Source organism: Cryptomeria japonica, chromosome 2 (genome assembly GCF_030272615.1).
Source record: "Cryptomeria japonica chromosome 2, Sugi_1.0, whole genome shotgun sequence".
Classification (NCBI taxonomy): Eukaryota; Viridiplantae; Streptophyta; class Pinopsida; order Cupressales; family Cupressaceae; genus Cryptomeria; species Cryptomeria japonica.
Window position 1 is genome coordinate 634463382 of NC_081406.1, and position 288358 is coordinate 634751739.

Sequence of the window (288358 nt, forward strand, 5' to 3'; positions counted from 1 at the left end):
TAACTGCTTCTTCAGTGATCTTATCGATGGAATCCAACCAAAATAATTCACCATGGATGGACTATCCTTATCACATCCTTCAGAAAATCAGGGATACTAAGAATGTCCACAAAACCTAGGGTTTCCACTATCTTGTGTTCCGGTTTGACATTACCATTTTCATCACAGATTACAGTCCTATACATGTTCTTGATTTCATCATCTCCTAGTTCCTCAATATGAAAATGTATGTATATTCTAGGATCCTCTACATAAACTACTCCCTTAGGTCTTTTCGAAAATGTTCCTGGGTTATCATCTTTCTTTGCAATTTCAGGGATAAGTTTGAATACGGGCCTAGGGCGCTTAATAACCTCAATCACAGTAGGGTTTGCAATAAATTCAAGTGTTGATGAAGAAGCCATAGTTATAAATACCTTAATCTTCCTTTATGATGAGTGCTTGAATGAACTGCTTCACTTTTTGATAAGGATGCCTTTGCTTGGGATTTTCGCGCTCTCGGAGATTTGAATGCTCGGTGAATGAAAAAGGAGCCAAAACACTTGCTTTATAATGTTATTTCTTTCAACTACCACATTTAATGTCTGTCGGTTATGTCAAAAACATAACTCATCTACCGGTAAAGAAGTAATTCAACTTCCCACCATCAACCGAGGGTATATTAGCATGTTTTTCAATTTGTTGCCAAACCCCCAAAGGATTTTTCTTCAATTAGATGAAGAGTCTCCTGTTGGTGGAGTGATACTCTGTTCTATTGGTGGAGGAGTATTCCCATCAGCATTCTGATCTGACTTTCTAATCCATTGCTTTGAGAATTCTTGCTTGACCTCTTCAACTTTTTCTTTACCTTTCAAGCTGGGTCCTTTGTTATTTGTCGGTGATGTCTTACTTCTACAGAATTTAGCAATATGTCCAATCTTGTTGCAAGCATAACAAGTCACATTATTTTTCTAAATAGCTTTCCCATATCCCATGCCGGTATGTGTTCTGCATTGATTAGATAGATGTCCAAATCTTCCACAAACATAACATCTTACATTCATTCTGCAATTTTTTGAATTATGACCAACTTTGTTGCATTTGGAACATTGACCGGTGGGTGTATTAGTGTTATGATAATTTCTAGATTTACATGATTTGCTTTGTGACCATACTTGTTACAGTTAAAGCATTTCCCATTAAATTTGTAAGTATTAGGTTGTCTTATCGGTTTGTTGTGATCATGATTGTTTGCAGTACCAAAGCTTTCACCAACTTCAAAGCCAAGGCCATTTGTATCACCATTAGGTTTTTGATTCTTCAGTATGTCATCAAGTTCCTCTGAACTTTTCTTGAATTTTTCCTTGTGTTGATTTGTAGTAGCCAATTCATTTTCCAAGAAATCTTTCTGTCTCATGAGTTCAGTTTTGTCATGTTCTAAGTGAATTAGATCTATTTTTAGCATATCATTCTCATGACTGAGTCTTAGATTTTCATTTGCAGCATCATTGATTCTTCTAGCCAAGTCATCTTCATTCTTCTTCTGATTTTCAGTCTCTTTACAAAATCTCATAGTCATATCTTGCATCTAATTGTTCATTGTATTGTTTTCTTGTCTCAGCTTGTTCACCAGATCATTAAGAGTTTCCTTTTCATCATCATCATTCTGCATCTTTTCACAATGTCCTCTTCTCTTATTCCTTGCAATAGTGAGATTCTCTTGAAGTCCTTGAATGATATCTTGTGCAGCCTTCAGATCATCTTCAAGTTTGATATTTTTTACTTTTTCTGCATCATAGTCTAAAAGAGTTGTCTCCAATTGCTTTCTCAAGTTTTCCATTTCTACCGGTGTCAGGATCTTCCTCAAGTTGTTAGGCTTTTGAAAGTAGAAGACCAGGCTTTGACCAATTGTTAGTATTCCCAAAGATACTGAGAGGGGGGCGTGAATCAATATTTGACCGGTTGATGAATTTTCTTGACTTAAAATATGAAAAACATTCCAAAATTGTATACTAGTAAAGCAAAATTAATGCAGTAAATAAGAACAATAAGCACAACATAAGAGACACACCATAACACAATATTTTAATGAGGAAACCTGGTGTAGAAAAAACCTCGATGGGATTTGTGACCCACAATATTCGCTTACTGGCCAATAAGAGAATATTACTGATACAATAGGGGCCTGCACATGCAGGAAGGCCAAGTGCCTAGAGCTCATTGCTCAGTTACAAAAGAAGTCACACTGACTTACAAAATTGGATTATACAAATCCAATGTCATGTACTGCTTCAGATCAGCATCTACTATGCCAAGTTCAGTACCGGTTTAAGCTCTGCAATAATCATAAACCCTTATCCAAAATCTGCCTTACAATTCACACATTAGGTCTGCAATAATCTAACCATATCCACTTCCTATCATATCTTCAAATGTTCTCTAAGATCTAATACTTATATGAGTCTTGTTACAATTCGCCATGTCGGCTTACAAAAATATTTTATAATTAAATACAAAATACAATTAAATAAAATTCTTGTCGGTAATCTATCTTTTCGGTGCCGGTGAACTGTATACCGGTGTAGAGTCTATCGGTGCCAGTGCCTATCGGTATCATATGATTGCAAGGTTGTCATCAATGACAAAACCTTCAATCACCTGCAATTTCTCATTGGAGTGTGCATTTTCCAACAATGTTGTTGAAGGCTTATTCATTGTAACTAATGCATCCTGCTTGAAGATAGTGAGTATCTCTAGAAATTCCTTCGTATCTTTCCCTAAGAGAGTGATCCTTAGTCTACGAGTCCTTCTGAGAGTAGTGAGCTTCCTTGGGCAGTGAGCCCTAAAAAAATTGTAATATTGTTTATATAATGTGAGTTAACTCTCACTATGGTTCTCTTGTGTCTGTGTGTTCATTGATTATCTTTATTTATTGCTAATCAAATTAAAGTTTAAAATTGAATTTGAATTTATCTATAAAGTGTTAAGATTTGTTTAAGACAATTAACCCCCTCTCAGTCTTGGAATGTGTTCAACACTTACCCATTTTGTGTATTTTATTTTATCTTGTTTGTATTTTTTCCCTTTTGTTTGGTTTTGTAGTTTGTGTTGTGTGTCCTTCCATGTATGTGGTTGTGTGAGATAAGATCCTAAGATTAGAGGCTTGTTCTCCCAAACGTAGTTTCATCTTTTCTCTTATTAGTCTTGCTTGTGCTTTCTCTCTCTACTTTACCATGAGTATGAGTGTAAGTTCATACTCCCACTAACGTGGGGGCTAGTTCATAAAGTGTAATCCCTTTACAATTTCACACTCATTTTTGGGCCCTTTCTTTAGTGTGCTCTCTCATGGCTCATTTCAATCTTGTTTATGGTGTTTTTAGAACCAAACTATCTTCATATGTTTACTTGGTGACCAAATCCTAGGTCTTGAGACCCTCTACTCTGCAACCATCCTTCCTTGTTCTTTTTCTAGGTGGAATAGGGTGCCTAGAGCCATATTCCCTCCAAAAATGATCCAAAATCAAATGCGTGTGAATGTCAATTCCCATCATTTGTGATACAATCCTAATATTTTCAATATGATTGTTGGAAGTTGGTGTAAAATAGTAAATAATCTGTGAAACTTATATAAAGGAATCATTCATAATTCATCTGGACCTAAGAATTAATCTTTAAAATTCATGAGTTATAAGTTGCATCCTAGAGAAAGCATTATTGAGCAACCATCTTTAAACTTTGAGAATTATGGAGCAACAAGCTATAACAATATACATGAGAGTTTTTTTTTCATGATTGATGTACTCTTATCATGTAATGTTATTGTATCAACCCTTGAAGGTATTATCTAAAGAGCATTTCATCGTCACCTTATCAATCCTAAAATAATATCATTTCTATTTAACATTTCCCTTTTAGATTTAGCCTCTATTATACCAAGGGTAAGATCTGTTTTCTTCATCATCTTAGTTGTTGTGGAGGTAGAAAAACCAACACAAGGTTTGACTTAGGCAAACCCCTATATAACATAACATTTCTCTAATTTTTTTGTGTGTAGCTTACAAATCTAAAAATGAAAAGCTGCAAATTTGCAAAGAGCAAACTAAGTCACATAGTTCCAAACTTCAAATTGATGATAACTCATTGTCTGTGTCGATTTACACATGTGACCAACACTTTTTGGCTCAATTTTGGAGGGAGTGATCTATAGAGCATCCTAATCCAAATTCCAAAGTTTTAGTTGATAGAATAACCTTCAGTTCTAAGGTGCCTTGCACACTTGATTGACACTTTCAGCTCCAAATTTAAGTGACAAGTTCCTTTCTAGGACTTATTTCTAGACATATACCTTTATGGTAGCTTTCTATTCTATATCAGTTTGTTATGTTGAATATTCTTTCTATTCTTTCTGTATTCGATTATGTTTGTATTTTTTGCATCGACATTTTGAATCACACTCTGTGAACCATCATTAGGATGATAAAGAGCTCAAGGATTAGAATGATAGACTGTTGTAGACCCATGGTGAATAAAAAGATGTAGGAAAGGGAGAGGAAAAGGGGAGGTTACACATGGCCCAATGAGGTTGGACATTTAAGGAAAATAAATAAAAAATATGTTAAAACAAACAAAGAGACAAGCAATATATACACTGCCACATAAGCATTAAAAATAATAAATGATAGGATATGGGACATAAATAGACATAATAGATTGAAAAAAAATTATTCTTCCTATTATTATTAATATTGTTATTACAAACTAAGAATGCTAATAATGAAAGAACAAGAGAAAACAATCAAAACAAAATAATACAACAAGACCAAAAATAAGCTATAAGAGGAAACATTTATACACAAAAGCACCATGGCATACCCAAATTGTTAAAGGGTAAAAACAAATAATAAACAATTGCCACAAAAACAAGAAAATAATTTTGTATTATTTTACCTCCTTACATCTTCAATTCAAATCATATCAAATAGCACACAAACAAAAGAGAAAATAATTAGATATAGCATCTAGTTCTCCTTTGGGCCTGAAGTTGGATCTTATTGATTATCTCCTCCAATACAAAGTGGAAATAGAAATTAATTGAATTCTTAATTTACTTTTCTAGGCTAAGATTCCTATTTCCAGCAATTTCAATGTATATAAATTTTTTTAAAATATAAGAGAAAAAATAAAAAAGAATAAAAACCATAAAAAATTATGCAAAAAAAAGAAAAAAGAAGAAATGATTAATTATGTAAACAATACTAGCAAAATACTGTAAGTATATAGAATGTTTAGAAAAAAAAAGCACTAAAATTAAAACATAGAGAATAAAGAAATAGAAGAAAAACCAACAATTAAAGAGAAAAATTATATTTATTAGAGATAATATGAAACTAACAAATAAACAAAAGAGAGTTGAAAGAGAAAGCATAGGTGTATCATATTTTTTTAATATGTGTAGTATGAAGTCTAATTTCTAAATATGTAATTTGTTTCATAATTATACAAATGAGTAAAAAATTATACCCAAAATACCACATGTTGTTTTTTAACAAAAAAATGGACACACTAATAAAATAAATCAAAGATACAAGTGTTAATTTTCAATAACATAGGGTTATGGAGCGCAAGAGGAAGCTAGGGTTTGCAGGGCGGCGATTTTCGTTCACAAGAATGGGAGAATGGCACCAGACGGATGGAAAACAAGTGGCCCTAGTGCCCACCATGCACAACCCAGTGGCAGTGGCAGGACGTGGGACGAAGGAGGAGAGAGGGAGCTGGTTTTGGTGAAACTAGATCCCCTTTTGAGCATGAAAAAGACAAATGGGGGCACTCTCGGGTTCTGAACTTTCTGAAATGGAGCAAGCAACAGATGGGGGATAGATTGAGGAAGAAGTTTCTAACACCTCCAGATAACCATACCACTGGCGAGATTCCGGTAATGTCTGATAAGAGAACTGTCAGTATTTGTATTGACTCGGAGGCTTGGAAGGAATCGATACAACTCTTGTGAGCCAGAGCTTTCTTCATGAAGTGGGGAGGGGATTGGTCGGCCTTTTCTAAGATTAGGAACTGGGTTGACGAAGAGTGGGGGAGCCACTTTAAGATCAAAACCCTAACAAATGGGTTTTTCCTTATCATAGTTGGGACAACTGAGGAGAAAATTGAGTTGATGAACACTGGGTCATTCTTGATGATGGGAGTAGGGTTTCACATTAAAGAGTGGACCCCCAATTTTGACCTTTCGTCAAGCCACCATAGAGGAAATACCTATTTGGATCAGACTATACAATCTTCTGCATGAATATTGGAAAGAGGAAGTGTTTAAGAGCATTGGTAATAAGTTAGGGAAATTCATCAAATCGGATGAAGTGGTTGACAAGCTGAATTCATGTGTGTATGCCAATATCTGTATCATGTGGAAACCACACCCAGGGCTCCCGCAAGCCATTGAGATAAGATCGCCAGAGGACCTATGGGGATAAGACATTGAAGTTGAAGAAATCATGGTGAAGTGTAAGTCCTGCAAAGAATGGGGACATGAGGATCGTGATTGCAAGGCAGGTTAGAGGGCAAGGGAAGGGAAGACAAAGCTTTGGAGGAGTAGTTGTTAGCAAGGTTGGAGGTGACAAAGCAGCTTTCAGGACACACAGAGGTGATTCTGAACTTTGACCCGATTGTTTCAATGGCTGGGAAACATCACCAAAGTTCTGAAGCTTTAGGTGGGGTCAAAGAGCCCTTGGCTTCTTGTTTAGCTCAGGAGGCATTGTTGAAGTTTTTTGGTCCTACTGGAGATAAGATTGTTGCGGGTGCGATTGTCTCGCTGGGTGAGACTTATGTGGATCGTCTTCAGATCCTGAAAGGTTGTGCTGATGGAGTGCATGTGCGTCAAGCAAATAGCGAAGGTTGTGGGGATGTTTGCCTCCAAATTAAAGGTTCGGTAGCGGAGGTTAGTTATGGGTTTATTCTTCATGATTTAGTAGTAGGAGGGGGGATTCCCTCTAAGCACATGTTTTTTTCTGAGTCTAGGCTAGAGGGCTTGGAGAAGGGATTGAGTGTCAAGCCACTGGTGAACCAGAATTCAGACGTTATAGCAGGGATTGCAGAGGAAAAGGCAAACAGCTTTAAAGACATCCACATGTCCCCAGGCAAGGTGGATTATAGCATCCTAGCAGAGTTGGAGTCCAATGAGGAGGATGGCTCGAGCGATGATTCTTTGGGGTTGTCTACTGAGGTAGGGGAGATAGAGGTTAGGACCATTAAACAGACTAAAATAAATCCCTCTAAGTCCAAAGGGAATTTGAGAGGTAGGAAAAACAGGCAGAAGTTGCTTAAGGAAGCAGGCAACGTGAAGGGTCAAACAAGACTGCTTAGATCCGGGAGAGACATGTTCTCTCCTGGGCAGCAATGAAGTTCCCAACATGGAATGTCAGGGGCTGCAATGCCCCTATCAAGAGATGCTTGATCAAAAGAGGTTTTGATCAGGTTAAGTCGGAAGTTATTTGCATTTAGGAAACTAAATTGGGAAGAGAAGATGCAGCTAGAGTTTTTGGTGTTTGGCAGAGGTGGTTTGGTTTCTTTGTGGAATCAGAAGGGGCTTCAGGTGGGCTAGGAATTTTGTGGAATCCATTGGTTGTTCAGGTGGATGTTGTCTCAAGCTCTAAACATTGGCAGATGGTAAATGTGAATTCAAAGATTATGAACTTCTCTTGTTTTCTAATCAATGTCTATGGTCCCACTTTGGCTGTGGAGAAGTGTCGGTTGTGGGAGGATATTTCCAAGCTATTAGAGGAGGTGAGGTCGGCATTATCTATTGTAGCTGGGGATTTCAATGTGACTCTTTCCTTCTTGGAAAAGAGTGGAGGGGTGAGAAGGATGTGTAGGACGCAATCTGACTTTCAAACATTTGTGGATTCCAATGCCATGTTTGAAGTGGCTGCTAAAGGAGGGAGTTTTACTTAGACCAATAGAGGGCAGGGCTTTTCCAACATTGCTGAGAAAGTAGATAGGTTCTTCCTTGCAGGGGATTGGAACTTGGCACCCCTGGTCTTTGAGGCTGAAGTTTTAGCTATTTCAGATTCGGACCACTTCCCGGTCTCTTTGTTTGTGCAGAAAGGTGGAGTTCCACTCCGGTGTCCCTTCAAGGTGGAAAAGATGTGGTTAAGGGAGCTGGGATTTAGAGATCAGGTGGTTGGTTGGTGGAAGGAGGCCCCGATGGTGGAAGGCTTCTTGGCCTTTCGGTTCTTTAAAAAGCTTAGTTTTGTGAAATAGAAACTGAAATCTTGGAACAAGGGTGTGTTTGGTAATATCTTTGATGAAAAAAGCAGGATTGAAGGGGATCTGGGGGAATTTAATGCGAAAGTCTTGGCTAAGGGGATGGATGAAGTGGATTATCTCACGGAGAAAGACCTGCTAAGTAGATATGGGGAAGTTCTGCAGAGGGAGGAGATTTACTGGAAACAAAAATCATGAGAGAATTGGCTTAAAGTCGATGATAGAAACACAAAAAATTTCCATAGCTCGGTGAAGGCTAGGAGAAGCCTCAATAGAATCTTTTCCCTGCAACTAGTGGATGGAACATCTACAGAGGACCCAAACTGTATTAATAAGGAGGCGGTGGATTTATTTGGGAATCTATGGAGGAAGAGCGGGTCTGGTCAGGACAGTTTGCAGGCCGAGTTTTTGGAGATAATTCCTCCCTTAGTCTCTAGGGATGATAATAGGATACTTGAGGAACCAATCTCATTGAAGGAAGTGAAAGCTGTTGTTTTTGGGCTGGGTGGGGAGAAAGCACCGAACCCAGACGGGTTTTAGGCATTCTTTTATCAGTTCTTTTGGGATTTGCTTGGCGGGGAGTTGTTAGAAGTGGTCGAAGAGTCAAGGTCAAGGGGATTTGTTTTGAAGGAATTCAACTATACTTTGGTGGCACTTATTCCTAAGAAAGACAAGCCGAAGGGATTTGAGGAGTTTCATTCGATCTCATTGTGAAACACCATTTACAAAATCATAACAAAAGTTGCTACTAATAGGCTTAAATTGATTTTAGGTAAGTTGATTTCTTGTGAACATAGTAGTTTTACCCCAGGGAGGAACATTGTGGACGGGGTTATTGTGGCTCATGAGGTGATTCACACGACCATGAAGAGCAGACAGAGAAGAATGATTATAAAGCTAGATATTCGAAAAGCCTACGATAGAGTTGATAGGTCTTTCTTGGTGGCTATGTTAACTAGGTTCGGGTTTTGTAAGCCTTGGATAAAGTGGATTTCTAGTATGATTATGTAGTTTTCAGCTTTGGTTTTAGTCAATGGCAGTCCTCAAGGTTTCTTTTCCACCTCACAGGGCATTCGGCAAGGGGATCCAATTGTTGGCATATGTGCAGAGTATGATGACATGGTGATATTGTATGTTGTCATTGATGTTAATATGCTGAAGAGTGAACCGGTATATTGAAGTAAGCAACTGGCAAGAGAACTGGTATATGTGAAAAAGTGAAGCGGTATGTTTGTCCAAGTGAACTGGTATGTTGGAATGTGAACCGGTATATGGAATGTTTTGTATCAAGGTTTCATATGATATGACTACCGGTTGGTAGTCTTAGCTTCATGGTATCCGGTTGAAGTGTTCCAAGCCTATGTGACTCAACTAATGACATCTTGTGATGGGTTATCATTGTAATGAAGAACAGATCATGTTTCCACGTCAGCCTTGTGCACGTGAAGGATCTTGCATGAAGGAGATTGATCCAATCTACCTCGGGAATGTGTGAAGTCTCTGTAAATGGTGGAGAATGCGTGATGGGTTATCAGCGTCCAAGAAGCGGTGAAGAACGAACGTTGGAGAACATCTTGAGATCTATTCAAGACTGTTGTATTCAATGTATTGTGTTAAACAGTTAGGATTGAACCGACTGAATTGCTTAACCTAAATGTTTAGGGTTTACGGTTTATGCTACTGACCTATCTGTTTTCTATAAGGTCAATGTTATTTTTCATTTTGAAGTTGTTGGCAAATGTTGTGTGTGTGTATCCAAGTGCAGAGATATGCGATTCTTGCCAGACTAGATAAGAGAGTAGATACCTGCAGAGTATGATTGCAGATGGAAGGAACTAAAGTGGATCTGCATTGGCATTGAGTGTTGTTACCATATCATTGTAATACCTGTTGACCTCTAAACACTTCAACAGTTGGAAAATCCCTTAACAGGGTAGCCTTAACCAGCTTGCTGTAAATCCTTTAACAGGGTGACTCAAAATAATTGAGTTCTTAAAAATCCTCTAACAAGGTAACCTTTAACAGGGTTTAACCCTTAACCGAGTATTTAGCCATTCCTTTAACTAGGTGATCCCTAGCAGGATCGGTTCCTAACAGAACCTATTGTAATAGTCTTTAACCAGACTAGGCTCCTAACACAACAGACTTCAAAAGAGTTCAAAGAACAACTTGTGGGTATCCATCCCCACCGTGGTTTTTCCCAGTTGGGTTTCCATGTGAAAAATCGGTGTGTCATGTGTGATGGCTTTCATGTGATGGTTTAGTGTTTTATGTCAAAGTGGTAAATCATGTTGAACTAACAAGTTATTATATTTCTGATGGTAGAGTACTTGTTTATGCATAAGGGTAAAGTGGAAATGAGGTATTAGGTTGTGTGGAAAGCTAAGGGTTATCGGTTTATGTCTTTCACATTCTCACTGTGTTTAACCGGTAGTAATCTGGTTTAGACCGGTGTTAGTGATTGCTAGTCAAGTGCATTGTTTGCAGTCAAACCAGTTCAGGAAAAGTGTTTTTGCCTGTATTGATTCACCCCCACCCCCCTCTCGGTTCTGGTTTGGTACTAACTGTTCATCATTTATTCATCACCAATATCCCCCTTTCTCTTCATTTTCATGGCAGAAGTTCTTGGTCGTTTGATTGCTCAAAAGCGTTCTCAAGGGCTGTGGAAAGGCATTGAGATAGCTCGAGCGGTGGATTCCACAACTCATTTCCAGTTTGTTGATGATACTTATCTTTTCGGAGTGGCCTCTATGCATGAAGCAATGGTGATGAAGAAAGTGTTGGACAGATTTAGTTGGGCAACTGGGCAGAAATTAATTGGAATAAATCGAAGATTTTTTTCTTCCACATTGAAGTTGGGTCTCAAAGGGCTATAGCCAGATTGTTTGGGATCAAGATTGGGCAGCTTCTTGGGAAAATTTCTTGGAATGCTTCTCTTTGTTGGAGTAGGTAAATCAAAAATTTGGAAAGGCCTGCTAGATGGTTGCAAAGAAAAAATGGAGGGTTGGAAGAGCAAGTGGCTCACATTGGTTGGTCGCCTTTTGATGTTGAAGATAGTTGTCTCGGCTATGCCAATTATCCCAATGGCTTGTTTTAAACTCCTAGGCTCAGTCATTAAAAATATGCAGCAGAAGATGAGAAAGTCTATGTGGAATAGAAATCAAGAGCAGGACAAAATCTCGCTTATTGCTTGGGACAGAGTATGCAAACCCAAAGGAGGAGGAGGTTCGGGGCTTCACGATTGGAAGTTAATCAATGAGACTATGGGGGATAAGTTAGTGTGTCAAATGTACAACAAGTTGGAGCAAAGGTGGGTCCGTATTCTACAAGCTAAGTATTTAGATAGTGGAGAAAAGGAAAGGATCCTTACGGTAGAAGACCCCCTGAGAGGTTCCGCTTTGTGGAATTTTCTGGTGAGCTGGAGGAGCCTGATTACAAACCTTCTTTCTTTGCAGATTGGAGATGGGCGAAAGGTGTGCTTCTGGTAGGATTCCTGGGATGGACGTCCATCCCTGGATTCCCGGGTCCCCCAGCGGATTAAGGATAAGACTGCTCAGCTTTGGGGTCCCAAGGTGTCTGATTTTTTGTCACAAGAAACATCTGCATTGGGCTAGTGTTTGAATTGGAAGGATCCCCGTGATTTAAACATGGGGGATGCAGATGAACGATTGTTGAGGAATGTCCTAGACAACAGAGAGGTGTCGTGCTCTAGGGATGAGGATGAGATAGTTTAGTGTGGTGCCAAGAGTGGCAGTTACACTGTTAAGTTAGGGTACACTCTATTGGAGATAGATGGCAGGACAAAGGAATGGGAAGCTAAGCTATGTTGGAACAAAGAGTGTTTACCGAAGGTGGGTGCCTTCTCCTGGCTGGCAGGCAATAGGAGGATTTTGTTAGGAGATCGACTCAAGAAAATGGGGTTTGTAGATCCATTTTGCTATGTACTTTGTGAGAAGGAGGAGGAATATGTGGACCACCTTCTACTCAATTGCAAGTTTTCCCAGGAAGCCTGGTGTTTTGGGTTGCAGAGGCTGAACTGGAAGGGACCTATGGCAAGCAATCTGTGCGATTGGCTGGAATCTTGGCCTGTGTTGGGTAAGTCTTCAATCTTTGCTGTCATTTGGAAGATTTTGCCTTCAACTATTCTATGGGAACTCTGGAAAGAACGAAATCAAAGATTGTTTGAAGATAAAGTGAATAATAGAGATTGCTTCCTGATCAGATTGGAGAAAGCAATCTCAGAATTAGTCACTAATGTTGCTTCTCACATGAACTTAGCAAAGTCTCCTTTCACTCAGTTTGATGCTGGAGTTTTGGTGAGTTGGCCTTTGATAAAATTTAGGCATGCTAATGGGCTTTTGAGGGCTAATCCTCAGAGGATAGGTGAAGTAAGACAGGAGTGGGGTCTGCCAGATAAGGGTTGGACTAAGGTCAATTTTGATGGCACTTCTAGGGGAAATCCCGAGGTCTCTGGAGCTGTTTTCATAGCCCAGGACGATTGTGGCAACATTCTAGCCATTCGAGCTAAAAGATTGGTGGATGGATCGAACAACGATGTTGGGTGTCAAGTGGCTTTAGAATCCATTCTAATGGCTAATAAATTGGGAGTGAAGAAACTCCACTTGGAGGGAGACTCTCAAATTGTCGTGAACGGGATAGCTAGAGGTCGAATGGAGGTGTGGCAGTTAGACAAATATATTAGAAGAATGAAATTTCTTCTGTGTGGGTTCGAAGACTTTAAGGTGTCACATGTTCTCCGGGAAGCAAATGAAGAGGCTGAAAAGCTCTCAAATGTGGGAGCGAATGGTTCATTGGATAACAACTTTAGCTTATTTGAGGACTTACGAAATGTATGTTCTCATGAATTTGGTTGATTTTCTTTATTTGAGGGAAGAGAACCCGATTTGTTTTTGCTGAGGTTGATTTTGACAATGGATTTGTGGGAAGTAATGTCCCTCATGGATTGTGATCTACGAATTTGTGGCAAGTGGCTTTGGCGGCGATGGAGTGATGATGGAGGCAATCAGTGAGCTGACTTAGTGATGATGTGTGATTTGATGTGCTTCGTGTGGTGGTAATGATGTCATGTGATGGCACTGGCTTTTTTAAGGCCTTGGATTTTGGTTCCCTGACATTTTGAAGTTGTTGGTTTTGGCTTTATTAGTGTGTGCAGGTTTTGGTGTGGAGGCGAGGCAGGATGGAGGCAAATTTTTCCTTGATGACTGATAATCAGATGCCAGCATTTCGCGGCCTGATTTCGAGTAATAGACTGATGAATTTTTTCAGGATGGAAGGGGAGATGTTTTGGAGGGCAGTGTGGTTGATGGTGGGGGAGGAATTTCTGGTGTCTGATTGTCATCCTCGAACAAACCTAGACATCTCATCGTTGTTCGTTGCATTGGCATTGTCAGTGGGAAGGTCGACGGAGGAGGTGCAAAGTGTTGCGTCCTTGGTGCTGCGACCTAAATGGTCAGGCGGTTTAGAAGGCGTGGTGGCTTGAGCTGTTGTTGGAGAAGGGATGAAGATGATGGAAGATCCATGGCGGAGGATTGGCGTGGAATTGGGGGGGCTGCAGCCGTTCATGATTTGGTTGGCTTCCCGACCTGTAAAAATTCAACTCAAGAACGCAAGGAAGGGGTGGAGGGATGTAGTGAATTTTGTGTGTGAGTTGGGGCTGACTGAGAGAGTGAAGATTCATGGGAAGAAGACCCCAATTCGGTCTAAAGCTCCTTTAGATGAGGATGGGAGGCCACTGATTCGCCATCAGACCCCTCAAAAGAACATGAAGGTGGTGGAGCGCGGTTCGTTGTGTGGTGGCAGGCTGAGAATAATGCCAAGTGGAGGGAGGGAGTCGCAAGTTGCAGGCCCCAGCCAGGGCATTCCAAACTTCTCAAGGGAAGAGGCCTTGGGCTAGTTTTGTTAGACAGGTCCTTTAGGCCTGTCGGGTTTTGAAGGGGTTGTGTGTATGTATGGTTGGTTTTTTGTAGTGGTTGGTCCTGTAGGTCTGGTGTCTATTTCGGGTTCAAATGGTGTTGTAGGGGCGAGACCCCATGTAGTGGCAAGCTGTTTAACAACTTTTTGGATGTAATTTCCCTTTTTTAAGCAATGTATTATCCTGGTTATCGATTAAAATAAAATAAAATAAATCAAAGATCAAAACCTTAACATACTCAAAACGTGAAAAAAATTTAAATGGTTAGATAGCTAAGAGAGCTTAATGTGATCGTGGTATATTTTATAAATTGCATTAAAACACATTCAAACCTAATGGAGAGCACACTTAAAAATATGTGAATTTCTTTTACTTTTTCAAAAAAACACACCTTTGGGCATGAAATGGTCATCACACCCTTAGGATTGGATGCCCAAGGTAAATCCAACCCAAAGGGTTGGAAATTCCCAGTGAAAACAATAATGTCAACACATTATAACATGGTTGCATTATGGGTTGATTGTGGGTGAGCTTAGGCTCAGTCACTACCAAGCTAAAACATGCTCATGCTTTGGAGCAGACATTTTTCTAACTCCCCATCTTTCCTACATCTCAACCTCATTCCCATCTTAAAAATATATACATGAAATATAACACATAAGTCACATTTCAATATGAACTCTCTCTCTCTCTCTCTCTCTCTCTCTCTCTCTCTCTCTCTCTGCATACCTCTTCCTTCATCCCTCTCCACTTCTTTCTCACGTATCTTTATCTTTATCTCCTTCCATATCTAGCTATATCTATATCCCCTCTCCTTTTCTCTCTACATATGTCTTTGTCTAACCCTCTCTCTTGCCTTCACTCCTTCCCTTTCCACTTATATCTATCTCACCCCTCCCTCTCCTTCCCTACCTCTCTCTCACCCTCTCTCTACATACCTCTCCTCTCTCTACTTACATCTCCCTCCCTCCCCTCTCTATCTCTCATTCCCTCTCTACACATCTCTATTTCACCATCCTCCTCTCTCTACATGCTTGTCCCTCTCTCCTTCCCTTTCCATTATGGTTGAATGTATAGGGTTTGGAGTTTAGGTTTAAGGGTATAGTGTATAAGTGTTGGGAAAATGGTGTCTCAACCTTCCATTTACATGAGGTTAATATTTATAGTAAGTTTTCATTTCAGCACGAAATAGTGAGAAAATCTGCCCAAAGCTTTTGGTTGGCTAGATAAGCATTCCGGTAAAGTTTTGTCACAAGATCACAGCTAGTTTTGAAGATATTAAATTTTTCATTTTGGAGGGGTCCAATGAAAGGTTTAAACTTAATTTTGAGGACTTTAGAGGCCCCTAAATTCCTTTAAAAGTGGGCATAAATGGCGTAGCCATTTATAAGGTGATAGAGCACTTTACGAGCTTTTTGGTGCTTCAAACGATTCATCAATCAAACACACGGTTCGCAAGTTATGGCCTCCTAAAGTTTGTACTCCTAAAATAAGAAATATAATTTGTATCAGACACATAAATGATATGTAAAAGGGAGGGTCACATGTTGATCTGTGTTTTAACACGTCATAGGGCATCTAGATTGGAGATAAGGTCGCTATACTTTATTGGGTGGTTTCAGCCCATGGTTTTGTAATATCGTTTGGCGATTTCTTGTATATTGTATCTCCTATATATGAGGTGCATGAGATAGAGGTTGTGTGTAAGAGTCTTATGGCTATTGAGTTACCTTTGAATCTCTGATTAGTGGTACTCATGTGAAGAGCTTACTCTGCAAGTATATTGTAATCTATTTTTTGATTGCCGAATAATATATTGGGCAGCTTTTGGACTGTGGGGTTTTTCTTCCGAAAGGGTTTTCCCCACGTAAATCATTGTTGTGGTATGAATGTTATTTATGAGTATTTATGTTTAGTTTTTGTAACTGTTGTGATGATCTATACAAGTTTTTGCATTACCCTCCTCTCAAGGTTAGTGTAGGAAGTTGTTCCGCTACTTAACTTCCTTACAAGTGGTATCAGAGCTTGATCACCTTTGGTTTCAGTTGGGGGTTGTTGGGTTTTTTTAACTAATCCAGGTTTGAGTGGGTGCTTGTGCATAAGACATTTTTTGATCTTGTTGCGGGAATTTTCAGATGTCAAGTTCGGCAAGGAAAATAAAGGTGGAGAAATTTAATGGAACGAATTTTGAGATGTGGAAGTTGAAGATGGAAAATATGCTAATAGATCGAGATCTATGGGATGCTATTGATGCAGATGTCCAAAGGCCCTCAGGTCCTACTATGGTGGCTTAGTATGATGTTATGGACCAAAAAACAAAGGGTCTAATCAGATTGTACCTGGCAGACTCTATTTTGATCAATGTCCACGAAGAAAACTCTACAAAGACGCTATGGACTAAGCTTGGTGAAATGTATCACGCGAAATCTTTATTAGATTATATTTTTCTTGAGGAATAAATTTTCCTTGAAGATGGAAGAGGGTGGACAAATTACAGACCACCTGGAAGAATTCAATATGTTGATGGCTCAATTAGTATTTGTCGGTGTTATGATGAACAAAGAGGAGAAATGCCAAATCTTGCTCTGTTATTTGCCTGATTCGTGGGATTCTCTTGTTATGGCTATTGGTAGTACTTCTATTGTTTTTAAGTTTGAAGATGTGGTGCGTGCCCTAATTGATGAAGAGATGCAGAGAAAGGTATCCCTTAGTTCAAATGAATCCCTAACTATTTGTGGAAGACCTAAGGATAAAGGAAAGAAGAACGAGAAGCATGATAAGTCCAAATTGAGAGGGAGATCGAAACCTCCTGGAAAGTCCAAAGTCATTTGCTGGAATTGCGCTAAACTAGGTCATATCCGTAAGGATTGCAAAGAAGAAAAGAAGATGAAAAAGAAGAAGTTTGATTATGATTCTGAGTCTGAGAAGGAAGATGGTGATGCATTTATTGCAGCTTCGGCGACTCATGTAGGTAATGATGTCTAGTTAATTGATTCAAGTGTATCTTTTCATATGACTTCCAATAGAGATTAGTTTTCTAAATATGAAGAATTTAATGGAGGTAAGATGTACTTGGGTGATGATTCACATTTAGACATTTTTGGTCGAGGTAAATTTAGGATCAGGTTTTCTGATGGTAGAATAAAAAGGATTAATGGTGTGTTGCATATACCTGGATTAAAATGAAATCTATTATCTGTGAGCAAACTGATAGATGCGAGTGTATAGGTAGTCTTTTCTGAAGCAGGATGTAAGATGATTATGGGTGCTATGGTAATTGCTAGAGGTGTCAAGTTCAACACTTTGTGTAAGCTAGACGCATACACTGTTGAGTGTAATAGCACTTCTATAAAAAGTAAATTCATGGATACTTCATCAGAAGATTTGAGGGTTTTACCTTCAGCAGATGGAAATAGCTTTTGGGTACCTAAGGGTGCTCTTTATTCTGAAGCAAAGTTACCTATAGAGAAGACTATGTTATGGCACCAAAGGCTTGGCCACATTGGATAAAAGGGTCTAAGAACCTTGAAAAATAAAAACCTTGTTGAAGGTTTGAATGATTGTAATCTTGAATTTGATTTTTGTGAGTATTGCATTTATGAAAAACAAAACCGCATTCAGTTTTACTCAAGTTCTCATAAATATTGTGGTGTTTTGGATCTTATTCATTCTAATGTGTTTGGTCTTGTAGATGTTCCTTCGATTGGAAAATCCACATATTATGTTTCATTTATTGATGATTTTAGTAGGAAATGGGTATATTTTCTAAAGAGTAAATCTAAATTTTTCAGTCGATTTAAATAATTTAAAGCCATGGGTATATTTCTTGTGTTGGGAAAATGGTGTCTCAACCTTGCATTTACATGAGGTTATTATAAATAGTAAGTTTTCATTTCAGCAAGAAATGGTGCAAAATTCTCCCCAAAGCTTTTGGCTGGCTAGATAAGCATTCTGGTAAAGTTTCGTCACAAGATCATAGCTAGTTTTGAAGATATTAAAGTTTTCATTTTGGAGGGGTCCAATTAAATGTTTAAACTTAATTTTGAGGACTTTAGAGGCCTTGAAATGCCCTTAAAGTGGGTATAAATGGTATAGCGATTTATGCGGTGATAGAACACTTCACAAGCTTTCCAGCACTTCAAACGGTTCGTCAATCGGACACACGGTTCGCAAGTTATGGCCTCCAAAAGTTTGTACTCCCGAAATAGGAAATATAATTTGTATCGGACACATAAATGAACTGTAAAAGGGAGGGGCATGTGTTGATGTGTGTTTTAACACGTCATAGGGCATCTAGATTGGAGATAAGGTCGGTTATACTTTATTGGGTGGTTTTAACCCATGGTTTTGTAATATCATTTGACGGTTTCTTGTATTGTATCTCCTATATATGAGGTACATGAGATAGAGGTTGTGTGTAAGAGTCTTATGGCTATTGAGTTACCTCTGAATCTCTGATTAGTGGTACTCCTGCGAAGAGATTTCTCTGCAAGTATATTGTAATCTATTTTTTAGTGCTGAATAATATATTGTTGGCTTGATGATGTTTTGATGTAATAGGTTGATTGATGACTTGTTTTATGTTGTCATTGATGGCAACTATGTTTTGATAGTCATCTAAGTCTTTTAGGCCAACCAATAAAGCATAATTGGTAGAGGAGACAATTTACCAGGGAATCGGTAATAAGACTTCAACCGACAAATAGGAACAGAGTAGTATTCAAGCAACCAATATGAGTGAGCAATGAAGAGTTAGGCGATGTGGTTTTGTAGGCATATTGGAGAGTGTATCAGGTAGCTATGTTTCACACCGCAGTGGCAAATTCAACAGGATGAGCAAGTTATGATCTACAGAGAAGTCAATCATGAAGAACAGTTAATCGGTAGAAGCAAAGTCACTTAAATCAGTAAATCGGTAACGATTATGTTTTATTTTTAAGTTGTTAAGTTGACATAAGTAAAGCGTGCATTGCAAGATTGACCGGATTCATTGAACCTAGGAAATTGTTCTAAGGTTGTTAGCCGACTAAGTTGATGTCTTAAAAAAGTGTGATGAGTTATGAGATGAAGCATGAGATCGAAGGTGAATATTGAGAGTTTGATTTTGCGGTAATCTAAGAAGCACTGTCTTGATGTGTTGTTGAAGGAAACTAAAGTGGATCTTAACAAGCACAGAGGTGCTACATGTAGATCACTTTACTGTTGTTTTCCTTACAGTTGTAGCAGTCAAATCCCTTAACCGAGTAAGTCCTAACAAGCCTAAAATTGTAAATCCCCTAATAGGGTAGCTCATTAACTTGAGTCTAAATCCTCTTGTGAGGTTGCTCTTAACAAGGCAAAGCTTTTAACAAGGTTGAGGTAAATCCCTTAATCGGGTGACTCCTGCAGGGTGTGCTCCTAACCAGGCATGTTTGTATGACCTTAATCGGTCAAAGATTTTTATTCTACAGATAGTGAATCTTGTGGGTACTAACTCCCACCGTAGTTTTTCCCTTTTGGGTTTCCACATATGATTCCTTGTGTAATGTGGAGCTTGCTATATTGGGTGTTAGCTTATGTGGTGATGTTTCTCTTGTGTTTATTAAGCTCTAAGTTATTTAAAGTGGTAATCAGATTAGTGTTGTGGTTTTTGCTTGCACTGACACACCCCCCCTCCTCTCAGTGCCTTATAAGTTTATCAGTTTTGTAATATCGTTTGACAGTTTCTTGTATTGTATCTCCTATATATGAGGTGTGTGAGATAAAGGTTGTGTGTAAGAGCCTTATGGCTATTGAGTTACCTCTGAATCTCTAATTAGTGGTACTCTTGCGAAGAGCTTGCTCTGCAAGTATATTGTAATCTATTTTTTATTGTTGAATAATATATTGGGTAGCTTTTGGAGAGTGGGATATTTCTCCCGAAAGGGTTTTCCCCACGTAAATCACTGTGTTGTGGTATGAATGTTATTTATGAGTATTTTTGTTAAGTTTTTGTAACTATTGTGAGGATCTGTAAGAGTTTTTACATTACCCTCCTCTCAAGGTTAGTGTAGGAAGTTGTTCCAATACTTAATTTCCTTACAATAGGGTTGAGACCTTAGAGTTTAGGGTTGAGTGTAAGGATATAGGGTTTAAGATTGGCGATATATAATTTAGGGATTAAGGTTGAGGGTATATGGTTTAGGGATTAGGGTTGAGAGCATGTGGTTTAGTGTTGAGGTTTGATGGTATAGGGTTTAAGATTGAGGTATATGGTATAGGGTATATGGTATAGGGTAAAGTCTATAGGGTTGAAGGTATACGGTTTAGGGTTGAGAGTATAGCGTAGAGGGTATAGGGTATAGGGTATAGGGTATAGGGTTGAGGTTATATGGTTTAGTGTTTAGGTTATATGGTTTAGGATAGAGGGTTGAACATTGTGGACTTAGAATTAAATTTAGTAATTTAGGTTTTAGCATTAAATTCTTAGTGTTAGGTTTTAGGGTTCAACACATAGGATTTAAGGATTAAATAAAAACTTTTAGATAGAGACAACTAGAGAGAGAGAGAGAGAGAGAGAGTATGTGTATAATGTCCCCACTTTTAGGTTCTCTAACAGTGCAGTCATCACTCACTTTTTGGGTTTTTGTCAGCTTGTTCGGAGGGGTAATTTAATGTTACCAGTGAGCTCAAAGCATTTATAAGAGTCATATGATGCTTTTAGATGTTATATTTGACTTCTAACTTAGGATCCAAGATTCTTTGAGGGAGTGTCTATATTTATAAAGGCACCTAGTTAGGTACGTTTATCATCTTTCATCATTGGTATCATTCCTACATAGTCAGAATCCAAATCTGATGCATTTCAATCATTGTTGCTAATTGTGTGCATTATTGAGCTATATTTAGTTATTTTCACTAAGGTTGCCTTTTTAATTAAATTTATTTATTGGAAAAATCAATATTATAGCTCATTGGAAAGAGAATGGAAAGTTTTAAATGGTGGGACACTTAAAAGTCAATTTAAGTGTTGGAAATGTTTCAAAAGTAAACTTGTTGGGTGAGAATTTAGTAAACTGGAGAAGGGTTACAAGATTTGAGTTTCATGACAGTACATGAGATAATACTTCTTATAAGGCAAAGTACAATCTCTCCTAATTATAAGGGAAGGCTCCCTCTTTCTACTATAATTTCTATTTTCTCTACTTGCTAAGTTTACACTAATACAAGATGTCACAACAACTTTGTTCTCTTTGTCAGAACAAGTTCTATCTTATTCTCTTTTTAGAACAGGTTCCTTCTTTTAAATGAAACAACTCAAACTTGCAGTAATATTAAACCTATGGTAATTAGGAAGTAAAGTGTCCATGAAAGAATAAAATCTTATGTTACTTCATTTTTTTGAAAATGACTTAGGGACGGACCTTATGTATACAAAGAACTCAAAGTTTCTTTCAAATACCTAAGTCGTATCAACCATTGTAACCCAAAATATTGATATATTGCTAGCTCAAAGACTTTAAAAAATATAATAAGAATTTCTATTCTAACAAGATAATCCAATATAGCACAAAGACTTTACCTTCTTAGCCACTTAATATAAACTTCAGAGATAATAAACAAAATCTCGAACACTTTCTAATATTACCCACACCAATTTCCTATACTTGAATTCTCAAAGTAACACAAAGTATACCTTTATAAACTTAAGTTATTCCTCAATATTTTGCAGCAATAACCATACACAACTTAGCTTTTCCAAGAAAATATAACATAAACAACATAAGAACTTTTATGTCATACTCAAGAGTGATTCTAACACAAATATTGAAAGCCAAACTTGTCTCCTCTTTGATTAAGTTTGAAAATTCACAATATGAACACCAAGTTTCACTTTGCTCTTCACTTTGACAAAGGCTTTTTGCATAAAATAATGATATAAAAAGATCCTTATTAAAATGAAAATCCTCATATATAGAGAGGTGAGGTGCGACATGAAAATAGGAAATTACAACTAACTTTAAGACTAAGCCAAAGGAAGAGTTTGATTTGACCTAGGACATGTGTAGTCCTACAAGTGTAGTAATGCATACATAGAATGACACTTGAGGTGTTGATTGCAATTACAAAATTTCATTACACTAGAGATGCATAAAAATGACTAAGTTCCCAGAGATACATCTTTATTATGATCATCCTTCTTTAGAAAATCTTCATATTATTGCTAGGTTGCATGTATTCCAGAATCATCTAGTGTATGCAATGTTTGATGCCATTGAGAATTAGAGGAAGAGTGGATAGGAGTCTTGCTTCTTGAACTTTATTATCTTTTCCCTGGAGATGGTTCTGACATTTGAATATAACTATAGCATTGGGAAATCATCAACAATTGTAAGAAGCAATTCATCAATCATCTTGATCATTTGTAGTGAAGAGGATCATGCATGTGATGAATTAGGCACCATAAGTATTACAAAAACACTCATTGTATCATGGTAGAACAAGTGTAAATCTGTCCTATGAACCCTATTCACGTGTGTGCATTTGGTGTAATTCGGACTCGCAAACCCAATTTACACCTATGGCTAAGTGTGGCTCAAAGGTGCAGTTCGGGTTCGTATCCTCGAATTGCAATTGGAATAAATTCTAGGTTTAGCTTGGACCTATATACCTGAACTGCACCTTTGTGAAAAACATATGATTGGTGTAGATCAGACCTATAGATCTGAACTACACCAATTGAGTGCATATCAAAAATAGGTGTAAGTCAGACCTACAAGTCTGAACTACACCTAAGTGGAAGGATCAAAGTGTATGGTGGGTTTACAAACCCACCATACACAAAGGCTATGGCACAAATGGTTGCGAAGTGCAAGGGGGGGGTTGTAGACCCGCCATGCACCAAGCAATGGCTTTTGATGCATGGAAGGCCTATGGCCCCAATATGTACGACCCATACATAAGAAATGGCAAGGGGTATACGGTGTTGTTCGGGTTCGTAGGTCCGAGAAACACCAATAATATGGTGTAGTTCGGGTCTACCAAATCGAATAGCACCAAAAGGTGTAAAGAAAGGGCAAGGAGGAGGTGCAATTCGAGTTTGTAAACCTGATTTACACTTAGAAGACTAAATGGTGTAATTCGGGTTTATAAACCCAAATTGCACCTAGACACTCAAAATTATACAAGACACACAAAACACCAATAAACTTCAAATGAATGTTCTAAGGCGGAAAATCACACATGGGAAGTGACACAAATTACCTCAAAAAGCATGTGTAAAGCATATAAGCTATAAATGGGTTAAAATTTTGTAGGGTTACCCCAATTTTCCGAATTGAGGATAACAAAACGAAACTAATTTTTGGAGTTAAAAGGCTTAATAAATTAACAAAGAGATTTTAAAAGGGAGTCTCTAGAAATTTCTCTAAAAGGCTTATAAAAAGGAGAATTAAGAGCTAATTTAGTATGTTGAGTTTATTATTTTTTATATTTCTAGAAAGTTCCTCCTCGATATTATAAATTTATTCCTCAAATCTTGAAACCTATCGGTAATGTGATGTAAATTGAGGAGTCAAGAGTTACAATTCTCATCTAAATGCTAGGTTGTTATTTCCCTAGTTCTTGAGGCTAAAATTTTGGATCGATACTCAATAAGAGGGTCACCTGTGAAATGCAACTTTTAGGCTCCCTAAACACATGCTTTTACTGAAAAATAAATGGGGATCTTACAAAATATTGCCCTAGTGTTAAAGAGAGACTAGTCAAGGTCTTTAAGCCCAATGAGGGCAGGGCAGACAATAATAAAGGGCAAAAAATTGCGCAAAAATCTTTGGATAAGAATAATATTAAAAAGGATGGCAATACTATGACTAGGCATATGCCTAGAATTGAGTGTCCTAATGACATTGAAATGATAGAAAATGCAGAACCTTCTACTCGAAAGCCTTAAAAACTAAGAAACTCCTTTTGTCTTTAGAAGAACCTCTCTTTCGGAGGGAGTTAGAGGTTTTTTGTGCTAAGGGACTACCTACTCCTTTGTCCCTTATCCTCAATCAAGATAGAAAAATGACACCTCGCATAACCACACGAATTCTCAACAAGTTGCCTTGGACGCTATTCAAGCAAAGGCAAAAAATATCAGGCAAATAATATGTCATCCTCGATTGGGGTTAGATGTATCCCAAGTTGTAGACTCTAACTTGAAGCCCCAATGAAGCCTATGGTAAAGAGATTGTGATGGCTAATATGAGTCCTATTGGGGATGACTCCTAAAAACAAATCCCCCATCCTTCAAAATAGACCCTCTACCAAAGATGAAAATAAGAAAAGGAAATATAAAGATAAACGAGTTGCTAAATCAAACTCTAGGTTTGAGAAGAAAGTTAATAAGAAAGGAAAGGAGATCCCTAAGTGTTTTGATAGAATTTATAAGACTTTTAAGTATCCACCCCACCTGATCCCTAATGAATTCTATATATGCAGGTGGAAAGTTAGGGGATAAAAAATTGGTGGTAAGGGCTTTCTATAATAAAAGACCTAATATGGACTTCTTGTACCTACAAGAAGTCAAGGTGGTGGGCTTCTCAATAGACAATGTCATGAAATTTATCTGGAAAAATGCAAAAGTTATCATATCTGATCATGAAAAAGGGAAAGGTGGTATTGCTATCTCGATACACCCCAAATGGATGAATAATATTGACCAACATGGCACCTCTCCTTGTATCATACTTGTTTGGGTTTCTTTGACATTTGCTTCAGAAAAGTTTGCAATTTGTTCCTTGTATGCCTCAAATGACTATAGGGAAAGATCTAACCTTTGGAATTGGATGGCTATCAATCTCCCAAAAATCCCATGGATCTACATTGGTGATTTCAATATGATTGAGAGTAAGGAGCATAATAAATATGGAAAGGAAGACTTGTGGAAAGGATATGAGTTCTTCTTTTGGGCTAAATTGAAGAGGACCCTGAATTTTTTTGACCCCTTAGAAAAGAGGAAGGAGACATCTTGCTCCATCTAGTATACTTGGTGCAATAATCATTTTTTGAATAATAGAGTATGCTATAGACTTGATAGAGTTTATGGCAGTAGGAAATGTTGGATATTGTTCAAAGTATGTTGCAAATATGTGCTTGAGAGATATTTGAGAGATGTGTTGTCATTGATGTCAACATATTTCTCTATCTATGACAGTGATGCAGTGAGTTCAGTAAGTTGTTTTGTTCAATGTAGTCAGCAATATGATGATTAGAGTTTGCAGATTAAAGGGTTTGTAGAGGGTTGTCTATAGTTGATTCGATACAATTTTCAGAGGTTCGCATGAAGATTTGAGTGAGTTATGGGTATCTGAGTTGTGGCTGGTTTTTCAGTTGTTCAGTGGTGATAGAGTATCAATATTTTGATTTGCATTGCTCCACATTGTAATATCTTGATCTACAGAGTTGGAGAAGTGTTTGAGACATTGATTTGTATCTTCAATTCAAGTGGTTCATGGTTTGGAGCTCTGCAAATTATTTTTCAAGGTTGACAGTCATTACAGTTAGTATTCTTGAAGTTCAATATGATGCTAATGTGATTCTAGTACTTTGTGTTGGTGCGGATGTTGTAGTGGTAATTCATTGTGCTTGTGGATGTTTCTAGATCATGTGCCTTTTGTGTTGGTGGTGCATATTGATCGTTGTGCGTGTAATTGATGTTTTACTTCAATGTGTTAGTGTTCTTCATGTTTTTGGCCGACCGGATTCTTGTAGTGTGTTGCAGATGTCTGATGCATAATTCTTGGAGGTTTTTCATATTTGAGGCAGAAGATTTGGGTATGTGCTATATATTGGCCGATATTGGTTGGTCCACATGTGATATTGTATTGTGTGTGGTTATATTTTTTTGTAATTAGGTGGTGAGTGTTGAGCCAACCTTGTTGATCTTTTCAAGGCTAATGTTATGTATAAATAAATGTAATATCTTTGTATTTGAGCGTGTTGTAGATAAAAGGAAGTGTATATGTGCGAATAATGTATTGATCTTTTGGAGGTAGAGAAAAAGTGCGAAGAAGGAAATGAAAGTTGTTATGTGCTTAACTAGAACTATAACCAGGTATTAAGGAGATGTTATTTCCTAGTTCATTACTTCCATATGTGATCTAAATATGTTTGTAAGGCAATGAGCCTTTTCTAGGTTGCAACCCTTTTTGTTTTTGACCAGTGAGCTCTAGGCAGTGTTCTTGAATGCATGTGCATTCCCCATTATAATACTCTCATACTTCTAACAGAGTATACACATATTATGGGTGTGTTCCCACTGTGGTTTTTCCCTTGATCGGGTTTTCCAAGTCAAAAAATCTCGGTGTTATGTGTGTTCTATTGGAATCAATGAACACAGAGAGGGGGGTGAATCAATGTACGACAATTTACAAGTTTATTAAACTGATTCTTAAACCACCAGATGCATAAGAAAGAATGTAAAGTGCAAAAAATTAAAGCAAATAACCACACAACCATAACACCAGAATTTTTACGTGGAAACCCAGAAAGCGATTCACCACCGGTGGGATTTGAACCCACAATATTATTATACTATGGCTAGTAGTAGAAAAATATTACAAAAGGGGAATGTACTTGCATTCAGGCATATTGCCTAGAGCTTACTGCTCAAATACAAAAATAGGGTTGCAACCCTGGAGGATTCATTGTCCTACAAATGAGATATGAAAGAAAATACAATGTGTGAATTGGAATAAAGCATCTACAAATGCCAAGAAGTTCTAGTCAAGCTCAAAATGATCTATTGCCATTGATCTGAAAAACTACTCTGTTCTACTCTGCTGCCAAATACCGGATCACCAAAACTCAAGATGCACATGTGAAACTGCACTCAATCACTCCCAAAACAATTTCTTATACACACCATCACACAAAATGATCATCCAAGTTGATCTAATATATTCGTACTACCAAAATAGATCTCCATCAAGTTGGCTTCACAAAACTGCAAAATATGAAACATGTAGTCTCATGTCAGCTCAATCCATCACAAATCCATATACTGGACCTAAAACATGACTCCTCCAACCTGTAAGAAATTGTTAGAAACCTACAAAGAAAGAGGTTAGTGAAAATTCAAAACCTTATGTGGGCTCCCACAAGCCTAAATTCAGTTTTTTAGTTACAATATTTAACTCTCTAGAACAAAAGTGCTACTTTGTGAGAAAACCTAATCGCTAATTCTGACAATAGTGCCAAAATATTAACAAAAGCGCCACAATATTAACAAAAGCGCTATAATAAATTTTTTAGATAAAATAAAGACTGACAGACAAAGAGAACAAAAGCGCCATATCACTGCAAAAGTGATAATTAATGTGTAAAAGCCCTAAAACCCTAACGAAAGCACCAAAACTGATAGACAAAGGTGCCAAACCGCGGAACAAAAGCACTAAAGTGCAACCTGTGCGTGAAAATTCTAGAAAATCACAAAAAAAAAGTAATCAGAAAGTTGCGTGTTCGATTCACGTCAGGTTCACCAAATGATGCAATGCAAAAGGGGCACAAGGCAGAAACACAAGTTCAAACGTTAATAGATTAGTTCCAACCAAAACTAAACACAAATGAACTCAAAAACCTTAAGATGCATACCAAGAGAGATATAAACAAACAATGAAAAGCATACATAAACGAAAGAGAGAAAGAAGACTCCCCAAGATGCCCCCAAAGATGCTCATAGATGTTCCTCCCTTGCTCTTCTCCTCTCCAAGATCCAAATGGGTGATTGTAAGTAGCTCTCAGCCTTTAACACAAAACCATGGATGGCATGACTATTTGAAAGTGGTTGAAAGATGATCTAAAATCTATTATTATTCGAATGTCTAGACTAAGATTGCTATGAGAAAGCTCTATGAACATACAAGTATAATAACAATGCAAAATGCTTCTTTTTTTTTCTTGAGAAATGAGGTCCTTTTATCGGGAAAAATGTTGATTGAATGGTTAAGATTGAGTGAGCTTGTGAAGGGCTAGGATTGATGGGTTTGTGATCCATGTGATGACTTTCAACCCAATCCCATGATGACAAGTGTCAGCATGAGATGGCTTGAGAAGAGAGGGAAGAAGCATTTAATGTCTAAGGAGACATGAGGGTTACCCTAGGAGGGTTTGGTTAGGCTTGACTTAGTGGATAAAGATTTTATCCAAGAGTAATATTTTTATCCAATGGATAAACTCTTGTGCAAGAGTTAATGGGGATAACTATGCTCAAAGCAATGAATGCTTGAAGAGACTCGTGAGTTGAATGAGGGTTGAGTTAGAGGGAAAGTCTCTAACCACGTGGGTAAGTTGAGTTAACCATTAATGGTTATGTAAGAGCCATAAAGGCTTTGAAAGACTTTGGGGGTTAACTTGTTGAAGAATAAAAGCCTTTAATGTAGTTCAAAGACTTTGGGGCATTTTTGAGAAGTGACCTTTGTTTGGGAATGTGCAAATGATTAGAGAGGGGGATTAGGCTAATTAGAGGGGGGTTTAGAAAAATTTAGAAGGATGTTAGTGGGCAAGTGGTTTTGGTAGGTGGGAGAAAATAAGACTGTATTTTAGAAATAAAATCTATTTATTTGTGCAATTTGCATTTGTAGGAAAATGCAAGTGGGGTGGGATTTTTAAATAAATTTTGAGTTATTTAAAAGGGGAATTTGATTTGTGTTTTTAAATAAATGTTGATTTATTTAAATGAGAGGAATGAGGGAAATTAAATAAATTAGATTTATTTAATAACTGGGTTATAGATAGGGATTTTTAATTTTAAATAAATTTATGTAATTTATTTAATTAAAATAGCAGAATGGGGGTTGAATGAATTAATTAAATGTAAATTTAATTAATAGAGGAATATTAGTGTATCAAATAAATATTTAATATTTATTTAATCTAGTGGACAAATTTATGTGTCTACAGTCACCATTTCTAGTTTTCAACTTTTCCCTTAGGTATGAATTGCCATTTCTGGTTTTCAATTCACCCCTGGGATAGACTTCCATTTTTGGTTTTCAATCTTCCTTGATTTTTCTTTTTCTTTTTTGATTTTTTTGGTGGGGGGGAGATAAACCGACATTGTTGGTTTTCAATTTACCTCCTTTATTTTGTCTTTTTGTTGGAATTATTCAAAGCTATGCTTCACCATAAAAGTGATGTCTTCTATGATGAAATGTTCAATCCTGGACTGCAATTCTTCATGAAATTCTTATTTAGATGTTGGTTTATGATATAGCTTAAGACAATGACCATTAACCAACATAGATCTTCTTTCTTCATCAATAGGTAATAACTGAATTGTACCATTGTCCAAAACTTGATCTATCTCATATGGTCCTAGCTATCTTGTATGAATTTTTCCTTTTAATTATTAGAATCGAGAATCAAACAATAGTGCACAGTCTCCTTTCTCAAATTGTCTAGAAACAATATGCTTGTCATGCCATAACTTCCTCTGATTCTAAATCAATTTTGTATGCTGCAAAGCTTCCATTCTCATTTCATCTAATCTATTTAGTTGCAAAATTCTTGTCTTATCTGCTTCAGACAAACTAATCCCAACTTCTAATGTTGTTCTCAAGGTTTGTTATTCAAACTCAATGGGCATAACAGGCATTTTTCCATTAACTAATTCATACAGAGAGAACCCTGTTGTGATTTTCTAGGTTGTATTGTATGCCCATACTGCCTCATCCAATCTATTTGACCAATCGGATTTCCTTGAGGAGACAGTCTTTATTACTATGTTCTCCAATTCATGATTGGTGAATTCAACCTGGCCATTTGCCTGTGGATGATATGGTGAATACTTCTGGTGTGTCATTCTGTATTTGTACATGAAAGCCTCCATCATGGTAGACATGAACTGCGACCCTTGACCAGATACTATCTACCTAGGTGCACCAAATCTCTGAAGAATGTGTTTGTATAGAAAATTTGTTACTTTATCTTCCCTTGCTGCTAGTAATGATTTTACTTTGGTCCATTTTGTAACATAGTTAGTATAAACTAAAATGTAGTGATATCCTCTAGAAGGAGGATCAACGGGTCCCATAAAGTCAATTCCCCATTTTTCAAATGGCTTCAGGACTATTTGTAGTTGAAGTGGCATCTCCATTGTTGTTGTTGGTCTCCCCATGCGTTGGCACTTATCATAGTGTTTCACATAAAATAAAACATCTTTATTCATGGAAGGTCATTGTGAACTGTACTGATTACCGAATAATGTCCTCCTTCTGGCTCATTATGACATGCATGAATGATATCATAAACATCAATCTCTTGTACACACTTGTGAAGAACATGACCAGGGAACGTTTTAAATAAGAGACCATCAATCCATTGAAATATGGAACTTTCATGGATTAATATTTTCTTTTGTCTGGGACTAAAATGATTCAGACACTTCTGTGTTACAAGATACTTTGCAATGTCAGCCAATCAAGGTGATTGCATTGAGATAGAAAACAAGTGTGTCATCTGGAAATTTGTCATTTACTAATTCATTATTTTCCTGCAATACCATCCTTGAGAGAAAATCAATAACAACATTATATTTACCTGGCGTATCCACTATGGTAATATAAAATTCCTACAACAATAACAACCATCTGATCATGTGACCACCTACAATAGTTTTATTCATTAGATATCTAATGGTTGCATGATTAGTGTGGATAAATACTTTATAACCAGTAATGTAATGCCTAAACTTATTAATTGCATACACAACAACTAAAAATTATTTTTTACTAGTGGTGTGATTCCTTTTTATTGAGCTTAAGTTTTTGTTGATGAAGTAGATGGCATGCATTGCTCCATTTTCATCTTTTTGTCCCAAGACCGCTCCAATTGCCAAATTGGATGCATCTATATGTATGTGAAATGGTTCTCCCCAAATAGGTCCTTTGATTATGGGGGAAGTGGTCAGAGCATATTTGATAGCTTCTAATTATTTATGGCAATCAGCTATCCACAAGAATTTTCAATCCTTCTTGAGCAATGTGAACAAGGGTTCTATAATTTTACTTAATCCTTCAATAAATCTTTTGTAATAACCTGCATGTCCAAGAAATCTTCTAACATCAGTTTGAGTTTTTGGAATTTCAATTTTTTGAATGACTTCCACCTTCTTTGGATCAACTTTAATGTCTTCCTTAGAAATATGATGCCCTAAGAGAATCCCCTTTGTCATCACAAGAGCACATTTTTCATGATTTAATGACATCCTATGATCTTTGCATCTTGTAGTACCTTATCCAAACTTACCAATGCTTCATCAAATAATTTTCCATGCACAGTAAAATCATCCATGTACACCTCAACAAATGAGGTAGTCAAATCTGCAAAAATAGCCAAGACAACTCTCTGAAAAGTAGTTGGTGCATTACAAATTCCAAATGGTAAGACCCTGTATGCATATGATTCCCAAAGACATGTGAATGTTCTTTTATCCTGATCCTCAGGAACTACTTGTATCTTATTGTATCCACTAAAGCCATCCAAGAAACAAAAATAATTGTTGCTAGATAGGTTATCCAAAACTTGGTCAATAAATGGTAAAGGAAAGTAATCCTTTTTAGTGGCTTTGTTTAATTTTCTACAGTCCACATATACGCCCACTTTCCATTCTTCTTTGGTACAATATCCAATGGTGAAACCCATTGACTATCCGAAATTGGGTAAATAAATCCCACCTGCAATAACTTCTCTATTTCTTGTTTAACAAAGTCCCTCAAAGTTGGCTTAATTCTTCTTTATCTGTACCTCACAAGTTTGACATCCTCAGTGTAAATGTGGTGTGTACAAATAGAAGGATGTATTCCTCTCATGTCTTTATATTCCTAAGGGAATGCTTCTATATGTTTTTCCAAAGCAAGTTTAAATTCTTCTTCTCGTGTAGAAAACAATGATGAATTAATGAGAAGAGGTTTATCGTTTGAGATTAAAATTTTCTTGGTGTCATTTTTCTCTTTAGATGGGTCTCCAATGAGTGTGTTAAGAGGACAAGGATGTTCCTCTATGTTATGTAAAACTTGATTATGACTTTTTCCATTGGTTTCTTCATGAAAATAGTTTCCTTCATCTTCTTGACGAAGCATTTTATTATCATCCAATATTTCTCCTCGTTCCATATATTCTTCAACATGTTCAAATATAATTGCCATAGCTAATTCAACCACTCCATCCCCTTCTAAGTCCATTTTGTCATCTATCCAAAATTGTTTATCAGGATGGAATGTTGGTTTTGCTAGGGGATAAAGGGTTAATTCTTTCTACTTCTATCCATTGAAAATTATCATGCTTCCAGGATTTGCAGTCAATTAATATTGTTGTAGTTGCTAACCAAGGTCTTCCCAAAATAATTGGATATCCTGATTCTCTCTTCCTAGCTTTGAGCACCAAAAGCCAACTGGATAATCCCAAGTATCAATAATAATCATGACATTCTCTAAGACTAATCTGCTAACTGAATTATAGTTGTTGTGGGTTAAATTCCTACCATTTCCAACATCTTTGTTGTGTTAGTAGTGATAAAATTTATAGTTGCTCCAAGATCAATCAACACATCAGGTATCTCGACTCCTCCTATGCTCAAGGTAATCACAAGGCTTCTCAGATCACTATATTTGTGAGGAAGTAATCTTCTTGATAATACATCAATAAGTTTAGTCCCTACTTGAATTGTGGGAAGAAGCTTTCATTTTCTTCCCGGTGTCTTTACACAAAGTGATTTAACAAGTTGGTTAATTTCTGGAATATCTTTGATAGCTTGTAACAAAGGAATCTCTATGTTAATCTTTTTTAATTCACGAAGAAGTGGAGAGTCTACCATGCTAATATGATACGATCGGGAGGTATCAGGAGCCATGTGTGATGTCCTTAAACACTACAGATATGGTGCTTCATTAATTACTTCCTTGTCTTTATCAGAATTCTCATTATTGCCTTGAGATTCCTCATTTTTCTCCCCCTCCTTGTCCAAAGTAACCAGTTGTAAAGGAAAATTATGATTACTAAGTTGGATGTCATTAACCTCTATTACATTCAAAGTAGGAGGATTAGAATCAACATTAAATGTTTATTGTTGACTATTGTTCTTCGGATTTGGAACTAGTTGTGCTGGAATTTGAGGTTGGTTCACTTGTTCATTAAAATATTTGGTCCTGTGATAAAAGTTGGTGGTTGTCCCCAAGGTCTTTTAGGCCTTGATTCTGTCATGGCTGAAATTAAGATTGATTTTGTTGCCATAGTTGTAGATTAGGCTGCCACTGTGGTTAATTCCATTGTGGTTGGTTTTGCTGCCATTATGGTTGATTCCATTGTGGAATAATCCACTCTGGAGGTCCCCAAGATGCAGGGGATGGCTATTTTGAATAAGGAGGAATCCACTAATTAGGAATTTGCCACTGGTTTGAATTCCAATTATTGATAGAACCAAATTGACCTGAATAAGAATTATATCCTAAATTTTGTGGTCTCTAGCCAACATAATTCAACTCTTCTTCCACAATAGGTGGTATCTTCAAATGATTTTTAATCTCTGGTAAGAGATTACAAGATCTTGTTGGATGGTTCTTCTCACATATTTCACAAAGGTCAACTTGATTTAATGGACATTCCCTCAAAAGTTGTTTTCCCCTACATTTGGAACAATAAATGGCTAAGGGCTCATTGTTTTTCTTGTCTACCTAGGTATTAAGATAGAGGAGTAAGTCAGTTTTCAAATTCGCTATCTCCTCAATTACTTTGGATACATCAGATGGGGAAGTCTTATTCCTCCTATAATCCCTAGTCCCAACTCTAGTCCTAGAGCAGTTTCTACAAATGTCAATAGTTTCCTCAAGAGGAATTTTATTGATATCTCCTTTCCTCATTAAGTTTAAATCTTCTCCTTATTCATCATCAATACCCCTCAAGAAAATTGTCCTGCTAATGTCATCATTGAGTCCCTTAGCATACCTCTTATAGGCAACCATAAACCGATCAACATAAACTTCCAAACTCTCATCTTCCATCTGCTTCATTAACAATTCCTCTTTTTTATCTCTCACATGACAGTAATCCTAGTATTTATCCAAGAATACAATTTCCATTTCCTGCCATTTTGAGATAGAACCAGCTCTTCAACCCATAAACCATCGTAATGTTGATTCCTTTACAATAGATGGAAATAACTTGAATTTCTATTTTGCAAATGTATAATCATAGGTCTGAGAAAGCACTTTGAATTCAAAGAAAATTTGATTAGGATCCTCATAAGTTTTCCCTCAAAAAGCAAGTAAAATCGAGGGTGATATGTTTTTTATTGCAGGCTCATTATCTCTTACATTCAAGTTAATATTGTATGAAAATGTCCTATTGGGTGGGGGGTCTTCTACTACATGGTCTCCCATTTCTTCTTCTTCTTGTTGTTCAAATTGTTCAACTTGTTCTTCAAAATCATTTTCTTGCTCTTCTTGTAGTTGTTCTAGATTGTAATGTCTTCGAAGAAATCTTCCAAAAGGGTCTCTGGCTCTTCTCATCAACTGCTTATATCATTCCTCATCAACACCAAGGCTTCGACTTGGTAGCCAGATCTTTTAAGCCCCAACAATGGCGCTAAAAATAGTGGGCATGGCCATTGATGTCACAACTTGCACCATTTAAAAATAGTGGGCAAGGTTGTGAATGAAAAGAAGTAACATGAAGTGAAAGAAGCCATTATCCAGCACATGATTATAATAAATGTATGTAAAAAGCAATGTAATCATATGTGAAATAGCAAATAGGTCAAGTCCATTAAGTGCCATGATGAAATTTGAAATTTAAGTCCAAGCAAATTATTTTGAAAATAAATTAAGATTTTATAAATAAAACCACTTAATTTATTTAAATTAATGATCCATTCAAATTTGATCTTTTTGTAAATTTTGAACAATATGAAATCAAAATTTGAATTTGAAAGTTGAGATTTCGAAATTGGAATTTGAATAATTCAAAATTAAAAAAAAAATGATTATTCAATTTTTAAAAAATTATGCAACCTCCTAGAAAATTTAAATTTTTAATTAGGGCCTTGAATATAACCTCTTAATTTAAATTTAAAATTACCCACTAGAAGATTTAATTTTAAAATTAGGGCTTTGTTAAATAACCTCTTAATTTTTAAAATTTAAATTTGAAATTGTCCACAAGAGAATTAAATTTAAAATTACCGTCTTGTAGAAAGAATCACTTAATTTAAAATTTAAATTTGAAAATAGATCTAAGATTGGAATTTGAAATTTGGCAACTTGGAAAATGCACAAGATTAATTTGAATTTAGAAATTAGGGTTTGTTTAATTAACCACTTAATTTTAAAATTTAATTTTGAAATAAAATATTGATCCAAGGTTGCAATTTTGAATTTGAATTTTAAATTAGCAACCAAACTTGAAGAGGGAAATTCAAAATTTAAACAACCCACAAGCTTAATTTTAAAAATTTCAAAATTAGGGTTTTTGAAATTAACCACTTAATTTTTTAAACTTAATTGTGAAATTTGACTTGTAGATGAAAAATTGAATTTGCAAATTGAATGAATGCTCAAATCTGAAATAATTAATCCAAATATACAAATCACAAGCTTAGTTTTGAATTTAAAAATTAGGGCTTTAGTGAATTTAACCTCTAAATTTTAAAAATTTGTAAAGAAATCAAACTTGTGATTGAAAATTTGAATTTTAAATTGCATACACTTGGATCTAAAAACAAAAATCAGAATTAATGGTGTAAGGAGTCGGGTTCACCAAAATGTAAAGTGGAAAATTCAGGGCTTAACAAATTCACTATATGGAAGGGGGGGGAAATCATTAAGTCAATTTTCACTTGGAGGACTTTACATTCAAAAGAGGGGATGAATCTACTATATCCAATCCTAAATGATGCAAGGATTGAATACTAAGTAGATTGATTGATGTTTGGAATGTGTTTGACCCTCTTTTGTAAGTTGAATAGGTAAAGTGCTAGAATTGAAGACAAAATAGGCGGAAACAGTGAGCTACAAATTTGGGACTCAGTCTTGCACCTGGATATGAGAAGTTTGAGATGATTTGGAGATACTCTGCGAAATCTACCAAAAGTTGCAGGGACCATGTATCCGAACCAGGTGACCCTCCTATCGGTCCTCCAAACTTTCTGTGCATCGAAAAGGTTTTTTCCGTCTCTGCAAATAAAGCTTAATTCCAAAAGTACAGTTGTGCACCTGCTTCCTACACACAGAAAGAAGAAGAAAGGGTTGGGAATAGGGGTTGCCTAAGTCAAACCCTGGTTTAGAATCAACCTTGAAATAAATACTGCAAATGCTTGAAATAAATGATGGAAAGGTGTACCTTCGGATCTGCAATAGATGATGATGATGCTTTGCTTCTTAGATGTAATCACATATGTTGTATGAAATGGCATGAACATGACAAAACCCTAACACACACACATGCTTGCAAATGAATGACGCTCCAATGGATAGATGAAGAATATGCAGCCTTAAGGAAAGCTAGATGATGAATGCTTGAATGCTTGATGCTTGAATGCTTGAGATCAAATTCCACCTTCATGAAATATATATCCAAATGAGAGGGGAAGACCTCCTTATATACCTACCTGTCGTTAAACATTTAATTTTTTGGCATAGGCCGACATGGGGGATTTATTTCTCGCTCAAATTTGAGATAGGGCCTAGGGGCCAAAATAGGTCCTGATTAGGGAGGACTAGGGCATGGCGCCCTGGTCCTCAAGAGTTTTTTTTTCCCTCTAAGAGTTTTTACTCTGGTTCTGAGAATGAACACCCCCGTTTAACACATGCAAAAATGATATGCAAGAGTTATAGTATAATATTGTAGAAGGGGAGCAATGTGGGTGCCCCCTCTTAAGATGTCAACATAGTTTTATGTTGATGTCTTAAGAAATCTTGAGACAAGGATACCTTAACTTCAACACCAAGGTGATATCATTTAGGAAACAATGTCATAAATCCAAGCTATAGAGGGAATACTCTTCAAGCAAGGATAAGAAAATTGAAAAAGAGATATCTTGCAACAAGTGTAAAGGGGATCCTTGGAGGCAAATAGATCTTTGCTCAAAATACATCTACCCCCGAGAGGAGCTATCTTGAACAAACATAACATCTTCTACCAAAAGAAAGGAAGGAGACCAATAATTCATACCTTCCTCCTATTTCCAGGTGAAAGGGATTATTGATGAAGGATGACACACTTTTGACCCAATGTGAGGGGTAAGTTTATGCTAGATGTACATTTCTAAGTGAAAAAGAGGTTGTAGCCAAGGAATTACACCTCTTGTATAAGAGAGAATCCTTGAGCAAACAATAACTTCACACGAGGAATGACACCAAATAATGAACAAACACCACTCCACAAAGGAAAAGTATATCCTTAGAGAGGAGAGAAAGGGGGGGGGGGAGAAATCAATCACTGCCCCCAAGTGTAAGGACAATCAAAAGAATTACACAATCTTCTAAGGAGAGATTAGGCATAATTAAATGCACAATATACTCACATGAATGAATATCCCATGCAAGAAAAGACATTAGTTTATGTAAAATGCACCTCAAAAGAAGTGGTAACCTTCAAAGAGAGAGAGAAATAAAGAAAGGTCACATATTCCCCTAAGGAGGGATTATTCATAAGAGACATGCCATTGAAAGAAAGGAAATCAACACATGAAAAATGCAACCCCTAAAGGGAATAGTGATACATTAGATAGAAAGAGAGAGGGTGAAAAAGACATCCTTGCCCCCCTAGCAAGAGGACAAAGAGGAAAATTACACATATTCTAAAGAGAGGTTATTCATAAGAGATGGACCGTTTCAAACAAAGAATATGTCCTAACCAAGGAACACACATGCGCTCACATGAAGGATAACTCTATGCAAGAAAAGGACATCAAGTGATGAATAACACAACACAAAATAAGAGGTAATTTTCAAAGAGAACAAAAGAGGAAGAAGAAGGTTTACAAAAGTTCTCTAAGGAGAGATTATTCATAAAAGATGCACCTTTTCAAGCAATAAATAGGTTCCATCGAGGGAACAAACATGTGCTTGCATGAAGGATAATTCCATGCAATAAAGGATATGAAGTTATGAACAATGCAATTGATGGTATGATGAAAGAATAAGTATCCAGTCAACTATTGAGAGGGGGGGTGAATCAGTAGATAGAAAAACTGATACAAACTTCACCAATTTCAAAAATCAATCCCTCAATGCAAACTTAGAACTAACAATATAATACCTATGTCAAGATAAAAACTCATAGGATAAACCGGTTGACTGTTACAACAAATTAATAGTAAACAACTTCTTCATTTCTCAATACTTCTGGTTATCATGACTTATCAAAATAGTTCAGTAGTTAAGTAAATCAACCATGAAAACATAACCACAAAAACATTCAACACTTGACACAAATATTTTTTGACGTGGAAACCAAAATAGGTAAAAACCACGGTGAGATGAAACTCACAAGATAAATATCTGAACTCTTCTAAAGTTCGCCTTGTTAGGAGCCTAGCCTGTTAAAGCTTTACAAAAAGTCCTGTTAAGAACTGATCCTGTTAGGAATCACTCGGTTAAGCGATTGACTACAAATGCCTTGTTAGAAGCAATACTCTATAAGGAGTAACCTCGGTAGAGGATTTGAAAATCCAATCAAATGGACCACCTTGTTAGAGGATTTAAATAGCACCAATCTTGTTAGAGTTTACCCGATTAGAAGATTTCAATTCTACTGTAATTGTTAGAAAACAACAGGAGTTTGCTGAACTGTCTGAATAGCCCTACACTTGCTTGATCAGATCCATTTCATGCGCCTATCTGCCTTTACTCAAACTGCAGATACATCATTCGGTTTGGAAACCACACACTCAACTGAATTGTGTCTATCTCTTTGCCAACTCATTAAACTAAACAACTTCATCGACCTTAAATACAAATCAATCAGGTCGGTAACACAACAAAAAAACTAATTCTCATAGAGATTACAAACAAATCGGTTCAAGTATGACCATTGGATTACATAGCAATCTCTACTCATCAATCAAGAAAACCTTGATCGCTCCTTGATCATCGCTTCATCGAACTTAGTAACTCATCAAGCGCTTTGCATTAGATGCAATACATTTGCTCATTCCCTAGACAAAAACCGTTACAACAACTCGCCAAAATCTCTTGGAATTGTCTTCATACAATAATCATACGTGTCATGCTCATTACCGCTCATCATCGGATCATAAACCAATATAACCAATTCACCAAAATTAATCGATTAGGGTTTATCAAAAACAACTAGGGTTTACCGGTTACAACAATATATAAGGTTTACACTGGTTACTGGTTCACTCCACAAATTCTTCCTACCGATTACAGTAACAATATTACAACAATATCAACAATATCATTACCGGTTTAATTGATATCAATGACAACATAACATCATTAATGCAATCTTCATGCAAATACCAACAACAGTCACAAAGAAAATAGTGAAACCTTAAAAAGAGAAGAGAAAGAGGGGAAATCGTGTTGCTACCCCAAGATATTTGAAATTGAAGAAGCACCACCTCTAATGACAAAGAGCCCCCAATTAAGTTAACATCTTAAGCCATAGGGTGAGGAGAAACATGAGGATGAAATGAGTGCTAAGGTACTACATTTTCACCTAGAAAGAGAGGAAGATCTATTAAAAGACACATATGAGCACGATCGTATTGTTCTTGAACAAATTCCTTAAATGCTTTACACTTTCCAAGAGAATGAGAATAACAATTATGAAAAAGACAATGTGAATTATCTTTCTTATGCTTGTAATTGTAATTAGGTCTAATGAAAGGAAAAGTAATATTCTTATCATAATTCAATCTCCAAAAGATTCTAGTTGCTAATCTTTCATGATCATTAATAGATGTAGGTTTAATCTTTTGATATTGAGGACAAGCGTTGTTATTAGAAGAGGAAGGATTGTCATCCATGATTTTAATTTTACCACTATCGATAAGTTCTTTTATTGAATTTTGAAAATTGGGACAATCATCGGCATGGTGATCATGGATTTGATGAAATGAACAAAAAGGAGTTTTTGAAGAAGAATCCCTTTTAGTCTCTTGACGCATCATCTGTCTTGCAAGATGGTTTCTGAAGTATTGAATCCTAAGGGGATCATCCATAGGAGATTTATTATCATTTCCGAGGCCTCCCGTGGTTATTTGTGTAGGAGGGTTTATAGGGACTCATTGTTCAATTTTTCCAAGTCCTTGTCCTCTAAAACCTTGTTTTGATATTATGGTAAAGCCAATTCTATAGGAATCCCTTAATTGAGAAGGCGGGGGAATATTATAATAAATTTCTTTGAAGTTTGTAGTGGAAGGACGTTTGGAATGAATGAAAGGATTAGTAGATGAAGAATGAATATCTTGTAAAGGAGGATTTTCCTTTCTTTCATCATGCATATCCTCTTTGGTAGATTGGGAAGGAAGATCCTTATCATCTAAGGCCTCATTTTTGCTTAATGTTATATGGGGAGAGAGATCATGAATGAAATGAATGACATCATCTCCTCTACAAATGTTTTGATGTTTAAGATAGGCTCTATGAGAATAAGGAGGATCTAGAAACATGGAAACACCAATGTTCTGACCTTGCCCCCCTTGCACTAGGGTATGTGTGTGAGAAGAGGATGGGGCCATGTTGCTCTTCAATACTTGCTCTCCATTAGAGAGATTATTCACAAGAGTATTAGCTCTTTCTTCATTCACATTAGATACCCTAGGAGAGGTACAAGTATTAGGTTTCTCATTGTCATCTTTAGGATTAGGATCTACAAAATCTTTTAAGTGATCTACGTATGAAATGCCTCTGCCCAAAAACATCACCATAACACAACATACATGAAAAATTAAAGCTTTGAGATCTAATCTATTGAAAGGAATCAACTTGGAAATCCAAAAAATGCAATAAGTCCAAGTGTTGTGAATGAAAAGAAGTAACGTGAAGTGAAAGAAGTCATTATCCAACACATGATTATAATAATTCTATGTAAAAAACAATGTAATCATATGTGAAATAACGAATAGGTCAATTCCATTAAGTGCCATGATGAAATTTAAAATTTAAGTCCAAGCAAATTATTTTGAAAATAAATTAGGATTTTATAAACAAAACAACTTAATTTATTTAAATTAATGAGATTCAAATATGTTTTTTTTTTTTTGTGAATTTTGAAAAATGTGAACTGAAAATTTGACTTTGGAAGTTGAGATTTGGAAATTGGAATTTGAATAATTCAAAATTTTAGAAAAAATGATTATTCAATTTTTTAAAAATTATGCAACCTCCTAGAAAATTTAAATTTACAATTAGGGCCATGAATATAACCTCTTAATTTAAATTTAAAATTACCCACTAGAAGATTTAATTTTAAAATTAGGGCTTTGTTAAATAACCTCTTAATTTTTTAAATTTAAAATTGAAATTGTCCACAAGAGAATTAAATTTAAAATTAGGGTCTCGAAGAAAGAACCACTTAATTTAAAATTTACATTTGAAAATAGATCTAAGATTGGAATTTGAAATTTGGCAACTTGGAAAATGCACAAGATTAATTAGAATTTAGAAATTAGGGCTTGTTTAATTAACTGCTTAATTTTAAAATTGAAATTTGATCCAAGGTTGCAATTTTGAATTTGAATTTTAAATTAGCAACCAAATTTTAAGAGGGAAATTCAAAATTTAAACAACCCACAAGCTTAATTTAAAAAATAAAAAATTAGGGTTTTCGAAATTAACAACTTAATTTTTAAAACTTAATTGTGAAATCTGACTTGTAGATGAAAATTTGAATTTGCAAATTGAATGAATGCTCAGATATGAAATAATTAATCCAAATTATACAAATCACAAGCTTAATTTTGAATTTAAAAAATAGGGTTTTAGTGAATTTAACCTCAAAATTTTAATTTTTTTTAAAGAAATCAAACTTGTGAATGAAAATTTGAATTTTAAATTGCATACACTTAGATCTGAAAACAAAAATCAGAATTAATGGTGTCCAGATTCAGGTTCACCAAAATGTAAAGTGGAAAATTCGGGGCTTAGCAAATTCACCATAAGGAAGGGGGCGAAATCACTAAGTCGATTTTCACTTGGAGGACTTTACATTCAAAAGAGGGGATGAATCTACTGGATCCAATCCTAAATGATGCAAGGATTGAATACTAAGTAGATTGATTGATGTTTGGAATGTGTTTGACCCTCTTTTGTAAGTTGAATAGGTAAAGTACTAGAATTGAAAACAAAATTGGCAGAAACAGTGAGCTACAGATTCAGGACTCAGTCGTGCACCTGGATCTGAGAAGTTTGAGATGATTCAGAGCTAGTCTGCGAAATCTGCTAAAAGTTGCAGGGACCCTGTGTCCGGACCAAGTCACCTTCCTATTGGTCCTCCGAACTTTCCGCGTGTCGAAAAGGGTTTTTTTGTCTTTGCAAATAAAGCCTAATTCCAAAAGTACATTTGCACACTTGCTTCCTACACAAAGAAAGAAGAAGAAAGGGGTTGGGAATAGGGGTTTGCCTAAGTCAAACCCCGGTTTGGAATCAACCTTGAAATAAATACTGCAAATGCTTGAAATAAATGATGGAAAGGTGTACCTTCAGATCTGCAATAGGTAATGATGATGCTTTGCTTCTTAGATGTAATCACATGTGTTGTATGAAATGACATGATCATGAAAAAACCCTAACACACACACATGCTTGCAAATGAATGATGTAATGATGCTCTAATGTATAGATGAAGAATATGCAACCTTGAGGAATGCTAGATGATGAATGCTTCATGCTTGAATGCTTGAGATCCAATTCCACCTTCATGAAATGTATATTCAAATGAGAGGGGAATACCTCCTTATATACTTGCCTGTTGTCAAACATTTAATTTTCTGACATAGGCCAACATGGGACATTTATTTCCAGCTCAAATTTGAGATAGGGCCTAGGGGCCAATATAGCTCCTCATTAGGGAGCACCAGGGTGTGGGGCCCTGGTCCCAGTGGGGACTAGGGTGTGGTGCCCTAGTCCTACCCTAATTTAGGCCCGAAAGGAGGGGCTATGCAAGTTATAAGATGCAATTATGAAGCTTGGTTGCATAGGGGAGGTGTAGTACCCCTACCGTAATCGATCTCTAACCTTGGTTTAATCTTGATTAGATATCTTAATATAATGATTATTGTCAGATGTTTGATTTAACGCATAGCTATTGATGTGGTTTTCTCTCTAGTTGTATGCAAGCTGTTAGTGTACCTAATTCATGGTTTTAACATCGAGCTAATGCTTTCATTAAATTTTATATATGTGTGCACGTATGACTCTTGGTTGCAGGAGATTTCAGGTACGAAGTCGCATGAGTGCGAGGTTCGTCGTCACCTGGTTTTGCAGGTTTGAGCATACCTTTTTAATCCTTAGAGTTGGATTAGGTGGTCGTAAGACCCTAGTTGACCTTAGTTATGCTCAAGTGAGCATCGCCAGTCGTCGTCGGTAATCCCTTGTTGGTTTGGGTTTGCGAGTCGTCTGTTTGGTTGGCTTTCTCGATTTGCGTGCCTGGTGTGTTTGGTTAATTGATTAACTAGTCTTTAGTAATTATCTTGATTAAATATGCGTTTGTGCATTGATGATTAATGGATTTAATTAATCGGGTATTCGTATGCGATTTTCATTGTTAATGAATTGCCTATTTTAAATTGGAAGTAAAATTGAATTAAATGACTGTTTTGAATATTTAATGCATTTTATATATGTTGTTGAAAAAGGGAAAGCTTTGTATTTTATCGCAATGGATTAATTGGATTCTGTGGCTTCTGATTTTAGAAAAGCTAAATTTGATTAAGTGAGAAAATCGATTTTTGATTTGAAGAAAACAAGTTAAATTGTTGTATAGTTGAAAGGAATTAAATTTTGTGAATTATTTTTAAATAAGAAATTTTATTCCAAAAATGGGATTTTTGGGTCAACTCTCCCATATAACCCAAATTTGGGGAAAAATGGAAAAAGGGGACATTTTGGAGAAAATTTTTGGTGGAAAAGATTTTGGAATGAAATTGGGGGTTTTGGGGAAGGAATGATTCTGGACCTGGCAGGATTGGGGCTTTCCTTCAGCTACTCCAGGATTGCGTGTTAAGGTTGGATCCAACTCTCAATTGTAGTTTTTGTTTGAATTGGAAAATGGCTGTTCTTGATGAATTCTTTTTGGTGAAAATCTCCCTTGGGTGCTTTCAATTTGAAACCCTTTGTTATTGGGAAGGATGTTTAATATTATTCCAGAACATAGCCCCTTTTTTAATCTGAGGTTTTCGATTTGAAACTCTTTTTGGGCGTTTTGTTTGGCAGTTCGAACTGTGTTTCCTTTTAAATCATAGCGCTGTGTTTCCAAAGGAAAAAGAAAATTTATATGTTTTTTTTAATGAACTGTGCGTTCATTTTAGTTCGGACTGTGTTTTAATGGAAAATAAAAACATTGATTTTTTTTTAATCCTTGATCAATATTATTATTTTATCGAGCTGGGCGAAACTGTTTTATCGAAATATATAATCATTATGGAATTTTGTTGTGGGCGAGTTTGTTTTGGTTATTGAAACTGAGCTGGGCGGAGGTGTTTTGTTAAACCCGTGGGTTGGGGTTGGAGGCGGGGAGCGGAGCTCCCCCGCTCCTCCTCCCCTCTCCCCCCCGCTCGCCCCTTGCTTTCCTTTCTTCCCGTGACGCCTGGTTCTCCGTTGGTTGGTGCGGCCGTGGCGGTTGCGGCTCACGGCGGTGGCCGCAGGGGCCGCGGCACCTGCGGGCACCACCGTGAGCGCCGCTCGCGGAAGTCCCCTGGCGCTAGGGTTAGGGCACGGCCCTAACCCACGCCTCATCATTTTCAACGCGTTTTTTTAAAAAAAAGAAAAGATCATAGTGTTTTTTTATGCGTTTCTTTTATTAAAAGAACATAATTTGTTTAATGCGTTTTGTTCAAACGTAAGTTATAAAATCTTTTTTTTTTAATGTATTTTTTTTTTATTATAAAAAAAATGCATATGTTTTTATTATCATGTTAATGAATATTATTTTTATGATTAAGTTATTAGATCTTAATTTTGATTGAGGTGGCATAATAGTGGCATTTGCTAGTTGATAATGAGTGATGTTATAATGGAGTTTTTAGGCCAATTGCCATTCAACTTCATTCGTGACTTTGCCCCCTTCTAATTAAGTTCTGAAACTGTTATTTTTGCAATTTAATATTGTCGATTATATTCGTATTGATCTTGGATTTATAAAACTAGATCTTACCTTCTAGCTGATTAGGGAAGTCGGCTAATTGAGGTAGTATTGTTTAAAAACGAAATAGAGTATTATGTTATTGGGAAATCGTTGTAATACGATGGAATTACTAATGGATGATGTTAAATGCATTTGTAGAACATATCATTTGAGTAATTGTAAAGTAGTGAAATATTAACCATTGGGCATTAGAAATTTTAACGATATGCTTTTGGAAACGATTATCTTCTGTTAGACGCTCTTTTTATAATTATATCGGTTGTCTGGATTTTATTAATATGGATTGGTTAAAAACTCTTACGGCTTTATATGTCTGTTCGAAGCTTGAAACTTAGGAGTTAGAAAACCAAGAACCACTTATCCCTTGATGAGGTAGATAACTGTAAGTTGTTTTAGATCTTGTAGAAAACTTGATCGATTTTAATGATTAAATCAATTTGAGGAAATATTGTCTTTTCTGATTATTGCCTTGCGAGTTTAATTACTGTATTCGCTTTAATTATGAAATGGCATGTTTTGCTTTGTTTAAAAGGACCCTGTCGTATGGATGATTTGGTGTTCCTGTTTCAGTCCTCGATTCCGAGTTGACGATTGTATTGTGATGTTGTCATAGTTGGTCGTATTCCTTGTGTGTGAGTCGAATGATGATTGTGGTTGACCGTTGTTGATCGGGTCTCTAGTTAGAGTACCGTCAGCAAGTGATTACCCTTGAGTCGTGTTTGACCAGATGATTGTTTCTCTTCTTGAACTCCGTTCGTCTGACCATGTGTATTCCTTGGTTTTGAGTTCGTTTGAGTATAGTCTAGTGTCGTATGGGAAAGTGGCTTTCGATTGGGGGCCGCGCCCAAAGTGGCTGCTGGGTAACCCGTCGAAAGTGAGTGTAATAAGTGATAACCTAAATAGATTAGAATGTAATTTATAAATAAGATAATGTGCCTCACACATGGGACGAATGCTATCATAGATTCGACATGCTGTGAGAAGGCCTGAAATGGCAAACCATCTTCCTTGTCTTCACGAGAGGATGTGTGGGTCCACATGAGACTTGGATGGGCCGGAAGTTCGGATTAGGTGGCCAGGGTTACCAATGTATGGACCGGGACCTATGAAGACTTGCCATGGTATCCATACCAGGTCGTGTGATGACACTTGTCCCTATGTTCGCTAGTGTGTTGTTGTTTGTCCTGTTTGAGTACCTTTGTGGGTTGTCCTTTTGTCTCTGCCCTTGTGAGTATCGGTTTCGTGTTTAACCTTGGGTGGTGATGGCTCAGTCTTATGGATGCTCTTCTGGACCTTTGTATTAGCTTGATTATGTTCAGTTGGATCCTGTTCTTTGTAAGGATCGTTTATGTATTATTGACCGTTGTGGTCGTTGTATATTGCTTATGTATCGCCTTGATGGCTGGATTGTATGGTGTAACCTCTTGTACTCTTAACTTTATTATTTATCAGAGGGGGTCTTGCAGTTGAGCAGACCCGGAGATGTAGCCCTTTAGGGGTGAACTCCGAGATCATTATGGTGTTATGTGATGCATTCTCTTATGTCTCTTTATTCAGCTTTATCATGTATGATTAATTTATGTTGAATGGTTAAATGGATAATTGGAATTAACTTTAAATGCTTATATTCAATTCTATCTTGAATGCCATGTTGTTCGAATGCATAATTGGTTGGGATGCGATTTATCGTAAATGTATGGGTGTAATCGTCCTTTAAATGCATTAAGTTGGAATATGGAAAGAATGTAACTTAGAGTAATGAATTATACTCAGTTGTTGTTAAGGAATTTAAATATGCTTGGAAAGATCTCTTATTTTATGATGAAATCCTAGTGAAATAGAATGTTAGATGTATGGTTTGTTATTTTAAATGAAAAGCTTGAATGAAGATTATGAATGGAACTTAATGATACATCTTTGCTTGTGATTTATGTTTCCATCTTTTAAAAGAAATTATCCTGATTGTGAATTATCCCGTTATTAAGATATTCAGCTTTTGGATTAATTGTGTGAGTAAAGTGTATTGTGAAATTTAAGTAATCTCGTTGGGAAACTCTTTAGGAGTTAGTTGAAGTCTTCCGCTATGTAATCTGAATCTTTGTTATCTTGATGCTTCTTATGTGTTGTAACTTAAAAAAATAAAAAAATAAAAATTTTGCACTCTATTCTTGTTATTTTAGCTTTCCCTTCGGGGTTTCCTGGCGGGGCATTACAGGAGGCATAAATAGGTCCTGATCAAGCATGGGGACGAGACTAGTAAGGTGAGGGCCCAAAATGAAGTCAAAATTGCAAGGGGTGCAATTTTAGGACACTGCAGAAATAAACTAAATTCCATGGGTTAGTTCAATAATGCTTCCATTCTTGTTCTGATTTCAACTCCGTCATCTTAACGTCTACTATAAAGAAAATAAAATGCATTGCTAAGTAAAATCAATTGAAATTATACAGTTGCGATTTTCTAACATGCATCCATCCATTAAAGTACTTCTGCAGAAAAGTGAACAACTATGACTCGTGTAATCAATTTACTATCTGCCTAAGAGTTCATCGTAATTTAAACTAAACAGAATGAAACAAAATCAATATGTAGAACTGAAATAAGAATGAAATCACAAAAGAATCACCTCCCTTCAGTCAAGCGAGCCCTGCTCTTCCTTTGGTGGGATCCGAAACACAGTTACTCTTGGATCAACTTTGAATTTTTATTGAAATGTACTTCCAAAAGGAAGTAAAATAGATTTTTGAATTACAAAATATGAGACTCTACTGTTGGCTAACTTACTGGCTACTTCACTAACTAACAAGCTTTCGGAAGAAAGCGAAGGGATATGTATACATATCCTTTATTCGAATTCAAAACAAGGTTACCCACTTAAAACAAAGTAACAACTATGGACTAAACTGAAGAAGACTCATCATTACATTAATAACTTCAGATAAAAACTAAAGATCATAGAAACAGTCAATAAACCAAACTCAGAGGAAATTGAGGGTATATCTCAGCTGGAGCGATCAGTAGTGATCATCATTGGTGTGTTGGCTGAACTGAACTTCACAACTATTTGTCTACTTGTTAACTTTAAACACATTCAAGAAAGTAAAGCATAACATAGTGATAATTATTCTAAAAATCTAAACATTCATCTGCATTAATAAGAAAAAAGTAAAACATTTAGTCACAGGAATTATTTCTAATATACTTCCTAATTAGCAGAATATAATAGCAGAAAAGAGTAAATATGCATGCATTAAGTATGTCGCCAGGTATATTAGTTCACACAATATTAAAAGTTTTAAGTATAAAGTATGATTAAAAAGTATCATGACAAATTCTCATCATATAGTTATTGTAATCATCATTCAAATTTTACATGTGGATTTGTCTAATTTGGTGTTGGATAACTGATTATTTCTACGATGTAAGAGTGTGTAGGGTGTAAAAGCAATCTTGGGTGATATTTGTGGTGGTGGATAGATTCTTAAAGATGATACATTTCATTCCCTTTAGGAAAACTAATGATGTTGTTCATACTGCATAGTTATTTTTCAAAGAAATGGTGAGACTATATGGTCTACCAAAGAGTATAATTTTTGATTGAGATACTAAATTCGTGGGGTATTTCTAGAGAACATTGTGCAAGAAGTTGAAGACAAATTTGGAGTTTAGTTTTGCACATCATCCATAGATTGATGGGCATACAAAGGTGGTAAATAAGAGTTTGGGTAGATTGCTAAGATGCTCAGTAGGAGATAATCTCAAGGGATGGGATTTGGTTTTACCATAGTTAGAGTTCGAATATAACAATTTTCTCAATAGGAGTAGGTCAATAAATGCCAATTCTAGATTGTATATGGGAGTAGTGTAAGAAATGCTTTTGAGTTAAGAAATATTGACAAATGAGAAAAGAGCAACACTAAGGCTAAATATTTTGAAGAGCACATAAATAGTTTGCATGAAGAGCTAAGAAATCACACCAATAAGATGAATTCTTAGTATAAGGCTAAGACAAATCAAAAGCAGAGAAATAAGAAGTTTTAGGTAGGATATTAGACAAAGGTGCATGTATATCTATTAGATACACAATATCTCTTGACAAAAGTGTAGTAAGTCAATGCAATGGCACAAGAATACATAATAGATGCACAAGAAAATAAGCAATGGCAACAAGATCAAGTGTTTGTTTGTTCTGGTCATTTAGTTTCAATTCCCTGTCTCAATAGGAAGGAAATGACCCAATCTCAAAGTGGTGACAATTTTTAGCAAGCCTTTTGAGGTTATGACAACAATTTTTAATGTTCAAGGATTGGTGGGGTTTTAGTTTTCAATTTTGGTTGTTTTGGACAACTTAGTTTCAATTTTCCACCTAAGTCAATGCATAGTTTCAAGTTTTGCAAACTCAAATTGACGATTTTCAATTTCGAAACGAATGACTTTAGACTTAGGGTTTTGTTTTAAATTTTTAGAACTCAGATTTACTAGTCATAGGTGTAGTGTGTCTAGTCAGATGTGTAGTTACATATCATACACAATTCAATAGTGCAAGATTTTGTAACAAAAGTTGTCACTTCTCGTCTTTTATTTGCATTAATACAATGATTGAGACTATGGTTGATTACCTTATGATTTTTTGATTATGCATAATGTGTTTTTAGATGCATGAAATTAGAATAGAATAGAAAATAAAATTGAGACTATAACGAAATGTGCTTCGTCTATGGTTTATGAGACTACCCACTAATGAAAATTTGAGTACAAATGAGTGCTAGTACACGTCGAAGACGAAAAATTGGATGAGGTAGAATTGCCCTAGCCACTTGACAATAATTAGCATGATGGAACTTGTTGTACACGAACACACTCATGTAGTACAATCATACTACATTATGATGTTTTGTTGTGTATTTCATGGTATTCTAGATGCATAGTTTAAAGTATGAATGCGGTGCTTGAATGATGTTTCTAGATACATAAAATTGTTTATGATAACTTGTTTCAGATGATACATTAGAAAATAAATTATCACCTTTATGTTTATGTCATTGTTTCTCATGTTACGTAATTGTTTTAATTCAAAATATATGTACGTACGTACGTACAAATGTATGTATGTACTTACGTATGCGCGTGCGTGCACGTGTGTGTGTGTGGGGTCCACAACCTAAATCTACCAAAAAGACTAATAAGAAACAATTTGACAAGCATACGAGAGTCCCAACATGAGATAATCATTCTATAATATCAAAAGATGAAAATAAATGTGTATATGATTTATAATGGATAGATATTACAATAATAAACTATTATTTATATAAGCCAAGGTGAGACATGAGACACCATACGATTATGCCACATGCCTTAGTCTTATGACTTGAGACATAAAGTGATAATGCCCTAGATAAATTTAAGAATTGTTGTGAATGAGACCCTGTAGTGAACCTTTTTAGTAATACACCTATTCACACCAACACCTAGCAACTCAACAACATCTCCTAGGTATTTTAAAATATTGCACTTGTCCTTAATATTCAACGAGACACAACCTTTGAGGCAAACTGAATAATAGAGACATGAGATTTACTAGGTTAGATCTACATTCTCTGGAACACATATGTGCTTATGAAAGTGACCTAACTCTACATAATTAATAAAATACTAGTCACAATTTTTACATATAATTCCAATGACGCGTAACAATGATATTATCTTTTTCATATCATAATATCAAAATTTATATTACATTATAATTATTTAATTTTCTAAATTAACACTAATTATATATTCACAATTTAGTGCACATTTATGTTAATATCTTCGATCTAGATTAAATTTAAAAAAAGATTATTTTCCTTTCACAAAAATATATCTAATTTTCTTCTTTCACGTTGGCTATTACTTATCTATAAATCTTTTACCCTAAAATTTACAAGGTTAAAGTGGGATATTCTTTGTTTGATGATTTTGTTCCGCTCTAACATCTAGACTAACGATAATATAACCTATTCAATACAACAACATAAAACATAAAAAATGACGCAAGCTTTATATCATTAAAATCCAGCCACTTTCGCCCATAAACCTTATTTAGAAGTTACACACACCATGTGACCCTGGGCTGAGTAGCGGGAAAATTGCGAAGGAAACTATTGTTCGGGGAGGCTGAAAACGTAAGGCAGTTATGGACGTCTCGTGACGGTGACATTGACACCGTCACTTGACGCCGTCAATTAACGCCATTACACCCATTTCTCCCTTCTAACCATATAACTGCGTGCGATCCTCTGAGTCGATTCAAATGCGTGGAAGCACAGGTATTTTTCGCTTCGATTTTATGTTATTTTCGTTTGTTTCACAGTTGTCGTTTTTTGAATTTTCAAGAGGTTTAAAAATAAGGTGAAAAACTGTTGAAAAATTGATTAATTTATATTCAACTTGTTTTCGTCTTCCTGTAAGTTTTATATGGCGCCTACTTTGTACGCAGGAAGAGTTTTAATGGCATGGTTTTTTATCATGTGTAATTTTGCCCTAAAAATGCTGGTTTAATTTGGGCGTAGTTTGAGTTCAATGGCGTGTTTTTTTGTTGGCAGGTATATATTTGCCCTAAATTTATCGGGAGGGAAAGAAATCGAAGTTTTATTGCCAGGGTTTTGGTTTTCACGAGTCAGCCCTAATATTGTTTAATGGCGGTCTCGTAATACGCGACGAAACAGTTTGTTGAGTTTTATTCTCGTTTTTATATAATGCGAGAAATAATAGTTTAATTGCTGGATGTGCATAATTAATGTAAGAGCTTGTCGTGTAAAATTCTCCTGTTAGTCGCAAATTCAGGAGTTTCGAAGGATTCATTAGCCTTGGGAAGCACGTTCGAATGAAATACAGTGTAAATTTGGTGACGTTATGGCTCAACAGTCGTCTCGTCTTCAACGTCTGCTCACACTTCTTGACAGTATCCTTTTAATTCGCAGTTCTATCTTTTTAATAATTGAAAAGCGTGGCGAAAAATGTATGTTATGTTAGTTGCTTCATCATTGCCTAAAGACTAGTCTTGCTTACACTGGGCCGCTGGTCTTTAGAATTTTACTATTATTCAGAGCCCTGCAACTTAGCATTTTTCAGAATTTTGGATAATGTGTTTTTGCTAGTGATTGAGAAGATCGGCTTTCAAATGTATTCTTGGTTGCTTACATTGGGCCAGTGATCTGTAGATTTGTTTGGTTGGTTAATTATTTGCTGCGTGAGATTATAAAACTAAAACTTTAACTCGAAGCACAGCTGGTACTACGCAGACAACTAGGCTTACGGCTGCACGGCAGATAGGAGAAATTGCAAAGCTGCATCCCCAGGATCTTAATATACTCTTGAAGAAGGTATGGATAGCATGGAATTACATTGTTTGTCCATTTTAAGTTTGCTCTCACAGTATTGCTTTTTGTTAGTCATTATGTTTTGTACTTCTGCATTGAGAAGTCGCAAAAAGTATTTGCGAAATAGTAAAATTTAGTAACAGTATGGGAAAGAAACTCAAACTCACAATTTCCAATTTGTCTCTCCATCTCTGAGAAGATTTTCACACATGTGAGGATATAAATTAGAGGCTTGGTTGTGCAATTGGTTGCATTATTATGTTTTCTTTTAACTAGTTACATTCATTTGAACTTTAGTGGCAGGATGGAAAAGAAAACTACAATGTACATCTCTGAGCATATGCTTACACACGACAGATGCAAGAACTATAGGCTTATTTTATTGGAGTGGATATTAGAAAATAATTTGTTTGAGTGTGAAACAAGATTACCTATCACAGGGTAAATATACCAATGCAACTAGATGTCATTTAAGAGTTTTCTTCTACAAGCTTAATATAGATGCAAGATATAGAACCACAATGTCCATGCAGGGTAATAAATATCTTTGAATTGATTCTTAGGTCCAAGAGCGATTCCTCTCATGGTTTGTGGAAAGGTTTTTCTTAGGTGTTCACAAAGCAATGAAAGGAAGCTCTTGTATTATAGTACTGTACCGTGCACAAGTATAATATGCAGTACAGTATTTGGGGCTTCAATAAAGATTAACATTGTAACTATGCTAGATAGATCAGTGTTTTGGTTGGCATAAGAAAACGAGCCTTCATGATGGAATCTCTGAATGAATAAAATAAAGGGAAAAGATAATAGTTCCAAAAAGATTACCGAAGACAAGATATTAGGAACATGTCAACAGTGCTTTTTAAACAATTGAGACATGTTAAAAATATCAACTTTTAGCTTGCTTGAATATTTTTAGCAATGTGTTGAAAGACATGTCTTGAACTCAAATTTCAATATCAGGCCATAAGAATAGTTTAAAGTAGTAACCTGATACATAAGGCAATTCTGCATAATGTTGGTGGAGTCTTGCTGGCTAAAGGTGGTGCAATCATTAGAAGTTAACAGTATTCTGCATTTTGACCTGATAGTTAATACATCAAAATATTCGAATTATGGATGCATTATCTTTGATGCTAAATGCCAATTCGTTTATCACTTTGGCAATTTTTTTTGCACTTCTAGAATGATACGGAAATTTGATGTCGAGATGATGTATTATAGGGTATAACATCAGTTGGAAATAGTATATTATCTATAAACATTTAATTAATCCTATTTCTGTAGTGGAATACAAATTGAAACCAAAGCAATGGCACAAATAAAAGGACAATAGTCTTGGGATAGCAAACCACTCATTTGTCTTGATCAATTGGAGAAGACCTCCCTGGTGAAGGAGGGGAAGGAAGACAAGGGAATTGGCTGGCAAAGGAGGGAGAGTGGCACAACCACCTCTAGGGTTAGGGTTGATGTGGGGGGCCATGTGGTTACTAACATTGTCCAGAAACATATCAATGCCAATTATAGTTTGGAAAAATAGTGCTGATTGTCTTTGCCTGCTGATACTAGTGCCATTGAAGAGAAAATTGTAGCTTCTTGTCAATACTAATGGCAGGAAAGATATAGCTGATTGTTTCCATTTATCAATGTCAATAAAGATGTATGAGAGGGAGACAACTGATGGAAAAACTATGGTGAGCTAGTCCCCTAGCTACCTTCCCTCTCTTGTCTTACTCTCTCGTCTTATCAGGTGAGGTGGTCACCACCTATCCATCCTAGCAATTGGACTCATAACACATGATGAGTGGTTCGCTATTGCTCATTCCTTGCCCTCCTTCCCCCCTTTTTTGGGGAAGTCCTGTACTGTTGGTCAAACCTAGGTTGGGTCAAGGAGGGAGAGGGTGCCTTTTGATCTATTGATTGGGTGTGTAAAGGTGCTTCCTCGATCAATGAAGGTGGGAGGAGGTTAAGTGTTTACTATATATTAGATAGATGATCTGATCTTAAGATCCAACCCTATCAATTCCATTCATTATAATAGTTTCTAGCTTAATTTCCAGAGGATAGTATTTGCAATGCCTATTCAGTTATCACTCTTGTTCCTTATTGACATTTCAATTTCAGATTCCTTTCTGTTGCTTGACCTTATTGTTATTTATGGATGGATTGGTTGCACATTATAGCTCTCCCATGGTGCATGCGTTCTGCATGTTATTTCTACTGGACTGAAACTTGAGCAATCTGTGTCTTAATATCATCATTAAACTTGAGCAATTTTTTCAAGCTAAACTATGGGAAATGTCTGGACAATGACAGTTGAGATCTAGCCAAGCTGGGAAATTATGCATGGTGAAATGCCAGAAACATGTCTCTACCCTGAGTGAATAGCTAAAATCAATCTCTGAAAAAAGCAGAAAATGTTCAGATAGTGGCTTAGTTTCATCCAAATGGTAAATAAAATTAGACCATTGGGAGTTTGAATTCTATTCGTACTTCTAACTTCAGTATCTTTGACAGCATGTCCAAGACTGCATTTTATTATGGATCTAATGACCTGTGATTTATTAAAGTGTTATTGTAATATTTAATATATAAAGGTCAATTTAGTCTTTAGTATAGACTTTAGGAATATTCTTTGTTCTTTTGTTTTATTAGTTGTAAGTCTTATTCTGTTATTAGTTGCTCTTATCCTATTCGGATAAAGTGTTTTCTAATCTTATTTAAAGAGACTTTCGTTCGTTGTTGAATATCAAATATCTTGGTAATCATTCTTTGTTATATTTTTTGTAATATGATTTACACTTGCAGAAACAGCACATGACTGCAACTTGTTTCAGTACTTACAACAATCTCGTTCTTCCAAAATGTAAATTAATAAATGTTAACAGGTAAATGAGAGTTTTAGGTCCTAACCTATCGCATAAGTCTTGGCTTATAGAATCCTTCTTGCATGGACCAGATGGCCATCTTCGTTTCACCCATATATTATTGCTTTCATGTCCTGCTCTCTCAAGTTTTGACCTTACAAGCAACCCTTTGACAGCCTATTAACATATTTGGACACATAAACACCCTCACTTAATGCATTCTATATACGTACAGTTATAGATCATTCAAAATGTAAAAATAAGCAAACTTTGCTATTGATTCGTTGAAATACTTATATTTTTCCTTGTGTATAAGTATTGCTCTTTTCATTTAAGAAGGGTAGAAATTTTGTGAATCAAATAAGAGATTTAAAAAGGATACACAAATGAAGTATAGAATTGAAGTAATGCTCTAATTTAAATTGAATTTTATATGGGAGGGCTCTTTTTCTATTGCGTCCCACAAAAGATCTGCTCATGTAAAAGGTCAGACTGAAGGATCCTATTAGGTGGTTTTGAAGTGTCATCGCATGTTGAAGTCCTCAGGTTTGACATCTAGGTGGTTCAATCCAGACATTTTATTTTACTTTGGAAACAGTTCAATTGCCATTTTCCTGTATAAAAGATCAGACTAAAGGACATGCCTGGGTTGATTTTTAACTCCGACTGGAATTTATGTGGTTTGGAAGTCATTGAGTTCAGATTCCAAATGGCCTAGTTGCAGACTTTTTTTTCTGAGTTATTGAATTGGAATCGGGTACATGGTTATGTTACATTGGTCATTTTCTTTGGGGTTGGGTGTGTCCTTATAAAAAAACATATAAAATGATAAATATATTCATATTTGTAGTCTAAAAACATGAATTAAGCTTAGAATATCACATATCAAGCATATGTTAAACAAAACTACCATACACAGTACAAATTGAAAATATAATATACTAATTTGATATGGAGTTGTCAAAACTTAAATGTCATGATAGATATTTAAAAATTGAAACAATTTATAATTTACATTGTTAATTAACTGTAACAATATTTTAGAAGTGTAATCAATTTATAATATCTAATTTTAAATTCATATATTCGTAGTATACATTTATATTCTAAAAAACTTTATAATATGCAATTTGTACATTTGTAAGTCTATAAATATATAACTTAATATTAGACCTTTTTTTTGATCGGTGAATGTGGGATTTTTATCCTGGCCTAGACCAGGTGAAGTCACAATCAGGGGGCCCCGTACCCGGCATGAACGCACAATGCTCCAAACTCGTGAGCACGGGCACAAAGTTTGTGAGCACACTAGCCCAGTGAGGGTATGGAGCAAGGGCATGAACACCAGTAGCATCAACATTGAGATTCAAACCCACAAACACGTTGGATCAGCGAAGGCACAAGCTTGTGATCACAATGACCCAATGGGGTTTTGAATCTTGGTGGCCACAACACGACCACCACTTAACCATCACACTATGGAATGAACTCCATTTATATTATACTTTTATTTCTTTATAAATATTAGAAATAATGCATAAATGTTAAAAATTAAAAAAAAAAAAATATAAATATTAAAATTGGTATATAAATATTACATATTAAAAATATAATTTACGACACGTGTAGAGATGCTGGCATTACACATTACTATAAAAAATCTATAGTAGGTATATAAATGAGTTTGTCATAAATAAATAAATATTTTTAACTTAGTAGCAGTTGAGGTGGAGGCCTAGAAGAGATGGAATGTCCTGAGAGGGAACTGGAAGGATAATGATGCATAATATGCACCTCTTATTCAAGGTACAAGTTGAAATACACATTTACTTTCCCTTTGACTAGCGGGCCCCAAAAAGTATAAAATAAAATGCTCCTTTGGACCGGTCCATACCAGTTCATATAGAATTACTGTACTCCCCCCACCTAGATGAAGTGCTGGCAAATCTGTGTATGTATCAGATCTCTAGCAGAAAATGGAACTGGATTTATTGCCTTTGCTTCTGTTGCATTACTATAAAATAAATGAGTTTGGCCTAAATTTTGTCCTAGGCGAATTGCGACTGAGCATTTTTCCTGTGAATGTTTTTCAAGCACATGAATTGCAAAATATTTCGTTTATGGACAAGGGTTTTGTTTGTCACAAAATAAGGAAAATGGATTAAAAAATCTGCTGATGCTGACGTGGAATCAACTTAGATTAGAGTTAAAATTGGTAGCTAAAAAAAACAAACCCTGCTTGATTCCAATCGGTACCTGTTTTGGTATGACTCATACTTGGAAACAGGGCTATGTCTACCCAATTCGGCAAAACAGATTCTTTTTGATTTTTGGAATGGGTAGAACTGCCGACTATATATCCAAATGAACTACATTGCTCCTGTTTTTGGTTTCCGTATGATCAGAAACAGGGCACTAATCATAATGGACTGTAGAAATCTAATCTATCTGAAAAGATAGTTTACCTGAAGTATGTTTGTAGGTACAGGGCCCTTAAGTTTGGGAAGTGGAAATTCTGCTATATATCAAATTTTCAAACTTATGACTAGAAGAATGTCACAAATAAAAAAGTCTTTGGAGTTAAAAAAAAACAAAAAAAAAAAACTCTTTTTTGAAAATTAAAATACATAAAATACTGAATTTTTGAACTTACTATTAGAGATGCCATAAATTAAAAAGTTTGAAAATTGAAATACAACAATAGGAATTACAAAATTGTGAGCTTGAAGAGTAAATACTCTTAGATGATAAAATCTAGTCTGTGAGCACACTCCTTTGCATGAGCAAAAAGACATAAAAAGCGCTTTTTTGGGTCGCCCAGTAATCTCATTTCAATGGTAATCTTAGTGAACATCACTAAGCAATATTTGAAACAAAAAAAATTACCCATGGATAATGGTTTAATGTATTTCCTACGGTTAGTGTGTTTTGGCATTTTTCAAATGTTTTTCTATATGGAGAATGAATTGGATGTAAATTGGATTTGGCATTCATGAAAGCATTTAGAGTTGATTCTAGTACAAATCAGCTCTTTAGAGGTTCCAAGAAGAATCAGGTGTGGGAGAGTTATCCCTGTTAGAAGATTCCCATGGCACTAGGAAAAGATGAAAATTCCTTTTTAGGGTTGCTCTGACATGAAGGAATTCATTTTTGTTTCTCTTTCAATATTTTTTAATTGTGTAGGTGTTTTTTTTGTGTTTTAATCAGTGTTTCTCGAGATTTGGGGATGTAGGGATGGGTTTTGTGGATGACAATTTTTTTTTTCAGATTTTCAGCATCTTGAGTAGAAATTGTACGATTGACCAAGACTCCATTGTTAGACTTTGTAGGATAATTTTTTGCACTATCTGATGTCTCAATTTTAGCCATGCTGTAAATAATCTGAGTAAATTTCAATAACGATAAAACCTATTGCCATTCATCATCTGAAAAAAGAGTACTAGGTTCCAACGTCATTCATCAAATAAATAAAACAAATGCAACAATGCCAGCCAAATTTTGAGTGGGCCATTTTATATGTCAGGCAGGAGCTTCAGGATGTTACCTAACAAGGGATTCACTAGAGAGTAGAACTTGTCCACAACAAGTTGCAGTGCCTATGTACATGTATAAGAAATCCAAGCCCCTTCACTTAGATCATTATATTTACTTTTTAAATCATTTGATAGTAACCACTGCATCATTATTTGGAATCATGATTGACTTGGCAAACCAAAAATATAAATGGAATCCAGTTACTCAGGATTTAATCAGGAAAATTTGAGAAGCTAAAAAATGCATGAAAACAAGGGATAATACTTTTTGTCTATATGGTGCAGCTGAGAGCAATTTTTTATTTATTTCTTTTTAAAACTAGAGTGGGGTTCCAGGAACAGTAGCCTCCATGGGGTCGAGGGCCACTGCCTCTTGTGGGGTTTGGATGTAGTGCCCTTAGTACATTTAAAGACCTTTGAAGCCAGGGGACCTTCAGGGCACAAGCCATTTTTTAAATTTAAATGCTTTTAACCAACCTCCAAACCTTTTTTTCCATTATTATTTCATGTTTAAATGTCTACTTTTAAATGGCTGCAAGGTATTTACTACCATCCCCGAGATTGTTGAGAGATTATCCTTCTATGGGGCTTAGACACCAGGGATGGTGGGTGTTTTGTCACTGTCCTACAGTGGCACTGCAGCTGTTGTACCTTGATGTGCCTTCTAGAGAGGAACATCACAAGGGACATGCCTGCCTATGCAGGGGTGTACTGAGGACTTCCTTCTATGGGCCTAGATGCAGGGGATGGTGGACCTAGGGTTTAGAAATGTTTATTTTTTGGTTAAAATACATTAATAATTTTTTTATACAAACCATCATTTGTGTTGATAGATTGTTATTATATGAACTTTAAATCACATTAAGATTGTTTATAATATCATTGGTGAGCTATATGGGTTCCATGGACTCATTTGGTCTGCTTAACTCTACTTCAAAATCGCCTTTCTTGGCGGAGCAGTGCCGATATATCACTTACATTTATTAAATCACTTTAAAGAAACTGTTTTAAATTGTCAATGATTTGTAATCATGGATTCTGTAGGCCAACTTTAAAATGCCGCAAAACTTATTTTCAACTTCTAGTACAAAATGCTACTTCTAGTTGCATACCCATGGGCCATGGTTCTTTGGGAAGAAAAGGTTTATAAGAATCATTTCTCAAACTTTCCATTTTGAAAGTCTTTCTTAGAGATATGCAAGGTTATTTTTTCTGCAACCTTGGTTAAAAGTTTTAATGAAAGGAACTTGTTTTTTCATTCACAATCTAAAAAAGGTGTCATTGGAATTTCTGCTAACATTCTAATCATTTGGAGAAGAATAGTCTACAGGATATCTCTAATTTACTTCCAAATTTTGCTCCCTTGTGCTAAAGAGTACTGTTCAAGAAAGTTGGTTGATATGCTTATTATGGATGCAATTTCAACTTATAAATTTATACTTTGTACACATCTATCTCTATTTTTAATGTTTTTAGTGAAGGTAAAGACAACCCTTTTTTCAAAATGTTCCCATGCACTGGCAAATGTTTTGCAGTGTTACCAAATTTATTGGGCATTATATGAATAATAGAAGTCTGTATGTACAATTTGTCCTTAGTTTTTGCTGTGTGTCAGATCTGAGTCTTTGCATTTTCTTTTCTAGATGAGTGAATGTTTAACATGCATTCTGGAATCATCAATGGGTGGGTGTATTTACTATGATGCAAGAATTTGTCAAAAAACACTAGGATATTGATGGAAGTCAAACTTTTTTTGTGAAACTGATTGGTTCCTCTTCTGCAATGAATGTTCAAAGAAAATTGAGTTGTGTTCTTTGGTCTTTGTACTTGGAGAAAGGTTCATTTTGAAGTCATAAACGTTTCCTGCACAGTAAACTTAGTAAACAGCTTTATGATATTGTCATTGCACAAATGGTAAAGATTGTAATTGTAAACCAAACAAGTGGATTCTCAAATGCCTTTTGTGTTTTTTATTTATTTTTGAACAATTTGTTTTCAGTTCTTAGTCTTTGCGATTTCTTATCTAGATTAGTGAATGTTTAGATGCATTGCAGAATCATCAATGGGTAACAACAGTACCAAATAAGCCAAACACACTCTATTTTTACATATTTCAGTTGCAGGAATTATACAAGAACTTTGGACTTGTGATCTTGTTCTTTCATTGCTCTTTGATTAATTAGGCAAACGTGTGTTGATCATAACAAAGTCATTGTATGTTTGCCTGAAGTGTAGAAGTTATTTCTAAGCAGCTGTCAGTTCCTTAATCTTCATTGTTAAAGGGGAACATTTCTTTGATTTGTACTGCATTGCAACCTTTAATGGGTTTATTTTTATGGTAACCATTAGCATATATGTGTGAGCAAACTTAAAGTTCAGGAATCTGATGCAGACATGGATCAGGCATGCAGTGAAGGGCAGCTAATCCAAGCTGCCGCTCATGTGTTCACTTACAGCACTTAGTCAATTCAGACAGAAAAATTTATACCCAGTTCAAATATGCATTATAAAAGCAACAACAGTAAACACTATATTCATCAATCAAGTTTAGAACTTAGATTACATACTTGCCTCATAGGCATCCGATGCAACAAAGGACTTACAACATTCTTCTTTAACTCACATATAGACATAAACAGTGGATAATAAAGTTCCACAACTCATGACAACACCTCAGCAATAACTGAACCCAGTGGAAACAGGACAAGGTGCATGGGTCCCAGCGGGTGTAACTGCCTAGCAGTTAAGGTTTCTGGCCTTACATCCAGTAGGGGATTAGGATAAAATCAATCAGTGAGGAATAGACCAGTAGCAATTTTTTAATATTTTTTTCGAAAACAAATTTGCCCAAAGATGATTATTAGGCGGCAATTAGGAATAAAACTCTTCAGTTATAGTTTATTTTATTTTTGTTATGTGTGGAGTTGGCTGTGTGGGTTCCCGTGTCAGTTATGTACTTCCGGCCTTCACTCTCGATGGAGAGTGCATTCCTCTTCCAATTATGGTTTGCCTTAGCCATAATCAGCCATCCTCTCCCGAGGAGGGCGTCATAGGCCTTCCTCTCCAGCGGAATGACCACAAAATCAAGGAAGAAATGTTGTGTACCCACCACAACCTTCTGTGCCATGAGGGTTCCAAGAGGTTTGATGCCGTGTTGGTCCACACCGACAAGGTGGAAGGTTGGAGATTAGCCTTGCGGAAAAGGATAAGAAGTTGCACGGCCAGGGCGAGGGCTTCAGAAAGCTTGCAACAAAGTACTTGAGGCAGCCCATATGGTGAAGATGGCACGGGAACCAACCGTCGTAATTGACACGGGAATCCACACGGCCGACTCCACACATAACAAAAATTATCATAAACTATAACTTAAGAGTTTTATTCCTAATTGACGCCTAACATGATATGCCGTGTCCCAGGTTATAAGTCTAGGAAATGCTGACTGCCACATAGACCTAAAGAAATCTCAGTTTTGCCTAACATGATATGCCGTGTCCCAGGTTATAAGTCTAGGAAATGCTGACTGCCACATAGACCTAAATAAATCTCAGTTTTAAATTTAGAGGATCAAGCCAAAACAAAATCAGTACAGGCCCCATGGGATAATGTTGAGTTAGTTTGATCTTTTATCTCTACCTCCAGCAAAAGGAATATTTTCTTTCATTTTTTGTCCCCATGTCTAACATTCTTCGTGTGCCCCATAGAATCAGCAAATATAACAAATCCTTCTCAATATAGGAAATTCAGAAATGTTGAGAGCATACGACAATCATTTCAAAGAAAAGGATGTGAGTTCAAGTCTGGAATACATGATGAATAAGCATGTGGGCTTCACTTATGAATTCTGAAACTGAGATATGTCCTGAAGCCAAAAGCAGAAAACACATGCCAACAAGGAAAAGCTGAAAACACTCACCAAAATTTAGAGCTAAAGCCAAAATCAAAATGCAGTGGTTTTTTTGGGTGATTTAGGATCGCTTGATCGTAGATGCTCTCGAATCAGAATCAGAACCATAGGTATACAAATTTATTACATCTGTACCTCAATTGTTATAAGCTAGTTTAATTGTGGCAGTACAATCAGTGAGGCCTTATTATGTTTTTTGATTGCATTAGGTCTCCATGTAAGTACATCTTGTGCTAAAATGTCTGAACGGTTTAGTGTTTTATAGGAAGTTAGTAATACATTAAGACATTTGAACTTGATTGTTGATTGATAAACTGATTTACTTGTGTAAGCTTCTGTATCAAAGTCAAAACTGATTTACTTGTGTAAGCTTCTGTATCAAAGTCAGTTGAGAATCAATGGCAGTTAAGAGCATATATATGTTCTTGCCTTCTGGTAGTTGTATATTTCATATGGAAGGTCCATGGTGTAGTTCATCAGCTTCTTCAGAATTTTCCTTGATTTTTTCTTTTTACCTGGTGTTTTCTGATATGTCACAGGTTTCTCAGTATCTTCGAAGCAAGAAATGGGATACCAGGGTTGCTGCTGCTCAGGCTATTGGTGCCATCGCAGAAAATATTAAATCTGTATCTGTGAATGACATTAGAGCTGATACTGAATCTGAGTTGTTGAAGTTGGGAATTGCTGAGAATGTTAAAGACCTAACTATAGTAAGTTGGAATCCAGCACAAAATTGCTCGACACTTCTTTCTTTTGGCAGGTATGTAAAAACCTTCTCTAAGTTATTTGATTTTGCAATAAAAAAAGAAAAAATGTACTGGTGGATTATGAACTGGACATATCAGGCCTGATCTTACATTTGATAATCTATGGGATGTATTGCAGATTTGACATTAATAAAGTTCTAGAATTTGGAGCTCCGTTGCTTGCATCAGGAGGACAGGTTGCAATCTAAGTTCACACTTTTAAAACTCCATATCTAATTAATGTTGGTTATGGTGTTTGATTTATTTATTATGATAAATGCAAAGTTTATTTTATATATTTTTGTTCTTTAAAATACATCTGGTTCGGGAATATGCCAAGCTATGGACCTCATTTGTCAAATTTGTTAAGAGTAGGATACAGAGAGGACAAAATTCTTTTCATCCCTTGTATTTTGGTATCCAGATTACATGGAGTTTGTCTGATTTTTTATTGACATTGTTATTTTGAAGAAAAAATTGATTTCGAGTAATTAGTATTACTATCCAAGTAAGGTCTGTTTTTGGTATTATCAGTATGCTATTTTCTGTAAATTAATATACCTGGAAGTAATTGTCATGAAGTATTAACCTTGCAAGAAAGCCTGCTGCATGGGTCTTTATTCATTGTTATATATGTGTGTATTTATACATGAATGAAGGGCTATGTTGCCGAATCGTTCATTCTATCTGCCAATTTCATTTATGGACTGTCGTGGAATTGGGTACCCCCTAGAATCCTTATGGAATCATACAGGATTTGTCTTTTTGGAGGCATAAATGTTTTGAACAGTCTCTAGTTGAATCCGGGTGAATCCATTGTTGACGTGGCATTTCTAGATAGATCCTATGTGATTTTAACACAGTTTTACTGTTTTTTTTTTTCATTTTTTCGAATAAGTGAAAATCCTAATCTACTGATATATATGATGTGTTACATTCCTCGAGTTTAAACGTGTATTTGGGTGGATGTGGAATGAAGGGTTTGGTGGTTAGAAAGCAAGCCCGCTCTATATCCTCTCCAAGTCGATAGTGCAAGGGGCCATTGAGACTGGTGATGTAGTTCAAAGCTCTTTCTTCTCATTGTTTAAATTTTTTTTTAAAGTTTAAAATGTAATTTATAATTTAGTTTTAATAATTTTAGGTTTAATATTGTTTATTATAATATATTCTTTTAATTTATTAATGTAATTATAAAAATTTACCTAATTTAATTTATAATATTTAATAAACATTAAATATTAAGTATACATTCTAATAGACTAATGGTCTAATAGTTTAATTTTTATTATCTATAATTTAATATATAATTAATAAATATGAATGTTAAGTGATATATAATCAAAGAAACATTACTCTGGAAAAAATAGCAGGGGGCACCGACTGATTCCCCAATAGTCGGGGAAACAATCGTTGACCTAAGTCAACGATGTTTTGCTGATTAAATCGCTAATAATCGTGATTAAAACCGGCTTAAAAATCGTTATGTTTTTTTTCAGCTGTCTGTTACACATTGTGGAGGAAGAAGCGAGAACTTCAGGCAGAAATAAAGAAAGCTGTCAATGAGGTTCTTGATCTCTGTTGTCCTCTGACGCAATGCTGGAACACGCTTTTTTCCCAAATATCTAACTAAAATGGTCACAGAAAATGCCATGATAGCAGGGTATGCTTGAAGCCTAAGGTTCTGCTATCGACTTGATGAATACTTGCTAAGGATTTTGAAGCGATACTGGATTGTAGTTGTCGAAGCCCAGCCCGTAGAGGACAGTTTTCGAGGCATGCATATATATTAATTAATAAATATATTATAAAGTTGCGATGGAGTTTTGGAGCTTATAATATATTTATTATTTAATATATAATATTTAACATGTTTATTATTTATATATTAATAAATTAAAATTAAAATTTTAAATATAATTATATTGTAATGATTTTTTAATTTATTATAATTTTCCAAAATTTAAGAAGACATTGGTTTATTTTTATGTATTTTGATTTAACAAATATAAAATATTTATACTAATTTTCAATTTAATATAATATAATAGTATATTATTTTAATAAATAATAAATTTGATCATTTTGTTTCAAATCTATTATATATTTTTAAAATCATTTAGCAATATTAAATTATTTATATATTATTAAAAATTCAAATTTATATAAAGCGAATTTGATTTCAATTTTTTTTCGAATTTTTATCCTTGTCAAATTTCATTCGAATTTTATTGTTGCCGAATTCGAATTTGAATTGGAACCTTGTGACTTAGGTTTTAATAATTTGATTTAGAACAAATGTAAAAAATATTCAATCAGAATAAATCATAATAAGAAATTTAAGACTATTGTTTTTTTAAATAATTTTTTTTGAGCGAATGTTTTTACAAAATGCAAAATACTTATTAGATCAAAATAAATCGTTAAAAAAATTTCAATACTAATGTTTCTTTAATTTTATTTAATCAGGAAAACTAATTAGAATATATTAATATCTAGCTTGCCGGTTTGGGTTCAGGCATCGGTTCGGGTTCTAAGAACCTATACGCCGGTACAGCAAAATTTTGAAAAGGGGTTTGGGTTCGTTAGTACAAAAATATGTAAATTTATATGTATATATATATTTTAATATTTGTGCAGCCTGTTAAGATTAGCATGTCACATAGCATCATATAAACAACATAACAAACATAAACTTGTAATCATAGCATCATGATCATACCATAATAGCATCATATACATCAAGTTTAATATCAAAATGACAAAATATTCAAGTATCATTGTTTCAACTTTCAACAATATAAAGTTTAATCATCAAATGGATCAGCTAATTCATCCTCCTCCTCCTCCTCCTCCTCATCATCATCATCATCATTGACATTGACATTAGATGAGCCAACGCCACTTGCACTATAAGTTTGGTCGCCCTCCAAGTCATCAAGTGTCAATGCAAGAAGCTGAGAAGCGGGAGCATCCAAATCAGTATGCTCTGGCTCTATATCCCACATCTTCGTTTCCCCTTGTGTGTAGTCACGTTGTTTGTGTGAAAGAAGACGTAGGTTGGAATGCACATATACTAAATTCTCCGCTCTTTTTGATAGCAACCTATTGCGCTTTACTGAGTGGATGAAAGAGTATGTGCTCCAATTTCTTTCTGAAGCAGATGAACTAGCAACCTATGAAGACAAAGTAAACTATAAATAAACTTGTGATATTTTTAATTAATTAAACTTACTTGTGATAAAAATTTTACTGCGAGGGGTTGTAGGTGTTGGAAGCATGCACCATGGAAGTACCACCAGCTATAAGCATCCTTCTTGGATCTATGACGAAGTGCCTCAACACTTAGACCATTCCCATTTGGGAATTCTTTGAACTCATTTGTAACAATATCTCGCAAATCATCATCAGGATATAGTCTAAGAAATGTTGCCTTGTACCCATCAGATACTTCTAGATCTCTCCATGGTGGAATCCTTCCTGGTTTATCAAGAAACTGATTGCTATAGTACTTTGGTGTCAATGCATAGGCAAGAAGATGCAAAGGAGTGGTCATCTTATTCCACCTTTCTACAATAATTGCTTTCACTTCTTTGAAGAATTGCTCCTCGGGGTCATTCTCTTTTGCATTTATAGTGAACTTTATTTTTTCAAGCATTGAGTCAATGCCATCATAAATCTCACCAATGCAAGGCCTATCCATGTTGGTATAGCGAATCATACTCATAATGGGCTTAGTGATACTTAGGAGATATGTAACAAGATCCCACCATTTCTCATTTAATATTCTCTCCCTATTTTTTCTGCCCTCTCACTGCTACTTTGCTTCCATACAGTCCAATTGTTGCTGATCACCGTATTGCATAGTGCCACTCTAACTTTCACAAGTCGTCTTAAGACGATTGCGTTTGATACAAAACGGGTCTCAGCAACCTATAACACAAATTAATGCCAAAATGATTAAAAAATAAAGCCAAACTTTAAAGAAGAATACACAATATAGCTTACACAATGATATAATGAACATTGAAATTAAAAAAATCAGAAAATGTAAAATTAAATCACTATTTCACTTACCTTCAATAGCTCCAAATTTGAAAAGGATCTAAAAATCCCTTGAGACATGTGGTGTTTTGTGATGAGCATCTGGATGTCCTCAGCCTCTGTATACACATCTTTGATCCATTTTATTTTAGTCCCAATCCTTTGTAGCATAAGATTGAGTGAATGGACTGCACAAGGTGTCCAAAAGATGTGATCATAGCGTTCCTCAACCAACAAACCGACAGCTCTACAATTTCTTGCATTGTCTGTTATGACTTGGACAACATTGCGGGGTCCCACTGAATCAATGGCGGAGATGAGAATTTCTGCAATAAATTGGCCATCTTTTACTTGGCCCTCACAATCCACAACTTTCAAAAACATTGCCCCTTTAGGGGACACCGCTATGACATTGATCAAGGGACGATTTTTAGCATCTTTCCACCCATCTGAAACAATTGTTACACCTGTCTCTGCCCATGAATCCCTTATGGGTTTCAATGCATCTTCAACCCTCTTCACCTCTTTGTCCAATAATGTTCCACGTACCTTCTCATAACCTGGGCCCTTATACCCTCTTGGAGCTTCATTAACACTTTTTATCATTTCCTTCCAATATGGGGAGCGAACTACATTGAAAGCCAACCCATTTGCACAATGCACCTTTCTATATCTTGGTCAACAATGTCTCTACTCTTATTTTGAAATGCGGTTTCTAAAGGCCCCTTTGTTCTTTTGCGTGTCAAGGGTGGTTCATTTGTGGAAAAGAAGGGGTGGTCTTGTACTACAACATCGGGATGAGATGGGGCTTGCATTCCCCTTGCTTTCTTTGCAGAGGTTTGAGTCAATCTATAGGCTTCTCTCTCTTCTGCCTCCTGATGCTCCTTAAAATATTTCATCACTGTCTCATTTGGTATAGGGTTACCATCTTTTCCAAGGCATTTTTTGATGCCTCTTCCTTTTATAGCACACAAATGGCCTACTACCCGATAATATGAACTATTACGTTCAATACCGCATCCTTGGCATCTCCAACGGAATCCCCCACCTCTTGGAAGTGGGTTTAAAATGTCAACATACTTCCATAAGGGAGAATTCAGATCATTTCTTTGTTTTGTAATTGTTTGTTCATTGCCAACGGAGGAAGAGGTAGATGGCATTCTAGTTCCTATGGAAAGAAATAACATAAACATATTCAAAAACAAAAACAAAAACAAAATAATGAAAAACAATTAATGTTTCATGTTTGAAAATTTTGGAAACAAAAATAGCTGGAAAAAAATGTTAAAAAATCTACCTCTTGTAGGCAATGGGAGCTTGCAAATGTATGGAAATGATGCTGCAGCACTTGTTGAAGCTTCAAAAATCAGTCTTCAACTCCTATTTGATCTTGGAAGCCAAATTTTGTTCACCCTTTCTTCAACTTGCTCTCTTAAAACTTTTGTTTGCAACACAAATGAGGTGAAATGAGTGAATATAATGTTTTAGAAGTCACTTTTAGGGTATAAGTTTCACTTTTTACATGGCGGAGTTCAAAAAACTCTAAAATTTTGCATAAAAACGTGCGTTTTGGGCCGCCCAACCGTTTGGGTTCGACCTGGGTCCGCCCGGGTTCGACCTGGTTCGATCTTGGTCCACCCGGGTTCGAACTAGGTCGAACCCCCTCTAGGAAATTCGAACCTTGGTTGAACCAAGGCCGGACCGGACTCGAACCAGGGACCCGAACCGTACTGGACCCGAACCAGGGGTGTCTAGGGGCGAACCCGGTAAACTAGTATATTATTGAATGCAGAAAAAATAATTTTTTTATAGAATTAAATAAATTAACAGTATATTAAATAAATAAATATTATATTTTTTTATTTATTTTTAAAACTTTATTATAACTATTTAATTATTTATGATATGTTAATATACTATAATTTAGCAATTTTTTATAATTCACTATAATTATATAATAATTATTTAATAGTTTTTAATATACAGTTGATTTGTTTAATATAGATTATTTAAAACCAGTAATATATTTATAATACAAAGAAACATTATATGTCATTGAAAGTTTCCCTACACTGAGATATTGTAATTGACATTTTGACATCTACCACCATCTAGATATTATTTATGTTGTGGTATGTTTTTGTGCAATGTAATTAGCGATATGAATATAAACAACGAAAATCTATTTTCTACAATTCATGTGTTGAAGTGTCTATTTTATTTGCCTACAATATCTCTATGCTATGGAAATGCCCTTAAATATTAAAAAAAAGTAGTTTTTGATTGTTTTTCTGCAATTTTTTACCTTTTTTTGTAAATCCGTTTTTTGAAAAAAATCTTATACTTTTGTTTTGCTGATTAATTCCCCAAATGATTAATGTTTCTTTGATATAAATATTATGTTTGTTGTCAATAGGTTGTATTTATAGTTTAATAATTAATTAGTAATATTCTATTGATAATTCAAATTGTTATATATTAATATTATTTAATTTGCGTTTATTATTCCTTATTATAATATTAATTTATTAAGTTGTATATAAAACAACTAATATTATAATTACGCTATTTTTAAATTCTTGTTTTTAGGCCGCAAATGTATATATTGATATCTCAGTGTCTTTTAGATGGATGTGTTTAAAATATCTATGCTAGTTTTAGTACACAAGAAAATTGTTAGACTTTGGTTTCTTGCATTTTTGGATGTGTTCAATTTTATGCATTATTTCATGGCTTCATATTTTTGCTTTTAGAAAACTGCAGTTTAGTGAAATGGCCTTTAAATGCATTTATTTAGACTCTTGGCCAACTTTACTTTTTTGTGTTTTAGAAATAACCTAGACTGCATCTACAATGATTGATTATTGGCACGTGTTTGGTTACAGGAATATGATATTGCAATAGATAATAGTAAGAGTACAGCTGAGCGGTTGGCTCGACAGAAAGAAAATCTAACCCACCGATTAGGTTAGTAGATAATAATTCACGTTTGGTTGAATTTTGGATGGAAGCTGATTTATATATTTTATTTTTCTTCTTAAAAATGATATAGACAAACAATGCTTTTTTATTTTCTTTTATTTATTGATTATAGTATAAAATCCCTTTACCTTTCTATTCATTTCTTTTTTTTCACAATGTTTGAAAGAAGAGCACGCGTTCATAAAGATGGTTCCCATATGAAGAGATATTTTCTTTTTTGATGTTTGGTTTGATCTTATAGATCCTTAACCATCCTCCTTTTGGCATTTGTTAAATATGGATTGAAAATGATAAAAAGAAATAATATCTGGAAGCTAGAGTTTAAGTATTAAGATTTTTAGTCAATAGACCTAGCAAGACTTGATTTTTCTCTATGTTTTCGTGAGTACTGGAAACTTGAATGTGGAAACAGCAAAGATAAGGATGAGTATGATCCAAATTTATTTGGAAGCTTGCATATATATCAGGGAAATAGGGAAAGTTGAAACAATAGGAAATTAATAATGTAATTTTTGTTTTGAAATTGTATCAATGTTATTGTTGTCACAAAAGTTTGCACCCTTGCTGAGATATCAACTCAGCAACCTTGTGAAACATGGAAACAATCTTGAAGTGTGGGACCTTGCGCAATGGGGTTGAATCTCCGGAGAAGGCCGACTTCCTTCTCAATCCAAGTGCAGGTGTTGAACCAACTCAACACTCCAAATTCTACTTCTAAACCTATCCTAACAGCTTGCAGAGAAAAGGTAAGAAGGAAAAATTAATATGAAAGGAGGTGATGCACCAAGATGAGAGGTGTTCCTCTCCCCACCCGAAATGACACAAAAACCAATTGAAACACCTTGGAGATACACAAACTTCAGTTGCATGAATGACCCCAAACACATGTATGGATGTTAGATTTTGCTGAGTGTCAAAGGGGAGAAGGTTTGCCACAAGTCGCACTCAGAAAATAAGTTAACACAGCATACACGTGAGAGAAAGCCACCAACATACAATTACAATGAAGGTACGAACACATACACAACATGCATAAGTTGGAGGAAGGTAAGAATGATGATTTCAATTCATTATAAGGCCAATGGCCAAACTTATAGTTGTAGAAATGCAAGATAAATACAAGTCTTCAAGAGAAGTGAAAGACCATAGAATAGCTCAAGCCAACATGGAGATAACCCTTTACAATGAGGGTTAACAACCTTTATATAGAAAACTGGTCGCAAAAGAGAGACCATTGGTCAAGGAAGAGAAGCCTTGACCCTTGTGTGTATAGAGGAATGTCAGTCAGGGAATGCATGCACTTGACATGGTCTACATGCAAGCAACCTGACCATACCTTGACAGGGCAATTTAAGAAGAAAAGTACTTCTAGAAGGTGGATTGCCTGACATTCCAAAGTCAGAGCATGCATGCATGACAAGAAGGTCAACAAGTAACCATAAATAAGCATGGCCCTGTACTCCACATGATGGAAATCTTGCAAAAATCATTAAATGCGCCCCTGTAGCTCCATGAAAGAAAGTGTACAAGTTGCCAGTGCTGGTGGAGCATTAAGAGCTTTGAGTGTTGACCATGCCATCTAGAAGTGTTGCAAGTTGTTGGAAGTTAGAAGACTTGGGAACTTGATGCAGAGGGTTTGGTGGTAATGGGCAAATTCCTTGGTTTCTTCTCTAGGGGGTCAACACTTGGCACCATCCAATGGTCCAACCTCTCCAACCTTCTAAAGGTTATCAAGTGTGTCCTTGATCCTTCCCAAGGATCAATCTTCTTAGGACAACTTAGTTTCTCTAGGAGACTCCTACTCCTAAATACTCAACCCCTAAACCAAGACACCTCACAACCCCCAAGCCCTTTGCCAACATGACCTTTTGCTCAAATGGTGGAATCTATCATATGTGAGTGTTTGTATATGTTTGATAAGGTATTTACATTGACCTTGACCCCTTTGATAGGTATTTATAAGCCCTTTGTGCCTTTTTTCCTTATGGACCTAGGAAATAGGGCTACAAGCAATTAGCCCTCCATTTGGACTTTTCCCACTCCACCTATCAAACTACCTGAACAACCCCCTGAACAAATTTGATATTCGAGTACCCTTTTGGGCATTCTAAAAGATTTCAAACTTTTGCATCTGGGTTTTGAGTGCAAGTTTTCAAACCCTATTTTGGTCTAACTAGCCGGTATAGAGGTTTAGGCCTCAAAACCTTCACCAGTCGGATGGAGAGGAAGTTAGGGCTCTTGGAGAGGGTTTGCATATGCCTAAGGGTCCTTCCCATGCAAACTTTTACTACCATTGTGTCCACTGTCTCAAGGATTCATTCAATCCCTCACTGCATAGACTTGCCACATGGAGATGGCAAGTCTAGGGCATCACTCCAACAGTGCCAAGGCGAGATCTTCTGCTCTCCAAACCAAGCAAAACAACTAATATACATGGTAATCCAACATTCCTCAGGGTTTCAGACATTTCCCATAGAGGAATGTTGAATAGGGTCTCCTTTTGCATCCAAACCCTAGTTTTAAGGGTTTTACTAGGTAGTGAGGAAGAAAAATCAACTACTCAATCACAGAACTTCAAGACCTCAAACCAACTTCAAATGAGAGGTGATTCACTGCTACACCCGTTTCAAAACATTAGATCTTCCAGAAGTCCGTACAAATCCGTACTAAGACCAAGAACTCAAGAAAAAGCAGTAAAAATGACAGTTTCAGATTGGTAGGAAGCATAAATTTAATTCAAAGCCTCAATGTAACCTTTGGGAATCGTTCCTCGGGCTTAAATAAGACTAAGGAAGCCTTCTAACCACTTCCCAACGAGTTCATTTTAAACGACTTGTTCTTAATTTAGAACGTTGTCTTGTAATCTCTATATATACGCTTGTATATTGTTGAATAGATAATCCGATTATTGAATCATTCATTCAATTTATTTTTCATGGTATCAGAGTGGGTCAATGGGATTCTTTAAAGTTTGGTGAATTTTTTAATAAAAATTCATGCCCTTTCTGGAATATTTTCCAGATAATTTTTATTGTTTTTTTATTAAAAAAACGATTTTGCTTTTTCGAAGGTTTTTTGAGGGTTTCTGGTTTGTGGGCAAATTTCTGTGTTGGGCAGCAGTTCATGTTTTTTTTAGAGTTCTGGAGATTTTCTGGCTTGCAACTTGGAGTTTTTTTTTCTGGAATATTTTCACAGCTTTCTTTCTGGAATATTTTCCAGATTTTTTTTAAATTTGCATTTTTGAAGGCTCTTTGAGGGTTTTGAGGGTTTCTGGTTTGTGGGCGAATTTCTTTGTGTTGGGCAACAGTTCATGTTTTTTTTAGGGTTCTGGAGATTTTCGGGCCTGCAGCTTGGAGGTTTTTTCCGAGGGTTCCTGCAATTTTCGATTAGGGTTTTGACCCTTCAGTTCAAGTCAAATTTTTTTTTTGGTTGTAGGTTCTTGGTGGGTTTTTCGAGACCCCAACTGGGGCGTTGTCAGATTTTTTTTGGGTGCATCGTTTTCCGTGCCTCAATTTTGCGTCAGATCTACATTTTGATTTCAGATTCTTGGTGGGTTTTTCAAGAGCTTTTCTGGGTTGGTCTCAGATTTTTCTGGGTGCCTTGTTTTCCACACCTCGAATTTTGTGCCAGCAATTTGCTTTGGAATTTAAAAACAGTTCACAATTTCTGCTATTTCTGTGGACGTTGGGATTTTTGCTGTTTTTTTGGGCACCATTTATGCTGTTTTAAGTTTGCAGAAATTTTTTAATTTCTGAGTTTTTTCCAAACCTCGAAATTCGCGCCTTGGAATTTCGTGTTGTGCAGTTGCTTCTATTCTGATTTTTGAATCAAATTCTTCTGCCTCATGCTTTCACTAGGTTGACCTCGTTCAACCTCCATTTTCGTGATGACATCTTTGACCAACATCATGTTGGAACACAGTCAGAAGTTCAACTGCCACAACACCTGGAAACAGTGCATGTTCACGATTTCTGAATATCGTTTGCTTGATCAGATTGATTTAGGCCAGACCTCGTCCTACAGGTCCTAGGGTTTTCACATTTTTTTTTCCTCAAAAATTGTTCGAAGGGTTTAGAATTTTTTCCTTAAAAATTATTATCTGTCATTTGCAAAGCTTGCGTGGGTTTTTTGATTTTTCTCCACAAAAAAATCACGGGAGGGTTTTGCTTGATTTTTCCTCAAAAATCAGGGAGTGTTGTTTTACCACGTGATGTCTGCTATTTTGCCGCGTGAGGTTTGCTGTTTTACCACGTGATGTCTGGTAATTTACCACGTGACGTTGTTTGGTGTTTTCTTGCATGATGTCTGATGTTTTACCGGGTGATGTTTGGTGTCTTACCACGTGGTGTTTTGGGTCTTGCCATGCAAAGTTTCAGGGTTTTGTTCGATTTTTGTGGCAAAAATCGTTTCAAGGGTTTTTACCATTTTTTTCCATAAAAATGATGATTTGTATCTTCAGTTTTGGAGGGTTTGCTTATTTTTCTTCAAAATCATGGTTTTAGGTTTCAATTTGGTTACACAACGTCAAGTTGGATGGATTTTGGTATTCTTGGTCATTAACACTTTTCAAATCCAAGGAGGGTCTCCACCACAGCAGAGTGTTCTTTTCATTTGTGATCAAAAGACCTGCAGTGTCTTCTGGAGGGTAGTTAGTAGATAGAATGACCATTAAGGGAGGGTATTAGAATATTTAATTATATTTTAGTCACCTATATTTAGTTCCTTGTTTAATGGTCATTTAGCTTTTTCTTTTTAGTTAATTAGCTTTTAAGCTTTATTTAGCATTTAGCCTTTTCTTTTTAGTTAATTAGCTTTTAAGCTTTATTTAGCGTTTAGCTTTTTAGTAGTTCACTTTAAACGACTTGTTCTTAATTTAGAACGTCGTCTTGTAATCTCTATATATACGCTTGTATATTGTTGAATAGATAATCCGATTATTGAATCATTCATTCAATTTATTTTTCAATTATGACATCACACACTTGCCTTCATATTGAAGGTTACAAATTGGACACACAACTCCTCTAGGACCCCTAGACACCAAAAACACAAATAAAATGCCCATACAAGGCTTGTGACCAAGTATACAACTTTGGAACCTTAGGGCTTATTACATAGCATTGGTAGCATTGGACCTACCATATCCATTTAGGACCTACACAAGAAACCTTCAAGACAACACATCATGTTGTTTGCAAACACATATTCTATCACACCTTGGAGTCATCTTTGAGTGCCCCTGCACCATACTCCCCTGGACAAGAAAACTCAAGTCCCTTGAGTTGCCAAACGGTGGATGGAGGTGCCATGCTTGATGATATCACTTTCAGACATCCAAGTAGCTTCAGACTCAGGAAGGTCCTTCCACTTCACCAAGTAGTCCTTGTAGACCCCTCTTCTAGTTTGTTTGACCACTTTGGAATCAAGGATACTCTCCAACTCCAATGGCTTGCTTGATGGCAAATCCTTCACCCAATCTACATCCTCTTCCACAAGAGATGAACCAGGTGCTGCATCAGGTAAAGGACCCTTGAAGGCTGTCAAATCACATACATTAAAAATGGGAGAGATCCCCAAATCTGGTGGAAGGTCAACCTCATAAGCATTGTTGCCAATTTTATGAACTATGCGGAGAGGTCCTATCTTCTTCATGAGCAATTTAGAGGGTTGGCCCTTGGGCAACCTCTCCTTCCTTAAATAGGCCATTACCAAATCTGCTACCTGAAATTGAACATCCCTTCTCTTAACATCTGCTCGGAGTTTGTATTTTTCTGCGCTTTTGTGAAGTGAAGTCTTGACTTGATCATGGATCTCCTTAATAGTGATGGCAAAGTCCTCTCCCTGAGCACTCCTTTCCATACCTCCAAGGTCTCTAAGTTCAAATATCCCTCTAGGATGTAAGCCATACACAACTTCAAATGGGCTTTTCCCTGTACTTCTATTAACTAAATCATTATATGCATATTCAGCTTGTCCAATCACCAAATCCCAACTTTGTCCATGTTGCTTTGTAAGACACCTAAGAAGATTGCCAAGAGATCTATTAACCACCTCAGTTTGGCCATTAGTTTGAGGATGGTATGCTGAAGAAAATGACAGATTGGTACCCAATTTCTTCTAGAGAGTCCTCCAAAAATGACCCACAAACTTGGAGTCTCTGTCAGTGACAATATTGAGAGGTAGACCATGTATCCTTACAACTTCTTTGAAGAAGAGACCTGCAATATAAGATGCATCATTTGTGCATTCACATGGCACAAAATGAGCCATCTTGTTGAACCTATCAACAATGACAAAGACACTATCAAACCCCCTAGAAGTTTTGGGCAAACCAAGTACAAAATCCATACTAAGACTTTCCCAAGGTCTAGTAGGAACCGGTAAAGGTTGATACAAACCAGCATTAGTAGAAACTCCTTTTGCCCTTTGACAAATGGGGCAATGTTCCACAAATTTCCTTACCTCTGCTTGCATCTGAGACCAAAAGTAAAACCTTGATACCTGCTCCAAAGTTTTATCCAAACTAAAATGACCACCAAGGCTGCCATTGTGCTTTTCGCTAATGATATTCTCCCTCATAGAGCATTGAGGAATACATAATTGATGCCCCTTAAAGAGCAATCCATCCTGCAACATGAAATCAGGGAACTCAACATGAAAGGAATCAGAAAACTTAGTACAAACATCATAAGCATCCTTAAAATCTTTGTCCTCTTTATACACAAGTTTAAGAGAATCAACACCAACACTTTGACATTGGATTTCTTGGATAGTAAGTACTCTCCTACTCAAGGCATTTGCAACCTTATTAGACACACCCTTCTTATGCTTGATAGTAAAAGTGTAAGGTTGGATCTGTTCAACCCACTTGATATGCCTTTGGTTCAACTTCTCCTGCCCATTAAGGAAACTCAATGCATGGTTATTAGTGTACACAATGAACTCTTTTGGAAGAAGGTAATGATGCCTCTTTGTAAGTGCTTGTACCATAGCATAGAGCTCCAAATCATAGGCTGAGTACCTTTGCTTAGCCTCATTCAACTTCTCTGAAAAGAATGCCACCGGATGCCCTTCTTGACTAAGAAATGCACCTATTGCTTGTTTGCTTGCATCACATTCAATTGTAAAAAGTTGATCAAAATTAGGAAGCCTCAAGGTAGGAAGTTCTGCAACCTTCCTCTTTAAAATCTCAAAGCTTTGGGCTGCTCTCTCTGTCCATTCAAACCTGCATTTGATTCCTCCTTTTATAGTGTTAAGGATGAGAGCACAAATATGACTAATACCCTTGATGAATTTCCTATAAAAAGAAGCCAATCCATGAAAGCTCCTAACATCCCCTACTGTCCTAGGTGTAAGCCAATTGACAATAGCCTCAACCTTTGAAGAATCCATCGTTAAACATTCCTTAGAAACCACAAAGCCTAGATACACCAACTCATTTTTCATGAATTCACACTTTTCAAGGTTGATTACCAGTTTCTCCTCATGAAGCCTCCTCAAAACCTGATCCAAATGCTTCAAATGCTCCTTCTTGGACCTCCTATACACCAAGATGTCAGCAAGATAAACAATAACAAATTTGCCAATAAAGTCAACCAATACCTCATTCATGAGGCGCATAAAGGTACTGGGTGCATTTGTGAGCCCAAAGGGCATCACCAACCATTCATATAAACCCTCATTTGTCTTAAAGGCAGTCTTCAACTCATCACCAAGTCTGATTCTGATCTAATGGTAACCTGATTTCAAATCAATCTTTGAAAAGTAGCAAGATCCCCCAAGATAGTCGATTAGGTCTTCAATCCTAGGCATAGGAAACCGTTACCTAATTGTGATCTTGTTAATGGCTCTAGAATCAATGCACATTCTCCATGTTCCATCTTTTTTTGGTGCCAACACAATAGGTACAGCACATGGGCTTAAACTCTTCCTAATCAACCCCATGTCCAATAGTTCTTGCACTTGTCTTGATATCTCCTTATTTTGTTTGGGAGTCATTTTGTAGGCAACTTTGTTGGGTGAGGTTACACCAGGGATCAAATCAATTTGATGACTGATTTCTCTAATTGGAGGCAAGTTATTAGGCATGGCTTTGGCTACAACTCCTTCATATCTATCCAACATGGCTTGTACTTCACTAGGAACCTCTCTCTTTGCACCATTTTCTTGTTGAGGTTTATCCTTTGGGAATAAGACTCAAGCATAGCCTTGGGTCTCCTCTTGCTTAAGGAGATCTGAAAACTCTTTCCCACTAATCAACATGACACTTGGACTAACAATCTTCTCTTGCCCCTGATCAGGTAAGGGTTCCATCCTAAATTGCTTACCATTCTTAGAAATAACGTACACATTCTTTTCCCCATCATGTTGGGCTTTAACATCATACTGCCAAGGGTGGCCTAACAACAAGTGACAAGCATCCATAGGAAGGATATCACACAAGATCCTATCCTTATAGTCTCCTAGTTCAAAATCCACCCAAGTTTGTTCATCTACCACTACATGCTGCCCCTTGTTAAGCCAAGACACCCTATAAGGACTCACATGTGGTAACCTTTTCAATTTTGACTTCTCTACCATTTCCAAAGCAACAATATTCTCAGTGGATCCAGAATCTACAATCACCTTACAAACCTTACCTTGAGACTTACAAGTAGTTTTGAAGAGTGACATTCTTTGTGGTGGCTCTTTGTATTGGGGTACCTTCAATAACATCCTCCTTAGCATGAGGCTTTCTCCATCTAACGTGGGACCTGTATTTCCCATGGGTGAATTGATACTTTGTCCATCATCCTCTTGCACAAGTTGAGTCCTTTCTGGTCCATGTGAACTAGAAGCTTTCTCCGGGCATCTACTCATGGTGTGACCCACTTGGTTGCAATTGTAACATTTACCAGTGAAACACCAGGACCCTTGCCTACGCCTACCAAAAGGTCTTCTTCCTCCTCTAAAGCCTCCATTCTTATTGTTGAACTCTCCATTGGACTCTTGCTGGTTGGTGTCGCCATTTTTGAAAGAGTATTTCTTCCTCCATAGCAACCTCTACCTCTGAAATTCCTACCTCCCCTTCCTCTATTGTTTTGCTCTCCTCTTCGCCTTATCTTATCTTCTACTCTCAATGCCAATTGGAAGCATTTGTGCATAGTGTCTGGAGCCATGATGCTGATCTCATCTTGGATGTTTTGCCTTAACCCATTCAAGTATCTAGCCACCTTCTCAGCCTCTTCTTCATGCTTCTTGGACCTAAGACTTAGTTTGTGAAATTCTTCAGTATATGCATTCACATCCAACTCCCTCTGTCTGATATTTTGCAGCTTCTTGTACATCTGAACCTCATAGTCTATTAGTAGGAATTGGTCTTTGATTTTGCTCTTCATCCTCTTCCAAGAGGATATCTTCTTCTTCCTTATATTCATTCTTTCTTCCTGCAACACTGTCTACCACAACAAGGCAGACCTCTTAAGTCCAGACTTTGCCAAACTCACTCTTTTCTCCTCTGGAACTTCTTTGTACTCAAAGTGGTTATTGAGTGCTTCTATCCATTCAAGCACCTCTTCTCCATTCAAGCTACCGCTATAAATAGGTAAACTTTCCACATTGTCCATGTTTACTGATTTCAAAGCATCCAAGAACATCTTTTGATCAGGTGCCATATTCTGAGGGATGGCCTCCTGCTCTTCATTCTCCTCCTCTGATTCATCATCACAAGTTTTGTCCTTTCCCTTGGACTGTCCGGTATCTTTGAGTTTCTCTTCAAGCAACTCCTCTACCATCTTCTTGATGGCCTTTGGGTTCATTGCCTTAGGAGGCATTGTATCAGCCTCTTCTCCAAATTCTGAGTTTGACATACACTATTCCACCCTTGGTATAGCTCTGATACCACTATGATGCAGAGGGTTTGGTGGTAATGGGCCAATTCCTTGGTTTCTTCTTTAGGGGGTCAACACTTGGCACCATCCAATGGTCCAACGTCTCCAACCTTCTAAAGGTTATCAAGTCTGTCCTTGATCCTTCCCAAGGATCAATCTTCTCAGGACAACTTAGTTTCTCTAGGAGACTCCTACTCCTAAATACTCAACCCCTAAACCAAGACACCTCACAACCCCCAAGCCCTTTGCCAACATGACCTTTTGCTCAAATGGTGGAATCTATCATATGTGAGTGTTTGTATATGTTTGATAAGGTATTTACATTGACCTTGACCCCTTTGATAGGTATTTATAAGCCCTTTGTGTCTTTTTCCTTTATGGACCTAGGAAATAGGGCTACAAGCAATTAGCCCTCCATTTGGACTTTTCCCACTCCACCTATCAAACTACCTGAACAACCCCTTGCACAAATTTGATATTCGAGTACCCTTTTGGGCATTCTAAAAGATTTCAAACTTCTGCATCTGGGTTTTGAGTGCAAGTTTTCAAACCCTATTTTGGTCTAACTAGCCGGTATAGAGGTTTAGGCCTCAAAACCTTCACTAGTCGGATGGAGAGGAAGTCAAGGCTCTTGGAGAGGGTCTGCACATGCCTAAGGGTCCTTCCAATGCAAACTTTTACTACCGTTGTGTCCACTGTCTCAAGGATTCATTCAATCCTTCACTGCATATACTTGCCACATGGAGATGTCAAGTCTAGGGCATCACTCCAACAGTGCCAAGGCGAGATCTTCTGCTCCCCAAACCAAGCAAAACAACTAATATACATGGTAATCCAACATTCCTCAGGGTTTCAGACCTTTCCAATAGAGGAATGTTGAATAGGGTCTCCTTTTGCATCCAAACCCTGGTTTTAAGGGTTTTACCAGGCAGCGAGGAAGAAAAATCAACTACTCCTCAATCACAGAACTTAAAGACCTCAAACCAACTTCAAATGAGAGGTGATTCACTGCTACACCCGTTTCAAAACATTAGATCTTCCAGAAGTCCGTACAAATCCGTATTAAGACCAAGAACTCAAGAAAAAGCAGTAAAAATGACAGTTTCAGATTGGTAGGAAGCATAAATTTCATTCAAAGCCTCAATGTTACCTTTGGGAATCGTTCCTTAGGCTTAAATACTAAGGAAGCCTTCTAACCACTTCCCAACGTACAAAATGCAACCAACTAGCCGTTGGGCAACCACAACTCAAAAAGTTGCAAAAATTGCTCATGACAACATAGCAACTTTTACATATTATGACATCACACACTTGCCTTCATATTGAAGGTTACAAATTGGACACACAACACCTCTAGGACCCCTAGACACCAAAAACACAAATAAAATGCCCATACAAGGCTTGTGATCAAGTATACAACTTTGGAACCTTAGGGCTTATTACATAGCATTGGACCTACCATATCGATTTACGATCTACACAAGAAACCTTCAAGACAACACATCATGTTGCTTTCAAACACATATTCTATCACACCTTGGAGTCATCTTTGAGTGCCCCTGCACCAGAACTTCGGGGCTTCAGAGTTACGGGGTTTCGGGGAGGAAAAGACTTAGGAATTTGGGAACTTCGGGGTTTCGGAGAGGAGAAGACTTAGGACATTGAGAACTTCAGGCTTCCAGATTTACGGGGTTCCGGGGAGGAGAAGACTTAGGAACTTGAGAACTTCAGGGTTCCAGATTTACAGGGTTCCGTGGAGGAGAAGACTTAGAAACTTGGGAACTTCGGGGTTGTGGAGTTACGGGGTTCCGAGGAGGAGAAGACTTAGGAACTTGGGAACTTCGGGGTTATAGGGTTCCAGGGTTCCACGGAGGAGAACACTTAGGAACTTGGGAACTTCGGGGTTACGGGGTTCCGGGGAGGGGAAGTCTTAGGAACTTGGGAACATCAGGGTACAGGAGTTACGGGGTTCCAGGGAGGAGAACATTTAGGAACTTGGGAACTTCGGGGTTCCGGAGTTACGGGGAACTTGGGAACTTCAGGGTTCCAGGGAGGAGAAGACTTCCACTTCCCTACAAGACAACACTTCACATTTTATGATTCCCTTGTTTCTTTCCTTGATCAACTAGGACAGCGCTGGTCGATAGAACATATGTCTGATCGGTTCTCACTGATGGACCACAGGTGTCATAAAATGACAACATTTTGGTAGAACGTATCTCTGATCGGTTCTCACTGATGGACCAAGGGTGTCATTAAATGACAACAATTATCAAAAGCCTTTCTGGAACAGCTGGAAATGCCCCCCTGAAAACATTAGAATTGTATTTAGAAACTTGGGAACACTTCATGGACATAACATTTTTTAGTGGATGTTGCTGATAGGATTTTCCCATCCAAATATGTATTTCGAGTTTTCAATTTTCAAGACAAAAATGCTTCCACTGTCCATCCGAGAAGTTTACATAGGATACAGGTTACTTAATATTTTCTAGTTGATGAGTACTTCAGAAACTTTATGTGATGCTAGTTTTAAGAAAAGTGGTCTTTTTGTATGCCCTTCTAACCATTAACTAGTTATGGCAGGCTTTTATATGGTAAATGATATTCAAATTGGCATTGCTTTTGCAGAATTGTAGTATGTGCATCCACAAGGTTTGCATACATGGGATTTATCATGCCATGCAAACAAAGATTAGGAATGATCACCCCTAGACATGATTAGAAAGTTTATGGTTACATTTAAACAAAACACATCTGACAACCTTTCACTTAGATTCTTTTTCCATGCAAAGCATAGGTGTATAACTTCAAAATTTTTATCACTGTAATCCCTACCATCATGTACAAAAGCATATCTATGGTGGCACATTGCTCACTTTGTTCTATGCTTTGGACACAAAAAGCTCTTTCAGTCCGTGGTATTTTTATCCAAAGCTTAGTTGTATTACTTCAAATTTTGGATAAGTGTAATGCCCACAATCAAGTGCCAAGTCATATCCATTGTGACACATTGCTGACTCTGTTCCTTTGTGTGTTCAGTGTTGAGATTGAATATCTTTAAGTCCAGAAAATATTATTTAAAACCCTAGATCTCAAAGTTTCAATGGACTCGTTCTTTAACTACCTTCCCCTTTGGTAAGTTTCAATTCATTAACTACCCACCCTGTTGGTTAGACTTATTCTGCTAGATTTCAAATGGCAAAGGCCAAAATCAACTACATGCATTTTGGTAGTAAATGGTGAGGATAGAGTTACTAGTTTCCAATTTGCTGATGCTGTTGAGACTATTACGATAATAGATAGTTTCTATTTCCTGTTAATGGTTATCTATTGTAATCTATTGTAAATACTTAGTTAGCTGTTAGTTTTCTGTTAGCCAGAATAGAATGTTTCTATTCTTCACGATCGTTTTCCAAGGAAACATCGTCTCTCATCTTGTATATAAATTTTGTAATTTCTTCGAATTAAATCCAGTTTATTCGTGTAAGTTTTTTTCAGTTCATGGGCAAACTTGAGGCTGTTTTCGTGTAGGGAGAATTTCGTGATTTTTTGCAGGCTGTTCTTTTGAAAAATCGTGCGTTTGTGGCTGCGTTTTTCCTCTCTGCAAATTTCAGTTCGTCCTTTTCACTCAATTTCTGTTTTTAACCCTTCAGATTTAGCCGAAATTTTTTTCTGCTGGCAGATTCGTGGTGGGTTTTTCGAGAACTCACCTTGGGTTGTCGTCCGATTTTTCTAGGTGCCTCGATTTTCGAGCCAGCGGATCCAAATTTTGATAGCATATTCTTTCTAGGTTTTTCAAGCTCTCTTCTGGGTACCTCTTCATTTTTTTGAGTCCTCTGACATTTTGTCTCAAAGTACGTGCCTTCTCAGTTTTTCACGTTTTCACTGAAATTCGAGCCATGGCATCTCTGACGAATATTCCGCTCGAAGGAAATCAAAAGGTCAATGGTCGTAATTATAGCACGTGGAAGCAATGGATGCTCACCATCTTTGAATATCGCGGCAGCGATCAGGTTGTTTTGGATACTACTTCACGTCCGACAACAACTGGTCTTGATCAGGTTACTTATGACCAGCATAATTGGGAGGCAGTGATGCTTCTCAAATTATTCGTAGCTGATGATCGACTCTCTCAGATTCCATCCGGCAAAACAGCTGCCGAGATATGGGCACATCTCAAAACCCTACATGAGACTTCTGATAAAAGCAGGGCCTTCTTTCTCAAGAACACTCTGTTTTCTATTGTCATGGATGAGCGGAAATCGTTCCAGGATCACCTGAATAGGATTCAAGAAATCTGTGATTAGTTGCTTGCCATTGGACGCAAGATGGAGGAAGAGGACATTGTGGTAATCACCCTCAAAAGTTTACCCAAGTCCTTCGCACATTTTATCGAAACTCTCATCATCACGTCTACTGGTGTTGATTTGAAGTTCACAAATCTTTGCACACTTCTACTTCAACAAGATCGGTGGACACAACAGTTTGGTAGCAGTTCCAGCTCCACCTCCATCGAACAAACCTTTGCTGCTAAATCTTTTCACAAGGATCAGGGCAAGTCTCATTCTTAGCAGAAACCCTCTGCTCTTGTCTCAAAGGCTCCAAGAAATTTAACATTCAATGCAACTACTACCACAAGTATGGTCACATGAAGGTTGAATGTCGGAAGCGCTTAGCTGCCCAATCTAAGCAATCTAGTTCGCAGCCCAAAGCGAACAGTGCAGAGCACACTGAGCAGACAAAATCTGCCTTTTACGCCTTCATGGCTAAAAGACCCGCAGATCATGTCAAATCGTCTGCCTGGTACATTGATTCAGGTGCCTCTCGTCATTTCACCCATCCTCGAGACTGGTTCACTGACTACCAGCCTTATTCAGATTCTGTTATTTTTGGTGGCGGGGAAGAATACATGGTTGTCGGCAAAGGCAACATTAAGATTTAGTCTGCTGGGAGGAATCTCATTTTCCTCTATGTCTTCCATGTTGCAAGGATGGAACTAAATCTACTCTTTGTCAGTCAGATGTTGCGACACTCTCCACGGTTTGATGTCGCCTTCAGTTCACATCAGTGCACCATCACTGATAGGGAGACTCAGTCAGTTGTTGTAGTTGGTCTTGAGGATCATGGTCTTTTCAGACTTGCAGATTTTGGTGTTTCTCAGGACCTAGCTATGGCTGCTCGACAGTCTTCTGTCAGTATTCTTTGGCATCAGCGGTATGGGCACTTAAATGTGCATTATCTCTCTAAGCTTGCTCGGGAAGAGCTTGTCCTTGGATTGCTAGAGATTCAGACTCAGCAACTTGGAGTTTGTGATGCATGCCAGGCTGGGAAGCAACATCACACACCCTTCAATAGTGGCGATTCATGGCGGGCTTCTTAGGTACTTCAGCTTGTTCATGTTGATATCTGCGGCCTTATGGCTGCTCCTTCTGTTCTTGGGTCTAGTTATATTCTGTTGTTTGTTGATGATTTCAGTAGAAAAATGTGGGTCTATTTTCTTGCAAAGAAATCAGAAGCTTTTACTGTATTTGAGAAGTTTAAACCTCTAGTTGAAAAAGAGTCTGGGAAATCTATTATTGCTCTTAGATCAGATAATGGGGGGGAATTTTGTTCTAATGAATTCTCTAGCTTCTGTGATATTCATGGCATCAAGCGCTAGTTAACCACACCCCACACACCACAACAGATCAATGTAGTTGAACGTCGAAACAAAACAATCATTGAGATGGCTAGATCCATGCTCGACCATAAACATGTTCCGAAACAGTTTTGGGCAGAAGTAGTTAACACTGCAATCTACCTTTTGAATTGGTCACCCATTGTGGCGGTCAAAGGCAAGACTTCGGAAGAGGCCTGGTCAGGTCACAAGCCCAAAGTCAGTCATCTGAAGGTTTTCGACTCTCTTGCTTATGTTTGGATTCTTGATGCTTCACGCACCAAGTTGGATGCCAAGAGCCATAAACTTATGCTTACTGGATATAGTAGTCTTCACAAAGCCTACCGCTTGATCGACATTGAGACATCTCGTCTCCTGTATAGTCGTGATGTAGTCTTTGATGAGCAGCGAGGACCATTCATGCCCGTCTCTCCTGTTCCTGATTTAGTAGACCAGCCTATGAAGGCTCATGATTTGGGGGTTAGACTTCCATTAGGTCCACTTGATGGGAGGGCTCCAGCAGCTCCAGTAACTCCAAAAAATCCTGTACAAACACCTCCTACTTCTCTTGTAGGATCACCCAGATTTGCAGATGCTTCACCTGATTTTGATCTGGATTCTTTTGATGAGGAACTTGATCATAGAACATCTCCTGATGCTAATGTTGGTCCTTCTCCTCTCTGGTCTAAATGGTGGGCCAAGACACTTGCTGATCTTTAGGATGATGAACTCATTGATGGGAGAACTGCTCGAAAAATGAGCAAACCTATAGGGACCGTTAATTTTGCTCTCATGGTCAACATTCACAGTGTGTTTGAACTGCAGACATACTCCGAGGCCAAAGGTATTCCAGAGTGGGAACATGCTATGCAATCTGAACACCAAAGCTTGTTGAAGAATCACACCTGGGACCTTTCTGATCTTCCACCAGGGAAGAAACCCATTGGATGCAAATGGGTCTACAAAATCAAATACAAGTTTGATGGTACTTTGGATAAGTACAAAGCTTGTTTAGTTGCAAAGGGCTTTTCTCAGCGTTAGGGCATTGATTATGAGGAGACCTTTGCTCGTACAACAAAGATGAGCACTATCAGATTATTCCTATCCATGGCAGCACAGTTTGGTTGGAGGGTCCATCAGATGGCCGTCAAGAGTGCTTTCCTGAATGGTGACCTACAAGAAGAGGTCTATATGATGCAGCCTCCAGGTTTCAAGGTTGTAGGTAAAGAACACCAGGTTCTCAGATTGCTGAAAGCTCTCTATGGTTTGAAGCAGGCCCTAGGGCATGGTACATGAAAATTGATAAGTACCTCAGTGATCAAGGCTTCAAGAGGAATTCTTCAGACTCAAACTTGTACATCAAGACTACTGACAGTGATATCATCCTTCTGGTCATTTATGTGGATGATTTGATCATCACTGGCAGTTCGGCATCTTTGATTCAGGGAATCAAACAAAGTTTATGCCAGTCTTTTGACATGGCTGACCTTGGGCTCATGCATTATTGCCTCGATGTTGAGGTTTGGCACCAACCTTCTGGTATATTCATTTCTCAGTCTAAATATGCTAGGGCTCTGTTAGACAAGTTTCGTATGCAGGATTGCAAGACTGCATCTACACCTATGGAGAAAGGTCTGAAGTTATCAGCCAAGTCTGATTCTCCTCCCGTTGATGATACTACATACAGGCAACTAGTAGGCAGTCTCATCTAACTCTCTGCCACTAGACCTAATATCAGCTTTGCAGTCAGCTACATTTCACGCTTTATGACAGCTCCCAAGGCTGATCATTGGATGGCCGCAAAGCGTGTGCTTCGTTATGTGAAGGGCACTATTGATTATGGAATTCTTTACTCTCGGAGTTCTAATCCTAGACTCAGTGGATTCACAGATTCAGATTGGGCAGGCTCTGTTGACGATAAAAAGTCAACTACTGGATATGTGTTTAGTTTGGGATATGGTGCTGTCACATGGACCAGTAAGAAGCAACAAGCTGTTTCTCTCTCGTCTATAGAGGCCAAATACAAAGGGGCAGTTAAGGCAGGTTGTGAAGCTGTTTGGCTTCGTCGGAAGCTTGGGGATATGCAGATGTCACCAGCAGGCCCGACCACTTTGTTTGTTGATAACGATGGTGTTATCAAGTTAGCCCAAAATCCAATCTTCCATGAACGAACCAAGCATGTAGATATTCATTGTCATTAAATACAACAGCTGGTTGAAGACAGGATCATAGACTTGCAGTATGTTCCTACAGCGGATCAGACTGCAGACATTCTCACCAAGCCACTTGGTCTAGATAAGTTTGTCAAATTCAGAGGACAGCTTGGTGTAGTGGATAGGTTAACCATCAAGGGAGGGTATTACGATAATTGATAGTTTCTATTTCCTGTTAATGGTTATCTATTGTAATCTACTGTAAATACTTAGTTAGCTGTTAGTTTTCTGTTAGCCAGAATAGAATGTGCTCTACCACCGAGCTATTGGACCTTCTTGGACCAGTCCATCGTCGGTCCGGGTGTGGCTTATTTCCAACACCAACACCAACACCCCCCCTTAAGCCACACCTCTCGTGTGCTTGGGGCTCCTAGCCTAGACCTGGCTCTGATACCATGTTGAGACATGGACCAGATAGGACTCGAACCTAGGACCTTCCATACGCTGCTGGAGTGCTCTACCACTGAGCTATCGGCCCCTCTTGGACCAATCCATCGTCAGTCCGGGTGTGGCTTATTTCCGACACCAACAAATGCTACGTTTTTGCTCTCCACTATGATTCTGAGGGAGATTCTTACTTTATTAAGGTGTTATCGCACTCTTCCAATCAGTATTTGGACAGGATACACTCAAAAAATTCCTCATTGTTCTTTTTAAACACACCACCACAAAGTAAGGGGGCTATCATGAATAGAACTTAAAATGGGCACACCTTACAACATGTGGTCTATGCGTGATCTTGAACATTGTAGGACTCAAATAGGCATGCCTGGTGACAGCACACTTGCACTATTTCTTAAACAACTGACTTTGGGGCTCTTGAGTATGGGACAAATTGGTCGCCAGGCTCTGCAAAAAGTTACAACAGTGAATTTGTAAACATTTCATATTAAATGTTGTATTGATCTCATAGAGATAGTCTTGTTGGCTATGCTTCTTTATCTACTAAGTCTCTGAGCCTCTAACAAAAAGCTGGAGGAGGAACTTTTCATTGTGTGGCATTTAAACAAAATTCAAATTCTGTTGTGTATCTTGGAGCAAAACAACTATTGCTCAAGGCTGCAGAATGCCTATAGATAAAAACTAGATAAATTCATCATAGGTATAATATAAGCTTGTCATGGTAATTATAGAAGGATGACTTGCTCCCACTGGGCCAAATCATGAAGACAAAGTAAATGAACCTGAATCAGCTTAACACTCCATTGTCTTCTATGAATTCCTGGGTGGCTTAGACATCAGCAAGCATTTTATAATGGGTGTTTAGGACTATGGAATGTGTTTTTAAAGCCCTAATCATATCTTGGAACCACTCTAGTGGCAATGATAGTGGATGATCAAACACAAGTGGCTCACTATCTGAAAAGGTGGGCCTGAATTGAAATGGAAATAGAATGTCTTCATGGCCTGCCAAACTCCATTCCTCCAACAGGTTGATTTCCTCCTCAGTCAACTCAATGCAGAGATGTGATCCTTAGAAATAGTAATGGCATTAAGAACTTGGGCAAGGACCAAACAGGGAACACACTGGTAGAACAGCTTGCTGTTCCAGCTTTAGAGGAAACATTTTTGTGGTTTCTCCTCAAAATCCTCATTTGTAAAGTCCCCATTACCGAATGATGTAAATGAATCATTCAGCCATATTGATTGCAACCTGATGCTGGAACCATGGATCATTTGTTTGTTTTATGTCTACAAGCTAAAGGGATATGGAAGGTAATTTCCATGCTCTTCTCTTCTTCGTGGTCTACACCAAAATTACTGTACTCATTGGTTTTTGATTTAACCCAGAACAGAGCAGTTGCTCTGAATTTTTCCCTAGATTCCTGCCAAAACTTTACAAAATCAAGATTAAGACAAATTTCTCAGCTCAAATCTATTAGAATAATTAATTCTTTTAGTCATTTACCTTTTTAGTGGTTCTATTAATGGTCATTTAGTTAGTCGTTAGCTTTTCAGTTCGTCATCTTAGTTGTCGACACGCTTAGCTTTTTGCTTTTTAGTTCGTTAAGTGAAACTATTGCTTTTTTTATAAGAACACATAGTTTATTTTTTAGATTTTAGCTTTTAGCTTTATTTAGCACAAGTGTTTTGGCTTCATATTGAAGCTTTAGATTAATGGTTTGTTCTTTTTAGAACACCGTCTTGTAATTCTTTTATATATGCTTGTATATTCGTTATTGATAAATTAAATATCATTTGATTATTGATTCAATTATTTTTCATGGTATCAAAGCGGGTCGATGGGATTCCATAGAGTTTGGCGATTTTTTTTAATAAAATTCGTGGAGGTGTTACCTGGAATTCATTTCCATAATTTTTTAAAAAAATATTGGAGTTTTTTCGTTGAAGTTTTCGAGATTTTTTTGGGCGAGCCAGGATTTCGTTTTTTTTTCCAGATTTTTGTGGTTAAAAATTTGAGGGTTCTATGGTAGAGCACGGGTTGTTGGGTGAATTTCGTTTTTTGGCAGATTTTTCTTTTGCAAACCTAGGCTTTTAGGGTGTTTTCTGAGGCGTTGGCAGAATTTTGGCGTGCATTTTTTTTCTCGAGTTTTTTGGCACGTGATATCGCGACGTGTTTGGGAGATTTTTTTTTTTGTTTGGGCAGCGACTTCTTTGCACGTTGTGGCTATTTTCTGTGTATTTTCACATTTTTGAGCTCATGATTTTCGTGGGTTTGTTTCTGCAACAACTAGTGATTTTTTTTGACTAGGGTTCCGGGTTTTTCGTCGGTTTTTCTACGATTTCGCAGTGGTTTTTTGGCTGCAATTCTATGTGGTGTTGGCTATGTTTGGGCACCGTTTTTCGGTCGTGGGAGGGCATTTTTTGTGTTTGCTTTGTTGATGCAGTTCTTGAAGGGGTTTTTTTAATTTTTTCCCATAAATTTTTTTTATTTGATGGGTTTTATCAAGTTAGCCTAAAAAATTATTTGGGTTTTCTGTTCTTTCTTGACAAAAAATCATGGGAGGGTTGTGCTTGATTTTTTAATCAGGGTTTTGCCGTGCAACATTTTAGGGTTTTCACAATTTTTTCCTTAAAAATTGTTTGTGTTTTCATGATTTTATCCTCAAAAGTCGTTTGTAGGGTTTTCACGATTTTTTCCTCAAAAATTGTTCGTAGGGTTTATAATTTTTCCTTCAAAATTATCATCTGTAATTTACGATGTTCGTGTGGGATTTTGGTTATCTTGGTTTTATCGTTTTTTCTATAAAAATGATGGTTTGTAACCTTAGATTTCTTGGTTTTTCAGTTTTCTCTTAAAAATTCACGAATTCTCTTAGGGTTCTTGTTTAAGGGTTTGACAGTTTTGTCCTAAAAAATTGTGCTTTGTTGCAGTCAAGTTTGGGTCACACTTGGAGTTGCTAGGGCGAACATCTGCAACCATGGTATCTTGCTGTCTATTTTGGAGTTGTTGGAGGAAACAATGCTCAATACTCTTCGGCAAAGGGGTTTGCCGATTTTTCCTCAAAATAATGGTTTTAGGCTTCTATAATTCGTGTGTGACAGCTCTATAATTCACGAATAATTTGCGTGTGAGGGTTACATCAGTCATTTGGAATCAGCTATTCTTGATCATTACCACTTTGCAGATCCTGGGAGGGTCTCCGCAACAGTAGAGTGTTCTTGTGTTTGTGATCAAAAGATTTGCAGGGTATTTAGTTGATACAATGACCATTAAGGGAGGGTATTAGAATAATTAATTCTTTTAGTTAGTTACCTTTTTAGTGGTTCTATTAATGGTCATTTAGTTAGTCGTTTAGCTTTTTAGTTTGTCATCTTAGTTGTCTACTCATTTGGCTTTTCGCTTTTTAGTTCATTAAGTGAACTATTGCTTCTTTTATAAGAACGCATAGTTTGCTTTTTAGATTTTAGCTTTTAGCTTTATTTAGCGCTTTAAGTGTTTTAGCTTCATGTTGAAGCTTTAGATTAACGGTTCGTTCTTTTTAGAACACCGTCTTGTAATTGTATATTCGCTATTAATTAATTCAATATCATTTGATTATTGATTCAATTATTTTTCAAAATCGTCAAAAACATAATTTCAAGAGACAATGTTAAAACCCACAACATAAATTCTTATAAATCGATACTCTTTTTTTGGACTCATTTCCTGTATTTTTGCAGAACCAATCTTCTTGTTTTGACATTTGAATGCAAATTACATGAATGTTTTGGCCTTGCCATATGGTGAAACTTGTACCCATTCCCTTTAGAATTTCAGAATGCAATCTAAACCTTTTTTTGTATCATTTAATAGCTTAAAAAAGAAAATGTTACATCATCATATCATGTGATATAATATCACTTTTATTTTAATGATTTAGTATGGAAAGATATTCGTATTTGATACATTATGGTCTTAATATATTTGTGCAAAATATCTGCTTATTACAAAATGTACATATAATATGGATAAACAAGGAGAATTGGAAAAGACCTAGCTTAGGTGTTAATGGTTGTTCTTACTTTTGTGATGTAGGATTAGATATGTATGGCTATATGGATGTTAATGAGATGATACGGGATGAGGATCTTGTTATGCATAAGGTGCCAACCCAGGGAAATGGATCACAGCATATATACTGCACATCTCAATCCAGTGGCCAGCAAATTCAAAAACTTGTTACAAACATGGGTCAAGGAATTCGTCATAGACCACTAAGTGCAAGGGAGCGCAATTCACTGAAACGGAAAGCCAAGGTTAATGTTAAAGACCATTCGAAAGGTTGGTGTGATGATGACAATCTTGAGGAAGCAGTTTCAAAGAACAAAGTCACTGCAAAATCTGTAGCTGTGGACCAGCCACAAAAATGTAACAAGGTATATGAATGCAGCTATTTTCTTATTGCATGTTAATTTATTTTATCATGTCTTGTAATGAAATTATGAGTTTTTTCTTCAGCAACCAAATTTAGTTGTACTTTGAGATTCATTTACCTACATTGGTCATGTTTGGCATGTAATATAGTTTATTTCCTTATTTAAAGATAACAGAGACACCAGTTGATGAAGACTGTTTGGAACAAGTTGGTGATGGGAGATGGCCATTTATGTACTTTGTAGAGCAGCTCTTTCATGATATATTTGATCCTGGTAAGTAAGTACTTCTTCTTTGATCCACTGGTTGATATTTGTGGGTTACAAGTGGTTTGATCTTTTTATAAATATTAAAAAACTGTCTACCATGCTCCTATGGTGTTATGCTCTTTCTCAGTTTGGGAGATACGTCATGGAAGCATTATGGCTTTGAGAGAAATTCTAAGTTACCAAGCAGCATCTGCTGGAGTGTTCTTGCCTGATTTAAACACAAAAGGTGCCTGGTATACTGACCTGGAAGAGGGCAAGAAGAACAATCCCCTAAAAAGGGAGCGGGAAATCGAAATTGATTTGAATGTTGGTTTAAATTTAGAGGATTACATGTCAGAGGCAAAAAGAATAAAAATTGAACATCACTCAGCTGAATTTTTGACAGAAATTGATCCTGAGAAGGAACTGAAACCTGGGATACTTGTGAAACAAGAAAATGGCACGTGGAATTCAAACACCGCTGATACTCCTTGTGAAATAAACTTGGTTTCTGCTAAGCCAGAGTTAGATTTAAATGAAGATGTAGGACCTGCATCTGCCTCTGAAAGGGAAGGAATTTCTCTTCAGAAACATAAGAATATGCATATAGATTCGGGATTTATATCAAAATTACCTGAAGACAGCAGGGCACTGAAGATGTTAAGATTAGCACAGCATGTATCAGCAAAAAATTGGGAATTTCTTCAGGACTGTGCTATTCGATTTCTTTGTGTATTATCTTTGGACCGGTAGGTCAATGTTGGTTTTGTTTATATTGTTCTGTTACATCTCTAATTCTTTAGTGCTCTAATGCTCCTTACAATTGCACTCATTCATGATCAGGCATGTCTCTTGTTACTCTTATTCGATTACATAATTTATTGTCTAATAATTTTTATTGTACCTAGATTATCACATGGAAAATATCACTGATCTTCTGTTTGTTTAACTTTCCAGTTTTGGAGATTATGTTGCGGATCAGGTTGTGGCTCCTGTACGAGAGACTTGTGCCCAGGCTCTTGGTGCTGTGCTTAAGCATATGCATCCTTCCATGGTCTATGGGACCTTGAATACTCTTCTTCAAATGCAGGTTACATCATTTGAATGTTTTTTTTAAAAATTGTTTATTCTTATTTTGCTGGCCAGCTTCTAGCAAAGCCAACTTTTAGTTGAAATAATCAGAATGAAAGCATATTTGTTGATTCTTGTTCCAGCATCGTCAAGAATGGGAAGTTCGGCATGGGAGCCTCTTAGGTATCAAGTATTTGGTTGCAATTCGCCAGGTAAGGAGATATATAATGTTCTTTACTTTTACATAGTTATCATTGGAACAAGAATTAAGATGGGAGCATTTTGATGGTGAAGGATCAGTCTCTCTGCTGGTGTTCATGATGGTATAAAGATAAATATTTTTTGGTTTATGACATGGTGATGGGGCAAGGTGTATCACTATTCATTGTGTGGCTTATTTTAGGGCTTTTCTTTTGTTGGATGAGAACTAGACACCATGCTCATGAAAGGCAAACTTAATTCATCTGCTGAAAGCATTATTGGTTCTTAAATATGGTTAATATTTGAATGTACATGGGATACGTGGTGTTTGGTTTGATACTTACAAAATAGCAGATTCAACTTTTCAATCACCTTTTTTAAAGTGTCAAGTCCTGTCGAATAACACAACATAGCCCCCACAAACATGCTGAATGGCCACCATAATACAGATGCTGCCACGTTTGTGCTTCTATTTCTGGAGAGAAAAAACATTTACTCCTTTGCCATCTTGGAGCTTTATGTAAGATATGAGCTAACAACTCATCTACCCATGGGGACCACTTTTCAACCATGGTGTATAATACCATGGTGTATAATGAAGGACATGGAAATTCTTTGCTGCCCATTATTGTTTGAAAGAATAGTAAGAATAAGAGTGTTTGTATATTTGATTTTGTTGTAATGACCTCAACATATTTTAATATAAAATATATACCTCTTTTTGATCACCAAGATTTTGTGAAGGTGATGTGAGAGCTTACAATGGATGAATAATGGTTTAATATATTTTATTTTATCAAATAACAATAAATGAAAGATATGGCAATAGATTGCATGAACAATAGAAAACTTTATGAATATGCTGGAGTTGAATCTTATAACTATAGACTGGAATATTTAAAAATTCAAATGGATAACATATAAATATGAATCAAATCTGCTATCACAGTATGTTGGAACTCCAAATACAAATACTTGTTGGAAAGCAAAATAAAAGCATTTAGCACAAATACAACCTCCAGATGAGATTGCCCCTTAGGAAACCAAAAGGTTTTGTCCAGTAATCTCCAGACCCAATGTTTTTCATTCTTGAATTGATAGTTGAACACAAGGTTCAAGCTTCATTAAGGTACATGAAAATTGACAGTACTGCCAAAGAGCAACCAAGCACCTCAATATATAGCACCAGGAGGACCAATTTGGGTGCACAAATTCCAATGTCTAATTTCCCCCTTCAAAATAGCAATTAATAAATTGATAAGATTCCGTCCTCAAAATAGCCCCCACGTTGTCATGAATGCCAACTTGCAACTCCTTTTCATAGAATATGTTATAACCGTGTCATAGAAGCTGTCATGATGAAATTGCCAAGTGTTGGGGATTACAACACTCCATAAAATTCCACACCCTCATATACTACTATTTAATATTTTATTATTATATCATTTTAATTAATATCAGGCCTATTTTCCCAAACCAAAGCCCATTATTATTATTTTTTTTCTATCCAGCTCATTGGAAAATAAAGGAATGGGCCCATCTAAGAAGAACTAATTAAAAAAGGACAATACACTTGTAATTGGATATGTAAATTAATTGAATTCTTATATTTTTCTCCATTTAGCTCGTTGGGCGGAAAGTTTTCTTAGTGCTTTTTGTGAAAACAATAGTTGGCCAAAATAGTTGGGCATCCCTTGTCTTTGGCAAAGCTGGTACTTGTAATGCAGAATGACAGAAAATGGAAGAGCAAGCTTAGTAAACATATTTTAGCATATATATGCAATTGAAAGACAACAAGAATATGGTATCACCCATAGAAGCAGGAAATCCCAAAAAATCGCGACTATATGTGATTAATTGCGGATTGGCCAGGTTGCCGATGTTTACCCTTAAAATTCGGGATTTTATGATCAACGTTTTTCTACAATTGATTCGTGATTAAATCATGTTTTAGTTGGCTAAAAATAGCATTTAATTGGCTAAAAAAAGGCAAGCCTTAAAAATCACTTGTGGACAAAAAAAGCCATGATAACTATATGCAAAAATATATAAAAACCCTACGCAACGTCTCTTCAATATCGCCAATGTGAAGGAAGAGTATAGCTCTTAAAAACCGTGTACATAGCTCTTAAAAACATGTAGATCTTTGAAAAATTGCAGGTCTTTACTAGTTTCCCAGTGGTTTCAGCCTCCTTTTTCCGTCATCACGGCGATTTTCTCCCTTTGGTTGAGACCTCTAGGGTTTTGCATAGTAGATTGTGTATAATATATTCTATTGTTCTATTAATATATTATAATTATTATATATGTGCAAAAATCTATGTGGTAGTTTTGAAACATATATATCATATAAAATTATTATATTGTAGTCGACATAAATTGCCTATTGTTATGTTTGATAATATTTGTTATCCGACAATGTATTAATTAATTGTATTAAGCCAAAGTGGGTTGTCACTATTGGGTAGTTATGTGTCTGTTGGTTGACGGTTGTGTGCCTCACAACAATCATCAGGTCCTTAAATATGTCAAGTACCGCCAAGTAAGGTAGTATGATATAGTCGGGTCAATTGTTATCCTTGGGCGACCATCTCTAGTCTCTTCTCTGTAATAATTGCATGTGCAAATAAAGATATATTTTTTAGCTGTGTCTGGTATGCATTGTCATGAATATTATTATTTCCTGTATTTAATTTATCAGTTGTAGCTGTAAACATTTATAATTATATTATTATTGTATTAATATATAATAATATAATATATTATATTATATTTTGTTTAATCGCTAATATATTATATTATTATATGAATATATCAATATAACTATAATATTATATGAATATATCAATATAATTATAATATTATATTAATATATTAATAAATATATTAATATTATTATTATTATATGAATATATCAATATAATTATAATATTATATTAATATATTAATAAATATATTAATATAGTATAATAATATAGTTAATATAATATAATATTATAATCATTATAAACTTTTTTGCTCCGAAATGGTGCGCAGCTCTGCAAACCTCCTGCACACTACAATTTCTCCTATCTCTTCCCGCTTCTCTTGTCTCTTCCCGCCCCGCAATTTCCTCTACTACTTAGGGCTCCCATGGTTGTGACATCTCCTTGGGTTTGGGCATGTTGGGCGCTATGGCCATGAGTCTCAGGTTTGTAGCGCTTCTTGGTGGTCTCAGATTTTTTAAAGATGCCCTATGTGGTGGCGCTAGGGTTTGTGCCTGCAGACACCTAAAATTGACCTTTAATTAAATAAATATTTATTATTTATTGAATTATCTTTATCCTGACGTCTCTATTAATTAAATAATATTTTTTATTTATTTAATTTATTCACTAAATCTCTTCTTTCTAATTTAAATATTTTTTTTATTATTTATTTAGATTCCACCTCCTTCCTAAATTAAATAAATATTTTTAGTTATTTAATTTATCTAGCCGTCCTCTAATAATTAAATAATTACTTTTATTTATTTAATTAATTCCCTTACCTTTTTCCTCTTTTAATCCTAGCCCTCCAAGTTGCTCACATGGATCACAATCTAAATTTGTAGGCGTGTTACAAGTGTGAACTGTCTCTTCATTCACTTCGTGTTTTCTCCAAAGTCAACACAACTCTTAATCTCGTCCCTCCATCTTTATCTAACCTCAAATCCTATTAATTCTCTTTCATCTATGTGATCATGGCCATTCATAATCCCACCTCTTAATCTAAACTTTCCATTTTTAGGATGATCTCTATAAAAGAGGCTGCCCCCTCACATTTTTCATAGATCATGTCTTGAGCATATTTACACTTTGCCAAAATCACTTTCGCAATACATCATCACACTTTTAGCCATACATCATCACAACCACATCCATTCTTCCTTGAACTCTTGTGCAAGTGCATATAAATATGAGAGCACCTATATCAGATACAAGATCATGAAGGATAGGAGAACAATGGATACAAGCTTCTTATGCATGTGAAGATATAGCTTGGTTTGTTTCACGTTATTTGCTTGCATTTGTAGATCTCTATTGAGTTTTGTTGAATGCATTTGTAGATCTAGGGTTTGATTGCATCTCTTTAGGGTTTACAAATAGGGTTCAAATTTGACAAATAGTGCCCAACAACATTCCTCCTTGGCCCTGTTATAGTCTGTTCGCTCACAAAACTGTTCCAAATGCCCCTTGTGCACCGGTGATAGGGTTTCTAAGCTTGGTTTGTTGGGGCTGCCACCTCCTTTTACGAATGCCTCTATGATAGGTGATTTGGCCCAGCCCAATTTCGCCCTACCTCTTTGCCAATCTAATGCTACCTTTGAAGTTCGTATGGATGGCTTGGTTCGTTATAGAGATAATTTCCTACAAAGTCTAATTTGTAGATTCTCAAGGCTGTGGCCGAACTTAAGCGATCTCCCATGCACCAAGGGTTTTTTTATTTTGGAATTTAAATCTCTTGTAGACAAGAGATGGGTACTAGAGAATGGCCGTTGGACCAACCAAGGTGATTTTTTATGCATGAAACCTTGGTTCCCTTCATTTGACCCTCGAACTAAGGCTTTCTCCCTTGCCTTTTTTTGGGTGCGTCCTATCTTTCCTTTCAGTTCTGGCAAATTAATTGTTTACAGGGCATAGGCAACTCAAATTGCTTAGACATGCACCATTACAGCTCAAAGGAAATTAGTTAATTACCAAAATTCCACATTTGCATGCATATATGTGGAAATGGACCTATCCAATGGTCTCCCTACAAAGGTTTCGTTGTTGGTGGGAAATTGTTGTTGGAAGCAGCCCGTGGACTATGATGAAATTACTTTCAGATGTAGAAATTCTAAATTGGATAATCTCAGACATTTAATACTAAATTGGATGATCCGCTCGCCACTTCTATCTCAAAATCTGCAAATTTAGAGCTTTCTCAAGGTCCCATGTTCACTGTTGTTGATGCATGCTCTAGTGAATGCCCAAGTGAGAATAGTAATCTAGATCTTGACACAAGGGCTTTAGAGAATATTCTTTTTGGGGAGGCATTGACAAATCAGCTAACGAGCTCAAAAATATCAACTCCCGGGGAAGGGAAATCCACAGTGAAATCAGATGAAGGGAAGTGTGTGGGAGAATGAAAAGAAAATTGGACAATGGTGCAAAGGAAGAGGAAGAAAAATGAGGTAATTTTCAGCATGCATCTTTGTTCCAAAACTAAAGTGGAACAAAGCCTCAGATTGCAATTGAGTGATGTTATGCATGCAACATCCCGTTTCTGGAATCTCATGTTGGTGTAGCATAGGACTTTTTGTTAGGGATGAAGTCCCTTGTTTGTGGCCTCACCTGGTGTGGGCTAGGATAATTTATTCTTGTATGCTTTCAACAAAGGGTGCTGTTGACATGGCTAAAATTGCAGAACTATGACTCTCTCCGGCCAACGCAAAATAGAATGATCTCGCTGAGTATCCTATCCTCTCTTGTATAAGGAAGCCCTAATGCTGTTTTAGTTGGTCAATGGGGGACGACCTCAAGGTTTTGATTGTCAGGTCTTGACTGCAGGACAGCTCAACAGTTGATGTGTTTTGCTGGGAGCACAACGGGACTTATGTTTTGCAACAAGCTGGTCTGCTGCGATTTTCAAACTGTGAAATAAAATCAAAAGGGAAGGGTTTGGGAAGCCTAAGGACAAGGATGATAATAGTTGATGCAACGGGTACACAAATTTCGATAAACCAGTTCTTGTTTTGCCAGAGACAACCTCACAACTAGACAAGAGCAGTGCAAGCTCCAAGGGATGAAGGATTTTCAGACTGGAGACACTCGTTTTAGACACCCAATTGTGGGGCAGCCTAAGACGAACACCTGCAGTTGAACTAAGCACAATTTGGGTTCAAACTAACCATGCACGGTGACCTACAATCAACAAACCCCCAATGGTATGAACCAGAAATGCATCAAATACCCCTCTACACTTCACCATTAAAATCCTTGCACTCGAAAATTAAGTAGCTGAAAGAAACCATGCAAACAGACTAAAACAAAGACAACAAACACCATATTTCAATGATCATATATTTGCTTTAGCTGCCATCACAACAATTTCTGCAGCATCTCTATACCATTCCTAAAATCTAATCTATTCTAACTCTAAAATCCCACTACAAAACTCTAACCATCTAACTGAAATCTAACAGTCTAACTGTCTAAAAATCTAACCCTTTACAATGAGAGGCATCCTGCCTTTTATAGATTTTACAATATGAATCAGAGGCTAGGATTAACTGCATCCAAGGGTTGCAATCTGCCTTCCAGAGGTTGGCAGCTTTAACCCATGCCTATTAAACTCTCAGTCATCCACCCAACCACCTTCTCAACTACCTATCATAGTTTGGCTTCAATTTGGGTCTATCCGGTTGTTGAACATAACTGTCCACAACTGACCTGTGTTCCACTTTGTTTCAAAATATCTTGAGTGAGACCCACAGGCAGTTTTACATTAAAACAATTTCGGTTTTTAAAACTGAATTTCTGGAATTAAATCCAGTAGTGCATTTCTCAAGAATGCATACTTACTGCATTCTTTGTTCTTTGTCTTTGGTCTCGGTGGTGGACTTCAACTTTTGGTTCAGCAACACACTTCCCAATGCCTGGTTTCGATCTCACTCTCCGACATCTTCTCCAACTTTCAGCGCTTGGCTTTGATCGCGATCCTTCTTCGATTTGCGTTTCAGGCTTTCTCCTGGTTCTTCCCAAGGATGCCTTCGACTTGCAAACAATCAATTTCACTTTGAATAATCAATTTGAAAAATTAACTAAATTAATTTGACAAATATTAAATTTAACTTTAACGTCTGGCTTCGTCTTGGTAGAGTTTAGGCTTGAGATGCTCTTTGTGAGATGTATCTTTTGAATGTCTTCGCCTTCTCTTTTGGATTTCGGGACCTTTAGGCAAATTGAGAGATGTTGTGCTTCCTTTGAGCGAATTTCAAATACCTTCATTTGATCCTTAGCTGAATTTGAAGTTAGGATGTTTGCACTTTCACGCGATTACATCGAAGTTCAAAATTCCTTTGTGATGAAATTCGACCAAGTGGAAGAAAATACGCAATTCCCTGTTCTTACTTAAAATGCCTAACCTCTAAAGAAGAAATTCGGCCAATGTGGATCATTTGCATATTGACTAATTGATATTTTTGGGCAAATGAGCCCTTTTGCACGATATTGATTCTTGAATGATTCTCGACCATCTTTGGCATTTACGCAATTTGACTCGAACTTTGCATTAGCTTTATCGGGTTATAAACCTCTTTTGCGAGAGTAATCCTTGAGCCATTTTTGGGTATTTTGATTGAATCGCAAGATCTTGGCTTTGGGCGTCTTTTCTCAAAACGAGTTAAAATGTCGATTTCCTTCAATTTCGGGTTATGTGGCATGCTTTGCACGATTTCTTCTTTCCTACTTTCGGCTCTAGAGGGTTAAAATCGTGATTTTCTCCTTTATTTTCGGCATGTTGGGCTGATCTTTTAGCCTTGCAATGTGGGTCTAAAGGCCGAAATTGTGAGCTTTAAGTGGTTTTTCAAGCCTTATGGACATATTGCGAGTTGCGAGCTTGCATTTCGACCTTCTTAGCCGGTTTTCAAACTTTGAATGCATTTTGGCTTGAAGATATTTTACGCGCTTTAGATAGTTTTGGCCTTAAGACCAAATTTGCGAGATTTTATCTTATTTTGCTTTTTTCAGCCTAAAGAGAGATTATGCGGGATTTTAAACTAACGTCCTTTCACCCTTTTCAGGCTTACTAGCCGGTTTCAAACTGAAACCACATCTTGCGTGACTTTGAATGATTTTCGGGCAATATGGGTGTTTTGCGCGATTTCATTACTTGACGTTTTACCCTTTGGCCAATGAGGGGATTTCGCGAGTTTGTTCCATTTGAGTCTTTCTTTGTTGAATGCCCTTTGCAAATTTCGGGCCTTTGAGATGGTTTTGCGATTTAATTGTTTTCGGCTTATGAAGACTGTTTGGTTCGATTTTCATGATTTCTAGTTTGCTTCCCATTTTCGGCGACTTTATTTCTTTTGCGCGACTTGAATCCTTCATGCGATTTAAAGTTTGAAGCTTTTTCGGGCAAAGAAGGCTATTCGTGCGATTTTGTGTTTCAAGAAACTCGGGCATTCAAGGGAAGAAATGCGGGATTTTGAACCTAAAGCTACCTGTCATGTGATGGTTTTCGGCCTAAGAAGGGTTTTTGTGAGATTTGGTTACTTCTAACGTCCTTTACCTAGCAAATTTCGCGATTTTAGACTCCTAATTTCGGCTCAAAAGCTGATTTTGCTTGCATTTTGGCCATGTAGGCCGATTTCGTGACTTTAACTCTTTTTTTTCGCGTTTTGGGCTTAAAGGCATTTTACGCGAACTTAGACTTTGTCAAATGGCCCTCTCATTCCGGCTCGAGCAGACTGTAACTAAAAGATGGGGACCCCTGAAGCAGGGGTGTGTGTGCTAGCACAACAAATGGTGACTTGGCTGGGAAAATGTTCCTGAACATTTCAAGGATGACTATCCGGATCGAACCCCAAAATCTCTAGTATATACCTCACAAAACAACCCAAATGACAAAAGACAGATTCAAAGTAAAAATGAGGGTGCAAACTAAATCAAGTCACCACCCTTGAAAATCAAGTGTGTGCAGTGAAGTTCATTCCAGCTTAGAGAAAGTTGAAATATCATTGTTCAGTTAAGGCAAGCTACGTCGGGCGAGTCTAATTTCAAAAGGAACTTGGATATTGCCTCGCTGCCAGCGAGAGTTCATAGCCCCGACGAGGTTATCGCCTGTAAGCTCATAGAGATTGCTCTGTTTCCGGTTAATTTTCTTTTTGAATACCGGCAGAGGTGTCTGCATTCCCAAAGCCAAGCATTTGATATTTCTTTGCTTTTGATTTCTTTTCTTTTGATTTCACTTTTTCACATTGGCGTGTAAGCAATGAAGCTTACATGGGATTGAGCGTTACAGTGGTCGCTGAAGCAGAGCTTCAAATTTTTCACTTGCAATGACTTCCCTTTGATAAAACAGTAGACTTAAGCAATTTAAGCGTTTTACTGTGCGGTGATCACAATGTTGGTGACAAAACGTAGTAAGCAACTAAATTTTTAAAATGACTAAGCCTTAAGCCAAATGAACTGACTATGGGGGCAATCGTCAATTAGGCGCTCTACCAAAGTGGACATCTAAGAAATGAGCCAACAAAACATCTTGACTCAAAAACTGACAGGGAGACAACTCCTTCCGAAAGGACACCTACACTAGAGAAAGCAAACTAACTAAAGCGGAAAAGAAAGGGAATCTAAGGTTAAAAAAAGGAAAAAAGAAAACAAACTACTCTGAAACGGAAAACAAAACCTAGACTAACTAGATACAAGGAGAAACTGACTGTAGAAAATGTGGACTATATGCATGCGTTCTCGACCCAGGGTGATTTTTCAATATATGCAACAGTAACAGGGTAGTGGGAATAGTTCTCAGTATGGTTTGTTTGTCTTTATACTCTGAAAAGAAAATTTTCAGTTGGCCACTCTCACGTTTAACCAGGACATCGGGTATTATTAACAGTTGGGAAAGTTCATTAGGTCCATGGTTAATCCATTTACAAGTTGTTCTCCCAGCATATTCAAAATTAAATGGAACACATTCAAATTTAACAGCAAGAGGGAAAGAAACAACCTGGCAAGTTTCTGAGTCATGCGGAGTGTCATGTGGCGGAAAAGCTTCAACAACTTCCTCAAGAGGTCGCAATTGGTGGTGCAGCATCTCGGCCGCATCCGACTTATGCAAATCAGCATTAGATTCTTCATTGGACTGCATAGGGTGAAATTCAGTCCCAAAACCGAACTCGAACTCAGGAAAGAGGGGTGTATCTTCAGGTTGCATGAATAATGCAGTCTTATGCACTTCTGTCAGTACGTCCTCAAACAACAGGGAATATTCGATAGCTTGATTCTCAAAAATGTCTTCAATGGGTTCCTGGACTGCATCCTCCATTTGTGGGGCTGGTGCAAATTGCTCTTCAGCGTTGGGCTGCTCTTCGGAGTGCACTTGCTAATTATCTTGAACACTGTCCTCCTTAGTCACATCTTCCTTTGGTGCAAGGACAACAAAACAATCTGCTGCCACAGTCTGATTGACTGGTTCATCTTGCCCAGCACTTGATAGCACTATCTTAACATTGTCAGAAGGTGTGGTGCTGCATTGATTTTGCGATCTTCTGTAGTCATCTGCAACGAGGTAGGCACTACACACTTTGCTGGTGATGGGCACTTGGTTCTTCCAGCAGTCCATATTGGGCTTTGACTTGACTGACTGCCTCCATACATAGTGAGCAGGTGAATTCTGAATGTGGGGTGCGGTGAATTCTGCACCAGCAAGGTGACAACACGCTCTCCAAGCATAACTCTTCTTTGAGACCAAACTGGTTCTCAATCCGGTCTTTAAATCGTGTAAACTCCTCAATGCTTGACGGAGGATTGGGGATATCCGACTGTGCTAGCTCCTTTGGTTTGGAGATATCCCAAAAGAATATCTGCCCCTGCAATGCGAGCTCGACCCTTGACAAAAATGTCAAGCAACTCCACTCATCGTGCTCCGCCGTACCATGAATTTTCTAATGCCTTGCAGATGCGAATTCAGACAACTGCTTGGGATATAGCTTCAGACTTAGCCTTTGTTGGATCTGGAAAATTTTAGATTGCGGATAGTTTTCATGAAGCGACTGACTCAACATACTAACTCAGAAATATTTTTGGTATTTTTAGATTTCTGATTTTTTGGCTTTTTTGGTTGAACAGGGATCTTGCATATTCTAAATATAGCATTGGAAAGGTCAATTAGACTCAACTTGCTGCAAGGAACCTGATAGGGGCCTCCTTCCGTTGAGCGTGGAGAAGGGTAAAAAGCTATAAGGTTACTCTTCACAAATATGGATTGATATGATCTGGGTTTAGCTGTTCAGACATTCATCATATTTGCCCTCCTTCTAGCGCCAATTCTGTTGACGTGGCTAAAATCGCGGAACTACGACTCTCTTCGCCAACGCAGAATAGAATGATCTCGCCGAGTATCCTATCCTCTCTTGTATAAGGAAAGCCCTAATGCTGTTTTAGTTGATCAATGGGGGACGACCTCGTGGTTTCGATTGTCAAGTCTTGATTGCAGGATAGCTCAACAGTTGATGAGTTTTGTTGGGAGCACAAGGGGACTTACGTTTTGCAACAAGCTGGTTTGCTGGGATTTTCGAACTGCGAAATAAAATCAAAAGGGAAGGGTTCATGAAGCCTAAGGACAAGGATGATAATAGTTGATGCAGCGGGTAGACAGATTTCGATAAACCAATTCTTGTTTTGCCAGAGACAGCCTCACAACTAGACAAGAACGGTGCAAGGTCCAAGGGATGAAGGATTTTCAGACCAGAGACACTCGTTTTAGACACCCAATTCTGGCGCAGCCTAAGACAAATACCTGTAGTTGAACTAAGCACAATTTGGGTTCAGACTAGCCATGCACGGTGACCTACAATCAGCAAACCCCCAATGGTATGAACCTGAAATGCATCAAATACCCCTCTACACTTAACCATTAAAATGCTTGCACTCCAAAATTAACTGGCTGAAAGAAACCATGCAAACGGACTAAAACAAAGACAACAAACACCATATTTCAATGTTCATATATTTGCTTCAGCTGCCATTACAACAATTTTTGCAGCATCTCTATACTATTCCTAAAATCTAACCTATTCTAACTCTAAAATCCCACTACAAAACTCTAACCATCTAACTAAAATCTAACAGTCTAACTGTCTAAAAATCAAACCCTTTACAATGAGAGGCATCTTGCCTTTTATAGATTTTACAATATGAATCAGATGCTAGGATTAACTGCATCCAAGGGTTGCAATTTGCCTCCCAAAAGTTGGCAGCTTTAACCCATGCCTATTAAACTCTCAGTCATTCACCCAACCACCTTCTCAACTACCTATCACAGTTTGGCTTCAATTTGGGTCTATCCGGTAGTTGAACATAACTGTCCACAACTGACCTGTGTTACACTTTGTTTCAAAATATTTTGAGCGGGCCCCATAGGCAGTTTTACATTAAAACAATTTTGGTTTTAAAATTGAATTTCTGGAATTAAATCCAGTAGTGCATTTCTCAAGAATGCATACTTGCCGCATTTTGTGTTCTTTGTCTTTGGTCTCGGTGGTGGACTTCAACTTGTGGTTCAACGACATGCTTCCCAATGCCTGGTTCTGATCTCGCGCTTCGATTTTCGGGCAATATGGGTGTTCTGCGCGATTTCATTACTTGACGTTTTACCCTTTGGCCAATGAGGGGATTTCGCGAGTTTGTTCCATTTGAGTCTTTCTTTGTTTAATGCCCTTTACAAATTTCGGGCCTTTGAGATGGTTTTGCGATTTTATTGTTTTTGGCTTATGAAGACTGTTTGGTTCGATTTTTCGTGTTTTCTAGTTTGCTTCCCATTTTCGGCGACTTAATTTCTTTTGCGCGACTTGATTCCTTCACGCGATTTAAGTTTGATGCTTTTTCGAGCAAAGAAGACTATTCGCGCGATTTTTTGTTTCAAGAAACTCGGGCATTTAAGGGAAGAAATGCGGGACTTTGAACCTAAAGCTACCTCTCATGTGATGGTTTTTGGGCTGAGAAGGGTTTTTGTGAGATTCGGTTTCTTATAACGTCCTTGACCCAGCGAATTGCGCCATTTTAGACTCCTAATTTCAGCTCAAAAGCCCCTTTCTCACGATTTTGCTTGCATTATGGCCATGTAGGCCGATTTCTTGACTTTTAACTCTTTTTTTTCTTTTGTTTTGCGTTTTGGGCTTAAAGGCATTTACGCGAACTCAGAATATATGTAAAGACGTAATTTATTCTAAATTCAATAATAAAATGAAATGCTCTTTATTCTTAAATAAACTCATAATTCTTCTAATAAGTCTATTTCTTACACTTTTCCATCCTAAGCTCTAGTTGATGATTCCAATGATATCATAATAAACACGAGATATCTATAAATAGATAAAGAATTTTCATAAAATAGGAAAATTGTAGAAGTATCTTAATCTTATCTTCATACAATACTTAGGCTTTTCTAATGCCTTAAGTTTAAATAACGAAACATAATGAAAAGGATGAGATGTGTCCTTTGATCTGCAATCCAAGCTATCTTCAATATAATCTTTATAATGAAGACGAGAACAAGATTCATGTGCTTTTTCCACCCAACCTTGTGAAAAATAAATTGAATGAATGATTCAATAATCGGATGCTTACATTGAACGATATAGACACGTATATATAGATGTTACAAGACGATGTTCTATAATTAGAACATAACGTTAAAGTAAAAGATTAAAGAGCTAAATGCTAAATTAAGCGTGAAAGCTAAATTAAGTTTAAAAGCTATATAAAGCTTAAAAGCTAATTAACTAAAAAGAAAAAGCTAAATGCTAAATAAAGCTTAAAAGCTAATTAACTAAAAAGCTAAATGCTAAATAAAGCGTAAAAACTAATTACATAATAAAAAGCTAACTTAACAAGCTAAATAAGTTGACAACTTAAAATAGAAGATGACCACTAAAAATAGAAGATGACCATTATAGAAGATATTAATATTATTTTAACACCCTCCCTAATGGTCATCGTACTCAATACCCTACAAAACACACTGCAGGTGTTGTGATCACAGATGTAAAGAACACTCTGCTGCTACGGAGACCCTCCCAGGATTTGGAGAATGTAAATGACCAAGAGTAACAAAAGCCATCCAAGCGAATGTAGCCTTCACATGCAAATTAGAAATCTGGTACACACAAATTACTAAAGCTTGAAACAATGATTTTGAGGAAACAATCAAAAAACCCTTTTGCAGAAGAGTACCAATTCCAAAACTAACTGCAAGATACCACGGTTGCAGATGTACGCCTTGGTAGATGCGGCCCAAACTGACTACAACAAAGCTCGTTTTTTTAGGAGAAAAATTGATCAAAACCAGAGAACTTCGTGAATCACAAATCCCATGTGAACTTTGCGTATTACAGATGATTTTTGGGAAAAAAATCGTAAAAACCAGCAAACAATTTTTGAAGAAAAAATCGTGCAAACCTAGAAATCCCACGCAAGCTTTGCGGATGATAGATAATAATTTTTAAGGAAAAAAAAATTCGAAACCCTGAGAACAATTTTTTGAGGAAAAAAATGTGAAAACCAACCAAACAGGAAATTTGCTTATCACAAAGCATAGAAGGCTGACTCCTCCTCTCCAGAATGCTTTGCAACATGAGCCTTCTCTTGTTCCTGAGACCCTCCCAGCCTAGATTGTACGGATGCCAACAATTTCCTGCAATCTTTCTTCATATGGCCAAATTGGTGACAGTAGTTAAACTGTACACTTTTCTTCTTCGAAGACTGCGTATATTGACCTTGCCCCTTCTGCTGGAAGGACTGACCTTTACCCTTGTTCTTATCCAAAACTTCAACTGTGAAGGCTTGTTTAGTGGACGAACTAGCGTTGCTTTCAAACTGTTGCTTCCATCGATCTTGCTGTAGAAGCTTGTTGCAGAGATCCGGAAACTTCAGATCAACACTAGTAGATGAGATATTGAGAGTATCAATGAAATGCTCGTAGGATCTGGGAAGGCTTTTCAGCGTGATCACTACCATATCCTCTTCCACCATGGTTCGGCCTATAGCTTGCAACTGTTCACGAATCTCCTTGATCTTCATGAGATGTGCCTGGATGGATGACTTCTCATCCATCATGATAGAAAACAACATATTCTTCAGAAAGAAAGCTCGGCTCTTGTCGGATGTTTCATGAAGATCCTTCAAGAGAGCCCAGATCTTTTTTGCTGTTTTACTTGAAGGCACCTGTGGGAGTTAATCATCTCTGATGGAGAGTTTGATAAGCATGACATCCTCTCGATTCTTCACATAATGTTTGTCTTGATCATCACCTGCTGTTGTAGGATGAGATTCCTTGCCCAAAACAAGCTGATCAAGGCAACGACACTCAAAGATCGATAACATGTGCTGTTTCTAGGTGTTGTAGTTGAGGCCGTTGAACTTCTGACTGTGTTCTAACATGATGTTGGTCAAAGATGCCATCACAAAATCTGAGGTTGAATGTGGTCAACCTAGTGAAGGCACAAAGAATGAGATAGAAGATTCTGATTAAAAATCATAATAGAAGCAGCTGCTGAGAAAACTGAAACCCTATAGGAGAATTCTGGCACAAATTCCAAGGCACAAATTTTGAGGTTTGGAAGAAACCTAGAAATTAATTTTTTTTTGCAAACTTAAAACAACATAAACGGTGCCCAGAAAACAGTAAAATTCCCAACGTCCACAGAATTAGCAGAAATTGCGAACTGTTTTTAAATTCCAAGGCAAATTCGTTGGCACAAAATTCGAGGCATGAAAAACGAGGCACCTAGAAAAATCTGAGACCAACCCAAAAAAGCTCTCGAAAAACCCACCAAGAATTTGAAAACAGAATGTAGATCCGACGGCTCAAAAATCGAGGAAGGAAAAACAATGCACCAAAAAAATATGACGATGACCCAATTGAGGTCTCGAAAAACTCACCAAGAATCTGCAACTAGAATAAAATTGACTTGAACTGAAGGGTCAAAACCCTAGTCGAAAATTGTAGAAACCCTAGGAAAATTTTCAATCTTTAAAAAAAAAAATCCGCCCAAGAAGAGAAAAAGAACCCGCTCTTTTTAAAAAAAACAAACAAACAAACATTTTTAAAAAAAATCTTCAAAAATTTTTAATAACAAAAACTTTCGAAATTTTTAATTTCCATGCATTGATACCATGAACTGCTGCCCAGCACAAAGAAATTCACCCACGAACCAGAAACCCTCGAAACCCTCAAAAAGCCTAAAAAAAAAGCAAAATCGTTTTTTATAAAAAAACAATTAAAAAAAATCTAGAAAATGTTCCAGAAAGAAGGCCATGAATTTTTATTAAAAAATTTGCCAAACTTTAAAGAATCCCATTGACCCACTCTGATACCATGAAAAATAAATTGAATGAATAATTCAATAATCGGATGATTACATTGAACGATATACACACGTATATATAGAGGTTACAAGACTATGTTCTATAATTAGAACATAACGTTAAAGTAAAAGATTAAAGAGCTAAATGCTAAATTAAGCGTGAAAGCTAAATTAAGCTTAAAAGCTAATTAACTAAAAAGAAAAAGCTAAATGCTAAATAAAGCTTAAAAGCTAATTAGCTAAAAAGCTAAATGCTAAATAAAGCTTAAAAGCTAACTTAACAAGCTAAATAATTCGACAACTTAAAATAGAAGATGACCTCTAAAAATAGAAGATGACCATTATAGAAGATATTAATATTATTTTAACACCTTGAAGTTTACACTTCCCCGGAATTGTTGGTCAATCAAGAATACCAGACCCTGCACGAATTGCTTAGCAAAAAGAATTCGATAGACAAGATGGAATCTGGTGCGTGCCTAGAATGATACATGCATTTTCAATTTTCTAATTCAATAAAGAAACAAGCAAGATCAATCAAGGATATGGTAGAGTGGATAAATAAATAAAACCATCTATTTCAATGGTCAATCGGTTACTCGACCGAGTATAATGCCATGCATAGCAATAAAATATAGTTTGGAAAAAAAACAAACTCTCTCTCTATAACCCACATTCGACACCCGTCCTGGAAGGTAACTTTCCACAAACATAAGCCTATCTAGCTTTGTTCATATGAATCTAGAATAAATATATATAGAAGACAATCTTTCATTTTTTAATTCTAGCTTCCTATTTCTTGCATGATAAAAATACAATGTTAAAGAAGACAATCTTTCGTTTAATAGAAATAGAAAGAATCAATCTTTTGTTACAACCAATTATATCTGACAGGAAAGCAATCTTTCATGGATAAACAAATATATATCTGAAAAGAGACAATCCTTCACTTCTATTTTGAAAAGTAAATCAAAGACAAGTATTAAAATAAATTGCACAATAAACCTATCTTCGTAATGCATCTACGTCTATATGATTTTCCAAGATTGCATTTTGATTCAAACCATCATGATTTTTACATGCAGAAATCTAATCTATAACTTTAATTCTTTTCTACATTATCATTCTAAATCAAACTATTCTCAAAACAAATCTGACTCTATTCTTTCAGATTGATACCATAAAAGATTACTCTAATAAGTGCCTACCTGTGAATTTCAAAGCCAAATCTGAGATGACCGATGCTAATTCTCCTTTCCAATTCTTCTGACTGCGTTACTTTCCTTTACTTTCTTTCTCTATGTTTCCAAGTCTGTCGCCGTGTGTGTTTTACAAAATTCAGTCTTATTTATGCTATACTTGAGCTATTTTGTCTCCTATCTTTTTGGCTGACAAACTATATTGTTAAGATTTCTTACGCCACCTCGCAGCATCTCTAACAGTCAACTTAGCCACAAGGGGCTTATTTCAACCGAAATTTCCACGTACCTCCTCACACACAGCGATGTATTATATGCAGAGTGTTTAAGTTAAACTAAACTCCACGTTGTGCTTTATTCCTTGGAGAGTCCGTGATTATTTCAAACACTACAAGTCTGTTTGCTGCATGGTGGATATTATTATCGACTCTTTGTTAACTCACAGCTTTCTATGAGTCACAATACTGTTTCCTTAGCAAGTAGTTTCCAATTCATATTGGCATTAACTTCATGCCAAATCGACTTCTCTTGTCGACTCCATTTAACATGCAATAAGCTTGTCACATAATACTTGACTGCAGTTCGGTTCTAACAACTGCGCTTTGCATTCATCATTTGATGACAACAATGCATTGTATTTAACATGCATTCACTGTTTGCAATTAAAGCATGATCCGCCACTATGTTTGGTGTTTAATTCGCTTGCCATTCATATATATATATATATATTCATACATATATATCAAATGATTAAATATATGAAAATATGAACATAGAGATTATGTATATGTATATTTATACATAATATTTAATGAGAATGTATATGTATACGTATACATAATTTTCAAAAAGTAAGGTAATCAAATTTAATGATAATACGATATATATATATATATATATATATATATATATATATATATGATCGAATTGATATTTAAACTCATACACACACACACAGATTTATATATATATATATACTATTATCGTAACACAAGAGTGAACACATAAGTAGGATATTTCATCAATTACACGTATCTGCATACAAATAACGTATAAACTTACGATCAATATCCATAGTTAATCTTCTTCTAACAACAAATCTTTCTTTAAAAATAAAGCATATTATTATTTGCGAGCACTCATGCAATTCGAATTTTAAATCAATCACAAGATCAAATCATACAACCATCATATATAAATTTATATGTTCTAATAGTGGTGTGTGAGATTCCATCTATTCTAGCGAAGTCCATGAGCTAAGACAACTCTACCTGAACCATGTTCTCGCCTTCATTCGCGTTCACCTGTTCCTGTACTCATTTGCACTCAATAGCTCATTAGTGACGACGATCTCAATTTATAATAAAAATAACACTGATCATTCAATTGCATTTACATAAGTAAAGTAATGTAAATCATTTCATTGCATTTGAATTCCTATTTCATTATCATCTTATTTTACTAAATATTTCATTTCTATTTCAATTTCATTGCATAAACAAAAAGTAAATATTATTTTCCCAATAAAATAATTATTGGTAAATATGGTTCGTGACATAATAAATTATATTAACATATTATTTTATTAAAATTATATTAATATATTATAATAATTCTATTATTGTATTATAATTATATCATTGCTATAATATTAAATTAATAATAATATATGTTTTCTTAATCTGTTTTTCATGTTTTAGCCAAACACCAATCTTGAAAAACTAAAATTTGGCGAAGTGTTGAGTTTTTCAGGTTGTTGGAGTTTTGGAGTTGTTCGTGCTTGCGCACCTTCCCTATCTCTCCCAAAACCCCACCTTGAAACCTTGTGAAATTGGCTAAGTGTTGAAATTATCATACTTTTGGGGTTTCCCTTACAATTATACCTCTTCTAAACATCCCCAACCCTCGAAGTCCAAAAGTTAAAATTTGCCTTAATATTGTTTCGGTGGAGTTTCTCATCCACCGATATGATTCCTTGGTATCCTAAATCCTTGAAGTTCAAAAGTCTATTAAAAGCTTAAATCCTTTGTGTTTGTTTGACTTTCAAAATTTCCCTTGCCTTCTTACCATCCCTTCCTTACCAGATCTCTTGAAAGTTTATTTGTTGTATGTTCAAACTTATTCATCCCTTCATCCTTGTTGGACTTGTCAGACTGGTTCTGCTTTCCTCGAAAGTATGATTTTCTGACACTTTCCCTTAAACCATTCAAAAATTCCTCTAAGTCTTTTGGACTTTTGGTGTTTTGCGTCCTCCCATCCCATTTTTAGGTTGTTTGAGGGAGGCCCAATGTTTGATGATAGGGTGCTTTGTTAGGATGTCAGAGGTGGACATGCCCAAGTCCCAGGTTTGAAAGGTGTGCATTTTGTAGGTAGCTCAATGGCCCGATGTCCTAGATTTGTGTTTTGTTGGGGCATGGGACAATTTCATGCTTCTCTTACAAGGTGGATAATGGAGTAAGTGATGACCCAATGCTTCGATGACTTTGCTTTATTTTTTGGGGGGTTTGAGAATATTAATGTTAGATCATCCAAAGGTTCGATAAAGTATGGGCTGATTAGCATCCCTTGCTCCAAAACTTGGCATCCCCATCCCTTGTTGTTTCGTGGATGGAGGGATGCCAAGGGGATGTCCCCTTGCCGTCCCCTCTTGATGAAAAATCCTAGGAAACACTAGGAAATTTGCCATCCCTGAGATGGCAAGAGGACATCCCCTTGATGCCCCCTCGTCCCCAAAACGGCTAGTCGTCCATTGCCGCTAGGAATGATTCTAGGCTTAAAAACAAAAAAAAGTTTTTAATTTTTTTTTTTCTTTGCTTCTATTGGTCTGTTAAAACCAAACAAAGGAACCCTAAAATGACATAAAGAGTTAAAACCAAACAAAACACTAACCCAACAACCAGGATTGGTCGGGCTACCATTGGATGATCCACTTTTGCTAGAGGGTGATAGTGACTTAGATGGTTCTAATTCTTTGCATTTTGATAGCTCGAATGAGGCTTAGGTTCATAGACTTTTGTATTTTGATGTTTGAGACTTTTGGATACATGCTTGAGACTTTTGGATATTGATAAACCATGGTTTTTTGATGTTTGAGACTGCTGTTATAATGCTTTTTTGAAATTTATTATGCTGTTGTTCCACTACCCTCAAGATTTATTTACAAATGATATTGTTGTTATTAGTTATTTTTTCCTCTCTACAATATAATAATATATTTTGAAAAATTCACACACACACACACACATATTTGTATATCGCTGTCCCGTAAAACTGGCCCTCTAGGGGACACCCTAGAAACGTTTCCCTTGCTGTCCCCTCATCCCCATCCCCAAAACATTGTGGAACATAGCTATAAAGGCTTGACGAAGTTGGGGAGCTTCAAATGGGTTATATTTGGTGCACTTCACCTTTGTTTGCTCCACCTACTCTGATTAATGGTGATAACTCACCTAGCTACTAGAATTAAATGCAAACGTGCTCCATCAATCTGGAATGTTTGTTTTGAATAGGATACATTCATAGCCATGGATTTTGAGGGCGCTGCAATGTTGCTTATTAGGGTTTTGTTTTGTTGCTGTTATAATGAATATTTTTGATCATTTTGAAGAGGGGTGCTTAGCGGTGGTTCTTTGGATGCTAGATTTTTTCCAGTGTGTTGTAGAGTAGCCATAGATACCACGTCCAATTTCATTGAGGGGTTTCAGATTTGTGGAATTGAAGAAGGGTAATATTGTAGGTGGACTTTGTTCTAGAATTTTAAGTATGTATTTAGGAAACTTTCTTAGTCATAGCTAGGGGTTTTCCTTTGTCACATCTACTGGCATAAATGTAATGCTTAGTTAGATGAATGTAGCGGCATTCTAGAAACACTGCAAGACTTGTAATGATCTTTCAAAATTTGTATATGGGTTTATGCAATTATATCATGGATTATTAAGTATGCTTTGTTACAAGGTTTCATAATCATTGTTGTATGCAAATACATAGCTCCATGTTCTTCTATTCCAGTTTGTTTTTTCTCAGTGTGTTGTGACTATGTTCCTCAATTAGATAGGCATCGGTTTGGATCCACGCTCCAATCTTATGTCATTCAAATCAAAACCTTAATCAAATCAATAGTGTAGTGTAACAAAGTAGTCTTTCCCGTGCACCCATGTCTGTTATATAACAAGGGAATTATTCTTAAGTGAGCATTTAATAAATATATTTTATGGGGTTATGATTGCACAGTCTTATTAGCTATATAACTAGTGTTTCTTCACCTAGTGATAGCATTTGGGGTGACGATTGCAATTGGGTTTGGTTGTAGTTATTTTTAGTTTTCCATTTTTTTCGAGTTTAATACTTGTTAATGTATAACCCTAGGAACACCCTACTAAGTCTAAGTTGGGCTCGAAATGTAGGAAAAATAATCCACTCTTGTAGAGTTGACCTTTAACCCTCCATTTTCTGTTGATGAGCCGATTTCACTTGCATGACAACAACCTTGGTCTTGTGAATGAGATTTTGTTTTAGGAACAGGGGTAGCGATTTTGGGATCCAACGCCACCTATAGTGAATGATGGATCAGATCCTTTCATGATATATGTAGGTCTTTTTGGGCTGAAAGTTTTTTTTAAGGCTTTTTGTGTTATAAACATTGTTCCATGGGGACGCGACCCCCCAAAAGACCTCACGAACCTCGTTCGAGGATGTTTTCGAGACGTGGGGACTTGGGGGAAATGTCCCACCATAGCACCACCACCTTTGCCACCCCCGCTGGGGACACCCGTAGGTCGCTTGCTATATGGAAGATGCCATTACATATCGATTGCAACCTTTAACTTTGTGAAAATTAGTTTGCCTTTCATGGGGCTCTTGCAAAGATGTTATATTGCGAAATTTGCCTTGAAGATATCAATTTATCTCAATTTGTATATCAGTGCTGGCCCCCAGTGTTGACTCCCCATTGCCCCCAAATTTAGGCTCTTGGTTTCCCCCCATACCCAAAACCTTTCCCCGCATCATCATGTCCCCCATTAAGAAACTCCATGGAACTATGGTTATAGATGATAGTTGGCCAAAGTTGTTTGGCATTTGTTCTGTTTAGTAGAGTTGGTATCCGTTATCTAGAGTGACAAAAGAAGTGTTCCCTATGGATGCCTCCCCTAGCCTGGGACCCTTCTTACCTATAGGGTATGTTTTGGGGACTTGGGGATGCCGGGGATGCCTAGGAAACATCCCCTCCCCATCCCCTTTCATTGCCAAAAATAGGGTGTTTTCAAATCGCCCCAAAAGTGATAGGGTATGCCAGGGGACGACTAGCCGTTGCTACGATGGTCAGGGGACTTCTAGGCGTTGCTTGACCATCCTGGGGACTGCTCGCTCCCAATGGCCCAACAATGTTTGAACAGGAATTAAAAGAAAAAACACATTTTTTAATTAAATGCTGATACTTTTTTTATTATAAAATGCTTTTAAGCTTTATCTGAGTTTTCAATGATTTCAGATTTATGCATTTTCTGGTTTTCTATGTACTTTAATATCTAGTTCATGTTTTGTGATGTTGGTTCCCATCAAATCTACTATGATACATCAACCTTGATATGCACAGCCCAGAGACTTAAGGTCACTGCTCATTCTAATAGGAAACAAATAGATGCGCAAAGAGAAATTCTGTTACACCAACTTTTCTCTAATTGAAAGCTACCTGTGCATTAGTGTACTTTTCTTACAGATCTTACTGGCAATTTAGCACCCTCAACTTGTAGGATTTAAGGCAGTTCTGTGTTATTAGTTCTAGGTTGTAGTAGGCATTTTTTCATCTAATTAGTGTTTACAGAATGAACTCATCATCTCTTCTGAAATTTTTTATTGGCTAAATTCTTATTACAACATTCACATGCATGAAGGAAAAGAAGTTCTGTAAATAGCGGGTACATTTATTTTTCCTTTCGATTTTCAGGAGCAAAGATCAGTATTCAAAAGAGGGCACATGGAGGAAGAGTGTGATTCAATATTTTTCTATCTTGTGCATATTATTGCAGTCAATAATGACACATGCACAAACATTGAAAACCATCAAATAATTGGTAGAAAGTTGAATTGTGACAATGCCAGTGCCATCACAATCATGCACCAAAGAAAACTTAATATAAAATAAACTTACTCATCAAATAATTGGTAGAAAGTTGAATTGTGATAATGCCAGTGCCATCACAATCATGCACCAAATAAAAATTGATATAAAATAAACTTACCCACATGTAATGGGCCTCACTTAATATGATTAGTATATATATTTAAATGAATGCATTTAAATTTTGTCAATTTGTTTGTCAATTCTCATGTGAAATCTCAATTCAAGTTTAATGTTATGTATTGAGCTTCTATAATTGTAATGTCCCCTTTTGTAAAACCCCTAGTTTTTGCCCAAATCACAGTTATAATAGCAAACTGCTGTATGCCTGATTCTGTTATCAATATCAGATCTGATTATCTTCTTAATTCTGCTCTAAAATGGAAGAGGTATTCCATTCCAATTGATGATAAACTGATACATTCAACCCCTTATTTATACACCTTAATATGCCCTTTTTACCAACAGTTACACCTCTTCAATGAGATCGGCCAAGGGAGGCAAAATATTTTTATTTAATTTAAAGTTTTGCCTCCAAAAACAGGTTCCCAAACCAAGGGGGTCGGTCACATAAACTTATCTTATTTTATTTTTATTTTACCACTACCATTGCTAGTAATGAGTCAGCCAGCAAGAAGGTTCAACTCTCTCTCTCTCTCTCTCTCTCTCTCTCTCTCCCTCCCTATCCCCCTATTGATATTTCTGTCTCTACCTCTCGCTCCCTTTTTCTTCCCATATATCTCCATCTCTTTCACTTTCTCTCTCCCTCTCTTTCTCCCCCTCTCCATCTCCCCTTATTTCTCTCTCTGCATATCTATTTATCTATCCCTCTGCCTTTGTCTCCCTCCACCTCTCTACATCTCCTCATGTCTCTCTCTCTTTCACTATATCTTACCATCTACATCTCCCTCTATATCTAATTCTTCCTCTATATCTCTTTATCTATTTCTCTATTTTATCGCCCCCTCTACCTCTCTCTAATTATAGATATCTATTTGTCTCCCTCTTCCTCTCTTGCTCTATCTTCATCTCAACCTCTCTTCTTCTCTCCCACTATTCCCAGACCACTATATCTAGATCTCTTTTGCCTGTCTATCTCTCTTCTCCATATTTATTCTTCCATCCATCCATCCATCCATCCATCCATCTCTCTCTCTCTCTCTCTCTCTCTCTCTCTCTCTCTCTCTCTCCATTGAGACCTTTGTAGCACAAAAAATATAATTTTCTATATAGCCTACCAATTTGCCTCGTGTAATTTTTTATATTAAATCAAGAAATCCACTTCATGTATTGCACAAATGTATACAAAAAATAGACCAAAAAACTCCTAATTAAACTTTTTCGACGTATTGCTAGCATATAACATAACATAAAGAAATTAATGCATTTAGAGAACATAAGAGCCATAATTGACACATTACACGTCACATACTCATAGTTTCAAACTTTCAACTCTAAAATGTATAATACCAAGATTTCTTCAATGCTAATTATGCTTTTATATGGAGTCTAATCAGACTCAGAGGTTAAATTTTCCCTACTTCCATCGGCGCAATTTCCCCCTATATTGTTCAACGGGGGTTTGGGGGCAGCACCCTCAAGTTGGGGTCAAGGGGCAGATTCTTTTATTTTTCGCTCCCTCAGTTATGCCAAATGAAGGCAAATTAAAAAAAAAAAACTCAATTTTAAAGCTTGCATGACTTTTTTTCTGGGTTGCGCGAGTCCATTTGAAAGACTCGCGAGTCCATGCAAAAGACTCGCGCGAGTCCTTGCAAAAGATTCACGAGTCTTTCAGATGGACTCGCTAGGACTCGCCTCGCGAGTCCTCGGTGAGTCGACTCGTGGCTCCCATGGTCTCGCGAGTCCGTGGCGAGTCCACGAGTTTTAAAACTATGGTCTTACTGATTAAAGGATGGATCAGATTTTCTAAAAATAGAGGTGCACTTTTGAGGCTCATTGACCCACTTTGTGTGTTCATGGACATTAATAGGATTTCTTTTGTTTATTTTACCAATTTTTTTTTTTTGTTCAATAAAAGGCCTCAGCCAAGATTTGCATTAAAATATATGGAAAATATTACATCCAACTTTCGCATAGCAAAATTCGGCTATGCCGGACCAAACCAGAAAACCCCCAAAACCACAATTCAAAGCCCATGCCAGATCAAAATGGTCATGAATCTCATAGCCCACCACCAGACTACCTGTCTATCAGACGTAATGCTACAGAGCTATATGTTACTATCCAGAAATTACAGAGACATTAAAGTTCTGGAAATTTTTACAAAAAACTTAGAATTCTGGCAAAAGACTATCACCAGAATATAGGGTGAAATATACATAAAAGCTATAGCCAATATCAACAGCAACATACCACTAAACCCGAAGAGGACGGACACCAGAACCAAGAAGAGAGCTCCATAGAAGTCGCAAAGCTAATCTGAAGACGAACTCTCACGGATGGAGATATCATCTTCATCTCTGAGCCCTTGAAAGATTTTGAAACTCCTCACCCAGTTCTCCTGAATATTCACATCATCTCCAATCGGAGCCACTAGTGACCCATCCTTTGCAAAACCCATCAGGCACTTGAGGAAGTCCATATTTCTCCTGATGATCGGCTTTCTAACTTCCCATTAATCTTTATTCCCAATAACCAAGATAGGGAGGCGAGGAATCGGCTTCGCATCTTTGTCTGTCACTCCATAATCTTTCACCCGTGGGATAGTGCGGTTAATATCTATCTCTTGCAGAACTCTGTCAATGTCACCGAGGAACTCTTTTCGGAAAATCCTCTTACATAGAATATGGGATTCAATCTTCGGTTCTTCCACTTTCAGAATTGTGGCAAGAAATTGGGCTGGAATATCGGTATTGACCGGATATCGATGCATGGCGATTAAGAATTCGACTCCCAGAATCTCCTTTAGGGCACACAGAAACAATTCATGTGAGAAATTTGTGATAACTAGCAACTGTTTATCTGTTATAACCCCCAGAAAGGCCATCTGCCTTTTATCTGCAATCAGCCTGATATTGGAATCCATGACTCTCAACCTTAGCCGCGACAACCTAAAAGCCGAGAAAGAAAATCTAAAGCTGAATAGGATATAATGCTATTTATTTTACCAATTTTAATCCTTACTCTAGCCAGTACATTTAAAAATGTCTTATACAGTGTCACAGAATTCACCAATTATTATGGAAGAAATTTTAAATTTAGCAAATTAAATCTTAATCTAAAAAAAATCATTTAAAATCCAATAAATTCATCTGTACCGGTGACTGCTAAAGGTGCTTGATTTTTTAAGAACAGCGACAGCAAAAGTTTTAGGGTTTTTTCTGCTTGCTGCCTGTTTCGTCTTTTATCTTCTCCTTCTGTGCAGCCTTCAGCAGTGCTGCTGTTGTCCTGTTTTGTTAAAAGTGAAATTATAATAGTGAAGTAGCAGTAATATTTATATTTTAAATTTCATAAGATTTTATTTAAAATTCTGATTATAAATATGAATGTTGAATGTTTATATAAATTTATCAAATATAAAATATAAATATGAATTAATAATTATAAATATCAAATTTTGTAGATTTAAAAAAAATATTTTATTGGTTATAATCTTAGGTAACATGATCATCCATAGTTTAATTGTCTTTTTTAATACTAATATAAATATTAAAAATTCATATTTATATTCCTTGAACTTAATCACAAAATTATCCTGATTTTTATCAGGTGACAAACGTGTTCCAAATTTTACACAAACACTAATGTCGTGACTCAGGTTTAATATATTTCTCTAAGAGTAGAGGCATCCATAGTTGTTACCTGAATAATAATTATTTGAAATTTCTGAAATCTGCCCTCTCTACTTGGACCCAATAAACTTATGCCTTGTGCCATCAATTGTAAAACTATATGTGTCTGTTTGAAGATTAATGGATAACATTAAGTACTTTTAGAAAGATATTAATAAAATGTTAACAATTTATGGCAATTGCTTGTTAAAGTTTCAAATGTGTGTGCATATCTCCGGCTATACATACCTTTACCAACCCTTCTCTTTAACCAATCAACCCACCCTTATTTCCAAGAGATAATTATCCTTAACAATGTAATGAAAGGAGAAAGATGCTAGCTTAATGTCCACGTGTGACCAAAGCAAATGAATAGGACTTAAACATATATCCAGTTACATTTGAAAAGTGCTAAGATTAAAAGAATTCTATGAGCTTAGATTTAAACCATATCATAAGACTTTCCTTTTGGATGAATATTTAACGTGTAAATAAATTTTGTTGTAAGCTAGAAGCTAACCTAATTTAAACTTATTTTACATATAGGGGTACTATACCTAAAAACAAGATTGTTTTTAGTGTTTCACATTCAGTCTTGACTTACTTCATTAATGAGCAGTTTCATATATGAACTGTTTTAGTTTGGCCTCCACAACTATAATTTGTTGTAGCTTGTTATTTACCATTTTTCATGGTGTTTGTACACATGATTATTATAATTTACTGTGAAGTATTATTTGTGCTGATTATAACACCTGTCATAATATTTTGAATGGGCTCTGAAGTTCTGTTTTCTTGAGTCCAAAAGATGTCTTTTGGATTCTCATTGTGTACTTTTCTTTCTGTGGTCACTCATACTATGATATCCAAAGGTTATTAAAATTTTGTATATTTATCTACAGGAAATGCTTCAAGAATTGCTTTCTGGTGTTCTTCCTGCAATTGATGTTGGCTTGGAAGATCGAGATGATGATGTAAGAGCAGTTGCAGCCGAGGCCTTGACACCTGCTGCATCAGCTATTGTTTCCTTTGCTGGCCAGACGGTGAATAGAATTCTTATGCAACTGTGGGATATTCTGCTTGATTTGGATGATCTAAGCCCCTCCACTAGCAGGTACAGCTGATCCAGAGCTAACTTCTACTTATTTTAAGATGAATAAGAAACTAATGTGAAGGGTGGGAGGTTAAACAAGCAAAGAGAGTGCAAAGTAATGCAAGTTTCTAGATCCTTCTTCGTACCTCCCTTTGTTGTTTTTATACGCATGAGGATTCTTGTCTTCTTTTTTGACTAGCATGTTTTTTAGTTTTTGGTAAAATCAAAGTTTGTATTGATATTGAAGTAAGGAGGTTTATATACTTGATTGGGATGATTACAAATGCATCTTGTGAAGGTTCATTCCTGCCTGGTGCCATTTGACCTTTTTTTTTTGTCTGCAGATTTTATAAGTATATTGGTTTGAATGTTTTCGATATTGTATTTGCATTTTCATTAAAAATCATCTAAAATCGTTATCTCTGTTGCATTATATGTTTTGTGCAGTGTTATGCATTTACTGGCAGAGCTCTATTCTCAGCCAGAAGTGGTGCCAAAAACATTAGAAGCCTTGCTTCCAGTGCAGAGACAGATTTTTGATTTGAATGAAGCAGTTGGGGTTGATGACCATGCAGATAGCACAATGGCTGATGACAATCCATACTTGCTATCAAGTTTAGCTCCTCGCTTATGGCCATTTATGAGGCACAGCATTTCATCAGTTCGTCATGCTGCAATACGAACTTTGGTAGTTCTTTGACTAATACAGTTGATCTGTTTTGTTTTATGGAGTGCATTTTAACATTGCCTAATTGCTAGTGCTTTGTTAAGATGTTTATCCTCTTGATAACCAGGAATTTGTAGAAAAATGTCTTTAGCAGTGAGTTCTCTGCAATTATGTAAACAATATGTGTTTTATATTTTATATTCATTTTCCTTCCCATCATCTCTTTTTGTCAAATGTTCAAAATGCTGTACTTCCAGTTTGGTGAGTGGAGTGGATAGTGCTAGCTGCTTCTTTCAGTGAAATCTACCTGTATCTCAAGATAATCTTTTCATGGTGGTGCCTCTTTTTTCCTTTTCTTTTCTTCTATTTTGCAATAACGTGCACCATTCCATCCAGGAGCGACTTTTGGAGGCTGGAAGTAAAGGGAATTCCCCCACGTGTAGAATGCAGAATTTCTGGCCAATTCCTATCCTGGGTGATGCATTAAGAATTGTATTCCAGAATATGCTTTTGGAATCCAATGAAGCGATTGTTAAGTGTTCGGAGAAGGTTTGGCGTCTTTTGCTTCAGGTAAAGCTGGCTTCTCTCAGTTACTATTACTATTTGATTGATGCTTTGTAATCAACCACTTTTTGGGATTTTTAGTGCTATACAAATAAATGCCTTATTATTTCTTCAGTGCCCACACGAGGAGCTAGCAGCTGCTGCAGACTGTTATTTTGCTTCATGGTTAAAGCTTTCAACAACCCCCTCTGGCTGCCTTTTGGATGCATCAAAAATGTTTTCACCCACCTCTCTTCCAAGGAGGAGTCAGTTTAAGGCTGCTGCAAAGTTGAGAGCTTCCAAAGGAGAAAGTCTAAACCTTGGACATGTTGCTATAACTACTGAGAAAGAACTTCCTACACATGACAAAAGTTTAGACATCTCTTCAAATTTCACAAAGATATATGTTGGTGCAGATGGTGAACAATCAGTGACTTGTATGAGAGTTGTTACTGCATCAGCATTGGGGGTCCTTGCAGCCAATTTACCAGAGGCACTATTTCAGAAACTTGTTGATTCATTGCTGGAGCATTTAGCATCGTTATCTGCTGTCCAGCGGCAGGTGATTGGCAGTAAATAACAATGATGGTTTTTATTAATATGCTTGGTATACATACGATACTGCATTCTTTTCTTTATCTTTTAATACACAAAAAATTACTAAAAGTGGCATTTATCTTCTTGACAGGTTGCATCTGTTGTTCTTGTATCATGGTTTAAAGAGCTTGGTGTATGTACCTCAAAGGAAAGAATGGCTTGTGCAGTTAATGCTGTCAATTCTATTCGGCAAAGACTTTTAGACTTGCTGGATGGCGGTGATTCTTTTATGCCTACTTGTGATCTCTCCTTACCATATGCAGAGCTTTCTCGGACCTATTCAAAAATGAGATCTGAGGCTGCTGCATTAATCCGAATTGCCAGTACTTCAGGATTCTTTCAAAACATATTTTCTACAGGAATTCCTCCAGCAGATGAGTTAAGTATAGATGCTGCAGTAGATCTGGCGACAAAGGTTCTGGTGTCAAAGGATGCTTTTTCTGAAGATGGGAGAGAGAAGCAAGCCTTTGAGAGTTTGGAGGCAGCAAGACAACGGCTTTTGGCCACTGCGGGATATTTGAAATGTGTTCAGGTGTATATCCACATAGAACCATATACTCTCTGACTGATTTCAATCCTTGAATATTATTTAATATTATATTAACAGGTGAATAGATCTTGCATGTGTTTATGTATATATATCTGTATAGAGAGATACAGACCCTTATACAACCGAGTTTTAAAAAAAAGATTATTTGCTTGTTTACCAAGATGGAGGGAAGATATAAAGCTCTTATCTCCAAAGCTGAAAAGCTTATATAGCTTACTTTTGGTATCTTGATTTCTCTGCAAGAAGTTCAAAGAATATGGAATCATGACAGATCTGGGTAGGCTGGTATGGTGGTTTTTTGGGGGGTTGGGTTTGTTTTATATTTGCAGCATAAAAACAGGAATTAGGTTGAGAATCACATAGCATGTATGCAATAAACAAAATCACCATAAAATTTAAAAATAGTACTTCAATGTCAATTTGTCAAATGTTAATGTCATGATAACCATTGGTTGCTCAATATTAAAATAATAAAATCAGCTTATATGGTATTCATAAACATCGTTGTCATAACATCTATGATATAGGTAGATTAGAAGAACTACAAAGAGTGCCATTGGCAGTCCCACTAAAATATGCTGGCTATCTGGCTCTTCAAAAAATGAAGATTATTGGGAAGTAGAAGCATCCGAGTCAGTATGCGTTGGATCTACATCTCACCATGTGCTTGCCCCTTAGTCATTTTGTTTGTGTGGAAGATGGAACCATTTTGAATGCACACGAACAAACTCCTCTATCTCTTTTGATGGCATTTGGCTACACTTCATTGAGCGGATGGAGGAGTATGTTTCTCTAATTTTGCTCAGATGAAGATGAACTGTTAATGTAATAGCGTTGGTCGGTATCATTCAGGGCCGACATAGTCAACTAAATTGCCTAATTGGCCTATCGGCCTTAGACAATTTAGTTACATCGATTTGCTTCTATTATGTTAGTGTGCCGATTATTTGTAATCCGCCACCCTTGGATTATAAGACGTGTTTATTAAGATGTAATATATCCCTAACTAAAGATGTGTTAATTAAATATGAATGAAGAGACATGATTGTTATAAGGAGCCGACTCTTGAAGGAGACGTGTTGATTGGCATCTCCAATGCATGGGTATATATTTCGGTTCCTCTTTCACTTCCAAGGCATCAAATTAATACATCATTATCTCCTGCAGTTCACATCATTTACACAGTAAGCAGATCGTGTTTTCTCTATTGAAGAATCATGTTTATTCTGAAGCAGATCGGATTCATTCTTTGCATCATATTGATCATTATTTGTGTGGAAGCCTCCTTCAGCAGATTGACTAATATAGAGGACAGATTCATCAGCATAAAAGTTCGGATTTCTTACTGAATTTGTATCATCACTTAGCTTCAAAGTGTGCAGCATTTGCAGATACATTTCAAGAGATTAATAGCTTGGGTTTTCACCTTCAAGAGGAAGGTTTTCCTAGGGTATACTCTGTGCATTTTGTGTGAATTTTCTATCTATCTAATCTGATCACTAAAATTAACATGGTATCAGAGCCACGGTGAAAGAAAGATCATGATCAGATTCTCTACAACTTCTAAGCTCTCTCTCCTCTCTCTCTCCTTCAAGCAGTATCTACTAAGCCTCGAAAATGGTGAACGGTCTTAAAGTCGAGGATAGGCTTGAAGGCGCATCTAACTTCACCTCATGGAAGTTTAGAGTGCTCATTGCACTTGAAGAAAATGATCTTCTTTAATTTGTGGAGGAAAAGGATTTATCCGAACCTAAAGATCATGAGGAGAAGCTTCAATTTAAGAAAACTGCCATCAAAGCAAAGAAGATATTAATTGACTCGGTGAGGGATCACTTGGTGCCTCTCATCTCCAAAATGACAACTGCGAGAGATATGTTCAAGACCTTGGAAGGTTTATATGAGATTAACAACACAAGTAGGGCTCTTGCCTTGAGGCAACAACTCCACGAAGTAAAGATGGCAAAAGGAGAATAAGTTATGTCATTCTTCATGAAAATATCAGAATTGAGAGAACAACTAAGTGCAATTGGAGATCAAGTGATTGATAAGGACCTTGTTATGCTAGCTTTGAATGGCCTTCCTCATTCGTGGGAGCTATTTATCCAAAGCATAAGTGGAAGATCCAAATTACCTAAGTTTGATCGACTTCGTGCGGATTACATTCAAGAAGAATCAAGATTGGCGGCTAGGGGAATTATCAAAAGTTCCCAAAATGAATATACTCATGTTCTTGCCACTCAATCTACCAAGAAAGGAAAGAATTGGAAGAAGGGCAACTTCAAAAGGAATAGAGATCGAAGATCAGATTTCGCACCTGAATCAAAGAAGAAGAAGAAAGATCTCTCTCGTATCAGTGTTTTAGATGTGACAAGTTTGGTCACTATGCAAAGGATTGTTTGACAAGACCTAAGCATCAAGGGGCAAACATCAATGAAGTTTCATCTCAGAAGGAGGCAGAAGATAACTCAAATGGTTTTCTTTTCATATCAGCATTATCAAGCAATGTTCCTACGGATAGTGATTCTTGGTTGATTGATAGTGGAGCCTGTAGACATATCACCGGCTATCAAGAGCACCTTTCAAATTTTGTGGAGGAGTCTAATCTTCAAGTGATCATTGGAGATGATGCATGCTATTTAGTAAGAGGATTTAGTGCTACATCTCTAAACCTAGAATCTAGAGTCTCACTACACCTAAGTGATGTTTTGTTCATGTCGGGGATCAAGAGAAACCTTGTGTCTATTTCAGCCTTGGAGGATAAGGGCTATCAAATTGTATTTTCTGAAGGAAGAGTTCTAGCATGGCCAAAGAACTCCAGCATCAAGATTGCTCGTGTGATTGGAAATCGTCATGAGAGTTTGTATAAGCTCTCTACTCTTCCCGTCCAAGCTCTTCTTCATGATTCTTCCTGTTCCAACGAACTTTGGCACATAAGACTTGGGCATCTTCATTTTAGGGCTCTTCCATCACTGGAGAAGATGTTAAAAGGTATTCCTAAACTTAATCATGTACATGATGGTACTTGTAAAGGTTGTGCTATGGCTAAACATATTAAGAGTCCTTTTCATAGCAGTGAAAGTAGGTTTAAAGAAATTCTAGATCTTGTACATTCAGATTTATTTGGTCCAATGTCAATTCCATCCCTAAGCGGATGTTTGTATTATGTAACTTTCATAGATGACTACTCTAGGAAGATTTGGATTTATTTCTTAAAGTCTAAAGAGTTTGATGAAGTCCTAGGTAGGTTTAAAGAGTTTAAAGCTCAAATAGAAAATTTATCTGGAAAGAGAATTAAAGTTTTAAGGTCTGATAATGGAGGTGAGTACACCTCGGGTAGCTTTCGTGATTTCTATATTGAGGCAGGGATCAAGAGGGAGTTCTATGTCCCTTACGACCCTTAACAAAATGGGGTTGCAGAAAGAAAGAACAAATCTATTGTTGAAGTTGCAAAAGCTATGATTCATGATCAAGACCTTCAGACTTTTCTATGGGCAGAAGCTTCTAGAACAACAGTGTATGTTCAGAACAGATGTCCTCACCGGATATTGCAAGATATGACTCCTGAAGAAGCTTTTTCAAGGATTAAGCCTGATATCAGTCACCTGAGAACCTTTGGTTGTCCTGTGTAAATATTTTCAAGGACAAGAGGACCAAGTTGGAACCTTCTAGCAAAAGAGGGATATTTGTGGGCTACAGTAAAACCCGCAAAGCCTACCGTATTTACATTCCTAGTTAGAAGCAAATAGAAGTAAGCAGGGATGTCACATTTGAGGAAGATGTTGCATTCAGAAAATCAAAGGGTTCATGCATGGATATAGATGATGAAAATCATGAGACTCCTCAAGACATGGATGTTGATCATGGTCCTGAGATTCAGAGGGAGTCCATAGAACCTGATGTGAATGATGATCCAATTGAACCTTTGGATCCTACTGATGGGCCTAGAGATATTGTTGTGGCTCGAAAGAGACCTCTTTGGGCAAGAAACACTATGCAACTCCTAGAGGCACATTAAGAGAAAGTAAAAGACCACAAAGATTCTCTAGCTATGTTGCATTGATGTGTAATCTTATTGAGTCTGAACCTTCCAGTGTTGATGAAGGAGTAAAACAACAAGTATGGAAAGATGCAATGGATGAAGAGTATCAATCCATTATCAAGAATGATGTGTGGGATATTGTTCCTAGACCTGAGGGGAAGTCCGTTGTATCTTCCAAGTGGCTGTACAAGATTAAGCATGTAGTTGATGGAAGCATTGAAAAGTACAAGGCTAGATTTGTGGCTCGTGGTTTCTCTCAGAAAGAGGGAATAGACTACGAAGAAACATTTGCTCCTGTTGCTCGCTACACTTCCATCAGGACCATCATTGCCATTGCAGCAGCTAAGGGATGGAAGTTACATCAGATGGATGTGAAGACAACTTTTCTCAATGGTGTGATTGAGGAAGAGGTCTACATCGAGCAACCTGAGGGGTTCGTGATTCATGGGAAATAGTCTCATGTGTACAAATTGAAGAAAACCCTATATGGCCTTAAACAGGTGCCTCGTGCTTGGTATGAAAGAATTGACAGATACTTAGTGGGTTTGGGTTTCTGCAAGAATGATTTTGATCCGTACCTTTACTTCAAGGTATTCGATGGTGATATGTTGATCTTGGTACTTTATGTTGATGACCTATTTGTTATTGGAGAAGATCATCTCATTCATAGATGCAAGGAGTTGACTTCAGAATTTGAGATGAAGGACTTAGGACTCACGCACTTCTTTCTAGGTTTGGAAGACTGGCAGAGGCCCAATGAGATTATCCTCAGTCAAGGAAAATACACCATTGATATCTCGAAGAGATTTGGAATGGTAGATTGCAAATCTATGTCTACATCGATGGAAACTAACTTGAAGAAACTGAGGGAAGTTGCAGCTAGTTCAGACCTTGTGGATCCTACTATGTACAGACAGTTGATTGGATCCTTGATGTATCTTGTCAACACTAGACCAAATATTTGTTATGCAGTGAGTGCATTGAGTCAATTCATGTGTGAACCGAGATAGATAGATCTAGTTGCAGCCAAGCATATCTTGAGATACTTGCGTGGCACAATTGGATATGGCTTGAAATACTCTTCCAGTGTGGACCTGAATTTAGAAGGCTATTCTGACTCTGATTGGGCAGGGAGTGTTACTAATTGGAAGAGCACCTCTGGTTGTTGTTTCAGTTGGGATCTGCTATGATTTCTTGGTATAGTAAGAAGCAGTCTTCAATGACACTAAGCACAACATAGGCAGAATACAGTGCAGCATGTGTGGCAACTCGCGAACCAGTGTGGCTTCGGAAGCTCCTTGTAGGATTGTTTGGACAATCATTGGAGCCTACTACCATTCATTGTGATAACCAAAGCTGTTTGAAGCTTTCAGTCAATCCAGTGTTCCATGACAGAACAAAGCATGTTGAGATTCAGTACCACTATATCAGAGATATGGTACAGAGGAATGCTGTTCAGTTGAGATACATTTGTACTGAGGAGTAGACGGTTGACATTCTCACCAAGCCTCTTACCAAAGTGAAGTTTGTGCATTTTTGAGACAAGCTTGGAGTTGTGGAGAATGAATCCCTTGCTGAGAGGGAGTCTCAGCATCAGTGATTACTTGATATGTATTGTAATGCATTCTTCTCTGTGAGAGAGAAGTTTGAGGTGCAAGCCCTTGTTAATGCATTCTTCTCCATAAGAGAGAAGTTTGAGGTGCAAGCCCTTGTTAATGCATTCTTCTCTGTGAGAGAGAAGTTTGAGGAGTAAGCCCTTGCCCCACCCTCTGCAAGTAGGCATGGTGGATCCACCCTCTGCGAGTAGGTATGGTGGATGTCATGGGAGAAATTCCACCACTTAACACTTGTGCTTATTCACCCTTCGGGAGTAGCTATGGTGAACGTCATGATGTGATGACGACATCACGTTGAGTGATTCCGTGATGGGCACTTGTGTTCATTTGCATTTCCATACATGGGAGTAGCCATGATGGACCTACCCTCTGGGAGTAGCCATGGTGGATGTTACTATGTGACCCAAATTTTGAGAAGGATTCCTCTAGATGGAGTGTTAATGTAATAGTCTTGGTCGGTATCCTTCAGGGCCGACATAGTCAACTAAATTGCCTAATTGGCCTATCGGCCCTAGACAATTTAGTTACATTGATTTGCTTCTATTATGTTAGTGTGCCAATTATGTGTAATCTGCCACCCTTGGATTATAAGACGTGTTTATTAAGATGTAATATATCCCTAACTAAAGATGTGTTAATTAAATATGAATGAAGAGACATGATTGTTATAAGGAGCCGACTCTTGAAGGAGACGTGTTGATTGGCATCTCCAATGCATGGGTATATATTTCGGTTCCCCTTTCACTTCCAAGGCATCGAATTAATACATCATTATCTCCTGCAGTTCACATCATTTACACAACAAGCAGATCATGTTTTCTCTATTGAAGATCAAGTTTATTTTGAAGTAGATCGGATTCATTCTTTGCATCATATTGATCATTATTTGTGTGGAAGCCTCCTTCAGCAGATCGACTAATATAGAGGACAGATTCATCAGCATAAAAGTTCGGATTTCTTACTAAATTTGTATCAACTACTTAGCTTCAAAGTGCGAAGCAAGTTTTTGCCTTGCTCCACAAACCTTCTTTGATCAAAGGCCCTATTGTTGAGGGGTCTTGTCCTCATAGGTAGTTCGGCTGTTGGAAACTTGAAGTGATTGAAAATCATAGAGAATTTCGCCCACCTCCAAAAGAAATCCATGCCCACCTATATCCGTGTTAGAATATGGATGCAATAGTCTCAAAAGTCAGTGCCAAGATTTTGAATTTCAAATAATTAAACTTTATATTATTATTATTTTATTTTATTTATATATGATAAGAAACACTCGAGTTGGCTAGCATGGTGGGGACATGACACGTGGTGGTCATTTTGTTCCATTGCTCAACAAAAATTGTTTGCACTTGTTTGAAGAAAGTTTAGTTTATTTAGGAACTCTCATCTCATTTATGACAATCTTTATTTTCTCAATCATTGAGTCAATGCCATTATATACCTCTACCAAACACCAGTTATCCATGTCAATATAATCTATTATATTCAAGATGAGCTCGATGAAACTAAGAAGATGTTCTACACAATCCCATCAGCTGTTTTGTAGGATCAGTATTTCTGTCCTATGTTGGATTGTTTCCATAATTGGCTTATGATCATGCTAGAAAATGCCTCCTACACCTTCTCAAGTCATCTCAAGATAATTATGCTGGAGGCAAATTGGATTTCAACAACCGTTTTGAATGTAAAAATAAAAAATAAAAAATGAAGAAGAAAACATGCTTAAGTTCAAAAAAATAAATTACTAAAACAAAACATAAAATTTTATTGTTTCGCGTACCTTCAATAGGTCCATATTTGAATATGCTCTACGACATTTGGTTGTTGGTGATAAACATTTGAATCTCTTTGGCTTGCCAATTAATTTTGTTTCCCATCATTGGCAGCATAAGGTTGAGTGAGTGGATAGCACAAGGTTTCCAAGAGATGTGTCAATAAAATGCCTCAACCAACAAATTAGTTGCTGTACAATATTTTGCATTGTGCATTGTGACTTGGACAATATTACTAGGCTCCACTTACTCAATGGCTCCTAAGAGAATGCTACCAATAAATTGTGTCTATACTTTATCTCCCCCTCACAATCCATGAGCTTTCGAACATTGCCCTTTTAGGAGACACTACAACCACATTAATCAAGGGCCAATTTTTGACATCTTTACATCGATTGGAAACAAGGGACACCCTTGTCCGGACTCACGAATCCCTAATGGGCTTCAACGAATTTTCTACAGGTTTCATCTTCTTTGCCAATGAGGTTTTACACTCCTTTTTATAATTTGGGTCCTTGTACCCTTGTGGAGTCTAATTAATATTGCTCACAATTTCTTGCTAATATGGTGAGTGAATAATGTTGAAAGACAAACCACCTGCATAGGTGCATCTTGCAATGTGTTATTAGCAGTCTTGTAGGATTTATTTTGAAATGCCTTTTTCAATGGTCCCTTTTCTGCCTTTGGTGAAGTGGTTTTGATGCGTGTCCAAGGGGAAGGAGGGCACCTCCTTGCTTCAGATCCGTTCTTTACCAAAGGATGTCTTGTTCTACTGACATTTACTTTTTTAGCTTGCTCATCTCTAACATATTCTATCACTTTAGATGTTGGCATTAGCGCACCTTTCTTGGCTATGCAAGTTTTGATGCCCATTCCAGGAATATCACACAATTGGGATTTCACTCAACTATATAAGATTGTACATTTCACATCACATTCACTGTAACCCCAAACATATCCCCCACTACCTGGAACTTAAAGTTTACTCCCAATGATTCATATGATAGATTCATGTAGCTAGCTTACTTATGCTGTCATTAATTGTGAATAATGCATATCATATGGACTGGTTTTATATGACTTGCTGAGTATTCAGTGACTTCCCTGTTTCTGAGTCTGATTAGGCCAAAATGAGGCATACCAGCTCATTTCAGCAGACTTCGTTAGAGACTTAGTTTTTTTATATATCATTTTTTTGTAGAATGTCTATGCACATTGATTTTATAAGATTTCCGAGTCTTGCCAAGTTTTTGTGCCAATTCCAAGACCAAGCCAAAAGTCATCCTTTGAGTCTGTGCCAAGTCAGAGTTTAGTAAGCCTGGTATGGATAGACACATGTCTGTCGATTTTCTTTTATGTATGATAGGGACTAGAAATGTGACAATGCAAATTTCTTTTCTGGGCTTCAGCAATGTTCTTTCAGTCTCGTGTTCCATTTCATTGAAGGGCCTTTTCTTCACATGAATGTTTGTAGTTGTATTTAGTTTATATAGCTTGGGTTTAAACTGCTTTTCGTTCTCCTCTGCTTCTTACATTTTTTATTATTTAGTTACGTTTCACAACCTAGTGATTTTTTGACCCCAGTGGGCCACATATGGCTTTGTGTATGTTCACATGTTTGGAATGTACACCCCACTTGTTAGGTTTTCTTGGTTTCTAGTTGTTTTTGTGTTCCATTGCTGGTTGTTGGAGCTTAGAACTTAAGTGCTGCTATTTTTGAAAGCTAATTTTTGATATTTTTGTCACTGCAGGGCAATTTGCATATTAGTGTTACCGCTTTAATGTCAGGTGCAGTCGTTTGGATGGTAGAGCTACCCGCTAAGCTAAATCCAGTCATAAAACCTCTTATGTCTGCTTTGAAAAGAGAACAGGTATAAATGTGTTTAATATATCTAGATTTGGTCCATCTTTAATAATATTTGTTTATATCGAGTTCCATCATTCTGATCATGTTCTAATAACCATTACTTAATGTAGGAGGAAGTCTTACAAAGGATGGCGGCTGAAGCAGTAGCAGAAATCATTTCACAGTGTGTTGGACGTAGGCCCAGTCCAAATGATAAGCTGATCAAGAATATATGTGCATTGACCTGTACAGATCCAAGTGAAACTCCTCAGGCAACACAGATGAATGCAAATGAGTTAAATTTAGAGGAGGACTCAGTTTTGATGGGGAAAGGTGCTGGCAATCAACATTCAAAGTCACAAACTTCTTCTGTTGGTGAGGAAAGATCTAGGGCTGAAGGTTTTATCAGCAGACGTGGGGCAGAAATTGCTTTGAAGTCCCTATGTGACAAGTTTCAAAATTCACTATTTGAAAGGCTTCCTAGGCTTTGGGAATGTCTCACAGAAGTTTTTAAGCCAAGTGTACCTGATGGTTTGGAGCTGTTAGAGGCTTTACAAAACATGCAAATGATGGAGTTCAATGAAGAGCCTCAAGTCTTGATAAACAATCTTCAGGTACATTTGCACCCTTGGATCCATGCATCTTCTTTACTTTTTCAGGATCTATTTAGATTCTGGCCATGACATGCATCTGTAGCCAATTTTGTATATTTTTTTTTATGAATATTTCTATGGAAATGTTTTGGATGCATAAGCTTGTTTTGTACTGGACGATATTACTGAGTTTGTTAGTTTTTATAACAATTATACTGATTATCATTTTTAAAAATATTAGTTTGGCTTTGGTAGTAGGATACAGCTGATGCTAATTCTATTGTTACATACTTTACATAGCTTGGGTGAGTACATGAAGATTCATATGACTTTGTTGCTTAAATCCAATACTGTGCCAATCACTAAAACCATGGACCTTATACAAAACAGTGGTCTCAAAGAACTATTACCCATCACGAGCATATCATTCTGTTAGGGGCTATCATTAATCACTCATCCTAATTGAGAACACGGAGCTTTTTTTGTACTTGATAATATTGGTGAGTTTGTTAGCTTTTATAAGAATTATATTGATTATCATTTGCTGAAATATTAGTGTGGCTTTGATAGTAGGATACAGCTGGTGCTTATTTTATTGCTCCATCCTTAACATAATTTCGGTGGGTACATGAAGATTCATATGCCTGCCAACCTCCAAAACCATGGACCTTAAATAAAACAATGGTATCAAAGAACTATTAACCATTGTGGGCATATCATTCTATTAGGGGCTATCGACAACCACTCATAATAATATAAATAATTGCTTAATGTAAATTTATTTTCCTAACAGCCACCTTTAAGTTTAATTGGGTAAATACAACATACAATCAACATTACATCTTGCCCAATCCTTATTTTGGGGATATAAATCACTACTATCAATGACACATGTACCCAATTACTCATTCTCATGCTACCTCGTCACTTGAAGTGACTTGCATGAAAAGAAAGCACATAAGAGGATATATTCAAAGATGTTCACAATTTGTATCAGCAGTATTCATTTGTCCATTCACATCAATTTTTGTCTCTTGCATGAGATGACCTAGCCCTTCTTGCATACATCTGTTTAAAGTCACTTCCTCTTTTGTTATTAGTGTTCCATGGGGAGCTCTCTGATGGATCCTAGTGATGTTCGGAATGCCCTGGATGTTTTAGCGACTTGTGCGATATGCCCCCTCCCTATCCTCACCATTCTTTGAAAGTTTTGGGGGCATCCCCTAAAAAGAGGGATTTCTTGGGATCCACACCTGCCACCACCCCCCTTCCCCCCCCCCCCCTTTTGGGGACTTCATGGCATCCCCTAGCCTCCCCTAAATGTCTTGACATATTTTGTCCGTCCTCGAGACTTTAGGGCATCTCCCACATCAGATGCATAGCAAATGGCAAAAGAATAAAATAAAATTTAAAATATTCGTAAAGGAATAAAATACTAAAAGGGGAGCCCACCAAAACCTGTCAAACCAAACAACATTTAAAACCCATTCTTGTTATTCATTCACTAAAAGAGAAGAAGAGAAAGAGGAACAATTTCCAAGATATCAGTCCAATGTTTTTTATTATTTCTGAGCTTGTTGCTCAATGTTTCTGTATGCTATGCATGATATAACATTTCCTTTTTTTGGCACCTCTCAATAGAAATTATGTTCCATATTATGCTGATGATTACTGGTCTTCTAGATGGATTATGGAATTGGTGGATTGTTTTTGTACTCACCCTTTTGGAATTTCATCCGGTTTGTATGTTATATTTCTAAGTTGCTGGTCTTGGTGTGGGAATGGGTATAGGTTTAGGACTTTAGGATGTGTTTGTTGGTACGACAATGTTTTTTCTTGGGTATGAGTACGGGTTTGTGTGTGTGCATTTATATGTACATATATGCATACATATATATGTATATATGTCTATATATATACATATATATATATATATGTCTATATATATATATGTGTGTGTGTGTGTGTGTGTGTGTGTGTGTTTGTATTTAACTATAATTTTTAATTTGATATATTTTACAAGGATATAAAAACAATAATACTCAAAATTGCCAATAAACAATATACCTCATAATTTGCAAAAATGAAAATACTCATAAATTCATTTTTCTTTGTTTTGTGAAATGTCAATATAAAATAAAAATTAAAATCAATAATCTTCATTTTTCTCCTCATCGAGAACATCAAAGTCAACATGTGATTTAATTTCATTTCAACCACAATCAGTTGTAATGCCACTCCCAGTAGCCATGTCTTAATAGAAGTTGTTTCATCTAAACAAACTTTAGCAGTTTGGGCAATAATAATATGTCTAAATTTACACACTTAGGGTTATATTCCAATTCTTCATCACCCCATCATTGTAATCACGTTTCTTATGTGACAAGAGAAGCAGGTAGGAATGTACATAGATCAAATCCTTAGTTTTTTTGCACCCAATTGATTGTGATCAACTGAGTGGATATCTACTAACTTAGTTGAAGAACTTGCAACCTATTGAAATTGCTTACAACATATACAATCATTAAACATAAATTATAATATGTAGCAACGAATTAAAAGTAAGGAAGTTAAAAAATATAAAATGTAAACTTGAGATAGAATTTTTACTGCAAGAGGATGTAGCTAAATAGAGCCTTGGCTATGCATGTACAACCATTCATGAACTTTTTTTTTGTACTTGACTTAAAGACTACAAACTTCAGGATTTCTTACAGATATAAAGTTGACAAACTCATTTAAGACAACACTTGGTATATATCTACATTTGGGAATATATTTCTCAATGCAATCTTGTACCCATATCAACCTCTTCATCTCTGTATGGTGTCACCGTCCTCAGAAAGTAAAGTATCTTCGTGCATGTTTAACACGAGTTCATCACTCATTGTCTAAGATCAATGCTTTGACTATTTAGGTACTCATTTTATTTGATGGCGTGCAGAAAACATGCCCACATATATCCTCAACTATTGAACCTACGGCCATGTAATTTCTAACATTGTTTGTATGACTTGGACAACGTTTTTAGGGCCCATCATCTCAATGGATTGTATGAGGATATTGACAATGAAGGTTGTATTCTACACTTGCCCCTCATAATCAATTGCCTTCAAAAACATCACCTCTCTAGGAGACATTGCAATGACATTAATTAGTGATCTATTTTTGCAGTCCTTCCATCCATTATAAATGATTGATACTTTAGTTTTGGGCCATGTGTCCTTGTGCCCTCAATGATGCCTCTATGGAAGCCTTTTCCTTGGCTAATAAGGTGGTGCACACCTTTTTATACCCAAGACTAGTGTAATCAATAGGTGTGTTGGCAATTGTTTTCACCATATCCTGCCAATATTGTGATTTTCTAAGGTTGAAAGGTACTCCATTGCTATAAATACAATAAGGCAGGCTCTTATCTGCAACCTCCCGTGCCCCATTCTGGAAGGGCTTTTCCAATGGGCTTCTTTATGGGAAAGAAGAGAACATTGCCTTGTTGGGAAGATGGTGGAATGAAAGGTTGTTGGGCATGTAATGTCCCCTACCTGATCTATTTAAATATGCTAAAATTGATGGATTTTCTTCAATAAGTTATTAACAAGTGCTTGTCTATTTTCCTCATTAGCTGATTAATTTCATTATTCATAGTTCTTAATATAGATATCAAACCCTGCTACTACTTCAGTTTTAAGGGAGAAGGGTTTACATATGTTACCAAAGCGCTTAGAGACCAACTACAATAGGTTCCCTCAAAGTTTACATATCCAAGCCCTTACCTATCTTGGGTCTATACCTGGCTTATGGGTCACTAATCCCCACCCTATCTTGGGACTTAACCTATTGCTTGGATTTAGACTGCCCCTCTTTGGAACATCTCAATCCCATCTTCTTAAATACGGAAAGTAATAACATGATTTAGACTATAAGTATATATATTTCTTATGTATTATGAATATATATATGAAATTAAGTGTGACTGTGATACATATTGCAGTCCATATTAGCATTACTATTAATTCTGCATAAGAACATTATTGGGCTTCATATATTAAGCATACTTATTAAACACATCCCCATGCATACCACCAAGAACAAGGATGTTACTGCCTGTAACTTAATAGCAGTTCTGATCTGATCTGATCCATGGTGATCTTACTAGATGCTTTTGATTCCTTTCCTTTATATCGCTCAATGTGAGGGAGAGGTCACACCTCTTCATCATGTATACCCTATGGCAAGCGACACACCCTTTCACCATTAGCACCCTTTGAAAGAGTGCAACTCTTCATTATTTCTGCCCTTTGAAAGGGACACAACCTCTCATAATCAGATCTGCACTTATTATTTAAATCAGATCTGCACTTCTCATTTCCAAATTATTCCCCCTCTCAAATGAGGTTCTCTTCTGCCTTTTATATCTCATTGTTGAGGGAGACATAACTTTTCCTTTCATGTCTTTTGACTTTTCATTAACTTAATTAATTTTTAATTAATCATATTTAATTATATTTTATTATTTTATTTTATATTTTAATTTAATTTTATTATTATCATTTATTATTAAATTTTATTTCAAAGTGGGGACATTACAGAGCAGCTAGCATTGTTAAGCTAGTAGGAGGTTTGTGCGATCTTTTCTTGGAAAGAGGATGTGCTTTTTCCTTTCCTTTGATACTTGCACTATGAACCTTTTTAATTTGGCCTTGGACAAACTCTTATTTAAGTTGGTCATAGTGCATAGGTGAGCTTTCACTTGATTATATGAGCACTTATTATTAGTCCCACATTGACTACAATGCCAATGATAACTTCCTTCTCTAGGAAGTTTCTCAATCATGGATGTATGTTTCCAAGGAGGTGATGTTGGTCAAATTTGAACAAGCTCTCTATGCATGGGGCGATTGAACTGGAACTACTAGCTATTTTGTATGAATAATAAAACAAAAAATTGAAAAAACAATACATAGTAACAAGCCTATGAAACAGAAAAGTTTCGAAGTAATTGTGTATGTTATTAAAGGAATTGAATGTACATATATAGGCAATTACAAAGACGATGTTTCCTAATGAAACAAATGGTTCACTGAAAGCAAAATTAGAAACAATCTAATTAGACTAATATTACACCTAAAATACATTATTGACCATTAGATAAATAGATATGCTAAATTATTCTAATACCCTCAATGGTCAATCTGTCAACTACACCAAGTTGCCCCCTAAATTTTACAAACTTGTTCGGGCTCAGAGACTTGGTGAGGATGTTTGCAGTTTGATCCTCTGTTGGAACATACTACAACTGAATTGATTCGTCTTCAACAAATTGTTTGATGAAATGACAATGAAGCTCAACATGCTTTGTTCTTTCTTGAAAGATTGGATTTTTGGCCAGTTTGAGCACCCCTTGATTGTCACAGTAGAGGGGTGAAGGACCTACTTGAGACATTGCATGTTCGAAAGTATCTTTTGAAGCCAAACTACCTCACAAGTTGCTTTAACAGTTCCCCAATACTCTACTTCGGTCGAGGAAAGAGCTACCGCCTACTGTTCCATGTGACTGTACTTGTACCCAGACTGAAAACATACGCAGATGTAGACTTCCTGTCATCAACAAAACTTGCCCAATTTGAGTTGGTGAAACCAATGAGTCTAGCATCTTTGCTTCTGCCATACAAAATGCCAAAGTTAGAAGTGCCCTTCACATATCTCAACACACGCTTTGTTGCAACCTAGTGTTTTGAGGCAGGAGTTGTCATGAAGCAAGAAAGGTAACTCACATCATAACTCAGATCAGGTCTAGTGGCGGTGAGATAGATGAGACTGCTCACTAGTTGCTTGAACAAGGATTCATCCTCCATGAATGAATCTGATTTCGTTGACGACTTCAACCCATTCTCCATAGGTGTGGAGGTAGGTTTGCAATCCTGCATCCAAAACTTATCAAGAAGTCTTCTGACATACTTTGACTGAGAGATAAAGGTACTACCATCAGTGTGCCAAACCTCAACGCCTAAATAGTAAAGCAAAAGTCCCAAGTCTGTCATGTCAAAGGACTGGTACAAACTCTGTTTGATTAGCTCAATCAAAAGTGTTGAACTACCAATGATAATCAAATCATCAACATAGATGACAAGAAAACCAATATCACCACCAGTAGTTTTGACATACAAATTGGAATCGGAAGGACTTCTCTAAAAGGCTTGATCATTGAGGTACTTATCAATTTTTATGTACGAAGCCTGAGGAGCTTGTTTCAGGCCATAGAGTGCTTTCAACACCCGATGTTCTTTATCGACAACCTTGAATCCTGGAGGCTGCGTCATAAATAATTCTTCCTACAACTCATCATTGAGGAATGCACTCTTGACGTCCATTTGATGGACTTTCCAACCAAACTGGGCTGACATGGCAAGGACGAGCTGAATGGTACTCATTTTGGCTAGGAGGAAAAGTCTCCTCATAGTCCATGCCTTCTTTTTGTGAGAACCCCCGAGCAACTAACCGTGCCTTGTACTTATCAAGGTTTCCATCAGCCTTAACTTTATACACCCATTTGCAGCTAATGGGCGTCTTCCTAGGTGGAAGATTATAGAGAACCCAAGTGTTGCTCTTCAGAAGGCTATGATGTTCAGCTTCCATAGCTTGGTCCCACTCAGGTATACCGTTAGCCTCTGCATAAGTTTGAGGCTCATAAACACTGTGAATGTTAGCCATGAGAGTAAAATTAACTGTATGCTGTTGTTTGCTCGTGTCTAGACGATCTACCCTCAATGAGCTCATCATCATGAAGGTCATCATTAGTCTTGGCCCACCACTTAGGCCGAAGAGCAAAAGTACCAACATCTAAAATAGGTGAATCAATATCACCAGGAATGTCAATAACAAAGTCATCAAGATGCTGCTCAAGATTTTCCTGAGGTGACCGATTCAGAAGATAGACAACAATGTAGACTGCTTTTGCCCAAAACTTCTTCGGAACATTTCTATGTTCCATTATAGATCGGGCCATCTCAGTTATTGTTCGGTTTGTCCGCTCAAAAACACTGTTCTGTTGAGGGGTGTAGGGTGTGGTAAGCTGACGCTTAATGCCATGATTCGCACAAAAGTCGAAGAAAGCAGAAGAACAAAATCCTCCCCTCCCCTCCCCTCGACCCTCCCCATTATTTGACCTAAGAGTGATTATTTGTTGACCAAAATCTTTTTCTACTAAGGCCTTAAACTGGCTACTAGGGCCTTAAATTGCTGAAACATTCTAAACACCTCTGAAATTTGTTTAGGAAAATACACCCACATTTTCTGACTAAAATCATCAACAAACAACAAGAAATACTTGAACCTAGTAACTAAAGGAGTGTTCATCTAACCACAAATGTCGGCATGAACCAATTGCAATACCTTAGAAGCTCACCATGAATCAGCATCCAAAAATGGAGTCCTATGCTGGTTCCTAGTTTGACAAGCTTTGCAAAGTCCATTATTTTGAGTTCGAATCTTAGGTAAGCCAACAACCAGATCCTCCTGAACAAGTTGAGAGAGATAGTGTATGTTCAGATGGCCATACCGCTGATGCCATAGATTGCTGATTGAAGAACTTTTCGCTGCCTTGGTGTGCTCCTGAGAATCATCAGTGTCAACAAGTCTATAAAGACCATGATCCGTATTACCCACAACAACTATGATGCAAGTCTCCCTATCAACAATGTTGCATTTGTGCAAATTGAATACCACATCAAACCAAGGAGAGTGTCTCGTAATTTGACTGACACAAGGAAGGTTGAGTTCCATTCTTGGAACGTAGTATACATTGAGGAAAATTAAATTCCTCCCACCAGACTGAATTTGCATGCTGCCCTTTACGACTACGGTATACTCTTCCCCTCTCCCAGAGATCATAGAATCTATGAAAGGCTGATATTTTGTGAACCAGTCACGTCAATGAGTGAAGTTTTGAGAAGCACCTAAATCAATATATCAGGCAAAGGACTTCACATGATTTGCAGGTCTTTTAGTCGTAAAGGCATAAAAGGTAGATTCCTTTTGCTCAGTGTGCTCGACAACATTCGCTTTTGGCTAAGACCCTCCTTGCTTCTTCTATTCAAAAGCCAAGCATATTTGTGGAAATAGTTGCATTGAATGTTCTTCTTCTTCGAGCCTCCTAATGACGGAGCAGAGTTCTTCTGTTGAGAAGACTTAGATTTGCCTTTATCCTTGTGAAAGGATTTGGCTGCGAAAGCTTGTTTTGTGGAGGACGAATTAGCACTACTGCCAAATTGTTGTTTCCACCGATCTTGCTGCAAAAGTTTGATGCATAGCTCTGGAAACTTCAAGTCAACATTAGTTGAAGTAATGTTGAGCATTTCAATAAAGTGCCCATAAGACTTTGGTATACTTTTCAGGGTGATGACTACCATGTCTTCTTCCAACATCTTCCGGCCAATCTCTTCCAACTGATCATGAATATCTTAATTTTTGTGAGATGCTCCTCTAGAGACATCTGCTCAGGCATCATGATGGAAAACAACTAGTTCTTCAGAAAGAAAGAACGACTCTTGTCTGATGTTTCATGGAGATCCTTCAGATGAGTCCAGATCTTTGCTGCTGTCTTGCCGGATAGCACTTGTGGTAGCTGATCATCTGGAACAGAGTTTTATAAGCATCATGGCTTCCTAGTTGCGATCATCAAATTTGTTGAGGTCCTGTCCAAGTGTTGTAGGACGAGTTTCCTTACCTAGAATGAGAGCATCAAGGCGGCGATATTCAAAGATGGTCATCATTCACTGTTTCCTGGTGCTGAAATTTATGTTGTTGAACCTTTGACTGCCTTCCAACATTATGTTGATCGAAGAAGCCGTTATGCACGCTTTTTGAGGCACGGAAAACACGGCGAACAAGAGGCTGAAAACTGAAAAAGTAGTCAAATATTGAGTCCACAAAATTTGAGGCACAAATCCCAATGCATTGAGGATGGCAACATGAAGGCACATATTCCAATGCAAATCAGGTACACATAATTTGAGGCATAGAACACTAGGTTGTAGGTAAAATTTCAGGAACAGAGGATTTAGAAACCCTAGTCGCAAACAGTAAAATCATGTGCAGAGATCGATCTTGTAGACTAGAAAACCCTTCAGAGAAACTTCACATGGCTTGTCATGAAAATCATACCCTTCGCAAAAAAAACACAGCCAACGCAGAAAACATGACCACAAAACACCTTGTGCGCCCTACACAGGCCAGTCACAGAAGAAAGAGAGCAGATGTTGGAAGAAGATGTCGTGGGATGAAAACACCAGGTGCGGCAAGGACAATTGCGGACAGAGAAAGTTGTGTGGTTGAAACAAAAAAAAAAACTTTGCACCAAAAATTTCATAGGCGTCGAACTCTGTGATTTGCAGACCCAAAAAGAAACCAGCTGAAATCTTTCAGAAGCAAAACCACGAACCTGCAGTTTGAACAAAAATGTGTCATGTGGAATAAACTCAGAGGGCACAAAAGCCTTCCATGAACACGCAGAAAACGTAGGCAGCAAAAACGACGCCGTGCAATTTGTAGAAAGATGAAAAGTCACACATAAAGAAAAAACATGAAAATCAAATTTCCCTTTGGACGTGTTTAGTCTCACGCGACATAAAATCGCGAATTATAGACAAAAAAAACTTCACAAACAGATACCAACACAAGGGATACTTTTTTTTCAAGCTCAGGTAAACTTAAAAAAAAATTCACTAAAAAATCACTGCCAATTTTTTAAGGATTATAAAAAATTATAATTTTTTATTTATTCCTGCTCTGATACCATGAAACAAAAAAGTTTCGAAGTAATTGCATATGTTATTAAAGGAATTGAATGTACATGTATAGGCAATTACAAAGACGATGTTTCCTAATGAAACAATCATTCACTGAGTGCAAAATTAGAAACAATCTAATTGGACTAATATTACACCTAAAATACATTATTGACCATTAAATAAATAGATATGCTAAAATATTCTAATAGCCTACACTATGTTGACTTAAGAAAAACAAAATAAAATGACATTATATCTCCTATATTACATATAAAAGGTTTAAAATAATATTTAAAAGATTTTAGAAAATAAAAAAATAAAAAAAGAACTTGCAAATTTGTTGGAAAAACTTGAAAAAATCAGAAGATAAACTTGTCTTATATAGATAAATCTTGTAGGTGTAGTTCTTTGTCTCTTGTAGGTGAATTTGTAATCTTCACCTTTGAAGAAATATCCAACAACTATAAAGAAAAAAAATGGCAGCTTGGAGGAATTTTGTTTTTGTTTTGTTCACTTCTATTTGTGAATTGAGGCAGAAAACAGTTGACTACACGTGATTAATTGTGAAATGACATATTTCGTGCTTTTTTCATTGTTAAAATCATTATTTCCAAATAAATCCTTTATTAGCGACTTGAATGATTTTATACACACTTTTTTGTGATTAAACATGATCTTAATGTTTTTTTTTCCTGCATGGTATGATCAGTCGATGGATTTCAATCAGTTTATTTGCATGGGATGTTACCCATGTGTGGTAGAGTCTACACATACGATATACTATACATTGACAGTAAACAACAACAATTGTTTGACAAATATGCTTGCTGATGCAGTCAATATTCAGGCCAAAAGTTAGACCCTCTTCTCTGTCTTAGCTAGGCATCTACCAAGGGCCTCAAAAAGAATAACAAAGAGTTAGGGACTGATTAGTCTCCTCACTGAACAAGTTCATTCTTCATCAGAAGTTTAGAATTAGTCATACATACAGCCCTTGATAAATACTCACTGTCAACTTTTATTACTAGGTTAGTTTTTATTTGAGCAATTTTTTGAAAATCAATAAGACTAAGATCAACATTCTAGTATAGTATTCATTTCTTGTAGTATAATATGCTTGAATAAAAGATTAAATGCAATGCAAGGAAAAACACATTTTTCTTAAGCATGCACAAACAGAAAACTGATAATTAGAATTGAAGTTGTTCTTAATTTTTAATTGGGCTTCATGTTAAATGGGAAGATGTATTCCATCATCAGTCAACAGGCAGTTATTTATGAAAAGCATATGCAATTGTATCCAGTAGTCAATATTGAAAAGGTTGTAAATTTCATCAGCAACCTTCAATGGGACAAAAAGAAACCTCTTGAGTTGATAACAAAACATGTCGTGTTACCTATACACTGTTTCAATTTTTTATCACATTAGGTTTCAACCCACTATTTTTTTTGGGAGCAAAGTAGCCCTTGTCAATCCATCACTACACTCAGGAATCGGAACTCAATTTCTTAACAAAAAACAACAGCGAATAACTAGAACACAATAGAGTGTGCCTTAGCCTTGACAAGATAGTGTAGGTCGAATAAATTATTTTTTTTGCAATTTTTATGGTGAAGTACTAATGTTTGCAGGGTGTTTGATGTATTTGGTTGAAAAAGTAATTTTTTTTAGGTGTGATAATCATGAAAGGTTGAATTCAAATGCTTTTGCAGATTTGATCATAATGCCATGTTAGACTTTGCACAGACACATTGCATGTTAATCTCAAGTACAACCAAGGTAAAATGCAATTGGTGTTTGAATGATGCCAATGGAGGCATAGATCACTTCAAATAGCATCTTGCAAAGGAGGCAAGCACGACACCACTACTTGCCTAGCTTGTCTTGAAAATGTATCATATTTGGCAAAACAAGCTCTTTAGGAAATTTATAGTGGTAATGGAAAAAATGCAAGAATTCGGGCAAAAGAGTTTTCTAATTCTACAAATGCTAGTAGCAATCCTTTAGATGATGTAGCTGGTGCACTAAAGTCTTTCAAGGTGTTTGAATCAACACCTACTTCTAAAAAGTGTGGCCTAAACATAGGTGGAGGAAACATTAATTATTTGGCCTAAACATAGGTGGAGGAAACATTAATTATTTGTTCGCACTTCCTAGTACACTAGAATCATATACCACTTTGGAGAGCATAGGTTGGAGGAAGAATATCCATGAACAAACAAAGAAGGTGATTGCAAATTTTTGGTACTATTTTAGTTTTTCATTCCATGTTGCTAGGTCTTTGTAGTGTAATATAGGGTGGATGCTATTGCAAGTACAAGTCATGGGTTCAAAGCCCAATCTTATGAGACATTGAGGGTTGGTATGCTCAATGACCTAGTATAGGTTAAAGATGTTGTCGATGAACATCAATTAGAGTGGGCCAAGATTAGATGCATTGTGATCTTAGATGCATGGACAAATAGAAGAATTTAACTCATCAACTTCCTCATCTCTTGTGATATTTACATGATTCTTTTGAAATTTGTGGATGCATTAGGTGTTGACGTGTTTTTATGACCGCATCTAACATAGAATAAAGTCACCAACGGTCACCTTATCCTCTCTTGATCAAGATTAGTCCGTATGCTAGGATTACTTAAAGTTCAAACGGCTAATTCCCAAGGTTCCTTCATTGCGTGGATGTGACTCAGTTGTTTGATGGGTTTGCTGATAACCCAAGGGGCCTTACGTATGTTGAAGAAACTTATACAAGCTCAAGGATCTTTTGTACGGATGATTTGCAATAAAAGCTCTTGCTTTGGATCTTTGGACTTTGAATTATGTAGAAACTAAATAGGAATATGGTAGAGAAAAACTAGACTAAAAGTAATCTAATCCTATGAACAAAGAGACGAGATAACTTGTACAAAATCCAACCACGCTTCGCTTTGCCAGCAACGCACAACTACACGAAGCCGGTGCAATCTTCAGGGGGCGTGTTTAAGGATTTTCAAATCATCAAGAGAAACCATCAAATCGAACAACTTCTCCTGATAATCGAAGTTAAACTTACACATATAACGGAGGCTCAGGCTAACTTGCACGGTATGCAACAATCAGTTGCATACCAAAAGTATGAGCACGAATTTTGCAACAAGCAATCCTATCAAATCCAGTTCATCTAACAGCATGAAAGCAAATCTAATCTATGAAAAGAATGAGACCATGCGAGCTCCAAAACAACACAAGAACACACCAACAATTGAACAATGTATTAAGTGTTCGCTTCAAAAACTCTTAGCAACAATCTCTGACGATAGTCTCTCCTGATTACAAATGAGGGGGTCACCCCCTTATATAGGCCTCAAGCCAAGGTTACATGCAAAAACCCTAATTAGGGTTTTCCCTAAAGATTCCCCACTCAAGGTGCAACAAGGTGGGAATCTGCAATTAATAACCCATTATGTCCATGCACAATTAATTAAAAGAGCCTAAAATAGTGCCCACTCAGCACATTAAATGCCTCATGATGCTGACCATGCCCAAAATATAACCGACACCATCATAAATGCTCGTCATTCTCCAAGTGACGGCGGCATGCACGAAGAATTTGTCATAAAACCATAATGAGAAGGCGACATGCAAGAAGATTCCTTATTTGGTGGTGGCATGCGTTGACTGGTCCACGCCTAGTCAATATTCCTTCAGCAATAAATACGCCATCACTATTCAGTCAAAAGACTTTCGTCCAAAAATGGACGACCATTATCTCATTCATTAATGGCGTATGCAATGAATCTACCGACGACGGCTTCTAGTTCTCCGATGGAGACACTTGGCACGTTCTCAATGTTGAATTCCATCAAGGCAATTTCTTCTTCGCTTCTGGAAAAGAAGCTCTCCCACTCTGCCACGACTTCCTGCGTTTTCTTCATCATACTGGAGAATGAAGAAACATTAGCAAAATGTTCCTTAGGGAATGAACCGACGAAGAAGAAATCGTGCAACTGGGATTTCAAGGAGTTCACTGTTATTCCTCCGTCATTGAGTTTCCTTGAAAATAAAGCTTCCATGGCACTAAGGATTTACTCCATCATAAATGCCCGTCATTCTCCAAGTGACGGCGGCATGCACGAAGAATCTGTCATAAAACCATAATGAGAAGGCAACATGCAAGAAGATTCCTTATCCGGTGGTGGCATGTGTTGACCGGTCCACGCCTAGTCAATATTCCTTCAGCAATAAATACGCCATCACTATTCAGTCAAAAGACTTTCCTCCAAAAATGGACAACCATTATCTTGTTCATTAATGGCGTATGCAATGAATCTATTGACGACGGCTTCTAGTTCTCCGATGGAGACACTTGGCACGTTCTCAATGTTGAATTCCATCAAGGCAATTTCTTCTTCGCTTCTGGAAAAGAAGCTCTCCCACTCTGCCATGACTTCCTGTATTTTCTTCATCATATCGAAGAATGAAGAAACATTCGCAAAATCTTCCTTAGGGAACGAATCGACGAAGAAGTAATGGTTCAATTGGGATTTCAAGGAGTTCACCGTTATTCCTCCATCACTGAGTTTCCTTGAAAATAAAGCTTCCATGACACTAAGGATTTCTTCTTGCATCCCTCTGATAGACTCCTTCAAGGTGACAGAGTCAATGCTGAATTTGTCAAGGGTGTTTTTTCCTGAACAGATGGCGTAGAACCATCGGGGAAAGTCGTAGGCTTAATTCTCTTGGATCACTTTCCCGTCCACCAGGGTTTGCCTTGGAGTCTTCGTCAGAGCCCTGAGTTGGGAAATGGTTAAGTCTTGGTAAACATCTACATCCTCCCATAGTTCTTCTGCTATCTCTAATCTGCTTAGGAGGGTCACGAACTTCGAATGAAGCTGAGCTAGATCCTCAATGAATTTTCCTGCCTCGGCGTAGACATCCTCTACCCATTACTGGGAATTTTGTGCCATTGCTCTAATAAGTTCTGCATCATCAACTACTTCCTTGGGAAGGAAGGGAGGAGTGGATGAAGGACCTGCTTCTCTGAGGGGTCTTTTGAAACTCCTGACGTATTTGCATAGAAATCTATTTTCCTCGCTCAGCCGCTTACATTTTGCCCTTGATTTAAGCAACTTCTCCTTCATGGCTAAGGAGGAACCTTCAAAATCCCCCACAGCTTGACCGGTGGAAGCATGGCCAAGATCAACTTGTCTGATGACGTAATCCTCCTGCCTAATCTCACTCCTACCTTTATCCACTGTAGGTTCAACGATGTGCAAAGTCTGGGCTCCGGATTCTTCCCTGACTACCTTGGAAAACTTTTGGGGAGCCTTCCTTTCCGGTGGTTGATCTATCCTCTTCAATAATTCTTCTAACTCTTGAGCAGGATTGGTTCCTCCTTCTGCTTCATTCCCCAATCTGCCTATCAAACAATCAGGCGTGGGGATGGAATGGCTATGATCGTCTGCATGTACCTGTTCCTGAGATTCCTCTTCCATTTCACCAAGGATAGTCTCCATGAAGCTATCCTGGTGAACTTCTTCCTGGTGCGGGGGACTTTCTTGCCTCTGATTTCTTGGTTGATGATGGCCTTGTGAAGCATTGATGCTGAGTATATCCAGCGCTAGAACGTTCCCTGGAAGTGGGCCTGTGGGATGTGGAAACATCTCCACTTCCTGTACACTCGAGGAGCTAATTGGCGAATGCTCCCTTCATGTTCTTGCTCTCTTTTGTGGAGGTCCTTTTTGCTGGGTTTCCTGTTGAACTTCGTGTGGGATTGCCTGCTGGATATCCTTCATCTTTGTTACTCTTGGCCTCTTTGGGGCATTTTTTCCTTTGTCCATCCGGGCTTCTCTTTTTGCCTGAACCTGTGAAGAGCTTTCAGTTGCTTCGCTCTGGGAGTCCAGATTTCCCATAAGCTGGTATGTCAGATGGACATTGTCTTCTACCAGCTTTCTTATCTGCCGGTCAATCCAGTGCTTGGTGAATTTTAGCACTGGTCTAGCCAAGATGTTCAAATCATCTACCTCAGGCTCTGACCAATCTGGCAACTGGTTAGGTTGATCTTTCACTTTCTCGAATTCGGGTTGCGTCAAATCTGAATCTTCCTTCACCCGATCCGTTACCTGATGAATTTCACTTATTCTGATGGTGTCAAGGGGGAGTCTGGAATGCATTCTTCTCCTGACCTCAAGGTCATCCTTGGCACTTGCCTAGTAATCCTCTAAGTGGAATCTATGTATGAATTTGACACCGGCAACCTTCCTAATCTGGCTGTAAGGATCATATTGGGCCTTGGATGTGTAAAATGGTAGGCGATAGAATGCCAATTCAGTGGCCTCCAAACCTGGGCATATCTCCATGAAATCCCCCAAGACAATTGGAAATTCGATAGGTTGCTTCTTCTTCTTGTGCAACTGATCATAGGCAGTTAACTGCCTCATGAGCTCGAGCAATATAAGTTTGTCTGACGGATATCTGGGCAATTTGTAAGACTGGAAGGAGGACCCTTGCGTCTTGATGTAGGTGAATTTGGGGAATTGCAGGAACGCAGCGCCATACCTCTGGACCAAGGCACTTGCTTGTGGAGACAACCTCATGTGTAACTTATTTTGCATAAGTCGTGTCAGGTACATGGTGAAGGTGTCATTCGCCAGCCTATAAGAGCTAACATTGGAGAGATGTAGCTGAGGATAACACTCATGCACTTTTAACTGAGCTGGTCCGCAACCCATGATTCCCCTTGCTGGCAGCCCATCAAATCCTTCCCTTCGTGCAAACATATAGAACAGGTAGGAGCTCATGAAAAAGGACTGGGACCTTTTCTCTTTCAGGTTCTTCAATTGTTCATGCAAGTAGTGACTGATCAATCTAGCCCAGTCGATCAGTGTATTTGAATTCATGATCTCGCCTATATAGAAGAACATCCAGGGCTCGAAGTTCACCGAATGTGAGCATCCCATTACTCTGCTCAGCATCTTTATCAGGTCCACATACTCCTGCTTGAACTCGAAGATTGTGAGAGTTTTGGGCATCTTGGAAGCGTGCACTCTAGGCTTTAGCAACCACTGCTTGTTGATCAAATCAGCACACCTGGCGGGGCCTACTTCTTATACTGCTTGAGCTCCGTTGCTGGTCCTGTACGTCATGGAGTAATGGGATGGGATTCCGAAAGCTTCACCAATCGACTCTGGAGTCAATGTTGCCAGTAACTTGCTATCCGGCGTTGAGATTGTTTTCGGCTCCAGATTGTAATGTGCTGCACATTCCAAGACCAGATCTGGGCATTGGATAGCAGGAGGAAAGCCAGCTGCTGCAACTAATCCACTTCTCACAATTCTGACAGCTGTCGGGGATGGATTATGCCCTGCTGTTCCGAACATTCGGATCTTGAATGCAGCCAAGTTGAACGTGCCAAGGTTAGTATCGCTGATTTCTTCCCATCTTGAATTCAATCGGGAATGAGGAAGAAAACCCCTCATCTCCGCTTTGATCAATGCCTGCTTGGAGATAGTAGCTGCCTTGTTGGGTTCCGCCATCTTGGAAGCATTTTGAAATGGTGAAAATAGAGACTAAGTATGAACAATCTTCACTTATCCACTCCTTCTTTCCTGAATCTTGCACATGAAAAATGAAATGCCTTTCCCAACTTATATAGAATTCTCAAGAGGCATTAATTTAGTAATTGCATGATGCGTCATACTTTCCTTAATTACTACGCCATGCAAAGGTGGTTTCCCATGCATATGAGTTCAAATTTAGAATTTTCCTTAAATGCTCCAAGTCATGTGTCATACTTGGAAGGTTCCTCCTGCCAACTCGTTGATTTCATTCTTTCCAATTTTGAAGGATATTGCTCAGGATTTGCTCGATTCTACTCCAACTTGTCATCTCCTGCTTTCGAAGGAATTTTCATGGCTTCTTCAACACATCCCTATTTTTTAGGGATCTCCCTAAAATTTAGGAGTCAACCTCATTGGATGGGGAATTTCATCCCGATTCTGAATCTATAAAATTTTCCATATTTGGTCGGGATTTGGTGTCTAAAAATAGCATATTTGAAAATTCGCCTGAGGGGAATTTTGCTTTTTTTATTCCTCCTTGACTCCTTGGATTCCATGCCTTAGGCAAAATTCCAATTTTTAGCTCAGGTGGAATTTTCACTACGTCCATGGATTCATGGATTTTTCACTTGTGGATGCATTCTTGAATTCAGTGCCCCAGCCTAGTCTTGGGCGCATTTTCGCCCTGTCCATGGACTGGTGGAATTTTCCACTTGTGAATGCCTTCTTGGTTTAAGCGCCCCAGCCCAGTCTTGGGCGCATTTTCAACATGTCCATGGACTGGTGGAATTTTCCACCTGTGAATGCCTTTTTGGTTTTGGCGCCCCAGCCCAAACTTGGGCGCATTTTCAACATGTCCATGGACTGGTGGAATTTTCCTCCTGTGAATGCCTTCTTGGTTTTGGCGCCCCAGCCCAAACTTGGGCGCATTTTAGCCCTGTCCATGGATACATGGAATTTTCCTCCTGTGAATGGCTTCTTGGTTTTGGCGCCCCAGCCCAGACTTGGGCGCATTTTCAACATGTCCATGGAGTGACGGATTTTTCCACCTGTGAATGGCTTCCAGACTTAGAATATTTTGACCTTTTGTGCTTTTGAAGTGTTTTCCTGAGCTTTCCATTTTAGGCATGGATTTCCAGCACTTGACCCATTTTTGGCTATCTTTGTCTGCTGTCTAACTTTCCGGAATTAGAAATGTCTGCGAACGCCTGATCCCTGTCGCCTTGTCTGATTGACCCTGCCAGTACTGACTTATATCCCCAACAGGGTGCAATATTGACTTACTATAAATAGAAACTTACTAAAAATAGAATTTACTAAAAATAGTAAGTTTGATTTTTGGCAAAATGGCGACATTTCGTGACAAGGAAAAATCCCTAAAAAATAGGGACTTTCTGTTGGTGTAAATAATTATTCATCATGAATATTATTACACCTTGCTTAAGTTTACTTAGGTACATGCATTTCATAGTAGTTTGGGTATGAGACACTTGGGTGTTTCATATAATCAAGAAATCCCCCCAAAATGGTGATTTTGGCACTTTATACTTAGTGCGTATACAATGGGCCACTTGCAAAACAAGGCAAAGTGGACTTCTGATTTCAATTTACAACTTCTCAAAATGAGATCTAAGAGACTTCAACAAATATTGCTAGTGATCTAAACTGAGATCCAAGCAAAATGCAAGTACCAAATATGCCAAAAATGGCCAAATACTGGAAGTACAATTTCTACTTAAAATCACTGCAAACAAATGGCAGATTATGAAAGTAGATGAAAAAATACGCACTTTCAAAAAAAATGGCACCTGAAAAGGAGTCCATATGAGCCCAAATGAAGCCCTCCAAAGTTGTAAAAATCGGGATTTCATGATTTTCAAAAAAAATGGCACCTGAAAAGGAGTCCATATGAGCCCAAATGAAGCCCTCCAAAGTTGTAAAAATCGGGATTTCATGATTTTCAAAAAACCTGTATCTGAAAATCAGAAACCTCCTACACCACTGTACAGATCACGAAATTCTACCCCAAAACAAAAAAAATTGCTCGAAAAAATGATTTCGGATGAGTGAGATATCGCTATTTGAAAATTGCCTGCAAAATTATAATTTCTGGAAAATTTCCGCCGCAGCGTCAAACTTCAAATGCCTCTAGATTTGGCCTTCGAAGTCCGATTTGGATGAAACAAAAGGCAAAACTGACTTTCTTGGACCTCCTTAATTCAATGGTATTCTCAGATTTGACCCATTAAGCTTCAATAAAAACCTGCAATAGAAAACTCCAAAATACACAACCCCAATAACATCAAATTTCTCTCAATTAGCAAACCAATGACACTCTAATGGCTTTGATACCATGTTGATGATTCAGATTTTGAGGAGAACTTTGGGCATTTGAACTTGGGGATTCTCACATGTGACCCCATTCTTGAGCCTTGCATTTCATCTCCTTCTATTGATATCACACCACCTATTGCACCTGATGATGCATCTAGTGCAACAATTTTGCCTTCTTATGATTCAGTGCAGCAGGATATTTCATGTCTTCCAGCTTCAGTTGATTGGGATGCCTACTTGACAGACATTGCAGATTTGTTTGTGGACTCCTACATTGCAGATTTGGGAGACACCATTGATGACATTCATCTTCTCTTTGATGAAGATGATTCTTCTTTGATTGTTGCGAGGGATCACTCTGACCCTCTTGTGCATTCTCTACATGATCAATCTTTAGAGGTTGACATGATTGTGGATACTTTTGTACAACACTTGGTGGAGGTCTCTTTATCTTTTGAGGAGACATATGAGTCTTTGGATATTGTTCTACATTCATCTCCACTAGATCTTGGAGTGCCTTTTTCAGCAGTGTGGCACAGTTTACCACCTTTGGAGGGGGTACCTTTCAGCATTGACATGGGGACACTTGAGCAGTTTTCAGAGATTCCTTTCATCATGAGTATTTTTTCTCCATCTTCCTTCCATGGTTGGGGAGGCTTAATGGATACACCTTTGGTTTTGTCTCTTCCTAAGGGGAGGAATGTTGTTCGACGTTCATGGAGCAGTTTCTTCATTCATCTTCAAGCTTCTATCATTGGTGCAGATTCCAGATTGAGGGGGGGCTTCCTAGTCTCTCTTCTTCTTCTCTTATATGGGGGGGACTTTTTCCTCACATGGGGTTTTGTTCTTCATATACTTCTATGAGAGTTCTTTTTATCTAGTTTTCATCTCTCTTTTGGGGGAGGGTTTTTTCCCATTGGGTTTTTCTCTCTTTCCCCGCTTTGTGAGAGATTTCATTGCATTGGTTTGCATGCATTTACATTTGTACATACCTAACATGGCCTAGTAGCCAGGACCCATTTTGCATTGCTTAGTTGCATTTTAGACTTAAGTGCATTCCCCTAAGTTGCACTTAAGGGGGGGTGTTGGTGTAAATAATTATTCATCATGGATATTATTACACCTTGCTTAAGTTTACTTAGGTACATGCATTTCATAGTAGTTTGGGTATGAGACACTTGGATGTTTGTGTCACATTGGGATAGTGTGTGTAGGAGAATTTACACCTTTTATGGTGTGATCTTGTTGTTACACTCCACATTCAGTGGGTGATCCACCTCATGTGGAATATTATATTGTTTCTCCTACCTACCCACACCTATTTCCTACCTACCCTTGTTTCTTATTGAGCCACATGTCATGTTTGTGTGCTCACATATCCATGTAGCCTTGCCTATATAAGGAGGCTCATATTCATTGTATGTAACATCGATTGATGATCCAGTTGATCAGTATTTTCATCTTGATAGAATACAGTTTATTTCTATCATATATTTTGTCTCTCTTATTTGTGCTTTCCATTGCCTCTTGATCTTGACAAAATCTCACACTTTCTAAAAATAGAAAGTTGCCCCATTTGGGCTCAAATTTTACTGGGAGGTCCCTTGAAGGTTCCTGATTCCAGTCGTATTTTCCTATTTTTTCTCGAAACCCTAACAGGAACCCCAAAAATCTAGGACAAAAGGCAAAACCCTAGAAAAAGGACAAAACAGGCCCTAGACTTCATAGAACTTGCTTGACAGAGAAGCAGATTAACCTTAACTGACCCCGGAACATCCGCAACGTGGAGAGATTGAAGAGATTGCAACCAACACACACAAAAACCAAGGCCAAACGACCAAAAGGGCCTAAAAGCTAGGGGGTCCCTATCTGGGATGGGGTGATGTGTGATTAGGTTACAACATTAGGTAGGATCAAATCTACGGCTACATCATTTGAGTTGTTTGATGTGGTGGTCATGGATGTAGGCCTACCAAATGTGGTTCAATTTATCAAAGAAAATATTGTTGCTTGAATTGCAATTGAGAGACTCTTGATGGACAGGTATCCCTATGTTTTTTAACCCATTCACAACGTATTGTCTTGATCTAACCATAGAGGACATTGGAAAACTTGAATGAGTTAGCGATATTGCAAAAAGCTCACACAATTTCCAAATTTATTTACAATCATACAAGGGTGTTATGTATGATGTTCTCCATCACAGAGGGCAAAGAGTTAGTTTGACTAGGGGTGACAAGAATTGATATTGCACTTCCTTGTATTGTAGATTCTTTGCCAACAAGAAAAGCAAGTGTTTGTTTCAAATGAGTGAATGGAGTTTGCATTCACAAATCAAATGAACTGCATAATTGTGGCAGAGTACATTTATTGTAAATTTTTGGGAACTAATTGAGCAAGTCATAGAATTTTCAAAGTTGGCAGTAGATAGGGCCAAGAATCTGATAGGGGCAGGATGGAAATTAACAAGAATAAATACATGCCGGGCAGAATCAATAGGAGATGAGATTTACATATGCACTTCCTTCTCCATTTTGTTGTATAATATATGAATCCAGTGTTGTTCTATAGCCCCTCCTTCAAAGATGATAATTTTGAGGTCACATTGGGCCTATTTACGTGCATGGAGAAAATGTTCCTTACCTCCAAAATGTTGCAAATAATTATGGTAAGAGTTGCCAATGTATAAGTAGGTGAAGAAACCTTCTTACAGTCCTTAAATTGAAATGAAGCTTTTCAGAAAGAATGGCTACAAGATAAAAAAGATTACAGGGCGTTCTAGAAATATGGAGAAGAAAACAGGGCCAAACCAAGGACATAATGATACATAGAGTTTCTAATAGTCATTTTTAACATACAATGAAGGATATCTGATAAATAGAAAAGTCCTGAGGAGGAACAATCTAAAACTCATTTATAACTTTCTAAACGAAATTGGTGGGATGCCCAAGACAGCAGAACATCCACTTCTAAAGACTTAAAGTGGGCTCATTGCATAAATTTCTTGTGGTCATCCCCGCTTCATTAAAACAGGGAATATCCTTTGATAGAGGTACAAGGAAAACTGTAAAAATACACAACAAAACTGCATACAAGCACAACATTGCCACTCGTCTATGTATGAAATTTCTATTGAGGATTTTTTTGAAAATCACATAAATTGCTTGTTGTCATCCCTGCTTCAGTAAAACAGGGAGAACAGAGGACAAGGAAAACTGTACAAACACACAATTGCTACATTGAAATCTCTGCACAATCAGAACATTCTCACTAGATTACACATAAAATTTCTATCAAGGATTTTCATGAAACAAAACTAAGGAAGGCTGTACAAATTGGCGAGTGTCCCAGTCATCTAACATACACAATTTTACATGTAATAATAATGTTGGGTAAATAGAATTATTTGAGTTTATGCATTAATGAAAACCTTGTAGTGCCTGTGAAGGTTTTCCGCTGCATTATCTAATTGAAATAATCTATATAAGGAGCTGCAATATCCTTTGTTATGATTCATCTGATGGTGGGCCACAAATTGTGGCCTGAACTGTAGGGTAAATTTCCCCTTTGCAAATCTTTATCTGAAAATAGATAGTGGAATCTTGAAGTCTCTAATTCTCATTTAAAAAAAAAATTATGGGAAATGCTTGGTAATTTTCTTATTCTTAACATGACTGGGTTTTCCAAATTTTAAATGAGAATTGCATTTGATATTTATGCTCAAACATTTGTTATTTCAGTTGATTTTATTTGAGCTATATAGATGCTAATGATGTGTAGTTTGTGTGTCTTAACTACAGACATCCTATAATAAACTCTTGCATGTCATTGACATAAAGTTAAAATTTGTTCTGATTTTTCTGGTAAGCAAGACTGAAAGATTGTAATCCAAGACTTGTGTTTATCTCTGGTTGGAGCTCTGAAAAGGTACTTTAAGCCCTAAAAATTGGTTATCAATCTATATAAACCATCAAATCATTCATTTTTGTTTTCTACTATATGTCAATTACTCTAGTTTGTGTTTGCTAACAAAGATTGTTTGTGCAGAAAGCACTTTTTCTCTGGCAAGAGTTATTGTTGTTCATATGTGGGGATTTCTAGTTCCTAGGATAGATTTGATACCTTGTTTTCTGTCTGGATGTCTTACCATGCATGGATGTGACATCATTCATGAGATTGCTGGTGCCTTTATTCGGGCACCATTTGTTGGTGTTCCCGCTATGGGCTGGCCCTTTTTTCTGTGTTCCCTTGTTGGACATTAATAAACTTATCTTATCTTATCTTAAACAAATATTCTTGTCTGCCTTCTCCTTCCTCAGTGCCGAAGTGATAGTGATAGTTCTTGTTCCTGTTCCATCGAGTGCGGTTTAGGCCGCAACTGGAATTGGGATAGAGAGATTTCCTCATTCCAGTGTTCTGGCACCACCACCTTAAATAGCTATTTAGTGTAAATTATTATCTGAAACAAATTTTTGATTAAGAATGAAATTTAATGCATCCTAGCAGTTTGTGCTGGCTTCTTATGGGCATGTTGTTATCTTACTTTATTAATAGCAGTTTTGCAAGAAAAAGTGTATGCTATTAGGATTATTTGCCATAATTTATAATTATCGGGATGGGAATTCTTGTAGGTGATTAAATGCTTTTTTGATTTTAAGTGCTTAAATTTATCTTGTTCAAAGGATAGTTATATTTCGTTTTTATCATTTTGAACCTATGCAACTAGATTTGAAATCTTGGTTTTATTTCCATCTCTCTGCAAATTCGTAACACATGCAATAATATTGGTCAATATCTGCTAGAAATAATATTGATCAGTACATAATAGCAATGATATTGATCAATACATGATGGCAAAACTGCTGGTCAGCACAGCTGCATTATAACAATGTATGAGGTAATATATGTTAGTATTACTATCTAAAGTAAGAGTTTTGCTAGTTCATCGTTTCAGCTTTATTAACATCAGCCAGTTTAAATGATAATCATATCTTTGGAGAGTATGGGAACCTAAGTCACAGAATACGGTGATTTTCATGGATGAGGTTCGAATTTAATCGAATTTCAAACATTTATAAAAAAATCATTCAAATTCGACCATTAATTTGTACGGACAAGGACGTCATTTTTTTTTACTGAAGGAAAAATCTGAAAAGCATTTTTTAGGGTTTCTGAGTCTACGGCGGGTCTGCGGCAGCGATTTCTGAGTCTACGGCGGGTTCTCTGTGTCTGTGGCGGGTTTTCTCTGTGTTTGCTGTCGCTGTCGTGCATACCTCCTCAATTGTTGCCAACAGCCGTGTTCAGGAAGGCTTCTTCAATTATTAATGTTTTGGTTTGCCCGACGGTATTCATATAATCCGTATTCAATATTCATATAATGTTTTGGTTTGCCCCAATTTTTAATGTTTAATGTTTTGTTTAATGTTTTGGTATTCATATAATCTGTATTCAGTATTCATATAATCCGTATTCAGTATTGCCCGACAATATAATGACTTCAAATCTATAATGTTAAGCAATGTTAAGCAATTACATAATGACAATATAATGTTTTGTTTAATGCATTTATAATGTTAAGCAATTATATAATGACAATATAATGTTTTGTTTAATGATTTCACATGTTTCTTATGGTATGTATTTTATAAATGTGCCATCTTTTTATAATGACTTCAAATCTATTTAGCAATGTTAAGCTATTTTGATAGTTTCTAAGAAGTATACATATATTTAAAAATAAACAAAATTATATAAGGCAAATTTTATCCAATTTTTTTTTCCAATTTTTCCCTTGTCGAATTTCATCCGAATTTCATGGCTGTCGAATTCTAATTCGAATTCGAACCTTGTGACTTAGATGGGAACCATGTTGAAATGAATTTAGTTATCTACGTCAATTCTGGGTGATTTTCAAACTTTTTCTTCTTGTGTCCTTGATTTGTTTTATAAACACCTATGAAAATTCTTGTGTTAATACAGGTTTTGCGTTCGATTGCACCTCTGCTGGTACAGCCTTTACAATTCAAATTGTTAACACTACTACCTGGCATCTTTGGCTGTGTACGTCACTGGCATGTTGCTGTTAGATTGGTGGCTTCAAGATGCATTACATCTATGGCAAAAACATTATTGGTCAATGTGATGGGAGCAGTGATGGAAAAGGCCATCCCTATGCTGAGGGATTCATCATCTGTTCAGGCAAGGCAAGGAGCAGGCATGCTTATTACTCTATTAGTTGAGGATTTGGGAGTGAAGCTGGTAGCATATGCTCCCCTTCTTGTTGTTCCACTTTTGGGCTGTATGAGTGACAGTGATCCCAATGTAAGGCAGAGTGTAACTCGGAGCTTTGCTGCTTTAGTTCCTCTTCTGCCACTTGCTAGGGGTGTTCCATCACCAACTGGACTCAGTCAAAAGCTATCCTCGAGAACTGCCGAGGATGCTCACTTTCTGGAGCAACTTCTTGATAATTCACAAGTTGATGACTATAAACTTGCTGTAGAGTTGAAAGTGACCCTTAGAAGGTAAAATAATTTTTAATTCTCATACTTTTACAATTTAGGATTTTGTAGAATTCAGATGGCTCCCTAGTGCATGTGTAAACTTGATTGAAGTATTTTGAAGGAGATATTTTATTGATTAAATGTTAGTCTACCTTGGTAACATGTAAACTCTATGTGAAGTTTTTCAAGTAGACAGGCACACGTTTTTTTTCACTAAAATTTTAGGCCTAACCATTTGCTACAGTGATGGCCGTTTTTTCACACTTTTCTGATTAATCAATTCAAAATTTAAATAATCCCCATTTTTTTTCCCTTACTAATTTAGCATCTAGTTTCTTGTTGTGTAGCCATTAGTGCATGCTTAAACATGAAGTAAATATTTTAGATAGCAGTTTATGTTGTATGATTAAAGGTAAAAGTAAAATGTTTCAGAAGAGTTTAATGAATATTTGGCATGAAGCAGCTAAACTGCAAAAACATTCTGCTGCTTGGCAAACACAGATCCTAAGAATTTAATTTTTTTTTCAGGTACCAACAAGAAGGTATCAACTGGCTAGGATTTCTCAAGCGTTTTAAGCTTCATGGGATTCTGTGTGATGACATGGGTCTTGGTAAAACACTCCAAGCATCAGCAATAGTAGCATCTGATTTTGTGGAACGTGTGGCTTCCAAAGTAGATAAAGATCAGTTGCACTCATTAATTGTGTGCCCATCAACATTGGTGGGTCATTGGGCCTTTGAAATTGAGAAATTTATTGATACCTCCGTTTTAAATCCTCTGCAATACGTTGGATCTCCTCAAGAGCGCTCTTTGCTTCGAAATCAATTTACAGAATATAATACTGTTATAACATCATATGATGTTGTTCGCAAAGACATTGATTTCTTGGGGTCTCTTGTCTGGAATTACTGTATTTTAGATGAAGGTCACATCATAAAGAATGCAAGATCAAAAATTACTACTGCAGTCAAACAGTTGAAGGCTGAACACCGTCTTATTCTGAGTGGAACACCAATTCAGGTAATTGAAAGGATAGTTTCAATTAAGTTGCGGTAACTAGAATTTCATAGCTGTCTTTTTTTGATTGTTCACTTGTAAACTTAAGTTAGATTTAGCTATCATGGAGAATACAACAAAGAAACTTTTCATTCTGCCAATTGACCCACTTCAGCTCATTTTATCTTTATGTTTATCTGTGCTTGCATGAATATGGCTGTTACAACAGAACAATGTCTTGGAGCTCTGGTCACTTTTTGACTTTCTTATGCCAGGTTTCCTTGGAGCAGAGAGACAGGTAAATTAATGCATCTGGTTCTGTTGCATGGTACTTTCCAGATAATTTCCTTGACACCTGCAGGCTTTGATTATTTGCGCCTAAGATTGTTGCAATCAAAATGTTCTAACTAATTTCTTTAAAGTTGAATCTGTGCTATTCTAGAGTACAGCTTTGGGTTATTTACTATTTAGTTTTTTTCGCAAAGGCTAAAGAGAACATTTGTCTACAAAAGGAAACATATTGTGAGCAAATTTGTTCTTTGGCAACAAGTACATAGCATTATGTAACAGCATCGAGTGCATGCTTTTTTCTTAATTATGGTACTGTTGTATAGTGGAACTGACTGAAAAATATTATAACTAAATAGGGATACAATTTCAAAACTATAAATTTCAATCATGGGTTTAGCCGAGGTTGGAGAAATGCAAAATGATTATCTGTTTCTCTGGGAGTCACAATGAAGTTCCTCTTGACCGGGAAAGTCCCATGTAAGAATATATAGGTTATCCTGCAGTTCACTATAAGCTTCTGATCTTGAGTCTTGTAATTGGTCTAAGAATGATATCTATCCTAGTGGTAACCTTTTTGGCAGCAACTACTGGTAATCAGAGATTATGATGTTGAATTTTGGAGCAAAAATTTGATTAAGGAGAACGAAATCAAATGCAAAAGTAGTTAGTGAAGTGCAACAAGGAATTTTAATATGGCTTTATGGGCAAATTGCCATGTGGACGTCTGGATCTTGTGGTGTGGCTGGAGCTCTCTCTAATCTTCTGTTTTTGAGGTCTGTCTATTTTTTTCCTATATAAGAAATTATATCCTTTAATATATTTTAAGCCTCACGCATCCAAAATTTGGAATCCTCTCTAATTGTCCTTGAAATACTTCCCATCTTAAAATTTTGGGAATCCTCTCTACGTGTCCTTGAAATAGTTCCCATCTCAGAAACTTATAACTTTGCACTTCATATATATTGCATGGCCTTTATGCTTCTAGGCTACAGTGCATGATGGCAAATTTTGTTTAGCTATTTTATCTTCCATAAGGCAAGTTTGTTGTGGGTGTGGCTGGAGCAAGTATATGCTTAAGCCAATGCTATACTTTGTATTCCAGATTGCATTAGATCTAGTCATTTAGATATCTAATTTCAGTAAATTTTCTATTAATTCTGGAAGTCTGACAATGTGAGTTTAATAAGGGCATTCATGAGAGGATCTGGATAGCCAGGTAAGAAAATTTTGGGTTACTTTAACATGTGTCATGACAACTGGATTATTTTAGCTTCTACTTGCAGTCATCTTGAGATACATTTTTCATAAAAATATGAATCTGGTTTCGTTTTTATTAGATCTAGTGCAGGACTGACCTCCGTCTTCCTTCAGAGCACTAGAAATATAGGCTTCATAGCATTGAACAATAATTGGACGATCATTTCATTTAAAGATGTATAGATTTTCAGGGAATTCAACATAGAAAAGGGCTGGCCATTCAGGAGTTTGCCCAGTTCTCAAGGAAGGAGCCTTATGATTCAGCCTGAGATTTTATATCCAACATATGGTTTTTCTAGAAGAATTCAACTATAATAGGCCAAAGTTAGTAGAGGATCCAGTGTGAGATCCCATGTCTGACATCTGATTGTTTTTCTCAGTTTTTAGAAGGCTTCAAACTAGATTAGTGTGAAGTTGGTCCCCATAGAGAAACACTACAGGTATCTCATGCCTGATTTCTTTTTGTTTGATGTTAGAAGTGGACAGCAGTGGCATACGTAGTCAATACAATCTTCTCTTCTCTGGATTCAGCTTTTGATCATTGGTTACTTTCGAGATTTATGGACATTACATGCTCTATTATCTTTGTCCTCTTTATGTCTTGTTTTTAGCTAACCTCGATCAATAGTTTATTTCTTCCTATAATTGTTGGAACTCAATGTTTTCTTTTAGCCTTTTTTGCTAAGGTTATTATTTTTGAAGCTATACTTAATTGATGAAGCATAAAGGCAATGGAATCTAAAGGATAAGCTTAAGTTGATTGGGAGGGTAATAAGCAATGTTTCATAGGGTCTCAAGATGGGGAGGAGGGGGGAGGGGGTGGGTGTTTTTTTGTGATAAGGTGATGATGGAGGTGTGTTTCGAGGATAGGGGGACCAAGGGCCTAGATCTAGGGATGGCGAGGGGACGATGGTGCAAATATATATAGTACTTAAAAAATTATACAAGGTGTAACATATGAAACTTTGAAATACTTAAAAATATTTGATACTGCATTGAATGAACAATGAAAATGTTGAACATCCATATGTTTATATTATAATCAAAGGTTATTACATTCAAAAATATAATTGCTCAATGGCCCATTGCCTTAAAGCGTCACTTTTCTCCAAAGTTTGCATCAAACTCCTCATCAATCAAACAATCAAACTGGTAGACTCCTTAGTCTCAAGATCCTCAACTGCAATTTAACCAACCCTTTCAGTGCTACATCCTCTTTAACTTGTGTTGGCTACTTTGGCTTTACATCCCATTGAGCTGTTAGACTCCTTGTACATAAGTGTGTTGCGGTCAATGAAATGCAAGGCACAATGTACAATTACAAGCTTCTTTGTTCTCTAAAAGGTAAGTCGGTTCCTCTTAACAGAGCGGATGAAATTTTAAGTAGACTAGTTCCTCTTAGTAGTAGGAGGAATGGAACTCTGGGACAACAAATGAATGACTAGTTTGGTAGTCAATGAATTAAGCTCGTGCATAGTCCATCATAGAATTGGAGCCTCCTATACCATGTTCTCCTTATCTATCTTGGCCTTTGTTGAATATCCCCTAAGAGTGGCGAATTTTGTCCACTTAGTATGAATGATGCTGGCTTCTGTAGAATCATACATCTTCTGAATTGTCTTCATGAACTTTGTCTTCACCTCAACATCTTATATAGGACTAATTCTGCCTAGCCTTTGCACATGCCACTTTTGGTTCAATGCATAAGCAGCCATGTGCAAGGGAGTGTTGCTTATCCCATTGATGATGAATGATTGGTTGATTGTGCTCATTGCAGAATGCTAATGTGGTGTCTTCCTCTAATACAATAGGCTTCATTTGGCTAAACATACTGTCAATGCATTTGCACACCTTCCCTAGGGTAGGTGCATTTGTGTCCGATATCTAATAATTGTGAAAATTAGAGTAATGATGACACCAATGTATTTTGCATCAGCCCAAAAAGTATCTCTTCACCACTTTCTCACCCTTCTCCCCTACTCCGACTTAGAAGTGGGCAACCAATTGCACTTTGCTATCATGGCCAATAGTTGCAATGCCTCTTGCAACTCAAGCATCCTCTCCAAGAGAATGAAGTATGATTCATATATAGTCTTCGCCTCTCCATAGGTTTCAAAAACTCCTTAGAGAAGGTCCTAAAGAGCGCATTTGAAGTATGGTGGTTGCAAATAAACATTTGCACATCTCTATCATCATTAACCACATCTTTGATCCATGCAATTTTTCCCATGTCCTTGAGTGCATTATTCATGTCATGCACACAATGTGGAGTCCAAATATGCCTATAGGCCGCCTCAATCAATTTTCTTTCAGCTTTGCATATGCAACATCGGTCACTACTTGCACCACATTCTTCAACCCAATCTCCTCAATAGTATCTCTATGTATTTGGAAGCGAAAATTGACATCCTTGTGATGCCCTGAACAATCAATAGCCCTAAGGAAGCAAGGGTCCTTTGTACATGTGACAATGATGTTGATGAGTGAATGATGCCTAATATCTACCCATCCATGATTATGCTACATCCACTAGCGACCCAAATAGCTTTCATTTTCTTCATTAGAATATTAATTTTGGAATAGCTTTTATTTAAGATTGTTGTTCTCAATTTTGTCTCTTGTGGTGGCACATATGATGGTCTTGCTTGGATTATTTTTTCCATAGCCTCCTTATAGTAAGGAGAGTGAGTCACATGGAATGGAATGCCATTGGCAAAGAAGAATTTGCTAATGGCATCATGTTAATTTTGTGGATCAGAATTAAAATTTATCTTGTTCTATGTATTATCTATCACTGAATTGTTGTATAAATCGGATTGTCTTCTTTTATGTTGCAGGAGAGGAGGAGCATTTTTATTTTCAATGTCCATTCTCACACATTTCATTTGGTATATGTAGTGGGCTAGGTACGGTCAAGCGATGCCTTGACCGGCCATGTCTTTTGGACATGGCCGATCAAGACATCACTTGATCGTGCCCCCTCACGATAATAAATGTTTGAATGAGAGACTTCATTCTCTCATTCAATCATTTATTTTACTGAGGCTATCATGCATTAACACTCCCTCTTAGCTAGGTAAGATAAATGTAAAAGGTATTGGGAGCAATATTCATAAATCGTATGATGCTCATCTTGGGACCATAGTTTCAAGATGTGAATCGCCTCTGTCGGTGATTCTATTCACAAACTCTTGAGTGGATTGCCTCTGTCGGCGATTCTATCCACAAGCTCTTGTGTGGATTGCCTCAGTCGGCAATTCTATCCACAAGCTCTTGTGTGGATTGCCTCAGTTGGCGATTCTATCCACAAGCTCTTGTGTGGATTGCCTCAGTCGGCGATTCTATCCATGAGCTCTCACGTGGATTGCCTCAGTCGGCGATTCTATCCATGAGCTCTTACGTGGATTGCCTCAGTCGGCGATTCTATCTATGAGCTCTTACGTGGATTGCCTCAGTCAGCGATTCTATCCATGAGCTCTTGTGTGGATTGCCTCTGTCAGCGATTCTATCCACAAGCTTTTACGTGGATTGCCTCAGTCGGCGATTCTATCCACAATCTTGAGTTATTGTAAGATCGTCACCTTCCAATAACCTCAAAAATACAAGTGGAAATCATTTGGAAGTCGTCACTTCCTTATGATTTACACAAGGCCCATAAAATAATTATTAGTATTAATAATAATAATCAATATTTACAATTTTTACCTCAGAAGTGCTCAATCTTGATTAGTAAGCTCCCTCTCAATCACAAGGTATCTTGAGTTTCTTCTAGAGAACATATTTTTTTGAACATACGTCTGAATTTCTGACTTCAGTAAGGGATGCTTGTAGTTTAAGTTTGAGAGGACAAGTTCTTGCAATGTGGCCATATTCGAGACTTTCAAGGAGATATCAATCTGATCTTAATCGGATCTTCCTTCAGGCGGTTATGCTTTATAGAAGGAAACTTGGCTCTGATACCATGTTAATTTTGTGGATCAAAATTAAAAATTATCTTGTTCTATGTATTATCTATCACTGAATTGTTGTATAAATCTGATTGTCTTCTTTTATGTTGCAGGAGAGGAGGAGCATTTTTATTTTCAATGTCCATTCTCACACATTTCATTTGGTATATATGTAGTGGGCTGGGTACGGTCAATCGATGCCTTGACCGGCCATGTCTTTTGGACATGGCCGATCAAGACATCACTTGATCATGCCCCCTCACGATAATAAACGTTTGAATGAGGGATTTCATTTATCTCTCATTCAATCATTGATCTTACCGAGGCTATCATGCATTAACACATCATTCGCCTCCTCTCAATTCTACACATTGAATAAATCTATCACCGTGTTTGCAGCATAACTAGTGGTCATTTATAATTCCCCTTAAGCTCTAATGTGACTACCCTTGAACTTGGTGGAACACAAGTAGAATGAATTGAAACTTGTGCATTTGGGTTATTCCTAGTATTACTAGGAGTAGGAGCCCTCAATGGAAAAGGGGTTGGTACTAGACTTTTTTCAATTGACAATCCTAGACAAACTCCTACACCTTTGCCAATGACATAAAGGAGGTGTGAATTGACTCTTGTGATGTAGCCTTGAAATTGATTTTGGAATGAGGCTTAGAAGTGTACTTATAAGTTTTTTTAAAGTCCTTAGGGTTTGGGTGGAGAATGTATACCATTAGGGTTAGGGTTAGTGGCATACAATTTTTTTTTGTTAATTTTAAAGAAAATAACTTTCAATTTGTTTTGGCATGGAGGACGCTTGGAAGTCCTTTGGACACTTGGGGGACTCTTGGGACTCCACTAGATATCCCTGTCCCCAAATGAAGGGGACATCTCAAGGGTGTGGGTGGTGGTGGTGGGATGGTCCTAGGAGTCCTCTAGACGACAGGTATATGTCCCCTCCACGTCTCCATGTCCCCAAGACATCCCCATCTATGGGACAGGGGTACTAGGGATGGGGGATGTATAAGAACCTACCAAGGGTTCTCAACTCAGACAACGTAGGTTTAGTTGAACCTGTTGTGTTTTATGTTTTGTATTTTGCAATTTCTAACAAGAAGGCTAGTTTTGAACAAATAGTATGCAAAAAGCAACATTGGAAAAAAATGGAAATTAATTGAACTTCATACAATTAGGATTATCAAACCCTTATTACATCCAATTTGCATAAACACCTTCAATAAAGAAATCAAACAAGACCAGGAAGATTTATTGTCAAATACCTCAAATTTATGAAACCCCTTATTTATCCTTGCTGCCGTACAACAACAAATAATGACAGCAAAATTATTTATCAGTCCAAACTACCCGGAATGGTGAGTTAGCAGCTCATACTAAAACTACCGGCTAGGTGTCTCCGTTAGGATTTATTTCAGAATTTTTGGACTCCTTCAACAAAATCGTACCCTTTCAAGGAAGAAAGGTACGACAGATCTGCATGCTGTACATGCACAAAAACCCCAGCTGTAAACACACTTATTTTTGCCTCTGTTTTGACTCTGTGGCTGCAATCAATCCTTTGCATAAAATGAATAAAACCCTTTCTAATCTGCCCAATCTTGGTTCCTGGATAAAACCAACTGAAAGCAAAATCAATTGATATTTCACAGCCTCTAATGCTGATGCACAAAAATCCACCGTTTTCCTGTATCGATACTTTCAGATCATCTGCAGGAAGAAACCCCTGCTGAAACCCTCAAACCAAAGTCTCCTCAGAGCAAACTCAATATCAAATCTTCACATAATGAAAAGAAGTTTAGGGTTTGGTGTGATTCCCAAGAAAAATACAATTTGGCATTAAATGATGTTTTAACTTTTAATATTTATTTTTGACTACTGAGGCTTCAAAAATAAATCTCTTTTCAGTTTAATATAAAAGTGGCCCCATTTGATGAGAAATAGACCCTCACTTAAGTTGTAACTTAAAGTGACTTAAAAATATTAAAACATTAAAGTTCGCCATTTAATATTTAATTAAAGTAATTAAAAATAAATATTAATATCTCTCTAAGTATCCATCCGAATTGCTTGTTGTCAGAACTGGAGACTGCCAAGCCATACTCTGCCACTACCCAACCCATTGGCTAAAAATAGCAGGATTGCTAAAAATAGAAAGTGTCTCAAACGGAGTCTTGGAGACCTCAAATGAAAGCCTGTCCTGTAATGCTCACTCTAAAGATGAAGAATCAATCTCCGGGAGACCCTCTAACCAACCTCATCAGCCTACGAGGGTCAGTGATAGGCTAATCTACTCAACTGGCAGATGTCAACTAGAAGGGGACATCACAGTCCGCCCCTCCTGAAATTGCTTGTCCTCAAGCAATCTCAACTCCGGATGTTGTATAATCTCCTTGCTTTCCCAAGTAGCATCCTCTACCGGTAAATCCTTCCATTTCACCAAGTACTCTGTGATAGTACGTCTTCTGAAATTCCTCTCCCTGAACTCAATGATAGCCTCAGGTACAAGTATCAACTTTCCCTCATCATCTAGGGGTGGTAAAACTTTAGAAGGAACAATATGGTGTGCCAACGCCTTTTTGAGACGTGACACGTGAAACACATTGTGTACTTTGCTATCTGCCGGTAAATCCAACTCATAAGCCACCTCACCTATATGCTTGGTCACTCTGAAAGGGCCATAATATCGTGGCTTGAGCTTCTCTGCTCCACTCCTCCCGAGAGTAGACTACCGATATGGCTGCAACATCAAATACACCATGTCTCCTACCTCAAATGACCTCTTTGTCCTCTTCTGATCATCATATTGCTTTTGCTGATTTTGTGCCTTGGCTATATTCTCCTTAAGAGTCTTCACAATGTCCTGGCTCTCCTGTAGCATGTCTCCCGCACTAGGCACCCTACTGTCACTCAGGAATAAGTCAATTAAACTAGGAGGCTCATTACCGTACAGTGCTGGAAATGGTGTCATCTGAATGGACATGTGGTGAGTGGTATTGTAACAATACTCACAAAGGTAAATCCACTTCACCCACGCCTTTTGCTGCCCTGAAATGTAGTTCCTGAGGTATCCCTCCACCCATTTATTAACTATCTCAGTCTGACCATCAGTCTAAGGGTGGTAACTGGTGCTCGGTGAAAGCTCGGTCCCACAGAGTCTGAAAAGCTCCTGCCAAAAGTGGCTCAAAAACCGATTATCCCTATCACTGACAATAGTTCGAGGCAAGCCATGTAATTTGAATACCTCTTTGAAGAACAACTCTGCTACCTGAATAGTTGAATAAGTGGTGGTAATCGGATAGAAATGGGCATACTTCGTCAAACGATCCACAACCACAAATTTGCAATCACGTCCCTGTGCTCTCGGCAACCCTGTGATGAAATCCATAGATAGACATTCTCACTTCTTGTCAGGAATTGGAAGTGGCTGAAGTAAACCAGCAGGGTATGTATGCTCCTGTTTATTCTGCTGACAAACAGGGCACTCTCTAACATACTGTAGAACATCCGCCTTGAGCCCTTTCCACGTGAAGCGCTCACGAACCTGTTTGTAGGTTTTGAAAAACCCGGGATGTCCTGCCATCGGTTCATCATGAAAGAACCACAGTACCCTACTCCTCAACTTTGATCCTGGGATCAAGTACACTCTCCCCTTGTAAATGATCAAGTCATTGACAACTGTATGCTTGCTGTCCACTATTGATCCCTCTATCACACTTGCAGCCCAGCTATCTTTGGCATACTCTGCCAATATAATATGCTGCCAATCCTTTGCTATCTGGACCATAGAACTCAGGTGGGGACGACGTGACAAGGCATCTGCAACTACATTCTGTGTGCCTTTGATATAGGAAATATCAAAGTTATAAGCCTGAAGTTTGCTGACCCATTTTTGTTGCTTTTTATTTAAGTCACGCTGCCCAAGGAAATGTCTCAAACTATTGTGTTCAGTCTTAGTGCAGAACTTGCTGCCCACTAAGTACTGTCTAAACTTGGCCAGTGCATGCATTATGGCCAACATTTCCTTATCATAAATGCTGTAATTCCTCTCAGGGCCACAGAGTTTCCTACTCTCATATGCAATAGGGTGCTTGTCTTGCATAAGCATCGCCCCAATGCCCTCACCAGAGGCATCACATTGTAACTCAAATGACTTCGAGAAGTCAGGTGTAGCAAGTACTGGACATGAAGTCATGAGCTCTTTGAACCTATCAAAACACTCCTGGGCCTCAGGAGTCCATAAGAAGGCACCCTTCTTCATCAAGTCTGTCAAAGGTGCTGCATGGCGTGAATAACCGTTAACAAAAAGGCGATAGAAACCACATAGGCCCAAGAACCCACGCAACTGAGTAAGGTTCACTGGAGTAGTCAATCTACAATAGCACGGATCTTCTCTGGATCCATCCGCACTCCCTCTGCACTGCTAATATGGCCCAAGTACAATAACTCAGTCATTCCATGGTCACATTTGGATTCCTTGGCATACAAGGACTCCCTACCCAAAATGCTCAAAACTGTATCTAAGTGACTGAGGTGCTCCTCTCAAGTACAAGTGTAAACCAATATATCATCAAAGAACACCAATACTGATTTCCTCAATTGATGTCTGAAGACTTTGTTCATTGTGGATTGGAAAGTAGCAGGTGCATTGGTTAGCCCAAATGGCATAACCACAAACTCAAAATGTCCATAATGACAACGAAAAGCAGTATTCTCAATATCCTGCTCACAGACACTAATCTGGTGATAGCCTGATCTCAAATCAATCTTTGAAAAATAACAGGCACCATGTAACTCATCTATGAGCTCATCAATACGCGGAATGGGATAACTGTTTTTGATCGTCCGCTTATTAAGGACCCTGTAATCAATACACATTCGCAATGTGCCATCCTTCTTCACCAAAACAACTGAAGAAGCAAAGGGGGACTTACTAGGCCAAATATGTTCCATAGCCAGAAGCTCTTGTATGGTTTTCTCTATTTCATCTTTCAGGCGCTTTGGATGTTTGTATGGAGTAATCATCACTGGCTTCGCACCCTCCTCTAGCTCAATGATGTGCTCAAAACCCCTATCTGGTGGCCTCCTTGATGGTATGTCACTGAAAACCTTGTTATGTTTGGTTCTCAGTATCTGAATGTCAAGATGATATTCAACTTTCTGAGCATCCTGTTGTATAGGTATAATCATACACTTTGCTGCCCACTCAGTCTGATCGTGGCGTACAAGCCTCTCCATCCGCTTGAGTGTAATCATCCTAAAGCTGCTGTCCTTAATAGCTTTCAGCACATGTGTCTTTCCATCAACAGTGAAAGACATCTCCATCTCCTGCAAGTCAAGTGTAAACTTTCCTAGCTCATGCAACCACCTCATACCAAGGACCAAATCTGTATCACCCATCTGAACCACATAGAAACCCGTTTTGAACTCATAGTTGTTTACACGCAATGGGAGTTGTGTAATCATCCTGTTACACTTTAAAGTGTAACCATTTGCCACCCTCACATGGATGCCCTCAAACTCCTCTATTTGGATTCCTCTCTTCTCAACTAACCTGGCATCAATAAAGTTATGTGTGGCTCTGGTATTTAGTAGGGTAATAACTTTCTGACCAGCAAGTACTCCTCTCATTCTGAATAACCCTTCCTGCTGAATACTAGTGAGAAGTGCTTCCTTAAGGTGTTCATCACCTTCTGCATCCATCTTGTCAAGTCTCAGAGGACCCCGTGTGTCATTTTCAGCCTCTAAATCATCATAACCAACAGGCTGACCTTCTTGATCAGATTTTGAATCTTCATAATATGCCTACATTACTCTGTTTGCCTTGCCCTTAGGCCTCAAAGGACAGTCATGGTTGGGATCATATGGACCTTTGCAATAAAAACATAGTTTTTTCTGCCTCAAATCGTTAAGTGTCTCACGATCTAAGGGGGGAGCTGCCGTCTTCCCTTTGTAATCATTTCTAAAGTCTGATTTTTCTTTCCCTTTGCTGTAATTCTTATTATCTTTGAAAGACGTTGATCCTTTTGACCCAAATTTATTTTGTGTGGCTGTCACATCCATACTTCGTGCCTTTTTTATGGCAAGTAGAAGTGTTGGGGGATCAAATGCTTTGACCCAACCTCTCAAAGGCTCCATGAGTCCCTCTATAAACAAGACTACTAATCGCTGATTTGACATGTTATTTACCATGCATGACGATTTCAAAAACTCTGAAACATACACCTCCAAGTTCCCTGTTTGTTTCAGCTGTGCTAACTCACAGAAGTAAGACTTTGGGTCTTTCTTATCAAACCTCTCCACTAACAAATCAGCAAACTCTTGACAGGTGGTAATCTCATCATGTTGGAGAGTGATGAGTCCATTATGCCACCACTCATGTGCAGTACCGTCCAAATGTAAGGTTGCAAACTTAATTGCATCCCTTTCAATCATGGGTCTTAGTGTGAAGTATGTATCCAGTTTATGGATCCAGGACTTAGCTGTAACTGCACCGCTGCCATCATAATAAGGTAGAGTGAGCTTGCTTGTGGCAAACTCAAGATCTCTATGTTGGAAACAAGGCCTCCTCTCTTGCCTGTTTCTCTCTACCTCTCGTTTTTGCCTCATGAACTGATCAAAATTCAGATTTTGCCTAACATTAGGTGGAAGAAGACTCCACTCATCATGTACCGTCATGACATTATCAACAAAGATAGGCTCTGCCTTAGCTCTAGCAACATCCTCAGGTTCCTCTACCAAGAAATTAGGCCTTGAAGGCCTGTCAACTATGCGTGTAGTTGCTTGTGAGGTCTAGGAATATTGGCTACACTCCTATTATCCTCTGGTTCCTGATTGTGTCGGTTTGGAGGATTCATACGCTCCATCATGGTGGTGAGTGTCTGTAAAGCCTGAGCAACCTGCTGCTGCCCCATAGCCATAGTCCTAAAAAATTCTCTTCTCCTCATCCTCAACTTTGTGGCCTCTGGGTGGGCTGCTTGTATGCCTATCACCCATAGTGTCTGACTGCCTGTTAAGACTCTGTTCTCCTTCAAGGAGGGCTCTTTTGCGTGTGTAATACCTGTGTGAACCCACTTCCTGTGATTGCATGTAACTTCTAAACCCTTAGGATGGCAGGATTTAGCTCTGATACCACTGTAAGAACCTACCAAGGGTTCTCAACTCAGACAACGGAGGTTTAGTTGAACCTGTTGCGTTTTATGTTTTGTATTTTGCAATTTCTAACAACAAGGCTAGTTTTGAACAAATAGTATGCAAAAAGCAACATTGGAAAAAGCTGGAAATTAATTGAACTTCATACAATTAGGATTATCAAACCCTTATTACATCCAATTTGCATAAACACATTCAATAAAGAAATCAGACAAGACTAGGAAGATTTATTGTCAAATACCTCAAATTTATGAAACCCCTTATTTATCCTTGCTGCCATACAACAGCAAATAATGACAGCAAAATTATTTATCTGTACAAACTACTCGGAATGGTGAGTTTACCAGCTCATACAGAAGCTACCACCTAGGCGTCTCCTTTAGGATTTATTTCAGAATTTTTGGACTCCTTCAACAAAATCATACCCTTTCAAGGAAGAAAGGTACGGCAGATCTGCAGGTTGTACATGCACAAAAACCCCAGCTTTAAACACACTTATTTATGCCTTTGTTCTGACTCTGTGGCTGCAATCAATCCTTTGCATAAAATGAATAAAACCCTTTCTAATCTGCCCAATCTTGGCTCCTAGATAAAACCAACTGAAAGCAAAATCAATTGATATTTCACAGCCTCTAATGCTGATGCACAGAAATCCACCGTTTTCCTGTACCGATACTTTCAGATCATCTGCAGGAAGAAACCCCTGCTGAAACCCTCAAGCCAAAGTCTCCTTAGAGCAAACTCAATATCAAATCTTCACATAATGAAAAGAAGACCTAAAAACTTCTTTTATCTCTTCCTTTTAGGGTTTGGCACGATTCCCAAGAAAAGTACGATTTGGCATTAAATGTTGTTTTAACTTTTGATATTTATTTTTGACTATCGAAGCTTCAAAAATAAATCCCTTTTCAGTTTAATATAAAAGTGGCCCCATCCGATGAGAAATAGACCCTCACTTAAGTTATAACTTAAAGTGACTTAAAAATATTAAAACATTAAAGTTCACCATTTAATATTTAATTAAAGTAATTAAATATTAATATCTCTCTAAGTATCCATCCGAATTGCTTGCCGCCAGAACTGGAGACTGCCAAGCCATACTTTGCCACTACCCAACCCACTGGCTAAAAATAGCAGGACTGCTAAAAATAGAAAGTGTCTCAAACGGAGTCCTGGAGACCTCAAATGAAAGCTTGTCCTGTAATGAAGAATCAATCTCTGGGAGACCCTCTAACCAACCTCATCAGCCTACGAGGGTCAATGATAGGCTAATCTACTCAGCTGATAGATGTCAACTAGAAGGGGACACCATCTATGGGACAGGGGTACTAGGGGTGGGGGATGCATGTCCATGGAACACATGTAATAAATTTATTTATAGGTTGTGATTGAGAGTACAATGATGTATCACAAGAGGAGGCTGTTTAGGTGGCAAGATTCCTTAGAATTGGCCTCTTTATAATATGCTCCAGTATTCATTCCTTATCAGATTCATTTTCATTTTGGTTTATACACACATTTCTATGAGTACTATGCACTGTTGTCTATCAAGATTAAGCTGTATCATGTTGACAATTTGTGCACTGGTGGTGTCCTAATAATTCTTATTATTCTGATATTTCTGATGAGTTTCCCACGATTAATTGCAGATATATCTTAGCTTGATAATTTGTGCGTAGTCTTTATGCTCTTAATAAGTAAGATGTTAAAAAAGCTTGTATAATGTATGTAATTTACTGCCCTAATTTTTTTCTGTCCACCCATCTGTTTTACCCCTGAGGTGTGTGTGTGCATTCAGTGCATAACAGTACAGTAATATAGAAACGGTGGCAGTACACAAAGATGCAAGTGAGAAGAACTCATATGTCTATATTCATTGATTCCACAATACCAGTACATTCAAAACATAGTCTCCCTTCCGCCTATCACATATATTGAAATAGAAGCCCAAGTACATAGATATAGGTGTCGGTACAGGCTGTTCGGTGCCAACTGCCGGCAACCGTCACGTAACCACCGACCCTTAACACACTTAACATTCTAATTACAATATGACATAATTACCCGACAACATCATCCCCCACAAAAAAGAAGGTCGTCTCCTGACAACTTACAAACAAAATGGGGAATGACACCAAGACTAAACAATAAAAATCAAAGTTGAGGGGGTACAAAGGGCGTCCCTGATGCAGAAGGTGCCGACGGTGCTGCCAATTGCTCCCTAAGCTGGTGGACCTGCTGCGTCCCATGCTTCAGATCTCGCTCAGCGACCAACTGCCTTTCCCTGGATTTCTTCACCATAAAAACTGCTTCCATGAGCTCCTTCTGCTTGCCATCCAACTCCTCGAGGGCAGAGGTGAGACGGGTCTCAAGGGCTGTCCGCTTTGCCACTTCCTACGTGCGCCCCGCCGTCTCCTGGACCAACTCTGCCTTGGCACCGGACAAACTGTACCGACACCTATATATATGTACTTGGGCTTCTATTTCAATATAACATAATTACCCGACAACACCATCTATGATGAAAATAATTTTAGCAATGCATTCTTACATGTCAATATTTTATTCAGAATTATTAATCGTGGTGCAAGAAATTGCTCTTTCTCTCTCCCTCTTTCCCTCTTTCCCTCTCTCCCATGTTGTGAGCACTTAATGATAATTGAAATAATTTGCTATGTTCAGTTAAATTTCCTGTTAATTCTACAGTTACCAGAGCATCGTTTCGTTCCTGTATCTATCATTGGTTTCCATCCACAAAGCAGTATTTTCTTTCCTATATCAGTACTGTGTCTATCTAGAGCCTAGCACAAATCCCTTTGTGAATGCAAAAAGTGATAATGAATAGTAATTGTTTTAAGCACACCATTGATATTGAAATATTGAATTGGGTTAATCAAATTTTACATACACATACATGCATACGCATGTATACACATGCATGTGCTCACACACACCCACACTCATGCAATGTGCTTATACTTGCTATGGTAAAATTTCGTAGAGATTCTTCATATGTTTCCCATATCTATCATTGGTTTCTTTCTCAGCTAACAATAGCAATGTATGTGTGCGTGTGTGCACATGCTCATGTGTGGGTGTATGTGCACATGTGTGAACAATTTGATAAGCCCCATTTGATCTTAACGGTGTGCTTAAAATGTTTACTTTTCATTAACACTTTATACATTCACAAAGGGATTTGTGCTCTGATCTAGATAGAAACTAGTAGCGAATAGGAAAGAAAGATGTGTGCATGTGAAAATTTTGATAAAGATCTTTCCAAATTCAATAAAACACTTCTTATCTCATGTCATTCTTAAACCATTTGTTTTTCATTATCATTTTATACACCCACAAAGGGAGTTGAATTCAGATACTGATATATCTGAAGAGAGTTTTACTCAGAAAAATCATAAAAGAGTGAACTCACTTGGATCTAGATGGAAGCCAATAGTGGTATAGAATAGAAAGGTGTGTGTGTGTGTACATGTAAATTTTCATAAATCCCTTTTGATATAAATCCCTTTTGATATTGATGCCACGATTAAACTGTTTACTTTCATTGGCACTTTATACATCCACAAAGGAAGTTGAACTTGGATAAATCCCAAAAGAGTTAATCCACTTTAGCAGTAGACTACAAGGTTGGATTTCACTCTGTATGTTTACTGATCTTTCAGTAGCCCATTTTTGACAAGTTTGATTGTGAGGATGGGGCCTGAGTTTGCATTGATGTGATAGAGGTGGCAACTTTGGATGATAATCGATATCCTCATTCATGAATATAGATGGCTGTACAAATGATAATATTATTGAAATATCAGTTTGCGATTATTGTAAAATTTTAACTTCTCTATTGGGGACTGACTTCATAGTTGCTTATTGCAGTTTCAGTCCACTTATGGGAAACCAATATTGGCTGCAAGAGATGTGAAGCGTTCAGCCAAGGATGCAGAAGCTGGTGCCCTTGCCATGGAAGCACTACACAAACAGGTGTGAATCTGAGCTAAATAGTGAGAAATGCTTTCTGTTTATGACCTTATATATACCTTTAATTCAAATTGTTGACTTATTTGTGCGATAGGTCATGCCTTTTCTTCTTCGACGAACAAAAGATGAAGTATTAGCTGATCTGCCAGAAAAAATAATTCAGGACCGGTATTGTGATTTGAGTCCTGTACAGCTGAGACTTTATGAACACTTTTCTAGGTCAGAAGCTAAAAAGGAAATATCTACCTTGGTTGAGGCTTATGGGTCATCAGGTGCAGATGACGAGCCTACCACCACATCAAAGGCATCTTCCCATGTCTTCCAGGTAAGGAGATTCATTATAGGCCTGGGCAATTAATGCTGTCTCTTTTTGGTCTTCATTCCTTTTCAATATCTCATATCTAAGTTTATTGTCTATGGTTGTTCGTCCAGGCTTTGCAATACTTGCTTAAATTGTGCAGCCATCCATTGCTTGTAATAGGAGATGCACCATCTGATTCTCTTGTGTCAAAGCTATCTGAGTGCATTCCTGATAGTAAAGATATCAGAACAAGCTTGCATGATCTGCAGCATGCTCCAAAATTGGTTGCTCTTCAGGAAATACTTGAAGAATGTGGAATAGGCACAGAGAATGGAATAGGTATGGAAAGCTCAGGTAGCGAAGATGCAGCTGTTGCAGAAGGCAGTCAGCACAGGGTCCTTATTTTTGCTCAGCACAAAGTAAGCTGTTATACTGATGGTCATTCTGTTATCAGCTTGTAGCTATAAATGGTTTCTTGCTATTCGTGTTTTCTGAATATATCAACATTTGACATGCAGGCATTTTTGGACATAATTGAGAAGGACCTGTTTCAAACTCGTATGAAAAGGTTGGATATCATCTGGTGTCTCATCTTTTATGTATATTTTGATAGATAAATTGACACCCAGTAACATTGGCTTTCTGATGTTGAATAAGATCTATTTGTTTTTTCCAATCTAATCAGACGTTCCACTTATAAACCTCTACCAACTCCTGAATTATGGGAGACCCTTTATAAGGTAATTTATGCTATATGTTGTGTGACTGAGATGTCATCATGTTTGGAGTGGAACACTACCTTCTGATCGCTGGTCTTTTGCTGTCATATTTTAATGTCATTTCCCAGTTTTAACTACTTGATATTATTGTTAGTATAGAGGTATCTGGTTTCTAAGTCCTGTGAAATACTTAGATGTGTTCAGGGGTACTTCAAGGCCATTAAATGGTGGTAGTTTTGGGATTCCAATTGTACTTCTTGTAGCCCCATGCTTGTCCTTGTTTTAACCCATGCTCTCAAGTGATGGCTGGGATCCTGGAGTAGTGCAAGGAACACAATATGGATCTGAATTGGATGAAGATCCATGAATTCTAGGCCCAATACTTACACTGCCACTATGTGATATCCCAGCCTAAATGCTGCGGTGGTGCGGATTCCTGTTGGGCGTGTACCTAGGGTTGAGACCCACCCACGATCGGGCAGCCACGTGTCCACGAGGGTGCTGGCCTGCGCTGGCAGTCTGGGCTTTTGGCTTAGTGGTGGCCTTGCTTGGTATCAGAGCCGAGGTCTCGAGGTCGAGCCCCGTGGAGCGTGGTGGGTTGTGATATCCCAGCCTAAATGCTGCGGTGGTGCAGATTCCCGCCGGGCATGTACCTAGGGTTGGGACCCACCCACGATCGGGCAGCCACGTGTCCAGGAGGGGGCTAGCTTGCGCTGGCACTCTGGTGGGACGGAAACCCCACTCTTAATGCCATTGGGCACCATTCACCACCAGTACGGGCTTTTGGCGTAGTGGTGGCCTTGCTTGGTATCAGAGCAGCAAGGCAACCACTACCCCAAAAGCTTGGACTGGTGGTGAATGGCGCCCAGTGGTGTTAAGAGTGGGGTTTTCGTCCCTCTAGAGTGCCAGCGCAGGCCAACCCCCTCGTGGACACGTGGCTGCCCGATCGTGGGTGGGTCCCAACCCTGTTTACACGCCCAACGGGAATCCGCACCACCCCAGCATTTAGGATGGGATATCATAGCCTACCATGCTCCGTGGGTCTCGACCTCGACTCTGATACCAAGCAAGGCCACCACTACGCCAAAAGTCTGGATTGGTGGTGAATGGCACCCAATGGTGTTAAGAGTGGGGTTTCCGTCCCACCATAGTGCCAGCGCAGGCCAGCCCCCACGTGGGTGGGTCCCAACCTTGGGTACACGCCCAACAAGAATCCGCACCACCGCAACATTTAGGCTGGGATATCGCACTCTACCATTGCTACTACTCATAGATCCAAGAAATGGAGGAACTAAAGAACTGTCTCCACCAATGGCTGCCATTTCTTCTCTTTGCCTCTGTTAATTCTTTTTGCTACTCAAAAAGTCTTTGATTGACTTTTCAGTTCTTATATAACTTTAGGTGTTGTCTGGGCATGGTTTAGCATCACAACACAGTATGTGTGCATGGTGATACTTCATCTGATTAATACCTCCTCCAAGCATTTTCACTTTGCAATGATTACATGTTATTTCTCCTTTTTTTTTGTTGTCCCAAATATGACATGTTTACAACAAAGATCTCTTCTAACTTGGATCAGTTCATAAATGAATAGTAGGCTGCAATAAATAATAAATGGAAAAAAAATTACATTTACACATTCTAATTAAATTTAAAAAAAAAGAAAAAGAAAACTTAAAACAACTAGGGTTTGCAGCTAAAAATTAAAATAATCTAGGGTTTGATTATCTGATAACTAGGATTTTTTTCCATTAACCTAAAATAAATAAAAAAAGAAAATTCATTACACAATGAAAATTTGAAAATAAGAAAACAATTTTTTTTCTTTTTTTACAAATTTGCTTCAAATTTGCTCCAAATTTGCCCCAAATTAATGGTGGGCTCTTCTAAACCCTCCTTAAGCTCTTCTAGATACATCACAACCTTCTACAAACCTACCCAAATTATCTTCAACCACTGTTTTGTCCTCAAACCAATGTGCTCGTTTTCTCTCTAGTGAGTTATATTTTTCATAGATGTAAAACTTGGCAAAAAATTGCTAAAATTGCGATTAATCCGAAGTATTTTGGCCCGCCGATTTCGCGACCAATTTTTTGTTAAAAATCGCGACTTTAAGGTAAAAAATTTCAAATTAAATGGTAAAAATCGCATTAAAAAAAGGGGCATGCCATTTTCCGATGCAACCCTAAAAAACGCACGATGGGAAATATAAACGACGCAACCTTTTGTTTTTTCTAAACGTGGGACTAGTGGGAGCATTTTTTGACGGCTGCATTTTCAATTTATCCTAAACATGCGATAGGAGCAATGATTCCGATGGCGACGAGGGTGTTTTGTTCCATTTTTCCTCAACGCGCGGACCAACAGAACAAGGTTTAAACTTTAAATACTTTCATAGTGAATGGGGCTATATGTTATTGTGCTCTATAAATTTAGTGTTTATGTGTGTTTTTTTAGAATATTTTAAGAAATTATATATTTTCAAATGTTTGATAATTTTGCCGATTTATTGCCGATTTATTGCCGATTTTTTCCTGATTTTTTGCCAATTCCCGATTTTTAAAATTTTTTCGGCCAAAAGATTTATTGCCGATTAAGAGTTTTTCATCTTTGATATTTTTTACTCAAAAAGTATTTCTTCTCACCTCCTTCTGTTTGAAAACAAAATGAACGTCGTTTTAGGGTGGATGAGATGATTTTAAGTCTTTTGTTTTAAGACTTTATTTTTTTTTTAACCTTAAACTTATGCCTGCCATGGGCAAGTACCTTGCAGGGCTTGCCGAGTCCCGAAGACTTGGTTAAACTCACTTGCCTTGGGACTCCCCAAGTCTCCATGAGTCTTGTAACTATGATTATTACGAACAATAGGTCATTTAGTTTAGTTCATTGATTTTGGCAAACTTAGTAGTCAACTAGTTTAGTTTAGCTCTTCAATAATAAAAAGTCATGGATGATACTGATTCCCTATGTACAGATTTTGAGAAGATTAATAGGTCATTTAGTTTAGTTCATTGATTTTGAAAAGATCTTTAGGCTGAGAAGCTAGTTTAGTTCTTCAATATTGAGGCTTTTCCTTTGTCCACTTGCTTTTTTCTCTTTTTTTCTATCTGGTCTCTGTCAATTATCAATGTGCATTTTATGGTGGCTGTTGATTTATTGTCAAGGGAATCCCATCACATAAGGTTGAGTGCATTTTTTATGATCATTATATTAATGAGTTTTGTGGGACGAAATATGATGTAATCAGGAAGGGAATCTAAGCAAACTAGGCTAGTATATTTTGCATAACTACAAATTATATAATATTCTCAGCTACATTTATATTTATATTGCTTATTTTATTATAAAGGTTTTTATCATTTATGATTAATCCTTTATATTTTCTCTTTGACATAATGAGTTTGATTGTTTTCCTTGTGTTATTATTAGTAGTTAATGCCTAGAGGCAATCTAAAGTGACATCAAGGAGTCTGATATCGTGAGCATGTAAATTATAATAAAATAATAAATATTAAAAACCCCTTAAATTAAATTTGACAATAAATTTATAGAAAAATTGTGTCATTTAAATGTCTAATGTGGTATGATCCTTGAAATAGGCTGCTGAAAGATCACCTCAGGCTTATCTAATAGACTGAAAATTTGATGTACCATAAGGTTATATGTATATTTTTTAAGATCAGTAAAATGCTCATCTCTGTGAGACAAAATATATTATCGTCAAGAAAGGATGCACGTCAAACAAGGTTATATGTATTTTGTTTTTTGAAATAAGTAGACCATCATTTTTTAACATCAAGATTTTGGACTCTGAAAGACTTTGTACTGTAATTTTCATTTTATGATCTGTTACATGATACATTTTGACTGATTATAGGTAATGTCAAGATTGTCTATGTACACTGGAAATTCAGTGTAAAGGCAATAGGGAACTCGGGATTTTTGGCTAGGATGTAATTATACTGAGTTATTATTTTGGCTTTTATTTTCCTCTGTAAAAATAGCGAGTATAATTTTGGCACTACATTGTGAAATGAATTTCTATGTGGTTATTACAGTGTGACATACATGCGTCTGGATGGTTCTGTTGAGCCGTCGAAACGGTTTGATATTGTAAAAACATTCAATTCAGATCCAACTATTGATGTTCTTCTACTGACAACACATGGTGAGTTTATCAAATACTATTTTTTTCTGTGAGAAAATTCATTTATGCAATGAGCATGACCTGTCAAATATTCTAAAAGAGTTGTCTTTTTCGATGCTATACAGTTGGGGGACTTGGTTTGAATCTAACATCTGCAGACACTGTGGTTTTTGTGGAGCATGACTGGAATCCAATGCGAGATCATCAGGTTAGCATTGTTTTTGTTTTTGTGTTGTAGTTTAATGCACTGACATTGTAACTTGTGGATAAGTAGTTATATATGGGAAGATGACTTTGATTTTTTGGTGATTTGTGGACATCGATATAATTTCTTCTTTCGCTTTTTGTGCCTTGATTTTACTCGTATAACTTGAGTGAGTAATAAGGCATCCCCACTTGATGGGATGCAAAATCTTTGAGATCCAAATCTGCAAATGCATTTTGGAATAGGAACATTATGAGCTGATTTGGATTTTTCAAGGAACTTTATTCACGAACCTTTCGAACAAAACATTATGAATTCCTTTCCTGCAAGAAGTCCATCCTTCCAACTTCTTTAATATTAGTATACACAATAATTTATTTAACACATCTATTTCTCAGTATCTTGTTTCCCCTGGTCATAAGAATTCCTTTTTCCATTATACATTCATTTAAAAATTGGAAGTCCAAAGTAAGGATGCAAAACCTTTGGCATTGATTTCCTCAGCAAGACAAGTTATATTCTTAGGAGATAAGCCTGAGGTGATATTTCAGAAGCCTATTTCAAGAGAGGATCATACCCCAATTAGACATCAATTTTCAAATTTTAAATCCTGTCTTTGGAATTAGTGGCATTAGCTATATGCTGTCAAGGTTTCGCATTTAAAGCAAAGCTTTAAACTGAAAGAAGCTCCAAAGATGTTATTTAGGTCATTATACAATAAAAATTACTATACAATTTTTTTATTGTAAAAAATTTAGCCTTTAGAAATCTCAAATTCCTTAATTTTGAAAACTTAATATCTTTTTATTTGGGTAAAAAAACTTTTATATTAAGGAATCTCCAATGCTTTAATCTCCTCTCTCCTGTGAACTGACATTTGCTTCCACATTTCAAGTAGAGCAAGTCTTTTCTAAACTGATTATCAATTTGGTAGGTCACCTTTTTGGAACTAAAACTTATAGTTGCATGGAAATAGTCTACTTTTTATTAAACTTCATTATTGGGAGAATCTGACAAGAAATTTGTCTTATCCTTCTTTACGGGGCCATATAAATGAGGGATCTAACAAAAACTACCAAAGGATTCAGTAACCTTAGTTCGATCTGCATCATGAAGACCTGTTGAGGAGAGTTAGTATGGTTGAAATTGGAGTAAGCAGTCTTTCATAGACCTATAGCTGTTTATATGCCATATCCCAGATGGGATTATATCTAATGACATTTGAAGTTGCCATAGTGTGGATATCATAACCACCACAGCCCAGGAAGAAACTGCATGTGTCATGTACCATTTTTTGATACATAATGTAGGTTGCCAGGAGATAAGTACAGGAGACTGGTACAGGTACCAGTATGCCTATTTTTGAAAATAGGAGATGGATACTTGGAGACCACAATTTTTTCATATAATTTAATGATTTATAGAAAATATCATTACATTCATTTGAAATCCTTTGGCAAGGGTATGGTCAAATGCTAAGTAGGGAATGAAAAACATTTAGGAGAAAAAGGAAGTATCAAACACCCAACAACAATCCAGATCTATACGATAAAAGTGTTGGACACAATGGATCATTGAGAGGGGGGTGAGTCAGTGATTTAAACACTTTTTCTTAAATAGGGATATACTGGTACAATATAAAACAAACAGAGTGCTGACCGGTAGACCAAACAATACAAATTGTGTGTGTGAAAGGATTTGTTATAACATCAATATAACTCATACACAAGAATGCATCACATAACACCAGATATACGAGGAAAACCCAATGTGGGAAAAACCTCGGTGAGAATAGCTGCTGGAGATCTTCTGCTCCAAACCAACCTAACAATGTAAATGATCTGATTACCAAGGTTGAAAAACTCGCACTCGGCAATGACTCAGGAGACCCAAAAATTTTAAAAACTTGGGACTCGCCAAAAACTAGGGGAAAAACTCGACGATAACTCGGCAGATTTATCGAACATTTGAAAATATATAAATTTTTTAAAATAGTCTTCAAAAAGATACATATTATTAGATTTGCACAACATATAACCGATTCCCATCATTTATAAATCAAAATTAGATACCATTTACATATATATTAATGGTGATAATTGATAAGTATAATCCTTAAAAGTAATTAATATAAGATAACAATTATTTTCATATTTGGAAACTTATAAAATATCTATTTGATATTTAATAAAAAGATATAATATTTCAAATATTAAGGTTAAAGACATTCGAATTATTTTATTTTTTAAAATTAAAAATAAAATCAAAATTAAATTACATAATTAAATAAAAATAATTATTAAAAAACAAAAAAGATATATTTAAAAGTAGACTATGTGACTATATATCAAAATATAATCAAGAGTAATATTGCTAATAAATATATTATATAAATATAATGTATATTAATATTAAATATATAAATTATAAATAAAATAGCTCTGAAAACTTTCACTTTGCTCGGTTTGTTGACGGCCACTCTGTGCACTCCTAGCCTCAGTTCGTGTTTCGTTGGCAACCACAGCTCGCAACATTTGGGAGGTTTGTTTAGCCATTAGCATATGAATAATGAATTATGGAGAATTCATGGCTGTGCCCTAACGAAATCACATGACTGTGCGCCGAAAATCTAAGAATTCGAGTCGTGCGCTATCCATGGTGTATTTCGAGTCATAAATAGTTATAAACCTCCGTCGTGTGACTATGAAATGAATGAAATTTTTTAGGTTTTTGCAAGTTTTAGTTTTATTTTGTTTTAACCACCGATTTTTTGCCCGATAACATGCGATTTTTTGCGATTTTCAGCTGTTTAACTTGTGGTGAGTTAGGGCAAAACTCGTTTGCGAGTGACTTGTGGCCAAAAATGGCACGCGAGTACTCGCGAGTTTTCGTGGCAAAAAATGGCACGTGAGTACTCGCGAGTTTTTTAGAAAATCGCAGAGTTTTTCATCCTTGCTGATTACAATTTTAGGGCACCAACCCAAGGAGCACCAACCCCTGATTTATGAGCACCGACTCAAAGGAGCACCAACCCCTGAACAATTTATAGGCTACAACTTAAAGGAGCTACAACCCATGCACTAAGCACCTACTCAGAAAAGACAATATGAAGATTCAAATACAAAAATAAATTCCCTGTTGCAAATGAAGTTTTGCAACCCTTCAATACATTGCTCTACTGGTTTCAATCTTATCGGTCTGTGAAAACTCGACACTCACTGCAACAGTGCCTTTATGTTGGTCCTTACTCTGTTAAAACTTCTCTTCCTTTGTCTGCTAGGTTCACTTCACACTTGCTCACACTTTGACAGGTTCTGTCTCTGTCGGTTCACACACCTTGCCAGTTTCTCCTTCAACACACAATCACTTGAGATTTTCTTGTTTTTCACTTAAACAATCTTTTCTATCTCTCTTTCATTCACCAGCATAATCACATATCATTCTTCAGCAGCAGTCCCATCGATTTAGACTTGTATATTTAAAAACAAGTTTTCCCGCCAAAAACAAATTCAAACTTTAGGCGGTTAGGGTTTCTTTCCTTCGACCAAATCTGTAACAAATCTGATTCGATCTGCCTTGGATTGTTCACTTGCTTTGGGGAGATGCATCTGTAGATTCTATACACATTTTTATTCATCCAATGCATGTTTTCTAAAAATAGCAACTTTACCTTGCTTTAAGGCCTTGATCTTTGTCGACCTCATTTCATCCAATTGTTTCTAACTGAAGGTCAATCTGCAATCAGATTTCGTGCCCCGATCACCATGCCAACAACTACCTGATCATTCTCTGTCATCCATTCTTCCTCGAGCTGCAACAGTCAGATAATATCTCGTGATTTGTGGATTTATCATTTAATGACCACCAACTGCACAGACAGCCATGTCAATGAACATTTTATCGACCTCTGCATGTTTACCAACTCAACTCCCCATTGCACACATCGACATACATTCAACTTACCAACAAAGAGTCGGTTTAAACCTGAACATCCCTATGAGTACAAACCCTTCTACCGGTACAAACCTTTATTGGTATGGCCACCATACTGGACAACTACTTTTACTGGTAGCACATCATACTGACAGTTCATCTTGCCTTCCGGTATGTCTTTGTGCCATTCGTTCTGTTCAGCTCACCGGGTGTTGTTGTGATTCATCTAACATCCGCCTCTTCATCACAAACAACAACCTTCATACCGGTTATAGCTCAAGCATGCCAACACACTCCCGCATCTCACCTCATAACGGTGGTATCATCTATCAACTCATAACATACTTCTCTTTGGTATGCCGGTTCTATCTTCTTCATAGCGGTTGACAGATTTTACTGGTAACCTGCAATATCAGTTGACATCAATGACAACTCAATGCCAACAATCTCCCCCTTTGGCATTGATGTCAACACTTTCTATTCCGGTTTCTCTCCCCCTTTTACAACAATGGCAAAGGGAACCTAAGTCCACCCTTATTCTCTCCCTTTGTCTTCAGCCGGTAGGACACATTCTCCCCCTGTGTCCATTGCTTCATGATTCAAGAGTCATGAGATAGTAACAATTGTTGACTCCCCCTGAAACACACATCTCCCTACACATTTAAGTGCTGTCGGATGGTGGGACAACTCCCATCTTATGTCTCAGGTACTCAAATGTGCTCAAAGGAAGTGGCTTGGTAAATATGTCAGCAATCTGCTCACCAGTTGGAACATACTCTACTATGACCTCCTTATTTGCTACCTTCCCCCTCAAGAAGTGATACTTGATTGCAATGTGTTTTGTTCTTGAGTGCATTACTGGATTCTTGGAGATATTGATTGTACTTGAGTTATCACACCGGATTGGAATAGGTTCCGGTGTCTCCATCTGTATGTCCTTCAGTGTCTGCTTCATTCACAATACCTGTGAACAACATGTAGCAGCTGCTGTAGACTCTGCCTCAGCAGTAGATAATGACACTGAATCTTGCTTCTTGCTGTGCCATGATACTAACCAGTTTCCTAAGTAGAAGACACCTCTACTTGTACTCTTCCGGTTATCAATACTTCTTGCCCAATCTGCATCAGTATAAATAAGCTTGCAAAGAGAAGTCTCCTTTCTTTGGATACCATAGACCATAACTGATAGTTCCTTGCAGATACCTGAAGATTCTCCTGACTGCATTTAAGTGAGACTGTTTAGGAGCAGCTTGGAATCTTGCAACCATGCAAACTGCTTGTACAATATCTGGTCTAGATGCTGTTAGATATAACAAACTACCAATCATAGACGTATACAATGTTTGCTCTACTTCCGAAGACTCATCTAGTTTGCTCAATTTACAACCAGTAATCATGGGAGTACTTACCGGTTTGCTGTCCTCCATTTGAAACTTTTTCAACATGTCTCTAACATACTTGGTTTGTGAGATGAAAATTCCTTTCTCCTGTTGTGAGATCTGCAAACCAAGAAAATAGGACAACTCACCGAGCATGGACATCTCAAATTCTGTGTTCATCTGATTTGCAAATTCTTTGCACATGATGTCCTTGTCTCCACCAAAAATAATGTCATCCACATATACAACAACTATAATCATATGATCTCCATTTACCTTGATATATAAGTTGCTGTTTGCATTCCTTTTCTGGAATCTTTTCTCTTTCAAGTATTTGTCTAATCGGGAATACCATGCTCAGGGGCCTGCTTCAAACCATACAAGGCTTTCTTCAACCAACATCCAAAATTCTCATCATCATGTAATAGATATCCTTCCGGTTGTTCCATATACACTTCTTCTTCAAGATTACCATTCAAGAATGCAGATTTGACATCCATTTGGTAAACCTTGTAACCTTTATAGGCAGAGAAAGCTAAAAACATTTTTATTGCCTCTAACCTAGCAATCGGTGCAAAGGTCTCTTCGAAGTCAATACCTTCCACTTGAGCATACCCTTTGCAAACTAACCTTGCGTTATGCTGGATTATCTTGCCTTATTCATTCATCTTGTTCTGGTAGACCCATTTGGTACCTATGACATTCTTGTCTGCCGGTCTAGGAACAAGTTTCCAAGTTTGATTTTTCTCAATTTGTTTCAGCTCTTCATCCATGGCATCTACCCACTTCTCACTTTTGCTAGCTTCATCAACAATTTTGGGCTCAAGTTCTGGCATGAGGCAGAAGTTTACCTGCTCATCATTTCGGGCTAGTCTCTTCTGGTTTGCACACCTTCATTTTTATCTCCTATGATTTGTTCTTTCGGATGGTTCTTCTACGCATACCGGTTGAAGTTCTTGCTTGGTGCTTCTTGTACTGGTCCATTGTCAAATTGATCTTCATGCTCAACATCTGAATCATCAATACAGGTTGCCGGTGCAGATTCTCTCTTCATCTATTCTCACATTTATACTATCAACCATTTTTCTCAATTTCTTGTTGTAGCATTTGTAGGCTTTGCTATTGGTTGAGTAACCCAAGAAGATTCCTTCATCACTCCAAGAATCAAAACTTCCTAATCTATCAGCATCTCTTTTGATGAAACACTTACTTCCAAACACTCTAAAATGCTTGAGTGATGGTTTTCGGTCATACCATAACTCATAAGGAGTCATTCTACTGTTCACTCTTAGCTGTACCCGGTTTAATGTGTAGACAACAGTATGAACTGCTTCCTTCCAGTATGTATCCGGTATGCTAGCCTCATTCAACATTGTTCTAGCCATCTCCTTCACTGTCCTATTCTTCCTTTCTGCCACACCATTCTGCTGTGGTGTTCTTGTTGTTGAATACTGTCTCCGGATTCCATGTTTCTCACAGTAGTCAATGAACTCATTTGAAGAATATTCTCCACCTCGGTCTGATCTTAAGCACTTTAACCGGTGTCCACTGTCATTTTCAACCATCCTTCTGAAAATCTTGAATCTTTCAAATGCTTGTGATTCTTCATGAAATAATGTCACCCAAGTCATCCTTGTGTAGTCATCAATGAATAGCATGAAGTATCTCTCATCGGACAGAGCTCTTGTCCTTGTTGGTCCACACAAATCTGTATGTACTAACTCTAGAGGTTTTGAGGTATTATACTCTTTTGTCTTGCAACTTACTTTGATTTGCTTGCCTCTGATGCATTCATCACAAAAAGTACTTGCTGGTTTAGTTATTTGTGGAATATTTCTCACATACCGGTTTTTACTTATCTTCACCAGATTATCAAAATTCACATGACCTAATCTCCAGTGCCACAACTAGCTTTCATCAACCTGTCCCATCATGCATTGGGACTCGTAGCATTCTTTCAGATTGTAGATATTAGTATATTACCATCTGTCCTTTTTCCTTCTGCTACAACCTGACCGGTAGTCTGCTTGCTTATCTGACAACTGGTAGAGTCAAATGTGAACTTGTACCCTTTGTCACACATCTGACTAACACTTAGCAAATTTTGCTTTAGTCCTTCCACATAGTACACATCATGAGCCTTGAGCTTTCCATCAATATTTAATGTACCACGACCCTAAATCTTGATAGAGGAGTTGTCACCAAGTCGGACAGAACCACCATTCCAATCATCAAGCTTGATAAACTTTTTCTTGTCTCCGGTCATGTAATTTGAGCAGCCACTATCTACTACCCACAAATTCCTCCTTTCAGCAAGTAGAGCAGTCTGTACAATTAAGCTTGACTCTGTCTTGTTCTTCTCCTTCTCTATCCAAACTTGTTTCTCTTCTTTCTTCTCCTCTTCTGCCATCTTGTGTTCCGGTCTAGTCTCTATCTTTTGATCCGGTACTGTTTTCTTTTGCTTGTCAGTTCTCAGCGTACAATGCCTTGCTATGTGACCAAAATTTTGACACTTGTAACATTTTACATTAGCATTGAAAGATATATCCAAAGCATTCTTGTAGGAAATTTGGACATTTCTCCTACACTCGTAACTCTTATGACCAAACTCATTGCAATTATAACGTGACATTTGTACTCTATAATGCAGCAAATAAGTTTCTACTCTCAAAACTGGGGTTTACATTCATTTTCCTACAATCTGCCATTCTATGACCGAACTTATTACACCGGTGACAATAACCATGAAAGTTTGGAACATACCGGTTAGATTGCCTTGGTCCTACAAATGACTGCCTCACTGGGGGTCTTCCTTTCATGCTGTTAACTCTAGTGAATCCTTCATGATCAACTCTTGCATTTCTCCTTGGATCTGCATGTCGATGCATTGAGTATGGCCTCCGGTTCATTGATTCTGTATACCGGTTTGTATGGTGGTTTCTAACAGCATCTGCATATGTCTTCTTACTGGTATCCTTTCTTACCGTGAATGTCTTCTTCTCTTCACCTTCATTTGAAGAAGTATTGTATCTCCTTACCGGATGTGTCTTTGCTGTTTGAACTTTGACCCTCTTCAAATCCTAAGCCATCGGTATCTTTAGATTGCTTCTGTTTGCTCAACATCTTGTCTAAAGCTTTGGTGCTGCCTTCATATTTGCTTCTCACTTTCATTTCTTCCTTACTTTTCTCTAATTCCTTCCGAAGCTTGACAATTTCTTCTTCCAAGTTCTGATGCTCCTTCTCCTTTTTACTCAAGCCGGTACTAGTAACTTCACAGATCCTCTTAGTCTCTTCCAATTGAAGTTTTAGATCTGCAATTCTTTTCTTGGATTCTTCAAGAGATTTTTCCAACATCTCTTGTTTTTCAATTGCAACCTTTTTCACCTTCTTCAGGTATCTTCTTGTTTTCTTCAGTCTTCCAAGGCGTTGATGAGCTCTGCTTCAAGATCTACTTCTCCTTCTTCCTCTTCCTCTTCTCCTTCTTCAGGTACCGAAACCTCTTGGGCCATTGAAAGGTTTGCTCTGACTTCATCTTCACCGCACCAGTCATCTGAGGCACTTTCCTCATTTGTGGTATCATTTTCATGTGTGTAAAGACTGCTCTGCTTCCGATAGCCTCTTCTACCATGCCGATAGACATTCTTCTTCCTGTCCTTACCGTATGATCAACTACCACTTGATTGATCATCTTCATTCTTATCACCATAGGGACATTTGGCAGCAAAATGTCCAATCTTTCCACAGTTGAAACATTTCAAAGGCAGCTTGCCCTTGTGTTTGCTTGAACCCGTCTTGAGTCTTCTGACAAAGTTTGCCATGATGTCATCAGAGTCTTCACCAGTTCCATCATGAGCAGACTCTTCTTTTCCTTTCCTTGATGTTTTGAATGCAACTTCTTTCTTCACAGCCTCAGTACCAACAATCCTCATCTCATAAGCAGTTAGGGAACCATACAACTCATCCATTGTAAAGACTCTCAGATCTTTTGCTTCTTCTATTGCTGAAGCCTGAAACCTTTGTATCATACTTAGATGTGAGAGATCTAAGTGCTTTCTTCACTACCACCTCATCTTTTATTTCTTCTCCAAGCCCTCTGATGGTGTTTGTTGTTTCATCAATCCTTTGGAGATAGTCAACAATCTTCTCTTCATCTTTCATCTTCAAACCCTCAAGCTGTGCTCTCAATCTCTGTAACTTGGCTTCCTTGACTTTAGCATCACCTTCAAATATCTTCTGCAACTTATCCCAAGTTTCTTTGGCAGATGAGCAGTGCATGACCTTAACAAACTCATTATCAAATAACCCACTAAGAATGGCATTTTTAGCTTTAGCATTGTTCTCATATTTCTTCTTAGCATCTGGATCAGTAGGGGGATTATTAGGGACTGTAAACCCATTTACAACCGACATCCATACATCACAACCTAGAGAGGACAAATAGGTTTTCTTTCTTCTACTCCAAAAGGCATAGTTGACACCATAAAACATAGGGGCTTTTGAGGAGGCGAATTCATTTCTTGCCACTGTGAACACTTGACACGATCTACCCAAGCTAGAGAACGCTTTGACAAAACAGGGTACCTACGCTCTGATACCAATTGTTGGACACAATGGATCACTGAGAGGGGGTGAATCAGTGATTTAAACGCTTTTTCTTAAATAGGGATATACCGGTACAATATAAAACAAATTGAGTGCTGACTGGTAGACCAAACAATACAAACTAAGTGTGTGAAAGGAATTGTTATAACATCAATATGACTCGTACACAAAAAAGCATCACATAACACCAGATATACGAGGAAAACCCAATGTGAGAAAAACCTTGGTGAGAATAGCTGCTGGAGATCTTCTGCTCCAAACCAGCCTCACAATGTAAATGATCTGATTACAATTTTAGGGCACCAACCCAAGGAGCACCAACTCCTGATTTATGAGCACAGACTCAAAGGAGCACCAACCCCTGAACAATTTATAGGCTACAACCTAAAGGAGCTACAACCCTTGCACTAAGCACCTACTCAGTGAAGACAATATGAAGATTCAAATACAAAAATAAATTCCTTGTTGCAAATGAAGTTTTGCAACCCTTCAGTACATTGCTCTACCGGTTTCAATATTACCGGTCTGTGAAAACTCGACACTCATTGCAACACTGCCTTTATGTTGGTCCTTACTCTGTTAAAACTTCTCTTCCTCTGTCTGCTGGATTCACTTCACACCTGCTCACGCTTTGACAGGTTCCGTCTTTGCCTGTTCACACACATTGCTGGTTTCTCCTTCAACACACAGTCACTTGAGATTTTCTTGTTTTTCACTTAAACAATCTTTTCTACCTCTCTTTCATTCACCAACATAATCACATATCATTCTTCAGCAGCACTCCCATCGATTTAGACTTGTATATTTAAAAACATGTTTTCCCGCCAAACACAAATTCAAACTTCAGGTGGTTAGGGTTTCTTTCATTCGACCAAATCTGTAACAAATTTGATTCGATCTGCCTTGGATCGTTCACCTGCTTTGGGGAGATGCATCTGTACACATTTTTATTCATCCAATGCATGTTTTCTAAACTTAGCAACTTCACCCTGCTTTACGGCCTTGATCTTTGTCGACCTCATTTCATTCAGCTGTTTCTATCTGAAGGTCAATCTGCAATCGGATTTCGTGCCCCGATCACCATGCCAACAACTACCTGATTATTCTCTGTCGTCCATTCTTCCTCTAGCTGCAATAGTCAGGTAATATCCCGTGATTTGTGGATTTATCATTTAACGACCACCAACTGCACGAACAACCATGTCAATGAACATTTTATCGACCTCTGCATGTTTGCCAACTCAGCTCCCCATTGCACACATTGGCATACATTCAACTTATCGACAAAGAGTCTGTTTAAACCTGAACATCCCTACCGGTACAAACCTTTACCGGTATGCCCACCATACTAGACAACTACTTTTACCGGCAGCACATCATACTGACAATTCATCTTGCCTTCCAATATGTTTTCATGCCATTCGTTTTGTTCAGCTCATTGGGTGTTGTTGTGATTCATCTAACATTCTGCCTCTTCATCATAAACAGACAGCCAACGTTCATACCGGTTATAGCTCAAGCATGCCAACACACTCCTACATCTCACCTCATAATGGCGGTATCATCTCTCAACTCATAACATACTTATCTTTGGTATGCCGGTTCAATCTTCTTCATAGCGGTTCACACATTCTACCAGTAACCTGCAATACCGGTTGATATCAATGACAACTCAATGCGAACGAAAAGGAGCAAAGAGTTCATCTAGAACCAAAACATCAATCAAAAGCAAAGGAAACTTCATAGGAATCAATCAAATTTGACAAAGTTTATAAGAAAACTAAAGGCAAGGACCCAGACCAACAAGTAGAATCTTTCAACACTGCAAATCCTTTTGCCATTTGGTGTGAGTATATATATGAGAATGTGAATATAGACATACTCTCAAGAATGAAGAAAGAAAATGTACTATCACAACCAAATTCCCAAGTCCCAAGGATATAGTAGAATTCACCCCTACTGTGTATACCACAAAGTTTGCATAAAGAAATTAAAAGAATATGGAAAATATGAATATCTTTTGAGTTTTGCATCAAACTGCAAATAGCCAAATGGCAAATACTTGTGGTCTTGTTGGCTCTTGTTGGCTTTTGCCTTGCGTTGGCTCTTGTTTTCCCTTCTGTGGCATGCTTATTTTCTAGCTTCCCAATGTGTTTAACTTTTAGTTTTTATATATTTTTTGTTTTATTATGTTGGAGATGGTATGAGTCTTGGGGAGACTGCGGCTGAAAGTCTACTACGACCAGAGATGTCTCAGGCAAGGTCTCTAGTACTGGTACTAGAGATTGAGATGCGTCCGAGGGGGTTGGAGACACGTCTCTTGGCAACACAATACATAATCCATGGATGAAAAATCATGTTGGCATGAACTTCCAGCTTTTACTTTATGTTTCGTAATGACTTCATAAGTTATGGCTGTAGAATGCAGATGCAGAGTTACATATGGTTTGTTAAATAAGAAGTTTCGTGGAAACTAATTTACAAGGACCTTGGTCTTTCCGTGCTCCACTTTAGCTTCATGTTCTTTCTTCAAAAAATACATTTTGTATTGCACCTGTAAATGTAAAATAGACTGTTATTGTTTATGTGCAATCAGATTTACTGTACTGTAGCTTCAAATTTCTGGTATATTGGAGTCAGATCGAAGAAATGAAGAACCGATTAAGTCTCTTATCGATTTGCCTCTGTAGGTATGAAGGCAAATGCATATATATGTCACCGATCTTTATCTGTTTTGTTATGTACCACGAACACCAAGTAACAATATGGAGGATGGCGTATATACGCGATTGTCTTCATGGAATCGTGCCCCCACAGGGGGTTGCGATCCTATGTGGAACCACGTGGTTCCACATAGGGTCGTGACCCCTGTGTGGAGCCACGATCCTCTACACCGGCGTTCATAACTTTAACCAACTTAAATGTTTGCAAGGTTAATCTGTTAGTTAAACACTAACTAAATTCCAATCTTATTTAAATCGTAAATAACAAAATTAGTATTCTGTGCGCTTGATACAATTTAGTTACGACTGAGACTATAATTTAACACTCCCTCTTAGTCTTAGGAGTATAGGCCTAAAACTTTAATTGAGCTCATCACTAATCTCATGAGAATCACATCACCTAGCTGTGAAGTATCAACGTGTGATACTAAGGATATACTCACTTTGATATCCAAGTTTAAGTATCAGCCTGTGATACTAAGGATATACTCACTTTGATATCCCTGTTATAGTATGTGCACTGACATTAATCCGCTTACATAATGTCTACTATAACTTATCATATTACTGATATTCAAATTGTTTGATTTTCAGTTTATATGATCTTCCAAACATTTATAAGATCGTCACCTTACAATGTTAAAATACAAGTGTTCATTATCTAAAGAATTGTCATCCTTTAGGAATGAACACAAGGAAAGGTTACATACTTCATATACTCAAATATATGACCAAGAAGTTTGCATAATTTTAGACATCAATTACATTTTAACCATACCAAGCTACCTCCTGAAGTGATCAATTTTCACTCTTGCTAGGGGTTTGGTGAGAATTTCAGCTGTCTGATCCCCTGTATTGACATATTCCAGTCTTATTACCTTTCTCTTTGTCATGTCTCTTACATAGTGATATGGGATCTCAATGTGCTTGGATCTATCATGGAAAACTGGATTCACTGAAAGTTTAATGTAGCTTTGATTGTCACAATGAATGATAGTAGGCTTCAGACTTTCACCAAACAGTCTTACTATCAATTTCCTCAACCATACGGCTGCCTTAGCTGCCATGGATGCAGCTATATATTCAGCTTCTATGGAGCTCTGAGCTACGGATGATTGTTTTCTGCAGATCCAAGATCCATAGCTGATTCTAAGCTGAAATAGCATCCTGAAGTGCTCTTCCTGTCTATCACGCTTCCAGCCCAGTCTGAATCAGAGTATCCATGTAGGTTCAATGTAGTGTGTTCATAATGCAGTCCATAGTCCAAGGTACCTTGTAGATATCTCAATATATGCTTTACTGCAACCAAATGTATTTCTTTGGGTTCAACCATGTGTTGGCTGAGTGCGTTTACTTCATAACATATATCAGGTCTGGTATTGACTAGGTACATTAATGATCCAATAATTTGTCTGTATAATGTTGGATTTGCAAATTCGGAATCTGCTATAGCCTCTTTTAGTTTATGTAGGTTTGTTTCCATAGGAGATGACATTGGCTTACAATTCATCATTCCAAATCTCTTTAGAATGTCAATGGTGTATTTACCTTGATTTAGATAAATACCATCTGGTTTTTGCCATACTTCTAATCCAAGGAAATAATTGAGTAGACCTAAATCCTTCATCTCAAACTCTAAAGCTAGTTCCTGTTTGCATTTTGCAATGAGATGATCTTCGCCTGTAATTAATAAGTCATCTACATATAATATGAGTATCAACATTTCACCTTTGATTATTTTGAAATACAGATTTGGATCAGCAATGTTCGTAGAGAAACCTATCTCTAATAAGTAACTGTCAATTCTTTCGTACCATGCTCTGGGAGCTTGTTTTAATCCATACAATGCTTTCTCTAACTTGCATACATGTGTTTTAGCATTATTTACCTCAAATCCCTCAGGTTGCTCTAGATATACTTCTTCTTCAATTGTTCCATTCAAAAATGCAATTTTTACATCCATTTGATGAACTTTCCATCCTTTAGATGCTGCTGTAGCGAGGATTGTTGTGATAGAAGTGTATTGTGCAATAGGGGCAAATGTTTCTTCATAGTCAATTCCTTCCTTCTGTGAGAAGCCTCGAGCAACAAATCTTGCCTTATGTTTTTCTATACTGCCATCAGCAGCATGCTTAATTTTAAAGAGCCATACAACTGATTTTACTTTAGGTCTAGGCACAATTTTCCACACATCATTCTTTAAGATAGATTGATATTCTTCTATCATCGCATCCTTCCATACTTGTTGTTTAAGAGCCTCTCCAACACTTGAAGGTTCAACATTTATCAGGTTTGTCATTAGAGTAACATAGCTAGAGAACTTTGAAGGTCTTTTGCTTTCTCTAACTGTTCCTCTAGGTGCTGCAAAGGATTCTGCTTCCTGTACTATTTTAGTGGCCCATAGTGGTCTCTTCCTGGGATTCTCTGTTGTAGTGTTCTCAAGTTCCGAGGTGATATACTCAGTATGCTCCCTCTGAGTTTCAGAAAGAGAATCTTCTTCCAAATTAATGGAATTAGTTGGGATTTCAGGTGTGATGGAACTCCTTGTTCTGTTAATAGCTATATCTTCCTCAAATATGACATCTCTGCTTAATTCTATTTGTCTTTGACCAGGGATGAATATTCAGTAGGCTTTAGATGTTTCACTATATCCTACAAAAATCCCTTTCTGTCCAGTAGGTTCTAATTTAGTTCTTTTCTCCTTAGGTACATGAATATAAACAGGACATCCAAATATTTTGAGATGGCTAATATCAGGTTTAATTCCAATAAAGACTTCTTTAGGAGTTTTGTCACCAATATGAGAGTGAGGACATCTGTTTTGAATGTATACAGCGGTATTAGTGGCTTCTCCCCAAAGTGCAGTTTCTAGGTTTTGATCTAACAACATAGCCCTTGCCGCTTCTACTATTGTTCTATTTTTTCTTTCAACAACCCCGTTTTGTTGAGAATTGCAGGGTACAGTGAACTCCCTCTTAATCCCAGCATCTTTGCAAAACTCTTTAAATACTTTTGATGTGTATTCCCTACCATTGTCAGTCCTAAGAGTTTTGATTTTCCTACCAGAGTGATTTTTTGTAATAGATTTGAACTCTTTAAATTTCCTAAGAATATCTTCAGATTCTTTACTTTTAAGGAAATAAATCCAAGTTTTCCTAGAAAAATTGTCTACAAAGATTACATAGTATAATGCGTTTCCTAGTGATGGTTCAGACATAGGCCCACATAAGTCAGAGTGAACTAGTTCTAGTACTCCTTTAGTTTTTCTAGAACTGCAGGGAAAAGAGCTTTTAGTGTTTTTCCCTAATGCACATCCTTTACAAACATCTGAATGAATTGGCTTTAGTTTAGGTAGTCCTGTGACTAATTTCTCCATAGAGGGTAGAGCACGAAAATGTAAGTGCCCTAGTCTTCTATGCCAAATTTCCGCTTGATCTATGACTTCATGAAGTAAGGTTTGATTTGGCTCATTACACAATTCATATAGGTGTCCTTGTCTGTAACCAATCACTTTTGCTCTTTTGAAGGTGGATGTTTTTGGCCATGCCATTACCTTTCCTTCTATGAATGAGACTCTATATCCGTCATCCTCAAGTGCAGAGATAGAGACTAAGTTCCTTTTGATGCCTGGTACAAATAGTACCCCAGTGAGTTGGATTGAGATTCCAGACTTCAGTCTGATTGTACATGTTCTGACACCTTTTACAGGATGTGCAGAGTCATCCCCTATTGTTACCTCTTCATTTGATCCCTCTTCTATTGAGTCTAGTAATTCTCTGAATCCGGTGACATGTCTTGACGATCCACTGTCTATCACCCAAGTGTTAGACTTGTTTGAAGCTTGACTTGATAGTGCTGAATATAATACAAACTTCTCAGATTCAAGTTTTGTGTTCCTCTCTACTTTGGCAAATGATGCTTGCTGTTTTACTTAATCAGGACAATTAAATGACATGTGTCCGTACTGATCACATCTATGACATTGGATTTTTGACATGTCTTTCTTATGAAAGCTTTTCCCATGATGGGATTTTCTCTTCTTGAAGTTTCTCTTCTTGCCTTTCTTACGGGAGTCGGTATTCAAAATGTGGAGGTTCTCATCTTTAGTTTTGTGATTTCCCCCTTTCATTTGCCTTGACTCTTCAAGGAGGCAGTCATCCCTTAGTCGATCAAATTCTGTAAATTTATCCCTTGCATTTATGCCTTGTTTGAATGATTCCCAGGATTCAGGTAATCCATCTAGAGTAATCATTGATAGTTCTTGCTTTTCGACATGATAATCAAGTTTTTGCAGTTGATCTCTGAGTGAACCTATCCTCATGAAGTATGAGTTTATTGTTTCACCTTTATTTATACTTATGTGGTTCAACTGTCTTTTTAGAGCTAGGGTTTTGCTCGGATTGTTTATCTCATACGTCCTTTCTAGGGTTTTGAACATTTCATAAGCGTTGTCATATTTTAATATAAGTGGTATTATGTGATCCCTTACTGCATCTATCACGATTTTTACAGCTTAATCATTTCCTTCATTCCACACGGTTTTCTCAGGTTCGTCTGCAGGTTCGGGCTTGTCTTCTTTTATGAATTTGATTACTTTGTTCTCTTTTAATACTATCATAATTCTGACTTTCCAAGCCACAAAATTTGCTGCTCCTTCGAGTCCTTCCTCGAATCTGATTGTGTTTGCCATTTTAGAAATCTTCGATTTGATATGTAAACTTCGCTTTTAGTCTATTCGGATCTTAAGTAGTTAGGCTCTGATACCATGTAAATGTAAAATAGACTGTTATTGTTAATGTGCAATCAGATTTACTGTAGCTTCAAATTTCTGGTATATTGGAGTCAGATCGAAGAAATGAAGAACCGATTAAGTCTCTTATCGATTTGCCTCTGTAGGTATGAAGGCAAATGCATATATATGTCACCAATCTTTATCTGTTTTGTTATGTACCACGAACACCAAGTAACAATATGGAGGATGGCGTATATATGCGATTGTCTTCATGGAATCGTGCCCCCACAGGGGGTCGCGATCCTATGTGGAACCACGTGGTTCCACATAGGGTCATGACCCTTGTGTGGAGCCACGATCCTCTATACCGGCGTTCATAACTTTAACCAACTTAAATGTTTGCAAGGTTAATCTGTTAGTTAAACACTAACTAAATTCCAATCTTATTTAAATCGTAAATAACAGAATTAGTATTCTGTGCGCTTGATACAATTTAGTTACGACTGAGACTATAATTTAACAGCACCAAAAATACAAGTGACATCAGCTTAGCATTACAGTTGCATGAAATTTTTTGACCTATGAAAGCTTTAAAGGTTAACACTTGAGCCATTGCCTGATGGGGTGAGTATGCCTGCTTCCCAGAAACAGTTATTTTGGGCTTTAATGTGCATAGCTAGATCCGTTAAAAAATATTCATCTCATCTAAGTGGAGTGGGAAGTTATCTTCATGTAAAGTTATACCTTGCATCTTGTAAATTTGTTGTAGATAACCATATTGTAAACCATAACTCTTTGCACTTTCACTGGAAAGGAGTGATGAATATTTAATATTGGGTCCTGGCAGATGGACATGTCAATATAACATGCCCTAATGATTCCTGTGTTTCACACCACAAAAGTAAAGAGTAAGACGGGTCAGTATGACTTATTTGTTCTGATTGCCAGACCTTGACTAAACACTACCTCAAAGATTTTGTGTTTAAAAGAACCTCCAGATTTCGAAAGAGTGGCATTTCTTATCCTTTTTCCAGGAGATTTGCTATCAAACTTAAAATTCATAGCTCAGAACATCCACTAAAATGACTGCAAATTTTAAAGAATATTTAATGTTAGGTCAGTAGACATGTGTCAATTCTGATTATTGCCTAGTAGTGAGTTACAAAAGACGAGCTTTAAAAACTTTATTTGGACTTAGAAGTTTTCTGTTTGTATGCTATCTGTTTTACAATCAGACATCTTTAAAAACTTACAAAATTGTGTTAAGATGGATAGCATGCCAGAGCTGTATTAGTATCCATTGTGGATTGCAAGTAACGAAAATGGTAAAACTCTTTGCTTATATCGATTCCACACAAGCGTGCTGAAGGAAATGATCATCAAGGTCCTTCGGAACCAAGTCAGGTTTCTTTTTACAAATATCTTGCAATTGCTCTGAACAAGTTATTGAATTCCCATTTGAATCAATCTTCCCCTATTTGTGGTTGGTTGAGTTTTTAAAAACAGAAGCTATTGTACATTATTCAGTGACATTCTGATGTTTCATTTCTTCAAGTCAAATGAGACAATATTTTTGTCATTTAAAAAATATTTGGCTATGATTATCTTTTAGAATTAGGATCCTTTTTTAACCATTTACAGTATATTTACTTGGAGATGAGGTCGGGGCTGGGATGGGAATGCCATTAAAATAGGATACTTGGGTAAATGAATAAGGGTGCAGCTATATTATATATAATTTTAGTCACCACAAATTGTGGATATGTGGAGGGGGACATGGTCCTTGTTATAACTTGAGCTTCCTGCTGAGTGATTTATAGTGACTTGATGCAGCTACCAACCTCTCTATATATATTGCACAGACATGACAAATATGACCTTTATGTGTCAATGCCGTATTTCTAGTGACTGTATGTAATTGGTATGATGATACAGACTTTGGGTCTGTATACAAGAATATACAAAGTGAGATATGCCCTGATGGAGAAAAACTTCACACTGTTGTCCTTCATCTTGTGATGCAGAAAGGAGATAAGACATTAATATGCAAGAAATGTGATATAGAGGTACATGCAATCCAAGTGAATGGTATCTAAAGCTTACTGCAATCTCCTCCCAAGTCAATGTGAATGACGACAATATTCTAATGATTACTTATTAGACAAAAGCTGATATTGATAATTAAATAATTAAATACTTAAAACACATATTATTCTCATTAAGGTGAATATTATTTAAGGAAATTTGGATACATAAATCGCTCCATTTGACATGTTAAATGTTTGATAAGCACTAGGTATGCCATCTAAGTTCTTTGGAATCCATGATTTCTGTATACAGAAGCATGTAGAAGTCAACCTGCTTGTGAAGCATGATGAATTGGGGAATTGAGTACACCATTATAGGGGATATCCAATTACCATGACATCCTAATTTTACTTTCTGAAGGAATTTTTCTTGCTTCAATGGTGAGTAATCTGGACTAAAATGTTGAAAACTTGGTGTAAATAGAGAAAACACAAAATTGAAGAAAAGGCATAATGAAGAAGAAAAGAATTTTGAAAATCCTCCTTAGACTTTTCTTTTCTGCTCTATAGCTTTTCGGTGCTTTGATATAGTTGTTAATAGTTTCAGTACTTATTTGATATAGTTGTAAACTTGTACCAGTGTCGGTACTTAGTGAAATATTGGATTGGTAGCTTTGGAACTGTTTAGTTTGTATGCATACTGACTGTGATTCAGAATGGTATCATTTTGAATTGAACTGATGGTTAGATTCTCACTCTATCATGTCAAGGATATAAAACGATAGCTACCTCCCGATCTTTGTATCAGAACAAGGACCAATGGTAATACCAATCTTGTTTTATCTTATGTTCACTTTGTGTAAATTTATATAACTAGATTTATTAAATATTAAGTAAAATTACACTTAAACTTTTAGTTATATATTACCATATATACCTTTCAAAAACTCTGAAACGATGAATTCTCCATTACTATCAACACACTCAAATGTCTCTGTAAATTGGAATGGCTTTAATAAAATTGAAAGTGAAGATTTTGCAAGCAGTATTACAGATAATTGTAGTCGAATTGTTGAACAACTTAAAGTGACAACCTTGCGCATTAAATATGGTTGTAATGCTATAATTTTATGATAATTTTGATAGATTGTTGTTGTTGTCTGGAGATATTATGTAAAACTCTTCACAACAAAATTGGCATTTTATTTATTCAATAATACTTTTCATTACACATTCTTCTCATTTCAAACATTAATTCTTATTCATTTTCATCATTTAAATGTTTTTACATCTCTAAATTTAAACATCAATACTTACTATCAAGAACAACATTTATAACACATAATTCAGAATTACATCTGTATAATACGTCCTCAGCAAATTTAAGATTCTATAAATTAACATTTATTTGGCTATTTTGCCTCTTACATAATCCCAATCATATATATAAATTAGATTTATTAATTTAATTTATATATTATATATTAATATTATTTATTATTTTTTTAAACAAAACTGGTGCAAGGCACCTAGCACTCCAAGAATGTAAGCTTTGATTTCTTTAGTTTGTGTGTTAATGTGTGATGTAATAATGGACCAACCATTGAAGACTCAGTAGAGCCATGGTTGAATTGTCCAAATTTTGGTTTGAGTCAATTGTGCTCAGGATGCTACTAACCTGAGAAGTGAGTTGCTTAGGTAGTTCACAGGCAAAATACTCCAGATGAATGTATTCATGAATTAGGAGTCAATTGAGTTGTGTTTAGGTCTTGTAAGGTGTTTGAGGACCTTCAAGAGTCTTAGAATGCAATAGAACGCAAAATTGCATCCTGGAGCAAAAGTTGTCAAAAGTTGTTGAGCAACATTTTGCAATTTCTTGCAAAAGTTGCATTTTTGGTTATGGGCGTTAGGAAGTTGATTGAACTGACTAAAACTAGTGGATATAAGCCAAATTTCACTTCATTGTAGTGGGTATAAGCCAAGTTTTTGGTTTGTGAGACAATCTTGTTTTCACCGGTTTTTGACAGTTTTGTCTTGTTTTCATTGCTTGTACGGTCCAATACAGACTAGATGGTGTAAAACTCATTGCCATCTTTGTATGTTCATTGTATTTTCTTTCAATAAGGTTGATTTGTAGGTTTGATTGCTCCAGGTTGTAGAGATTTCTCTCATTCTTTGCAACTAGGAGCAAAACCCTTGCAAGTAGGGTTTAAGAGCAAGAAATGGCTCTATCCTAGGCATTCTTTGATGACACTTGTTGAAATCATTAAGAATGCTAAGTTAGGGTCTGTACATAGTTTTGGAATAGGGTGTGTGATGTTGCAGGTCCAGGAGGAGGAGAAACAATGAAGACCTAGGCTCATTGCTGGGAGTAGGTGAGTTAGGACAGGAAGCAAAGTGCGATTTGTGAGCACTTGGAGATTGATGCAGGCCCAAGTGGCATATGTATGGAAAGCCCTCAGAGTGTCCTTGAAGGTTCCCAAGTTGTTTAGAGCAAGAGTTTTGACTGGTGAAAGGTCCTAGACCAATTTTGTCAATCCACCGGTTAAGTCTGAAACCCCACAAAATAGTGCAGCATTGGAAACCACACTTGTACGGATAACCTAGATGCACTTTTCCAATATTGTCTATAACTTCCAAAAGGGTATCCGAATCCATGATTTATTCCTAGGCTTGTTTGGGACTTTTGCAAATTAAACCCCAAAAACCGCTTAAGGAGGGCTAATGCAATTAGGCCTATTTAGGTGCCGGTAGAGACCTAGAAGGCTTGAGAAACCATGCCGATGGAGTTGGTGAGTCTTAACTGTCAAAACACACTGAAGACACCTTATTAATGCATTGGGAAACCGTAAGAAGAGTTGGTGTGTTAAGATCCTAGCAAGAGTGGTTGGAGCCCAAGAGAGGGGAGTGTGAGTAATTGAGGTGACAACATCAAGTGGAGGAATTGATTGTCCAGAAACCATTGGCTATACCTAGGAGGCAAGTCAAGAAGGTTCACACCTTTGAGGTCTCATTGTCATAACCCTTACCAAGTGCCATAGGAAGGACTTGAGTAGTAGTAGGGTTGAGTAGGACAAGTCACTCAAGAAGGTGAAACAAACAAGGCTCCAAGACTCTCTGCATCAAAAACCCTTTTCTTTATATTTAAAACTTATGACTAAAATGTTATGCTTACGCTTATATATTACCATATGTACCTTTCAAGAAGGGTTATGTTCACAGTTATACATACACTGTGGTTAAAAATTCAATTACACAACTTTAAATTATGAAATCATTTTAATTTTTTAATTTAGAAATTTGAAATAAAATTATTATCATTTTTTTCCTTAGTATTAATGAAAACTTTAATAAAATTTTAGATATTGCATCTGCGAAACTTCTTCGAATAATACATACAGATAGAGACATACTTCTATTCACCAGAGTTTTGGAAAGATGGAGACATACCGTGCCATTCACCAAACACAGTTGTGGGATTGGTCTCACAACACTTTTATGATCGTACTTGTGGGATTGGTCTCACAACACTTTTATGATCGTACTTGACATTTCATTAATTCTCAAAATTAGAGTAATCTGGGTTATGTCAGAAACATGGAATCGTTGAGATATCCTAGAATGATGATTGCAAAAGAAAGACCTATGTCATTAACCTATTTATTCTTTATTTTTTTAGTAAGATACTATTCCTAAGAGGATCCTTCATTTTAGTTAATGTATGTTATACCTTAGTTTGCTTAGATCTCAAGTGACTTAAGTTGCCAATATGCTACTAAACTGTGCTGAACTTAACTAATTTGTTATTGATTATAGAAAACTCAGAATGAACAGATGCAAAAGCTTAAAGAACTCTATTTTGAATTATAAGGTTAAGTCAATAATTTGTCCAAGCTCAGAGAACTCTATTTTGAATTATAAGGCAGTGATTCGGATTCATACCTGATTTTGATGCAGCATTCACAAATGCCGATAAGGGGGCAGTGGCATATTTTCTCTGTTTTTTTCATTTTGTGGTTGAACTTCAGCGTTTGGGCATTTTGTTGTATTTTTTAAATAATATATATGCACATTGACAATGAAAGCAAAGTGAATTTTTATTAATTTGTATGTCAACTCTCATCTGAAATCTTAATTCATCTCTAATGTTATGTAATGAGCCATCTAAAATGTATAATGAATGCCTTATAAATGTTATATGAATATTAGAAATTTTCTATATGTTTTGAAGTTCTTTATTTTTTTAATAGCCATTCCCTGCCATCCCCCAAAAATGGTCAAACATGTCCCCCGTTCCTTGCCTTCCCTGCTCTGGAAGGTTGGTGTAAAATAGATTTCACTTTGATTATGAAAGAAGAAAATCAGGTATTCCTTAGAAGGAAATTCTAGCCTGAATTCATTTTGTTCTCAAGTCATCTATGTGTGGTTTCATGGTCTCCGTATGTTCTAAGTTCTCTCTTAGAATATTAGGTTTTGGTTACAAGGAGATCCTGGTCTGATTGCTGTAATCTGTACTTGTTTTTCTATTGTCTACACTAGGTTTCATGCTTTTGATTTAATGCTATTTAGTAGATGGTACCACTAGCCTTGTAGTGGCACTGTGATTTGACAAAAAAATTAGTGTGTTTTTGGTTGCCATGTTTATTAAAATGCATTAATATTACTACCAACTGATGGTTGCCATGTTCACCATGTGAATCTTATTGCAGGCCATGGATAGAGCTCATAGACTGGGACAGCGCAAGGTGGTGAATGTTCACAGGCTTATTATGCGAGGAACATTGGAAGAGAAAGTCATGAGTCTTCAGAAGTTCAAGGTCTCAGTTGCTAATGCAGTCATAAATGCTGAGAATGCTAGTCTGAATTCAATGGATACAACTCAGTTACTTGACCTGTTTACTACATCTGCATTGTCTGGGAAGGTATTTTCCTTCATAATTTTACTTTTTGTTTGGCACAAGCTTACTGGATTTAGAGTTTAGTGCTGGAATCTTAATCTTTTCCCCCAATTCTATCTCAAATGTTTGCAGGTGGCTTCATCTTCAAAGAATCTGGAAAATGATGAAACATCAAACAATGTAAATGCTATAGGTGCGGGCAAAGGCCTGAAGTCAGTGCTTAATGGCTTGGACGTGCTCTGGGACCAATCACAGTATACCGAAGAATACAATGTTGGGCAGTTTGTAGCGAGGCTCAACAGCTGAGTTGGTCAGCACTGTACAGATGTAAATTGGAAGAGTTTATAGGAAAAGATCAATTCGGAGTTCAATTTTCAAAATGGTTGATTCTTTTGTGAACATTATGCCTTCTTGTAGTAACATCAATCTTTTGATGCTGATGCCGAGATTTGAGCTGCTTTGGTAAGCAAAAGAGCTGTGGGAAACCCAACTAGTTTATGGCTTGAGCATTCATGCATTATTTCCCACCCATGCAGTCGAGCAAAGGCTTGTAAAATATGTCATGTCCAGTGGCATAAGAAATGTAAAATTATTACTGTATAGTCAAAGGTGCTTTTTGAGCTTTGCTCACTTGATTCTTTTTGCACACGCAAATGTCAAAGTTTGGATTAAAATGAAAGTTTTGACTGATCTTAGCACCTTCAAAAAATTGAGTTCCCTAGGAAGATGAGGCGCGATTATTGTTTTCCTAACTCTAGTTGTGGAGGTAGTTGAAAAGATTAAGAAGGTTCTACTGAATGAAAGAACTATTTTTTGGCCTCCGCTGAGTTGGGTTATCAAAATATTTGTTGCATGATCCAAATGAATGCAAGCTATTTACATTAAGGTCATTTTTTAATGTCACAGCCTGGACACTGTAGGCTTGTGAGTTTTCCCCTTGCGGGGCTAGAGGACATTTCACGTTACATTATATATTAAATTTTGTACATCTGAAAGGGCATCCATGAAATTGAGATTATGTGGACACACCATACATCTGAATTATTTTTGGGAGAGTTAGTGTATTTACACCTGTGCGTAATTTGTTCATCCATTGTGTGGTAAAGGAATTCTAACTCTGAATATTGTAGGTTTATTGAAATAATTTTTAAATCCTTGAGCTAGTAGTTTCTGGTATCTAGCCTATTCTTCAGTAAACTTGCTTATGGGGAATGCTTGAAGAGGCATCTTCTTATTTTGGTTTTCTACTTGATGTTTTTGGAAATATTTAACTTGTGTATTGGCTAGTGTTGTTTCTGGTTTAGATACTTGTGGAGAATGAGATTGGGCTGCATTTTAAAGTTTAGATGCAATTTCCAGCCAGGACCTGAAAAGTTGAAATGATTTTAATTACGCTGATAAGTGCCTGTAGTGTAAGGGACCATACATTTGTCTTGATAACAAAGACTGGCCAATATTAGAACAATGTTGCTGCATTATGAAGGCTGGTTCTATTGATTTGGATAAAAATTTGTGAGTTGTTTTATTGTTCTCCCTCGAAATGAATGAATAAGTGGAGCATTAGCATAAGAGAATGTCCAAATGATAAGGGGGAAACAAAAAAGTACATGGAAGGAGAATTCAAAGAAAGCATGCGGACAGGGCAACTTGGGAGGAAAAAGGAATAATATCAAACATTTCAACTCCACATATGACGATACACAAAATAATTACATAGGAATGTAAATAAAAATAGAAAGCAAAATTGTTAATCGTTCAGATAAGAACTAGTTCGTATCAACTTAGATGTGAAACCGGAAGATGGATGATACTTAAAAAAGTGGACAGATAGAAGATGTTGCCCTTGCACCCAAGAAGTGGAATCAGAATGACATTACATCATGGAGTGTTCAGCTTACAAGGGTATTCGGATGAATTACATTGAGACACTAAACGTGAACACCTTGAGTAATCTGTTTGAAGAAGAAAAGATAATAAGAGTTGCAGAGGTACACAGTAAAAGATCCAAAATGTACAAGGAAAAAGAGATTTAATAGACATGCTGTTTTGGTTTTTTCATGCTTATTTATTTGCTGGCTATCCATGGGTGATATAAACTGTTTGGCCTCTAGGATGTTATTAAAGCACGGCCATATGGGCATATCAATGACACTAATAACTGTCATTAACTAAGAAAAGTTACTTCTAAAAGGTACTCTAGACCTTGGCATGTTTTCCATGGACCACTTGCATAGAGCATCTAACCACTAATCCTTACCCTCCCGCTAACATGAACTAAACTTTATCCTTGTTCCACAACATCAGTAATTTTCCATGTTTTGTGAAGGAACATTGTATGTTGCTTGTCTGTAAAGTACATGTCAAGAATTGTTGTTTGAAAGTAAATTAAAATAACCCTGAACTAAATAAAATAGTTCATATTTTTATATAGATGTATTTAGAATTTACAAACAGAATTAAGACTATAATTTACAAACAGAACAAAAACATTTTAAACAATTGAATCACGTAAATGATTTTTAAATAAAAAATAAAAAATAATGTATTTATTTAATAAATAAAAGAATTTTAGAAATCGCCTAACATTGTGTGTGTTTATAGAACCATATGTAAATGCTGATTGATTTGTAATGTTGTACTTTAATTTGAATGTTAAAAGGATCTTTATCATATTATTTCTAAGATTCCAAGATGAATCATTATTGATTCTTAGCTTTGAGTTAGAATTTAAATTCTCGTGAGTGAAGTATATATAAAGATTCAATTAAATGAATTAGGTTTGTACATCAATATAATGCAAGGAGTGATAATTGTCTCGACACAATTAAATATAAGTTTAACTTTTTTGAGATATGTTTGAAAACCATTTATTTAGTTTTAGTTGGCGTTGGATATGAAAGTCAAAAAGGAGTTCTTTGGAATCCATATACCTCTTCATGAAAACACTAGAAGGCCATGAAATAATCTTGACTGTGTTTTTGAAGAATTTAAGCTATTCGTGTTGCAAGGTGTACGCCTTTGGTCTCCTTGTGCTGTGTAGTGCAGTGCTCGGGTTTGTGACATGGCTTAATCGCCTTTTGTGGATTTTATAAGTCTAGTGGTTGTATCGAGCATTAACAGGTCGATTTTTTGGTGCAATGACAACCACACTTGTAACAAGTGGTATCAAAGATTGGTCACAGGTTCATACCCCTCGTTTGTGCTAGGGAGGGGGTGGGGGGGAGATTCTTGCAAGGTGTGCACCCTTGGTCTCCTTGTGTTGTGCAGTGCAACACTCGGGTTTGTGACATGACTTAACCACCTCTTGTGGATTCTTTAAGTCAAGTGGTTGTATCAGGCATTAACATGTCGATTTTTTGGCGCAACAACCACACTTGTAACAATTGGTTTGTTCATATTCCTTGAAAGCTACAAATTTTGCTATCTAGCCGAAAGTACATTTATATGAACCTTTAAAAAAACCATTGCATGATATAAATGTTTACTACCTATCTTTTAATGACCTACTACCAAACCATTACATAAATCCCAATTGTTGATCGATTTGATAAAAATACCCTTATTTATAAAGTGGAATTTTGAATGCTATGTCTCCCCAATCATCTTCCACTTGTGACCTACCAAATACCATCTCAAAAATTCTAACATTTGTTCTAAGTCTATTGAATTAGTTTCGACAATCCATTTTTATATCGAAATACCTTCATCTTTTTATCTCAACTTTTCATTAACGATTAAATTTAAATAATCCAATCTCTTTGTAAATTATGTTTTATAACTGCAAGAAATTCCTGCATTGGTTCAATATTAAAAATTAATGAAATGCCAAGTACAAACATGAAAGATTTTTTATATTGTCCACAAGGCTAAAGTAGCCTATGGGACCCAATAGTAGCAAAACCCCTAACACAACCACCTTATAAAGTATGTAATTTTCTTTAAAGCTCTACCCTTTTGCATTGAATTTTGATCAGGAAGTTAGCAATTTTGCTTAAAGTTCTCCTAAAAAAAGGCCCATAGATTCAAAATTTTGAAGGTGTCTTCATAATTGGTTTGAATGCATTTATACATTGAGCCACTTCATGATGAAGTGGCATATTATATTCACTACCCCCTTGTTGCAAAATTTGCATATTCTCTTTTCCCACTCTTCTTTAGGTATCCTCCACCTACCAATCTCATAGATGATGTGAACTAGTCCTTAATTGAGCTATCATTTTAGCTTTCCATTTAATATTCACTCCTATGTAGGCTTTTTTTTCATAGTCCAATGTAGGGTTAAAACTTTTTGACATAGACATTTTTTTTGTCTTGTTTGTTTTGTCCATCTCACATTCTTAATTTTCTCATATACCTTTTTATTTCCTCATTGGTATTTGGGCAATCTTGCATATTAGCATCCTACTTCTTTATCCATTTAGCTTAGGCCAATGCTAGTATCCCTTACTTTGAACCTTCTTTAGATAACATAGCAATTGGACCATCACCAATGCTTCCAAAGGACAAGAACCTATTTTAGCCAATAAGATATCATATGGACCAATACTTTTATTTTTTATACTACTAATGATTAGATGCTTTGGATTCTTTCTACTTGCCTCCATTTTTTATTTGACATATTGCTACCATAAATTTCACATCCGTAGAGAATTACCAGAGTAATAAGCAAGCCAAAAAGCATTCTTTTGGTCTTCCAATCCCACAACTATGCATTTCTACATCTACTTTGTAGAGAGTGTAATACCTTCCAACCTCCTTGAATTCTTTTTTCTCTACAACTTTCTCAATTGAGCTTGTAATGGAAATAAGATACTTATACTCTCCCATGGGGGCTTTACTTACTGAACCTGGGTTATAGCACGTGCATTCATTACATACTAAAAAGTCCCCCTATTTTCAAAAAACATTGTCCTAAACTCCTTTTTTGTCACCCCTTCCTAATATACAACTTGAATTAAAAGCCCCCCTATTTTCACCAGATATTGTATTTTTTTATAGTTTGAATTAAAAAGCCCCCTATTTTCACCTATAGATAATATATTGTAACCTCATTTTTAGGATATCAAACCCCCCCAATATGAATGCACATGATATAATATTGCCTAGCCAGTGAAGCCCCTGTGTACTCTCCACTACTTCCAACAAGCTTCCTTCAAAGAGAAAGTTAATTTGTTTCTTTTTTCTTTTCAAAGAGAAGATCATTGATTTGATTTTATTAATGTTCACTTGCATCACAACCTCTTGACAAAAAAAATTAATACCCTCAAGTGTTTTTCAAACTATGAACAGTTTAAGCAATTGAAATGAGATCATCTATGGAAGTAACTTTATTACATACTTTTCTAGTTGAATTCCTTCCCCACCAACCTTGTCAATCCACTCTTCCAACTTATCAATGAATAACCCAAGAAAAGTTGAAAAAACAAAGAAGCCTTGTTTGATGCCAATAGCATTGCCAAAGATATCAAAATTCTTTCATTGGTCATGATTTTAGCCTTGACTTTCTCATAGAGCTTATGGACAACAACTCTAAACTCAAGTAGTACCCCTAACTCTTTGTAATGTCCCCTTCTCAGTGATGAGAATTTCAGTGGTCCATTAGCCTATTCCGGAGACCCGGAGGCTAACTGGAATTAAAAATTAGGGTTTCCCTCTTTCGAGGAGATTTGTGTGAGCTATTTGATGCATAACTAGTTGGAATTCTATGATTCTGCTTGTGGATTCCTTCTGGGTTTTACGAAATCTTCGCAGAGGTGTAACATGCATTCGGTTCTAGGAAGAATTCTGAACTTACTATTTTTAGTAAGTTGGTGGCAGTTGACAGGATTTCTTTAGTCTTTCTGGGTTTTCTGAGCTCATCTTCAGGGTTTGAAGAGCAATCTTTTTGGAGTTGTTTTCAAGACTTACTATTTTTAGTAAGTTCTATTTTTGCTATTTATAGAAGTTCAATGTAGAGCTCCGACCCAGTCAGTTTTGTTGGTTTTCAACACTTCAATTTCGGGTTCAATTTGACGTTGATCAGTCTTGATTTGAAAACAAAGTGATTTATTAAATATTAATACTTTATCCTAAGTTTAATATTTAATTATTATGTTGGGTGACTTAAGAAGGGAAAAATACAGTTTACTTAAATCTTATTTATTTCCTATGTCAAATGGCGTTGAGAATGAAATAACATTTCATGTTAATAATGTTTTTATGTTGCAAGTTGTATACCAAGGAAGAAGTTCGAACTTATGCCTAGGAAGGGGACGTTTAGTCATGAATATACTTGAAATGAAATTCAAATGAGAAAAATAGATTTTGGGCACCATTTGAATGTGAATTTGAGTCTCTAAATCTATAAATATGAGAGCTAGGCTCCTCATTTGGCATCCATGGAAGAAAGTATAATGAAGTGCTGTCGAAATTTACATTGAGCTTCAGGGAATGCATAACTCCTTACATTTGTTGGATTTCTTGCTTGAGAGATAAAAACTAATTGAGCTTGAGACTTCTCTTCATTCAAGAGAGTAGATTGAGGAACAAAGATGCAGATTTGTGTTTCAATTTTCAGAAGTGTGGAGTGTTTTCTGAGTTTTTTCATGTTGCTGGTTCGTGTGTGTTGAAGGTGTTTTTTGCTCGTGGCTCCCTATGTGCTTGACGTGTGGTTCTGGGTATTGGATCCATCTATTCCTACCCCTTGGGCGATAAAGTTCACCAATTTGTAGCTTGGCAAACGCTGATTTGGATTTTTGGTAGCAAGTCGACCTTTCTAGCTGGGTCGTACCTTTCCTTGGTTGTCTCGGGTTGCATGCAGATTGTTTGTGGTGTTCACGGTGCAGGTTTGAGGTTCTAATTGTGTCGTCTATGTTATATCTCTCATTCGCTTTTGATTTTGTGCAATTCAAAGTTGATTTGGAGAAGTTATGAGTAATTTAGGGTGTTCGTAGCTTATTGGTCTGTGAGTTTTCTATGCGTGTCAGTGAATTTCAGAATTGCATAGTTGTGTGTAAGGAGAGTTTTTTGGGTGTGAGTAGCTTATGTTGGTTGGGGAGTGATTTTCTATTGTTGTTGTTGCTGTTGGACTTGTTATCAACACTTGTTTCTTCATTCTATATGTTTTGTAATGCTGGTTAGTAGTACTAACAACAAGGTGTTGTTCTTTCTTAGTCCCACTGCATAAGTGGAAGAGGTTGGCTATGTCGCCTATCTTTGGGACAACAATATCCTATAATTTGATAATCCATAATGTGCATTTCAAATATAGTTAGTAGTACTAACGACTATCTTTTGGGTTATTGCTTGTAGTCCCACTACATAAGTGGAAGAGACCGACTTTGCCACCTATTTTTGAATATTGTAATACTGTCCTCCCGCTGCATAAGTGGTTGAGTTGATTGTAATTTCATTTTAGTCCTCCCGTTGGATAAGTAGTAGAGTGATTGTTCTTTAGTTTCTTGTATTGTCCTTGACTGGTTTACTGCCAAGTGATCTTCAATATTCTCCATATCCAGCTCAAAAGTGGAAGGGGGTGGCTTGCCGCCCAAGTATTGTAATCAATTTTATTTTCTTGCATCTAATGATCCTCTCACACTGTATGCTCTCACCCTCCCAGAATGGGCTCTCGGTGATCAAAAGGTGGAAAGGGTTACTTTCAACAGTATTGAGATTTCATTTTGCTAACCCTAATGGGTGTTTGTGTTGATTGAAAACTGAAAAATTTGAAAAAAAACTAAGGGGAATATTATACTCTTCCATTATATTCTATAGGTTGTGCCATGGGATAGTATTGAAGGATTTTTGAAGTCTATGAAGTAGCCAAAAGCCTCACCACCTTAGATGTCTCATATTTTTTCAATCAAGAACTTAAGGGTAGCACTATGATCAATAGTGGAGTGTTTTAGCTTGAACCAGCTTGTCCTTTAGCTCCTTTTCCTTCTTTTCCTGGCTAGCTACTAATTCTTTGTTCCACCATGCTTCCAAAAAGTTTACTAAGAAGGGGATCGACCATAGTAGTTAGATAATTTGATGGATTATCAATATCACCTCTTTTGTACAGAGAGATAACAACACTCGTCCAACCTTTTAGGAAGCTAATACAAGAGCATCACTCTTCCTAAATTTTGGTTTAACTTTCTTATTATGTTTTGTTCATTAAGCAAGCTTTTAATTTTTGTTTGTGGTTAATTAGTTGCTCTTAGTTTGTCAATACTCACTCTCCATAAGAGTACGATTTTAACCTTAGTGTTGAGCATGGAACAAACTTCTTGTCTCCATGTAGGCATGAATGAAGACGGTTCTTGAACTGGTTGGTTGACAATTATAGACTGATCATAACTGATCATAACCGATTAGTTAAATACCTAGCTGATGATAAAATGGGGAGGAATGCAGTATGGAGGGGTTCAACCACCATGAAAGAAAAAAGACTGGCTTGTGGAATCAATGTACACCAAGCCAATTGGAGTGAGGAAGAAGGTGGAGTGTTGAGGGGTGAACGTTGGAAGAGTTATTGCAAACTAGTCTGATGGGAGGTTAATAAATCATACATGTTTGAAGTTTGAAGCCTGATCCTTAGAAGAAATGATTTCCTTTTTGTAATTCAAGTTGTGGGTTGAAGTGAATGTTAGTGTAGGTTTTTTATTTTCCTAGGTTTTTCCTACACTTTAATTAAGCTTTCTTAGGCTAATAAAACATGTTTACTTAAGACAAGTGGGTATTGAGGTGTCAGCATGCTATGAGGAGGTGCATTTACTATGTTTAGACCATCATGGTGGTCTCTTCTCATTGGCCAGTATTGCCACCTCTACCCCTCACTTGAGTCTATATAAACATGCTACCTTGCTTGTATTTTCATATTGGATGTTGAGAGATTTATCTTGATGCTATTCCGTCATTGAGCATTCACATCAAGTTTCTCTAGTATTGTTATTTTGTGCATTTTATTTCCAATATTTTGTTATAACTCTTTCAATTTGATTTTGGTTTAAATCTAGTTTCTTAGATTTTAACATGGTATCAGAGCCTATTTTGAAATATTAGATTATTGTAGAGATATTGTAAAATTTTGTTGTTTTTTCTTTTGCATTTTGCATGATCTGAAAAACCAACAAAGTTTTATGAAGATCCAGTAATATTGTTTTACATATATGTTTTTTTTGTAAAACAAGGTTTTTGAAGCTTAGGTTTGTGAAGGAACTTTCAAATAGTGTGTTTTGAGGCCTAAAAAACCTTTCCTTTGTGTTTGGAAGGACCAAAAACCTCTATTTTCATATAAAGTGTGTGTAGATCAGACACCAGAAGCTTTGCATGTCATTTTTTCTTTGTTGAAGGCGTTTGTTTTACACTGTGGCCCCATCTTCTACAAGTGATAAAGAAACACACTTTCTAGGTTTGTTTTGTAACTGAACAAACTATCTGGGTCATTTCCATATTTTGCAGTCAGTCAACAAATATTTATTAAATTGCGTCAAAAAGCTTCAGCCAGACCCCTCACCATTGTAGTTTGCATTTTTGCATCTGATCTTCAAATGAGATTTTCTTAGTCATACGGAGGTATTTTTTAGTGCAATTTTTTTTTAAATGGGATTTTTTTTGTTCTTGGGATAGTTTTATCAGTATATTTGAAAGGAAGTCCCCATTTTATGAACTTCAAATCACTATAACTTTCACATATGATCTCGGATTTAGGTCATTGGTTTTTTGAAAGTGGATTTTTTTCAATTAAAATACTTTGATTTTAGTTTGATGTTCGTGTTCTAAGATATTATTTTTGCCTTTAGTATTTGTGTCCATTTTTTGGACTTTGTAAAACTTTGGAAAATAACTCCAGCATTGTAAATGCACTAAATTAAAAAGTGCCACCTTATAATATTTGAGGGGGTGATTTTTGATATAGTAAAAATGGTGGGTGGTCCAGTATGTTCTCTCTGAGTTTTTCGTCTCTCTTTCTTGCACAAGCAATCTTAATTTTTGCATTAAAATGGATCAAAATACAATACCAATACTCACGCCTTACAACTGCTATGAGTGGAAGTCAAAAATGACAATCTATCTTAAGAAGTTGGGGTTGTTTAGAGTAATTATGGGACATGAAATTGAACCAACACTAATTGCAGAAAAGCCAAAATGGTTTAACAAATGTGATGAAGCTTATGGTACTCTATGTATGTCTATATCTTCTGATCTTCTTTTTCATGTTGAATCTTCTACAACTCCAAATGATGTATGGACAACATTAGAAGGGTTGTTTGGTAAACAAGATGAGTTAAGGGGACACCAATTGGAGAATGAGCTAATAGGGATAAATCCATGTAATTTTGATACAATTCAGGACTTCTTCACAAAACTAAAGGCTGTAAAATTGCAATTGAAGGCATGTGGGATAGATAAGAAAGATTCACAATTGATTCTAAGCATTCTTTCCAAACTTGGTCCAAACTATTCAGTTTTTGTTTCTACTTTCTATGCTACAAAAAGTGCCTTAGGAACTAGCTTTAAAATTCCTTCTCTTGATGATTTTGCAAAATAACTCACACAAGAATAGGATAAGCTAATTCAAATGGGCACAATTAATACCTCTCTTAAGCCTTGGTTGCCAACCAAGGTACAAAAGATCAAAATGGGCTTTCTAAGCAAGAAAAGAAACAAAAGAACCAAGGAGAAATAAGCAAGAACAAAAGCCAGTTACTTCAAAAGCAACTAATGATGCATCTTCTTCAAAGGGTGACAAGCCCAAGAAGGAGAAAACTAAGTGTTCCTATTGTAAGAAACCTGGTCATGATGAACATAAATGTCTAAAGAAGCAAATTGATCATTTGACTCATCTTCTAGAAAAGAACAACATCAAGGTGCCTGATTTTGTCAAACCAAGTTCATCTCAGGAATCTTCAAAGGACACAAGTAAGGGGAAAGGAAAGGGCAAGGCCCTAGTTGCCATCTATTCTATTGGGTGATGACACTCCTGCTGAAGTGCATGGGATAGGGTCTGTTGACGTGGGTGAAGGAACATTCCAGGATGTCCTTTGTGTTCCATCTTTGTCAACTAATTTCCTATCTTTCTATCAAATCACTCACACTAGCTCTGGCAAGCGGGTTGAGTTCACTCCAAACATAATGGTAATTAGTGAGATGCATAATGGGTCTACAATTGTAGTGGGAAAGGCAGATCATCAGTATAGACTATATCACTTTTCTCACTTTGTTCCTGGTTCTCCTTCACTTGCATTACTTACTCACTCAGATGAGGTGAGTTGTTTGTGGCATCGGCGGTTTGGCCACTTGAACTACCTCTACTTACAATAGCTCAGTCAACATGACATGGTTATAGGGTTGCCTTCTATTCGTTTTCTTGATGGAGTTTGTCAAGGATGCATTCTTGGCAAGCACCCTGAAGAAAAAATTTGATAAAGGCAAAGCATGGAGAGCCACACAGCTTTTGGAGCTAGTTCACAGTGATTTAGCAGGACCATTTCCAAATCCTTCTTTCAGCAGGGCCAAATACATCTTGAGATTCATTGATGATCTTTCTCAGTACACCTTTGTATATTTTCTCAAACAAAAGTCTGAAATCTTTGAGTATTTTTCAGGAATTCAAAGCCTTTGCAGAGAAGATATCAGGGAAAACCATCAAGGTTTTGCGCATCGATAATGGGGGGAAATATGTCAACCAGAGGTTTGAGCAGTTTTGTATCTCAGAAGGCATTGATCTTCAACACACAATTCCCTACACTCCACAACAAAATGGAGTTTTAGAATGTAAGAATCGGTCCTTGAAGGAAATGGATAATTGTATGATCCACTCTAGATAATTGGCACCTTAGTATTGGGCAGAGGCCATCAACTGTGCATGTTATATCCAAAATCGGGTTCCTCATCGAGTTATGAAGGAGGTAACTCCTTTCCAAGCTTGGACTGGTCAGAAACCCACAGTCAAACACTTTCGTGTGTTTGGGTCTCCTGCAAGGGCCCACATTCCAGCAGAGAAAGGCAAGGCTTTGGATTTGCAGAGCAAGCCTTGCATATTTGTTTGGTACCCAGATAATGTCAAAGGCTACATGCTTCTCTATCCTACCACACATAATATTTTCATTGAGAGGAATGTTTGTTTTGAGGAGGATACTTCCAGTTCTTCTTCTGCCACTTCTCCATCTTTCATTTCTATGGAGACATTGCAACTTCATGATTATAGTTCTTTCGAGGATTTTTATCCTCCTGATCCTTCTGAGGAATCTTCTTCCTCCACTTCAGATGATGATGATGAGGATTCATCTTCCTCCTCTCTTGGTAATCATTCAGATGGTGATGATTCTCCTCGAGATTCTCCTCATTCTCTAGCTACTGGGGCTCTTTGGGCTCATCAGATATTGGAGTCAGCAGGTGATTGGGTTGGTGATCCTTTAGATGAGAGAAGAACAAGGTCTCAATTTGAGCATGCTCCACATCTCTTATTTGCTACAACTGCAGATCCACAATTCTTTCGAGAAGATTCAGGTGTCCCCGAGTGGGATGCTGCTATGCAAGAGGAGTTCAATTCCTTGGAGAGGAACCATACTTGGGATTTAGTCCCTCTTCCTAAGGGAAGGAAACTTGTTCAGTGCAAGTGGATCTATCGAACAAAATTTTCCGTAGATGGGTCGGTTGATAAGCATAAGGCACACCTAGTCACCAAAGGATTCTCTCAAGTTGTTGGGATTGACTACTCTGAGACTTTTGCACCAGTTTCCAAGATGAATTCCATCTGACTTTTCCTTGCTATTGCTGCAGCCCATCACTGGGAAGTTCATCAGATGGATGTGAAGAGTGCTTTTCTTCATAGTGACCTTTAGGAGGAGATATTTATGGAGCAATTACAGGGGTTCGTGCAAGATCCTTCTCTTGTTGTCACCTTCAGAAGTCTCTCTATGGCCTTAAACAGGCCCCTCGTGGCTGGTATGCCAAGATGGACTCCTTCCTTCTGTCAATTGGGTTCACTCGATGCCATTATGATCCAAATGTCTATTTTTTGCAGCGGGATGATACTCTCACCTTCCTTGTTCTCTATGTTGATGACTTGTTGATCATTGGGAGTGACTCATCTCATATCAAGGCAGTCAAAACTGCCCTTCATGATTGTTTCTTGATGTTTGACTTAGGTCTACTCCACTACTTCTTAGGGATTGAGATCACTCAGTCACCTTATGGTATCTTCATTGGACAACCTAAGTACACTCTTGATATGCCCTCAAGATATCGCCTGGCTGATTGTAAGTCTGCACCGACTCCATTTCTGTCAGGAGTCAAACTTGAGGCTTCTTGTTCTTCACCCTTGGCAGATTCTACCTTGTATTGTCAATTAGTTGGAAGCCTCATATATGACTCACACGAAGGCTGATATTTCATATGCAGTGGGCTTGGTCTCCAGGTTCATGCAGGAGCCACATGAGCTGCATTGGAAACTAGCTAAACGAATTCTTCACTATGTACAAGGTACTCACAGTTATGAGATTCATTATACAATGGGAGTGGATATTGACTTGGTGCGATATACAGATTCAGATTGAGCAGGTGATTCTTAGCATCGCAAGTCCACTTCAGGGTATTGCTTCTCTCTTGGTTCTGGTCCAGTTTCTTGGTCGAGCAAGAAACAATCTGCTATTGCTCTTTCATCTACTGAGGCTGAGTATTGAGGAGCAGTTAATGCTACTACTGAGGCCATTTGGCTTCAGAACAATCTCACTGAGTTTGACATTTCCTTTCAAAAGCCTACAATCATCTTTGGTGACATCCAGAATGCTATTCAAATTTCTTGCAATCCAATCCATCATCAACGAACCAATCACATTGAGATTCACATGCACTACATTCAGGAGCTGATTCATGAGCAGATTCTTGATCTTCAGTATTGTCAGACATCAGATCAAACTGCAGTCATCTTCACCAAACCCTTCACTGAGAGCAAGTTCATTCATTTGAGAGGTTTGCTTGGGGTGCGACAGGTGTTCTCTTTTGTTGGGGGGGCTTCTTAGTTCATTCTCTCTCTCTCTCTCTCTCTCTCTCTCTCTCTCTATTCTAGGGGGGCTATACTCTCCTTGTTGGGGAGACCTTCTTCTTTGTTGGGGGGTAAGACTATGTACATGGGTACCTCATCAGCCTTTTCCTAGGTTTTTATTTTCCTAGTTGGGTTTATTATTTTTCTTTTTCTTAGTTTTTTCGTACAATTTAATTAAGCTTGCTTAGGTTAATAAAGCATGTTTACTTAAGACAAGTGGGTATTGAGGTGTCAACATGCTATGAGGAGGTGCATTTACTATGTTTAGAACATCATGGTGGTCTCTCCTCATTGGCCAGTATTGCCACCTCCACCCCTCACTTGAGTATATATAAACATGCTACCTTGCTTGTATTTTCATATTGGATATTGAGAGATTTCTCTTGATACTATTCTGTCGTTGAGCATTCACATCAAGTTTCTCTAGTATTGTTATTATGTCCATTTTATTTCCAATATTTTGTTCTAACTCTTTCAATTTGAGTCCGGTTTAAATTTGTTTTCTCATATTTTAACAGTGAATAAGAATTTCCTTTCTATTTTATGTGAATTGAGAATTGATTGATTTTTTGAGATTTTGGATTGTTATGCAAACTCATCTTTTTGAATATTTTGTTTTGTCTCATATTACCCCAAACTGTTCTAGTTCCTGTCACATACTATTGCAAAAGTGTTTGTAACTGAAAGCCCTATTTTAATTCTAAACTTCCTATCATTATTTTGTCATAGTATTGTCATTCTAAGTTCTTATCCTCTATTAGTCGGAAAGGCTATCATCATATTCGTATTAGGGTAGTAATTTATTGGTGACTGGGGTGTGGGAAACATGCCACCAGGAAGATTGAGAAGAGGTGTTACATGAGGAGGTCAAAGAGGGCATAAGGAATGAGGTTTGGAGATGCTATAAAACCAAGCAGCGAGGATGGATGTCATGAAAAAAACCCAACAAAGAGGAGTAGAAGTCGATAATTTTAGTAAGGGTTGAAGATGAAGAGGAAACTTAGGATGCCGGTGAAAATGTTGTGGAAAAACTAGAGGGATTTAAAGAGAGATTGTTGAGAATAGTAATGAGTGTGGGAGCCAAACCCAAAAATTGAGGTCCCTACATATTCAAGGAGTTTGGAAGGTGAAGAAGTCATTAATTGGATCAATGGCCTTGACAAATATTTTGAATATGGAGTTGCAAATGAAAGGAAGGTCAAGTTTTCCTATACGAGACTCAAAGGCCACACTACTATGTGGTGGGATTATGTTCAATCAGAAAGGCAAAAGAAGAATAAGAACATATTAGCTGTTGGGATCAAATGGTTGTGAAGTTGAAGGCTAAGTTCCTTTTGGGAGACTATCAAACTAATCTTTTCAAAAGATTGTAGAACCTAAAACAAAAGGATATGTTGGTAAAAGGTTATATAGTAGAGTTTTACAAGTTGGTGATTCGGTCAGGGCATAGTGAAGAGGACACAAAGAAAGTAGCAAGGTATTTGAATGGTTCAAGTATAGTTTGTAGGATGAGTTGAGTCTCGTATCTTTTAGGAATCTTGAAGAGGCTAACCAATTTTCCATCAAGGCAGAAGATAAATTATTGAGGAAGCGAAACCAAAAAGAAAGAAAGAGGATTTAGAAAAAGAGGAAAATAAGATGGAAGAGGACAACAACATCATCAAGAAGGGGCTGATAGTTCTAGTGGGAAAATCAATACCGAAAGAGGAGGCTATCATGATAAGGGAGGAAGATCATATGGAAGAGGTGGTTTTCAAGGAAGGGGCAAAGGATGTTAGACAACTCAGATAACCGGTGGACAACTAAGAGGGGGGGGGGGGTTGAATCAGTTGTCGAGAGATTATAGAACTTTAAGCATTAAAATCTTATTACCAGAATACATAAACCAAATACTAGAATAACATATATAAAAATTAAGCACAAATATAAGCCACAAAACATTTACCAACCATCCATAAAAGATAACACCAAGATTTGTACGTGAAAAAATTGGTAAAGGAAAAAACCACGATGGGAAGCCTACCCACAGTCAACTAATACTTTTGCAGTAAGTATATGATTACAAAAAGAGGGGCCTACACATGTAGGAAGGCCAACAACCTAGAGCACACTTCTCATCACAAAAGGAGCCTCACTGACTACAAAATAAATCATACTATAATCCTGAAAGAAGAGTGAACTGGAAGAATAACATCTCCTATGCCTGAGTACAGTTCCAGCTAAGCTTAGTACCAGAGGTCTTAAACCTCTTTCACTAACCTAATTCGATCACCTATGATCGACCAAAACCTCTGCATATGATTAGAACCTTATTCGCACACAGATAATAGCATAACCCCTAAAACAATAAACCCATGATCTACAAAGAGATCTTACATCAGATTTATACCAACCCGGGACCTAAACAATTAGGTCAGCCTCCTAAAAGATAATATAATAAATTCATAACATAAACCCACAATCCAATGATCAACCAAGTCGGCCTAAGATTGAAACAACATAATCCAATCAATAGATCCAACTGGTAATGCATCAAGATCATCCACCAACACGTTACATAAACTGGTCCATAACCTTGCTGAATAAGATAGTATTAGGTCCGGTCCTAAATACAACATCACCAATCAACAGGAACACAAACAAGATAACCAACAACATCTCGAAAGCCATCTAGAAGCTGCACCAACACCACTTATCAAGTGCATCAAAATATCTTCAACAAAGCTCTGTCGGTAAAACCCTTACCGGTGACCAAAAGGCTTACTAGAACAAATGATATCTCCTGAGTCATCAAATCCTGAACCAACTAATCGTGATATGCATCTGAATAGCATGAATGAAAGATCGAAACCAATTCCACAAACCAAAGCATACTGGGGCATACCAGATCAATATCATAATCCAACCGCTCTACCAGAACCTACCGAAAACTGATAAACAACCAAAACATCTGGTATTGCCATTAATGTCAAAACATCAATGCAACACATAATCAATTCCTCCAATTTGCCAATAATCTCCCCCTTTGGCATTGATGGCAACACTAGATGTGAAAAACATCCAAGTGGCAAGAAATGCCAAACAAGTCTCCCCCAAAGGAAGACAACCAAAAACATCCTGTAAGATTATATTACAATGAAGTTAACAAACTCCCCTTGTGAATGATATCCCTGTTAAGCTATGATCTCTCCCCTTTGACTGATATTCTATTAAGCTTTTTTTCACATATATCTGTTGGCAAATGCACACTCCAATGAGACATTGTAGGTGATTGAAGGTTTTGTCGTTGATGGCAACCTTACAATCATATGATACCGGCAAGACAATATACTGGCACTGGCAACGACAAACTCTACACCGGTACACAAAAAACTGGCAAAGGAAGGATACCGACACCCTGGCTGACAAGAATTTTGTCTATAATGTATTTTGTAATTAATTGTAAAATCATTGTAATTTGACATGGTGAGTTGTAATATGACTCATATATGTATGAGATCATTGTAGAACATTTTGTAAGAATGTGATAGGTGAAATAAGGTAGACCTAATATGCGAATTATAGGTTAAGGGTTTATATATGAAACAAAGCTAAAACCAGTACTGGATCTAGCATAACAGATGCTAATTTGAAGCAGTACAAGACATTGGATTTGTATAATCCATTTTGTAAGTCAGTGTGACTTCTTATTTTGTAATTGAGCAGTGAGCTCTAGGCACTTGGCCTTCCTGCATGTGCAGGCCCCTATTGTAAGAGTAATATTCACTTATTGGCCAGTAAGAGAATATTGTGGGTCACAAATCCCACACTGGGTTTCCTCGTTAAACTACTGTGTTATGGTGTTCTTTTCATGTGGTTTTTGTTATTCTTGTTTACTGTATTATTCTTGTTTTACCGGTATATAGTATTAATATGCTTTACATGTTTTAAATCAAGTAAATTCACTAACCAGTTGATTCACCCCCCCCCCCCTCTCAATATCTTTGGGAATACAAACAATTGGTATCAGAGCTTGGTCCTCTATTTTCAGAAGCCTAACAGATTGAGGAAGATCTTGACACCGGTAGAGATGGATAACATGAAGAAACAATTGGAAACAACTCTTTCAGACTATGATGCAGAAAAAATGAAAAATATCAAACTTGAAGATGATCTAAAAGCTGCTCAGGATATATTTCAAGCACTTCAAGAAAATCTTACCATTGCAAGAAATAAGAGAAGAGAACTTTGTGAAAAGATGCAGAATGAGAATGATGAAAAGGAAACTCTTAATGATCTGGTAGACAAACTGAGACAAGAAAGAAGTACTACACATAATGAGATGCAGGATATGACTATGAGATTTTGCAAAGAAATTGAAGATAGGAAGAAAAATGAAGAAGATCTAACTAGAAGACTGAATGATGCTACAAATGAAAACACACGACTTAGTTATGAAAATGATATGTTGAAGGCAGATCTGATGCATACGCAAAATGACTCAAATGAACTTATGAGACAGAAAGGAATCTTGGAAAGAGAACTGGATACTGCAAATCAACACAAAGAAAAATTCAAGAAAAGCTCAGAAGAACTTGGTGACATGCTGAAGAATCAGAAACCTAATGGTGACACTAATGGTGTTGGCTTTGAAGTTGGTGAAAGTTCCAGTACTGCAAACATACATGATAATAGCAAACCGGTAAGGCAACCAAATGCTTATAAATTTAATGGAAAATGCTTTAACTGTAACAAGTATGGTCATAAAGCAAATCAATGTAGATCTAGAAATTATCAGAACACCAATACACTCACCGGTCAATGTTGTAAATGCAACAAAGTTGGTCATAATTAAGAGAATTGCAGAATGAATGTAAGATGTTATGTTTGTGGGAGATTTGGACACTTATCTAATCGATGAAGAACACAAACCGACATAGGATATGGGAAAGCTATTTAGAAAAATAATGTGACTTTTTATGCTTGTAACAAGATTGGACATATTGCAAAATTCTATAGAATTAAGGCACCACCGGCAAATAACAATGGTGTTAATTTGAAAGGTAAAGAAAAGGTTGAAGAGGTAAAAAAAGAATTCTTAAAACAATGGATCAGAAAGTCAGAACAGAATGTTGATGGGAATACTCCTCCATTGGCAGAACAGAGTAACACTCCACCAGCAAGAGACTCTTCATCTAACTGAAGAAAATTCCTTTGGGGGTTTAGCAACTAAATGAAAAACATGCTATTATTCCCTCGGTTGATGATGAGAAGTTGAGATTACTTCTTTACCGGCAGATAAGTTAAGTTGTGACTTAATCGACAAGCATTAAATGTGGTAGGTGAAGAAAATAACATTATAAAACAAGTGATTTGGCTCCATTTTCATTTTGTCGAGCATTCAAATCTTCGAGAGCACGAAAATCCCAAGCAAAGGCATTCCAAGCAAAGAAGCGAAGCAATCTATCAAATCTTTCATCCCTAAGGCAGATTAAGGTATTTATAGGTATGGCATCTTCATATACTCCTGAATTTATTGTAAACCCTACTGTTGTTGAAGTTATTAAACGCCCTTGACCCGTATTCTAGCTAGTTACCGAAATTGCGAAGAAAGATGATAGCTTAGATGCATTTTCTTAAATAATTAAAGGGGTAGTATATGCTGAAGACCTTAGAATGTATATACACTGTCATACTGATGAACTAGGTGATGAGGAAATTAAGAATATGTATGAATCTGTGATTTGTGATGAATCGTGAAATGTCAAACCTGAACATAAGATAATAGAAACCCTAGGTTTCACTGAAATTCTCAGTATCTCAGTTTTCCCCAAGGATATCATAAGGATAGTATTAAGCCGAGTACATGGTGAATTTGTCTGGTTGGACTCAGTTCTTAAAATCACAAAAGAAGTAGTAAAGGTTGTGACAGGGTTACCCTCCACCAGCAACAGACCTAAGAAAACTAAGAAGGTCTCAAATGATCTAGTGACAAGCCTAACTGGTGCAACATTTGATAAGAGATCACTAAGGGTAAACGATGTAAATGATACAAATATCAGATTTATCAGTATGATCTTAGGTTACAAGACTACACATGCAAATAGGTTAAACTTAGTTTCTAGCCTATGTATTAAGAGTGCCTATGATAAGGTAAATGATAATGCAAGGATAGACATATGTGAATGGCTTAAAGATGAACTAATAGACAATCTAGCAAAGATCAAAAGGGAAAAGAAAGGAACATTCAGATTTGGAAACCTACTTGTTTGTCTGATGCTTTATATAACCAAACAAGTACCCGGTATTGGCACCAAAGATTTTGGATATGATATACCGGTAGGAAAACAACTATCAAAATTGCTGAACAATGGGAGAGAACAGGGAGAAAACCATAAATGAGTACTTTCAAGCACTAAAAGCTCAAATGAAAACAAGAGTAAGGTTATGACAAGCTATTGTGGATAAGTACCAAAAGGAAATATGTTTTGTAATAAAGAAAGATGAAATTTGGATGGAGACAGTTGTTCCTAGAACCATATGGGTTACTGAAATGGGGTATGAGACTGATGACAACATAATAGAAACCTATGCAAAAGCCCTCCTAGAAGCTCCTAAAGAACCTGAAGAAGAAGTATTTGGTAATGCTGAAACTATAGAAAGTCAAATTCAATTAAAAAAAAGAGTTAAAAGGGTTGAGTCAACTGTTAAAAAGGGAACCCAAAAGGAAAAAGCTATTAAAGAAGATGTGCTAAAGCAAACCAGTATAACTGAAGGTGAGTTGGAAGCACTTCAACCAGAAACACACCTTTCACCGATTGGAACTTCTTCAGAAAGTGACATACCTGTAGTATTCATGAGAGTTGAGAGGAAATGAAAACCTTCACCGACACCTTCTCCTACACTAAAAAGACAGAAGCAACAGGGAGTAAGGCCCCCAACAAAGAAATTAACTCCAAAGAAAAAGAAGTTGACTCCTAAGAAGAAGTCAAAACAAACTATAGCTCCTATTGATAAATTACTGGATGAAATTACTAAGGATGGCAAGTTGAAGAATATCAGCAAACTGTATAACACACTATCCATTGATGACAAAGAGAGAGTAGAGAACAGTGTAATACTGCACTTAGATATTTTCAAGAAATTTTTGATGCAAGCTGTTGATGAAATACCGACAGATCTATATAACAGACTAGAAGCTAGAAGAGTAGCTATTGTTGAGCTAGACAAAAAAATAAAGATTGAAAAACTACTTGTAGTACACCCTGTTAACTCACTTGATGAGATAGATCAATTAATCTCTGAGGCTAACTGGTCAGTATTCTCAATTGCTCACCGACATTTAACATTGATGGCAGGCAGAGTGAATCAAATAACAAAGGAAACAACAGATGCATGGGATATATTCCTAGTAGAAAAAGAAAATCAGGAAGAGTATCAAAAACCTAAAACCTTCAAGGTATATCAAAAGGATAGGGACAAAGGAAAAGGAAAGGTTGGTGGACCTCCTAGTATAAAGATAATAGACAACTTACCCCCACCACCTTTAGATACTCCACTGATAGACACTACTGAAAATCAACCAGCAATAGAGAGTATGAAGACACAAATCCTGATTCTGAGGTGTTCTACACAATGAATATCGACACACAGGAGGTCAACATTGTGGTTGATAGGGAAACAAGTGAGAAAAGAGATGTGGAAACTGAGCCATCGGTAGAAGACACAATGGTTGAGACAAATGTTGAAGATACAGTTGGAGACATTGAAATTGGAAGTGAGCAACAAACTGAACAGATAATGGATACAAGAAAATTTGATAGCACTAGTGTACATAATATATCTATTGAGCAACCCACAACTGATAACAATGAAAAATCTGTTGAGATACCAACTGAAAACATTTCAGAAGCAAGCACAGAGAAACCGGTAGAAAATACAGAGTTACAAACAAAAAAACCGGCAGTGGATACCACTGAAAAATCATCAGAGGCACCATCAGAGAAACCATCAGTAGAGAGTACAAAGAAACAGGTAGAACAACAGGTTCATTCACAAGTACATTCAAAGATAGTGCCACCGGCTACAACTAAAAGACCTAAACCTTTGGTAGCTGAAATGCAGACACAAACTGATCCTCCAGTGAAAAGCAATGCTATTATCACCACTGACGGATTACAAATTGTGACGACAGTTGGACAGACATCCAGAACCTCCATGTCTGAATTTAGACCAACAAATGTGACAGAGGTATTGCTAGATTCAATTAAGAAAATAACAGATTGTAATGCACTAGCATATAAGGCTATTGATGACACCATACCAATTTTCAAGATGATTGCACCCAAAATGAAGAGGGGAAAATAGATTTGAAGGTCAAATGATCAAAACGTAATGAAATAAACATGTAGAATGCTAAGATATCATTAAAAGACCATTTCACCTTGCTATTTTACCTTCTCCTTCAGATTGAGCTTGATGAAGTGAAGGCGCCCCTTGATAATGCTCCACTTGACGTGCTCCTTTGATTGCTGGATGTGGATGGTTGGATTTGAAAAATGATAAGAATGAGATGATCAAGTTGCTAAGATGATTTCCTGGGCTCAAAAGGGCAGCATAAACTTACTGGATTTCAAGATGTTTAGAATGAAGGGATGAAGCCCTATTTTATAGGAAGAGGAGAGGAAAACTGAAGGCTAGGATGAATTCGAGATGAAGGGCTAAGATTTACTTGTGAGCTCACACAAGGTCCAAGAGAGGGTGTGGAGACCAAGAAATATGCCTTAAAGGCATTTCGTATCTCCACATTCCACAAGATGCATTGGAGGAATTAAAAATTCTCCAAAAAAGGATATCATGGGGATTGGAGGAATAAAAAGGAATTAAAAATTCCTTGGGAGAGGGGATGCCTAGAGGAATGTGTGATTTCAAAAATCTTACATCCACCTAGGAAAAGAGCATTTAAAGCTAGTGGCTGGATGAAAAGGACAAAGAGTTGACTTTGTAGCTAATCATGCTGATTAACCATTAACGACTCATTAGGAGGGGGATTAGAGGAAATGTTAGGTGGGATTAATATTTGTAGGAGAATTTGACTAGGAGAGAGAATGAGTGGAGGGAATAAAAACAATTAGAAGAATAATGTTAAGTGAGTTTAGGGAGTTTCTAGAAGAATGAATTAAGAAGATGATTTGTAGGAATCATGTAGGTTAACTAATTAATTGAAATTAATTAGCTAAGAGGAAGATTTGTGAGGATTTGATTTTTTTAGAAGGATAAAGAAAGGGATTGATTTATTAAACAAATCAATCATATGCTATAGTGACAATATTAATTATATTTAATTAATATTAAGAGGAATTTGAATTAACATAATTGATTAAATAATTATGCGAGGAATTAAAAATAATTAAAATAATTATTTTTAAGTGTCTACAAGGACAATTAGACACATTGTGTAAATTCATCACCGGTAACCTAATCACTATTGATCAAATAAATGAGGATACTTTTAAGGAAAGGATGATAAAAGAAAAAGAGAAATTCTTTATGGAAATTGTGAATAAGAACAAAGAGGAGATGGACACTCTTTTACCGGAACTCAATGAAATTATTTTTGACTTCAAGAAATTGTACAGGGATACATGCAAAATGGATGTATTAACAGAAGATCTTGACAATGAAATCAGAAAGACATAGGATAAGATTAACAATATTGCTGACAATCTGATTGGAACATCAGATTCATTTTTAGAATTAGAGAAGAAAATTGCAGAGCAGGAAGAGAAAATCGGGAAATTGGAAAATGAAAAACAAAGAATAAAGGACAAAGCAAAGGACTTAAAATGTAGACTTGGTCCAAGACTAGAATATCTTATTTCCTTGAGAAAAGAAATATCTGAGGCTCTGGTTCCTGGACTAAAGACACCGGAAGAGCAAATGCACATAATCACCAGTACAGTGCAGAGAACCCATGAGGCTATAAAAGACAGTAAAACATTCAACAACGACATAAATTTAATTTTGACAGATATTTTTCAGAGTGTAACCCACTAGTTACAAGAAACCAGATAGGACTCCACTGACAGTGAATGACAACCTTTGTCATTGATGTCAAAGGGGGAGTAGAGGCTATTAGAAAAATGATCAGGAGATGGCTCATCAGCTTAGGGGGAGCTCATATATTTTTTGGTAAGACAATTCTGGCAGACTCATTTTTGGATGACACTTTTTGGATTTTTCTCATGAGTGTTGCCATCAATAACAAAGGGGGAGATTGTTGGCAAATGCACACTCCAATGAGACATTGTAGGTGATTGAAGGTTTTGTCATTGATGGCAACCTTACAATCATATGGTACCGGCAAGACAATATACCGGCACCGACAATGACAAACTCTACACTGGCACACAAAACACCGACAAAGGAAGGATACCGACACCCTGGCCGACAGGAATTTTGTCTATAATGTATTTTGTAATTAATTGTAAAATCATTGTAAGCCGACATGGCGAGTTGTAATATGACTCATATATGTATGAGATCATTGTAGAACATTTTATAAGAATGTGATAGGTGAAATAAGGCAGACCTAATATGCGAATTATAGGTTAAGGGTTTATATATGAAGCAGAGCTAAAACCGGTATTGAATCTGGCATAGCAGATGCTGATTTGAAGCAGTACAAGACATTGGATTTGTATAATCCATTTTGTAAGTCAGTGTGTGACTTCTTATTTTATAATTGAGTAGTGAGCTCTAGGCACTTGGCCTTCCTGCATGTGCAGGCCCCTATTGTAAGAGTAATATTCACTTATTGGCCAGTAAGCGAATATTGTGGGTCACAAATCCCACCGAGGTTTTTCCCACATCGGGTTTCCTTGTTAAACTACTATGTTATGGTGTGCTTTTCATGTGGTTGTTGTTATTCTTGTTTACTGCATCATTCTTGGTTTACCGATATACAATATTAATATGCTTTACATGTTTTAAATAAAGTAAATTGACTAACCGGTTAGATACCGATTCACCCCCCCCTTCTCAGTATCTTTGGGAATCAAAACAATGTCTCTTCCCTTTGACATCAATGCCAAAAATCTGACATAAACATCAAAGAAAAATCATAAATCCACTGAAATACACATCTAACTACTCTCCCCGAGTAGTAGCACCAACACATCAATCCAGAGTGAATAGTAGCTTTGTAAATGCACACCAGACTGATGCCAATCAACATCACTCAAGTCTCTATCGAAGGGGCAGAAACCCCCAATCTATCTCTGAAGTACTTAAATGATTCCTTAGGCAAGGGTTTAGTGAAGATATCTGCAATTTTCTCTTTAGTGTTCACATAAACCAGTCTAACTTCATTTGCTTACACCTTCTCCTTCAAAAAGTTGTACTTGATAGATATGTGCTTTGTCTTAGAATGAAATACCAGTAGAGTTATCACAGTGAATAACTACTGATTCATTACAATCCACCCTTATATCCTTCAACATTTTCTTCATCTATAGAACTTGTGTATAGTTAGTAGCAACAACAACATACTCAACTTCAACAGTAGATAACGAGGTTCATGACTGTTTCTTGTTGATCCACGAAACATGTTTCTTTCCAAGAAAGAAAGCTCCACCAGATGTGCTCTTCCAGTCATCAACATCTCCAACCTAATCTGCATTTGTATATGCACATAGTGTAAAGCCATCATCTTTAGGATACCACAAACCATATTCTGTTGTTCCTTGCAAATACTTGAAAAATACTTTTCACCGCACTCTCATGATTCTCTCTAGGATCACTCTGATATATTGATACAATACAAACTGCATTCATTATATCCAGTCGTCTGAGTCAAATATTAAAAACCTCCAATCATAGACTTGTACCTTGTAGGATTTACCGGTGCTGATGCATCTATCTTAGTCAATTTCTCACTTGTAACCATAGGAGTACCAACCGGTTTAGAATTTTCCATACCAAATTTCTTCAACAACTCCCTAGCATAATTAGTTTGACAGATGAAAATACCTTTATCAGTCTGAGTAATCTACAAACCTAAGAAATTTTTATCTCCCCAATCATAGACATCTCAAATTCATTCTTCATATTATGAAAGAATTCCATACATAACTTATCCTCACCCGCAAAAATGATATCATCAACAAAGACTTCAACAATCAATATGTCATCATCAGTGATCTTATAATATAAATTACTGCCAGCACTACCTTTAGTGAAACGAAGCTTCAAAATATATTTATCCAATCTTCCATACAAAGCTCTAGGGGCTTGTTTCAATCCATATAAAGTTTTCCTTAACCTGCAAACCATGATTTTGTCTTCTGAAAGTGAAAATCCATCAAGATGCTCAATGTAAACTTCCTCTTCAAGATATCCATTCATAAATGCACACTTAACATCCATCTGATAAACCTTGTAGTTCTTATGGGCAACATAAGCAAGAAATAATCTCATAGCTTCAATCCTAGCTACCAGAGAAAAAGTCTCATCATAATCAATTCCTTTCTTTTGAGAATATCCTTAACAAACCAATCTAGCCTTATTCCTCACAACTTGTCCATCTTCATTCAATTTATTCCTAAAAACCCATTTAGTCCCAATAACATTCTAATTTTTAGTCTTGACAACTAAAGTCCGTGTATTTTTCTTTTCTATCTGATCTAATTCCTCTTTCATAGATTTCATCCAATATTCATCTTTACATGCTTCAATTACTAATGTCGGTTCAACTTGAGAAATTAAACATACCTCATCAGCTGCCAACCTTCTTCTTGTCATCACTCCTTTATTCTTGTCTCCAATGATCTGATCTTTTGAATGATTTAACCTAACATACTTAGGAGTCTTCTGATTTTCTATCAAGTTTTCTGATACTACTGGAGTAACTTGTTCAACATTTTGTTTCAGTGTAGGTGCTACCGGTTCAGTTATGATCATTTCCACTGCCGGTTCTCTCTCATAAGTTCTGATTTGACTTTTGTTTAGCTCATCCACTTTGACATTAGTTCTCTCCAGAATTCTCTGCAATCTTTTGTTATAACATCTATATGCTTTGCTTTCATTAGAATAACCAAGAAATATCCCTTCATCACATCTAGGATCAAACTTTCCAATGGAATCATCTCTTTTGATATAGAATTTACTACCAAAGATTCTAAAATACTTAACTATAGGTGTATGACCAAACCATAACTCATAAAGTGTCTTACCGGTGTCACCTTTGATATGAACTTTGTTGAATGTGTATACTGTCATGCTCACAACTTCTCTCCAGTAGATATGAGGTATATTAGCTTCCATCATCATAGTTCTATCCGCATCCAAGATGGTTTTGTTCTTCCTTTCCACAATATCATTCTACTGAGGTGTCCAGGGTGCAGATAACTGTCTTCTTATCCCATTCTTTTCACAATAACTGTTAAATTCACCAGATGTGAATTATCCACCCTGATCAGACCTTAAGAATTTAATTTTCAATCATGTCTTTGTCTCAACTTTAGCTGTAAAGATCTTAAACTTTTCAAATGCTTCATATTTCTCCCTTAGAAAAGTAACCCACATCATTCTAGAATAGTCATCAATGATTAGCATAAAATATCTATCACCCTAAATTTTTTTGATTCTAGCAGGACCACACAAAATAGTATGAATAAGATCAAGAACATCATTAGATTTGTCTTGTATACTCTTCAAAGAAGTTCTAACTTGCTTTCCTATTTGACATTCCTTACATATCGGATTATAGGGCTTCACAATCTTAGGTATATCTCTAACTGCCTTAGTAGAACTGATCTTTACAATGCAATCAAAATTCACATGACAAAACCTCTTATGTCATAGCCAACTCTCATCAATTTGTGCAATAAAACATGTCTTCTAACCGGAGTTCAAATGAAATATGTTACCTTTAGTCTGAGTACCGGTTGCAATCTCCAATCCAGATCTATTGATAATCTTGCATTTTCCATCCTTGAACTGTAATTGAAATCTCTTATCTTCCAACTGTCCTACACACAAAATATTATGCCTTAAAGCTTCAACATAATAAACATTATCAGTATCATGCTTACCGTCCAATGAATTAGTTCCTCTTCCCTTGATCATGCATGCTTTGTCATCTCCAAATCTAACCAGACCGCCATCAAATTCTTGCAAAGATAGAAACTTCCTTTTATCTCCAGTCATATGATGTGAACATCCACTGTCTATCAACCATTCATCCTTGTCTTCAACTTTAGCAGCAAGGGCCTTTTCTTCAGGCACCAGATCATCTTCCTTGATAGCCAAGAATACCCATTCCTTACCATTGTCGGATCCACTAGCTGAATCTTGTGTCGGTTCATCATCAGAATCAGTCACATGTTCCTCATCCGCATAGTAGTATGATTTGTCTTTTTTCCTTCTGTACTTATGCTTATTCTGATAATCATGGTTAGGCCTAAAATATCTTCTAGATCTTTCCTCAAATCTTGAATTTCTTTTAGGACATCTAGATAAAAAAATGACCTATCTTATTACATGCGAAACATTTAAAGGGTGATTTTCCTTCATACTTCCCGCCGAACCTTTAGGTACTCTTCTAGAAAATAGGTTTTCCAATCACTCTTGCCAGTAGATGATGTAGATGCATGAAAAGCAGGTTCAGATTTTGGAACTCTAGAAGGACCAAATTAATCAAGCTCAAAAGCAGATAACTTCCCAACCAAGGTATCCCTATTAACAGAGGTGTTTTCTATTGTTCTCAACTCATTAATTTTAGTAGCCTTCATCTTGTAATCCGGTGGTAAAGCTCTCAATACTTTAGAAACTATTTCATCTTCGCTCAGAGATCCACCATAACACTGAATTCCCAAAACAATTTCATTAACTCTCTCCATAAAAGCAGTAATCCTTTCATCTTCTTCCATCTTTAGGTTCTCATATCTCACCCAGTAACCATAAAGTTTAGCAATTTTAACAGTAAGGTCCCATAACTTGCTGACACAAAAGGGCTTCTATAGCTCTACAATAATTTCCAATGTCCTTGTCCAAGTCTGCCAGAGGAGGATTGCCAGATGTCAGATTATGAGGTGTATATCCTTTCTCAGTGATCTCCGAAATCTCTTTACCAGGACATCTCAGATGAGTCTCCATCCGAATCTTCCATACTTTGTAATTTGTTCCATATAGCCTAAGAATTTCTCTCCAAAAATAGCTACAGATGAACTTGAACTATTAGATGCCATATGATCTTCCTAAAGCGATTAAGATTATGCAGAGAGGACCAGGCTATGATACCTATTGTTAGACAACTCAAATAACTGGTGGACAACTGAGAGAGGGGGGGGTGAATTAGTTGTCGACATATTATAGAACTTTAAGAATTAAAACCTTATTAACGGAATACATAAACCAAATACCAGAATAGAAGATATAACAATTTAGCATAAATATAAGACACATAACATTTACCAATCATCCACAAAAGATAACAACAAGATTTGTACGTGGAAAACCTGGTAAAGGGAAAAACCATGGTGGGAAGCCTACCCATAGTCAGATAATACTTGTGCAGTAAGTATATGATTACAAAAAGAGGGGCCTGCACATGTAGGAAGGCCAACAACCTAGAGCGCACTACTCATCACAAAAGGAGGCTCACTGACTACAAAATAAATCCAGACTACAATCCGGAAAGAAGAGTGAACTGCAAAAATAGCATCTCCTATGCCTGAGATACAATTCTGGTTAAGATTAGTACCAAAGGTCTTAAACCTCTTTCACCAACCCAATTCAATCACCTATGATCGACCAAAACCTCTCCATATGATCACAACCTTATTCGCACACATATAATTGCATAACACCTAAAACCAAAAGCCCATGTTCTACAAAGAGATCTTACATCATATTTATACCAACTTGGGACCTAAACAATTAGGTTGGCCTCCTAAAAGATAATACAATAAATTCATAGCATAAACCCACAATCCAATAATCAACCAAGTCGGCCTAAGACCGAAACAACATAATCCAATCAATATATCCAACCGGTAACACATCGGGATCATCCACCAACACATTACATAAACTGGTCCATAACCTACCAGAATAAGATAACATTAGGTTTGGTCCTAAATGCAACACCACCAATCAATAAGAATGCGAACAAGATAACCAACAACATCCTGAAAGCCATCTAGAAGCCGCACCAACACCACTTATCAAGTGTATCAAAAGATCTTCAACAAAGCTCTACCGATAAAACCCTTACCAATGACCACAAGGCTTACTAGAACAAATGATAGCTCCTAAGTCATCAAATCCCAAACCAAATGATCGTGATATGCATCTGAATAACAAGAATGATAGATCCAAACCAATTCCACAAACCAAAGCATATCAAGGCATACCGGATCAATATCATAATTGAATCGCTCTACCAGAACCTACCGGAAACCGATAAACAACCAAAACAACCGGTGTTGCCATCAATGACAAAACATCAATGCAACACATAATCAATTCCTCCAATTTTCCAACAAAGGATTTACTGGTAAATGTTTTAAATGTAACCAATATGCTAGCCACAAAAGTTATGAATGTCCTCAATATTCACAAGGAGGGCATACAAAGTTTGAAAGGTGAAATCAAATTGTGCAAGAAGACCAAGAGAGTATGGGGTCACCTATCCATCATAAAAAACCGGAATTGGGAGAGTCATTGTTGTTTAAAAGAGTTTTGTTGAAGACATCCAAGGAAAGTCAAGTAGTTCAAAGAAGAGCTCTATTTAAAACCAAGTGTAAGACAAAAGGTAAGTATTGCAAACTAAACATTGACAATGATAGTATGGATAATCGTGTGGCTACAAAGATGGTAGATAAGTTAGGCCTTAAGAAATCTAAATATCCTTCTCCTTATAGAGTTTATTGGCTACATAGAGGCTATCAATTATTGGTAGATGAAAAAACTCTTATTGAATTTCAGATTGGTAGTTATAAGGATAGTGTGTTATGCCCATAGATGTATGTCATGTATTTCTTAGTAGATCTTGACCACTTGACATGAAGGAAATACATAATGGAAGAGATAACACCTACACTTTTGAGAAGGATGATATCAAGAATATCTTGTTTCCTGTGTAAGAACAAGAAGAGGGAAATGATAGTAGAAATAGAAATACAATAATGTTGGTGAGTGAGAAGAAGATTTTATACACCATGAAGGATGAAGAGAAGGTCCATGCTTTGGTATTCAAGCCCGAGGATGTTCTTATATTAACAAAGTTAGATGAATTGCCTAAGGATTTACAAGTTATCATAGAGGAGCATAGAGACATTGTTACAACAGAGTTGTTTGATGAGTTTCCTCCTATGACGAGCATTAGCCATCTTATGGATTTGATTCTAGGGGCTATCCTTCCAAAAAGGCTACATATAGATTGAATTCCAAGGAGAATGAGGAGATTGGAAAGAAAGTAGAAGAATTGCTCAAGAAGGGGTTGATAAGGGAGAGTTTTAGCCCTTGTGTTGTGCCTACAATTCTAGTTCCTAATAAAGGTGGTGAATGTAGAATGTGTATGGATTATAGAGCCATTAATAAGATAAATATTAGATATAGATTTCCAATTCCAAGGATTTAAGATTTGATGGATCGTTAAAGTGATTCGATTTATTTTCAAAGATATATTTGAAAGTGGTTATCCTTAGATTAGGATTAGACCCAAAGATAAGTGGAAAACAACATTTAAAACTAATGACCGACTCTATGAATGACTAGTTATGCACTTTGGACTTTCTAATGCCCCTAATACTTTTGTGAGGGTTTATGAATGAGGTTTTAAAATCATTCCTAGGAAAGTTTATAATTGTGTATCTTGATGATATTTTTGTGTATAGCAAATCAAAGGAAGAACATTGGGAGCATTTGAGGATGGCGATAGGAAGGTTGCATGAGAAGTTGCAGATTAATTTGAAGAAATGTGTGTTTTTGAAGATTGAGTTGATATATTTTTTCTTTATAATGTCCAAGGATGGATTGAAGATGGACAAGAAAAAGGTTTAGGCCATCATTGATTTGTCAACACCAAAGAGTGCATTGGAGGTATGAATTTTTCATGGACTTGCTAGTTTCTATAGGAAGTTTCTTAAAAAATTTAGTCATGTAGTTGCTCCCATGATTGAAACAATTAAGGCGTCTAAGAAGCAATTTGAATGGACATTGGAGGCTGAAAGAAGTTTCAAATTTATTAAACAAAGGGTGAGTGAGTAACCTATACTTACATTGCTTGATTTAAATAAAGTATTTCAAGTTGAATATGATGCTACTAGATTGGCAATAGGGGTTGTTCTTAGTCAAGAAGGTAAACTAGTGACATATTTTAGTGAAAAAGTGAATGATGCTAAGAAGAAATATTTTGCCCATGATCTCGAGTTGTATGTATTAGTTCAATCATTGAAGAAGTGGAGTCATTACTTGCTTTCTAAACAGTTCATTATTTATATAGATAATCATGCTTTGCAATTTATAAACCAACAAAAATTAAATCCAAGGCATGCTAAATGGGTAGAGTATCTTCAAAACTTTAATTTTTTATTGAAGCATAAGAGTGGACAAACAAATAAGGTTGTCGATGCTTTAAGTGGAAGGAACTTGTTGTTACATGAAATCTATACTAACAGTGTGGGATTTGATAGATTGAAAGAGTTGTATGTAGATGATGCAGATTTTAGAGAAGCATGTGAAGCATGCAACAGTACTATCACCCATGATAGAGGTCCTTAGACTAAATTTATTCTCTAGGAAGGGTTTTTTTTCAAAGGAAACAAATTGTGCATGCGTAGAGGATCCATGAGAGACAACTTGCTGAAGGAGAAGCACTGTGGTAGCCTAGATAGATAGTTTGGGCAAGATAAAACTTATTTGCTATTGAGAACCCATTACTATTTGCCAAAGATGCCAACAAATGTTAGGTTGTATGTGGAAAGATGTAGAGTTTTTTAACAAGCAAAATGAAGGAGCCAGAATAATGGGTTGTATCAACCATTACTAGTTCCATCTAGACTGTGGGATTTTATAAGTATGGATTTTGTTTTGAGTTTGCCTTGAACTCAAATGGGCAATGATTTTATATTATTAGTTGTGGATATCTTCTCTAAAATGGTTCATTTCATTCTATTTAGGAGGAAAAGTGATGCTACCAATATTACTAACTTCTTTTTCAAGGAAGTGGTAAGATTGTATGGTATTCCAAGAAGTATCAAATCTAATAGAGATACCAACTTTCTAGGATATTTTTGGAGGACTCTTTGGAAGAAGTTGGGGACAAAGCTTAGTTTTAGTTCAGCCTACCACCCCCGAATGAATGGCCAAATCAAGGTGGTTAATAGGAGTTTGGTAAACATGGTGAGGTGCCTTGTTGGGAATACACCTGGAAATTGGGATTTGGCATTAACACAAGTTAAGCTTGCCTCTAATGATTCCCCAAATAGGAGTACTAATTTTATTCCCTTTTATATTGTATATGACATGAATCCAAGGGATGTCTTAGAAATCTTGGTGATATGGAGAAGAGAAGTGCACATGAAGAAGACTTTGCTAAAGTCATTCATGACCTTCATAAGGAGGTTAAGATGAACATAGAGGAAACCAAGCAACATTACAAACAATATGTTGACAAGAAGCGAAGAGAGATGCATTTTCGGGTGGGAGATCTTGTGTTGGATCACCTTAGGAGGGAAATATTTCATATGGGTGAATACAATAAACTAAAAATGACTAAGGTTGGTCCTTGTAAATTCCTCAAGAAGTTCTCTACCAATGCGTATGAGATTGCCCTTCCTTCAAGAATAGGTATTTCTCCTATTTTTAATGTTGTAGATTTATATCCTTATAAAAGTGTTGAAGATGAAGATGCAAAAAAGGTAGAGTCCAACATTCACAAGGATCCACAAGTGGTCCAAACAAATTCTCTTGATATTGAATGCATTTGTCAAAGACAACTATTGAAGAAGACGCATAAGAAATAATATTTTTCAGTATTTGGTAAAGTGGAGAAATCATCCCTTGGAGGATGCTTCTTGGTTAACTGAACCAGAGATCACCAAATTGGGTCATTTTGTTGCTGAACTCAAGATCAAGAGCTCATGAAACCTTTTGTGCCAGAGGAGCTTGATGCAAGAGAATCACTCTTCCTAAACTTTGGTTTAACTTTCTTGTTTTGTTTGTTAAGCAATATTTTAATTTTGATTTGAGGTTAATTAGTTGCTCTTAGTTTTTTGACACTTTCTCTTTATAGTGAGTGTTATTTTAACCTTGGTGTTGAGCAAAAAATAGACTTCCTGTCTCCACTTGGGCAGGAAGGAAGACAATTAGTTTCTGAACTGGTTGGTTGACAACTATTTGGTTGACAGTTATAGACTGGTTATAAATAGTTACAAATTTGATGATAAAAGGGGGAGGAATGTATTATGGAGGGTTTTAATAATCACAAAAGAAAGAGATTGGCATGTGGAATTGGTTTACAACAAGATAATTGGAGTATGGAAGAAGGTGGAGTCTTGAGGGGTCGACAATGGAAGAGTTATTGTAGAGCAGTACAATGGGAGGTTGATAAATTAGACCCGTTTGAAGTTTGAATCCCTATCCTTAGAAGGATCAATTTACCTTCTATAATTCAAGTTGTGGGTTGAAGTGAATAATAATTGCCCTTTTGGTTTCTGTGAATTGAGAATTGATTATTTTTTTGAGAGTTTGGATTGTTATGTCAACTCATATTTTTGAGTATTTGTTCTATCTCATATTACCCCAAACCGATCTGGTTCCTATTACATATTATTGCAAATGTGTTTGTAATGGAAATCCTTGTTTTAATTTTGAATCTCCTATCATTATTTTGTCACAATATTGTCATTCTAAGCTCATGTCATTTGTTAGTTAGAAAGGTTGTCATGTGAAGCCTTCATGAATGATATTATTGAAGATACACCCAATACAAGGTGTAAAGACTTCAATACCCCATTTTATATGTTTCACTCATGCAAAAAATCAATATCTTGTGTTTTCCCTCCCAACCTTTTTATGCCTTGGATGCTATCTCATATGGTAAAAGTTTAGTATTTGCATTAGTTAATGGGGGTCTATGTTTATCTTGTTTATGTTTATAAATAAACTTTGCATATTCAACCCATTATAAACCTATGATATTGTTTTTTGTTTTCTTTGTTAGAGAAAATATTGATCTCTATTACCATGTTGGAGATGATAGCTAATTCTGGAGCTCCTATAAATCACTTGCAACCAAAAAATTTATCACATCTAAAGAGAAAAATCCATGATTGAATATTATGCAACCTTGAGAGAGAATTGATACAAGAGATACTTTGATATTGAGATTAACATGGAAATGAATTAGATTGATTACAATGAATTCTTATAAAAGTATAAAGGTAAAACCCTAAACCTAAACCTAGGTGAGGATTAAATTAGAGCATGAAAATTTCTCTCGTCCTATGTAATGAGACAACACAACTTATAAATAGCTCAATCTAAAAATATAAAAGTACTCCCAAGTTTAGCTTAAATGTAATAAAGTAATTAGGGACCTCATTATAAATAATTACTTATGTGATTATCCTAATTTCTCAAAACACCCCCTCTTAAGATCAACTTAGGGAGGATCTCAAAACCTAATGAAGAATATAATGATGGATGCATGGATGAGTCTTGAATACAAGGCCTAATGAGGTACCCATGTGCCAAAAAAAAGCAATTATAACTAGAGAAAAGAAGGAAAAAACATGGGAAGAAATTCATCTCCAAAAGAGAGAAAATGAAATAATTGCATTGATGAGAGAAGGATAAGAGGACTCAATGTGACCCCCAAGGACTTATATCACATAAGTACAATAGATGTCCCTCATAGGAGAGAAAATTAGTATATAAATCTACCCCATAAAGAAGTAGCTTTTGTGCCATTGATGAATGTTTGAAGACTGGTCAATATCCAGTGCTCGCAAACAACATTTATCCGCTTAGGAAGAAACAAATCTATTATGATTAGAGAAGCCATCCCAATAAACTAGAACAATCAAGAATTCAAATCCAAATAATGTGTGCCTCTGAAAACTACTCAAATGGCCACATGTCAAAATGAGATGATATTAATTCGAAAACTTGTGAATATTGATGTAGAAAAGGCACCATGGGAAATGAAGATGGTAAGACAACACTGATGCAGTTTTCATGAAATAAGATATGAATATCCTCAAGATAATTCACAAAATCTACAATTTGAGACTCCACAAACAAGGATGATATGTGTGCAAGATATGAATCCCAAGTAGCTATGTCTAGAAGAAGATGAATGTCTTGTTTTATTGAATCAATGGGGAGCTATGATTGTGGTGATCTAAAAATGGTTAGGAACAACAAATGATGAAGATTGAATCTATATTTTAGGAGTAGGAATAAAGAGATAAGCCTCTAATCCACTAGGACATGCAAGACATGTGATATACTCAATCTCATCTAAAGTATTATTATCATAAAGTATGAAATCTATATGTACAAGGTGAATAAGACAATCTATAGTAGGATCCTCTGAGAATGAAAAGATACGAGGGTCTTCATAAATCTCCCATAGTTGAGTTTAAAGTGTGTGGGGACAATCAATGTCTGATACAACACACAGTGTTGGGATTAAAAATAGAATAAATCCAACCTACAATACAATAAGTGATAATATCCCAAGTTGATCTACCCCATGACATGGTTGGTTTCACATATGATTCCATACAAATAAGATAAAGATCCAACCACTTGAGATGTATTAGGATGCTATTTCACCCAAGCTCATAATTATCCTCTTCCAAGATGACAAGAATATAATGAATAAAAAACATGACAACTCCTCAAATTGATAAAATCAAACCTAATAATCATAGTGCATGTAAGGTAAATTTGATGATGACATCTCATGCAAACAGATACTTCCCAAGTGCTAAAACATCAAGTAATTGACCAAAACATGAAAACACAAATAAATACATAAAATGTACCTAAGGTAGATTATGAAAAAAGTGCAATCATGGAATCAAAGAGATTTGAATTACCTTTCCAACACTGCAAGAATTATGAAAATTGAAGATATTAAAAAAAAAAGAGCTTAGAAGAAGAAAATGATATCAAAATTTGATTGATAATAATATGAATCAATACCACTATATGATGATTAGACCTATACCACTAGAAAGTTCTCAAAACCATCTTTTCGACCATAATTTGTTTGCCCAATTTTGACTTCATATACCCAAGTTATGAGCAAAAGAAAAATGTTGAAAATGGGTGTCTAAAACTTACTAGTTGAAATCTCAATCAGATGGCCTTTGGTTTCTACAGTAAGAAGTTCAGTGTGGAAAACTTTTGTGTTGTCGACTAGCTCCAAACACGGTTGAATACCTTTCGTGGTTTACACATAGTTGGACATGCAACGAGTTTGAGGAGACTTGAATAAGTCTTGGCAATATCGGGTGTAGGAGGCTTTTTTGAAGTAACCTTAGAGTTCGATAAGTCACTTTTCTCTCCAATGAGATCTTTTTGATAAGACTATTTAGTGTTGGACAAAGTGTTATTGGTAGAACTTGATTTTTTGGTAAAGCTATTTTAATGCCAATTTTTTATTCTATGCCGATAAGCGATAGTCTTGGTGGGGACCACGACTGACTCATGTTATCGATATAACTTGAGTTTTTGATAAAGTTATTTTAATGCCGATTTTCAATTCTATACCGATAAATGATAGTCTTGGTGGGGACCATGGTTGACTCCTGTTGTCATGCTAAGTTGGAAGTCGATGAATGGTTTGAATGTGAATAGTTGAGTGCGATTGGTATTCGGTGTAAATTACACACCATGTTTCAACAATTGAAGAAGTTTGATAGTTGAGCCATGAGGAAACTAAAACGAACCATTTTTATTGACAAAGATATAAATCATTTGAAGAAATGGTTGCAAGTGAGTTGGAGGTTGATCGATTAGTTGATGAAGGCAATCAATTGGAAGTTGATCGATTGGTGGTTTTGTGGAATGTCGATTTGCAGAATATTGTGCCTGTAATTTGTTTAGATCTATTTCGACCTGGAATGTGTATGTTGCCTGAATAGAGATTGATTCAGAGAGATGAATTTGTAACTTGTATGTAATTGTCTTATTACTGTAATATAAGTGATCTATAACTCTTTGTTTGTGAATCTTGTTCTATTATGCTCTATTATTTTGGAAATGTGCATCTTAATGACTGTAATATAAAATTGAAAGTCATCTCTGCTTTTCTCCTCTTTGAATTTAACACTATGGAAGGCGTTTCCATGTTTTTCTTTCCTTACAAGTGGTATTAGAGCCTGGCCAGTTGTGCTAACCTTGTGGGTAGGATGGATTTTTTGTGTTAATTCTGTTGTGCAAATTTTGTAGAGTACTGGTAATCGAGATTGCAGATTGAAGGTGGTGAGCACATCAGGGAGAGTAGACATTGAGAATTTCAATGGTGGCCATTATGAGTTATGGAAACTAAAGATGGAAGACCTGTTGGTGGATAGAGACCTTTGGGTCGCAATGTATCGAACTAAACGTACAGGAATGAAACAAGAGGATTTGGATCTCACAGATAGGAAAGACAAAGGGCTCATTAGACTCTATCTTGTAGATTCTGTTTTGTTGAATGTTTATGAGGAGAAGACAATAGCTACTCTATGGAAGAAGCTTTGTGATATTTATCAGGGAAAGCCTTTGGTAAATAAGTTATTCCTGAGGAAAAAGTTGTACTCCTTGAAGATGAATGGAGGTACATCTATAGCAAACCATCTGAATACTTTCAATATTATTGTTGCACAGTTGAGTTTTGTGGGTGTAACAATCATTGACGAGGATTGGTGTATGCTTTTGTTATGTTCCTTGCCTGACACATGGGATCATCTAGTGATGGCCATTACAATTAAAATGGAAACTTTTAAAATGAAAGATGTGGTTGCTTTGCTGCTATCAGAGGAAGCACAAAGAATGTCTTTTGAGATGGTCAAGGATGCTCCCGGTGTGTGGGGTAGATCAAAGGAAAAAGGCTAGCAAAAGGACAAGAAGTTCAAATCCAAGTCACAAGGAAGATCAAAGCCTTCGGGAAAGAAGTCCAAGGCGAGATACTAGATTTGTGGGCAAACTCGCCATATGTAAAAGGATTGTGAGGAGAAGAAGAAGAAGAAGAATTCTTCGGACACCGAGTCTTCTCAAAGTGATGCTAGTGCCTGTAGTGTTGCCTTGGCAACATGACATCTCAATAGAGGTGACTCTTGGTATTGATTACTTTGGTCTTTTTCTTGGAGAGCTTCATGATGCTGCAGTGATGCATTTTGGAGCTTAGCATGGATTGATCATGGAGGTGCTCTGGAATACCAAGAGATTTGTGGATTTGCTGAAGAACAATTTTCTAGGTCTTGTTCCTTTGGGGTGTTACTGGATGAGATAGTTGCAGTTATACATGCATGCTTTATGCATGGAGATATTCTTTCTCTGCATGGGGATAATGATAGTGATTACTCACTCAACATTTTTGTGGTGGTGCTTGATTGATTCCTAGACTATGATGCTCATTGTGGACATGACTGGAAAATTGGATCTATGCTTGATCTGGTGCTTAAGTCATGTTGTCTGCATGAATATTTTTTTTCAGATCTTATTTTTGCATGTAGCTAATGTGACAGTGAGTTTGCAAGTAGTTGATTGGATCTGTGAGATATGCAGTTGTGTGGGATGATCACCTATTCAGTTGCAGTGGGGTAACTTGGATGTGGACTGTCTATATCCATGAGGTTCGATTCAATGCTTATGTAGACTTGTTAGCTGGCCTTGTTTATGGTCACTTGTGCACTGGTGTGGTTTCTTTGAAATAAGAGGATGGATGATAAGTGAGTACCTTGATAGTCAGTCATGGGGTCCTATAGCATGGTGTATTTCCTTTCTTTGGAGATCATGGTTTCACTTGGTGTGATTAGAAATATGCCTATGTGTGTGGACCTCAAATATTTTCAGATTTGGGAGATGGCGTGTCATGATACTTGGAGAGCTCGATACCACGAATCAATGGGAGCTTTAGCAATGAATGCGTATTCACCATTGGATGGTGGATGATCTTATTAGTGTACAAAATATTGGAAGACGCCTTAGATCTCGTTGTTGCAGAAGGGTCTTTCACATTTGTGGGTACACATGTAGGAGATGGTGATCTTCATGATATGTTGACATCTTGAGGGCTCAAGGAGTCCTTGATTGAGGTGTTGGTTATGCTTGATAGGTCATGTTTGCTTAGAGTATGTTGGTGTTATGTTGTGGTACACTCTTGATACTAGCTAAGAGTCTGGCATGATACATTTCTCTTGAGACCATGGTATGTTCACTTGGAGCATGTGATATTCTAAGTGGGGATTATAAGATAATGATGTCATGATGGGTCCCTGATTCTACAGATTGGATCTTTGATAGTAGTTTGGTGAGTTCTCTTTGTACTGGGTGTGTTGGTAATATGCCTAAGAACTTCATGGGAATGTAGAGATGCATTTGGATTTTGGCATGGATTGATCAATTGTTGGTACTCATGGATACATAGAGACTTAGGTGCGGCTATAGTTCTCTTGAGATGAGAGATGTATGCTGAGATGGTTACTCTTGATGAGTTTTCAGCTGGAAGTCTGAGTTGCCTACATCTTGGTTGGATACGAATTCAATAGACCTATGAGGATATTTCTCTTGGATGAGTCATGATGACTTGGAAGTACTGGAGGGGCATTCTTGTTCCCCACTATTAGTCTACTCACCAGTTTATCACTTGAGAGACATTTCCCATTGTTTCTCAGGTGCTTTATGCTTTTCTTTCATACTCATGGATCTTGAGCTAAAGTTAGATAGCATGTTTATCTCCTTAACATAGGGGATGGCAGTGGGCTAATTTCCTGAAATAGGAAATGGGATAGTTTGATCTTCTCTTGGGGTTGTAAAGGAGATCTTACTTGTCATAGTTGACACTTAGAGGTGTATGTAGAAGGACATGCTACATGTTTAAGGTTTGCAACTTTATCTCTTTGGTTTTTCAGTGACCTTTCGGATGTTCAAATTCACTTGGCATTGGATGTCAGGTTTTATGGAGCTAAAGTGATCACTAGTTTGTGGTCATATGTTGTCACTTGGGTGATGACATGGAGGTTCTTGTACCTCTTTCATCTGTTAGATGTGGATAGCTTGGAAGAGCTATGCGAGACTTGTTGAGAGAGGTGTTTCTTGTAGTAGTGTTTTTTGCAGGATGTGCTTATCTTTGTGGATGGTCCTTGGTACTACATGGTTGTTTTTCTATGTGTTGTGATTGGTAGGATTTGTATGTTTTTTATTCTTTTTATATTTGGCATTACCCATGCAGTGGGAGTTCCTGGATGTTTTTGGTCTTCATTGACTGGTTTGTACATGGAGCTTGTGGTTGTAGATTATGGGTTGGTAATGTTGGTGGCATGAGTATACTGATGGTGGATACTTTTGTGGTATGCGAGATTGGATGGTTAACACTTGTTGTGGGTGTTATTTTTCAATACCATGGGTTTTCTTAGTTGGACGAGAGCAGTCATTTTGGCCATTGTTCTGGCTAATGTTCAATTTCAAATGTTCTGGAGATATCAATAAGTTCTTTGTCAAGTGGGAGAATGTTGAGAATGGGTGTATCAATCTTATTGGTTGAAATCTCGATCAAATGACATTTGGTTTTTGTAGTAAGAAGTTTGGTGTAGAAAACTTTCATGTTTTCACTATCTCCAAAGAGGTTGAATACCTTTCATGGTTTACACAGTTGGAGATGCAACAAGTTCAAGTAGACTTGAATAAGTCTTGGCGATATCCAGTGTAGAAGGCTTTTTCAAAGTAACCTTATAGTTCGATAAGTCACTTTTTCTCTCCAGTGAGATCTTTTCAATAAGACTTTTCAGTGTTGGACAAAGTGTTATCAGTAGAACTTGAGTTTTTGGTAAAGCTATTTTAACGTCGATAAGTGATAGTCTTGGTGGGGACCACGACTGACTCATGTTATTGGTAAAGTTATTTTAATGTCAATTTTTTGATTCTTTACCGATAAGCAATAGTATTGGTGGGGACCATGATTAATTCATGCTGCCATGCTAAGTTGGAAGTTGATGATTGGTTTGAATGGGAATAGCTAAGTGCGTTTGGAATTTAGTGTATATTACACACCGTGTTTTCGACAACTGAAGAAGTTGAATAGTTGAGTTGTGAGGAAACTAAAACAACTCATTTTTCTTGACATAGGTATAAATCATCTGAAGAAATGGTTGTATGTGAGTTGGAGGTTGATCAATCCATTGATGAAGTCAATCATTTGGAATTTGATCGATTGGTGGCTCTATTGAATGCCAATTTGCAGAATGTTGTGCCTGTAATATGTGTAGATCTAATTCGATATGGAATGTGTATGCTTCCTAAACAAAGACTGATCCTAAGCAATTAATCTATAACTTGTATGTAATTGTATTATTACTATAATACAAGTGATTATTGCTTTGGTGTGTGGGTTTTTCACCCATAAGGGTTTTCCCATGTGAAAATCTGGTGTTAACTTTGTGTTTGTGAATCTTGTTCTGTTATGCTTTGTTATTCTGGAAATGTCCATCTTAATGACTGTAATATGAAATTGAAAGTCACCTCTTCTTTTCTCCTCTTTGAATTTAATAATTTGGAAGGTGTTTCCATGTTGTGCTTTCCTTACAAAAAAAGTGCTCTCTTAGGTCTAAAGGGGGCTAGGACGGAGCCAAGGGTACTAACTGTATGACTGATGTTAGCGCAAATATTCTTGTTGCTATGAAATTTTGTTGGGTGCTATTGTTGGCTCAAATTGGGCCAAAATTCTTAAATGGATGCCACATTTGTCGAAGGGGTTGTCAAACTACAAAAGTGTCATTATCAAGAAAATCAAATAGGTCATTTGATAATCTAAGCATTACTATTGTGAGAGGATTTGGCTGTTAATTTCTTAAAATTATTGTTGAGTGGTAGAGTCAACCATGGGCCTACAATTGCAAGGTATAGAGCTTGTTGATTGTGTAGAACCCTAGATAGGCGTTGTAAACCCCTTTTTGATTTTTTTTTTAAATTTTTGAAGTTTTCTTTATTTGGGAAAATTAATAAAACCCAAAAGATATGCTTTTTATATTAATTTTTTTTGGAAAAAAAAAGAAAATCAGAATTTTTGTTTAGAATCCTATATATGCACACAGATCGAAAAAAGGTAGTTGAGTGTGCACAAATTTTATACACAATCACCCAATTGCTAAATTATTTTTTTCTTTTTATTTTTGTAACTATTTCATTTGAGTGTTTGGAAAATTAATCTTTATCTTTTTTGTTTCTCATAATCCAATGGTGATTCTTGTTTTACTCCAAGATGAGCTGATTTTTCTCCCACGGTTGGATCTCTTAAAATTTAGATAGGAAGCCATATTTTTGGTGTTTTGTTACTGGGATAGAGAAAATATTGAGATTTGATGCAATGTTGGAGTTGATAGCTAATGCCACAACTCCTATAAATCACTTGCAATTGAAACACCTATTACATCTAAGGATAAAAAGCATGAGTGTATGCTATGCTTGATGTCGAGAGAGAATTGATCCAAGAGAGAATATGATATTGAAATTAACATGAAAATAAATTGGATTGATTATAATGAATGCTTGTAAAAGCATAAAGATAAAAACCTAGTTCTAAATATAGGAGGATTAAATTAGAGCATGATATGTTAGAAGTACTATTGTCATTGCACCAAATCGACCTATTAATGCCCGATACAACCACTAGACTTATAGAATCCATAAGAGGCAGTTAAACATGTCACAAATTTGAGCGTTTCATTGCTCAAGATAAGGAGACCAAGGGCGCACACCTTGCAACAATCCTCCCTAGCACAAGTGAGGGGGTTTGAACCCGTGACCCGGGTTCTGATACCACTTGTTAGAAGTACAGTTGCCATTGCACCAAAAGATTGACATGTTAATGCCCAATACAACCACTAGACTTAGAGAATCCATAAGAGGCAGTTAAGCCATGTCACAAACCTAAGTGCTGCATTGCACAACAAAAGGAGACCAAGGGCACACACCTTGCAACATGATAAATATCCCCATCCTATGCAATGAGATAAATTACCTATAATTAGTCCAATCTAAAAATAAAAAAACACTTCTAAGTTTAGCTTAAACATCATAAATTAATAAGGGACGTAATTAGAGATAATTAATTAGGTGATTATCCTATTGTTGGTTAATAGATTCGTCCTTTGATAAATTAAAATAATACCACTCTATTGCCCCTTAAAAGAACAAAACATTAACCAAACAGTTGGGTAAACTTGTAAAATTTTCCCTCTAAATTTTCTGAGGTACAACTCCCTCTTAGATTTTCAATGAATGGAAACAAGAAAATAAATTATGTATATACTTTTAACCAGAAAGTACGAAAGACATTTTCACATCTACACATCATTATCCTGTAAATGCAAGTTTTTGCAATATATTTTTTAAATGACAAAGATCACAGAATTTGTTATGTTTCATGCTTCTCATTCAAAAGAAACATTCATACCAAATTCTCTCTTAAATGCATAACATTCCTTAAAGAAGAAAAAAGACTATTTTCACATAAATGAACTCCAATAGAAATTCAATTTCATTCGTCAAACACACAGATTTGAAACTCCAAAATAATCACTTTCATTTATTCATAGATAAATGAGTATTTCTTTTTGAAACATTATGCAATTGCAAAATAAAATGTATCAAGTCTGAAAGCCAAAAATTCACGGACATTCACATTGTCTTTTTAAAACATATAAATAGCCATAGATCGACTAACTACAATTTTGGGAAACACAGAGTTACATTACTTTGCCCCTGAGTCAAGATTCAATTTTTAAAACATAACTAGAAAACTAAATTTTGAAACCGTCCTATAATTCATCACTAAATAATTCCAAAGGGCCTACACGAATGAGATTGTAGCTATGGAACAAGATCCTCGAGTTGGTTCTGCACTGCGTTGGTGACACGTCTCCAATCCAAATGGGCAGCTAAAAAAATTTGTATAATAGAAAGGTTTGGAAGTCTTATGTGAGCAATCGTCTAGCGCCACACTTCCTTGTCTCGTTGAACTTGGGCCATAATATCTGCATGACTCCCCAAGTGTTCTATCCACAGAAAAAGGAGGGACTCAATCTTCACCATAATTGAGAAGTCATTTGTTGTTAGAGTTTTTGCTTGTTTAACATAATTAATTTTGCCTTCGAAAGATTGATTAATAACCTCCAGACTTTCTATTGTTTTTAGATCCTCTTTCAGACACTTTATTCCTCTGCATTTTAAATCTTTTTGCATGGATAGAACGAGTTGAGCTAACTCGTCCCGCAGTTTAGCAGATTCTTCACATCCCTGTTCTACCACAGAATTCCGCCACTCAAAGTTTTTCTTGCATACATAGAGGATATTATCATCCAAGCCCTGCATTGGTTTTTCTAATAGAAACTTCACAATGCCATACTTTTGTACATCAATCATTTGAGCTACCACAACTCTCCACTTGGTTTCTTCTTTCTTCTAGTTGGCAATTTTTGTCTCTAGCTCTTTCATTACGGTTACGACATTTTCATACACCTTGCTTAGATTCTTGAATTATTCTATACTGGATTGAGTTATTCCCTCCAACCATTCTAGGAAAATCCCTGTCACCATCTTACTTTTTTAAATTTGACCTAGAAGTTTTTGATTAGCAAGTGACTTAGGATAAAATGACATGGGCAATTGTGAAATCAGCTGGACATTGGGATTATGAATAGCATCTATGTACTCTGACATATGCCTCAGTGTTTCCTTGAGATCCTGTTTATCCCTTTCATCCTTCCATGTCCTATTTATTATTCTTTTAGTGGAGGCCTCCAAATGGTGACCATCCACTACCCGCAATCCAGCTCCTAAATTTATCTTTTCAACAAGGAAATCATTTGCTGAAGGATTTTCTACTTCTTTATCTAAAATAGGGCAAGCTATCTCAGTAGTCCAATTGCTTGTGTTCTGATCAGAATCCATTTTTGAAACTATCTTCAACCTTTTGGACTTTGGAGTTTTACCCAAGCATTTACTAGCCATATCTTTGATAGGAACCGAGACAGGATCCACATTCCTCTTTTTTCTACTAAGAGTCGTGTCTAACCAATGAGGGGCACTGAAACCTGCATCTTTCTTTGCTTGGGATGGTTTAACACTAATATTTGCCAAAATCAATGAACCTCCAACGCTTTCTTCTTGTTCTTTAGGTTTTTCAATGTCACCAACTTCCATGGAAGACATCTCAATATTTTGTTCCATCATTATATTCTCTGCCTCTGGAGATCCTTCCAAATCAACCACTACTATGTTTTCTGGCAGTTTTTTGCCCTTGTTCTTTGTTTTTGATCTGGTGACATGAGTTGGAAGCTAGATAATAAGGGACTTATTTGAACCTTTGACAATATTTGGCTCAATTTTAACGTTGGCACCACCTGCAACACAAGTTTTAATAGATTTATTAGAGAAATTTTTTTGAACAGGATAATCTTTGATTACTAGTTTTCCCAATCTCTTCTTTCATAACCACTGCTCAATTCTATGGATAATAGGGAACATTCTCATTTGGATTTGATCTTCCTTCTTATCCCATTCTATCTCAGGGATTGGGGAACCCTGTACTTTCTTTTTATATACTATGGATCAATCAAATCTTCAACATTATCCACAACCCCTATTACATTCAATCTGAGCTAAAAGGTAATAATCTGATCCACTGTAAACCTATAAAATATTCTCCTCACTTCAAATTCATGTCCACAATCTTCCCAGAATTCTTCCAGTTGTGGGACATGGGAAAAATCCTCTTTGAGAGCTAGATGTGTCCGAGCATAACCTTTACTGTCGAAATTAGGTCGAGCTGCATAATGTTAAAGGTTAATCTTTTTAAAATCAACCTCCAAGTTGAGAGCATCAAAAACAGTGTGGAAAATATAATAACCCAGTTCAACTGGGAAAGAAACACCTGAATCTTATCTTGCTAGTGTCTTCTTGTCAATATGAGCAAGCTACCTGCACAGTTCAATTAGCACAAAGTGATCAAGGGCAAACCTTGGTAATTTAAATGGCTCTCCTTTGAGTCCACCAACCCTGATGTAGGTGAACCGAGGATACTAAATGAAACAACTTATGTACTCACGAGCTGAGTAGCCTCATCAGATAATCGTTTGTTTACATTTCCTTGAAGTTCATAGACCATTCTCCCTACAAACACATCATGAACTCTTGGGAAATCCTCATGACACTTCTATAACTGAAGGTGCAGATGATAACCATAAATTTTCGTTCCATCAACCCATTCCACATGATACAAACCAGACCAAGGTCTGACACACACCAAACAATAGAACAAGTATGAGGACATATAGAATTTCTTATTTTCGAGGCAATTACTTAGCCCTTCATGTAATCTCTCAACAATTAACTCTGCCCAATCAATATATCGCTTCTCATCTAATATGACCTGGATGAAAAAGTACATCCAATCTTTCCAATAAAATTCCCGTTGGCTCTCTTTCACCTTTTGCAACAAAATAACAATGTTCCTTACCTCCCTGACCAAGTTCTCTCTAGTTAAGGGCTTGGGCAATCTAGAACCACCCTTCCGAAATTTCAAGAGATAATTTCTAGCTATAACACATCTATATTGGGATTTATTTTCTGAGAAAAAACCACAAGACGTGGTCATGGTCCAATCTTCATACGACTCCTTGGCAAGGATTTTAAAGACAACCATAACAGTTTCTCTATTTACACTCAGTAGAGCACCCCCATTTGCGTTTCTAATACATATATGTTTGGGGTCATACTTGTTCATGCACTTGAGCACTAATTCAAGGAATTGTATAGCAGGAGGGAAAACATAAGCTTCTATCAACCCACTACCCACAATCTTCTCCATCATGGGTGAACCAGAGGGATTTTTATCTCTTTCTAGGAATTCATCTAAATCAACATGAGCTAAGGATGTGTCCCCAAATTCTGGAAGAGAGCAACCAAGACCTGATTTTAAGCCTAATTTTTGTGAAACAGGTCTCATTTTCAATACTAATATAGGTTGCAATAACACCCACTACAACTACTACAACAAAAATTAACAGTTTCTTCCTTGAAGCATGAAAATGACAGAGACGATGAAGATTTTCAACTCACCTTTCATGCAATTGAGCGACTGCTAATCCTAAGAAAATTACCTCCGGCACGGAACCTCCACCTTTCCTAATTTAGCTTTTTATGAAGACATAAATATTTTGAAAATGATATAAAAGCTTAAAATTTGGTTTCATGATTACCACAACTTATTCATTTGTGTTGAATTATGATGAAGATGACACTTCCAACACATTCTTTTATTGCAAATCACTTTGTGTGATCTCTTATCAATAAAATGATTACCTCCTTAAGTGATTTTTTTCAAACAAATCATCGAGATGCCCAGGATATTCCCCTTTCATGCCAATTATTTCCTTCCTTCGACCTCTGCTTTTACAAAAATTCTATTTTGAATGTGGAACCGCTGAACCATTGAACCATTGAACCATTGAAATCTTGAACAAATGAAGGTTCAAAGGTTCAACTTCATTCTCTGCACGAGATTTCTGCACAAGTTAGACTTGCCGCAACCAAGACATAATACACACAAAGACTCGATGAACCAATGAACTATTGAACTAGACTTTGGGTTCAAACAAAAGGTTCAAAGACACAAATGCTTTAGACATAAAGACACAAATGCTTTAGACATAAAGACACATCGACCGAGACAAACTTAAAGAAAAAATATAACAATTTAAGAGAATTGACTATACTAAAGTAAACACATACATTATCTCAGCACAATTAATGAATACAAAAATAGGAGGTAACATCTATTTACTCCAACGCATTTTTTTTATTGCAGTTCCTTACAAAAAAATTTGGGGTTCTTTCCAAGGGCGATCAACTCCTTCCTTCTTGTGTTCACTGTAAAGTGGGAAATTGGATCCTAGTGACTCCCCACCTAGGAGAGAGAAAGGAAGCCACTAGGATGATTTTCACTTGGGAGGAACTTTACATTCAAAAGAGGGTTGAATCCACTAGATCCAAATCCAAGAGAGACAAGGATCTGAATACTAAGTGGATTGCAAGTGGTTGATGTGTGATTTACCCTCTTTTATAAATGAGAAAGTTGACTTGTTGACTATTTGGAAAAGAGAGAGGAAATGTGTGAAATGAGGTGCTACCAGTTTGGGATCAAGTAGTAATTTCGGATCTAAGCTAATTAAATTGACGCAGATCTGCCCTGTAAACTTGGATAAAAGTCGTCGGGACTATGATGAGAATGTACATGGTCTGCCACAAAATCTGCGAAACGAAAAGGGTTCTTTCACCTCTGCAAATGAAGCCCAAACCTATAATTATAGCTATGCACCTACAACCTACATGCAACAAAGAGAAGAAAGGGGGATTGTGGATAGGCATTTTCCTCAGTCAAACCCCGGTTGAGGAATCAACCTAGAAAAAAAGTAATTGCAAATTCTTGAATGTAAACAATGGAGATGTATACCTTGTAGATCTACAACTTTTTTATGATGATTTCTTTGCTTCTTGAATGTAATAATAAATGTTGTATGGAATGGCATGTAACATGAAAAAACCATAACACACACATGCTTGCAAATGAATGTTGTAATGTTACTCCAATGGATGAATGAAGAAGACTTGAATGCTTGAATGCTTGATAATGACCTTGAAATATTGTGTCTTCTCCTTATGCTCTCTATCTCTTATCATCTGTCATTCGTCCTTCATCCTCCTTCTTGAATGAGGGTATTGAATTCCCTTTTATACATTCCTCAAGGATTAACTTTCAACCACCAAAGGCCGACAAAGAGAAATAACAAACCTCAAAGACAAGAAGTGCATAGGAGATCAAGCAACCCACAAATAGGACCACCCTAGGAGGTGGGGACAAGGGTGCTACGCCACTATCCTAGGGGGGACAGGGGAGCCATGCCCTTTTCCTAGAGAGGACAATGGTGCCACACCCCTGTCTTGCCCTATTTTGGGCCCTAGATAGGATACAGAGCAGCCACAAGACATAAAGGGGAAAAGGAGAAGGGTTAGAAATGCAGAAATAAGTCCCTATTAAGGAAGGAGATGATGTTGCCAAGGTGAGGACCCCAAATGTGGTTAAAATTGTAGGGGTCACAATTTTATGACACTACATTTAGCCCCCACTTTAGCGGAAGTATGGCTTATGCCACTACTGTTAGTAAAGTAGAAGAAAAAGAGAGATGAAGATGGGAGATGCGGAGCAATACCACAAGGAGTATAAGACATCACTAATATCAAGGAACAAAAATCCCCCAATCTTAGGGTCTTAACTCATACCAACATATATAAGAGCACACACACAAAAAAAGGCACAAGACACACAAAAACAAAGAGAAAGCGCAAAAAGACACACGAAAAGAACAAGACACAAGACAACAAACTAACTAGCCGAAGAGATCTCGAGCTCAGATGTCTTAACAACTAATCAAGACATAAAGATGAATGCCATCACATAAACATGAGAGACCACATAAAAGAGAAAAGATGACATCATCCATGAACTATCAATAGTAAAACTATGAGTTCATGAGAGGAAGAATAGAGAACATGAATACACACTTTGGTGATCCATGAGAAGAAAGGCAAAGAAGAAGGAAACCATGGACGTCTCGCCCCTAAAAATAGGTGATCCATGGAGAGAAGCACATGGAAAATCTTGCCCCTAGAGCTTTCCTAGATGATCCATGTAAAGAGAGAGAGAGAGAGAGAACTCCATTAGTTCCACTCACCTTCATGCACGTGTGTGCAAGTGAGGTTTGAAGCACCTCATAGGAGTCTATGCCTGAGTACGCTACAACCTATATAGAATGTATAGTACAAATGTCAAAAAAGGTGTGAAATCTCTCTCTAAGAGACCGTGCTCTGGTTCCGAGAATAATCACCCTGCATAAAAGAAAAGAGGTGTCATCTCGCTTTAAGAGACTATGTCTGGTTCCGAGAATGACCTATTGTACAAGAGAAAAGTGATGACATTTTTCTCTAAGAGGTTTCCCTCTAGTTTCAAGAATGTCTCACTGTACAAGACAAGAAGAAGACAAGACATCTCGCTCTAAGAGACCGAGCTCTGGTTCCAAGAATGACCCACTATACAAAAAGTGATGACATCTTTCTCTAAGAGGTTTCCCTCTAGTTCCAAGAATGTCCCACTGTTCAAAAAGTGAGGACATCTTTCTCTAAGAGTTTTCCCTCTAGTTCCAAGAATGTCCCACTGTTCAATGCACGATAGAAGTATAGTGTAATGCATGTAAAATTCATCTTAATAACAATGTATCAATTAGAAATCAAGGGAAATCATGAATCCCTATCTAATCAAAGAATCTAACAAATAAGGCAATGAAATAATGCAATATCAAGAAATAAGAATTATAAATCATTCAAATCAAACTAAAACTCCCTATTCCAAGATTGCACATCGCTTCCATTGCTCTTCTCTTCTCTGTGGTATGATGGCTCTTAGATATTGCCCTAGTAACCTGCAAGTGACACAAAGACTCAAAGTTCATGATTCAGAGAAATTGTTCAAGATTGAGGAGGATTGAAAATGGAGATTGGATGCTCAATTTATAGAAAATTGGAGAAGATTGATTAAAAGGTGGAACATATTGATCAAGAGGTGGAACTCAAGTGAGCTCACATGAAAATTAATAGTTGAACTACTGCTTGTAGGAGTGAAACTCAATAGATTGAATAGATTAATTGAGTCAACTGATTGAGAAAAAGCTGATTGAAGGAAGAAAAAGAATGATTGGTGGAAATAAAGATGACAAAAAAAGCTTAATTTAGAAAAAGCTAACTGAAAGATGGAAATAGAAGTTGAAGAGATAATGATTTAATTAATTAATTGATTGAATTAATTAATTTAGCATGTGTTTGCATTTAGATTTATATTTTCAATTTAATCTTTGCATGATATTTATTCAAATAATTGAATTTATTTTAATTCAATTTAGCATTTGAATATATTTAGAACTTGACTTTGATTTTCAATTTGGTTTTTGAAATCATGCACATGTATTTGAATTTGGAAGAAATTAGAAGAATATGAAATTAAATGAGATTAGAATTTGGGGATTTGGAAATGGAAGAATTAATTAGTTAATTAAATAATTAAAAGAAACTATTTGATTATTTAGAAATTGAATTTAATTAAATAATAAATATTTAATTAATATTTAGAAAAGGGTTGAATGATTAGATGATTAGAGATAGAAATTGAATAATTAGTAATTTATTTAAATAATAAAGATTATTTAAATTGGGGAATTAATCAGAATTAATTAAATAATAAATATTTAATTAATATTTAGAAAATGATTAAAATGATTAAATGATGATAGAATAAGAAATAGAATAATTAGTAGGATTTAGAGGAAATATGAAATTAGAAGAAATTAAATAAAATAAATTTAGAAGAATAATTATTTAACTTAATTAAATAATTAAAGAATTATTTAGTCAATTAGAGGAATAATTAGTACATGATCAATGAGACATTTTTAGGTGTCTACATTTGCCCCTCTTTGAGACAAAGTCGGACGACATTGTTTCAAAGAAAACAAAAAAAATTGCCCTAGTATGCCTCAGTACTGTTGTATAGCATAAATATGCCCCCTCAGAAAAGGTGGTCGAAAAATTCCAAAATTGAGACCATGATTTCGATATCAGTTTAATGAGCAAGTGCGTAAAATTTCGTACGATTTCGAGATCGTTTGAGTAGGCTACGAGGTGTTTGAAGCTGGCGAGGACTACGGGCGTCAAGGTGTCAAAAATCCCTAATTTTGTGCTATAAATAGAGATTTTTAGGTTGTCATTTGCTCATTTGCAATTTGAGAATTCCTTAGTTTTCTCTGTAGTTTATGTGCTTTTTTCTGAGTATTTGATCGTCATGGCTGGTTATAGAGCTCGATTCACTTGTCTGACCGAGTACGTTCATATCAGAGACCTCCTAGGACTGGCGGCATGGTATTTTTCCAAAAAAAATTTCCTGTTTTTATGCCTGTTTTATGCTATTTTCCAAAAACATTTCCATCATCAATTTTGGCACTCTGTCACGCAATCGCTTGTCGATGTTTACACATTAGTGTTAACTGTACTGCAAACGCTTTAACTGTTACGCATGCATCCTAAGTGTTACACATTAGTATTAAACATGCCGCATTCATGTATATCATTACACATTCGTTGTATGTGTAATTTTTTGTCATGCGTTTGAAAATATTTTTTGTTTTTCGAGATCCGATATCTAATATTTTGGACATTTTCTCATTGTAGGAGAACGTTGGAGTGTTATACTGCCGACAAAGAAGACCCAGTGGACTTGATCTTCGAGCTGACTTACTAGATGAGGAGATTGAGCATATCCGACAGCTTGGTCTATATCATGTTTTACACTTGCCAAAGGTTACGACCAACAGGGCCATGATTATAGTTTTGATAGAGCAATGGCATTCTGAGACTTGTTCTTTTCACCTTCCGACTGGTGAGGCATCCATTACCTTAGAGGATGTATGGCATATACTACGTATTCCTATCCATGGTGAGAGAGTTGTATATGACCATGATGATGGCATTGTTGTACTATGTGCACTTTTCGAGTGTGAGATACATGACTTGCAGATCAATGGTCGTTATGACATCCCTTGGGCCCGATTAGACTATGATGACATGACTATTATTTTATGCGGTGTTGTCGGTGGTTTACTGATACCTGACAGACAGGGTCATGGGTTTTCAGTTGGATGGGGCAGAGTGCTCCATGATATGATTTTTCATCATCAATTGTATGCGTGGGGTCCTTGTCTTCTAGCCATGTTATACTATCAGATGCATGGTATTGTGTCTTGGATACCATTCTATCAGTTGTGGTGTTACTTTGCTTCAAACATGGGCATGGGAGCACATTTCTATTTCGAGGCCTGTTATTCATGTTGATTTGCAGCCTGGTGAGCCTTATGCTTATAGGTATACAATAGGTATCAGACACAGGGGCTCGGGGAACACCTTGTACTGGAGACATCAGTTTGACATATTGCAGCATTTTATTTGGAGACCATACTTAGATTGCCCCGGTTGGGAGGATGATGCAATACACTTGCCTTTTTGCTGACAGTAGAGATATCTTATTGGTAGGACCTTTGAGACCCAGCGGATTATCGAGATGTATCTTCTAGGGTAGGTTCTAAGATAGTTCAGTGAGGTACATGTGACACCAGTGGTTACTGCTTATTTTGCTCGTGTATCGTGGGAGGTATCTGATTGGGGTGTTTGCATACAACCACATGGTGCTTCTACTAAGTGTGATTCTCTACAACCATTACTCTAGGGTATGATGGTGGAGTATGATGCATGGTTTTCTAGGCATAGGCCAGTGCCTTTGACTGATCCAGGGACGACGGTGGAGTATGATGCGTGGTTTGCTAGGCATAGGCCATTGCCTTTGACTGATCCTGTTGTTCCAATTACAACATAGCAGATTCACCATCCTAGATAGTGGTTGAGGATAGATGCAAGGGAGAGAGCCAAAGGAGGAGGAGGAGAGGGTGGAGCTGAGAGAGGAGGTGAGGATGATGAGGGAGGAGATGAGGGAGATGAGGGAGATGAGGATGTAGACATTGGTGGAAACACAGAGTCTATTAGTAGTGAGGATAGCGATGATTCTTCTAAGTCATCGAGTAGAGAGGATGGAGGTGATGATGAGGATATGCCTGAGCTAGAGGATGTGCCTGGTGCAGAGGGTGGGAGAGGACAAGTTGGTGAGGAGGATGAGCTGTAGAATCTTAGAGTGCGGGTCTAGAATTTGGAGGATGAGGTCACTAGACAAGATATCGAGCGAGAGACTTATTGTGCAAATTATGGTGCCCTTGAGGCTAAGAGAGACTGTCTCCAGAGGGAGAGAGATGAGGTAGTGTGGAGATGTCAGATTACCATGGATGCCTTTGATCAACTTTTTAGAGCAAGTACCAATGTGCACGACCAGGCAGATAGATATTTCACTGCTGCACAGGAGGCTATTTATTATAGATAGGCATATGAGTGAGCCATCCCTGAGGGTCAGAGAGAGCCTAGATTCAGTGTGTTTATGGGGAGGAGATCAAGTAGATCTACTTCATGATGGACTAGCAGTGGTGGCGTTATGGTACCACCTTGACATGTTGGGGCAGGACCTAGTGGACAGGATCCACCTGCTGACAGAGGCAGTGTTGGTTGATCATGTTGTCTGAGCCTTCAGGCTTATTTATTGTATTCACACACATTATCATTTTTGAGTTATATATGATCTATTTATGTTTTTGCTTCTCATGTATGCTTATATGATGCTATGAGTTTTATGATGCTTATCTATTTGATTCTATGCAATGGTAGTACATGTATGTATTAATGGTGCAAACAAAATCTAAATGAATGCAATGGAATGTATACTGAATGCCATGGAATGTATAATGAATGCTTAATGGAATCTATAATGAATGTAAATGAATCTATAATGGAATGCAAATGAATGTTTAATGGAATCTACAATGAATGTTCTCTTTTTTTTTGTATGATAATGGTTGAACCAAATTTTAACTCAGATACACCTTGAAGAAATGTTAGTTAGATGATCTAAAAGGATGTTAGAAAGAATGTGATTTAGACAGAAGATGAGAAATCAACAAACTATCAAGAAACAGATGAGATGAGAATGAAATTGAATGAATCACGAACCTGTGTCACATATTTTATTGCGTCAATATATATTCATCACTGAGCCTTATTATTGAACAATGAAGCTTAGAACATCAGGGTATAAGGAACCAAGATGCAAAGATATCTCATTGTAGAAACAAACACGTAGCAAACAAGGAGTGATCCCTCCATCCTGGGAATTACGCTAGGGGTCGAGGTATGTGTGGCAATTTCACCTTGATGTGAAGGCTCTTATCACAGACACCCACTAGAGCAATTTCCCTAGAATTTTATCGGTTCATGCCACAAACAACAAACAAAGAAAAAGATAATGCCCATCATAGCTCCTCTAGTCACTTGTAGACATCCTTGAGTAGCATAGGAACAATATCTATCACCAAATGATAAAAGATAAAGACTGACTCGGAAAAAATTCAGCAGCTATAATGACCTTGTGCCTTTGTTCTTAGTTGCTTGATGTGATGGTTGATAATGTCTGATCTCAGAAAGTTGCGGACCCCGTTTAAGACTGACCTGTTTGATTTCGAGTGTATCCTCTTCTGTTTAAGACAAGATAATGATCACTTTTATATGGATATGATATGATTGATAAGACAGTTTGATCAGTTGATTGCAAATGTTTGACTGGATAGTCGTATCCTTTGTTAACTTTGTGCGAAGTGTTTGCTGGATATATGCTAGGGTATTTGTTTCTCACAAGACATTTTATTGCAAGTTTTTCTGATTGATTGATTTTCAATTTTTAGTTGTTTTCCAAGAGCTTTTTTTTTATGTTTTTGGATTATGTAGATCGATATTTGAATGTTTTTGATTGATTTTTTCAGGATCATATATGGATATTTTTGAATGCTTTTTTTAGGATGTTATATGGATGTTTTTGAATGATTTTTTCAGGACGTTATATGGATGTTTTTGGTTGATTTTTTTTGGTTTTCACTGTTTTTGAATTTTGAGTTTTTTCAGTGTTTTTGGATTTTGAGTTTTTCATTGTTTTTGGATTTTGAGTTGTTTCAGTGTTTTTGGATTTTGAGTTTTTCATTGTTTTTGGATTTTTTCAGGACTTCATATGATTTTTTGGATTTTTTCAGTTATGCCCCTAGTGTGCAGACCTGTATGACATGATAATCTGTAGAATGTATGTGGAGATAAATGAATTTTTGACATGACCTATGTGAATGCAATATGCAGGATGAAGATGCATTTCCTATTCGAACAAGGTTGACTGTGTTTGTTTTAGCATTTGTAGTACACCAATTGAAATGGAGGTGCAAAACATTTCATAGATAAGCGGTCAATCGATCCCTAAGGTCCCTTGGAACATTTATCTCAACACACTTAGTGACTAGGATTTACAAATGGAGATGTAGAAAACTTCTCCATTGGTTCTTGAAACTTTGATCTTCTTTTGCCCATGTATGTGCAGATGAGTTAATTCTTGCTCTTGTGTTCACTAAAGATCCTTAGCATCCTATATGACTAGCTACATACATTATTCTAACTTCAAAAGAATTCCGAATAGAGCCTCACTGCCAGAAAGCCTTGAGAGCTCCGACGAGATTATAGACTGTAATTTCTCAAATATTGCTCCATTGCCAGTAGGCGTTCATAGCCCTGATGGAGTTATTTGCATGTTCCCATAGTCAAGCTTTTTTATCGCATTTGTATACATGATATTTCAATTATATATCATTTCTCTTTTGCCTTGGGATGGATATTTAGCATAGCTCTTTTTCTTTTTCTTTTCTTGCCTTGACTTGTAAGTAATGAAACCTACTTGGGTGTGATAATTACAGCGGCACTAAAGTAGAATTTTAGATTTTTCACTAGTCATATGATCAACTAGGGTCTAGAATGAATTAGAGATTTATTGTGTTTGAGATATAGCAATTGATAGATTGTGGGTTAACAAGTCTCAAATAGTGAAATCACTAGCCAACCATAAGTAAAGTGTCATCACAGGGTAATGTTGAAAATGAATGACCTTAGGACCTCAAAGACATCATGTCCAAATATCTAAGAAAGGAGATGACCCTTGCTTCTCTTAGATGCAAACGAATGATAAACTTGGATAGTTGCCTTGTTTTATTGATGCTGCTATATGTAATTATCAAAACTTTTGAGAATACAATGTATTTAAAAAAGAAACTATATGTAATGCAGTGTTTTAAATGATATGATATGCAATGCAGAAAGTAAAAACCTAAACTACACAACCCTTAGGTATAATATCACTTAAGGTGCATGCTATTCATAGGGTCAGAGAGTGGATCTCCCTCCATGGTAGCCAAATTATATGCTCCATTGCCTATGACCCTTGTTATAATGAAAGGACCTAGCCAGTTAGGTTTAGATTTCCCTGGCCTTTCTCATTCTGCTAGGTTCCTTTGATTCTCTTTAAGTACTAGATCTCCCACTTGAAAAGTTTGTGGGCGACCCATTTATTATAACTCCATCTCAGTCTATTTTGACATCCTTGTAGATGGTTGAATGTTGTTTGTCTTTTTTCATCAAGGGTTTCAAGTTCTTGTAACCTGGCTACCCTGTAGTCTTCCTCTGATATGATGTTTTGTAAGGAGACTCTTAGAGATGGTATATCTATTTCAATGGGGAGTATCGCTTCTATCCCATAGACCAAGGAGTATGGTGTTTCTCATGTAGGTGTGCATACTCCTATTTTGTAATCCCAAAGAGCGGGATTTAACTGGAGATGCCGATCCCATCCTGTGTTAGTGACTACTTTCTTAAGAATTTTCAATATTGTTTTATTTGTAGCCTCTTCTTGTCCATTACTTTGTGGATAATATGGTGTGGCAAATCTCTATTGTATATGAAATTTTTCACACAACTCTTTCACTTCCTGGTTTTTAAATGGACGTCTGTTATCTGCAAGAAAGCACATTGGAACTCTGTATCTACATATAATGTAGTTAAGCATGAATTTTGATATCCGGTTTCTAGTGGTGTACGTAAGAGGAATTGCCTCAACCCATTTGGTAAAGTACTCAGTGGCTGTCAAGATGAACTTTTGCCCATTGGAAGAAGTAGGGTTGATTTTACCCACTAGATCTAATCCCCATTGTGAAAATGGCCATGGTGATGTAATGGGTTGAAGATCTTGTGCTGGTGCATGAATAAGGTCTCCATGCATTTGCCATTGTTTACACTTTTGTACATACTTGTAAGCATCCTTTTCCATAGTTGGCCAGTAATAACCTATTCTCAACAATTTCTTTTACAATGGCGGACCACTTTGGTGAGCCCCATAGATTCCATCATGGACTTTTTTTAAAGCAAGGTGTGCTTCATTTTCATCCAGACATCAGAGAATAGTCCCATCAAAACCTTTTCTATACAAATTATCAGCTATAATGGTGTATCTAGATGCTTGACGAATAAAGGTCTTCTTTTGATTCCTAGATAGATCCGGTGACATGTATTGAGTATGTAAATATGTATATATTTAATTGTACCAAGGTGATTCTGGACCCACAATTGCACATACATATTCTGACAGGGGAGTCTCATATGTAGGTAGCATCAACTTCTCTATGATGAACTCAAACTGAGTTTCGTTAGCAGGCATATTGAGAAGAGATCCTATGGTTGCCATTGCATCTGCTACCTTGTTTTGTATCCTTGGGATTTGTTCAAAGGTAATTTTGTTGAAGTGCTCCTTGTAATCTTCGACCAACTTATTATAAGGCATGAGTTTGTCATCCTTCATATTGTAATCATCATTGACCTGGTTTACAATCAACTGCTAATCACCATAGACTTGTAACTCTTGTATTCTCCATTGTACAACTGTACGAAGCCCTATGAGGAGAGCTTCATATTCTGCCATATTATTGGTGCATTGGAAATTAATCCTAAATGACTTAGGTATAACATCCCCTTGAGGAGTAACAAAAAGAATCCCTGCTCCAGATCCATGACTTGTATATGACCCATCAAAATATAATTTCCACATAATAGAGGCAGTTAATGTAAACACAGATTCATCTGGAAAGTCTATCAACAACATGTGACTGTCCTGTAAAGGCCCTCTACTAATTGATCTTCTATAATTTGTCCTTTGATGGATTTTCTATCTATGTATTCTATATCAAACTCACTCAGGATCATAACCCACTTAGCCAATCGCCCGGTCAATGTTGCTCTGCTTAATAGGTACTTGAGTGGGTCAAAGCGTGCAATGAGTTGTACCTTATGACTCAGAATGTAATGTCTGAGCTTTTGGGATGCAAAGATTACTGCTAAGCATGCTCGCTCTATGGGGGTATAATTAAGCTCATAGCCGATCAGAGTCCTACTTATATAATAAATGACTCTTTCTTTTCCATTTTTGTCATGTTGTGCCAATAGAGCTCCTAGAGCTGAGTTTGTTGCCAATATGTATAACAATAGAGGTTTTCTTGGAGTAGGCAATATTAACACTGGTGTGTTCAAAAGATAATCTTTCAAAGCTTGGAAAGCACCCTGGCATTGTTCTATCCATTTAAAAGTAACTCCTTTCCTGAGTAAATGCTAGAATGGGTGACACTTTTCTGCCAACTGTGCTATGAATCTCCTTATGGATTGTAGTCTTCCTTGTAACTCTTTGAGTTGTTTAAGTGTTGACAGAGGTTGCATATCAATGATTGCCTTGACCTTGGCAGGGTCTATTTCAATTCCTCTGTTTGACACTATAAACCCTAACAGTTTACCTGCTGTTACGCCAAACACACACTTCTTCGGGTTTAATCTAACATTATACTATTCCAACCGATCAAATATCTGTGTAAGAACTGCAAGGTGACTTTCTCTTGTTTGTGATTTAGCCAATATTTCATCCATGTAATCTTCCATTATCTTGTGGATCATGTCATGAAACAATGTTGTCATGGCTCTTTGGTATGTCGCTCCGACGTTTTTGAGACCAAATGGCATCACCTTCCAGCAGTATGTTCCCCATGGGCATGTAAAGGCCATTTTATGTTGATCTTCTAGTGCAATTTTAATTTGGTTGTATCCTAAAAAACCATCCATTAAGGATAGCATCTCATTTCCAGCTGTTAGGTCAACTATCATGTCAATATTAGGTAGCGGGAAGTCATCCTTAGGACAAGCTTTATTTAGATCCCGGAAATCCATGCAAATTCTTATGCCTCCTATGGCCTTAGTCACAGGTACCAGGTTGGATATCCATTCCGCATAGTCAATAGGTCTAATAAAACCTACATCCAACAACTTTTGTAGTTCTATTTTAACCAGTAATGTGATACTTGGATGCATTTTTCTCAATTTTTGCTTGTAAGGTTTAACTCCTGGTATCAAAGGTAAGTGATGCAACACTAATTCAGAGTCTAAACCTGACATGTCTGAATAGGACCAAACAAAGTTGATAGGTCTTTGTTTGAAAAAATGAATGAATTTGTCTTTTTCTTCTTTTCTTAGTGATTTTGCCAAATGGATGTTATGTACAACCTCCCCTTCTGCTATGTTTACTTCTATTTCCTCTGTAAGTAATGCTAAACTTTCTCTTTCCCTAGGAAGATTACCCAAGTCACTCTTATCATTATGGGTAGTTTGATCCCTGTCTTCTGTTGCAGAAGTACTTTCTTCTCCAAAGTATGCCATTCTATTCAAATCTATAACAAACCATGCTTTGCGATCACCTTGTGGAAATCCCTCTCTGACTCCTAGAAATTATGAAATTGCTTCATCATTTTCAAACCAATCCAGCACTGGAATTCCTTCTTGCCCCCAATAAATCAAGTGTGAATGCACTAGGGGTAAATCATTACTCCCTTCTTTAGTAGACTCTGATAACATGAAGACTTGATTGTTTGATTGACTTTGTGTATCTTCATCATGTATAAGCTTTATTTTATACCTTGATTTTACACTTTTTGGTGGACTAGAATCATGGAGTGATAAGAATTCATAGTCATGAGAGTCTATCTCACTTTCAATATATGTTTTTATCATATAAGCAATCATCACTTATTTCTTCTTGTTTCTGCCTCTGATTCTGTTGTAGATTGACTGGTCTTGTTTGGACATTAGTTACCCTTCTTAAGCCTGGTATAAGCCTTTTCAATCTTTCTTCATCTATTTTGTTAGGTTGAGCCTGAGTTTCTTCTCATGGTAGAAGTAGTGACAATAACCATGGGTGGGATTTAGGTGGTGGTGGTAAACCTGCATCTGTTGCCACATTAGCCTGTACTGTTGTGTCAACAACTGCATCATTTTGTAACTCGGTGGTAGGTTCTTGCAGGAGTTGTCTCATGTCTTCTCCATCTAATGTTGTACTAGGTGATGTAGGTACCTGATTACTTGTTTGAGATGAAGATGGGAGTGCCTGTGTGGACAAATTCCTTTGTGATATGTAGTCTGATCGTTTGCTTGGTTGATTTAGAACATCAAGGGTACACTATCTTGCATCTATGATATGTTGTACATGCTTATATCCCAATCCTTGATTCCCTGGATTATCATTAGGAATAATAGGTTCTAGCCTTCCTTGTTTCTGTAATCCAAGGCCTGTGGTACCATCATATCCATGTCTTTGGAGTATTTTGAATCCATTGCCATACTGATCTGTGTGTATTCTGGGTATTGTCATATGATCTTCTTCTCTATATATCTAATGGTTAACATCTTCGTTCAAAGATTCTTCTTGTAAGTCACCCCATCTAATGAAAGAGCATGAGTCTGTATATCTGGCAATTTCTTTTCCTTTGTCTTGTTTTTGTACTATATTGTGAGGTTTCCCATAGGACTTAGGAGAAAGAGACAACTGTTTCCCACTTAAAGTATTTGCAATAGAGTACTCTCCACAACCCATATCTTTTATTTGTAAGGAGGATGTTGTAGGCATTTCCTTTTTTGTTTTTGTGATCTTTAATGTTTCCAATTGTGTAGTGAGAGGTGCGGCCTGATTGATAGGTACCTGATTATCCATGCTGTCTTTTAGGTAATTGCAATGTTGGAATGGATTTGGATCACTCTTTATGGTGATTTCAATACCATTTTATGGGAATTTGACACACTGATGAAATGTGGATGGTACTGCTTGCATGGTGTGGATCCATGGGTGACCCAATAACATGTTATATCCCAGCTCTCTGTCCAAGACTTAAAAAGCGACCTCTGTCGTTATAGGTCCTACTTGTATAGGTAATGTTACAATGCCTTTTGATGGACGTTCTTCATCATCGTAAGCCTTGATATTTATCCTCTTGGAAGAATCAATGTGAAGTTCAGAATATCCTAGTGCTTTGACTAGCTTTAAAGTGCAAATGTTGAGACTGACTCCCCCATCTATGAGTACTCTTCTAATTCTTCCCTTATGAATATAAGCTTCCAAATGTAGTGGGTTGTTATGAAGAAGTCTATCACTATAAATATCTTGTTCCCGTGAATGCAATACGTGTGCCTTGTGTCGGATTTCCCACCATAGACTGGAAGGCATTTTCATCTATATATTTGTCCACTACCGAATCTTGAAGTGCTTTGTCCAGTATAGCTCTATGAGTGGGTGAAATATGCAATAGTTCGAATAATGATATTTGTGCCGGAGTTTTCTTAAGTTTCTCAACAACATTGTAAGTCCCTACTGCTGGTGGTTGATTTTGTGGTATTCCTTGTAAATTTACCTTTGATCTGTAAGTAACTACTACACAGTCTCTGTCTCTGGGAGTTATGGTGATTGTAGTGACTATATCATATGACTTACAAGGTTTGTTTGTATCATATGTTGTTTTGTCAAGATTTATGTTAAATCCCTCTTCATAGTCTTTATGTGTATGTTTGACATCCATAATGTGTTCTATGATTTTATCTTCAAACCAACCTGAGTGAGATGGTTGATCATGCCCCCAGTCTCTGAGACAAAGATTTCTATCATCATCATACTTTGGTGCCTCTGATATCATGCAAATTTGGTTTTCAGCTGTGTGAGTGTCTTGATATTGGTCATCTTGGTCAAGTGTTTCTTGTGAATCATTGTTTGCTATATCTCTTGAGCTAATGACATGAATAGTGTAGTCGTATGAGACTTTTGTGTAGTTAGTTGTATTGTCTTGGGAACCTGATGTGGTAGCTTTCCCTTTGTCATTCTTAACAAAAGGATCCTTAAAAATCATATGATTTGTGTTTTCTGAGGTTCTATCAGTATCAATTGTGATGTCCCCTTGGTCTATCATATCTTGGACCAATTTTTTCAATTTGTAGCAACTTGTTGTTTTGTGACCTTTAGTCCGATGATAATCACAGAAATCATTATCATTCCACCATGTGGGTTTGAAAGGACTTGGTTCATACACTCTTACTTCAGGTAAAGTGATCATGTTTGTCTGTATTAAGTTTTTGAGCGCTAAATCGATAGGTTCTCCTAGAGGTGTGTAATTTCTTCGTGGAGCATTTACCTTGGGGTATCTTGTGTTCATGTGTTGTGTAGCATTTACATTTGTAGAGGTTGTGTTATTCCCTATATGTGGATTAGATGGCTGACTCGTTCCCAAAGATAAAACGGGTTGAGTTTTGTTTATCGTTCTGGCGTCTACAATACCATCATTGGTCACTTTTTTGTTTTTCGACCAAAACTTAGATTTGTCATTGTTGTTTGTGTTTCCATACTTAATAAGACCTTGTTCTACTAGTCGCTTCTCACATTTGAGAGCCTTTTCCGTGATTTTTTTGAATGTGGTTAAACATTGCATTTGTATCGGATATTTAATCTTAGGAATCAATTTTTCTGTGAACATATCCACTTGCTTTGTTTCTGGGATAACTGTCTTGCACCTCCTATAGAGAGCCCTCCATCATTGTATGAAGGATGAAAATGTTTCATTTTCATATTGTTTAGCAGCACATAAGTCCATCAAAGTAATTAGAGTGTCAATGTTGTGCGAGAAGTTTGCAATAAATTGTTCAGCTAAGTATCTTATGAGGCAACCTCTATACATGCAATAAAAAATTCTCTGATATGGTCTCTAGGATCACCCTTCCCTCAATATCTATCAAATTTAGGCATTTCAAAATGTTGTGGGAAAGGTGGCATGTATAATGTGTGATTGAATGGATAAGGACATAAGTCCTGCATTGTGTAGCTCTTTTTATCGTTACCAGTTTGCATGATCATCATTTGTTGTTGTAAATTTTATATTTGTTGTGTCAAAATATCTGTTTGTGTCAAAGGTATACCTTTTGTTTGTGTATGTCGCACAAAAGGATTCATGGTTTCATAACTAGGAGGTTGTTGGAAGGTACCTAGATTATAACTTTGTGTGTTGTGCGTTCCACTAGGTACTATGAAATAGGTGATATGCGGACCCATGTTTGGTTGAGTTGTACTTGTTGTTTGTGTTTGAATAGGTCCTGAGACACTTGATATTATCGGTATGCTTTGTGATGGTATACTAGCATTGATTTCCGAGGATGACACACTTGTTTGAAAGTTTGAATTTGTGTTGACATTTGTTTGGATAGGTACATTTTGAGGAAAACTGGAGGTCATTGCTTCTATTTGTGTCAAGGGTGGTGTTTGACTGTTATCTTGACCTAAAGTTTTTCTTGGTGGTAAAATCTTTGTGAAATCAAAATCCTTAGTAGTTTTTCCCCATTTTGTATTAACAACGAAAGATACTTGTCCCTATTGCTATGTATAAGTGCATCTAGGATCATAAGGACACGTGGGTCTTGCTAAGCGGACTCAATTTCTTCCTTTGTCAAATGTTGTTGTAGGGTGGACATTGTCTGTGTACTTGAGTGTTGACCTGTTGACATGTCCATATTCCAAGTAGGGTTTACAGACTGTGTGTTGTTCAGGTCTATTATTCCTTTCGCTTTTTGCGACCTTGTGACGAGCATCTAAAATTTCTTATATGAGGGTGGTTCTATGCAAGATGATGAGTTAAGACTAGATTTTAGATGTAAATGCAAGGCTATACTAGACTCTCTATTGAGGATTTTGACGTAAGACCTGTTGAGAATTTCTAGATTTCTCTAATGCAAGTCTTTCTATTTGTTGACTAAGTTGTTCAACCTCAATCTCTCTATCAATTCTACGAGAAATCTTAGAATCAATTTTTATCTCGTGTATGACTCCTATATATTGAGGTGCACTTCTTCTTAAGTCCCAAGCTAAGTTAGCTAGACCATCAATGATTTCTCGTTGACTGCCGTTTGAAACTAAATTAGGTTGCTCGAAGGGGAGAAAACCATCACCTAGGAGACCCATGAAGACATATGCTATGAATCTATAACTGAGAATGAACGTAGACGTATATGAGGTCTATATGGCGATGTATATGATAATGTAGGACTATGTAACTAATATGGATGATAATGCAAAATACTTAGGATGATAATGACGACATAAGTAGGACTATGCAAAAGGCGTAGGATGATAATGAGGATGTAAGTGGGACTATGCAAAAGACGTAGGATGATAATGAGGACGTAAGTGGGACTATGCAAAAGACGTAGGATGATAATGAGGATGTAAGTGGGACTATGCAAAAGACATAGGATGATAATGAGGATGTAAGTGGGACTATGCAAAAGATGTAGGATGATAATGAGGACGTAAGTGGGACTATGCAAAAGACTATGTAAAAGACTGCCTAGGGTCACAAGTATGTAAGGACTTTTGAGTTTTGGTTTCAAAATGGACTTTTTTTTCTGTGACTTCTTGTGTGGGACAATGTTTTGTAGTTTTCCAAATCTGAGAACAATTGCTGATAGGTATGTATAGCTGACTGACTCAATTTTCATACAATCTCAGAAAATTTAGAGATACGTGGGATAGGGCCTGAAATAGCCCAAGGGACTGACTCAATACTGGTTTAGCATAACGATACATAAAAAATCATGGAATACAATCTTAGGTTGGATAGGGGAAACCATTAAAATGAGGCCCTTACAATAAAATACTGAAACAAAATGAACAGATAGAGAGTCTGGCAGCACTGGCTCCACTCCATGGCACACACTTCTTGGGCATGCCAGTCTCTCTTACCCTGAAGATCCAAAGATCTTATAGCCAAGAGATTTCTATATCATAGTGTAATGTACATGAAGGGTATCTATGGGGTACGATCCGCACTCCCAGAATCACTGAATGTAGGATTTTTGGCAACTAAATTGGTTCTTAGTATTAGGTTTTGAGGGGTCCCGATCCAACGATGGATTCTCAAAGCAAACCACTTAAGACTTTAGTTGAGCTTATCAGTCTAGGGAAGGCCCCCACATATGTCGAATGCAATCAATACTCTAGCCGTCTAACCAATATATTTATATAGCGACTCAAAAAACCCGCTCGAGAGTACGTTGGGAGAGATGATATCCCCAACGCATCCCAATTGGAAGTACCTCTATGGGGTGATGAAATCCCCAGTCAAAGATACCCCTCACTACGTAGAATAAAATAAAATTTGGAAAGTCAGTTAGTGCAATAGTAGGTCCACCCCAGACACAATAAAAATTCTTTACCTTAAGAAAAAGAAAAATGATTTAATCTAATGCAGCCTGATTCACGTTCGTTTTATAGCCCAAATTTAGGTGTTAGATACGCACGTGCATGTCTATTTTAAACACCAAATCAAAATATGAAGGCATACATGTTAATTTTAACCATTTATTGATTTTAAGCACCAAAAAACCAAGTGTGAGATACATGCATGTCAATTTTAGCCCATGTTCATTTTAAGCACCAACAACGAAGTGTGAGATTATCATATGCATGTCCATTTTAACAATTGCTGATTTTAAGCACCAAAATAAATGGAGTGTGAGGTGATGCAGGCAAAAAATACTAATCTAATCCTCTCTACAAATCCGCCACAGACTGTAAACTGAAGATTAGTAGTGAAATCAAACTAACAGAAAAAAGAAACTCAAAACTTGACAGAAGCGAATGCATAACAATACCTGTTCGATTGCGTGATACTTATAGACCGAAAGCGTGAACCTCATAGAGCGAATGCATAATTCTGACAGAGCTAATGAATGATGATATCTGATCAATTGCAAAGCACTAATAGGTCGATTGCGTGACAGACAGGTAGACAACAATAAAAGTTAAAAACTAAAAAATAAATAAAAGAAAACTAAACCCGATCAGGAACCTGCAAAACCAATTGTGAAGCCCTAGCCAAATCTCTCATCATCCATTCAATATTGATTAGATCATATTTAACTATATAAGAAATAACTGAGCTATTATATCTATCTAAGGCTAGTTGCTCTTTTGAATCCTGTATCAATTTTCTGCCTGGAGAACCTTTTGATAGCGTTTGGCTTCTCTTTTTTGTTGTTTCATCCTTCTTGCACCTGAAATCCTAAACTGCACTTTTCTTGCCATAAACTGTTATAATCAAATGATGAAATAGAAGCAATTTGATTCTAGATTAACCTAATTTTAGACAAAATTAGACAGATGAAATAATAGATGAAAGAAAAAATTAGACAGCAATACTTCCTGCGAATGCGTGATCCAGAAAGGGCGATTGTGCGATTTGGACAGGGTGATTGCGTAACCCTGTCAGAATGAATGTGTGACCCCGAAGGGTCGAATGCGTGATGATGTCTATCCAATTGCGTGACAATGTAAGCTTGATTGTGTGATGAAGAATCTGTTCTCAAAATTTGTACAACCTGCAAAAAAATCAAAAAAATCCATACGATCTGGAAAACCACACAGAAAATAGAAAAGGTTAAATTACTGTTAGTTCACGTCAGGTTCACCAAAATGTAATGCATGTAAAATTCATCTTAATAATAATGTATCAATTAGAAATCAAGGGAAATCATGAATCCCTATCTAATCAAAGAATCTAACAAACAAGGCAATGGAATAATGCAATATCAAGAGATAAGAATTATAAATCATTCAAATCAAACTAAAACTCCCTATTCCAAGATTTCATATCGCTTCCATTGCTCTTCTCTTCTCTGTGGTATGATGTCTCTCAGATATTGCGCTAGTAACCTATAAGTGACACAAAGATTCAAAGTTCGTGATTTAGAAAAATTGTTCAAGATTGAGGAGGATTGAAAATGGAGATTGGATGCTCAATTTATAGAAAATTGGAGAAGATTGATTGAAAGGTGGAACAGATTGATCAAGAGGTGGAACTCAGGTGAGCTCACATGAAAATTGATAGTTGAACTGCTGATTGTAGGAGTGAAACTCAATAGATTGAATAGATTAATTGAGTCAACTGATTGAGAAAAAGCTGATTGAAGGAATAGATTGAATAGATTAATTGAGTCAACTGATTGAGAAAAAGCTGATTGAAGGAAGAAAAAGAATGATTGGTGGAAATAAAGAAGATGCCAAAGAAAGCTTAATTTAGAAAAAGCTAACTGAAAGATGGAAATAGAAGTTGAAGAGATAATGATTTAATTAATTAATTTAGCATGTGTTTGCATTTAGATTTAGATTTTCAATTTAATCTTTGCATGAGATTTATTCAAATAATTGAATTTATTTTAATTCAATTTAGCATTTGAATATATTTAGAACTTGACTTTGATTTTCAATTTGGTTTTTGAAATCATGCACATGTATTTGAATTTGGAAGAAATTAGAAGAATATGAAATTAAATTAAATTAGAATTTGGGGATTTGGAAATGGAAGAATTAATTAGTTAATTAAATGATTTAAAGAAACTATTTAATTATTTAGAAATTGAATTTAATTAAATAATAAAGATTATTTAATTTAAAGGATTAAATCATAATTAATTAAATAATTAATATTTAATTAATAATTAGAAAATGGTTGAATGATTAGATGATTAGAGATAGAAATTGAATAAATGAAGATTATTTAAATTGAGGAATTAATTAAATAGTAAATATTTAATTAATATTTAAAAAATGATTAAAATGATTAAATGATGATAGAATAAGAAATAAAATAATTAGTAAGACTTAGAGGAAATATGAAATTAGAAGAAATTAAATAAAATGAATTTAGAAGAATAATTAGTTAACTTAATTAAATAATAAAAGAATTATTTAATCAATTAGAGGAATAATTAGTACATGATCAATGAGACATTTTTAGGTGTCTACATATAGTACAAAGGAGCAGTGTGGGCGCCCCCCCTTAAGATGTCAACATTTTGATATCTTAAGGAAAGTATCACAAGGATACCTACGTTCATCACAAAGAAGATATCCGCTATGCAACAATGTCATAAATCCAAGAAAGAGAGGGAATACTCTTCAAGCAAGGATAAGATAGTTGAAAAGAGATATCTTGATGTAAGTGTAAAGGTGATCGTTGGAGAAGAAGAGATCTTTGTTAAAAAAGACATCTACCCCCAAGAGGAGTTTTCTTAGACAAATATAACATCTTCTAGAACAAGAAAAGGAAAGAACAAGAATGCAATCCTTCCTCCTATTTCTAGGTGAAAGGGATTCTTGATGAGGGATGACTCACTTTTATCCCCTAGAGGGATGGTTGGATCTATCATAGATGTACATAACCAAGTGTAAAAGAGGTCATAGTCAAGGATTAACACTTCTTGTATAAGAGAATCCTTAAATCAATAACCAACAATTCTACACAAGGAATGACATCAATTAATAGATCTCACACCATCCACTTAATAGGAAAAGTGGATCCCTAGAAAAAGAGAGAGAGAAGGATCATTTCCCCCCAAGCTAAGGGACAATGAGAAGAGCTTACACAATCTACTAGAGAGAGATTAAACATAATCAAATGTGCAATGAATTTACATGACCATATGCAAGAAAAGACATTAGTAAATGTGAAATACATATCTCAAGAAGTGGTAATATTTGAAAGGAAGAAAGAAAAAGCATCAAAGATTCCCCAAGGGGGATTACTCATAAAAGCATACCATTGTAAGAAATGATAATCACATATAAAAAATGCAGCCCCTAAAGGAAATAATGATACAAGGGAAAGGAGTGAAAATCCTTGCCACCCAAGTGAGGAGAACAAGGAGAAATATTACACATTTTCTGATGGTGATTAGTTTCAAGTGATATGCCTTCCTAGTGGAATAAATCCTCTCAAGGAAAGGATACATACTTCTCAAGAGATCATTCCTTGCTAAAGGGCATATCATACTTGTGAATAATCTAAACCATAGAAGAGGTAAGATTTCCAAGAGAATGAAGGAAAGAGAAGAAGTGCAGTACTCATTAAAGATGCCCCTCTCTAAGAAAAGAGGAAAACCAAAGAACATTTATATGCCCACATAAGAATAACCCTATGCAAGAAAAGAGATCTAATAATGAATAATGCACAAATATAGAGATAAATGTATAGAAATAAGAAGAAAAATGGACTTCATGTTGCTGCCCCAAAGTATGTTAAAGTAAAACAATACCACCACTAATGATAAAGAGCCCCCGGTAAATGGGCTAATTATGCCATAGGGTGAAGAGCAACATGAAGGGAAAAGAAGTGCTTAGGCACAATGTTTTTACCAAGAAAGACAACTAGATCTTCTATGAGACAAATGTGTGCAAGATCATATTGTAGTTGAACAATTTTCTTAAATGCATAACATTTTCCAATAGAATGTGAATATAAATCATGAAAAATGCAATATTCAATACCTTTCACTTGCTTTAGATTTTTATTTTTATTTTGAGGAGGAAAGGAAATATTCTTGTCATATTTCAACCTCCAATAGATTCTTGCAACTAATCTGCCAGGATGGTAAATATCATCTTCCCATGAAGAAGAAGGTTTGTTATAAGAAGGAGGTTCATTATCCACAATCCTAATTTTACCACTATCTATGCCATCTTGAAAAGATTTTTGAAAATCAGGGTAATCATCAGCATTATGGTCATGGATTTGATGAAATGAACAAAAAGGACACTTTGAAGAAGAATCATTCTTGCGGGCTTTCTTGATTTGTTGTTTTTGAAGGTAATCTTGAAAGTTTTGAAGTCTAAGGAATTCATCCATAGAAAGAGGGGTACCACTTCCTAGGCCTCTTGTAGTAGTTTGTGTAGGAGGGTTTATAGGGACACGAATTCCATGCTCAAATTTCCCAATTCCTTGTCCTTTAAAACCTTGTTTTGTAATTATATGAAAACCATGACAATAAGAATGTTGCAATTGACTAGATGGAGGAACAAAATCATGAATTTCTTTGAAATCTGATGTGTAAGGAGGTAGAAAAGGATTTGTAGATGAAGGAGGAGTATCATGTGGAATGAAAATCTCTTTGCCATTATCAAGCTTATCCTTTTTGGAAGATTGGGGAGGAACGTCTTCATCATTCAAAAGCTCATTGTTAGTGATTTATATGCAAGGAGAAAGGTAATGAATAAAATGCATGACATCATCCTCCCTATATAGACTTTGATGTTGAAGATAGGTCCTAGGAGAATAAGGAGGATCTAAAGATGTAAGAATGTTGATGTTGTCATATTTCCCCTCTTGCTCAAGGGTATGTGTAGAAGAAGAAGATGGATCCACATTACTTTCCAATGCTTTCTCTCTTGTAGAAAGATCATTGAGTAAAGTATTAGATCTCATTTCTTTCACACAAGATACCCTAGGAAAGGTACAAAAATTAGGATCTCTAGGTTTAGGATCTACAAAATCTTTAAGGTGATTTGCATAGGAAATGCATTTTCTGAACAACATCACCATAATGCAACATAAATAATACATGAAAGATTTGAGATCTAATTGAAAAGAAAATAATTTGGAAATCCTAACAACACAATATGACCAAGTGCTATGAAGAAAGAGAAGCAACAAGAAATGGAAGAAACTCTTATCCGACACATGATGAACGTATGCAAAAATTAATATAATCACATGTGAAAGAGTAAGTAAATCTAATTTATTAATTGCCATTAAAAGTCTCTTAAGTGAAATTTGAATTTGCTAGAAAAAGCAGATCTAAAATTAGGACTTTTTATGAAAATTAATTTTAAGATGTGAATTTGATGAAATTTGAATTTGTATTCGACCTTAGAGAATGTTAAAATTGATAAAGTGTGCTGATTTTCTAGATCTGAGTAGAAAAATACAGTGAATTTTGTCTCTTGTAATTTTGTGAAAAAAGTCGAGGACCGTGGCAGGAACGCACACGGTCTGACTTTTTTTTTTGAAATTTTTTAGGGATTATAGAGATTATGATTTTAATGCGGAATCCAAAAAAACAACCGATTTGGAGATGTCTAGATTGGTCAAAATTGCAGTCAAAGGTCGAAAATAGAAGAATCTTAAAAATTAGGGTTTTATGATTTAACCACTGACTTTCCAGAATAAAGAGATAGATTTGAATTGCAATTTTGAAATAGGAATTAGATCTGAAACAAACAATTAAAATTTTACACCTTACAAGTTTAATTTTCTCAAAATGAAAAATTAGGGTCTTTATGCAATTAACCACTAAAATTTGCAAATAGATCAAACTTGAAAATGAAAATTTGAGATTCAAATTGCAATTAATTAGATCTAAGAAATGAGAAATCAGAATTAATGTGTAAGACGTCGGGTTCACCAAAATGTAAAGTGGAAAATTGGATCCTAGCGACTCCCCGCCTAGGAGAGAGAAAGGAAGCCACTAGGATAATTTTCACTTGGGAGGAACTTTACATTCAAAAGAGGGGTTGAATCCATTAGATCCAAATCCAAGAGAGACAAGGATCTAAATACTAAGTGGATTTCAAGTGGTTAATGTGTGATTTACCCTCTTTTGTAAATGAGAAAGTTGACTTGTTGACTATGTGGAAAAGAGAGAGGAAATGAGTGAAATGAGGTGTTACTAGTTTGGGATCGTGCTGTAATTTCAGATCTGAGCTAATTAAACTGACACGGATCTGCCCTGCAAATTTGGAGAAAATTCGTTAGGACCGTGGCCTAGATGTACATGGTCTACCATAAAATCTGCAAAACAAAAAGGGTTCTTTTGTCTCCACAAATGAAGCCCAAACCTACAATTAAAGCCACACACCTGCAACCTACACACAAAAAAGAGAAGAAAGGGGGGGTGTGGATAGGGTTTGCCTCAGTCAAATCCCAGTTGAGGAATCAACCTAGAAAGAAAGTAATTGCAAATGCTTGAATGTAAACAATGGAGATGTATACCTTGTCGATTTGTAACTTGTTGATGATGATTGCTTTGCTTCTTGAATGTAATAACAAATATTGTATGGAATGACATGTAACATGATAAAACCCTAACACACTCACATGCTTGCAAATGAATGTTGTAATGTTGCTCCAATGGATGAATGAAGAAGACTTCAATGCTTGAATGCTTGACAATGACCTGAAATCTTGTATCTTCTCCTTATGCTCTCTATCTCTTATCATCTGTCTTTCATCCTTCGTCCTCCTTCCTCAATGAGGGTATTGAATTCCCTTTTATACATGCCTTAGGGATTAACTTTCAACTACTGAAGGCCAACAAAGCGGAATAACATACCCTGAAGACAAGAAGTGCATAGGAGATCGGGCAACCCAAAAATAGGACCACCCTAAGATGTGGGGACAGGGGTGCCATGCCCTTTTCCTAGGGGGGACAAGGGTGCCACGCCCCTGTCCTGCCCTGTTTTGGGCGCTAGATAGGATACAGAGCAACCACAAGAGATAAAGGAGAAAAGGAGAAGGGTTAGAAATGCATAAATAAGTCTCGGTTAAGGAAGGAGATGTTGTTGCCAAGGTGAGGACCCCAAATATGGTTAAAATTGCAGGGGTTGCAATTTTATGACACTACATTCACATACTTATTTTTTGTTACTCTATAATATATTTTCATACTCTTTACTTTCTTTGTCCATTCCACAATCTCGTAGATTTCTCTTTGCTATTTTACACTCATCATCAAACCAAGGATTTGTTGGAAAAATATTTTTTGTGGATCTCTTGAGTGTATCCCTCTTACACCCATCTAAAACCTTGTGCATTAGGGGAATCTGCATATTCTTTTTAATATGGTGCTTCTCTATATTTGTTGGATTATTCTAATATTATCTAAAAAGCCTCAAGAGTAGCCTTACATATTTTATGATTTTCTTGGTTCATGAGGGTTCTTCCCTATGAAGTTCCTGTAGTCACATAAACATGTCCACTTAATTAAATGAATATTTAATATTTATTTAATTATTTAATCATCAATAATCATTTAATTAAATTAATATTTAATTAATTTCATCATCAACCTCTTCTTCTATTAACTAAATAAATTATTCCATTTATTTTAATTAATTCATTAATCCACACTCTAAATCAATTAAATAAATAAAACATATTTATTTAATTTAACCCCCTTCCTCATTTAAATAAATAATCAAATACTTATTTAAATCCCTAAACTACCCCCCACTTGCTTTCTCCTACAAATGCAAGTTGCACCTATTTTCTTGAAATAAAGTAATTTTATTTTAATTAAAATCCTATTTTCCCTCACCCACCAAACCCACTTGCATCCTAAACCCATTCTAGATTCTTCTAAACCCATTCTAGATTCTTATAAACCATTCCTAATTATCCTAAACACATCCCCTAATTATTTTCACATCCCTAAGCAGCTTGAAGTCATTTCTCAAAGCCTCCAAAATCTTTGAAAAGCATTAAATGCTTTATGTCTCCAACAAGTTAACCCCTAAAGTCTTCCAAACCATTAATGGTTCTTACATGACTATTTATGGCTCTTACATAACCATTAATGGTTAAAATCAACTCACATGCATGGTTAGAGACTTTCCCTCTAACTCAACCTCCATTTAACTCATGGGTCTCTTCAAGCATTTATTGCTTTGACCATGGTCATCCTCACTAACTCTTGCACTTTCCATTGGATAAAGGCATTATTCATTGGATAAAGGCTTTTATTCATTCAACTCAAGCCTAACCTTACCTCCCAAGCTAACCTTCATGTCATCTCAAGCATTTAATGCTCCTTCCCTGTCCTCTCAAGCTATCTCATGTTGACATTTGTCATCCTGGGATTGGGTTGAAAGCCCTCACATGGATCATAAACCCATCAATCCTAACCCTTGTTGAGATTACTCAATCTCAACCATCCATTTCTCCATTTTTTCTATAAATAGATTCCATTTCCTTCATATCTAGATCTAGAAATCTTGTATGGATCTAACCTATAGTAAAATTGAGAGAGCATTTAGGAGCAAATCATATCTAGTTTGTTATTTTGGCTAAAATCAATATAGATTAATTAGGTATTTTCTCATATCTAGTTTTCTTGCATTTGCATAGTCTTTTATCTTCATTATTCATAAATCTTGAATCTCCATAAGACATCCATAGTAGTGCAAAAAGATGAGGGCTACACTCATGTGGAACTTGGAGAGGAGAGGAACAAGGGAGGAGCAACTATGAACATTTTGGAGAGCATTTGGGAGCGTTTAGTGTCTTTCCTTCATTTTTGTGTGTTTTCTATAATATGTTTGATATCTCTTGATATGCATGCTTAGGATTGTAGTTTCTTTCATCTTTCATTTATGATTGATACTACTAACACTAATGTTTGAATTGTCTTGTGTTCCTAACATCCTTTTTGCAGTGGATCATTTGGTGAACCCGACATGAATCGAACACACAATGCAACCTTCTGATCAAAACAAACTAACTTTTTTGTAAAATTGTCAAATTGCCACACACAGGTTGCACTTTAGCGCTATTGAACATGGTTTAGCGCCTTTGATAGCTAAGGATTTAGCACTTTTATCAGAGTTCTGGTGCTTCTGTCAGGGAAGTAATGCCTTTGTCTGAGTTATAGCGCTATTGTTGGTTAAATGACGCTACTGTAACTCTTTTAGCACGATTATGCTCTTTGTTTGACAGAGATTTCAATTTGTTTGATAGTTTTAAGTAGGGTGTCCATTCATATAATAGTGTTGTTGTTGTTATTTTAACGCATTTGTTAGCCTTTCAGCGTGTCTATATTAAAGTATCGCTTCTGTGTTTACACGGAGTAGCACTTTTGTAATAGAGAGTTGAAAAAAAAAAATATTGTAACTGAAAAATTAAAATTTTAGGCTTGTAGAAGCCCTCCAAAAACCTTCTTTTTCACTAACTGTTTTGTTTTTTGTACAGTTTTTCTAACTTCTTATTGCAGGATTCGAGGAGTTAGAGACTTAGAAATTTTGTTTCCTTTTTTCTAAGCTTTACTTTTAAAGTTGGATTAAAAGAGAATTCACTTTCCCTTTTTGGACTAAAATCAACTTCATCTTTCCTTTTGGACTAAAATAAACAAAATGTCAATTTGGGCTTAAAAGGAATTTCACTTTGCAAAGCTAAAAAGAACCACAAAATCAAACAAACAAATTTGTTTTCTTACAGGTTAGGGACACACTTTCATTTTGGGTTTAAAACAAACAAAACAAATTTTATTTCTTGCAAGGTTAAAACTTCACAATCAACTTTTTATTTTGTAAGTTAAAAAGAACAAACAACTTGTCCCTTTTTGTTACAAACTCGCTTTTACCTTGAGAAACATGCTTTCAATCTTGTTGACTAGGATTTTCAATTTCCTAGTTAGAAAATAAATTACCTTGTGAAGTTAAAAAGAACATTGTGGTTGTTGGAGCAAGATCTCCAAATAGCATATAGATCACATTGCAATAAACCAGTTAAAAAGAACAAGTGTTTTCAGTGTTTTTCACACTTGTGCAAAAATATGTAGAGTGGTCCCATTTCTAACACACACTATCCTCTCCCTTGGCTCTTGTGGTCCTAGGTGCAAGAGAAAAGTGTTAGTAACGCTCAAAATTTTTATTTTTAAGAGAGGCCTGTCAAGAGACACATCACTCTTGGGAATGACCGCGGTAAATCCTTTAAGCCGCTATAGAAATCAGGTGAGAGTGAAATTTGTAGCCTTGGGTGTAGTTGTTCCTACAGTGTAACTTGTCGAAAGGACATATGGGCCCCACCATAAGTTACAAGGCTCTTACGCAAGTCACTGCAGAATGAACTTACATCCAAGGACATCGAACATTACTAAACACCTTTTTATTATAGAAGCCCACCCGTTCTATTGATTGAAGATATTTGTGAAAAGTTCAGTGTAAGAGCATAGATGGTTTTTCTCCCAAGATACTCACCATACATATTTTCTTGAGTAGAAACAGGGTTTTTTGAAAGGCTACTTGTATCTTGATAAAAGTGGTGACTCCCCCATCATAGGGATCATCTATTTTGTATGCTCACGCAAGACTTAGTATATCACATCCTTACCTACCACAACGGGATTCATAAGGTATGTAGTACCAAAGTAGAAGAAATATCAAGATGTGGGCTGAAATTATCGCAACTGGCCATTCGACCTTAGGGATAAAGTGTGTTTGAGTTGTCTTCATTGTGTGTCAGACCAGTAATAATTTGAGCCGACTTTAGGCTTTGGGAAACATAAAATACATTTGTAAAAAGGGTCAAAAAGTTCAATATTGGGTTGATTTAGACCCACACCTATTTTTGCCTTTTGTTGAAAAGGGGCAAGGTTATTGTGCTTGTGTGCTTGTTGTGTTTTCTTGTCGAAGAAATTCAAAAAAAAATTAAAACCAAGTATTCATCCAACACAATCCACCTCAAACATTGATAAACAAAAAAACATCAAAAAGTGAAACAAGGTATCAATTTGTATGACCATCACTCACATTTTGAGAAAAGGGAGTCTTCATCAAAAGACCACATTGAAAAAGAGACAATTGAGTTGAAAATCTCTTATCAAAAGAAGGAAGTTTTTCTATATCAATAGACAAATTTTTCTCTCACATAGAGCCCTCTTGCGCCATATGCACTTATATCTTCAAGACAAATCCAATGAATTTGACAAGGAGCCTTTGAAGAATAGAGCTTTTACTCAGTATAGAGCCTTGGATTATCACAAAAACAAAGGAGGCAAGATCAACCCTGCTTTCTTTCCAAAAATTTGTATCACTTACAACGTAGCTCGAGGGGAACCACCAACCCCTGAGAGAGAGGAAGAAGTAGAAACCCCCTTTGTGAAAGAAATTTTTTATTGAGGCCCATATTCTATCCACTTTCACCTTCACACATCACCAAACCATTCAACTCTTAAAACACAAAAAGGTCATGCCCTAAGTTCTTTTAAATATAGCTTAAATCAAACCAACAAATCACTTTTAGAGTGTGTCTACATCTAGGATCAATCATCCTAAGAGGCATTTCTACATAGGTTAAAACTAGTTTATGAGTGCATCCTCTCATTGTTGGGTAGCTTGGTTTGTAACACATCTCAAATCTTGATATACCTTATCACATCAAAATTGTTGAAAACACGAGCAATTCACAAATAACTTTGGTAACATCCAACCTTCAGTGTTAGAGATCCATCTTCTAAACATTTGACAAACACTTATCTTCCATCAAACATTTCATCACCACCACATAATTGCTTTCACCA

The 288358-nt window shown here is 36.8% G+C and overlaps 1 protein-coding gene across 2 annotated transcripts; it reads left to right on the forward strand.

The window, feature by feature from the left end:
- Positions 1 to 51653: 51653 nt before the first annotated feature.
- LOC131046894 (TATA-binding protein-associated factor BTAF1) lies at positions 51654 to 210096 on the forward strand. Of its 2 annotated transcripts, XM_057980723.2 has the most exons (29): positions 51654 to 51817; positions 52094 to 52452; positions 52779 to 52873; positions 63714 to 63934; positions 64060 to 64117; positions 70847 to 70928; positions 93165 to 93505; positions 93673 to 93778; positions 93900 to 94500; positions 94709 to 94841; positions 94966 to 95034; positions 123124 to 123335; positions 123762 to 124002; positions 124378 to 124551; positions 124661 to 125086; positions 125213 to 125653; positions 134847 to 134966; positions 135073 to 135555; positions 161178 to 161719; positions 162227 to 162719; positions 162925 to 162993; positions 179240 to 179344; positions 179436 to 179666; positions 179774 to 180061; positions 180161 to 180210; positions 184420 to 184529; positions 184634 to 184716; positions 208819 to 209031; positions 209140 to 210096. In XM_057980723.2, exons 2-29 carry the CDS (start codon positions 52404 to 52406, stop codon positions 209311 to 209313), a joined length of 6210 nt encoding a protein of 2069 aa, XP_057836706.2. In that variant the 5' UTR covers positions 51654 to 51817; positions 52094 to 52403; the 3' UTR covers positions 209314 to 210096. The 2 variants fall into 2 exon arrangements, with proteins under 2 accessions (XP_057836706.2, XP_057836707.2); XM_057980724.2 differs by lacking the exons at positions 51654 to 51817; positions 52094 to 52452; positions 52779 to 52873; ... (1 more) ...; positions 64060 to 64117; positions 70847 to 70928 and having other exon boundaries at positions 93367 to 93505; positions 93673 to 93782.
- Positions 210097 to 288358: the final 78262 nt, after the last annotated feature.

What these genes read in the sequence shown, in the direction of transcription:
- LOC131046894 (XM_057980723.2), top strand. Translation starts at nt 52,404, where the DNA reads ATGGCTCAACAGTCGTCTCGTCTTCAACGTCTGCTCACACTTCTTGAC. An exon ending in TCTGCTCACACTTCTTGACA is followed by an intron (nt 52,453 to 52,778) that starts GTATCCTTTTAA and finishes CTCGAAGCACAG; the next exon opens with CTGGTACTACGCAGACAACT. An exon ending in GATATTTGAAATGTGTTCAG is followed by an intron (nt 125,654 to 134,846) that starts GTGTATATCCAC and finishes TTGTCACTGCAG; the next exon opens with GGCAATTTGCATATTAGTGT.